The following is a 288358-nucleotide window of genomic DNA, read 5'->3' as shown; positions in this document are numbered from 1 at the left end:
GACAGAAACGCTCCAAATGGGGAAAGAGAAAAACTGAATAGCTCTTTGTGCTATAAAGTTTAATTTTAATAATACCTAATGTATATGGATGAGTCATTCGGCGTTACGTGACAGTAAAACAGAAATGAGTCGTATAAACACATGCGACTGGGAGTGCTGCACATCCGTGGTATTAGGGAACCACTCCAGATTTTCATTTTTTTTTTTTTACGACATCAGTAAAACCTCTGGCACGGGAGACAGGTGAGGCAGGTGAGCTGTGCCGCCAGGCGGGATGGGAGATGTTGTATGGTCACCAGGCCAAGACTGGAGACTGTTTTGCAGCGCAGTCCATGTTTGCAAACACTTACTTATTTAATTAGAGCAGCGTGTGGAGGAAAGCCATCCAAACCCAGGGAGAACATTTGAAGGGTGAGGCGGGGGGAAGGGGGTGCTGCTCCTTTCCAACCATCAGATACAGACCTCACTGCATGGACATGGATATGGATATTCATACGGATGTGGATATTTAGCTCCAGGGTCTCCTCTCCTGGAAAAGTCTCCACCTCCTTCACCTGGTTTCCCTCCGGACCTCTGGCTTTGGTGGCACTTTGGTAAAGAGGTGAGAGTCAGCTGTGAGACCCGTGACCCAACAACAAACCTTTCACACAATATTTTCTTCATGAGGCTGTTCACATTTGCTCGCTGCCATATCTGTCTCCCAAGGAATTCCTCATTTTTATTGATTTCTGATTCCTTTTCTCCCAGATATAACCCTTACCTGGGACCTCTACCTTTTTCTGTGATGGTCTGGTGCCCCATCCAGGCAGCACCCTACCTGGTCTAGCCTAGTGCCCTGTGCTTTCAGGATAGGCTCTGACCCACCATGACCCTGCCTTAGAGGACTGATGGTGGGTGAGTGAGTGAATTATAGGTGCATAAAACAGAAAGCTACATAAGTCATCTGAGATAAATAACTAAAAGTAAATAATGTGTTGAAAATAAATAACGTGTTTCCAAATCAGGGGTTTTAGGGCTTCTCGTACTTTCTCTCTATTAGCTGTTATACGCATGCACTGATTTTTTTTCGATTACTCTGCCGTAACTGCCGTTGCAGATTTTTAAAGTCCGAAACCCAAACCTGCCTTCCCACCCCGTCACACCCCATCCTCACGTCTGTCTTTCACATCTCCCCAAAATGCCACCTGTGAGTTGGGCCTCAGCTCCAGCACCACAACCGTGTAAGAGGCCATGTAAATTATCGACACTCTGTCATCCTCTGGTGTGCGGAGGAAAGCGGAGGAAAGCGGAGGGAGGGTTTATTTACTGTAGTATTGCATGCATCAGATACTATGGATCATGACTGACAAAATACTGCGATGCAAAATTTTTTGAAGTGATCTCAGCAGCTTTTGTTATGCAGAAGTACTGGGAAGCAGCGTGTTCCTCTGCTAGGAGCATGGTGAACCTCAGTACGTATTTCCGGAAATTTCTATGTGGCATATTGCATTGCATCATGACCTTGCGCTTGGTGGAGCCAGGTTCGAATTCCTACTGCAGTACCCTTGACCATGGTTCTCACAATAAAATACTGTAAAAATTACCAAGCTTTATAACTAGGTAAATGAGTATTTGAAACTTGGTGTAAAAACCTCACACTGTAAGTCCCTTTGAATAAAGATGTCAGGTAATTAATGATATATATAATACGGTATATGCTGCAACTGCAATGCTCTGGAGATCTGCAGCTTGAACTTGGGCACAAAGGTTGGCAGTTTGGTGGAGCAGGGTGTAGCCAGTGCCCGTTGGGTAATTTTTGCTGCAGTGCTGATCGGTACGATACCGGGATGAGGGATTTGAACCCTCTCCAATGAGTGAGAACAAACAGCAGATGGGGCTTTTGCCACCATTCGTGACGTTGCGATACGGACCGCGTGATGCCGACAGGTGCTGTACACAGCCAGCCGACACACCTTGATAGTGAAGATGCTCTCCCTGCCAACGACGAGTGTTTTAATTGAGGATGAGTGGACCAGGCGACCCCCCCCCCCCCCCCCCTCGATGTGCAGTTTTATCTTCTCATTCCATCCTCGCTCAAATCAATAGACCCTGCCATACAAAGGCTGTCAAAGACTCTATTCCTCTCTGCTCTTGAAAGCTGCCATGTTCATTCTTTATTTGTCTCCGTGATCCGTCATTTTCTATTACTGGGTGATGCAGCAGCAGCAAGATTCCCTGAAGGAAGCACTAACCTCAGTGCCGAAGAATCGATGGTGCTAACAGCTGACGTTTCCAGCGCCTTTTCTTAGGCCACCAGTCAATTACACCGTAGAATCGTTTACTCCACGCTATCAAAAACATCATAAGTGACATAACAGGGGATGAGGTTGCCTGTCGCAATAAATATTTTTCATTATTTCCAAGAATCACTGATTCCAGTGCAGGGTCACGGTGGTACGGACACTATCCTGGAAGCACAGTGCAGGAGGTGGAGTGCACCCTGGACAGGACGCCCTTCCATTGCAGGGCAATCGCACACTACAAGAAATCTAGACTCATCCATCCAATGAAAAACCATTTTTGGGAGGAAACCACTGAAAACAAACATGAATACAGAGAGAACCTGCAGACTCCATGCAGAATGAGCTGGATTTGAACCCAATTCCAAGCACACAGCTCAGGAGATTTGAGAAATCAGTGCTACCCACAATGCAAATGACTAGTAAAACTATTAATAGTAATAATAATCTTAAAACTGTCAAAAACTTCAGTTTGTGAGAATGCTAGAAAATGATGAGATGTTATAACTGGAACGGCGATGGTTGCTGTTTCGATGAAGGCTGGATCACAGATTTCTGAAGCCTCCAGTCTGTCTCCCAGAAATGAACAGAAGATGGCACCAGAAAGTCAGCGGAGAGTGAGAGATGGAGAGCCGGGGGAAGAAGTCCGCAACACCGGGTACCTTGGCTACACGAATTTGCCCATATGGGATGGAGCTAAACTAGTTTCCACTCTTGAGACACTAATAAATTGAAAGAGAAACACTTCCCACCTTATGCAGAAACATCCCCCTACAGTGGAAAATTGATGCCGCATCGCTCATCATTTTGAGATGAAATGGTGTTGGAATAGACTGTTCTTCCGTGGCGACTTCTTATCGAGACATTATTCTTGGGCAGCAATTATGCATCAGTTATTTAGCAGTACCGTGAATTCAGCAGAACTTTTCTCGAGCTGAAATGTGTTGCGTTTTGTGCATTTTTCTTCAAAAGAGTGAAATATGAGTCATGCCTTAATACACCGTCCCTTCACAGTAATGTGGTGCAGCACTGAAGGAATTAAAGACGCCGAGATCCCGAACTCGAGTTTAAGCTCTTTTTTATATTAATGGCACCAATGAAATTAAAAGAACCGGCATTTTCATCACTTCAACGCTGACAAAAACGCAGCGAGCGGCGGAAAACCGGATATTTACCTCGAATTCACACACTAAAATGACCCACCTGTGTAAATGGCTAAATCATTCATTGAAAGTCATTTAATGCTGTAAATCCCAAAAAAAAAAAAAAAAAAGGATTTTTCATTATTGGAAAGTTTTGCACTTTTGTTTAAATCACTCGCCCGTTTTAAGCTAAAGGAAGGAATTTCTTTTTATTCCTACGTGATTATGGTGCGAAAGCATTTATGATATATATATATCAGAGTAAGTAGTGGCATCTTTGAAAATACAGTGAAGCAAGAATGTGTGCAGCGAATTATAGGTAATTTCTATCATTTCAACAATAAAATACCTTTTTGCTTCTCCCTCAATGGCCTTCCTTTTCACAGCTGCTGCCGAAAGACCCGGCACCTTTCAGATAAAAGCTTTGCGAAGACGGCGTATTAAAATTCCCTCGGCGTCGCGCGTCCGTGTCCGGGCCGTGCTCTCGGAGAATTGCGAGCGGCCCACTTTGTGAGGGGACCGAAATCTACGGGAGCGCGTCCGCGAAATAATTCACCCCGGGCCGTGCGCGTCGCTCCGGCCGCCGCCGCCGCTAATGGCTTTACCCGGCGGCCCCTCGGTCGCGCGGCTGACACCCGGCGGGGCCCTCGCCCGGGGAAGCGCCGGTAGCCGACTCCTGCTCCTCGGCAGGCCGCAGAAATCGCTCTCTAGCTATTGCCATATGTTGCGATTGTGGTTTTGGAACGCCGGCGGCGACATCTGTGTCGTATCAGCATCTGGGGCCCGCTGGAGGTTCGACTCCCACCGGCGGCCCCTGCGAGCGCTCCTCTCCCGCGGTGGGGCTCACGCGAACTGCCCGCTGCACGCGCCCCGTTAGTTAACGCGAAAACGCTGCATAATACATGTAGCTTGTCATCCGAGCTGAACAAAGTTTCCTCTGTTTTTTATTTCATTATCACGCTGTTCCTCTTCTGCGTGCGGCAAAGAATCGTTCATTTCTTAAGAATAATAATTTGTTTTATCTGCTTATTTCCGTGTGGACTGGCTCATTTAGCTGAGCTTTCCCACTAATGGAACAGTGTATCACTCTTTCATACCCACCTGGATAACCTTCACTACAGTAATTCGGAGCAAGTACCTTGCCCGAGGGTACTAGAGCAGGGCATGGTCAAGACTTGATCAACTGCTACACCTCAACCAGACCCCTTCGCTCATCTACTTGTGCTCGCTCGATGGTCCCGTGCACGAAAGGTAAAGCACGGAGGTTCTCGATTCTGGCTCCGCCGTGGTGGAACGACCTCCCCCTCTCACTCAGAACTGCTGAAACTCTGTCTGCGTTCCAAAAGGGTCTGAAAACTCACCTTTTCCGGACTCACTTCGCCCATTATCCCTCACGCTCATGTATGGCATAAATGTTCATGCACCGTAACTTCGTGATCATGCCCAGATAAGCCTTTACATAGCCGCTAATCCTGTGTTGTATGCAAATGTTTCTGTACCTTTTTAAAAATAAATTTAAAAAAAAAAATTGTAGGAAGGTGATCAGGATTCGTCTATTATGACTTTTACACACCTACTCGTGCGATGAGCATGGGTGCATAAAGCGGAAGGAAACAAACTAGGTTTACTTAATCACATGTGTGCAACTATGTCTCTCTTTCTCCTAATGTAATATGCAAATTGTATTTCTTTGAGATCTACATCGCTTTGGAGAAAAGTGTCTGCTAAATGAATAGATGTAAATGGGATTTGAACATACAACCTTTTGATTGAAAAGGAGGTGCACTAGCCATGCTACCGGCTGCCTCCGACAGGTAGCCTCTTTCACTTCATGTTAACCTCTGGAGCTTGCTGTGCTCTTTCAGGGGTGCCGGGGCCCCACCCTCATCTCCCACTGAGCTGCACTACTGTGGCCTCAGTGTCGCAGCCCACCCAGCAGTCGCTGGTTGTGGTTGCCAGGGCTGAATGTTCCCCCGTCACAGCTAATCCACAGTGCCACTGTCCAAAAATCCATCAGCAGTAAGATTTAATTTAAAGTTTAATTGAATACATGAAAACGTATACAGAGTCATTTTGATTTATATGTTTTCAAACCGATAGCAGAATAATACTGGAATAGATTAGAATATCTAGAACTGAGGAGTACTGAAGTAATGGAAAATTTTACCTTTTATTTGAAATTCAAAAAGTAAACATTTGTCCTTTTTGCATTTGTGCTTCTTCAAGGTGCTCTGGTTTCCTCCCACAGTCCAAAGACGCTTCCCATGGACTGCTGAGTCTAAATTGCTCCTGGTGTGTGTTAGGGCCCTATGATAGAAGATGTAGACTATGATGAAGCTTTATTTAATAAGACGGTGGTTGAGAACATGTCCTCTCATTTCATATCGAAGACACGGCGTGGAACGAACTGACTGGCCTGAACCACTCAGAGAGACATGAGTTGCGTACAAAATCCACTTATGTTCTCGTAGACGTGCTCCGAATTTCTGCTGTGTGTCCAGTAGCCGCACGTCTGTTGCCCCTAAGAACCAGCGATGGCTGTTGACCGGTTTGATTTTTTTTATCCGTGTCCCATGGATAGGCTCCAGACCACCGTGACCCCGCATGGGTAAAGTGGTTTTTCATAACGGATGGAGGGATGAATAAACTACACATGACTGCCTCCACATTCTCAGCCCGAGATAATATTAAGATATGTTTTATATGTATGACAAGAGTGTTATGGAATGCATGGGGAACAATGGGGCCACTTTAGTCACCCTTCCAGGCGGAATAGAGAGCGTTAACCACGAGAGGCCAGCGCTCACTCTGTGTCTGTGCGCGTGGGTCAGCATCCGCAGGAAATGACCCCGAGGACTGGCGCTCCCTGGGAGCTGATGGAGGTGAACCGCACAAATATTGTTTTATGCGCTGCTCTGTTAAATTGCCTTCCGCCACCGAAACGCGGGCGGGAGGGCCGCTGCGTTGGATCAAAGCGCCATCGGAGAAGGGCGGCGGGTGCCGGGGAGCAGGACCCTCATTCTGGCCATGTTCTTTATGACCCTGCTTGCTTTGCCTCGTCGGTGCTGTGGATGAAGGTGGGGGGAGGTTGACTCTCAGCTTTCTTCACCCATGCGGAGTGTCAGGAAGGGGCTCTGATGGGGGATGGGCTCTACAAATATGCTGCTGTCATATCATCTGCAAACTGTACTTATTCCAACACACCACGAATCATATTTTGATGTCTTTCCACTGCGAAGTGTGCTCTACAATATTGATTTTGGGGTTGATGGAGCTCTGTCTAGGCTCTTATTTAGAGAGGTTATTTTGTGGTTATGACTGTTTACGTAGGAGGTTATGAGCTGCTGGACAAAAACTTAATGTGAATTTCAGTACAAGACTTCTCTTGGGAAATGTAACACTAAAAAAATTCAGATTTTCTTTTTTTTTTTTGTAAAAAAAAACATTTATTTTTTGTTTTGTTAACAAAGACTGCGTTAAAAAAAATAGTTTTAGGAGGAGAAAACCAACAAGGAAATAAAGTCTGATATTGTACTGATATTGTTCAAGGCAAAACCTGGAACTGTAGTTACCTAAAATACTTTTATATAATATTGCATTAATGTGGACAAGCATCTTTTTTTTTTTTTTTTCCAGGAACCTTGGTAACAAATTGTGGTGATGATTGTAACAGTGTTGAGCAAAACATTTCAGATTTAAAAAAAAAAAAAAACAGATACACCGGAAGCAAGAAACAAGAAAAATAAGAGCTGTTACAATTTGATAATTGATCGTTATGTTTATAACTGACTTTAAAGGCAAAAACAGCATAACCAAAGCGATGAGCAATAATTGAGTAAATTATAAAAATGGACTAGCATGCAAAATTAAAACAAGAGAACCCATTTCAATATCTAATTGGGACAGGAAGTGGCATAGTGGCTGCAACCAATTCCTTTCCAGGTAAAAGACCCAGGTTCAAATCCCACCTTTCTTATAGTGCGCTTGATGAAAGCACTTATGCTGAACAGGCACAGTTGGTAGCTTGCAGTGGTTGGAGCTGCTGCTTTTGCACCCAAAGGTTGCAGGTTCGATTCCCCACCTCTGGCTGGAATACCCTTGAGCGAGGTGCTTACCCTAAATTGCTCCAGGAAAATGACCCACCTGTATAAATGGGTAAATGATTGTAAGCATGTAATAATTGTGAGCTGCTTTGAAGAAAAGTGTCAGCTAAAAGCATAAATGTCATGAACGGCTAAAGTGCTGTAAGTAGCTGAGTGTAGAAACCTCACTATGGAGAAAGCATCTGATGAAAGAACAAATAATTATGTTCAGATAAACAAAAAGACACACGCTGTCTGAACCGCTCGTCCCATACGGGGTCACGGGGAGCCAGGGCCTAACCTGGCAACAGAGGGCGTAAGGCCGGAGGGGGAGGGGACACACCCAGGACGGGACGCCAGTCCATTGCAAGGCACCCCAAACAGGACTCGAACCTCAGACCCACCGGAAAGCAGGACCCGGTCCAACCCGCTGCACCACCGCGCCCCCTAAACAAAAAGGTTGTTTTTATTATTATGAGTATTAATAACGAGGACTGTTCTTGGGAACACCGGCATTAGGTGCCGAGAACCGGAACGTGTTGCGGCTGCTTCGGTGACGTCAGGCCGCCCGCCGCACCCCGATGCTCTGCTGCTCCACCGTGCTCGCTGACAATGGGAAACGAGACAACGCAGCTGGGGGAACCTCCCCGCACCTCATTTAATCGTGCATATTTAATGAGCCGGGCCGTTCGGGCCCGCTGCCGGCGTTGGCGTTCCCTCGTCCCGCAGGCCCCGCCACACGGGAGGAGGCGGTAATTAAATATCAGGTGCGCGAGGTGCGCTCTGATTTGACACGTGCGCTCGAGGCAGCGAGCGTGCGCCGTGCAGCGGGGTTACGTGCCGTAATTGCCACGGGATTAAATATCATATGAGGCGCGGGTGGGATCGCGGTACCGCAGGTACGCGGTGACAGCTCATTTGATCATTAGGCTCGGGCTAAAGAGGTTGCCTAATTAGTTTCCATTAAAGCTCACCCCCTAATCAGGAGTCGCTCTTGCATGAAGAATGTCACTGGCTCCAGCTGGAGGAACACACAGCTTAACCCCTCGAGTGCCAGCAGGGGAGGCAAGTAGCACTGGGCCCACTAGGCTGGTCGGTCGTGCCTCTTGTGAACCCATCTCCTCCAGCTTTGGAGAAGATGGGCCCAGGCTGCACGCTCATGTAGAGACCGAAAAAACTTGTGTGCGATCATCAGAAACGATTCACATTTATTTGTTTTTCTAGAAGCAGCTCGCTGTCTTAGACCTGTACGCGAAGCAGCTTGCTGTGATTTATCCATGTATACAGCAGAGTAATTTTTACTGGATCAGTTCAGGCTAAGTATCATTATCAAAGGTATTTTGCTGCAGCAACAGGGATTTAATGCCAGGACTTTGGACTGCAAGACAAGGGTTCGAACAGTATGCCATCTGCCGTCTCCGCTTACTCCACTCGGCCATTTTTATTACACGATGCTGCCGCGGTAATAAGACACGAAACCTGAGATGTGACAACTGCGATCCTAATAAAGGAGAGAAGTCAGTTTTGAGACCTGAATGTTACTTATCGTTGAAACGGGCATGTTTGCCGTCTGCGCTCATTAAACAGCGTGTACCCAGAGGTGACGATTAGTCTCATAATTTCAAAATCTTTTCGTCTTCATTCAATGAGCCAAAACGCACTTGTTAGAAATTAACGTCGACTTCTGCCGCCTCACATCAGGGCCCGTGCGCTGCCGGACAGGAGCGATGCCCGCCGCTCGTGGTGGATGCCGAGACTCTGTGCTCTTAGAGGATGCCAACAGTTACACAGGCAGGGGAGGGAAAACGCAAAAATAAAATAGATTAAGGAATGTTTCATTGTTAAATACATATTTTCATAGCAGTTTTCATTTTTGATTATGAAATAATCTTACAACGAACCGCCCGGCTAGTCGTGAATTTCTGACATACCAGGCGCAAAAATTTTTTTGGGAAGGATGCGTTTCGGCAGGATGCCCTCGCTGGCGTTGGCATCGGCGCCGAAGGAAGACTCCCGCCGAAAGTCGTCTGTCCGGAAAAAGAAGAAGTACTTCAGTCAGCTGTAGTGTGCTTTCCCATCTTTGTTTTCCATTTTCCTGAACCTAGGGGTTCTGATCTCCTAAATCAGTTCCTAAATTACACTAAGTCGAGCACAACTTTTATTTTCTCTGACTTACCAAATTTATTACGATTAGAGCGAAAAAGCGACACTGAAAACAGCACAGTTCTCAGTGCCAAATTTATGCTGAGCCAGGAATTTCCTAACAAATGTGAAAACGCTCGACGGTGGGTGGGGGGGGGGGGGGGGGGGGGGGATTCAAAACATTTTCGACCGTCTTCCGTTATCTGAAACAACGACTTTCCCGCGAACGAAAAGGCCGCGGCCCTTCGGTAAACGGGAGCTCGCGGATTCAACGGGAGCGAGAAAGGCGCCCGCTCTCCACATCATACAGACGTTGCATCTGTCCTCATACACACGCTGAATTTTTCACCACGGCGGACCCCCCCCGAGAAGCCCCCCGGGCTGCAGAACAGTGGGTGCTCGACGCCTAAGGCTCACAATCAGCCCTATCTGACAGCTCCGCTATTCAGTCATTTGCTCAGACGACACTTCTATTCAAAATTTATATGGCTTACATTACACATGCGCTCATTTATACAGCTGGAATCTCAGTGAAACCATGTGAGAGCATCGCTTTAGTTCCCTCCCACTGGGGTTGGAACCAACAATCTGTGCAGCTCTTGGAGTTCCAGGCCGGTCCTGTCCAGGTTTAACCCTGCCTCGCACCGTGTACCTCTGGGATAGACTCCGGACCACCACGACCCTGTCCTGGACAAGTGGTTGTTGATGGATGGATGGATGGATGGATGGATGGGGATGAAAAAGCACCCCTTTAGATGTCGGAAGACAACGTACACACTGGCGATCCTTCTCTTCGCACACTCGCTTTCGCTCAAGTGCATTTGTGGCAATTAGAGCAACGCAAATATTTTCTGCTCTTTTCCCAAACGCAAGCTGCCGTGCGGAGCTCCATCAATAATGAAACAATGCGTGCGCTAATCCTGCTTCTGCCCTTATAAATTAAAGATCGTCTGTTTCCCCGTTGCCGTGCGAGGCCCTCGCATGCTTTTCGCACGTGTTAATTATTTTAAAATAAATGCGGTGCACATGTAGCCGGTCTGTCTGGCCCTCCCCTGCCCTCCCACCTGCGGGCCCACGACAAGAGACGGGCTCAGCTTCTTCCGAGACTGGCGCTAAACGCAAACGCTGCCCGATGACCTGTGAAGGATTAACGGCTCGGTTAAATTATCCCCGTCGATAAATTGTGCTAATCTGGGACTCGGCTGTTGAAAAGGATCCCCGGCAGTCCGAGGGATTCGGCAAAACGCTGCCGGTCGGGGTAGCAAACTGAGCTCACCTGGATTGTATCAAGGTTTGCTTTCGGTTCAAACACATATCATCTTATTTCAACACATATTGCCAATAATGGCCTGCTTCTTTCCGCCTTTTTACACACCTTCTAATCGCTACATTCGCTTCAGTCTGCAAAGGGAACTCAAAATGCGCACTGGGAATGATTTTTTAAAACTTCTTTATTATTTTAGTTTTTTTTTTTAATTGCAGAATCCAAATAATCTCCACCCGCGCACCCTTTCACCTGGCCTATAACCTAGAATGTGTACCATGTGACTGGATTTATTTTTATACTGGACTCATAAACAAAGGCTAGACGGACATGTCACAGAATTTTTTTTTGGCTCTATTACTGTTGTGCAGTAAAAGAATGTGAATAATAAATAATAATAAAATGTTCAACTCTTCAGCAATGGTGGCTAATAGATGTTCCCACATTTACATATACCCAGTTCAACAGATGTGTAATTACTCGAATAAACTAACTTTCTCCTCACTCCTTAGCTATTTTCTATGATAAACTGAAGGTAAAAAAAAAATTAACATTAGCCTGAGGAGTCTGAAATGTTTCAAATCTGTCCCCTACAAATCTGTCCCTGACTCGCTTAGCAAAACCAAATGCTGAAATGACGTGAAGAAGTTACAACCTAGCAAAAAGTAATTCATAACCATGTAGTGCATTGCATGGGTGGTACAAACATCCAAAATGTATTACTTCTATGCCAGAAACATACCACAGGTCACACATGCAGAGCACAGATCAATGCAATATGTTGATGGGATGGCAGTCATAAGCAATAAGACAGTACAATGAAAAGGAGCAGGGAATAATAATAATAATAATAATAATAATAATAATAATACATGAATTTTCTTCAGTTTCAGTACCATACAGTGTACAACATAGCAACACACTTACATACACTTACATTTATTCATTTAGCAGACGCTTTTCTCCAAAGCGACGTACATCTCATATAAAATACAATTTGTACATTACATTAGCAGAAGCAGACATAGCTGCAGACGTGTGATTCTTAAGTACAGTTACTTTGTTTACCTCACTATATGCACTAATGTTCATCACAGAAGTAGCTGCATAAAACTTTACAGAATATCGCAGATTTCTAATCACCCTCCTAGTTTTTTTTTTGTGAGATACTTATAAACATTTACGTTACATTGCAGGAGTAGCTCTGTAAAGGATTGATTCGAACATGACCGTGAGCATTTATACCTTACGGGCAAGAAAATTTATACCTTACATGAATTTAAGAGATGATGGGCAAAGTGAGTTCGGAAAAGGTGAGTTTTCGGACCCTTTTTAAATGCGGACAAAGATTCAGCAGTTCCGAGTGTGAGGGGGGTGATCGTTCCGCCGCAACAGATCCAGACCCGAGAACCTCCGTGCTTTACCTTTTGTGCGTGGGACCACCAAGCGGGCAGATGTGGAAGAGCATAGCGGTCTGGTTGGGGTGTAGCGAATGATCAAGTCCTGTAAATACCTGGGAGCAGTTCCATTGATGCCCTTGTAGGTCATAACCAGGGTGCTGAATCTGATCCAGGCAGCTATAGGAAGCCAGTGTGGAGAAATGACTAGATCACATACTGCACATGGGAATGCTTCGGAAAGTCAAACACAAGTCATGCAGCAGCAGCGTTCTGTATCAGCTGCAGAAGTTTGATGGCAGTAGCGGGAAGGCCACACAGGAGAGAGCTGCAGTTGTCCAGACGGGATGTTATGTGCATCTAAGGTATCGAATATGGAACAGCTGAACCTGGTGCAGTGTCATTTTGCTAGTAATAATCATAATAATCATCATCATCATCGTCATTTTTTCCTTATCTGCTTGTCCTGGTCAGGGTCATTTAGGTGCCTATCCTGGAATCACTGGGCTGGGGAGCTACAAACTGGACAGGATGCCAGTCCATCACAGATAATAATAATAATAATAATACACACACACACACACATTTTCAGAACCGCTTGTCCCATACGGGGTCGCGGGGAACCGGAGCCCACCCGGCAACACAGGGCGTAAGGCCGGAGGGGGAGGGGACACACCCAGGACGGGACGCCAGTCCATCGCAAGGCACCCCAAGCGGGACTCGAACCCCAGACCCACCAGAAAGCAGGACCGTGGTCCAACCCACTGCGCCACCGCGCCCCCCTATAATAATAATAATAATAATAATAATAATAATAATAATAATAATGTGTACAGTAGTTGTATAAGAATGGGCATGAGTGATCTCCAGTTGGAAGAGCCCTTTTGAAGAGGACTATGTGCAGCCCGTGGGCTCCTGGGGGCCACTGCAGGGCCGAAGCAGAGCTGCCTGGGATAATTAGGGTGCGATGACCTTCTCATTAGAGCAGGGAGCCTGATGATTACGTCCCCTTTTCTCCTAATAAATGCAAGCCGCGGAGACAATCTTGGGATATCAAAGCAATTCTCTAAGATATTTATTAGAGTAAGAATTACGAAAACACACAGCAGAACCTTTGAATTACAGGCGCTAATGTATGCGGAGCCAAATGAATGGCTTGTCTTTTTTTCTCTGTCTTGTAGCTTAAATTTTTCATTACAAATTTCCAGGGCTTCAAAGTGCCACGGCACAGTCAGCGTCTTTCTTCTCACCCGCGTGACAAAGAACTGTCAAAAAACCGTCCCCGTGTTTGTTACCCCCCACCCCCCACCCCGACCTCCACATCTAAATGTCAGATAACTTGGTTTAAATACAACACAGCGTTTCTCCTCTGGAGCTGCTTAGGGGAACGGTTTGGGTTGGGGGGGGGGGGGTGTAAATGGGAGAAAAATACGGCAGAGGCCATCTAAAAGGCCGCTAATTATTGCTGTTCATTGATTTTTTTGTTTCAGAGCGACGCATTCTACGGAAAAAACCGGAATTAAGAAAGCGCTCTCATTAAACTCGTTAGCAGGCGGACGCTAGCTGAGGGCAGGGCCGTTCTTTGGCACGTTCTCGAGCGTAAATGCACATTTACAGGTTCCTGCTTAGTGTCACCAGAAAAGGGACTTTGCTACGTACGGCCCTAATTTGCGCGGCGATGCTGGACGCCCGGGACATCAGGCAGGCCACCTGTAACCGTACCCGCGCTTGTACCTGTCGCTGGAGTGAGTCTTCCCTCCGCTCACCGCTGGTTTCAACACGTTCGCCGCACTTGTTCGCAGGCACACACTGAGCTGTGGGAAAATGCAAAACACGGTCAAATTACCGCCAGCTGCATGTGTCCTGGTGAACGTATCCAGACGGAGGCCTGCGAAGTACTACGGTAACGAGACACGCGCTTCGTTTCCAGGTGAAGCAACACGGTTGAAACTCGCTGGATTTCACTAGGGGATCGGGGTATACTCTCCCGTACTGTTAAATTATAGTATTTCTAACTGTGCGTTTTGTGTTTGACCCACCGTGACGTTCCAACAAATGTGCTGTAACGCCGTGTTATCCTACCAAACATCATACTAAAAGAGTTGTGATCGAAGTCCGTGAATCCTGTGGAATTACGTGGATTTCTGCACCCGTCGCTTTTAAAATGTGACACGATCATCTAAGTCATAAGAGCGGGTAAAGCTGGTCCGACCGAACAAGGCACACGCAAAACTGCACTTTGCCATGTCTTCACACGCACATTGACCGAAACCGCTTGTCCCAGGAAGGGTCGCGGTGAGCTGGGGCCTAGCCCGGCAACACAGGGCACAAGGCAGGAGGGGGATGGGACACACCCAGGCCAGGACATCGGTCCATCACAGAGCACCCCAAGCGGGACTCAAACCCCAGACCCGCCCGAGCGCAGGCACGGGCCAAACCCACTGCAACATACCTTCATTTACCTTTACCTAGGTCACACTTCTCTCTAGTGCAGTATACCAGTGTTAAGCTGCTTAATTTTACTGACCCATTTAAGGTCAATTTTACTGTATCGGTTCAGGGTAAATACCTTGCTCGAAGGTACCGCTGCACTGCATGCTGCCCCACTGAACACAAGGTTTAAATATTCAAGGTGAAAAACTGAAAAATTATGCAGAACCTTATGTGCAGTAACAGCTGGACCCTTTCACAGAAACAATAACCTTCCTGTAGCTGCTGATCAGACCTGCAAACCTGACTGGAGGTATTTGGCCAATTTCTATTTAAAGAATTGTTTCAGAGGTAATAATACAGGTTTCGCTGCTACCTGATTCCGTTCAGGGAAAAATGTGGGAAAATGGCATTAATTTAAATATGATCATGAGAAAAGGTGAATTTGTATCTAATTTTGTCCTGTACTTGTGTAAAACCCAATGGATCTGATTACAGATTACAGATTTAAAATCCCTTCTTCCCTTGGTGGAAAAATTACCGTGTAACTCTGCGATACGTGTTCGTAACTTGCAAGGCAGCGAGGTCCTGTCAGGTGCATAATCCGTGCGGCTGGCACACCTGCACAGCCTCGGCTGCGAGAGCCTGTATAAATTAATCACACCAGCCTCATGTGTCACACTGCGATCTGTAAGGCGCATTAATGAGAGATGACAGCTGTAACTAAACAGCAGAATGATCACTTGCAATTTAAATAAAAATCAGTGCGCTACAGTTTTTTTTTTTTTTTCCCCCCGAAATTTTTAGTTTGCCATTTTATTCTTCCCGAAGACTTCATTCCTGCCGTTCTGTCAAAGAAGGATGTAAATGAAAAGGCTAAATTATCCCACAAATGAAAGACACCCTCGCGCCTTCCTTTGGTGGCATTGTGCCGCGCGCGCGCTAATTTGGTATTGAGCGAAGGTACGAGACGCTCGCGCAAAACCTCCTTTCAGTGAGATTTATTTCCCTCCTGATGGCATCAGGGCCTTTGTTTTGCATCCTTGGTGTCTGGGGTCCCCTGCTTGGCGCTCGGGTTACCGCGGTCACAAGCGTGACCTGTGCGCTCACGATTCAACCCCAAAACCCATCTCTTGTTACCCCAAACATCCGGCCCGTCGTAGCGCTACAGCGACCGCCGCTGTTAAAAAAAATTAAATCTCTGAAAATGAACGTGCGCTTAGCTCTCATCGGAACCACCAAACTGACCTTCGGCCCGATTCAGATTTGGGCAGAAAGTGCGTTATTAGCAGTAATTGATTTAATTTATTTATTACCACTTTCAGATGCATTCTGGGAAGTCCCCCGTGTGCCATAAATTCAAACCGGCTGATGAATAAAGGATCACACGAAGTGAAGATGTGAGGGATTAGTGCAGTGTGCTGTGGGTCTGACTGCAGCGTTTATTGAAAAATACACAGAAGAAAGCGAACAAATACAGACGCCATGCGATTCAAATCAGAAAATGGGGAGGGGGTCGCGGGTTTCATAACTATGGAATAAACATATTGCCCAATAAGAAGCTGTGGCAGGATCCTGGAGGCTTAACTAAGGTGTCAGTTGGAACTGGTCTCCTACAGCACTGGTCCTGTGCAGTAGGATGTACTGTACCACTTCAAAGGGGGCTGCTGCCACAGGGGGGCTACTTGGGGTGAATGGTTAGAAACCGGCAACTTCCAAGCGATCCCAGCCTCTGATTTACATTTATCCATTTAGCGGTTGCATTTCCACGAAGCGATAGTCAGTGATCATCATTTAGTAATTAGCAGACGCTCAGTCGACACACGCAGCCACCGACACAGCCATAGACTAAGGGCAGTTTAGGGTAACCACCTGAAATTCCTTTCTTTGGGGAGTGCGAGGGAATCCGCGTGAACATGAGGAAAATATGCAAACTGCACGCAGAGTGAGCCCGATTCGAACCCGTGTCCGAATGCACAGCCCAGCGCTACCTGCTGCATCACTGTGATGAAAGGAGCGCTATAAGAAACGGTCACATCAGATACATATTCAAGGATTCTGCCGCACATCATTATTACACTGGCATTCTTGATCACTTTGGGAAAAGTAAATTTGAAAAAATTATATATTTATAAAAGCAACTTACAAGGTTAAAATGCAATTATTTACCCATTTGCACAGCAGCGTTATTTTTACTGTATCATCTGAGATTGTGAGTACATTGTATGTGCCCTGATCAAGGGCACTACAACAGGAGGTGGGATTCAAACCCGGGTCCTTCCAGTACAGGGCAAGCAGCTCTAAGCACGGCACTAGTCAACAGTGCGACAGTAGGAAAAGGTGCCATGGAAGTTATTAAATCGTATAGAGCAACGTCAATGTGCAAACAATCAAAAGGGAACTGTTTCCAGTTCACTTCTTTTCTTTTCTTTTTCCTACTGAGAATGTGAAACTTTCAGCTCATTACAGAAAAAGCGGAAGCAAGACAAAAGGCATCGTTTGGTCCATGTCTGCCTTGAGCACTGCGTGCTGCCTGCCAGTCTCCGGCTCTTTCCGTGTCTCACAGCGGGTCCCTGTGCCACCCGGCTCTTGAAGCGGCGACCGTGGGAGTGTCCGGGTGGGGGGTTGGCAGTGGCGTTCCGGGTCCGAGGCACAGTCTCGCTGAGCGGTGGGATTCCCCGCAGGCGGCCCTCTGCGCAGACCCCCGGCATGGAGCCTCTGTTATCGCAGCGCTGCGAGGGGCGTCAAAAGGGCCCCGTGGCGGTCGAGACCCGGGCACCCGGCTCCTGTCACACTTGTCCCACAGATCAGGTAAGACAGCGCTGCAGCTCACAAGAGCTTCAAACAGAATAGACTCGTATCAATAATGACTCATTAATGCCGAAATGACGTGCGCTGCTTCGCTTATGACTGCCGCTTTTAAGCACAGTCTCTGCGCTTTGCTGTAAACCCATTCTGTCTCAACACTTTGGCGATGATAAATCGAAATTTACAACAATAATATCTTGTTTTGTTGAGTTCCCCCCACCTGTGATATTTCACAGTTATTAGTTCTGATAAGAGCATGACTGAGAAAAGGCTACTGCAGAATGTCTGGAACCTGCAACATTATGATGTGGTTAAGGGCATGGCCCACGATACACCTGTGCTATGCCCTGCTCGGCATTTGGAGGTGCCAGCGGTCTGTCTGCATAGCACATCTAAGAGAAAGACCTCAGTCAAAAGCACTGCATGCCTCTCTTAATGCCTCTCCATCAAGGCCCAGTCAAGTTAACCCCCCATGCCTCTCTTAAAAATTAATTTACTGTCAATAATTAAAGGCTCATTATTTGTACTCTGAGAGGCTCATGATTTCAGTACTAAATGCATGAGGCAAAATGCACAGTTATTAACAAGGCCCTGTAATGCGCAGCAGAGCATTGCCTTTCTGTCTTTGTTTCAAATAAAAATTTAAATGAGTGGTTTTATAGTTTGTGATTCTACAAGAAAAAAGAAAAAACGAAAAAATATCAATTCGCAATGAGAATTTTATTAATTATAGGCAAAATATATTGTGTTACAATAGGTATTATTTTCTTGTAGCCACTGGAATTCAGTTAATGGAAATGTGAATAATATCTAATTCTATATGTATGTCCCAAATATTTAATGATATATAAGGAAACCACTTAAGTGTCAGAGAGCTGAAATAAAGAAAGGTATCTACTCTCTTCTGAAAAAATACCCAAGCACATTCCAGGATGCTGATTAAAGTAAACAGCGCATAACAGGATAGAGTGCGGCAGAATGGAAATGGTGCCGAAGTTTGTTGATGGAAAACAGAAACTTCAGCAGGAGCGGAAGACAAAGAGCTTCAGCAAAAGAGGGGAAAGGAACAAGTTCAAATCAAAGGTCAGAAGTCACGCTTAAAATCAGTTTGAGGAGCATCAGCGTATGTACAAGAGAAAAAATTTGTGCCCAATCTATGCAGAAAAGATGGGACGTACCAAGGCAAGCGCTGAAGGCCCACACAACAGATGGGAGGAAACAGGTGCAGACCCAAAACAGAACCTTGGGGTACCCCGGCGCTGAGAGGCCAGGGTGTGCGGAGACATCACCAGGGGCAGGATGCAGCAGCTGGATACTAACAAGTCAGGCGTTTCCACATCTGATCATTTCTATTTGACTTTACATCAGTGCGCCTATCCATGGGCTGGGGGGCGGGGGCCACGGACGCTGCAGCACATATGACACTGGAGTCTTAAAATACACTATATGGTCAAAAGTATGTGGACACCTGACCATTACACCTACAGTATATGAGCTTGTTGGACATCCCGTTCCAAAACTGTCGGCAGTAATATGGAGCTCCCGCACCCCCCACGGCATCTGTAACAGCCTGCATTCTTCTGGGAAGGCTCTCCACAACACTTCTGAGTGTTTCTGCGGGAATTTGTGCCCATTCAGCCAAAAGAGTATATCTGTGGTCAGGTACCAATGTTGGATGAGAAGACCTATCTCGCAATTCATTGCAAAGGTGTTCAGTGGGGTTGAGGTTAGGGCTTTGTGCCGAGTTCCTCCACACCAAACTTGTTAAACTATGGACTAAGCTTTGTACACAGGAGGACAGTTATGCTGGAACAGAAAAAGGTCTTCCCCAAACTGTTGCCACAAAGTTAGAAGAGTACGATTGTCTAAAATATCTTAGTACGCTGTAACATTAACAGTACCCTTTAGTGCAAACTAAAGAGCTTAGTCCAAACACTGAAAAACAGCCCCAGACCATTATCCTTCCTCCACCAACCTTTACAGTAGATAATATGCATTCCGACAGGTAGCGTTCTCCTGGCATCTGCCAAACCCATATTCGTCCATCATACTGCCAGATAGTGAAACGTGATTCATCACTCCAGAGAACACGTTTTCACTGCTCCAAAGTCCAATGGTGGCATGCGTTACACTACTGCAGCTGACATTTGACATTGCGCATAATGATTTTAGGCTTGTGTGCAGCTGCTCAGCCACGGAAACGATGCACAGTTCTTGTGGCGATGATGCTTCCAGAGGCAGTTTGGAACTCTGTAGTGAGTGACGCAACAAAGGACCGCTGATTTTTACGCGCTACTCGAGTTTGCGTGGTCTGCCACTTTGTGGCTGAGCTGTTGTTGCTCCTAGATGCTTCCACTTCACAATAATAGCTCTTGCAGTCGACTGGGGGAGATCTAGCAAAGCAGAAGTTTCACGTAGCGACTTGCAGCAAAGGCGGCATCCTATGACAGTGCCACGTTTAAAGTCGCTGAGCTCTTTAGAACAACCCATTCTACTGCCGATGTTTATCAATTGCATGGCTCTGTGCTGGAGTTCATGCACTTGCTAACAATGGCTGTTGATGAAACACCTGAATTCAATCATTAGGAGGTGTCTCCACATACTTCAGTCCATATGTATGTATTTTTCCCCACTTTTGACAACTACTGGTCCAGCGCAGGGTTGTGGGGGTCCAGAGCCTATCCCAGAAGCATTGGGCAAGAGACAGAGAACATCGCAGCTATCCTCTGTGTACATCGCATGGTAACCAGACACACACACACACACACACAATGACCCAAAATGAACAATTTAGAGTTGCCAGTTCCTGAGGGACACATGGCTCTGGGCAGTGCAAAGAAACGCACAGAGACAATGGGAGATCATGCAAACTCCACAAATGGTGAGTCAAACTCGAACCCATTTTTGAACTCAAGGCACAGGCCCTGTGAAGCACCAGTGAACCCAATAACCATTTTAATTTTCCGTGACGGAACCCTGTGCATTTTGAATATCCACTTCCCTGTTAACATTCCACAATAATATGCTTTCAACTATGAGGTTTATGTTCATGAAAAACATAGATACCACGGTACAAAGGTACAGGCAACATGTCGCTGAACATCAGCTAATTTGCGCAACCCGTCTGGCTGCAGGGGAGACTTCTTCAACCAAGCAACACTCCAGGATCCTCATCAATTAAATGAAGAGCGCAGGCTGTAATTTCCAGATCTGCCACTATTTAACAGCAGGCAGGATCTGTCGAGTTCCAACTTTGCATAAAGTTTTTTTGTTGTTTGGAGACGCAAAGTTTTTTATTGTTGTTTGTTGTTGTTATGATAGCAGCAAGAGCCCGTGCTGGGTGCAACTGAGAATTGGGAGCCTGCGTCTGCGAATGGCTCGAGGATCCCACGCTGGTGTAAACAGAGGGAGGCTAAAAACATGCCAAAGCGTCGACTTTCTATTGTTTTCGGGCATCCTGTATAATTAGATGGCGTGAATCGCTCACATCAAAGACGTCTTCGCAGGCCTCGAAACTGCATCCGACGCCCCTTCCTCTCCTCATCGCAGACGCGAACGTGGCTTAGCGGGCGGCTTGGAGGCTCGGAGCGTCGCCCGCTCAACAGAAGGCTTTGGAAAACTCAGGATGTGAACGTGTGCGCACGCTCCTCACCGTACCGTGTTATTCGCTACGCTTTTCGTTGCGCTGCAACCCCATCTTGGAGTGGCGTGTTTTACCCCGTTGGCTTCTCTACTTGTTGAAAGTAAACAAATCTCTCTTCTCTGAGTTTTTCTATGTTTCTGACTGCCTTGTCTGAAAGCCACTCCTGGGCTGTGGGTTTGGCTGTAGATTGGAATCTGACTCACTCTGTGTTGAGTTTCAATGTTCTCGCCATTTCCGAGTGGGTTTTGCACATGTTTCAGACAAATCGATGACTCTAACATGCCAGTAGTGTGTGTGTGGCTGCCCTGCAATGGACTGGCATCCCGTCCAGGGTGTCCCCTGCTTTACAGCCCGGGTCTGTAGGATAGGCCTTTCAGCACCATTACCTTGAACTGGGCAAGCAGGTATTGAGAGCGGATGGATGGATAATCGTTAAAGATGGTTTTCTAAGACTTCTCAAGAACATGTAAGCATTCTGTTTTGGAATCCCCAAGCTGCTGGGGGACTCTTCCGACTTCCTTGGTCTCTTTTCTCCTTGCTATGGAAAACAACTGCAGCCTTCTGTGGTCTCAGCAAAACGCAGGCCTGGCGTGTGGCGAAGGGGTGGGATGGATACGGCGCTGACGCTTCCTGTAACCTGATTGGCGAAATAAAGGTCCCTGCCAGTGTCTGTTAAAGGGTAGTTATTATTTAATGCCAACTCCTTAAAAGCATATGCAAAATTGACTTTGCTCCCAAAAAATATTTTATGTGGTATTTAAAGAATGATATGCATAATAAATTGCAAATGAATATTCATGATGTGAGAGCTTTCGGTAATTCTTATTTCGAGCGCCATTGCGACGGAAAGCTTTATTTTTCAAACTCTGATGAAAACAAAATAAAACAAAGAGCTGTGAGATTATACTTTTTACCACAGACCCAGTACCGCAAGAGCATCTTAATATCCTTGACCGAGGAAATCCTGCTGTATAAAGGGGAAAATGATTGTAAGTTGCTTATCTTTTATTTGAATGAGTAATTTAAATTTTTTCATTTGGCTCACACTTTCCTTAAAGGCAGCTGACGGTGTCAAGCTACTGACGGTTATTTATCCAGTTGGGCAATTTTATTAGAGCACTTTAGGGTACGCCCCTTGGTCAAGTGTTCTGCAGCAGATGGTGAAATTCAAACCGGCAGCTTTCGGATCCAGAGGCAGCAGCGCAACCACTCCGCTTTCAACTGCCCCTGCAGAACAGCGCTTATGTAAAATTTTAAGACACCCTAGAGAAAGACGAGAAAAATAAAGGTTAATAATTTAAGTCGGCTTTAAACGACCGGCAAAGTTACGGATAACTGACAAGCCATCAAGGAGTATAGCTGCTCTCGTCGAATGTTACGGGTAATGGGTACTTCACACGTGTTATCATACGAGAGGAAAATCTTTTGGCGCCTTGGCACTGTGCGCTACCAAGCTGCATCACCATGTTAAACGCGGTGCTGTAAGTGACGTCTCTGTTAAGCAGTAGCCTGGGCTATAGCATAATTGCACTCTGTTAATTGACAGCGGGAAGTGCTCTTCTCTGTTCTCACCTCCCACTAGACCCTGTGTTAACATGATTAGATCATATGTGAGACAGTGTGCATAATTACAGGCCCCCGGCAGAGGCCTTGAGAGTCCGGGCTGCGTTTGATTGCATTGCCAGTGTCGTTTCCAGCCTGTCATACCACTCTATGCATTTTGACGGCGTCTGACACAATGCAAAGGGATCCCGACAAGGTGTGGGAATTTTCTAATTGATTTGAGCCTAGAATGCTCTGTCAACATAACATTTTATGTATAAACACCTTTTTTTTTTAAAAAAAAAAAACACTTGGCATGAATCGTTGGCAGGAGGACCCTCCCAAACTCAGAACACAAATGACCTACAGTCATTAGGAAGGAGCAGCAAATAAGACCCAGATGAAGCAAATGTGTATATTTTATTAGCTGGAAGCCCCCAGCGGAGACAGGGGCCATGATGTGCCAGGACCCATTCGACATGTAATTCATGTAACACACACACACACACACACACACACACACACACACACACAGTCCCCACACTTTGCTATCAAAAAGACAAGCATTGGTGTGGAAATTAATAAATTTAAAAAAAAAAAAAATAAAAATAAATAAATAAATAAAAACACTGATTAAATTTTAAGCAGCCGGTAGGCAGATAGTTTGCCTGAGGCATATTTGTCAGTTTCAAAGGGTGTTTTTATTAATTTTGTATTTTGCATTTTGTTAGTGGAAAGTGTCGACCCCCCCGGGAGGGACGCACTCTATAGCTCGCGCAGCCTGCGGCAAGGGAGGCGCCAGTTGTAGGGGAGGGGCCAGCCACCTCGGCAAAGCGAGCTGATTCAGTGATCGGAGAGGATGATTCCACTTCCAAATGTCACAGCTTGTGGCCCCTCCAAGGCTCCTACAAACGACAGGTGACACGCATCCTGCGAAGCACCGTCTATTGTTAGTTACAGGTTACAGGTTACAGATATTTCAAGCAGCCTGCACTGAAATACATGGCTGAGATAATTAGCTGGGGACAGGGGGAAGTAAAAAAATCAGAATCACAGAGTCGTGTTGAGCAAAAGCCAAGTTTCACAGCTGATGTATACCTTTCAGAGTGCATATTACATGAGGACCTATTTCTTCCGCTCCAAGATAGAAAGTAGTGTAAAGACTGCAGGAGGCATGGTGGCATAGCGAGTAGTGCTGCTGTCTCACAATGCCTGGGTGGTGCAAGAGGATGTGGGTTTGATCCCTGCTCAGTCTGTGTGGAGTTTGCATGTCCTCCCTGTGTCTGTGTGGGTTTCCTGTGGGTGCTCTAGTTTCTTCCCACAGTCCAAAGACATGCTTTTCAGGTTCCCCCATAGTGTGTGAGTGACAGAGAGAGTGTAGGTGTTCCACTGGTGTATGGATGAGTGACCCATTGTAAGTAGTGTATCTAGCAGTGAATAAGGTGTGTGGACTGATAACACTACATAGAGTTCATTGGAAGCCGCTTTGGAGAAAAGCATCTGCTAAATAAATAAATGTAACTATTATGAGGATATCAGAAAATGACTCCATTTTGCCACTGAACTACAAGGCAAGATAGATGGGGAAGGGGGCAGAATGCAAATGCTTCATTGTCTCAGTACAGAGGATGCAGACATTCAGGAAAACATCTCCTGCACATAAGAGATTGAAAGGTATGGAAGGAAATGACAGACAACCTCCACACTGCACAAGTCACCTGAATGGAATTGCTCCAGGTCTATGGCCTTGTTCCCTTTGTCCATCATTACCTTTACTCCTTACATAAAAGATAAAATATTAAGCAAGCACTACAACAAGCATGACAAAAACCGCTATAGAGCATCTGAAGGGTGTTACTGTCGACTGGAGGTAAAGTTTCAAGTTTATATAATAATGAAATTAGTTTTACTCCTGAAAGCTGTCCAGATACTTTGAATGTTGGCATTCGGAACATGACAGGAAGAAAGAAGTCTTCGTTACGCAGATCATCACCATCATCCATCGTCCATCGTCTCATGCAGGCCGAGTACTCAGTGCATTGAACCAATGTTGGGGAAGTGAAACAAACTATTAGCGGTCATTAGAGTTGGTAAGGACCAGTGTGCTGCAGAAATACACAGTTTATCTCAGTTTGTTTGGCATATTACCTGCTTCTTCTTCCCCAGAGGGCAAAGTGACCACCTGTAAAGCAGAAGTTTTGTGCCCCAGGCTGGGAGAGCCTATGAGGCTTTCATGCTGTCCACTCTTGTAACAGCTGATGTCTTCTGGTATTTCAGCAGCCCAGAGATGCACTTTGATACAGAACAGCCAACTGAGAAGGAGCTGCTGTCGTAGCCCAGGTACCGCAGAGGACATTCTAGATGTTTAGGTCTCAAGGTAGCATATGGTTCATGAAATTCAGCATCACATACAAGGGTCAGTCTCGAAATCTGCCAATATTAATAGCAGCTGTCCTTAATGATGTGCCTACATTGAAATATACACTGGACATTCAAGGCAAGTGAATTTATCCTTGCTCATTTTATTTATTCACAGGCAGCAGGTGGCTTAGTGTTTAGAGCCATGACCTCACAACTGAAGGGGCCAAAGGTCTAATCCTCAGTCCTGCTATAGTACACTTGAGCAAGGTACTCACCTGAATTTATACAAATCAAATTACTGTATGACTGGATAAATCATTTTATCATATTGCATGTTGAATTGCAAAAAGGTGTCATATAAAATGTAATAAACCATATTAGAAAACCACAGCGTTCCTGTTGATGAATGTAACATGTAAAATACAATCTCTTTAGATAAATCAAATGGACACTATTATAAAAGTAGTACAGGGACAATTCATGACAACACTAATGACATCTGTTCTGCAAAAGAAATGTGGCAAATGTGAATTTGAGATGTGCTCTAGTCATGGTAGATATGTGAGTGCGTGAAAGCCGCTATCTTAATAAACACCTTGTCCCTTCCCCCATGATCATTTGGCAAATTAGGGCAAAGCAGCCATGTACCTTGACATTGGGCAGCGTTAACAGTATTTTCCATGCTTTCAAAATCAATTTTCATTCTCAACGCTCATGATTCGGAGTAAGAGTAGCACACAGTGCAGCCTGCAGGAAGACTCCACTTAGATACAACGGCCTGAAATAGTTAATTAGCGAAACGGAGGCTTCCTGCGACGTCTATATTCAAGAAATATAAACCCGGCGCCATGGTTATCAGGCCCTCCATCCGTGCATTTATTTATTCATTGCCAGCGAAATGCTTTTGAAGTCGGATCTGACGGGGAAGAAATGTGACAGGCGCTTGGCTTATTTGAATGCACAAGGAGCAGTGCTTTGTTTATTAAGATTAATTCGGAATAAATCTAATATAAATCACTGCATTACACGTAAGTGATGCGTTCAAAGCAGCGCACTTAAAAGGCTGGTGTATGTAGGCCCCCCTCACCAGCCTTTTCGACCGTGAACCAAACGTTTCGAACGGGGTCGCGACGCTGCACGTGGAGCCGGAAACAGGCCCTGTACAAAGGGCATTCAGGAACGCTCCCTTAAAGCAGTCAGAATTAAAGGAGTACTCAGCGGCTGCAGTGTACTTTGCCTAATTACTAATTAACTGTAAATATGTTAATACGTGTGCCTCTGCAGACAGTTGTTGGGAAAAAAGAAAAAGCACAAGAATCCGTACCCGAAAGCCTTCTTCATTACAAATATTTGTTCCCCAACCTTGGTCTGATTTTTCTTTATTCACTGAGAGGGTGATGCGCTGCTGAAGTGCTAAATTTCCTCTATAGGAAGAGCCCTCCGCAATAAGAGCAGCGATTACCGCGCTTTAATAGGAGAACGAGAGGTGGCGGCTGAACAGCAATCAACGCGCGTCTTCAGATGCGGAGCCGAACGCTCGCGACGGTCGCCTCCAAAGGGTCGCGCGGGTTAAATGAGACCGATACGGGGGTACGAGTTCCACAGGGTTGCCATTCATTCCTGGTGAAGGAGTTGACGAATAGGTATCGGAGCATCACAGGCGACGTTAGCTTGCATGCTAATGTGCTAGCAGCAGTGGGGTAGCTGTTCTTTCATGAGTTTGGCAAGAAAAATCACTGCTAGCGCTTATATCTCACATAGTATATGCTCCTGCATAACACACGTTCCTATTCGTGGCGTGAATATCTATCACGAGCCTCTTTCAGAAAGCTTCCAGCTTATCGGCAGGTTCTCCAGAGCTGGGGTACATCTGTATCGGTTGTTCTCTGATCCTGGGGCGATAGAGCCGGTCTCTGATCGGAGGGATGCCTCTTTGTGTCCGTTGCTTTCGGACCCGGATTCCTTTCGAGCAGCGGCGGTCCTGTGGGACGCACATTGGCATTACAATACATCTCGTCCCCACGCGAGGCCATCTGCTCTGTGTAGCAGAGCCAGTGAGACCCTGCAAAGCAGCACGCCGAACAATACGTACCATAACCATGACCACGTTTACTCCTTGGGTTTGATGGTGGCCTGCAATCTCAGTCGCACACAAGACAGATGTCATTCCTTCATTGTGTTTAACAATGGTCCTCAGTCAGTGGTCACATGTGCTCTGGGCTTTTCTAGCTGTGGGCAACATGACCTGAGAGTACAAGTAATCAGCTCACCCACTAAACCATAGCAGGGTCTACTTATATATAAGGTGGCTTTTTAAGATGTCAAGAAAAAATATTAATAGAGACAGCAGGTGGCATAGTGTTTAGAGTTATCAGGTTATAATTAAAAGCCCTAGGACTGAATCCTTGGTCTTGCCAGAGCACCCTTGAGCAAAGTACTTACTCTGAATTGACGCTATACAAATTGCCAACTGCAAGTAGCTTAGAACATAAACTTAACAGTGTGAGCCATTTCAGAGAAACGCATCAATCGGAAAAATTAAGGAATGAGGACCATGTGCCCACAAGCACTCTGAATCCCTACAGTAAAGGACAGCTGGCGCTGAATCTGCAACCACAATAAGGCTTATGTCATTTCCAGTGTCCACCTCCCCCCACCACACACACACACACACACACACACACACACACACACACACACACACACACACACACACACACCCCTTTAAGCTGTTTGTAAAAAACCATTTGTCCCTCTCAGAGCAAACAACTTGCCCTGAGCCATTTCACTTAGTACTGTCATCCTAAACAATATTTCGAAAATGGAAAGTGTCATAGTTATAGCTCTCATAAGCCAGCAGAAACTAATGAAGAAACAACTTTCTGCAAAATAAATCATGATCATTGGAGGCAATTAATAGCTGGCTCTGACAATGAATTAATAAAGAGGGTATTAATTAATCATTATGCAGGATTAATTACAATAATGGCTTATGACACAATGCACACAGATGAGGCTTTTTAGTAGCACTTAGTAGCGACGGAGGAGCTCCTCAACCACTCGAAGCCTGGCAGGGCAACATTAATACATTTCATGATGGGATGAGAAAAATAATGTGCTGAAAGCCAATGAGCAAAGTCAGCTTTCACTAAACAAAACACGTGCAAGGAGAGAATATGTTCTCTCGGAGAATTTCAAAACCGCTTGCTGCTTGAACACTTTGCTAAGCCACGGCTTCTTGTAAGCATTCATTCATTCGTTCCTTAACAGCAGAGGTGAGCTACTACATCACATAGACACAATCAATATATGGAGAAGGTAGAAATAAATACACTACAAGGTCAAAGAGTTACAATGTTTAGCAGGGGCATTAAGGTAGCACCATCTGCAAAAAGCATGTCCAGATATTCTGAAATTGTATAAAAATTATGTAGCGGAAGTAAGGCAGACGTTTGAGTCAACCACATATTTTTGGAGACACCTTCTGGTGTGGACCACAACCACAAGGTAGATTTTCTGGCCAAATATACTAGGGTTTTGTTCTGAGACCTTCAGCTGAGAAACTAAATACAAAACAGTTGTTAAAACGAAGGAGAGCCAACATGGGCGTTGGAAACCAAGGAAGGGGAACAGCAAGTGAAGAATGAAGAGCAACGAAGAGTTCTTTTAGGAGGACATGACTGTTGTTTGAGTGGCACGGTGTCCCCTGGTCCACGAGGATGGCACCCAGGTGCTGTCTGTCCCCTGACTATTTGTCCTCACACTTAATCAGAATTTTTTTGGCCAAAATCTGGACGCGGAGCCACTGGATGGTTTTGTGACCAATATTCCACTGCTCACAGAGATCTCAGAGAAAAGCACACATATTAACTCTCATTGTTACATGTAATGTGGCTTTTCTTTGCAAGACATCTATCAATTACTGTTATTATTACTATTGTTATTACATGCTCTTATTCAAAAGTGGACACGTTTACACCTTTAGCTGTGAACATTGCTTAAGGGAAAATACACACAGTGCAGTGTGGACAGCTGGTACACAGAAAAAGTGTATATAGTTTAGTGTTATTTTACAAAAGAAAAAGAAAGAAAGAAAGAAAGAAAGAAAGAAAGAAAGAAAGAACCCCCATAACTGGGATAACTAGTTAATAGTAGTTAGAGGTGCTACAGTTGGATTCAAAGGTTGTTGGTTCAAATTGTACCAACTGCTCTAGTAGGCCTACCGTTCAGCAAAGGACTTGCCCTAAATTGCTCCAGTAAAATTTACCCAGCTGTGTAAATGGGTGTACGAAGGTGAAGATAATAAGTTGCTTTGGAGAGAAGTGTCAGCTAAATGAGTGAATGCAAATGTTAAACATTAAGGGGCAGAGAAAGGAAAGTACAGTGTGTGAACTGAAGCTCCTTAAATAACCACCAGGGAGAACATATTATGTAAGCTGGTGGTGCAGGTGAACAAACTGAGTGTTTTATGTTTATTTCAACCGATTAGATAAAATAAGAATTGAAGGCCATTGTGAAATTTTAATGGTATTGGGAAGATAATTCTACTTGCATTTAATTGAAGATGGAATGGAAGAGTAGAGGACAGATCTTGCATGTTGGGCAGCTGTGTTTTGTTTGGGTTATTCGTATTTCCTTGTTTGAGTCATATTTGTGTGCAATAATGTAAATATTCAATAGAACAAGGTGATAAAATTGTTTGCTTATCTGAATGGTTTGGCCACAGATCAATCAATCAATCAATCAATCAGTCAATGTAACACTTATAATACAGCAAATACAGAAATGTTACAAATTTCTAGCTATAATGCAAGACTTTTTTTATCCTAAATCCCATACCAATTCCCTACTTCAGCATGCGAAAGTGAAAACCTGACAGCACAAATTTCACGTTGCAGGCCTTGTGCCTTTACAGTAAAACTTGTGTTCTGCAGGCAAAGTTCCGCTAAACGGTCCAGCCTCGCCCAGAGCTCATCACCCTCTCCTGCAAGACCATGTCTCTTTCCATTTGCAGGACAAGAGGGGAATGGCTAACAGCGGCGGAAAATAATGAAGGAACACCAAGCAGCCCATTTCCTTACACTCAATTACTGAGTAATGAAGAGGCCCAGCTGCAAAAGTGATGCCAGTAAAATAAAAACAAATATATTCAAATTAGAAGCAAAGTGGAAGTATTTGAGTGAATTTGTTTGTGTCAAGATGTGTAACAATGTTGTCCGTTCGGGCGATCCAGCGGAAACGCTGATGCTGCAGACGTCTCGCTAACGTATCTTTCCCTCGGCTTCGGTGCCGACAGCAAATTACTTTCCGAAATGCCTTCCGACGCATTTTATTTGGACATTTATTTCCAAACCAATGGTTATTTAAATGCTCAAGCTGTTGTAAACTGGGGAATTCTTTACTTACAGTAATTCCATTAACTTGGTGCCGGAGCTCAGTTTCTTCCATCAGGAGCAGCAAGGCCACAGCGGCACCGCAGCTACATGGTTCTGCATCGGTGATCTCCAACGAAACACGACAGTTACAGTAATGTCTCCCTGTAAATTGCTCTCGACACACAGGAAACAGGCACACAAGTAAAAAATGCATGTGACGTGAATGATGGCAAAGCTCATTGTCTATACATGACTATCAAGCAAACTGGGGGAGCAGGAAAAATGATACAAAAGGCCGGACAAATAAAGAAATTGGTGGGGGGATCCTTCTCTTCAAGCAAACGATTTCACGCAGCACATCCCAATTATGCAGCTATTTGAAAGGGACAGAACATCCAATGTCACACCAAACAGGCAGAAAGCAGTAATAATTAATACCATACCAATAACATTTACAGCATGCATTTCCGTACAAACAGCTGTACGTAGAAGCGATAAGGAGACTTTTCTTTACATATGATGTACTGCATGTTTATGGAGCACATTTAAGATGAGGAAAGGAATGGGTCTGAAAGAGAATTGTTTTGAAAAGCATCTTGAAGGTTGAAAGAGACTCAGCGATTCTAGGTGAGAGAAGGAGATCATTCCACCACACTAGAGCCAGAACCAAGAGACTTTTGATTTTGGATCTTTTGTTCGTGGGAACACCAAGTGGCCAGAGGTGAAGGAGCACAACGTTCTGGTTGGGCTGTAGAGAACGATCGGGTCCTGCAGGTATCGGGGAGCAAATCCATTCATGGTCTTGTAGGCCATAACCAGAGTGTTGATCTTGATATGAGCGACTACAGGAACTAAGTGGAGAGGGACGAAGAGGGAAGATACGTGGGAACGCAAAACCACACACCCATAGCAACACAGAAACCTCATATACCGATGTGCATTAAATCATGGGCTTTGAAAAAGTTTTAAAAAATGGATTATGTGACAGCAGACTCCTACAAGTGCCCAACTGTTCCTCGAGTTGAAATGTGGGAACAGTGACAACCACAACTTTAACTCTGGGCCAAATTGTTGAAATAAATCTCAGCAGAGCTCTGTGAGCACCATTCTTTCCCCTCTTCCTAGACGGATTCAATAATGCTGCTGAATTTTTCCCTCTGGTGTGTCTGTTTCAGTTATTTTTTTCTGGTTCTGGGTGCCAAGTTCACATTATCCTTAAGGAGTCCGGCCACCACTAACATTATGTTTCTTGTAAAACACATACAAACAGAAGACAAAAGGGGCAGTTTGGTGAGACACTTAAATGTACTTGGTTCAAAATGACACACATCGCCTGACAGTCTCTGCCAACACTGCATGGGATAGAAACTTTGAGGAACTAAACAAATTCACTGCTTTTGATGCTTTTCCCCATTTCGGAGGTGATGACTCACAAGAACGTAAATCATGATATTTCACTTTAAAGAACTGTCAAATAAAGAAGGCCTCGCGGCTGCAGCGGGCCGATGCCAGTGAGTCACCTGCGCTGACTGGTGCCGAGTGACAGTTGTTAGCGGACCTCCGCCCAGCCGTCCTCCACCCGGATTGCTCTCTGGACCCATTCCTGCTGGACCGTCGATGGCTGCGGCGAACATCTGACAGGCCCTCGTGCCTTCGGAGACTTTATTAGTGAAATCAGACAAGTGTCTTTGATTGCATTTGCATACGCAAACGAGGACGCGACACGTGGCCAAAATGGACCGCTTCGAACGCATCCTGCTAGAATAATTTGCGGGGGCTGAATCTGAAAGGATCAATTATTGCTAAAATTACCATTCACTTAATGGCAAATTATGAAACAGGAAGGTTTAATTGCTACCTAGCCCTGGATCAGCAATGTTAATCATTTACAGTCTTAATAACTTCACTACACTCTGCCTAATGCTTTCAAATATGATCAAAAGTATGTTTAATCAAATAAATATTGATTTAAAGTAGTTTCTATTTTTAGAGCAGACACGGCCGCTTTGTCAATTGGTCTTGAAACTTCTGGAAAAGTGTGTGTAACTATACGAGTCTCTATGTGAGGTAAAAGAGTGACAAAGGAACAAAAACCACGTGGACCTGAGTGTGCGACACTGGTGTAACACACTAGTGGAGATTACTTTCAGGGTATCCTGAAATGCTCTGTGGTGCCGTGATCCTGATTTTTAAGTAGAATTCCACAGAAACCTCCCACTCATTTTATCTGTGACCGTCTCAGCCTCAATTTAATCGCTTTTGTGGTGCCATTTTTGAGAAGAGAACCTGCACCGAGCTTCATGAACTGGAGATGGAGAAAGCTCAGTCTCCACAGTCTGGTTTTGAAGTGTTACAGCAACATCCAGTCATAAGAAAATGTCACTTCTGTCATTCTAAAACGGGTTAAAACTCTTCGATTGTCCACAGTTACGATGCAAAGACACTGATCATTTGCTGAACAAAGTAAATGCACTTGGGCTATGAATGTTTGCGTTACCAATTTTTGAAGATTTATCAGTTTTTTTGGATTATTTTTTTTTAATTGCATTGTCTTGACTATCCAGCCACCGTCAACAACCGCTTGTCCCAAGTGGGGTCGCGGCGAGCCGGAGCCTTACCCGGCAAAACAGGGTGCACGGTCAAAGGGGGAGGGGACACACCCAGGACAGGACGCCAGTCTATCGCAAGGCAACCTAAGCAGAGCTCAAACCCCACACCTGCCATACACCAGCCACCGGCCAACCCTGCTACACCACCACACCCCCAGTTTGTCTAGACGCTTTCCTTTCTAATATTTCTGTCTCTTATGGAGCAAAATCTTGCTATGTTTCCACATAAAACCATTAGTTAGCAGTGAAATGCACAAAATCGGTAAAAGATTGTGGGAGTCACATCATTCAATTCACCTCCACAGTGTTTACATCTTGATTCAGATGTTTGTGAGTGTTTGTCATCAAGAACCCAACTAGCAAACAAATGTCTCAGTTACTAAACTTTTATCGATTGTGAAGTCTAAAGTAAGGGTGACCTTGTATTTGCAAACAAATGGTCTTTGGCCCCCAATTTTGTTTGTAAGAGAAAGAACCAGTGTCATTTAAAATGTAAGTATAGTATACAGTATATACAATTACAAAAAAGACCAGTACTCTGTCTATATTTTTTAAGCATATTTTTAAATATTCTGTCTTATGTGATTTTGACAAAATTTTTCATTTCATGCGAACATCTCTGCCATTGAACCAAGACCTAGACAATCTGAGAGGTTGACACTGACACTGACACCATGGAAATGGGCATTGAAAGCAAATGGCAGTGTGCACTTACCAAAAAAGAGGGATACCTAAGTCCATGAGATGTAGGATGTAACCTGTATTAACGCAGGTCTCTCGGGTCTCTTCATCCCAATGGTGTCGAATTTAATTAGAAGTCTGATAAGTTGAAAAAGGTAGGGCGCTTGTCCACTCGTGGCTGGATCAAGCAAACTGAGTTCATCATCAGGAACTGCTCTCCCTTTTCTTTATTTCTTATTTTGTGCTAATACTGAATCCCCCTTTCTGCCTCGGTGAGCAGATGAGCTCCTGGGCTTCACGCTCTCATCTCTCAGCCAAATGAATGGGGCAGGCTGAGGCCCAGCAAATGAGCTGTTGAAGCATCCCTTGAATATATGTCACCGGGTGCGACTGCTCCTGGAACCCGCGGCTATTTATCTCTATTGCTCTCCCGGCTCTCCTCAAGGCGTGCCAACCGTCTGCACGCACCGAGCACACTGGAGCAGGAGGATCGGAGAATCACACGGGGATGGGCACAGGGCCCCCATGTCACATGTGTCATCTCTGAATGAAACCGGAGCCTCTGGCTAAGGGGCTGCTTTACCCTTCCATGTACATTATGTAGCTCGAGGTATTGGCACGTGGTCTCTGCATGCGGCACACGCAGTGCACACATTTCTGAAAATTGTGAAAAATTACTGGAGACTATTTCCTCTGCGGATCTTTCAAAGTCACACCGGTGTAAATGCAGTAATGTAGCGGTGGACTGGCAATGACTCGTGTCACTGAGATTCAGTAAATTTGGAGTGTAAATTACAGTATGCATTTTTAGCTTCAAGGATTTGGGTGGCAAAAATGTGATTTTTCCAGAGAACGTTGCAATGCAATAATATAAACTTGTGCTTTCATAAATGCATAACCTAAGCCGCGCTGAATAAACAAGAAGGCAACGTCTGCACAGATTCTCCATGAGGAGGCTGCCAGAGACGGACTTTTAAAGATGTTTATATTTACCACAGTAAGCGCATATAAATAAGTAATGTCTTCAGCGGAGTGAATGAAAAGCTTGAGTGGCTCCGTCTGCCAGTGACAGAACTTCAGAGCGCTCGAAGACGGCAGAAAGCCTCTGATTTTGGACTCTGATTCTGAACCGGATCGGTGTAATGGAGAGCGGCTGGTATGAGCCAGCGTGTGAGTCAGCGTGTGGGCGAATGCGTGTGTGTTCAGACATTCCCACACAGGACTTCTTTGTAAAGAAATGGTTTTATTTGTTAACTCGGAGTAAACCCATGCATATACGTGGCATAATAAACAAGTCATGTACGAAGAATAATTATTATGTCATAGCATATTCAAATGTTGATGACGACAGTCATCTATTATTATGTTGTAAGACAGATTGAAAAGTGTTGAAAGGTTGTTTTTGTTATACGGTTACTTTACTGGAGGCAGCGGTTAGGACTCACTTACATTTGGAAGCGTGTTGGTTTCAATCCCCCTCCTGCATTCTTCTACAAGTTGCTGAGGACGAGTATGTCAGATAAATAAAGGCTAATGATATTAGAAGAGATTTGTTTTCACATATCGATCGTCATGAGAACTAGTCTACTGTCTCCAAGGCTCTCATAGGGGTGAAGATGCCTCCACGTCCATTTTTCGTCGATCCTAAAACTCTCGGACCAGTTACGGGGAAGAAATGTTAAACTTTAACGGAGACCTGGGCCTCCGTTTAAGTTAATTTTTTTTTTTTAAGTGGACTTGATACTTTTCAGTGGTTTTTCACTGCTTTTGTTGTCTCTGTCAATTTCTCATACTCTTCATTTCTTGCGCTGAACTACGTTCGAAAAGACCAGACTAAGAGGTTAAAGGGTTCAAATACTGGGAATCTGCATTTATGTTTGGCAAAAAGTACATAGTGTGATACCACTGTATCAGTACTCTGGTCACCGGTCACAGCTTCAGCTTTTTTTAAAATATTTATTTCAAGCTATGCGCTTGAAAGCAATATGTCTGAAAGCAATTTCAAAAGCCTGACGAGACAGAGCAGTAGAATTCTTTAACAGAATAAAGCGAGACTGACTTAAGACATTTGCAATATAAAATGTAAAGTGAAAAAAATGCAGCTTTCCAGCTAAATAAATATCTTCAAATGTATGGTAAATGTCAATTTATTTTTAATGAAACAGGAAGCTTTAGCTAGTTAACGGATTCAATGACTTGAAAAGATAAAAGTGAATTTCCAATTAATGCACCGCTGTAATTGCTCGCAGACATTTTTTTATTTGAAGATGAGATTGCTAAAGTTCTCATCAAAACGAAGGTCAGGGTCTACATATTTAATGAAGAGAAGCTCATTTGACTTCATCGCAGCTTGACTATCGAGAGGCCTTAACAATGTGCATCGGAGCATTTGCTTGTTCCGGTTGCTTCCGTCAGCGGTGGAGGGGCTTAAAACAGTTCCAGACCGAATCATCCTCATCCGACAAGCAGTTCAACAAGCAGCTCAAGAGAGCAGACGGGTACCTTGAAATGTAAACACTTTCACTGCACCAGCCACAACCGTATCCCTCTTACTTAAATTAATAATATGGCAAAGAGACCCCAGCCAGCCCCCCAGCTCTTGGAAGCAGAAAGTCCCATATTAGCAACATTGCCGCCCACAAAATACCATCTGAACAGGCAGGTCATTTACATTTATAAGAAAATGATCTTGCATTTTTTATTTGTCTTGGAAATGAAAGACTTAGCCAATCGGTGCGGATAGAGAGGACGTAGGCGATGCAGCCGCGCGTTTCAGACCGCATTAAGACTGATGTGGCATGGCCTGATGGATATTTAATAGCTGCGCTGTCTTTCCGCATCGTGTCACAGCCCTGATGCACACCGGCGGACTGGGCTTTCGTCGCTGGGGCCGTTGTCGCCTTATGGCCCTGTCATTGTAATATGTGAAGCCCGCCAATGTGCCACCCCAGTTCATCAGGCTCATCTGTGTCTAGAAGATTTCGTGGCACAGCTAATACTGAATAACCAGTGAATTCCCGCAATGTTCTGAAGGGGAATTATGCAACCTAAAATAATGCAAGGCTTTGCTCAGGTCTGGAAAAAATAAATGAACACTGGCTGCTGCTGTTCATACATTTTGAACATGTGTACATTTTCCAGTTTATCGGTTTGTTTTAATTGCATTTCTTTCATTCGCCAATTTACTAAAATTTCTCTTTAACGCAGAGTGAACCTGCACTTAATCAACCAACCAATGGGGGGCAGTATAACCAAAAAACCAAACTGCAGTGTACCACTTACCATTCAAATCACTGCCTCTGTGATTACACCTCCTCATTGTTGTTCCTTTGCATCATTGGTCGATAAAAAGATGAAGGACGTTGCACATGTATGTATGATGAACTGGTCAACAGTCGGCACTGATCAGGAATTTGAAAAGAAAAAAAGAAAAAAAATCATTTAAAATTGCTTTTAATGCACATTGAAGTTAATGAAAGCATCAAAATAAAAATTCTACCAAAGTATTTTAATTCACTATAGTTATATATCCCAGATTTTTGCGGAACCCAACCAACAAATAAACCGGGGGATGTTTGAGTGATCGACCTTTTACTGACGGTGACTTAGCGGTAAAAGTGAGTTTGGAGTTATAAACAAAGCATGTTACTAATAGACTTCCCAGTTGTGTTTGCGACATGAAGTCAATATTGTGTGTACTGTATTAATAATTATCTATCTGTCTGTATGTGAGGGGGCTGCCGTGGCGTACCAGGTTTGACTGGGTCCTGCTCTCCGGTGGGTCTGGAGTTCAAGTCCCACTTGGGGTGCCTTGAAACAGATTGCTGTCCTGTTCTGGGTGTGTCCCCTCCTCCTCCAGCTTTATGCCCTATGTGGTGGGTTAGGCTCTGGCTCCCTGTGACCCTGCATGGGACAAGCGGTTTCAAATGAGATGTGTGTGTGTGTGTGTGTGTGTGTGTGTGTGTGTGTGTGTGAAACAGGGGGCTGCAGTGGCACAGTGGAGTTGGCTGGGTCCTGGTATGGGGTTCAAGTCCTACTTGGTGTGCCTTGTGATGGACTGGCATCCTGTCCTGGGTGTGTCCCCTCCCCCTTAGGCCTTGTGCCCTGTGTCGCTGGGTTAGGCTCTGGCTCACCATGACCCTGCTTGGGACAGGCAGTTTCAGACAATCTGTGTGAAAAAGCGAGAGGATGACATGTTACAGCCTTGATTTAACAGTTTTAACACAACCTGAACTAGAACATATGAAATGATCATGGAGGCCATGCGGGAGAGTTCAGTAGCCCTGCCCAAGTTGGTCCCACACCCACTGACTTGTTCCTACGTCTGAACCACCAGGAGGAACCACATGCGCGTTGCCAACCTGCCTGTCGTCTCTTTAAAACCATTATTTTTTAGATGAGTCATGGAAAGGCAGTCTATAACTTTGTGTAAATACTGGACACAAACATAAGAACATGGTATCAATTGTCCACATTTTTAATTTATAAATCACCGCTGGAAGATAAAGTTTTGGACCATTTCAAGAGCAGAATTCTCTCATTTTAGCCATCTTATATATGAAGATATAGCATATCGAACATCCATGCACAGCAGCTAAACGTCAAGTGCTAAATTATCCTTGACAGTAAAAGTTAAGGGGTTTTCACTGATATACATTGACATTTACATTAATTCATTTAGCAGACACTTTTCTCCAAAGCGATGTACGTCTCAGAGGAAAATATGAGTTACATCAACAGATGGAGAGACGAATGCAAACACATGATTCGAAAGTACGAAAAATAGTTATACACTGAGCTCAGTGGTATTGTGACTAATTATTTATTTGCTTACTTATTCATAATAATAATTCTATAGTTATTATCAACACTCTTTGCAGATCCGGCGTACACAAATACACACCCCCCCTTCAACTGCGAATAGACCCAATCTACTTCCGCAGGACTTTGCACATGTAGTACAGTACGACTTCCATGTTTACATTGCGCACTGCACACTTTATATACGTATATAACCTCGTTTCTTGGATTTTTGCACTAATAGTAATTTTCGTAATTTTTGTAATTTGTGACTTTGCACTAATAGTGATTTTTGTAAATTTGTGATTTACGCCTTGTGTTTTTCCTTCTGCTTTTTTCCTCGTGTTTTTCTCGTGTTTTTCTTTCCTTACGTCCTTATAATTTATGTCATAGGCTGCTGAGAGGATTCACAGAGTAAGAATCTCATTGTATGGTGTAACGAACTGTTTGCTGTACACGACAATAAACTCTTGAATCTTGAATCTTGAATATTTCGTGCTGCTTTCGACTCCTTTCAAGACTCATTTGCGCAAAATGTGCCCTAAATCGTCCGTCCCTTAAAATTTCAAAAGTTGCGATTACATTTAATGTTGTACCAATTCTTAATAGCTGATCCGCTGATGCGGACGAGGCCACTGTGGTATTTTCTGGTCCTAAATGTTTTGAGCTGCGGTCTGGAATATTGTTATTTTTACTGGTGTCATGATCGTTGAGTCTGGGAGGGACCGGGCTGCCTGTCATAGCAGTCTTCTCTGCGCCTAACCTGAGTGAGCCGGGCAGGCCTGGGCTGTAATTACCCTGCCAAGCTTGTTGGTGGGGAGCACATGTGCTGTGGTTTCAGTGCGTCTGCCACGATGAACAATGTACAATGCCATCGGCAGAAATTACAGGGAGGCCTTGCGGCACAGACGTCACTTGGAGCATCCTGTAATTTTAAGCTTGTTAAAAAAGAAGTTAATGGAACTTATCGAGCACTCCGATGGCCACTTTTGCAGTGCCCCTCTTTCCCTGGTAATCCTGGCTTTACTGGTAAGCGGCGGTGAATTTTCCTGAACTCTTTAAATTATTGAGAAGGAAAGTAATGTCTTTAAAACAGAAGTGCTTGCAAAGGCTTTTTCAATCCAATCTGGTTCATTAAAATGTGAGAACAGGAACAAAAACCTTCCTTCAGCATAGCTGTCACAAGCTCACCGTTGAGCCAAGTCGTTCGGAAAAATGTGGCCATATCCTCCCCTGTTCCCTGCCACACCTTTTAGAGCTCCGGCTGTCACACGGACAAGTCTCGGGGGATTCAGACGGGCCAGAACCTTCATTTATACTTGATGACTGCTCAACATTTGAGACGTATGTTGTGGACGGACTGAATCATGCCCTGGATAAAGCCGAACTGACGGACGGCTCTGTAAATTTAATTTTTGAATTCTTTACACAATGCAGACACTATAAACCTTTGAGCTGGATCTAAAACCCACAATTTCAATAATGGCCTTAAATACGAGGCTTTAAGGAGTGGAATGCTGTGAAAAGCAAAAAAAAAAAAAAAAAAAAATACTTCCGTCTCTTGTATGCCTGGATTTTTCCAAGCAAAGCCCAGGTGGAAAATAAAACCCTAAGACAACTACATTGCTGTCAGACTCTATTGGGTGCTTGAAGCACCAGCTAGAGCCAGGATATAAAACCCTTAAAAGAAAAAGCAGTGCCAGCAGGGAACAGAGCAGGGGTGACAGACCCTGACACAGCCACGATTTCAATAAAAGAAAATGGACCCTTAAATGTATTTTTCATACACTGACAAGGGGTTCTTTCTGCTCCGTGTGAATCATGAATGTGCGCTCCTGACCCGGGATACAATTATCCAACCCGGAGGACCTCACCTACCACCGGAATGCGTTTAAAAGTGAAAGCGCTGTCAGACGCAATGGCTTTCATATCCCCGCAGGTGCTCAAACCAACAGGGCTGCAACAGTGAAACCGGTTCCCTTGGGGTCGGGAAAGCTCACAGCATTCTGAGGGAAGCACTTAGTCTCCAGGATGATGGCCAAGCACTCTAGACAGCTAACAAATTGTTCAACACAGAGGCAACAATCGAAGCGAGCCGTGGTGCTGCAGCAAATGATCTGGTGAAGTTAACATTTAATCAGCTTCAATGTGTATTTCTCGTATATATTATACATTTCAGGAATTCCATTTGAAACACTCTATAGGTACCTTGCACTGCTCTCTTTGAGTCTTGACACCTCTGAATAAAGTGTACCATCTTCAGGAACCCTGAAGCGTGCACGATAACAGGGAAAGAACGGGGTGTCTTCTAGAAAACCACTAGATTATGCATTCTCGATAACATTATTTTCCTAATGGTGTTATGACTCATCCTTCAATCATTTTTCACTCACCTGTCATTTTCAAGCACTAAAGCCACCAGACACAAAAGTACTGTGCACGAGACTATCGAAGACTCTCGTTCGACTAGGAAATGATGGAACACCTTATAAGACATGTTTATGTTTAAACCTTTCTAATACATTTACTTGCTTAGCAGGCACCCTTATCCTGGGAGATTAGATAGTATCTCTTGCCAAGATTTTAATGGAACTGCAGGATGTACTCTGAGGAACCCCCTGACTAACGTGGGAGGTTTTGTCCCTATGACTTCTGACCAAAAAGCTCTGATTGATGGTTTCCTAACCTTCTTCTACATACTCAGCGCTCTGTATAAGGATGAATACATAACAGCCAATAACAGCCAACAGCCGGTTACGGATTGTTCATCAGCTGCACTAGTCGAAAATGCTTGTTTTTAAGGGCCTTTTACGCGAGTGAAGAGTAGCAAGTTTGGAATGCTAAGTGCAAAGGCACTCCATAAGCCATTGTAACTTACAGATAAAAATCAGTATCAGCTTTTTCTTTAATCCGCCATTTCTCAACAGCCTCAAAAAATCTAGGTTTCTGCTTTTATAAATCCTCCTCTAGCGGGAAGTAGAGCAGCTGCATCACCGTGCCAGAAACTCTCGTCCTCAGAGACCTTATGCTGCTTTTGATCTACATAAGATAGCGGTGTAGGTTTCGACCAGGACAGATCACGAAAAAGCATAGGTGACAGAGAGAGTGGCTATTCCTACAGCAACTTGCAAATGAGGATGGCTGTCAATATATATAAATTATATATATGTATATATATATATATATATATATATAAAACAATATTTAGCATTTCCTTAAATATACTGCATCTCTAAGAGGTTGTTTTGGATGTCAGTCTAGGATGCCAATTGCAATGCTAATGTGCAGTAATAAATCAATAGATGCAGATACTAATCTCACTACCATTCAATATGCGAGAGCTATGGTTCCCTCTGTTTTTTAAAGGGAAGCTCAACAAATTGATGCGCAACATCTCAGGGCGATAACAGGTTGCGTGATATGGATTTTGCGGCAGGACAAATACCTTTGTATACGAGTTCTACAGCTGGGTAATCACACTTTCGATATCCAAACAGCCGCTGATACTTTGGAGAAAACACGATTGACTGCCTGGCTCACGGTCCGCGCTACCTGTCGATCAGAGTGTGTACTTTTCTTTATGCTTTTCAGATAACTGCCATCCCACATGCAGACATTTCTGAAGTGATTGACAGATACACTTTACACCATCTTATAATTTGCTCATCGGAATGGCACGGTATAATTGCTCACATTAGCATACTTGATGAAATATTTATCCTGATACTTTTGCCATCAGCTGATAAATAGATTTTGCGGTTATGCTCGGTTATTTGTATTGTAAACAAATTTCTTTGAAAAGCAGCCAGATGTAATTAAATCCCCAAAAGGGGGATGTTAAAAAACATACGTGTTTCAAATTGCAACCCATCTGGCTCTGTCCATGTTTCTGTAAGCCGTGTGCACAGCTCGACCAAAGGTCGGACTTCGTGCATCTGGGAAGCTATAACCGCTATTCGCATATGGTCTACGGCCATTACCTAACGCTGCAGCCCTTAAAACCACTCCGAACCGCAGTAAATTTTTAACGGTTTTTTTTTCGGTACTTAGGTAACATGTTTTTCAAAGCTGAAGTCACAACAAAAGCAACAACAAGGAAAACACAAACACAGAACTGGGATTTGAAAAAAGTGCTCTCATGAAACTGCCTGTGAGACGACCTTAACCATCAGTGTTCATAATAAACATTTAAAATAATTTACCCACCACAGCTCGGAATTAACAGACAATTAAAATTCTGTGATTTTTTTTTTGTTTTTTGTTGAATGCCTGATTATAATGTTCACAATTCATTACTTTCAACAGCTGTCATTTCTGGGTCGGGTGAATAAACACAAATGGAGTTAATGAAACAAAGAGATGAACAGCCGAATGGTGAATATGACTGCTGGTGATTGCCCTCTGTGGGAAAGGTGAAAAATGAATATGTCCAGCAAAAATCAGAGAGAAACCACACCGTCCCTTTTGCTTAAAACAAAGGTCAAATACAACAGACTGTTTGACATCCGTTCATAAAAACAGGCGGAGGCAAGTCATCCTTCAGCTTACAGTAATGGCCCCACATTGTTGGATTCCGTGGAAAAGGCTGTTCATATTGTTGTGTGATTGAAAAGGAAATTGAATCCTTTTGACATTACAAACGTGTCTATTACTGCATTTGCACTCAAAATTTCTATGGAAATTATAGACAAGTGGGTTATTCTCTGAGGGGGAAAAAGCTCAAAAATGACATGTTGAATTAGATTTGGGCTTGGCTATAAAAATACTATATGCACTGTGAAATAACTCCAGTAATATATGGTTTTTTTTTTTACGGCAGCAACATTTTACAGCAACATTACATTACATCTGAGAGGCAACATAGCAAAACGATATGAAAAGGTTAATGCAAATATATTTCTGTGCTTAAAATTGCTTTATAACGGAACACTGTCTGTTTAATAGGAGTCAATGGCAACTTTCCACAGTCTCTTTCAGGGTCTCTCTTCTAAGTAATGTACATGTTCAGGTACTCGACCAGATGGACACTATTCATTTGTCCGCAGGTATGCTATGGGCATAAAGCAGACTTTTGATAGGGTCTGTGGAGTGAAAAAATATTGCACTTGTGAGGAAATGGGTTAAATTTTTATAGAACACAGAGCCACTCTGTACAACTGCACTTTCAGCTTGATAGACCATTATTCGCAGGCGTGGGAGACCGTGAGAACTATGAGGTGGAGTGGGCTGAGATGTGGCAGTTTGAGGCCCTATTCAGTGGGACTCTTCAGGGTGGTGCTTCCATAGGTTTACTCTACAGGTGGGGGGTCAGTTTGGCACTTACATCCGTGCTGCTGAAAGTTACAGGCTCCTGAAGTTCTTTCTCCTCCTCTGCAGTCGTAGCCGTAGAAATTGGAGGAGAAAACCAACCACAGCTCCATTTTTAGCCTGCTAGAAGAAAATTAACAACATGGGTTTCCTCCAGGTGCTCTGGTTTCCTCCGCCACTATTCAAAGACGTGTGTTTCGGATAAATCGTGACAAAGTTGCCCATGGAGTGTAGGGTTGTGTGTGTGAGTGCTTGCGACTGCCCTGTGACAGACTGGCGTCCCATCCAGGGTGTACCCTACTGCACACAATGTGCACCAAAAAAAGATGGATGGATGGATATACATTTACTCATTTAGCTGATGCTTTTCTCCAAAGCGACTTACAATGTTAGTCTACCTACAATTATTTACCCATTTATACAGCTGGGTAATGTTACTGGAGCAATTTTAGAGTAAGTATGGTAATGTGGTGAGGTATGATGTATGGATGAGTGACCCAGTCTAAGTAGTGTATGTAGCAGTGTAAATCACCGTGGTGAATAAGGTGTGTGGGCTGATAACACTACATAGAGTTCATTAGAAGTTGCTTTGGAGAAAAGTGTCTGCTAAATAAATAAATGTAAAATGTAAGTACCTTGCTCAGGAGTACCACAGCCAGAGGTGGGGATCAAACCTGCAACCCTGTGGGTCCAAAAGCAATAGCTATAACCACTACACTACCAGCTGTCCCCTAACATTGACATTTAGATTTACTTATTTAGCGGACACTCTTAAATTTGTCTATATGGTGTAAATACATGTCTAACATATTTGAACCTTTGCTAAAATTCAGCTAAGTACTTTTTCACATTCCAGTAAAGTTCTGTAACAGCATCTTTTTCATTATTAGAGCTACACTGAAAAAGAAATGAAAAAGAAATCAAACTGCGGAGAAAGTGGATGGCAAACTGTGTCAGAGACAACAGCTGGAGTGCTCCAATAATGTATAAGCGCTTGTGATGATAAACACAGGGGTATAATAAATGCTCAAACTCAAAGCAAGCCATCTCCGTTTGTAATATGTCCCAGGGATCAAAAAGACACGCCTGCGTGATGCTCACTATTTCACATTTCATTCTCCAGCTTAAAGACTGATTTGTTAGGCATGTTTCATAAATTAAACTGCAGATGGCAAAACATTTTTAATGCTCATTATTGAAGTCAATGTACAAAGTTTCCACCCAGTGGAACATGAAACCAAAACCGCAAAATGATTAAAAACAAATAAATTTGTTTGGTGAAAATAAAGGAGATGCTATTCAGGCAGCAATGAATATACTTCTGTTTTTAAGTACAAATGTTAAAGAAGCTAAGCAATAAAAAGATCTCTGACTGGATCAATGAAACTAAATAAAAAAATAAAAAAATAAAAAAACAGTCAGGGAAAAAATAATATGACAAAATAAAATATTATGATGGAATAAACTTGTTTCAAGGACAAGAGAAAGTTAATGTAAACACATGAGACTGAGAATCAGTGGGCCTAGTTTTTCACGGTTGATTTTTGCACCATTCATTCTGATTCATAATGCTTTGTTGCTTCATTAATGTTAATTAATTTTACTCTTAAAAAGTAAAAAAACAAATAAAAAACAAACAAACTCCATTCTAGCATATATTACCTTCAATACTTTGGGGTACAAATGTCATAGTGTATCCAGTAAGCATTTTTTTCAGATTTTATCTCTGTTTGTGCCTAGAGAGAAGAATACAAATCAACTCTTTAAGGTGTTTTTTGGGAGCCATCATCTCTCATCACAGTTCTGTAATGGTCACTTTGCTCTTTCAGACCTCCTCAGCAGGATGTAAACTGAACTGCACATCTATGGGGATCGGGGCTAAATTACGATGAAACATCTGGTTAATACTCAAAGCGAGTCTCTTCATTGGGAAAGGTACCCATTTCCAACAGGTGAGCCTTATCAAGTACTATAACTAGAAATAATAGCATCAGCAAAGTTAGAAATAAAGATTTTCATCCAGGGCTCAGAGACCACATATTAGGAATTCTCCTGCTCTGTCCTTTAAATCCAGGCTTAAGACCCAAATGGTCACGGTCTACTTTCAAATTCATATGAGTGATCCCTTTTTTCCTTTCTTTCTCTGTGTTTATGTTTCTCTTTTTATTTTAATGATGCTTAATTTAGGGGGGCGCGGTGGGTTTGACCGGGTCCTGCTCTCTGGTGGGTCTGGGGTTCGAGTCCCGCTTGGGGTGCCTTGCGGCGGACTGGCGTCCCATCCTGGGTGTGTCCCTTCCCCCTCTGGCCCTACGCCTTGAGTTGCCGGGTAGGCTCCGGTTCCCCGCGACCCCGTATGGGACAAGTGGTTCAGAAAGTGTGTGTGTGTGTGTGTGTGTGTGTGTGTGATGCTTAATTTTTTATCATTTTTTAAATGTTAATTTACATTTACATTTAAGTAGATAAAATAATTTCTTTAATTTGTTGTTATTGTATCTTGTATTTTATTTTTACATTAGCAAACTGAGAGAGCATGCTTGTACAATATGTAAATGTACAGTATGAAATAAACTGTATTATTATTATTACTACAATGTGACAAAGTGACTGTTGGCTCAATGCTTAGATCAAGCATGTCCCTGCTCACTCTATGCTTTAACTTCAACTTGTTTGATTAAATTAAATTAAATCATGGTAGCACTGGTTAAGGGTACTGCCAATATTCTGAGCAGACTGGCAACAGTGAGAGGCAAGAGGAAAACCTTATTCTTAGAGTGATGTCACTTGGGGAGTGTTGTGGAGTGGGGAAATCTGAGCAATCCTTCACACCGACGTCCAAGTGACACCCTGTTTATGAATGGCATTGCATGTCATTCTCTCTCGCTCACACAAACACCCCCACACACACAGTGCATGTGCCATGTGTAAAGGCTACAAAAAATGAACAAGCGCTGTCAGGCAGGGTGATTGCACATCCATCAGCCCAGAGTTAAAGCCGTGGGCCGTCTCAGTCAAGTAGCAGCCTTCGAGTCTGCGTTAACCATTACATTAGATGGTGTCCATGTAACACGAGCAAGCAAGAGGGATCGCCGCCCTTGCCTAGAAAATGACGAGAACATCAGAAATGTCTACAAAGCAATGAACTGAAAGAGCAAATGCAAGGTTGGGCGGTGGGAAAAGGAACCGATGATCAAAACTTTAATCCAATGAATATATCTGTGCAGCAGAATGAAATAAAATCATCACAGGACCTCCCAAAAGACTCAGTGCTTTTTGTACTTAGAGAGCGTTCTGATTAAGTTAAATTGAGACACAAAATAATAATTATAATGTGACTCCGGAGACAAGGCGAAGACTCATCTCTTATGATGCCATTCTTCTGAGAAACAGCCTGTTTGTGTTAATCACAGCTGGCTGGTAAACAGGGAAGGAATCTGCTTGATGCTTTACTCACTGAATTGTGTTATAAAATGTCACAATTTTACAATTAAAACGCACTCCACTGAAATGAAAGCACTTTCTGTATGGATGCTGGGAGTTCACACTGCGCCCACTGAGATGGTACAAATTGAACAAGGGAAAAAAGTGCGTAAAATCTTCTAAGTGTTTGCGGCTGAATAAAACTGGCAGCACATTAAATTAAAATTATGGTTGACGAAACAATGGTAAGTAGTTCTGCAGACAAGTAGAAAAAGTTAAGACTAATAAAATTACAACACCTTTTTTATTTTTAGGTAGCTCACACCTTTCTCCAAAGCACCTTACAATGTTTGTATTCAGCTTTATTTACCCATTTGTACAGCTGGCTGATTTTTATTGGAGGAATTCCGGTTAGGTATCCTACTGAAAGGTTCTACAGCAGAACACCCTTCCATTGCAAGATGACAAATCTATTCACTACATCAACTGCTGACATGTTGAAAGTAAAGGAATTCAGGTGCCAGAGAGTCCAGCACTCTCAGTACATTTACCTGATGTTCTACAAACTGACTTACAATGATTTTATCATTAATAATTTACCATTAGTAATTTTTACTGTATTAATTCATAGTAATGAGGGAATGAGGTGGTGCAGCAGGTTTGGCCTGTACCTGCTCTCTGGTGGGTCTGGGGTTTGAGTCCCACTTGGGGTGCCTTGCGATGGACTGGTGTCCTGTCCTGGGTGAGTCCCTTCCCCCTCCAGCCGTGCGCCCCGTGTTGCCGGATTGGGCTCTGGTTCGCCTCGATCCCGCTTGGGATGAGCAGTTTCAGTCAATGTGTGTGTCAATTCATAGTAAGCATGAACTGCTGTGGCCTCTGAGACCAAACATGCTGGTTTAACCTTGATGCAACTTGCTGCCCCCTGCTATCTTTGAAGGAGCTCCTGAATACACACCAGTCCTGGAAGGTCACTGGGAGGAAGTACCTCAAGATGAGCTCTGACTCATATTTACATTTACTTCTCACTCACATTTACATCTCCTTCCATCAAACCTCTCAGTTCAGCCTGAATGTTCTACAGCGTTTCATAATGTGTACGTCTTCGCATTCTAAAATAGAATATATAGAATTATCATTGACATACGTAGGATGTAGGTTGAGCTAATTATATCTTGCACAGAAAAACAAGCTTGACCCACACACCACCCATACAATTAAGCATTGATTTTCTATAGAGACAAGGAGTTTAATAAATTTAACTACAGTAACAAGACCAGGTGGTCAATCATTGTTCCGTTTTCAAAGCCCTTGATGAGTGCCATGTAGCACGAGAAGGAGAAATAGAGCATTGTTCTGTTTAATTACAGCATGTCACGAAAAAGAACATATTTGCATTTTAAACAAGCACTTAATCTGATTCAAGAACAATTGTTATAAATTTCATTAAATATGCTCCATGCAGGCCCACCTGCCAGGGGTGTGCTCTGAGAAACTGCTACCGAAGGAGACAGACGGCAGAGCCCTCAGCTGCCAAAAAAACTTTTCTATTGCACAAACTGTTATTCAAGTTGTTCTCTTTTTTTTCCCCAACTTTCAAAATCTCAGATTTACAGTCTTTTCATGAATGATTAATTTCGTTTGTGGTCTTACTTAAGGTCTGCCTCCCCCTACATATTTATAGGGGTTATATGGAGGGGGGGAATAAAAGGCAACAAAGAAAAAAAACAAAACATGTGCCCGAAACATTTACCAGTGTGTTTTCTGCTCCTGTTTTCTCCCAGTTTCCTGCAGTTGGTTTAAAGCAGGCCCCAGCACTTCCTGCATAGCTAACAACCTCCTCTGCGTCCTCATCCGCGGTTCCACTTATTTACAGATCACTGACAGAACATCTGCTCCTACACTTGCTGGGAATCTCTGAGTCGATGTTTCGCAATGTGCCCTAAATTTTTAATGCTGAAATTCAGCTCTCTTTCAAAACACAAGGATGTTTGGTGGAAAAAGGAGCCTTTTGATGACAACTCAACAGCATCACTCTACTATCGTCATCAAGAAAATATTGAGCCAAACGGGAAATCCGGTGTGTTTTTCTGCAAACGTTGTAAACCAGCTGAACTCCTTGTAAGCCTTGACACTTTCACAAGTGCAAAAGTAGAAAACTAATGTAGGCTTGTAAGACAAAGGCCAGTCGGTAGTCTAAATATGGTATTAGGGCTTTTATGGGAGGAAGTTACTATTTGTAACCAAGAGAGCTGCTTTTGAGTAGAGAATACACTGAGTCCTAATGTTATGAATAGGTCTTATGAATTTCTGAAGGTAAAGATATTTTCTTGGTTATTTGTTTGTTTGTAATAGTATTTTCTTCACTGAACTGTTTTCTTACATTTCTTCTGTCATCGTGCAGAAGCAAGCTGCATCTCCTTGTCCAGCCATAAATTGGCACTATAGCGCACGGAAACACAGGACTGTGGGACTGCCTTATATCCATGCACTCCCAGTGTTCAGAGTTCATGTCTTGCAGGAGTCTGATTAATGAAAACAAAATGAGGCATGCAGTACATATTCATAAGATGATTTATATTTTTTCATTTAGCAGATGCTTTTCTCCAAAATGAAGTACATCTCAGAGAAATACAATCTGTACATTACATTATGAGAAAGGGAGACATAGTTGTAGGCATGTGATTCTTAAGTACAGTTAGTTTCTTTCCACTTTATGCACCAATGTTCATCACATGAGTAGCTGCGTAAAACTCAGAATAGACAAATCCTGATCACCTTCCTACAATGTTTTTTTTTACAAACGTTTACGCACAATACAGGAGTAGCGGCTGTGTAAAGGTTTATCCGGGCAGGATCATAAAGTTATGGTGCATAAACATTTACACATTAGATGAGCTTAAGAGATGATGGGCAAAGTGAGTCTGGAAGAGGTGAGTTTTCAGACCCTTTTTAAATGCGGACAAAGATTCAGCAGTTCTGAGTGAGAGGGGGAGGTTGTTCCACCTCAGCGGAACCAGAACCAAGATCTTCCATGCTTTACCTATGCGTGGGACCACTAAATGAGCAGAAGTAGACGAGCAAAGTGGTCTGGTTGGGGTATAGCAATTGATAAGTCTTGTAAATAGCTAGGAGCAGTTCTACTGATGCATTTGTAGGCAATAACCAGGGTCTTGAATTTGACCCAGGCAGCAGTAGGAAGCCAGTGATGAGAAATGAGTAGGGGAGATACGTTGGAACACTTCGGAAAGTCAAACACAACTGTTCATTGTTCAGCAAATGACACTGAATAGAACATTGTGGAAGTACTATATTTTTATATTCTTTCATATGCACTTAATAATTTTTTTTAAAAATAATAATACTAAAAAAGTCTGAGCTGGTGGGTGGTATGGACCTGTCCGGGAGCTGTGAGATGGACAGCTCTCTGGGGCCTGGTCCTCCGCTGATGAAATAAGGAGGTAATCGAATGATGACCAGTTGCAGAGACTTAATTTCTCATGGGAAGGGACATAAAGGCAGCTGGCCTGAACACTGGAAGGAGAATGAATGTTTGGGCTGGCTGCTGGGCTGCTTGCAAAGTTTAGATTTCTTTCACAACCCTAAGCTGGGTTCTTGGTGAACTAAGCATACATATTTTTACTAAAGTACTGCAGAAGTAAGCGCATAAGGACACAAGAGTCAGCAAAAGGTTTATGACACAAACCAGAGGTAATTTCTGTGTGGGAAGCAGCCCTGGAGAACACAGATATGTTCTTCTTCAACGTGTTGTGTCCCACAGATAGCAGGACTCACTGGCAGCCCACCAATAGCCCAACCTTCCCTCTCTTCTTCTTCATCACCCCACACTCAGGAGGAAGAAGAATAACAGCACCTGCCCAACAAAGAGAATGCTCCTAAATGAGCACTTCTGCACAATTTAGCTGAAGAGGCTGGTCGCCATTGTCTCGGAGCCATTCTTCCTTCTTGCAACAGACAACGGCGGCTTGTGACGCACCTGCATCTGCTTGTTCCCGGCGAGATGGCCACACGCCAGCACCGTCTTCCTCAAGGGCTGCTAAATAATGCACTTATTGATTTGCAATACAGAATAATAGGCCATCAGCATAATTATTACTAAATGCACATTGTTCTGGATGTCCCCTTTTCTTCCCCAGGGAACTGTGGGAGCAAAAACGAACAGCAAGCAGAAATTTGCTTGGATCGAGAAAAAAACAGTTACACATTTATCGACATGTACACAGTTGATGTTATTGCGATTTTGCAACTGCGTGGTTTAATGCATTGTCTGGCTATTAACAATTAATTCAAAACCGTATTTAAAAGCTTAATTTGATGTCTACTACCACCATATCCTGGAACACATTTCAGCCTTTCTTGAGCAGTATCAGTATTTATCACAGCTACCCTGATTCCTGTGGTTTAGTGGTCTAACAGTGTTCAGTCAAAAGCTGGAGATATAATTTGTCGATGTAACCGTACATGTTATACTGCCGTTCAATAATTCCGGTATATGCTATGATTAAAATTTTTAGATGTATAATTTTGACAGATCATGCATAAGCAGGTTGACGATGGATGGCTGAGTGTTATTTTCTTCACCCTTGCGTTTGACAATAGTGGAAAGATGTCACTTAAGCATCTTTCCAACATGCATGTGTCTGAGAATTCCAGGAATTATGCTACTCTGCAGATTTCCCCCCTTTCTTTTTGCTTAGTTAATGTATAATCCCCTAGGGTGACACAGCACAGGCAAAGAAGATGCCCAGCAGAGCATTGCACTTTGGTAACCCGACGGGCGAGCTCAGGTCCTGGACAGTCGGGTAGCAGGGGTGACGGTGACAGAAATGGAGACCAGCATGAACAGTCCAAGGAAGCCGCTCCTGCACCTGGATGTAGCGGTGAATGAAAATGACCCCAGCAGTGGCATCCTGGTGCTGCTGGGGAAGCTGAGGCCTCAGTGGAAGCCAGAGGACATCAAATTCAAGGCAAGTGTGACCAGGCTCAACAGTACAAGGCTATAGACACACTGAATACAAAGTGTGATCTATGAGATATCTCAACAGGCAGCAAAGAGGCTGAGCAGTCAATGCCCTGTACTTAGGCCTTAGTTTAGGCACCTAACTATAAGGAAGTCTTTTAATGACCTTGCTCCATTAAAAAAAAGGGATAGTTTGAGGCAGGAGGTGGCATAGTGGTTTAAGCTACTGCCTATGGACTTGAAGGCAATGTGTTTGGATTGTACCTTCTGCTGTAGTACCCTTAAGTAAAGAACATTGAGCTGAATTGACATGGTGAAAATGACCCAGCTGTAAATGGCTAAATCATTGTAAGCCACTTTGGAGAAGAATGTCTGCTAAATAGATAAATGTAAAGCAATTGCTTTCCTTCTTTAATTGTTCAACTGTTCCCCTTGGCTCACTGGAACATACAGGTGTGTCCTCACTGCGCTCAACTGAATGCCAGAGTGCAGCAGATGAGCTTGTCAAAGTGCAGACAGTGACTTGGTGTTTAAACACCCCCACATCTCTACATACTGTTTAACTTGTGCGTGTTTTCAGTTTAAACTTACTGCTCTTCCCTCTAATTGGGTTTAAAGTCAAGAGTCCATCCAGCTGCAGGTGGGCAATGGAACCAGTACACAACATGTTGATATTAACACATGGTGTTTTTTTTCAAGGGGGGTGTGGTAGTGCAGCAGGTTTGGCTGGGTCCTGCTCCCTGGCAGGTCTGAGGTTCGAGTCCTGCCTGGGGTGCCCCGTGGCGGACTGGTGCCCTGCCCTGCCCTGGGTGTGTCCCAACCCTGCACCCTGCGCTGCCGGGCTAGCCTCTGGCTTGACGCAACCCCGCTCAGGACAAGCTGCTTCAGACAGTGTGTCTGTCCTTCTTCAAAATCCCCTCTTTCCAGTGGCTCACCATTTGGCATGTATTCAGCTGATCCAGTTTTATACCTTCAGCGTAGATATGGTTCTTCAGATTTCATTATTAATCTGCATAATTGGCAAAAATGTTAAATATAACATTAGTCAGTCTATAATAAGTCAACAAATCAAAGGGTGCACTAGCCTCAAACTGTGTCAGAAGTGGATGTTTTGATGGTCTTTCTTTACATTCAATCATGTAGCTCACATCTGTCTCCACGGCAACATATACCTGTAAGTACTAGGTTTATGTACTTACCTGCTTACAGTTACTTATCATTTGACACAGCTGGGTAATTTTGACTGTATTGATTCAGGGTAAGTGCCTTGATTGAGTTCTACAGCAGGAGTGAGATCCAAAGAGAGATCTTCCGATATCAAGGTGACAACCCTAACCATTACGCCACCTGCTGTCCCCTTGAATTGTTTCAAAGTAACTGCCATAAATACACGTGTACCTGGTGGACCAGAAAGTAGCCTTCTCCGGTGAAGTGTTCTTGGCAGATAGATACTCTCAAACACAGCTGTGTTATCAGCTGAAATCTTGGAAAATTGCCATGGTAACCATGTCTGCATTTTTTTAAAGGGAAGAAAAGGACCATCCTTAATGACCAATCCGAATACCATTAACACACCCCAAAGTAAATCATTGCCAACATGCCAGACTTCTGACACTTCCCTCCGGCTGCGGTGTTTGTCATTTCGCGAATGTGCCACTGCTGCTGATAAGCACAAAGTTTTATCATCGTCAGACTGTGAGCATAAAAAGTTTTGCTGCGATCCGTTAGTCCATCTGAAAGCAAACAGCACCGTGGTTTTCATGGTGAGTTTGACATCGATGGGTTACAGTTTGTTGACTCAGATGGAGATACTGGACTTGATGTGTCCTTATTGTGGCCTGGTATCAGCCACAGCCATCCTTTTTTTCGGGGCGACCTGAAAGGAATTGTGTATCACAGTGCTCTGGACAAAGTAAACACAAATCCATGTTCAAGAGTATCTCACACTCTTTGCCTTCCTTTTTAATCTGTGCTCTGAAACGTTTGCCGCACTATAGCTTTGACAGAGAGTGTTAATTCTAAGGCCGGCAGCGCCGGGAGAGAGCGGCGTCCCCTGGCAAATTTGCAGCTCTAAAGAGGCGACAGCTTTATTCATGTAGGCAAACAGTGTGCGCAATCTCCCAGAGAAATGGGCTTTGTGTTGGCCAGGTCCCGGCAGAGCGGTCGGGGAATCTTTCAATCGGAGAGCGGGGCTCCAAACGGAAAGAGTGCGGAACAAGCCGAGCCAATTCCCAGAGCGCCTGCGCCGGCCCGCCACTTCACACGCTGTTTACTTTGGCACCTCCGCAAGAGTGCGGGCAATGAACGCGCTACAGCAACGCAGAGGGCAAAAATAGCGTCTAAAAATTATGCATATAAAGCCACAATGGAGTTTGTATACGAACACATGCATACAGTATATGCACACACACTCAGCGTGTATACATCTCTCACACAGGTGAAACTTTGTCTAGTCAAAATGATGTACAGTACAGCGTACACATAAAAAGGAATCACTTCTCTTCAGTATTAAAATAACACAAGTGTATATACATGAACAAATAATGTTATCCTGGCTGAAAGCATCTGACACTGATTGAAGTTTAATGTCAATTTAAAATAGTGTGCGGGACCCGTAGATTGGCAATCACAGAGTGTATATTCTTGCATGTAGTCATGCAGCGATAATGTTTCAGTAAGGAATTACAGCATGTACACATTTATGGTTTTCTAAGTGTATATCATATCAGCTGGGCTCTCTGTAGCGGCACTAAATTACTTGTGTGAGACACATCTTTGTATGGCTATGAAACATTATAGCATTCGGGACTTTGCGTTACCTGCACTTATCTCCCCTAGATCACTTCTCGGATACTTCTTCCCATACAGTTGAAGAGCTTAAGGGCGCTAGAGTGGCCTGAGACAAAAGGCATGAGGGAGCAGTAGTGGTAAGAGCTGCTGACCTTAGACCTAAAGGTTGTAGGTTCAAATCCCATTTCTAAGTGAGTGATGTTACTTACCCTAGAATTACTACCATTAAGTTTTCCACCTGTACAAATGGGTAAAAAACCATAGAGAGGTTAACATTGTAAGATGCTTTGGAGAAAGGCATCAGCTAAATTAATAGATGGAGCAACTCTAACCACGCTTCATGAACCTGCTGGTTTTGTAATGAATGCAAAAACAAACAGATAAAAGCAGTGAAGCTGTTTGTTGTGTGATCGGTGTTTCGGGAGAGAATCGAAAGGTAACGGACTAGACTGGTGCACTCACCCTTGACACAAGACGGACAGATTACTCCTGAGGAACAACGGGCAACGCTAAGTGTGCATCGTTTATTCCACACCCTGCCCGTTAACAACAAAAAGAAGGAAGTGTACCGGAAACACCTGACTGGACGAGCCGGCACTCAAACATCGTCCAGCTGGAAGCCGCAACTGTCCTCATCAGCAGCTTTGAGTCAAAGATGCCTCTTTATTTTTACTCTTTGTTTGAGTGCCTCCAGATTGCCCTTTCGCTGTATGTACAGTGCCGCTGGGTAGGTGTGCCAACTGTTTTTGAATTCAAAATTACAGCCCTTTCTTTCAGAGACATTATGGGAAATTGCATGTAATTTAAAAGAACAAGTTAGCAGAGCAGGATGTTGGAGGGGCCCGATGTGATCTCCTTTTATGAAACCACTGTGTAATATACCTCAATAACAATTTCTTAACGAGAGCGTGAAATGTTTTATTAGAAGGAACCAAGTAATCGCAAAATAACCGGCGTGTCAGATACACAGGTGATCAGGTGTGTCTTTGCATGAGGAGCTTCATCTTTGACATTGCTTGGTGGTGGTTGGAAAATACTGCCAAGCTGTCAGGCTGTTCATTCTGCTTGGAGGGGATCCATGAAAGCCCTTGCAAATGAAGACCCATCAAAGGGTTTCATAAAAACACGCTGAAAAAAAACGATCTCGAAGGGGCAGCACCGAGCGTAGCGTCAACATAAGCATCGGTTCAGCATGGATTCCCTGTATGCCCTGTATGTGTGTTCGAGCTAATTGTGGCTGTGACTCTATCCCATAACCCTAATACAAAGGTTGAAGTGACATACCACGAATGGGAAAAGAATGCAACTGCAGCCTTTTCAAGCCATACACCACAAAAAAGTAGCAAGAAACAATCCCTCGCACCCGAAGAAGTGTTCAAAGTCTGCTTTTCTTTGAGACTGTCACCCCGCCCCAGGAAGGAACGGAATAATCCATACATTTAGAGATTTTAATCCAGATCTGCTTTTTCAGTTATCTGAGAGACCTCTGAGGAGTTATTTTCAGAATATACAGTATGAATGTGAATCCTAGTGCACAACACTTCTTAACTTTATTTGATGTGAACTCCCTTAAACCACATATAAAACCAGTGCTTTGAGATGTGAGACCTTCCAGTGGCAGCAGGGTGATTTAATCAGCCATTTAACCACCCACATTCCCCTTCTGTCTCGTTCTGCCAGTGTGAAGGTTAGGGTTGAAGGACCAACTCTTTAGTAGGACTGCTGTTTAATCTCCTTTTCATCTACTGTAAAATTGAAGTGAAAGTCAGTCCAAGGCACCGATTACACAAGAATATTTATTGTATTAAGACAGTTGTGTTTATTCATGTACGGTATCAGTCGAAAGTGTGAGTCCACTTACTGGAACATAGTTTTTCTTCATAAGGTGTGTAGTTGAAGAGGAAATGAGACACCATGTCTTCCGAGCTCTTGTACAGCAGGAAATTTAGTAAAGGAAATTTTTTTCATGCCAATTCAGGACTTTTTCACAAATTTAAATCTCTGGGACACAACTTGAAGTGTTTACACATTCAAGTATCCAATAACAAATATATAAAAAACCAGCCCCATTTTCCCGTTAGAGCTTAACTCAAATTAAAGGTAATTGCTTCTACAGGAATTTAGAGTCTTGCAAATATATTACTTTTATCATTATTCTTTCAATATCTGTTAGCTCAAGAAGTAAGAAAAAAAAAGCTGGTGAAAAGCAGTTTTTCCTCTACAAAGTTACATAAGAGACAGCTTTGGAAACATTCCCTTTTCGATGAGAACCTAGAGTACTTTAGTAATTACTTCCACAAGTAATAAAGTAGTTCCTACTCAGAGAAACTCCATCAAAGGGGCCGTGCATATGTACTTTCAAGTGAATAGACTCTCCATATGTCATGCGAGTGCTGAGTTTATGTGCGCTGGCTTGTAGCTGAGTGGAGTTGCTGGATCTCCAAGTGTTGCTGAGCATCTCTAAAGTGCTCGTGAAGGGTTGGTGTCACTGAAACGTTGTGTCTCCATTCTGGCTTTTCCATCCCTGGTTTCACAGGCAGCGAGCACCACAAGTTGCCCTGAGAGCCTCATGAAACCCTACTTGACCTCGAATGACATTCATCCCAATGGATCTTTCCAGAGAAAACAAGCACATGGGGTGGTGCTGCGAGCTCTTTACGTATTTGCTTCCCACTGTGCAAACACAGAAGCAGAAAACAGAAATGGTCCAAGGACATTTGGTTGAGTGTGCCATAGAAGGACTTACCCTTCCGCCATACACAGCCCTAGTGGGGTTCCTGTAGTTACTCAATCAGCACTGTCCTGCCGCTCTGACAGGTGCTCGTAATACTTCTTCCAGACCCCTCATGAGGCTGAACCACTCTTACCCCTCCCCCACTTTGAACCCAGGGTCGCTTGCGTATGCAATGTTCCCGACAGCTCAGACCTGCTCCAGCGGCGACCCCCGCTTGCCCCCAAATGCCCTTGGGCCCATCTAATCCCTGCTCCTGACATCTCTTCATCTCTGTTTTGCTGTCCTTTAACGTCTCCTTGATACAAAGTAGAGAGGAAGCAGTGAGGGTCACAAAAGCAGTGTTTCCTATTTATAATGCAGTCTGATGTATACGGTACAATCCCGGTATCTCCACCAGGCTTTCTTTCTCCCCTTCTTCATATGTACAATCAATGCACTACACACTACATGTTGCTAGAAAGGGCCCAAATATGTGTAAACTTTTGTTTTACACCAAGCATCTTTGAAAAGAACTTCAAATAGAAAAGACTTCAAACGCAGGCGGCTAGAAGTGTTTGATCTTCGCCTGAATGCGAAATAGTTATGCCATACTAAAATTAATAAAAAAAAAAAACTGGACTCAGCCTTGGAAATGGTGCGAAGAACATGCTTGTTCTCTTTGACTACACAGGGCATGCTTTATTCCTTCAGATTCGGACTTCAGAAGCAAGGCACAATCACTAGAATCGTTAAATAAAACCAGGTCGCCTACCTGGATAAACAGACGAGTGAAACCCTCCTCCAAACAACTGAAATTCATTAATTCATTCATTTATACATTCCTCATGCTTTAAACTACTCATTTTCGGTGACTTTTTAAGACTTTCTCAGTCTCCACATGTTGACCTATGTTAGTATATAATGCTGTTAATGACTAGTTTATTGTGGAAAAACTATCTTCTGGGTTGACGAACTTTTTTTGCAATATTTAAGTAAAAATAAGCTTGAGAATAGTACTTTGGTCATTTCAATGCATGTTATGAGTTCAGGTGTGATATTCCTGGTGACAGCAACTCCTACATTTACATTTAGCTGAAGCTTTTCTCCAAAGCCACTTACAGTTATTTACCCATTTACATTTACATTGACATTTATTCATTTAGCAGACGCTTTTGTCCAAAGCGACGTACATCTCAGCAAAAGTACAATTTATGCACGTGGGTAATTTTAGAGTAAATACTTTGCTCAAGGGTAATACAGCTAGAGGTGGAAATTGAACTTGTGACCTTTGGAGCCACTACCCTACTAGCTGTCCCTAATGCCTACCTCCTGGATGTTAAAGGGCAGTAACCTTTTATTTTAAAGCAATGTGATCAGGATGGGATTGACATACTTGTCAGGATGTACTATGCCTCAAGCATTGCATTGAACAAGTGGTGAATAACTATGGTTGAATGAAAAAAAGGATTAATAAGCTCGTGAGAAACATAAGTCATCCCCAACTGGATGTACTTGAATAGTATGGCATGATAGGGCTGCTCGATAATATGTGGCTGGGGGAGTTTCACTCTACAAAGAAAGGACTTGGAAAGAATCCAGTATACACAGAGACAAGGTTCACCAAAGGACTGAATCATGGTGACGAATGTTGACAGACATCACGCCCATCTCCATGTTATCTCTCATCCTTGTGTACTTGACCCAAACAGTGACCTGCTAGCAGTGCATCCTACATGGTTACAGGGGCCAACAGCACACAAAGAGAATGCGATTCACTATTACTATGCAACTATTAGGTGCACTTTGTGATAAATGTTCTAGCCCCTGGCAGGACATTAACTACTGATTTTTGGATTCAATAGTTTTCATTCCTGGATCCTTACGTTTGGAAAGGTATCAGGGAGAAGGGAATCACAAAAGCTCCTTTTCTGTCTCTTGCTGTCAAGCAGACTCTTAAAGAGGGGAGTCATGGCAACTAGGTGCTTGTCAATGGTAACTAGGTGTATACCTTAGCCTTATATGGTTACAGCATGGGAAACAAGTATTGGTGTGTATGAACATGATGTGCTCTGTGTCATGCTGTCTACTGTTTGTCTAGAAATTCTGTCTTCCCATGTGCTACACACATGTGCTTCAGTCAAGCGCTGCAACATAAACATGAGCAAACATGTAAATGTACATGCAATGTGCCAGCATGCCAGCGCACCAACATACCCTGCTCTGTGTGCAGCTCTTTACCGAGGGCCTCACCAACCAGCTGCTGGGCTGCTACGTGGACCCGCCGCCTGGGGAAGTAGTCCTCGTGCGGATCTACGGGAAGAAAACGGAGCTGTACGTGAACCGGGAGCGCGAGATGGAGACTTTCCAGGTGCTCTATGCGCACAACTGCGGCCCCCAGCTCTACTGTAGCTTCCAGAACGGCATCTGCTATGAGTTCATCAGGGGGGATGTGATGGATGAGCAGCTGCTCAGACAGCCCTGCATATACAGGTAGACGTCTCATTACACTGCATGGGATAATCTCATAATCTCATGGAAAACCAGAAATTTACAGGGGAAATTTTTGCAGGCTCTGAGCACTGGATAAGAAGGATCCCTCTTCAAACCTTACAGCTACGGTACATTACACATTATTGTCATTCATTCTTTTAGCTGCAAAATACAGCATTATGTTTGTATACTAAGCTACTTGCAATTATTGATTCATTTCTGAAACTGGATAATCCAGGGTAAGTTCCTTGATCATGGGTACTACAGCAGGAGGCAGGATTCTAATGCACTTCCTTCCATTTGTAAAGTGACAGCTGTAATCACTGTCACATCACCTGCTGTGAAAACAAGATAAATGCACCTTACATAAGTCCCACTCTTGCCTTCTTCTCCAAACACTCGCGCACACACAGATCTGTAAAATGTTCCCTCTGAAGGGCTGTAGGCTTGGAGAGCGTTAACTACTAAAACAATGCCCTCAGGCAGAGATCTCACGCAAAGTGTTTGAGGTGCCTTGGTGTTCCTTTGCATAGGAGCACCGAAGAAACGTAGCCCAAGGCGAAGGGCGGAAGAGTCAAACCTCCTCTGCTTTGTACCAGCGCAGCGGTCTGTACAGAAATCCGATTTCTCTGCAACTGGGAGGATGTGGTGAATGCCCTGATGACTTGACGCCCCAGGAAATGATCTGTCAAGGCCTCGGTATCCACTCGACAAGCGCCTTGATCCCACTCCTGCTCTTTTACCCTTCATTTTGCTCCCAGTAGAGCAAATGAAAACGAACAGTGTTCAAGAGCAATTTGGCCGTACAATATTAATATGAGGTGCTCTCTTTATAAAGGAACAGGCAGTTCTCTTTGCACAACCTGACCTGGATTCATATGGATATATTTACTTACCGTAGAGAAAGCTTAATCCTTGACCCCTCTGAAGAAGTTCTTCTCTTTGACCTCCTGGTCATTGATTCCAGCACTTCGACTGACAAATTGCAAATGAAATAAAGCAGATGACATATGCATGGTATCCCGTTGATTTATCATTTGCAGTTTATAATAAGCTTGAACCCATGTCTGGAAAAGGATTCCGTATTGTTTGATTCATCTGGGAAGCAAGGGAGAGTATGAGGCACTATGGAGAAGAGGGACATGTAAGGACCGGTGATAGACAAGGTGGAGTTCACATGAACTGGGCCAGGTTTCTACTGCTCATGGACCTCCTGCTACATTCAAAAATGAAATAATAATGATAATATTGCTAATGCTGACACTTTTTCCACAAAAGTGACTTTTAGCTTTGCTCAAATTCAATGAAGCAGCTCAAGTTCGCTATTAAGCTATCAGATAACAAATTGATGCCTCTTTTTTCCCTTCTCTGTTATTTTACAATTACTTTCTCATGTTATTGCCTTTATCTTATTGGTTTTGTTATTTGTTGATATCGTATTGTTTTTGTTATATTAGAATTTTTTTATTATACACACACACACACATTTATCCCAAAAGGGGTCTTGGTGAACCAGAGCCTAACCCGGCAACACAGGGCGCTGGAGGGGGAGGGGACACACCCAGGACGGGACGCCAGTCCGCCCCAAGGCACAGCCTTACTTACTTACTTACTTTCTGAACCGCTTGTCCCATACGGGGTCGAGGGGAACCTGAGCCTACCCGGCAACACAGGGCGTAAGGCCGGAGGGGGAGGGGACACACCCAGGACAGGATGCCAGTCTGTCGCAAGGCACCCCAAGCGGGACTCGAACCCCAGACCCACTGGAGAGCAGGACCCGGTCCAACCCACTGCGCCACCGCACCCCCCCAGCACAGCCTTTTATTATTAATTTTTGTTACTTTATTGTTTTAATTTATATCTTTCCCTTTACTACTTTGAGAAGCCGCTCATGTGTATACATTATTATTATTACTATTCTCTCATGGTTTGGCATAGCATCCAAGATGTTCATCCCTCAGCCCAGTGACAGGCTCCAGACCAGCTCAACCCTGATCAGGCCTAGCGGTTACTGAAAATGGATGGATAAACTTTTTAAAAATTATTATTATTATTATTATTATTATTATTATTATTATTATTATTATTAGTTCCTTGATTAAGGGAATCAGGGAAGGTCCTCCTCTTAAGACTTCCAGTTTGAACGTGCTATGCTTTGGGCTATGTCATGCCCCTATGGGTGGAGCCATAGAGAAATCTCTATGAGTTTCAGCTGACTGATTTAAATGGGCATAATTGGAGCAACACAGCTTTTCCAAAAATAACCAACATGTGACAAAAAAGCCTCTATGTTTACCCAGGCTGGTGGCACGGGAGATGGCCAGGATACACGCGATCAGGCCTGAGAAAGAGCCATCTGCACGGCCTGTCCTGTGGAAGAAGGTCTCCGAGCTCCTCTGCCTGGTGCAGGCAGTGCAGAGCGAGGTGCCGGCCTGCAGACAGTAAGTGCAAAGAACCTGCAGCCAGAATCGTGGCGACAGCGCAGGAATGGCGGTGACACGTGCGCCGACTTTCATCGAGGGTCGGCGGTCCCTGTCATTTAACCTGCCGAAAAAGCCTTCCACCAGTCCCACCCCCGCCCAGCGGACCCACATGCAGGCAGCCTTTTTGTGAGGGGCTTCGAACGCCCGACGCTCACAGCTCCTCTCGGCACGAGGGTGGCGCTCCGTATTTCATTATGGCAGCCTTCCAAACATTTACATCTCTCCAGAGCTGATTTAATTAGCAGACACTGAACTTGCGGGCCAAACGTGGTTGGCAGCGGCCGTGGCAGATCCGTCCGGGGCCTCGCACAGACCGGGCCCTGTTTAACAAGTGAATCGAGTCCTTGCGGGCCTGCTGGGCTGGGTTGGGTGGTGGGGGGCATCTCTGATCACATCTGCCGTAAAGCCCCTTGCCGACGAGACGCAGGAAATCAAGGCCCACTCGAAATTTGCTCACGAATGATTAAGATGAACTGCTTCTCAGCCACGGTTACCCCCAACCAATCAATTAAAACAATCAATTAAAGTCCGCCGGCTGAGCCTTCGGTAAACGAAGGCTGAATAACACGAATGCTCCTGATGCAGGCGGAACAAAGCTTCGCCCGTAAAGGTCCTCAGATAAAACAACACTTTCAGACGTTCACAAAAGGTACTGTCATTTTTTTCTTAACAGAAAAATATAATTAGATTTTCTTTCCACGGAGCAGTCCTGCCAGACATGTAAGTTAAATATTAAATCTGTACCAGTGCCAGCGCCACGGCCATTATTAGAATTTGCCTGTTTTATTAAAACTTGCTCTCAGTGCTAATGGACTCTCCAGTGTAAACATTAGCCAAAGAACCTCTTTATTCCATCGTATTTCTGACCATCGCTGACCTTTGCGGGGGTCTTATTAAATTACTCTTAAAATCATTTCTGCTTTTTAAGGGATAAATTGTCCCAGTGATTCCATTCAAGTGTTAGTCCAATTCATGTTGTTTTCTCTGCTAATGAGATTTGCTAGCGCTTGCGCTGATAGCTGGCCTGGAAGCTAGTTCTGTTAAATATCTCACAGTTCTGTCTTTGAAGTGACCACACAACTGGGAATTTTTCAACATAATATTAATTAAAAACTTTAAAATCTGTCAATGTTATAAAATGGAAAATGCAATGATTATAGAACACAACTGTCTCAAGCTAAAGCACCAGTTTATTGCTAAAATATTTTCAGGCCTAGCGGCCGGCAGGTAGCTTAGCAGTTTGCTCTGCTGCCTCTCGAGCTGGAGGTTATAGGCTTGAATCCTTCCACCTGTTTTACTTCCCTTGATCAAGGTATGTATCCTGAATCGCTACAGTAAGTATTACCCAGCTGTGTAAATGGGCGACTGACGATAGGTAACCTAACACTGTAAATTGCTTTTGGTGAAAAGCATCTGCTAAAGGGATAAATGTGTGCAGGTCTTTCTAGTAAACCATCAAAGAATATCCTTTTCCATCTAATTCAGTTCTTTTTACAGGAAAGTTCTGGGATTTTACAATGAAGCCTTTACTTGTGGACGGTTAATATGGTGTATGGCTGTGCTGCCGGCATTTGGTTTGAGTTAGCTTGTTGCTGCATTGAAACGCCCGTGCGTTTTATGGGGGGGTTGCTATAAAAACAGTGGGGTAATAAAAGAAAGGTCTCCTCTCCTCGCTGTCAAACAGTTAAAGGGTTCAGCCCGGGGACTCCCTACCCGTCGAGGAGGGAGAGACACTAAAGATGCTGGATGGAGCGGCAGCTCCTCGTTTGAACGTCTAACGCCTAAGTGGCCCTCTAGGAGACGGGCCTTTTACGGTTTGAGTCCGTGTATAAAGACAGCTTCTGCGTTTTTGATCACGTGCAGCGGGAAAGGGAAACAAAGGTGTGTGTGTGTGTGTGTGTGTGTGTGTGTGTGTGTGCTTTTCACTCATGTATCACCCTAATGCCTCGTGTTCCTCCAGCTCTCACCCTCAACCACGTGCGAACAGTTTGCACTGGCTTATTTGCAAAGCGCATCATCGTTACATGTAAATAATAGAAATTTGGCAGAAGCATAATAACAAACTGGTGCAAAAGAAGATGAATACTCTCCAACAGTCCGAAAGAAATTAACCATAAAAATAACACTTCAAATAAAGCTGTAGCCGTTTTCACTTTTCGATAAAAAATACATGGTTTTAAATGGCAAAAGTCGTTCGTTGTATTGTCATCATGTGTAAGGGTATTTGTGTGTATTATAGTGGAACTTTAGGGTGAATTAACCAAATACTGGCTGTGATTGTGACAGGGTGTCACAGGGCCCGGGGGGAAAAAGCTCAGCTGCTTTGAATCTCGGCGAAAAGCTCACGTCTCACATACTTCAGGTGCCGCTCGGAAACGGTTGTCGTTGAATGGGACACAGACGAAACGTGGAAACTGTTCGGTGCTTGCTTTCGCTCATTAGCTAACAAATTGAGGAAGAAGCCTTTGCCTGTTTGTCTTTCTTTGTGTCTGGGGGGAAACAGCTTCAAATTAGCTAACAGGAGGCCAACTTATTAAAGGGAAACAAGACCCTTGGAGGGTTTTGGGCCTCCAGGGCAAGACAACAGTTTCATTTAAAAATTTAAAACAGCTCAAGCAACATCTTACCTTTGAAAGGTTATTTTTCGAACAGCTGGCCAGAAATACACTTGCCCTCAGATTAACCCTATTTTTTCACTGAATTTGCTATAGAGTATTATCTATTACTATACTATTTCTCTTTTAATATTGTACCGCATTGACATTTTAATTTAAACAGAATGTTATTATTTAAGTTTACATTTACATTTATTCAGACGCTTTTCTCCAAAGTGATTTGCATCTCAGAGAAAAAACACAATGAGTGCATTACATCAACAGAAGAGAGATCCGGATGCAGACGCGAAACACAGTTAATTTGTTATATTCCACCATATGAGCCAGTATACATCACACAATTAAGTGCCTAAAGATGCTGATGAAATTGCTGATAAAACTATTGATATTACAGAAATGTTTTTTTTTGTTTAAACAAAAAACAGGGATCTCAGAACATCCCCAGAACAAAACTAAAATTACAAAATATTAAGCAGCTTTAAAAGAGAAAAGAAACTGAATCGTATGATGTATGGTGTCTTTTGAACAGTGAAACCTTCACATTGCTGTAAAAATAGCTAAATTCTTTAGAGGAAATACAAGTGAATCCATAAGGCCAAGCAAGTAAGGTCTGCCGAACGGTTCCATCTGGTATGATATGATTCTCCCTGGTTAAGATACACAGAGAGGCTTTACATGAACTGAATGAACATCATTCCCTGCACTCTTTTTATTTTTCATGAAAGTTTTTATCGGGAAAAAAAGTTGAATACAGTGTGCCTTGGATTAAAGCCTTCATGTACAAACTCAAATAGTTTATATCAACAAAGTAGATGCCATGCTATAGAAGTAAATTCAAGGCAAAAGTAAATTCAATAAAATACAGGCCTTGATTTTTTTTTTTTTGTGCCTGTACCGCGATCAAGGCCACGGCATTTGTATGGTCACAGTGTCAGCCATGCTGACACTTAGGCTGCATTCCTCCACGTTTTATACATTCATTCACTCGTCGAAGGAGCAATGTAATCGGCAGTCTTTCTGTGGGTGAGAACGTGGAGCTTCCCAGTGTGCGGCTCCGCTGAGCCTTGGGCCCTTCAGAGTAACAAAACTGCAAAGTATTCATTGCCAAGTGTCCATTTCATTTTTAATCCTTCATATGGTAAAAATATGTAACTTTACGTTAAATAATTTTTTTTTATAAATAATAACAGGCTATCGGTAACTTAAAAATACAACTTGTGGAATTCATGAGTGATCCAGATGGAATGAAGTGCATAATTATAAGAACAGAATGCGGTAAATACGCGGTAAAACCTTTGCTCACGTTCTCAGGTCTTAAACCAAGTAAGAAAAAGTATGGTTCGGTATTATTTCTGATTTCTATTTGCCCGATTCTTTATCAGGCAACAGCAGTCATTTATTAGCTCTATATATTGTTGGAGTATAATTATCACTTGATTTTTCAGTATTTAATCTTCACGTTCGAATAAACTTCTAAGTCTCGGTAAATTTGAAACAACAAATTCCAAAAAATGAGCACTGAAATTTAAAAAATATTGTTTAAGTGATTTAAACAAAAATTGTTAAACATTTTACTACATAACACACTTTTACTGTGTACCGGTGCTTAATGACAGTATGATGGAAACACTTCATTCATCTCTCATATCAGTGTCTGCCTGTAAAAAGGAAAGAATATTTCCGATGAAACACAGTGTTAAATGGCTGAACAATAATCAAAAACTGTAAAATACAGGTTTAAGTAATTAAAATGTATTTAAATCCTACATGGCATGAACAAATACATTTAAACTGATGCAACTATATTTGAAAATCCAACATATTCAAGCAGTAGGTATAATTTGGACAAGTGGTGCAAATCTATAGAGGGAGGTGCCTTACTGGATGGATAAAATGAATAAAAGAAACAAATGCAATAATGCAGTGATATGTTAAATGTTAAATTTTCATTTGCAGGAGGTGTAACGCAGCGTTGCTCATCAGATCTTGACAAATATAATAACTGTCCTGAGAACTTTCTGATGAATGGTGAACTTTGACTGCAGAAACAAGACAAAAGTCTTTAATTAAATTAAGCAGAACGTGCTATATTTTTGTGCTTTACACATGTGACCCATTGTGAAAAAAACAGTTAAAAACACTGAAATGTGTCATGTGTGAAAAACATTTCCTTCCTCTAATTGTGGGAATTACGAGGTATAAAACGTGTTTACCCCACAGTCTGGTGTTGGGCTCTCGGTAAATAAAACGCTTGTAAAGCGCATTACATTTTACAGCATAATGCGATTTGATTTGGAGGCAGCGCAGGGAGCAGCGCGGAAGAGGGAGCCTGTAGTGACGGAGCGCTCGCAGTAGGTGGCGCTACATTGCGACACTTTCTCCACTGTCAAGTACAGGACTGCTCGGTGTTCCGAGAAAAAACAATGTACGGTGGTCATTTCTCCGGACTGATTCAAATGACAGTAACGCGCAATGCATTTTAAAATGTAAAAAAAAAGTAAAAAATAAGTTGATTTTAAAATATTAAAAATATATGCAATATCTGCCTTAAGAAACTAAAAACAACTATGTTTCGGTTCAGTGTATAAGATATGTTATATGCGTTCAAGATACGAATTATTACTAATTATTGCATAAAAACTTAATATGTATTGATGCCAAGTGGGTAACCCACACTGTTTTAATGAAACACAAAGAATAACAATCACGTACAATGTGAAAGAATCTTTTTACATTATTCATTCAGCACAATCATTTTAAATTTGTAGGCATTTCCATTTATTTAACGGTATTTCTTTTTGCAGCATGTAAAGGTATCATGAAAATAACTGTAGTCTCTTGTTAGATACCAAGTGCCACACACACACACAGACACACACACACACACACACACACACACACAAAGGTCTGAAGTGAAGAAGAGGTACAACAGAATTAGAGGGCTGCGAATGAGAGGTGGAACCCGGGGCCCACTGTGAGCTGGAAGCTAACCCCCAGAGTGAATGAGTTACATTCTGAGCACAGAAAAACAAATGATATTTACTGTTAATTCTCCTTCTCAGTAATAGATAGATAGATAGATAGACAGATAGATAGATAGATAGATAGATAGACAGATAGATAGATAGATAGATAGATAGATAGATAGATAGAGAGTCCAGTTCAAGTAAATGCTTTAAATACTGAAGGTTTTCAACACTTAATTTATTACAAATCTTAATTTCACTCTTTCATTCTCTTCTTTACTACTGGGCCAGTAGCGAGAGCAGGAGTTCGAGCTGTTGCTGTGCACTCAGAGGGTGTTGGTTTGAATCCCACTCTCTCTAGTACTCTTGGCCAAGGTACAAAAAGAACTGATATAGCAAAAATGCCCCAGTTGGGTGAAGAACTGGGTGAGGAATTTGAAGCAGATTGGTATACGTGCCGAATGTTGTAAGTTGTTTTGGAGAATTAATTTGTAATATTTTAAACACATTTCCATTTATTCATTTAGCTGAAACTTTTCTCCAAAGTGACTTACAATGTTAAGTTACTGCTAATTATTTACACGTTCGACCAGCTGCATCTTTTTGTAACGAAATACATAAGAATAGTTTATTTAAGTTTGTTTAGTCTACTTACATTTTACTATTTCGCTCCGTTTCATATTTCAGCTTAAGGAGCCCCAGGGACAGGAGGGGACAGTGGCTGGGTCCAGGGTTGGTGTGAGAGCGACTTGCTGCCCTGGGTGTGTGGGCTGTATGACGGCGGCGCTCAGACGGCTCGAGGTGGGGTTCGCAGGCTCCGCAGACTCCACGATAGAAAACCCAGATTAGCACGGCCAGAAGTGGGCCCACAATGCCTCCTGGCACTTTGTTTGGCGCTTTCTAAAGGTGGCCGCCCATCGATAAGGGCCCGGGGCCGAGCGGGTGGTCAACCCCTCGCTGCTGGAAAGCCTATGTGGAAGAACTGCTCTTTCGGTGAGGGAGGGTGTGGGAACGGCGGGCGCGAGTGTGCGCTGGTGCTCTGAGATAGCATTCACAGGCCACTGTGGCGGACAGATCACATTCAGGGCCCCGGAGCCGGGACCCCCATGGGGGAGCAGCACGTGGGGACGGACAATGTACGCTATATTTGGGTGAACAACAAAGGAACATGGAGAGACTTGATTGTAAGGGTTTGGCAAGAAGGCTGGGAACCTGTGTGTGTGTGTGTGTGTGTGTGTGTGTGTGTGTGTGTGCAAAACACTGCAGGATATTTAAGATAGTTCATTTTTGTATTTATGTCCCACACATTTTCACACACATATTGGCCTGTTGATTTCCTCACATTCTGTCCATATCTATGGTATACGTTCATGGTACGGTTATACATTTTACCACAGTTATGCTAATGGAATATACTGGGTGTGTCACGGGACTGCAAATGGGATTTTTGGCAAAAGTGCTTCTGACGTCGCTTGTGAGCGTCATTATTTGACACGTCTCGCATTTTCACCTACTATTGAGCTGCGCAGCTACAAATAACACAGCAGGACAGGCGGTTTACATGAGAACAAAAATTGCCTAAAATAAATTAGCCGCAGCACTGTACAAGAAAGATTCTTTTTAAACTGTGAAATTATTCAAAAACTCTCCTCAGAACAAATCATACATAATTATTATTAATAATGGATTGTTTATTTTCCCTTGTCCAGTTTAGGCAAATGAAATCAACCACATTTTACAAGTGAAGGCTTTTTTTAAAATGCATTTTTCAGATACAGGAAGCCCAAAGGAACAAGTATTTAATGAAATCAGACCAGGAACTAAGGCAAAATCTGTAAATAATTAAGAGATACAGATGCACTTTTTGTATTAAAGACTGGATGCATTGATTTATTCCTCTAGTTCAGAAGTTGTTTCTTTGTTCTTCCCCATTTGTAGTTTGTAGTCATATTCAAACATTTATGAACATACACTGATAAATTATAAATTCACAGCTCCTTTTTTCTCCGGACAAACATGCATTCTGTAACACAGACTGTTAGAATTTTAAGCCCAGTGAACACAGTTCTTATTACATAATTTGGCTCACATTGAGGGTTATTCTCATAATTTTTCCCCCAAATATCAATATTTTTTTTGTTAATTTCACAGAGAGCTGTGTGTGAGTGTGTTGAGAGTACAGTACCGTAGAGTGGTGCTGTGCTGTTCGTGTTCACATGAACATGCCGCTCGCACCTCGCATCTTCAAAGTGATACAGGGAGGCTATAATCAGTACCATAAACGATTTCATCAGTCACAATAAAATTTATATTGGATTGTGGGGTCCCAACTCCCAAAAAAAAAAAAAAAAAAATCTGCCTTCCAAAATTGGTTTGAAACGAGTACATAACATGCATAATGAGCCGTATGTTAGTCTAATTAAGTTGCAGTTTTTTTGTTTAGTGTGAGAGACATCTGATCACGTTCATCCTCATTACTCCCGTTTCTGCCCTGCCTGTGACTGGGGGGGGGGGGGGGGGGGGGGGGGGTGGGGGTGTGTGTGTGTGTGTGTGTGTGTGTGTGTGTGTGAGAGAGAGAGAGAGAGAGAGGGGAGCAAGAGCACAAGACTCCCTCTCCACTAACACTATCAAACCCACTCACTTCAGCTTCTGTTCAGCCACAAGGGAAAAAACAATCAAAACAATTTCTCTATGTTTCTTATGTTTAATTCGACGATATAATTGACTTCGAAACATTTTTAAACCGCCAGTTTATTATGACTTCAATTTTACAAACTGAAAAAGGGAAAAACCATGAGAAGCAAATTAGTGAAAATATTTCTAACACACCGTATCATGCACACGAATGAAAACAGTCCAATTCGTTCATAAAAACCCAGTTTCAGCTCTTTGGACCCTGCTGACTCTGTGCTCTGTGTGTGTGTGAGAGAGAGAGACTCTCTACTGACACTATAAAACCCACTCACTTCAGCTTCTGTTCAGCAGAGTGAGGGAAAAAAAACATAATTAAAGAATGGACTAAACAGCCACATTTGCAACGTATCCAGCACGACAAAGTGGATCAGTACTGAGAACCGTAGTCAAACGCGGTCCCGTTGCACAGCGCAGGAGGTACGGTAGCGGTGTTTACAAAGCGTCGTCAGAAAGAGCAAGCCCACTGGCCGGGACACATCTGCTACCGCGGTAAACAGGAAACCCAGTCTCCCCTTTTACTGCCAGCAGACAGACAGCACTCCATCACGTGGACGGCTGCGTACTAACCCTCCCCACCGTTTGCCCCACAGCGCAAATAGGTAAAACAGTGTCTGAACGGCCGGGGTGCGCGGATGAAGAGACAATGCTCCTGTCCAGGTTTCGCCCTCCGCAGAAACGCTCCCCTCGTTGATTTATGGGGGCCTCCGATGAGGAAAACAAACCCCGCGGACTGGGGCTGCTGGACCGTTTAGGATGGGGGCCACCTCAAACGGGGGCGATAGGGTGCAAATCGTACAAATGATCCCTTGTTTGTTTCTTCATGTGGGGCAGCGGGTGGCGTAGTGGTTGGGGCTGCTCCCTCTAAAGGTCTCCAGCTCGAACCCCACCTGCTCCCTCAGGACCTTTAATCGAGGTCCTTGCCTGCAATTGATGCCGTGGAAATTACGCTCTTGCATCACGGGGGAAATCACCGTAAAGCTGATCACCTAAGGACGAAAGGTGTCTCGGACAAAGCAGTCGGACAAACACAGGTTAATGCTAACTGCAGATTGAATTCTGTAAGGCTTCGATATTTCACGTCCGCTTACTAAAGATACCCGCGGCAAACGTGGGAAAACGCGCGGCCGGACGAGAGACTGAAGGAAACTGCAGGCCTGCAACGCGTTTGTTACATATATCATAATTGGGGTGAGTAAACTTTCGAGTAAATTGCCCAGAACCAGCAATTTTTTGCACATCTGAACAACCGGCACACAGATGCATCTAAACAAACAACTACAAGCATGTTGACAAAGTTACAGAGCCGTTTCCTCCTACCCCCGAGTGTTGGGGGGGGGGAGGATAAACTCCACGTCTGCGCGTTTCATTTGCACAGTAATTTACTTCATAATAGTTAATGATTCTGGTGTGAAAACCGCGGCACGACAAAACAGGACTTTGAATTTATCTTGTGTTGACCGTGTCGCCGGACGTGTTAGCGAGCGGCTCTTCCGCCGCCGCCACCCACGGCGAAGCCACGGTGCATTGGCTAAATTAGTATTATGATTTTAACGGCTACATGCACATTCCACCTAATTAATCCGCCACATCACAGGGAAATGTGGCACCATGGGCCAAATATATCAAGGGGCGCACATCAAAGATAGCCCCACTCAGATTTCTCCAAAGCAAAAGTACGTTTTTTTTTTTTTTTTTTTTTTTTTACTTTCTTTCATAGTGATGGTCAATTTAAGAATTTAGCGACACGGTTATTTCGGGTTTTCACAGCTCTCTTTGATGCTGCCGATAACCTGATAAAGCAAATGTGTGTATTTCTTTATATCATTTGACTTTTTGGGCAAATCCTATGGTGTCACTATAGACGCCTATATATAAATACAGCCTGTGTGCAGCTTGTGTGTAGGAGTAGGTAGGTGTGACGTGGAGGACTGGGCTGACCCCTCCCTCCCCGATCCCGCTGGTCGGCCTTGCAAACCTGGCACCCACTGCGCCTGGGGTTTAGAGTCACACACCTCGCAGGGGGTCTGGGCCATAGCTTTTCCCGCCTTCGCTGCAGAAGGGCGCCGTGAAAGACGCGGCATGGCTGGGGACCCCGGGGGGACGGGCCCTCTGCTCACCACGCCCTGTGATCTCTTTAAAAGCTGCTCTGCTCTGGGTTCATGCAATCCCAGTGGGGTCGCCGATGCAGACGAGAGCAACGTCGTTATTTACTGCTTCGTGCCCTGAGATGTTTTTGGCAGCAAAGGCAGACTGAACCGATGAGCTGGAATCCTCTCAGCTGCTCTGCATCGTAAGCAGCCGTTCCAAACCCGGGGTGAGGAAGAGTAAAACTCTGTTTTTACTCATTCGTTTTCAATAACTGTTTTCCCGGTGCAGGGTCGTGTTGGTCCAGAGCCTATCCTGGAAGCACAGGGTATAAGGCAGGGTACACCACTCGATGTCAGTCCATCACAGGTCAATCACACACACACACACACACACACACACACACACACACACACACACACACACACACACACACACACGCACGCACGCACACAAAGGGCAATTTAGAGCCACCTGAGACACATGTCTTTGTGCTGGGGAGGAAACCTAGAGCAAGACATGGAGAACATGCAGGCTCCACACTGGCTGAACCGGATTCGAGCGCGTATCTTTACTACTAGTGATTTTAAAGTAAATCACTTTATGTCACACTGCCCTTTTCTGCTGTGTATATATTTCTATATTATATATTGTAGATGCTAAAATTCCCCTAGTGTGTGAAAGGCTCGGTGAGCCTGTGTATGTGTGGCTACTACATATCCCATGTGACCCATACAACTGGAGTCCCATCCAGGGTTTACCCCCCCCCCAGCCTTGTGCCCAATGCTTCCAGAAAAGGCTCCGGTTCACTGTAATCCTGTGGGTTACAAGCGATACCTGAACTTGGATAGATGTATGTTTTTGTATTCATTTTGTATTCAGCTCTAAAGTCAGGATGTTAACGATCACATATTATAGTTACAATACCTTTGATACCTAGACAGCAAACTGTATGGGACAAACTGGACAGAAGAGCGAGAGAAAAGCAACACGCAGGTGTCCTACATCTCTGGGAAGTGGTGCCGAAGAAGCGGGAAGGCACGGTGTCTCATTTCCCCATCGCACCAGTTCACCGAAGGATGAATGTGAACCAAAGTAGTTTCCGCCGTGCGTACTCAAACTTTCGACTGGCACCATGCGCACAGAGCTTTTGCTCAGCGCACCTGATTTGTCAGCATTCGTTAAGAAGACGTCAGACAGAGCTCCTCAAAAGGTTCGGCGAAATCGGCGCAACTTCGGCGTCTCCAGCGCAGCGACAGGAAAAAGGCTCAGTGTCTCTTTGCTTTAGAGAAATTGCCGCACGCTCCCCGGCAATGGCGCTTCCTGCCAAGTGCACCACATATTTACTGTTTACTGCGAGCTGCTGCACATGTGGTTTTCACATATGCTCCCTTCCTGCGGTTCAAGCAACAGGGGGCCCTCAGCTTCCAGCGAATGCAGCAGGGTCCCCGCGAAGAAAGAGCGGCATGTTTGGGAAATAATTATAAGTGCATCGGGCGTTGACATGTGGGTGTCTGACATGTCTACCGCCTCCCCCAGGTCCAGGCCGGCATCAGAGGTGCCCCACTTTGACGTGCTGGCGAGGGAAGTCGAGGTGCTGAAGAAGCACCTCTCCGCAGTCAAGTCGCAGACCGTCCTCTGTCACAACGACCTCCTGATCAAAAACATCGTCTACAACGAGGCGGAAGGTGAGCGAGGGGCATCCCTCAGAAATGAGCGAGCTCAAGGAGCGGCCAAAATTAAGAATCCGTTCGAAGACTGCAGTGCAGCGTTCGGAGCCAAAGGTCGCAGGTTCGAATTGCACCTCCGGCTATAGTACTTTTGAGTAAGGTACTTATCCAAAATTGCTCCAGTAAAATTACCTGGCTGTATAAATGAGTAAATAACTGTGAATAGGTTAACTGTGAGCTAAATCAACAAATGTAAATGTATGTAATGTAAAGATGTCTGATCGTTCATCGTTTCACTGTATAAAGCAAAAAGGACGGTCCGCGACACATTGTCTACACATTTGTCCGTTAAAATTTTGTTTAAAGGGCCTCCATTCAACCCTCAGCACTGCATATGATTTTTCATGTAGATGGCTGAGCAATAGAGACACGTACAAGCAATGCATGCAACAATATAGTGGCGCAGATGCTGAAGTTCTCAAATAAATATCCAGTTTTTCTATTTAAACTTTGTTCAGAAGGTCTTCATTTGACCATGAGTTGCCGATGATTTTTCATACAATACAGTACATAGCTGCATGCGTACATATATATAACGTGGTGGTTAGAGCTGCTACATTCGGACCAAGAAGGTCACAGGTTTGATTCCCATCTCCAGCCGTAGAACCCTTGAGCAAGGTATTTACCCTAAACCACTCTAGTGAAATGGCCCAGCTGTATAAATTGGTGAATAATTGTAGGTTCACTAACACTGTAAGTTGCTCTGGCGAAAAGCATCCGCTAAATTAATAAATGTAAAGGGGACTGAGGATATACCTTACGATTACAGTATGTAGACAAACATCCCAAATTACCGCTTTTCCTGCCCAGAGCTGACCTCCAGAAGTACCGCACGCTGGAATTTGCTTTGTGCTAAAGATCAGTGACTACGTTACAAAAGTGCAGCTTTATTTTCTCACTTTGTTCAGGTTATGTGCGATTCATCGACTATGAGTACGCCGACTTCAACTACCAGGCGTACGACATCGGCAACCATTTCAACGAATTTGCAGGTTGGTACATCACCCGTGATTGTAAGTTTCAGGGCACTGAGGGAAACTGCCATGGATAGCCATTTGTTAAAATTCATTTTCCATCATAGTACTATTTATCCATTACCCAAATTACGTAGACCCATGAACAAGAACAGATTACCACTGTTGATATTTTCAGTCTTTACCATGGTACTTCAGATCAAAATTGCATAAGGGGGAAACAGGAGAATATTTTTCTTCACTTTCCGTACCCGTTCCATTACTGAAAACAAGAAGATCCTTGATTTATTGTATATTGCGGCTCCATTCCTGCAAGGTTCTGTTCTGGCTTTGTTATGTTGTTATATTCTTTTCAGTGATTTCACACATTACTTTTCTTAATAGCCATATCAAATAATAATTTTGATAAAAAAATTAAGTGCATGATAAACTTGTAAATGTTTATGTTTAACATTTGTAATCAGAAATTGTTGAATAGTGGGTAAACCTTTATGCAGCTACTCATGTAATGTACACTGGTTCAAATGTGACCAGCTGAATGTACTCTGGAATCATGCATCTGTATCTAAATCTCTCCTTTTGATATGATGCACTTTCTGTATTGTTCTCTGAGATGCACGTCGCTTTGGAGAAAAGCATCTGCTAAATGAATAAATGCACAGGCAGACCCCGGGGTTACAAACGTCTGACTTACGTATAACCCGAAGTTACGAACCACCCCCCGGTAAAGCCTACTATATTAAAAATTCGAGTTACATACAATTATTTGTAATAACAAATGGGTGCTACTTTGCGACGCGGATCAAAACATTCTCGTCCACGGCGGTTCGTCGGCTTGTGGGCCCAAGGTAGGACTAAGGCTTCCTTCTTTTCAGCCGAACCACGTTGCTGTTAGCAATGTCTCATGTGTGTTACTGTAGTCGGCTTTATTCTTTTTTCGTTTTTACCCTCCTACACATGGCACCGAAGCATAAATGTGATGCAGGTGATGGTGATGCATCAAAGAAAAGAAAAACAATCATGATTGAAACTAAGGCGGAAATATTAAAGAGATCGGAAAAAGGTGAAATGCCAACGAACATGGGAAAAGTGAACATTAAAGTTTCCTTAATGTATTGTACACACACATTCTCTCTTGCTCTCTCTCTCTCTCTTCTCTCTTTCTCTCTGAGAGAGCACTTTTCTGTAAAAGACACTTCTCAACTTCTTCGCAGCTGCGGAATCTCACTCAACACAACTGTCCTCTCTCTGTTCTCAAACCTACCTCGCTTTGCTCTTCCAAGTGCTGTCCCTCATCATTACCCAGTCCCGTTCCACGTCTTGGATAATGACCGCCCGCCTTGTCCCTTGACCACAATTTCGGATGCTCACCGATCGACCGACCACTTGCCCATCCCTGACCACGAGAACACGTCTAGTTCTTTGATTCTGAATAAACGATCCTGCGCTTGGGTCCAGCCTCCTCTGTGTCCTCTGTTCTTCATGACAATAGTAACATTTATCTCTTTCTATGTCTCTCTCTCTTATAACTATTGTAGTTACATGTATTATCATTATTATTACATTGTATTATTATTACTGTATTGTTATATCAAAGGTAGATTAGTTTATCCTAAGTGTTTCTTTAATCTTTTTTTGAAAGGTACACGATATATGATATACTAAGACAAACATTTGACTAACTGACAGTAGATACGAACCATACCTACCTGTTCCGACTTACGTCAAAATCCGACTTAAAGACAGACTGAGGACACGGAACTCTTTCGTAATTCAGGCGCTGCTCGTAAATGTAAATAATATATATTATACAGTACAGTATTATAATTATATTGTCAAGCTATACTACATTTTTTACGCTCAGATGTAGATCTGGTTTCTTTTGCTTTTTCTTTTCTGCATCACCATAATGTTCACATTTTTGCTTGCTGAACATTTTAAATTTAAAGCAACTTATATGGAATCATAAACTGAATTTTTCTTAAATAAAAAATTATATTTTACATTTACATTTATTCACTTACACTTTTCTCTAAAGCAACTTCCAATGGATACTATGTAGTGTTATGAGCCCACACACCTTATTCACCAAGGTGACTTGCACTGCTAGATACACTACTTACAATGGGTCACTCATCCATACATCATTTTACAAGTAAATAAGGCTGATGGGATGGCTGTTGTAAGTCTGGGTCATCATCAGTTGGATATGTCATAATGTGAAGCCTCCATGCATTACCTGAGCTATACCATGGGAGCCGTGGTCTCAAGGGCCAGTGACCTCTGGACCAATTACAACTAGCTTCACCAACCACACCAAGTCTATTGGTGATCAGCCAGTTGAAAATGTAACATCGTCATGCCATCACACTCGGGGCCAAGATATCTTTTGATGGGTCTTGGTGTCCGTTCCCCACGTAACTGTAATCCAGGGGAACGCGGCACAGTCAACCCTGCAATCTATCTAGTGTGTGAGTGACAGAGAGTGTGTGTGTTCCACTGATGTATGGATGAGTGACCCATTGTAAGGAGTGTATTTAACAGTGTAAGTCACCTTGGTGAATAAGGTGTTTGGGTCTATATCACTACATAGTGTTCGTTGGAAGTCTCTTTGGAGAAAAGTGTCTGCTGAATAAATAAATGTAAATGTAACTTTAAATGTAAATGTATAACACACAACGTGGAATCAGAATCAGCCACTGGTGTTGCGGGAGAGCACTGCCTCAATCTGAATTCCACTCTCATTTAGCATATGAATTAAACATCCATACTATTACAGCAGTCACCTAAGCGCTAATCCTGTCTTAAATGAGCAAAGGACTTGATAAGACACAATTTATCAATTAGCCTTAACTTGACAGCCCAAAGCATGCAGTCAGGTCTAGAGATGACTGTGCTGATTACTGGCTATAAAACCTTTTGCTTCATTCTGTTGAACATTTGCTGTAATGGAGGAGTGGAGGCAGAGAGGCTGAGAGATGCTGATGGGTTCTGCTGAGACTGCATCATCTTACAAATTACTAATTTTTAATTAACTGATTTTTTTGATTGGTAAATGTTCCTTCTAACCTCCACCACCACATAGTAATTGTGCTTAATTTTAGGGGAGAAGTTTCTTTATTCACATAAATAGCGTCACATTTACACATTTAAATGTTTGGATACTCACAATGATTCATGCATTTATACAGTAGGGTAACTCTTGCTGTATCAGTTCAGGCTAAGTACCTTGACGAAGGGTACTGCAGCAGGAGGTAGGATTCGGCACTGCTGAAAATATTGCTCTTTCATTATATTTATATTAGTATGTATATATGCATATGCATTTAAAGTTTAACTTTCAGTTATATGCAGATGCTTTTCTAACTGGTTGTGGAGGAATTAGAGGAAAAAAGAGCTAGTGGTGTGCTTCCAAAGCTGTAGTGCCTCTTGAGTACGCCAAGGTAGCTTTCACGGGTTTCACAGTAAAACTCTTTCACCCATAGGTGTGAATGATGTCGATTACAGCCTTTACCCGAGCCAAGAGTTGCAGAGGGACTGGCTCACCACCTACCTGCGGAGCTACAAGCAGTGCCTGGGCCTGGAGCCCATCATCTCCGACAAGGAGCTGCAAGAGCTCTATGTGCAGGTCTGCAAGTTCTCCCTGGTGAGTTTCGAACACTGTGCAGACCACCCCGCCGGCTGCCTTCACCAGCAATCACAAGAGCAGGATGGACAGAACGAAGAGGGAACAAAAAAGGGGTGCCAGAGGCTGCCAAGTGAGAGCGCCATGCACGCATCGTGTGCTGGTGCCAAACGGGCCGGATGTGGCTCCCCAGGCAAAACGTGACGCTCTCTGGTTTGCCCATCAGACACCACACACCCTCCTAAGATTCCTCGTCTGAATTCACCCCAGGGAGAGAAATGGAAATTGAGACCCATTGCCAACACTTCTTTCTATCGTAAAGACAAAACACACTACTGAAATTTAAATTCACAGCTACGTTTTTTAATAAAGATTTAAAATTAAAAAAACTGGAAGGTAGCTGATAACATCCATCCGTCCATCCATCCATCCATCCATCCATCCATCGTCAGTGTCCAGAACCTAGCCCAGTAGCAGGAATGTCAGGATGTCACTTCATCTCAGGACAATCCCACAAACTCATTCACTCACACACACCCACACTAAGGGCAATGTAGAGTCACTGGTTCATATCTTTGGACTGCGGGAGGAAACCAGAGCCCCCAAGGACACCCTTACAAAGACAGGGAGAATATGCAAACTCCACACAAACTGTGCAAGATCTGAACTCACGTCCTAACCCAAAGTCTGTGTTGATACAAATCTTCACACAGTGGATTTCTAATGGAAAGACTGTTAGCACTGGTACAGTACACTCCATTACAGTGCACATGCTGCAGTCAGTGATTCACACACATAAACTGGGTCTTCTTGTTTGTTGTCAATATTTATGCAAGATAAGTTAATCTTGTAAACAGACCCACTGGATTTAACGATATTAAAAGAAAAAGAAGGGGAAAAAAGAACTTTATTGGTACCCACAGGGACCAGAGTCGGATTTTGATGGCTATAGATTTCTGTGTGCACTGACAGTAAAAAACCAATATTAAAAATCATGAAAGTATGATACATATTAATGAGCAAGATAAAAACAGGCTGTTCCCGTCACAGACCCAAGAGGCAGCCCAGGGTGAAATTCCCTCACATGGCGCAAACTCCTAAAGCAGAACTTTCCGCATTGCTGTCTATCACAACATCTGGCTCCGTGCGTAATCAGATATTAGGATCAAATTAAGTAGAAATGAATGGGATGAAACATGACAGGGTGCAGATGTTCTGCGTGGTGGTGCGATAATCCGGCGGCCGGGATGACATAATGAATTCGGCACATTACAAGCGGCGCGGCGTTTAAAGGTAAATGTGGTGGAAAGTCAGGAACATGCAGATCAAGGCGAGGCCTCCCCCGGGTGGCCCGGACGAGCCGCTTTGTTGTTCCGTGAGGCCTTTTGTCACTGCTCCGCTCCTTTATCGTTCACACCTTCTTCTGAGCATCACACATATGTAAACACACAGAAACACCCCTGTTCTTACCCTACTGTACAAATACACACACACACTTTCTGAACCACTCGTCCCATACGGGGTCGTGGGGAACCTGAGCCTACCCGGCAACACAGGGCGTAAGGCCGGAAGGTGAGGGGACACACCCAGGACAGGATGCCAGTCTGTCGCAAGGCACCCCAAGCGGGACTCGAACCCCAGACCCACTGGAGAGCAGGACCCGGTCCAACCCACTGCGCTACCGCACCCCCTACTGTACAAATATATATATATATATATATATATATATATATATTTATTCATCCAGCTGATGCTTTTGTCCAAAACAACTTACAATCTTAAGGTATTTACAATGATTTACCCATTTATTCAGCTGGGTAATTTTACTGGAGCAATTTAGGGTAAGTACCTTGCTCAAGGGTACTACACCTGGAGGTGGGATTCAAACCTGCCACCTGTGAGTCCAAAGGCAGCAACTCGAGCCATTACACTACCAGCTGTAAGCTCAGCAAGAGCGAAACAAGCCGTTCCATTGGCGAGTCTATCATTATTATGTTATTAATTTATTATTCCTGAATTTCCATGTTTTGTGTTCCACACTTAATCATACAAGCACAGAAAATCAAAACAATGTGGTCAGTAAATCATAAATACACCGTATTACATCCACCTATTCTATTTGGCTATGCTGGCTCCTCAGCTGACCAAAATTTTGTTCATAACATGATTTGGTTCTAAACCTAAATTCTGTTTTACTAAGTCCCATTCAACAACAGGTCAGCAGCAGAATTTACTCAAATTTTTTTCTCTTTACGTTCCATGATAATGTTGCATATTGGTATAATAAATAAAAGAATAGTTTGTAATCCTCTTCATTTTAATATTTTTATAACCTCTGCATTAACCTAAAATTAAAATTAATTTGAAATGGCTGAAAATAAAACTTATACTTAGTCCTGGCTGACTGACACATTCATCCAATGAACATGTACAATATTCTCCATGCTGTTGTTGATCACCAAAACTCACAAACACCAGACATGAGCTGTAATCTCTGCTAAAGTGGACTGAATTAAGTAGGTCCCACACTGCTGTCCCGTTTGGATGCGTATTACTGCCATCTGTCAGCTGGGCTCATAAACACATAACCATCCGCTAAAGAGAGAAATTTTAAAAACAGGTAAGCAAAGAAAACGCAATTAAAAATAAACTGGAAAAAACAGTTCTATCTAAATGCATAACATTTGTTAAACGAGGAGCCAGGCTATAGCGTACCACACACACACACACACACACACACACACACATTTTCAGAACCGCTCGTCCCTTACAGGGTCACGGGGAACCGGAGCCTACCCGGCAACACAGGGCGCAAGGCTAGAGGGGAAGGGGACACACCCAGGACGGGACGCCAGTCCGCCACAAGGCACCCCAAGCGGGACTTGAACCCCAGACCCACTGGAGAGCAGGACTGCGGTCCAACCCACTGCGCCACCGTACCCCCTTCATAGCGTACCATTCAATGCAAAATTAAACAACCAATGTAAAACATACTGCCTAGGAAGAGAACTTCAGCAATCTGCAGCTTCACGTGATTCTGATAATAAACATCACTATTTTTCCCACTTGTCTTTCCCTCACACACAATCCAAGCTCACCAAGGTCTTCCTGTGAAAGTGTGTCCGGTACACATCACTAGGACACGCTGCCAGTTTATAGCAAACTCATTGCATCGCTTAAACGAGCCACTACCCAGGACCTGTTTGGCTAATTTAAACAGCTCAGGTGTGCCATTAATAAAAGTGAAGTGTAAATAACCCTCAGGCGCTTACCGTAGCGACAAGCTCGGCTGCCCCCCTCGGATGACACTGGGTTGCCACGGCGCCTGAGGACCGCCGCTGGCAGGATGTGATCACACCTCTTAACATGCGCCAATCTTTGGGCTATTTCCAGCTCGGTGACACCAGTATGACTTCATTGTGCAATACTGATTCTCTTAATTATAGCTCAGAGGTCTGAGATTTTTAAGGGCGAATGTCCTTCTCGACGTGCCCTGTAAATGCGGTAATTCCAGCAGATCCTCGGCTGCTGTGGAAAGCAAAATCGGACAGCCACCCTCTGAAAACTCAGACAAGGCCCTTTTCCTGCTGATTAATGACATCACCGGAGAAGGAATAAAATGTGGTTTTTTCTCAGTTTGATGCGAGACTGTTGGTCCAGCACATGTTGGCACAACGGCTCATGTAACACACTCATGCTACGAACCCTATATTTCAAATCTCTTTGTATATGATTATTTCTGCTGATAAAATGTTATAATACTCCTCCCGCTGAAGTCCATTTCTGAGCAAAATTTTTGTCTTAAGGGCGATCCCTTTGTGGGGTGCACATTTATGTCTGAACACATGAACAGCAAACAGCTTCTAGTCTAAATACACTAGAACAGTTCCACAGAAAAACACCGGTTTGCAAATCTGTAGCTGATTTCATGTTGGAACATTGACTTAGAGCTTGGTGTATTTCCCCAACGAAAGGGTTTCCTTACCGACCAAGCATTTCTTCTCAAGATAAATAGCTCTTGTGACTCCGTCTCTGACTGGTAAGAATTTATAGTCAATTGTGAGTGCTTGCTAAAGGTACACATTGCATGCCTTTTTTGGGAATTTTGAACATTTTCAATGAGGAACGTTATATTTGGTGTATTTTTTCACCCGAACCCGCCCCCACCCACCAGCTCCATCTTTTAACTTGTGGTAATTGTGAACATAAATCCCACAACTTACACGGAGAAACACGCACACTTCACATTTCAAGAGACAAAATGAAATATATACTTTCAGTAAGAGATGTTTTTAGAGAAGAATCTGTGACAGCAGCAACTGAAACCTCAAAGTCAGAGGTGAAGAGTATTGAGGTAATGGCTCTCATCCCAAACATACATGGAGTCTTATTGCAGATCGTTGCCTGTAGACTATGACTGATGGTCCTTTAAAAATCTATAAAAATCATAACCGTTTCCCTGGGTTCAAGTCGGCATGTCTTAGCTTGTGTTTGTGACAAGCCGGGCGATCGTGAGCTCTAGCGTAACTGTCAAACTAATAGTGAAACACACTGAAAATGGGCATCGGGGTACAAATGAAGGGACGTGGTTCCTTTGCACACCTCTTCATGGGTGACGCAGCATCCTAACCCTAACTCTAAGATGTGCTCGCGCCCAGGCTGGAAACAAAGGAAGTCATAAAACACACTTAAAAGCTATAGGTTTGGCCCTTAGAATGATTATTAAAAAGACAATAAGCATAAATCTGTTTCATGTCTCTCCCTCCGTAATCACGCTATGGGATCTGCTGAACGTGCACGACACCTCAAGACGTGATCAAAGTCAGATGTCGAATGAAGCCGAGCTGGGAAACTGAGGCAGACCGCAGCGGAGCTCGAGCGTTGCCCGAGAACTCTCGATTGTAGGTCCTCGTCCCGGCCGCGGAGAGCACTTACATCATCGAGCGACACCAAAGAAAAAAGGCTTCGCCACAAAAGCCTCGGGGCCCCGTGGAAGCTTTCGAGTTGAAATTGGTCCACCAAAAAAAGGTTAAACACTTCAGTTGTTCCATGAGGGCCGGCGGAGCGGAACACGGTCGAAAGGTACGAGTGAGCGGCTGCGGGCCGCGCTCACGCGGCCTTGAACGCCGTTCAAACGCCTGGGAAACGCTGCATGACTAAATTAAACTCGATGTGCCTAGAACTTGGTCATTTTCACCAGCAGCCACATGAAACCGGAGCGGTCTGGCAGCGGCCGGAGGAAAAAGTAATGCACGGGAGCCGAAGGCCCAATAAAACCTGTAGCGCGGAGAGATGGGCCTGTACTATGGTAACGAATGTAAATTCAATTTGCTCGTCAGCCGCCAAAACAGCGCAGCTGAAGAAAGAAAGAAGAAAGAGGGAGAAAAAAAACAAAACTGCACCGCTGGTTTCTTCAATTATACACAACGAAGCCAATTCATGTCGGAGCAGTTACAATGGGCCAAAGCCCACATCGTGCCAGACCCTGTTAATAACAGCATTCGCTTATACAGAAAACATTTAGGTGCCGTTCTTCTTGATCCCCTCGCAAATGTTTTAAATTTCCACGCGAGGCGTGTTCATTCCGAGACGTTTTGTTGGCCTTAAGTTACATTCCGTTTCCTGTCTGCACCCCAGGCGAAATGGAAAGGACAACAACGCAAACGGACGGTACCTAAATAGACCGTAGCTCACGGGAACGTAGTTCAGGCCCACCTATAGGATTTCGGTACCGCTCTCCTTTCTGGACCCCCCCCCCCCGGTAGAGCCGTAGAGTTAAGTGATGCAGCTCTTAAAGGATACAGAGATCTTCACCAGTGAGGTCGGTTTAACGTTGTCACGCTGCTTTGTAATAAAGGTTGTGACCGAAATTATAGAAGCGCCCGTGAAACAACGTTGGAATTCCATCTCAAACACTGGTCGTGCCTGGTCTCCACAGCAGACTCCTCAGGACTCAGCCCATAAATCAGCTTTTCGTTATTCCCGTTAACACACACAACTTTGCTAAAAATACCATGCACTACTTTAGAGATTTAAAAAAAAATTTTGCATTAACAACCGTAATACCGTTTTTCGACTTAGTGATTCTTGACCTTAAAGATGGCCTTTAGGGGGTCCGCAGAACACTGGATCGTACTGAAAGTAAACCCAACTAAATGAAATAAATGACCATAATATTACTAGCAGGACATTACTCTGTGTGGAGGTAATCAATTTTCAGTGCAAAATATTCAGTGCAGCATTCCCCCCAAATTCATTCATTCATTCATTCTAAGAGGGGTTCTTTCATGAGATTGTTAAAAGGGGTCTGTGCCGTAGAGGAAGAAAGGCTAGACATTCAGCAATATCCACACAAACTGGAAATAAAATGCGCTGCTTATTTCAGACAAACACACTCATCTTGCACGGTTACCCATGTTTTAGGACACAGGGGGGTAATGTAAGCTGTAAGTACAAAAAGTCTCGTTTATGGAGATGAGTGTAGACCATTGAGCCCGTCAGCTTGGATGACGCCGCAGCAGGGAGTGTTCTGGACGCTGGCACAGCAGGACAGTGTGATCACAATGTCTTTTTCTGTTCGCGTTCCCCTGCTCGTACCACGGCGGCCCATTAAAAGTCAGCCCTCGTATCTCAATGCAGGTGCTTTTCCGACATTAATTCAGCTTCTTTTCATGTCATGACAGACGCGTTCTTCGTTAAAGATGAAAACTTTCAGGTGAAACCACTTTTGGCACAGCAGCGGTAAGGAAGTGGGAACAGCTGGAGAATCCAGAAAAAATAGTCATATAGCTGATCTGCAAAGTTATTAAAAATATTGTGATACATGGCTTACAGCTACTTGGTGTCCCATCTGGGGAGTTACCCTAACCCTAACCCCAGCAGCACTAACCCTAACCCTATCCCTAACGTAACCCCAGCAGCATTGACCCAACCCTAACCCTAACCCTAATCCTAACCCTAATCCCAACCCAAGGAGCACTAACTGTAACCCTAACCCTTTTGGGATGGGCTATTGAGCACCATGACCCTGCACCGGACCCTGTGTTCATACTAATGAATGAATGCAATATTGTACTTACAAGGGTTAACACAGAGCTGTTACACAGTAAAATTTCCAGAACGCAGTTTGCTTTGTGACAGCTGAGCACTGCAATGGTTATTTATTTATTTATTTATCGTACGATCAAAAACAGACCTTTAACACTGCAACGGTTGATCATTTTAAACTATAGACTATCAAAATCTCAGCGCTATGAACTTCTCCAGCTCTTAACAGCTAGGATGCCAACCACACACCCACACACACACACACACGCACACGCACACAAGCACACACCTCCTGGAACTCTTGCACATGAATACTTCTGCTCAGACAGGGGTCCCTCTTGCTGGGTGTCTGAGACAGACTTCTGCAAATTGTCTGAGGAAGGAACATCTCCAGATGTTATGTTACATCTCCAAAAACATCTGCTGCAATTTGCAGAAAACTAAACAAATCGTGCAAATGTAAATCTTAGCAACTAGCATCAAAATGTATTTTTATGGATAAATGTCAGTTTCATGAATAAATGTAAAGCCTTAATATTCATATCGTGATAAATTAAAACCGTTTTCATCCAAAATTAATAATTTAGATTATATACATGTCCTGTAACATAAGAGAAACGTGGAACTTAAAGTATGAGAAATATTAATATGCAGTTTCAGTGTGGAAAAAAAATGTTCACTCTGGAATTACTTTCTTTGACATTTCTGTAGGGGCCGATTGAAGTTTGACTGCTTCGTACGAGGATTTGAAAGTTTGGCAACAAGAGTTTAATACTGTAATGTTAAACGTTGTGTCACTATTCCAGAAACTGCCTATATTCGCCCGAAAACAACAGACTGCAATATGATATGTGATGCGGTGGGAGGGGTTTTTTCAGCATTAAATTATGATGAAGTGTTACTCTTTCAGAATAATTCAGACAGCTAAAACTGATGATTTTATTGTGTGTGTGATTTTCCCCTAATCTTCTGCTTTAGGCTATTCAGTTCCACGTTTTTTTCAGAAGGTCTGAACAGACAGAACTGCTCCCAAAAAATGACTTTTGATCCCCTTTCAAGTGTATGGCTCAAGTCATCTATACTAGTTTTTAGTTCTCTTTCTGCTCCTCAGAGATGAATATCTTACACAAGGGTTGCATAGTAATGGCCACAAGTGGCATAATTCTCTATGTTCAGCTTTAAAAGGTCTAGACGTTTTTATTTTCATTTGTTTTTCTGCATTTTTTTTTTGTGTAGATGACCATTACATTTTCAGCTAAACGGCTACATCCCAGCTTTAATTTTCCAGCTCTGTTTGCTCATCCCTAAACATTCATAAATCCAGGTCTCCATCTACAACCATCTTCAGACCAACCCGCACCCACAGCTGCACAGCACAGCAGCTCATGGAACATCACACCGATCCACCACTCCTCGATGACCCAATATGTGTTCACAGACAGAGTCTGATCCTCCAGCCACATACCCCATCTTTGACACAGTTATGAAAGATCTATCTGACCGCATGGTGGTTGATCCCCTTGCTTCTGTTAATGGGGCAGCTCTTCTCGTGCACTTGGTCCTCTCGAGTAGTGATGCCTTTTCTGAACAGCTCTCCCTCTTTCACCTCCCAGGTCTCGCACTTCACATGGGGTCTCTGGGCTCTTCTCCAGGACCACTATTCCACAATTGACTTTGACTTCCTGGGGTAAGTAATTCACTGCTCCAAACCCAGCGAAACCTGACCTTCCCCTGGGTTTCCATTACTAATAAAATAAGATAACACTTTATTGGCCAACGGTGCCTGCTGTGTGACGGGTCTGGGGTTTGAGTCCTGCTTGGGGTGCTTTGCCACAGACTGGCATCCCATCCTGGGGTGTGTCCCCTCCCCCTTCGGCCTTACGCCCTGTGTTGTCGGATTAGGCTCTGGCTCGCCGCAGCCCTGCTCGGGACAAGAGGTTGTTGACGTTAGTTGGTTGGTTTATCGGCCAAGTATGTTTGCACATACGTGGAATTTGACGTGGTGGATGCTGAATACATTTCAATTTCAATTTACTTTTAAAAAGCTTCCGTCCTAGAATGATGCAGAGCACTGAAAAAAAAAAGATAATGCAGGCCAATTACAGAACAGTGATGATGTACAGCTGAGTTGATCAGCTAGCAGCTGAGGAGAGGAAAAAAAAATCGCATTCCATGATAAAGAGGATTAAAATTAACCTTCCAAGGGCCAAGTGCCACTGACTGCCCACCCCTCCCGGGAATTCAGTCACACTCAACACAACAGAATAACACTGAAGTAATTAAGTATACGATAATAAATAAAATAGAATACAGGCTATACGGGGCATGGTGGCGCAGTGGGTTGGACCGGGTCCTGCTCTCCAGTGGGTCTGGGGTTCGAGTCCCACTTGGGGTGCCTTGTGACAGACTGGCATCCCGTCCTAGGTGTGTCCCCTCCCCCTCGGGCCTTACGCCCTGTGTTGCCGGGTTAGGCTCCGGTTCCCCGCGACCCTGTATGGGACAAGCGGTTCAGAAGGTGTGTGTGTGTGTGTGTGTGTGTGTGTACAGGGTATACAAATAGTACAGTAAGGTAATATATAGTATAATACCAGCACGGGAAATGTCCATTCAGGAATAATATAGATTATAATGTGCACTTTAGAGAATGAAGGGAGACACCAGTAAAGGGAAAAAAAATGCTATTTTTTTGTCTTGCTGTTATAAATTGTACTGCTATGTGAAAGTGCACATCTAAAAAGTCCTGTCAACTTTGTTTTCCATATTTGAACTTCCCTCAAAAAAAATAAAATAAAAAAACAACACATGTAGTTCATTTCCACTTTGCTGCGGAACATAAATGATACAATGACATTAAGAAGCATTAAACAACTTGATGACAGTTTGGTTACACTGATGAAGACTGGCACTGTGTGTAGGGTGAGTACGTGGGTGGCAGGATGCGGGGGTGCCCGGTAGCGCAGCCAACAGGCCCCGAGTGCCAGCTTTCAGCAACTGAGCCAGCCGGGCGATGGTCTTTCAAAACCCGGGGCAATGTCCCGTGCCAGCTTTCCACCAGTGCCATTTGCGATGAAGGTTTTCTCGAGACTCTTCGGGCTGTGCGTTGCGTCTTGCAAACGTATCTGCTCTCCGCCCCACACCCAAGCCTCTAACACCGCAGTTAGAGTCGGCTCCAGCACCCGCTGGTGCCGCCCGCAGTGGTTAGAACTGCTGTCGATGACAAAGGCGACCTTCGCTCTGCGTGTTTCCTGCCCACATTTGGATCACTCGCAGCTCCCCGCTCCCTCCCCGGCTGCAAGCGCAATTGGAGACACAAGGAAACAGTGCCCGTATTGTAGTTTTAACCGAGCCTGGCTGCGGCTCGTCCCTTGGCTCTGGCCTGTGTGCTGCAGGGTGTCGGTTCCACAACAGGAAAGAGTAAACCCAGGCACAAATCATAGGAAATCCATCAAGTATGGTTCTGGGGTGCTGCCTTTCAAGGCCTGTTTCCTAGCCATATGATCTCAATAAAGCCAATTACGGCTGGCTCCCTCGCGGGCGGGGAGGCGCCTGGGGCGAGCACATAATCAAAGACAAACGCCTGTGACAATGGAGGGATCGCTGAGAAGAATGGAAAAGTCCTCCTCCTCCTCCCCCTCTCCCTCGCAGTAGACGTTTGTATTTATTATACATATTTCTTTAAATGTCTTGTGGGTTTTGCAAGTCGCTGATTATTTAACAATTTCAGGCTTGTGTGACAAACCCCATTATTTCAGAATAATTACATGGAAATGCCATCAGATGTCAAGTGCCAATTCTGCATATTTCAAAAGCAAACACTGGAAATATGCACAACGGCTTTTATTGTTAAATTATATAATTGCTCAGAAGGCTCGGTTGAGGCACTTTTTTTAGCAGTTAAACTCTCAATTACCTCTGAGAATGATGGAAAATCCCCCACCTTTCAAAATTGTAGGCTTAAATCACTGACAAACACATTTAATGTTTTCCGGTCGTGTAAGAAATACATCTTTTAAATTTACTGACAATACAAAAAAACAAAAGAGAAATGGAGCTTCTCAAAATTTATGCATCTGAAAACCAGATGGAGAACATTGTTAATGGTCTTAGATTCATTTATATATTTTCTAACAAGCCTTTTCCAGCAGCAAATAAGAAGCAGATATAACAGAAGTCCTCCTGTAATTCCAGTAAGTACATTTTAAAGATATTGTTTTGAATTTTAACTTGCAGAACAGAAACATGTAACTATTTTCTCTCTCAAAATGGAGTGGATATTTTCATGAAAAGTTCAAAACATAACTTACAATGCTTACCGATACCATCTTATGTTTTTGCCAGTTGATGTTTTCATTCTAATCTCCCTGCTAATATTAAGCATATACAGTATAACGACAATTTTAATATGTTTATAAATGCACTTTAAAGTATTATCAGTTACCCATGTACAGCACGCGGTAGCCTGTGAACCAGCCATAAATCAGTGCACATAAACTGCACCTTTTTTGTTACTGTAGAGTTTCTGAATTTTATTGCTTTATAAATAAAACAAACCAATACAACAATAAATAAAATTTACAGTGGCTTCAAAAATTGCTGGCACCCTGATAATGATGACAAAGAAAAAGCAATGTTGTGTAAAAAAGCAATTTTACAGTGTAAAAAACAGTGCGCATTAAAAAAAAAAAAAAAATCAGGAAAACTTCAGGCTTTTTGTGACATAAAATTTACATTTGCATTTATTCATTTAACTGAAGTTTTCTCCAAAGCGGCGTACTTCCCACAGGAAATACAATGTGTGCATTACATCGACATTATTCAGATACACTTCTTTCAAAACAAATATTCATGCAAAAGTACAAACGACTGTTCCACTTCTATTATTACCTAATTCTTTTTTAAACTTAAACCTGTCCAGTTTAACTGCCTAGTTTTGTGCAAGTAGCTTTTTTAAAAAAATTGCATTCGCTCATCGTACTTTTCCAAAAAAGTATGGAAAATTTTAATATTGCACCATATTATTTCTAATGAAGCATGAAAACTGAATGTTGCATCTGCAGTGAATTTTCCTGCTGGACACATATGGCAGCTGTCGAGAGCGGATGTTTTTTCTGGCCCCATGCTGTCACCCTATTTGTAGACTTCGACAGATCAAGCAGCCTTCGTATATAAATATATAATAAAATGGTACAGTATTATTATTATTATTATTATTATTCTGTTTTTATTAAAATGTATTGCAGTTTGAGCTATTGGTCCAGATGGCTATTTTGACAATGCAATTCAGGGTAAGAAATTTGAAGACAAAACAACGTTTGCAGGGAGTTTTTAGCACAACCTGGCAACCTTGAGGTTATAACTTCTCGTCCTTAACTGCTGTGCTCCTTGCTGCCCGCAATGACTTATATATTTGTGCATGTGTCTGTCATTCTTTCTATATACAGATTCTTGCACAAATTAAAGACAAAAGAAACTTTCCAAACCAAAGGGAGGAGGCAAAGATGAATCAAATCAATGAGCGAAATTCATCTTCTCGGAGCCAAAGAGGGAGATGGGTGTTTAAGTCGAAGGAGCCATATCTTAAAATTAGCTCCCGGCCATGCCTTGACATCTGCTTCTCCCTCCTGATCTGCCCCACTTTGGTCAGATAAAAGCGAAGGGACCGAGTGCTGTGCTCCACCCGGCTTGTTAAAAAGGTTTTAACCACTGCGCAACCCGGGCGTCCGCGACGCACAGCGGCAAACATGGAAAGTTTAAAAACAAGAGAAAATGACCAGAAATCGGAAGCCTCAAAAACTTTGGAAAAGAGAGCACATGCTCGCACACAAATTGCTCAGCTGGGAAGCCTTAGAAAAGACTTAGCTGCGCCGGTAATTGTTAATTTTCTATTAACTTAGCCGACACTTTTCTCCAAAGCAGCTGAGAACATAAGTTTGGAATACTAAGCCATGTACATTTATTTCTGTATTTCTACAGCATCAATTTAGGGTGAGTGCTTTGACTGAGGGTATTACAGTGGGAAATGGGATTTGAATCTGCGTCTTTCAAGCTCAAGGCGACAGCCGTAACCACTACGCCACCTGCTGATAGCAGATCGCATCATTTCTTTGAACCTCAAAAAAAAAAAACAAACGTGTTTACATCATTAAAGCACACCTTGTTTACAGCAAGAACAATTTCTTCTGCTGTCTTTAATTCAAGAAGAAACCAGAAAAAATGTTTTAAAAGGCTGAAAGTACCTCATTAATGATGTCGCCACTTCTGCTTCTTTGCACATATTGCACGGTCTTTGAGTCTTACACATCTGCCACAGGAGCATCTGCAGCTAAGAGCCATAGGAGTACCTGACCTTCAGATTGTCTCCATGTTGTTCCTTAATGATGACACAACAGGAACACTCAAATTTTTTACCTCGAGCACCCTGAGAAAACCCAGGAGAAGAATTATTTGAGGATAAACCAGCTTTTTCTGTCACAAAAAATCATACCTCTTGTCATCATTATTATATATGTGTTTATTCCATCCTCCAGTGGCAAACACAGCATCAGCAACAGAACTACATAAAATCATGGAGGCTGATGCTAGACACATGTTACATGTATCTCACACTTTTCACCAAAGTAACTTGCAGTGTTAAGCTAATTACTACCATTTACTCATTTATTCAGCTGAGTAATTTTACTGGAGCAATTTAGGGTAAATACCTTGCTGAAGGAGACTATAGTTTGAGGTGAGACTTAAACCTTCAACCTTTGGACCCAAAGGAAGCAACTCTTACTACTACAGTACAAGCTGGCCTTTGCTACTAACCAACTACCAACCACCTAAATACCAAGTATTTACTTTAAATTGTATAGGACTAAATACCAACTATTTTACTTTAATTTACATCAGTCCCCCCACCTCAAAATCCATTAGTATATTATTAGTTGTTGTAGTGGAACAAGCTGCAGTAATCTAAATAAAATAGGATCAGTTCTAGTAGGTACAGCCTTTATAAAAATAAAAAAAAGCTTTCTGCTAGATATATATTATGGCCTTTTTTGCAAAGATGTGGTACTTGTCTGAAAGTAGCCAACACATTTCACTGTACAGTTTATACTAATTCATTTACCTGACACTTTTCTCCCAAGCAACTTACACTGTTAAGATACTTACAATTATTTTATCCCTTTATACAGCTGATTAATGTTAGTGTAGTAATTTAAAATAAGTACATTGCTCAAAGGTACTACTGCTGGAGACAGGGATTAAAACTGCAACCTTTGGGTCCAACAGCAGCATCTTTAACCACTATGCTACCAGTTGCCCTGTTCAGTTCAGCGGAGCACAGAACCTGCTTTCCTTGACCTGTGCATCTTATACAATTTATGTGCATTTAAAATCTCAATAACACTAAGTTCGTACTGGGGGGGGTGGCGGTTTTGGCCAGGTCCAGCTCTCTTGTGGGTCTGGGGTTTGAGTCCTGCTTGGGGTGCCGTCCTGGGTGTGTCCCCTGTCCCTCCAGCCTTACATTTACATTTACATTTACCTTTATTCATTTAGCAGACACTTTTGTCCGAAGCAATGTACATCTCAGCGAAAGTACAGTTTATGAATTACATTAAGAGAAAGAGACACGGCTGCAGACGTGTGACTCAAGTAAACCTAGTTTGTTACCTACCACTCGATGCGTCGAGATTCATCGTTCAAGTAGGTGCATAAAACACAGGACAGGCAAATCCTCATACCCTCCTACCATTGTTTTTTTTAAATAATATTAAGATACACAAACAAGCAAATACAATGCCGGAGTAGTGGCTAATAAAAGGCCTCGTGCCCTGTGTTGCCGGGATAGGCTCCGGTTTGCCGCGACCCCGCTTGGGGCAAGCAGTTTCACACAGTGTTTGTGCATTCATACTGAAGAAAGTGTGAGAAACATACCCATATGATTTTTCTTAAAAAAAGAAAAAGATATCTAGACAGACACTTGACAAATGACCATTATGGATCAGAAAATTCAATGTTAAAACTAAATCACACACTTTAATTCTTATTATAAAGCTACTACTTAATATATATATTTACCTGCAATTAATTACCAGCTTATATAGCAGGTTAATTTTTACTATGTCAAATCAGAATAAGTTTCTTGATCAAATGTAGTGCAGCAGAAGCAGGGATTCAAACCCACATCCCAAACAACTCTATTATCTGCTAGTCCCTACAGCTTTTCCACAGCTTGCTGATATTTATATTTCAGTGCAGATCTGTAGTTTAAGCTTTTGCCCTCTTTATTCACATAGACCTCGTAGCTGACGAAAGAACGAAAAGTCTGTTATAAATTAAAAAAAAGTTTTTAAAAACTGTAGAACCTGCCTTAGCTTTGCAGTACATTGCAGTTCAATAGGTATTTTACACTAAATTTCATTTTTTTAAAAAAAAACTATTTATGAAAAAAATGTACAGCTGGTAACATTGCGTTTCCGTTTGAGGCCTCTGACTTTTATGGAAGGCGAGATTTCAACGACCGAAGCGACATCTACCGAGGTTTCATTGTTGCTACCTGCCGACTTTCTTACAGTTGTGATGTGATTTTTGTGCCGTCTCGGGTGGAACGCCATAATCACATGGCATTTCAGTGTCTCTGCAGCCATCTGTTTCCTGTAGACTCTTCCTGTTTCTTATTTAATCACCCGGCACTCGTACGCTTTTATCCCCTCCGTCGCCACCGACGCCGTGCCAGATCCCACCTTAATCTTGGGCCTAATTGTCTTTTTCTCACCCCTCTTTATTAAAGTGGTAGCGTTTTCCCCTTTTCGCTCTTTAAAGAGGAGCTGGATGAGAACGCTGTGAATTAGAAGTTTTAAACATAATCATCTCCCTTTTGCGTCTCAGCGGAACTGCTTTCATGTGCTATGACTTAAACTGATCCTTAATAATGCTTATTAGATGAATAATGCTTCAACCCCCCACTGGAAGCGAGTGTCATGGCAACATGCCACGTCTATGTAATGAATAACTTTTCAAATCAAAGTCTAACGCCGAGTTCAGAGGCACGGGAGATATTCAAAGATGCTCCCGCGTTTGCTGAAAAAGACACTTCCCAGTTGTTCTCATCTCATGTGACGTGACGAGACAGGCGGGCCGTTCACCGCTGATCAATGCCTACGGGGACCATTTTTAAAGAACTCAGGTGCGGCACCTTATTCATCTTCACAAAAACCATCTAGATTAGCGGTGCGTTCGGGGGCTCAGCAGACGGATGTGTTTCCCCTGGAATTATAAATGTCTTCCCTGCACATCGATTGCCGTATGATAACCTTAACGTTGGAAAGAAATCAGCTTTTCTTCTTCTCTCATGTCTGTGTTTAATTTGAACACGGCTTGGAGTGGCCGTGATTTTGGACAAAATGAGTTTGAGATGGAGCGTCAATAGACAATGGCACACAGGGATACAGAAATCCTGACCTGCTGTGATTCATTCAGTCATTTTTTATATATATATATATAAATACATTATATATATAGTGTTTGTCCAGTGCAGGGTCATGATCGTCCTGTGCCTATCCTGGAAGCCTAGGGCTTAAGAAACGGTCCACTCAGGATGGGACACCATTCTGCACATTCACTGGCACACACATTACGGGCAATTTAGAGTGACCAAGTGCTGGTTGTGAATATTATAAAGCAAAGCATATGATTGGGAAACACCAGCATATGGTCAAACCCATGTGCAGCTGCGCTGCATCCTTCCTTAAAAATCTCTCAGAAATATGACAAAAGTTTCAATTTCTCTGCTAACAGTATTTATTTGTCTCTTTTTTCAGGTATGCCAAGACGAGATTCAATTATTACTTCAAAAAAAAGGGTGATTACTTTGCCATGAAACTTCCCTAAAGACCTGAGAAAAAACAAAACAAGTAACGTTGTGACTCTTTAGTATCTTCATTCAAAAGCGCATGTAAAAATGAACAGAAATTTTCCATCTATCATTGCCCACATACTGCTTATTTCTGACATGACTTTTTAGTTAAGTTTTGATTTCGTTTTTACTTTTATTGAATTCTGGATTTCAACAAATTCTTCAAGCAGCGAAGTTCCACAAAGTTTTACTTTAAAAACTGTTTTGGTGCACAGAATCTCTTCTGCTCCTGAGAAAAACATTAGAAACCATAAGTTTTTTATTTAATTCCTTGGCTGAACTCCTCAGATGTTTTTATCCACAATGAAACGCAAGATAAACTTATTTGGCAAATTAGCATGCTTTCCAAGCCAACATCCCTTAATTATTTCCTTATTTAACCAGGAAGTTTAAAGCCATAATAATAAAGATCTATCATAAAACCTTTAGAGTAATTTTCAGGCAAATGCAAACTTAAAACTAAATGGAAAAATAAAAAGCATTGTAATTTAGGTGGCTTTAAAAGCGCCCATAGTTTTTATAAACATTGTTATACTGATTCTACCAATTTTCCAAAGAAGATATTTTCTTGCCATTAGGTTGTTTGGGACAATAACATTCATCATGCTGAAAAAATTATTCTTGATATTTGAGTACATTCTCAGGTATTATGTATTTAGTATTATAATGCACAACACATTTATGATTATTTGACATGGTTTGGAGACTAGACACATGGAAATACACATCTTAATAAAAACATTTACTACCTTGTAAAATTACATTCCACTCTAAAAAATTTCTAAGAATAAAATCTATACAGAAGGCTATAAAAATCTTACAATTTCCCGTTGTTTTATGAGAAATACCACACAGAAAAAAAAAAAAGCTGCAGACATTACTAATCACTGCTTTCAGTCCAGGATTCAAGTCATAGCATTACATTTATATACCTCATATAAACAATAATAACATTTGCTCTTTAATGAGACAGCTTTCAAGGTATTTCCCAAGATTATTTTGGTACCTTTTACTTTGCTCATGCACTACATACAACAGCACATTTTGTGAAGTGGGAAACTGGCATCTTTCAACCTCCTCACACTTAAAGTCTTACCTGACTCAACAACTTCCTGCATTTACCCAACTTACTTCAGCTTCCTCTATCACTGTGACACTTTGGGGCATGAAAGGACCTTGGTGTTTAATAAGCTACCAGAAGGACCAGTCTGTTACCAGGGTGCACAGGGTATGTACCAGGTTAAAGATCACAGTGTTGGACTTTGACATGTGGACCTACTGGGGGAGTGACTGCAAAAACCTTAATTTTTTCATCTGTTTCTATAGATTTATGGCTTAATTACATTGCGACTCTGCACTGGGACAAGCAATTTGTGAAAAATTAAAAAAAAAAATCTATTAATTACATATAGCAGTTCTGGAACTTTAATAACACAATTCCTCAGAAGTACGTTAGTAAAATCGAGATCAGCTCCAGAGGAATTAATGCTAAGAAGAAGAACCGTATACTGACCTGGACAACCTATGTTCCATCCTTGTGGTCAACCGTACTTCAATCGTCCTCATGGACAATGCTGTGGAGAATGCTTTAACTACAATTTAATTGATGCAGAAAGATCACGGTGCTGCTGATGTCCTAAAGGTGCTTTGTATCTCATTGCAACGCAAGGACGACTGAGCAGTAGTAGGTCGTGATATCAAGTTATATCCTTTATTTTTCCCTTACAAAGTGACATTGTGCTTTTCGGCTTGGACTACAGACACTGACTGCGGTAATAATGGGAGGGACAGAAAAGGCACTGGAGAGTCCTCAATGTTCTTTACTTTATATCACAACAGCAAATGGAAAAAACACCTGACCGGTACATTTATTCATTTAGCTGACGAATTTCCTGAAAGCAACTTAAAATGTTCATCTACCTAACATTATTTGGCCATTTACACTGCTGGGTAATTTTTACTGGTGCAATTTTAGGGTAAGTACCTTGCTCAAGCGGTAGGAGAGATTCGAACTCTCAACCTTCAGATGTGAAGTCAATAGCTCTAACCACAAAAGTACCAGCTGGCCTATAGTAGTGTGACTTGGCCCAACGACTTCGGGATGAAACTGTAGGGAAATTACCTCCCCAGAGTTCAAGAAAGAATAATGTGCAACTCCACTCAATACTATAGCTGTGATTTTTTTGGACCCCCAACACATTCCTTTACTCCTACGAATATAAGCACATGTCTGAAATCACGCAGTGGGTTCAGCGGATTTGTACAGTGGCACAATTCTGCATTAAGAAAACAGAAAAAAAATTATCTGAATAGCAAGGTATAAATTCAACATAGAAATGATCGTGTTTAGCTCATAACTTCCTGGAGATCGTTGGTGCTGTACTGCGGTACGGTCGAGGTTGCTGTCCACCTGTGGGCAGGACACAGAAACCACCATGTGCTGATAAAAGTTCCCGTTTAGGACCATCGTAAGTGAAACCATGCAGAAAACAAGGAAGTGAGCTCATGTTGAATTGAAAGACCCTGGGGGTAAAAAAATTGCATTACAATTTAGCAGAATATGTAAAAGCTTTTGTATGAGGGGCATAACATGAAACATATTTCGGTGTCTGGTTTACTTCTGAAACTTGCTGGAGTAAAAAATTAGTTGGCGTGCTTCTGGCACCTTGGTTTTTCATAGCAACAATTCCTGAGGGTCAAAGTCAGGGAGAAATTGCATTAAAATGATTCAAGATCAACAAGTGATTAAGTCTTCAGTTATATCATGTTTTAAATGTTCTTTTTCTCTCTTTCTCCACATCCACGAGTTCCATACCGGAAGAGGGCTCCATCTTTACAGAGGTTCATCTAACCAGCAGAAAAATACAAGGTCCTTGTCATATTTTAAAAAAATAATTGAGATTAGTTGACGGTTCGCTAGTTGGAGGATCTCTTACATTCACATATAGCTGATGATTTTCACCAAAGTAACTTACAATTATTTACCCATTTATACAGTAGTATTTATTGGAGCAATTCAAGGTGAGTACCTTGCTCAAAGGTCGTACAGCTGGAAGTAAGATCTGCAACCTTCGGGGCCAAAGGAAACAGCTCTAGCCACTACACTGCCAGCCGTCCCTATATTTGTTGATAAGTCTGTATTTTAAATACCGAATATAATTTTTTTAAATACACATACAGATCTCACAACATTGTACTGTATGTCTGCTATAGCTGTTATGTAGCTAAATGCCATTTATGCCCTTTACACTCTTTAGGGCTTTGTTTCATCAGGCTGCTTTTACAATCTAAATTAGATTTTCATTTCTCATTTTCGTTCACACCGAAAAGAAACATTTTTTGTTTTGCTGTGTCATCAGCAGCAGTATGTGAACTCTTCTGATGTGAAAGTGCATCAGGCCGAATGGTTTCCTGGGTATGTGATTTAACCGGAACCTGTCATACCTACCATCATTCCTGCTCACTTGTCAGTTTTGCATAATTTCATCTTGTTAAAAATAGTTGATTCCGTTAACCTTGTTCTACAGAACAAATAAATATACATAGTAAATAAAATAAAAATGAACATTTCAGTTGTCTAGTATCTTTGAAAAAAAATGAAATAATGGGTAAATATAATAAGCACGGATTTTAAAAAAAATCTATAATCCTGTATTTTTCACATTAAAGAAACAATAACGATAACATTTTCAACTGGTACTCTAATTTGTATTGATCTCAACGGGAACATGAACTTTAGCATGTCCATGTATATTCTCAGCACAAGGGCATTATTTTTAAGATACAGCCAATAAACCGGCATTGTTAATGAGGCACATTTAAATTATAGTATGAGCTCTGCTAGCAGGAAAAATCAAGTGCGCCGACACCCAAGGGTGGAGGGTAATTAAAATGCCTTGTGGTGTTTTTTTCTTGGACTAAATGAGCTTTAAAGGCAAGGCTACGCAATTGTGCGATAGGGGCTGATCTCAAGTCATTTTTTGTAAATTCCTTGAGTAATGCCACAGGCTTTACAAATCTCCAACAATATCATTGTAACCAGTGTACTGTGGCCCAACATATCAAGGTTGTGGCTATGCTTTTAAGGGGAGCAATATAATCATCACTGTATGATACATTGATCAACAACTAAAATTTAATTTAGTGAAACTGGATATAGAGAAAATTGAGGTTTTTAATTTTTCTGATTTTCATCATGTATGTATCTAATAAACACATTTTTGCTTCTGTAACGGTAACAATTACTATAATGAAACTTAATTTTCTGTCTGCTAAATGAAATGAATCTGTTTTGGTGATGACATCACCCTGCTCATGATCATAGCGCCATGTTTCCAGAGAGCAGTGAAGCATTAATATACAAATATGAAGGAAATACAATTTGCTATAAGGAGGTTGATTGATAGTAACACTGATGTACTTGTTTATTAGACAGAAGATTTGTACCTGAAAATCGTTCACTTAAAAATGTAACGCATAAGACAACCCAAAGATATTTCAAGGGACTTTGCTATTTGAACCACACTAATCTGTACTCAAGAGAGAGCAGAGCTTCTTATTATTGCATTAAAATGTAAAAGTATCTAAAAAGCAGCAGCTGAATTTTGCCTTGTGAGCACAGACGCTGATTTTCCCTGACAAGCATCCAGTTCGCCCTCTGTCCAAAGACACATATTGTATTCCTATTACAGAAGTCTGTAATTCAATCATCGATAAATAAATAAGAAATAAAAATCTGAAACTGCAAGCCAATAAAATTACCAGCGTTCAATGGCCTTTATATTTGTGCACCAATAAAACCCTCCAATCGTTATTTAAAATTGTCAAGCATATTTATTACTATGATAACACATATTAAATTTAATATTCTATAAATGTCAATATATATTTATCCTGGTTGTTTTATTGATATGAACTCACCACAATTTGGTATACTTTTTGATATTCCAGGCAACGCTGCCAGGTATTAAAACCCATTTTCAAATTCAACAATTTTAACAGCATAATTTCATTTGGAAACTTCAGAATGAGAAGCTCTGATTTCCCGTACCAGCAGCAAAGTTCCCCTGCGTAGGTCCCCGCAACATTCTGAGCATCTCATGGCACCTTTTCGATGACCTCTGACCCCACTGGGTCCACAGGGAAAATTCCCTTCAGGTCAGCTGCACGGAGCCTGTAACTGAATTCACAGAAAGTCCCTGGGGTTTCCTGTGATAATACACAGCGAGTGCCCCTCCTTCCCACAGTAACAATGGCTTTTACAGAACAATGCTGTCTTGCAGTTAACGACGGCATGTTAACAATATTAGCGTGTTCAATTTTCATGTTGTAATGAACAGACGCACGCCTGCATCACAATCGATCTCCCGACTTAATGTCGCCTTTGATGCTCCGTGGAGCAGAAAGCTTTTTACACAATGTTTGAAGTGTCTGCCTCTATAATAATGATTTGTAATTCTCTTGAACTAAAGCAAATTTTGCGAGTGCAAAAAAAAAAAAAAAAAAAAAAAAAATCATTTTTGAATTTTCGAAATAAAAAATAAATTGTGCCCGGAGGGTCAGACTCTGTTTCAAAAAGGAGATCACCCAGGAGCAGCAAATGATTTAATAAGCCACCAGTTCCAATACGTAGACGTACCGGGGTACATAGCGGAGGATTTCAAAGGACGCCTAATTAACATGGGTTTATTAGGTTGTCAGTCTTTTTCGCTGCTATCCAAAGGGAAGAGTGAGATGGGGACTGAGGAAAAGAGATGGCGAAGCGCTGCCCATAAATGGACTTCGTATGACACACATGACACACCGTCTCACTCTTCTCTCCTTATGGAGAGCGGACAGTCCTCGCTCACACATGTGCCAAGGTGCTCGTGTTCAAAACACCTTACATGTGTTTACCTTCGCAGTGGGAAAAAAGACTGCAGAATTTTTATTTTTTGTTGATTCTTTCTCTCTTATTAGTCTTGAGGAACAAGTAGATAAATATTTAATAATGCTTGCATTCACTGTGCCGTCGCTTGGTGAATTTTAAAACAAGTTGGGAACGAGAATATTTCTGTTCTGCCTTAATGACAGAATATTGTGCATTTCGGACTGGGACGCATCGTGATGCTTCAGATGCAACTGATCATATAGTGGGTGTCACCGGTGGTTTTTTTTTTTTCCCCATTGAGGATAGCAGCACTCTATGAAAAGTAGCCAAAAAACATTCAGAGAAGATATGCTAATGGTTTCCCAGCAAATCTCCAATCATATAAGTGCATTTACGTTCCGCAAATGCGTACAGCTGAACAATTTTTGGTGGCAGTTAAGATTGTGTACATTCTGCTTTTTTACATTGATCTATTTAGCTGATGCTTTTCTCCAAAGTGACATTGTGATTTACCCACTTATAGAGCTGGGTAATTTCTGCTACATCGTTTCAGGGTAAGTACCTTGATCAAGGACACTACAGCAATAGGTAGCGTTCGAACCTTGGTTTTTTTGAGTGTAAGGAGGCGGCTCTAACTAGTAGGCTGTCGTCTGTTTTTTAACAGGCAGGTAAAAAAAAAAGAGCAAATACATCATTTACATTTAGCTGGCACTTTTCTCTAAAGCAGCTTACAATGTTAAGGTTACAATTATTTACCCATTTATACAGCTGGTTAATTTCTTTTTTTTTTTTTTTTTTTTACTGGAGCAATTCACAGTAAGTACCTTGGTCAAGGGTATTACAGCTGGAGGTGAGGCTTGAACCTGCAACCTTTAGGTCCAAATGCAGTCACTCAAACCACTACGCTACCAGTTGTCCAAATATTAATATATATATATATTTAATATTAAAATATTAAATACAAACAGATATGATAATGACACAAGTAGGTCAAGAGCTTCGTATCAAGTGTCATCTTGGAGACCAGAAAGGGGCTGAAAGAATATCTGCTTCCTTCATGAATCATGCTAATAACATCAGCAGTGCATAATGAAAAGATTTTGGCATGGAAAATGAAAGCGTGTTTTTCCAAGCGGTGAGGTCAGTGCAGGGAGCCTTTCCTGAGCGCGAGTCCCGGAGATCCGAACGCTCGCTGTGCCATCATTGGATGACCACGACCAGAACGTGGCCATCCCCCTTCACGGATGCGGCATTGGTTTGAATGTGCTCGTGGCCGCAAGAAGGTCGACCGTGACTCGTTCTACGGCACGCAGACGTGTGCCGTGCAAATTGTAAAGAGAGAAATAATCCAGCTGGGCAGTATATCAAAGGAGCAAGACCCCCCCTCCTTCCTCTCCCCTCCTCCCACCATAGGGGCATCCAGACCATCACAGGGGGCACTGCACCTAGCCAAGTCTGACACAGAATTGGAAATGACCAAATCGCGGTGGACGTCGAAGGGGGAGACTTCATAAAACAACATTTTGTGATGCGGAGCCAGCTTGCAAAGCCGGAGGAAAGGAACCGTCTTTTCTTTTTTTTTTTTTCTCAGCAATTCTGGCAACATCTGCGGACTCTGCTGACAGTCAACGGGCCATGACACAAGATAACCTCTCAGGAGAAGAGCCATGCGAGCGAAGGCCGGCCCGGTCAACGCAAATACCCACTCGTGCCATTAATCAAACCTAATACCGGTTTATAGAAACATCGGGACCAGACGTCGCACTTTTGGAATTGTGAAGCAGCTGTATATTATTTTGATGGCACATTTGTTTGTTTCCTTTAACCCCTCCCACCCCTTGAAATTTACAGCTCCCAAGGCCCCCGCCTAACCCCAACTCCAACCCCACCCCGCCGACTGTATCTCCTTGGAGAACACACGTGTTTACAGCAAAGGAGCTCCAACTGCCATTTACATAAACATATTCGTGAGCGGAACGGGGAGTCTGTAACAAAGTGACGGCGACCAGGAGGTAGCGCTGGTTAATCCCCCCAGAAAGGCAAGCCTCCCCTCGCGCTTGTCTGCAGCTCTACTTTCATGTTAAATTCATGGTCCTGGAACGCGACCCAGCCAACACGCTATATCCTCTGCGGCGGACGTCTCGCTGTGCCATGGACCCCGAAACACTTATGATTTAATAAGGAGAAAATTAAAAATCCATGCAGCGCTCCCCTACACCGACCAGGACCAGATAAAGAGTCTGGCAGACCCGGGGTGAACGGCAGTCCACACAAAGGAAGCGTGTCTTCCTTCGCCGAGCAGCGAAGCCGGGGAGCCCTACAGCCATCGACTGCTTCATTTAACTAATTGTTAAAGGCAAACATGATCCAGGATCTTGTAAATATCTCACAGTTGCGTGGGGGCTAGACAAGGCACGGGAAAAACGGAATCTGTGATTCGTCAGCTCAGATGAAGCGCATGCAAATGTGAGGGCCAGATGTTGAATGCTGTAATATTAACTGGCTCAGCTGCGGGGGTCGAACGTGACCGGCCAGGCCCTCCCCGGACCGCTGAGGCTGCTCAGTTTTGGAGCTGCAGCCTTCCAGCTCCTCAACTAGTTTCAAAACTTACATTATCGCAGTGACAAACAAGCCTTTTTCAAAGACGACCATGAGGTCAGGGGAGGACAGCGAAATAATAAATACACAGTAAGGAGTATAGATTAAACAATATTGTACCAATATGTGCAATAATAATTTCTCCTTGTCCAGACACAGATATATTTGCATCATCACACAGTGTTGGGGGGATGTGTTCCCTTTTCCTTCCTTTCCTTGATTAAAGATCTATCTTCAGACCACACTGGATGTGTCTGGGATTCGTGAAAAATGCATGAATTACTAATTAATGAGGCATTCCGGCAACATTTACATATTCATAGAGGTGTGGCTGAGTAATTGGCACACACATGAGGGAGCTGAGCAATGGTTCCGAGAGAATCTCAAACCTTTTCACGGGCACCTTTATTCTACTAAATTCTTCAAGGAGCCGCGCTTGTCAGGCCGTTCTTAAATGTCCATTATACAGTCATTCATGCCAAAAGGAGTACAGCCCTATTCCCTGACAAATAAATACATGACAAAAATGCACTGAAGTGAAATAACATAAAAAATCCTTTTCTGAAATAACGTCCTGTGTGTATTTGCCAAATGTTTATTGAACAACACGATGTCCTCGCTGTCCCCGACAAGAGATGTTGAGGCACAGGCTGAATTCCGCTCGGAAATGTAATATTATGAGCGCACGTTCAAATACGGATAAAAACAAAGATAAACATGAATCCGTGCGACCTTCGACGAAGGGACTCGAAGTTTTTGTTTTTGGTTAAATCATTAAGTCTGTCCTTTCTACAACTCTCGCAGGGTTCCGGAACATGTTTTATCTATACCTGAGACTCACATTTCAAACTACTCTCTGAGAATACAAAACAAGGTATGAATCAACCAAGACCATTTACCACTGGGACTGAGACAGTATGTCTCACTGTTGAGAAATGAACATTAACTGGATCCTGTTGTAGCCAAAAACAGACCTTTGGAGATCAGCTTAAAATGGGATGGGCGAAGGAAAGTTTGGGCCACGCCAAATAATGGTAATTAGAATAATAGGTTCTAAAACTGACACCAGACCTTCTGATGAAAATACGGTCTCAGAAATGTGAAAACAGTTATCAGTATTACAGATATTTAAGAACAAAGCTACCACTTCTAAAATCCACTGAATCCGAAAATCTTCAAGTCATATTTTAGAAATTGGTTTTGGCCATTATTTCCATTGTCATTCTCTGCAGGCTGACCCTGTGTGCTGAACCTTTAGTTATGGACATCAAAGTGAAACAAGCAGAGATGCCCACATGTCCTGCTCCTTTGATTGTTAACTGTATTTTATTATTGATCACTCTGTGCTCAGAACTCAATGGGAAGTTACCAAAGGCTTGGCAGCCTGACAAAAGACACCCTCCAGATCTGAAAGCTCCTGAGATCCTACCATTAATTTTTGTCCTCTCTACACGACATTTCACAGAGTATCTCCCAAACTGTACATGCTGCAATGCTGAGTCCTATGCTTTCTATGCTTTTAAATGATAGTGCACGTTTGAAGGTAGGGCTTCCTAGATGTCCTGGAATATATTGGAAAATCTAAACAATGGGACATGATGGGTGAAGCTACATGAAATCTGCAGGGAGGGAATTAATAAAAAATTAAATGAAGAAAGCAATGAAAAAAAATCAGAAACTGGACTTCGCTTGGGAAACTCAAATGCTGGCAAGTCTACACTGGTTGACAGCCTCATCACCTAGAAGGGTAAGACTCAACAGTGGAAGAGAAAACTGAAAGGTACTTCACAGTAATAAAGTTTGAATTTCACCTTGCAGAACTTTTAGAAGGCACTTCTGCACCCCGGCAAATGGGGTTGGCAGAAGAAGAGGAGGCCTGGTGAGCCTTCACGTCTATGGGATCTGATATTCTGCACTAATCTCTTTTAAACCATCTGTGAAAGTAGCAAGATTCCACACACCCTTCACCTCCAAGGATTAAAATATTACTTTGGGCTCAAGCCAGCTTGCATGCACTACGTGTTCAATACACAAAGCTGCAACCGATAGAAAATTTGAAGATTTCCAAGTGTCTAGTTAAATGTGATGTATGCTTTTGAAACCCAAAGCTTTTATATTTTCCAATGATGGCAAATATAATGATGCTTGCTTTTGTTTTGTTTTTTTTTCTCTTTTAAAATTAAAACCTTACTTCATGATTCCTTATAATTATGTCTATATCATATTTAGTGCTCATCAATGCTTCTTTATAAACATTGCAACAAATAAACTAGATATTGTGCAAATATCAATGTTTCCATAAAAGCTCTGTTTCGTTTTCACTTTGATATTCAACAGGTAATGTATGAATCCTCAGCTATTTCATGCATTTATACTGATTTTACCAAGTACCCGGCAGACATTAATGCCAGTCATTTTTCAAAATAACTGTAAATGACAAACAACCGAACATGACAATACAAAAACATGTCTATTGAGCAACTGAAAATATGCACACACCAAGCTTTAAACTGTTTACAAACATTACAATACAAATTGTGCCAGGCACTAATATCGCTGCCAAATGCCGTACAATGAAGCGTAATGGGAATTTCAGATGAATTATGACCAGGTTTAAGATGACGGCGCTGGCTGACTGATTCACTGGATTCTGGCAAGGCCATAATGCTTAGGCGGTAAGGAGGTCCAGAGCTATAAAATATGCTCCACACAACTCACCGCCACATTTGGACATCAGGTCCGTGAAGTAGCTGCCCTATTGCCATGGTATGAATTCTTACTCACAGCTCCGATATGTATTTCTTTGCGCCTAAACCACCGCTGGCCATAATGTTGATGCACTTGAAAAGACTGTGGCATCAGCTTCCACATGTTGCTCTTCCATCCCTCTCTTTGTATTAATAAATTTTGTTAACTAACTAAAAATATCTAAAAATGACAAAAGGAAAAAGTAAAAAAAAAAAAGAAGAAAAACAGAGGAAAAAAAAAAGAGATTACAGCATTTTGCTGAATGGAAATGGCACATGTGTAATTCCATGTACACGTGTACATCCTCGTTTGGTTGCACACGCAGTGTAAACACGCACACCAAGTCAGTTTCTCAGGGCCCGTTTTCGACGATGCTGGGTTTGTGAATTACAGCAAGATTTATTGTGCAGCAGTACACGTCTAATTTTCCATCCACCGCAGGGAGCTGCAGCTGGATGGAACCAGCGTAGGCGCCTATTATATACACCGCAGTTAAAATGTGGTTTTTTTTCCCCACAGGCTCTGGGGGAAAGGGGCTTACAGCAAAATCCTGGCAAAAGACGACAAATGATTAATGAAAAGAGCAAAAGGCACATTTAAACGGCTTTCCAGAACATTTCAAGAGCACCGTTCCCGAAAGCATTCCTTCTGCGTGTGGTTAACAGAAGTTAGCTAGAAAGCGTACTTTTTTCAGTTTGTTTCGTGGTGAATATTTTACCGATTTCAAACAGTCAACTGACAGTGCTATTTCCTGGAGGAAAGGACCATTACGTTATTATGAATCCTGCCCTGGGATGTCGGCGAGAACGGAAGTGACGTTAGAGAGCAGTTTGCAGGGGCCCTTACTTGTCGTCCCACTTATTATTTGGTTTTAATGTCTTTATTTGTCACCTCCTAAAAAATTTAAATATTCAGAAACAAAGACAGTTGAAGAAATAATATACACAAGAGAAATGTTTTGTCTTGGACTGAATTGCATTAGGGATTTGATTCCACTATGACAATTTCTGTTCCTGAAGCCCCTCCCAAACCCTTAGCTCTTGTACTCTACAGGTTACCTTTCTCAGAAATACAGTCTCTCCTTAGGTTGTCCAGCAGGAGCGCAGACCTGCTCAGCAGGTGAAATGGGGCAGAAACGAGAGGAGAGGAGTGAAAAGATATGGAGGCAAGAGTCGGCTGATGAGCAAACACTGTGGTGTGCTACAGGTGACAGAACCAGGTCATCTCTGATGTCCATGCTGAGTACACAAAAAGGCAATGAACTAAAGGTTGAACACAAAGGATATACTGAGCACCCATACAACACTAATGAACAATAAAATATAGACAATAAATACAGTAATCATAAAAGTGATGGTAAATGTTTTTGCCTTCGGTCAGCAACCAAAAGTAAATAAAATTAACTATACAACACAATAATCAAATACAAAGACACATCGCACCAACTTTTATTTTATACTTATCGGTCTGCTGCTATTCTGTTTTACAGAAAAGAAGTAATCAGAAAACACATTAAATGTTAAAGGCCAAACTTCCTGAGAAAAGATGCAAACATTGCTGTTCAGTGAGGGAAGCAGCAGTAGAAGTCTGGAAAATAAATCACATCCTGTCTTTATCTTTTCCACAGCCTTCTCCTGTTTATTAAAAACTACTCATCAGAGTGAAAGAAATGGGGCCCTAAAGACCTTTGCATGGCTTGTAAGGAATAAAAAAAAGACAAAACAGAGATCTGTTCACCTGCTCCTTAAACTATCCTTTACCATACAGAGCACTGTTCAGTGTTCTTCTTCTGTACATTTACAAGGCCAGTGTGTTTGTTTCACTTGTATTGCATCCTTTAAATTTAATGTCTTCAATTAATTTTGCTTGAGAATTTTGTTTTTGGTGTCTCTGTGAAAATTCTATCGATTCAAATTTTGACAATGTGACTGTCGATTCTTAGTTATTTAGCTAGCTAGTCGCCGTCAAATCGTTTACGACTCATGGCAACGCTATGTGTAACAGAGCCTGATCTATGGCCTGATCTTGTGCCACATGTCTGATCATTCCAACATTTACATTCATTGCTGCAGCAATTGTATCAATCCATCTCATTGAAGGTCTACCTCTTTTTCATTGGCCCTCGACTTCTTGTCCCAATTCATGTTCCGATTATTAATGGATATTTACAGGTGCTACACCTCATTTTGAGTTGTGCCGCATCAGCAAATGAAGGTCGTAGAGGCTTTACTCCATCTGCATCATAAAGAGCGTCTCTAGCTTGAGAAGGTACCTCTTCCTGGGTAGCATGTTGAGTGCTTTTTGCCCTGATGGGCTTATCTTCCCACACTACATCGCAAAACATTCTGTTATGATTCAGAGGGTTTTCATTGGTGTTTTTTTTTAAACACTATGAAACAAATAATAATTTCAAGAAAACCACCTTAGTTATACCTGGGAGCACCCAGGATGGCAGAAGAAGGGTGATCTGGGTGGTCTCTGTGAAACGATGTGATCAGGTCTGGATCCAGGATGTCTGTTGCTGGCACTCAGCTGCACTCCTCCGGGCCGTACCCCTCCCAGTTGACCAAATGCTACAGCTGGCCGCAACGCCTTCAGGAGTCCAGAAGCTCTTTAACCTGATATTCTGGGGTTCCATCCACCTGCACCGGCAGGAGCGACTCTGAAGCCTGCAGGACCTGGAGATGCAACACTTTATATGGCTTGAGGAGGGATACATGAAAAGATGGATGGATCCGGAGAGACGGGCAAACGTAAGCTGTAAGTAACTGGGGTAACCTGGCAGACAATCCGATAGGGGCCTATGAAGCGAGGGCTGAGTTTTCAGGATGGGAGGCACACTTTCAGGTTCTTGGTGGATAGCCAGACCCACTGGCCAGGAGGAAAGGAGACAGGACGCTGATGGCGGTCGGCCTGTGTTTGCACTGGTGCGTTGTGGCGTAACCGGGCTGTGACTGTTCTCCAGGTCTCCTCACTATTCCGGTACCAGTCATCAACCACTGGGATCTCTGTTCACTCTGGGTGCCAGGGGAATAGGGGAGGCTGATATCCTAGAACACACTGAAAAGGCGTGAGTGCAGTAGAGGAATGAGGCAGGGAGTTGTGGGCAGATACCAGGCCGTGCTGCTTCTGGCTGCAATATGACCTGAGGTACCCTCCTAGGTCCTGGTGGAGTCTCTTGAGTTGTCCTTTTGCCTGCGGATGAAACCTCGATGTTAGGCTTACCGCAATTCCCAGTTTCCGCCAGAAGGGCTTCCAGAGCTGTGAGGTGAACTGTGGGCCTCGATCGGAGACAACGTCCTGCAGAAGGCCATAGAGATGGAAAACACGTTAGAACAGGACCTTTGCAGTTTCCAAAGCAGATGGTAGTTGTGGCAAGGGCATCAGGCAACAAGACTTCAAGAACCGGTCAAGAACCGTGAGAATGACGGTGTTACCTTAGGACAGGGGCAGGTCCACCAAGATGTCTATCGAAACATGTGACCAGGGCTGAGCTGGGACGGGGAGAGGCTCAAGCAGACCTGTGGGCTTCTGCGTGGGGGTCCTGGCTTGAGCACACGTCTCACAGGCCTCAACGTAATCCTGCACATCCTCCCTCGTGGACAGCCACCAATAACGGCCTTGGAGGAGGAAAAGGGTCCATCAGTGGCCTGGGTGTCCTGCTGCTGTGTCATGTGCCCACTGCAGGATGGAAGGTCAGAGTTTGACTGGTATGTACTCCTTACCTTCCGGTCGGTCTGGTGGTCCAGGATCCTATTCTCGGGCTGCCTGGAGATCTTGATGGAGGCACCATTGGACTGGAGCCACGATCCATTGTTTCGCCAAATCGGGGCGGGCTCTGCCGGGTCCGGGTCCCTGCCATGTACCCTCGACAGGGCATCGGACTTGGTGTTCTGTGATCCAGGCCGGTAGGTCACAGTAAATCTTGGGCGCGTCCAGGCTCTCGGAGGTGACTCGGCAGGGTAGAGCTCAGCAAGCAGTGGCACACAAAACGGGGTCATGTTTTGTCAGCTATGTGAACCCCAAAATCACCGCCGTCTCTGGCAACGTGATCAGATAAAATGAGAGGTTCTCAGTATGGCAAGCCCCAATCCAGACCCGCAACGGCACAGTCTGCTTCTCCACCACGCCTGTACCCAGCAGCTGCCCGTCCAGGGCTTTGATCTGGTGGGTGACTTTGCATTCTCGTATCGGTATGCTATGGGGCTGGGCAAAGGTTACGTCCATAAAGCAGCTAGCAGCCACAGAATCAATCAGCGCGCTGGCCTGTACCTGGGAGGACCCCCAGCACGCCTATAACAGTACTGTTAGTTGAGACTCGGTACAGAGGGTGGCACTCATCTTGGTTCCGTGTCACGGCTTGTTCGATGGCTTCACAGGGCAGTCGACTCAGTAATGCCCTGATGCTCCACAATGCAGGCACAGCTGGCCCCTGAGCTCCTGCTGTCAGTCCTCGGGAGAGAGGTGCCCCTGTCCCCGGTTCTGGGGCTCCAATGATGTCACTGTCTCCAATGAGGGCAGCCATGGACAGGGCAGATGCTCCCGAGCGAGGTTGTCCATGACGATAGCGTTCTCAATGAAGCGGTCCAGGGTCTAGTCCTCCCCGCAGTATGTGGTGGGTTTGGAGACCTGCGGCTGACGCACCAGACTTTGGAACACCTCCAGGATCTGCCGCAGGGTCTGATCATGGGAGCTGAGCAGGACTCCCTGTATGGACACCGCATCTTGCAAGCGCTCCAACTCCGCTGGGTCCATGATAAGGGCGGATTCTTCTGTTATGGCGATGGGCTGACTGGAGACAGACAGGTAAGTAGTGGATCCAATTGCGGGTTGGTGTTATTCTTTGGCAAGGTTGGTAGGACAAGACAAGCTCAAAGGTCAGGGACAGGCAAAGGTCTTCTGGGTGTAGACAAGGGTCAAAAACCAGGAACACGAGAACCAAGCAGGATGGGAAGGAAATGACGAAGATGCTGATACTGCAAGACCACATGGGTGTTTGCAAGAATCCCCATCGTGGTGTGGGCATGGAACTCCTTTTATCCCGGGTTTCATCAATTAGGTTTTCATCTAACCTTCTAAGATGAAAACTAATTACAATTTATGAAGGTTTGCCTTATAAACCACGGGTTTGTGTATACTTGTCTCTACAATTGTAACTTCTAATTCCTACCTTCTGTTATGATGTAGGTGGAATTTCAGCAACAAAAACAACAGTCTATTACTTCTCAAAGCCGTTTCAGCACAGTTCAAAATATACCTTGAAATTATATTTACAAAACCTTTAGAGCTCTCTTTTTCTGTTTTGGACTTTTGGAAAGGTAAATATTTTTGGATGAGGACACAAGTGGAAAAAGTGTCACAGAACACAAAGTTTACTGTGACACTTTTTGGTTTATTTTCTTATGCTCCTTTTTACTGTATTTATCTAGCAAATCCCAAATCTTTTCTTTTAAAGGAAATTTCAGAAACTAGATACAAGCTAGGTGAGATTTGATTGCTCTTCATGAGCTTGTGTACATTTCATGTAATAATGAGTTATTTGTGGTAGGATTCCATTCTGGTTATTTGCAGTAGACCTGAACCTAGAGAACTAAGTCTCCAGTTGATGTTTCAGCAACCCTGCCTGGAAGGGTTTCATCAAAGATAGAGGGATTGCTAGATCTGTGTCGGTTCACAAAATTATCATATCAAAGAGTGGCATCAGGTAAGACCTGCTCAAGTTCTTCCATGAGTTTCTGGAACAACAGCCCTGTTAAAGTGGTAGAATTGCCATTTGTTTTTTTTTCCAAACCACCACTGTGATTACAAGCACACATTGTTTGGTCTTACAGACACACACACTGTCTATAACTGCTTATTCCCTAACCCAACAACACAGGACGCAAGGCTGGAGGGGGAGGGGACACACCCAGGACGGGATGCCAGTCCACCGCAAAGCACCCCAAGTGAGACTCGAACCCCAGACCCACTAGAGAGCAAACCCGCTGTGCCACCGCACCCCAGTCACACAATCATTCAAGGAAAATATAACTTGTTGTTTAAATTAGATGGATCTTTTATTACCTCAGATTTAGGAGGTGAGGGGGATGTGAGATGCCAGACATGATGGCAAAAAAGGGGTTATTTACCTCCCAAATGCTGGCCTCTGAAAAGCAGCTGCTTTATATATAAAAAGTCATATCACTCTAGTGTATGTTACATCAAGATTCTGGAGTTTTGTTTTTGCTTTTGAACATTTCACAAATAAATATGATGGCACTTGTTACTGCTGGGACAGCCATGACACCCTGTGCTTTGGGTTGAGCAGCGGCATCTTTGAAAATGCCCAAATATTCAATGTATTGCAAAGGTATGTGCAGTGGCATTTACTTATAAAAAGTCAATTCATCCAAAATACATACGACTGTTTGCCTTCACAATGAAACAGCCCAGTCTGCCAGCACGACTTGCTTTGAACTTTACTTGTGACAAAGGATGCTCTCCTTCTCTTCACAGCCATTTAGGTGCAGAGTCTCATTAACACATCTTTCTTTTCAAACAAATGAGATTTAATATTTGGTGAGATGCCTTGAGCTGCTTTACGAATAATACTTGGGAAAAAAACTGAGAACACGCATCCAATAGACTTAGAAAAGTACCCGGAAACGTTTGTCTTAAAACAAAATTTCTCTTTAATTCGTGTCAACAGCAGTACAAAAGATGGAGTGATGGTAAGACTTATGTGGTATGTTTCTTAAGGAAAAACAGGGAACCCTTTGAGGTAAATGAGCTTAAACAGGCAGTCACACACACCACTAAACCCCCATTGCCCAGCTTCCCCTCCACAATACTCCCAACCCTTTCCATATATATATATATATATATATGCAAGGATGGTGTTACATCTTAACATGACAAAAATCATAGCCTGTGGGGGATTAAAGACTTAATGATTTGTACACATACCTAAGGTGCCTAAATGCACCAGAATTTGTTACTGAACTGGTGCATCATCTGATATATTAATACTACCAAGACAGAGAAGAGAGGTCTCTGTAGGTACCACTGTATAATTATTTTACCTTTAGATTACCTCACGTCAGTACTGCACATGGATATCAAGCACTTGCTGCTTTACATTTTGAAGCCAAGCAACATTTTTAGTACCTTTTTTTCTTTTTTAAACAACAATATCCTTAGCAAATAGCTGTCATGTTATTGTAAATGTCAAGACAAATGTGATGGCAACCTTTACAAGTTCAATTAAAAACTTTACACTGGACTGTACAAGATATTCCGGTAAACTATTTACACTTCAGACTTAAAACACTTTTTTTTTCTTTTCTCGAAGCAGCAACAGACTCTCATGACACCTAAATGAAACCTGCAGTGGGCCGGGGTACCTGCTAACAAAGGCCTTCTAATTTATTTTGTACAGAGATCTTGCTTGTAAGAATCAATACCCTCCCACAGTGTTGCTGGAGAAAACAAAGTAAAAAACACAAAAATAGAATAAGCAAAGTACCATTGACAACAGCTCGGGTTGTCCTCGACAGCATTTTTCTTTTTACACTTCCGAACAGCAGCTAGCATGTCAGTCCAGCATGTCTGTGAATTGTGCAGATTAAATTAACAGAAAGGACAAAATCTCATCATTTATCACAAAGCTCAATGCCGGAAACAAAAAGACTTACAGTAAGATAAATTATGTTGCAATGACCTATCTTGCATTTACATGGTAAGGAAACATAAACGGGTTAAACTTGCTAAGATGTCAGCTTTTTAAATGAAAAAAAAAAAAAACAAAATAATGAAGCACAACAATAGGCAGACGGATATAAAATCCACACTTGGCTCTGCAAATCGCAGCATAAAACTAATAAATATTTGCACGCCCCACTAATCTAAACTCATCAGAAATCTCACTTTTACTTTCAATAAATTGTCAACTTTAAGAAGCCTTGTAGCCCTTCCAATTTCCACTATAAAAAAAAGAAAATGCATGCATATCTGCAGTTAAAACATCTGATTTGTTTTTATATGTATATGTGTTTAATTTCTCCTGGCGAAATTGGCAGAAATGGCAAATGTACTGCTTACAATTTAATTCCTGCTTGAAGATGGACACTTTTATAAATGGGACCATATCATTTTGCAACATGAATTAACTGTAAACCCCGACTCTATATATGTAAATTTATATTAAAAACAGCTACATGTTAAGTGCTTGATGCATACGCTAGTCAATGCTAAGGATTTTGAACACTGTCCTCATGAAAGATGTGATATTAAATTTGCATTGCTTGCAAGGAATTGCACTCAATCAAGTTAAAACAACAAATGCCAGCTCTTGCATTTGTGTTTTCTTGTGTATCAGAATCTCATATTTTGTCAGTCAAACTGATATATTATTTTAAGGATGAAGAAGTGAGGTGTAACAGTTTCATGTTCAATTCGAATACTGCTATCTTGGTTGGAAATTCAGCATCTACATGAGGTACAGTGATTTGTCAGTTTTTTTAATAACATCAACCAACATACACAATGTAAAAAAAGGAAAAAGTCAAATACATAACTTATACTTCACTAGCTATTCATGAACAAAAATATAATTCTATTTTCCTATATTTACAATTTAAAAATCTATGACTACGATGAGATGGTGATTTTATTAAAAAAGAAACTTTGTTCTGAGCTCCAATTTATTTTAAATCTGTTATTCTTCTTTTTTGATTGTCATATGTTGTACTGACACTTCGACAGCCAACCCTGACTAATAAATATAATAAAATATATATTTTTAGTAGAGACTGGCACTTTAATTCCAATACACTGCTCCTTTGTCCAATATTCTTAAGTCCACTAAGACTGTACACTAAGAGTGTACAACTGATCCTTTAGATCACTTTTTTAACTGGAGCCAAAACAAAGTCCCTGTCTGTAACATGTATTTTTGCATAAATAAACAGAAAAAAAACTATACAGAAAGATGACTCAAATCTTGCAACTGTGAGACATGCTCACACGAGTCTAAAATGGTAATTTTTGTTCATGTTGTTACTTTTGTCCATACAACATCTTCACATTAATCAGAACTGAGAAAAAATACCATTTATATCCAGTGCTTATAACACTTACGAAACATGATCTCTGCACAAGTTTCTCTTTTTAAATACTTTTTCTTTTTTTCCTGTGTTTCTAATGCAAGCGCAATGGACTTTCAGTCCCAAGAACAATCCTTTATCCAGCACCAGCCTACAGGAGTTTGGCGTGGCCGTGAAGAACAAGTGAGGGAAAACCCACCTTATCCAGAAAGACAACCTAAACATGTTATGGTCTACAAGGGGGCGGGGATTAATTTTTTTTAAAAATAAATCCTACTGGGTACATTGTGTATGTGAGGAACGAAAAGAAAAAAAAAAAAAAAACCTGGCGGAAATCTGAAAAGATTTTAAGACATTCAAAAGCATCCATGGCCTTCCATACCTTTCAAAACTGTACCTTTTGCATCTTTTTTGCTAAAGAGGGCACTGGAATATGTTAAATGATGAAGTCCAAACTCTAGAGTGCATCAGCCATGGTAGGTAAACATGATGACCAGAGCCTGGAATGTTCAAATCTCCTGGTTACTAATGAGGCAGACCGAGTCAAGGGCATGCGGGAACTAACGGGACTTCCAGTAAACATTAATAATTCCGCGTTTGAGATGAAACCGAATCGTCCGTCATTTTAATAATCCCCCACAGCTTGATGCACTGGTTCCATCTGCTCGCTCGCCAGCGTCGCATGGCCAGACTGGGCTGCTTCCTCTGCGAGAGCCTTTTGATGGAGAGCGCAAAGAGTGACGAGGTGGATTCCCCTCCGGCCATCCGCTTGGGGGCCAGATGGCGCCCCCCGATGCCTGGGGTTCCCCAGGGCAGAAGTGGCTGCACTCCTGGACCCTGAAAGAGCCACGAAGCCCCATTGACCTGCTGCAGGAGGCACTGCAATCCGAGCCAGATACACAGCCTTGACTGCTGGCCCTTGATGCGCTGGACCGTAGAAGTGACCTTGTGACCTTGAGACATCATCTAGGACCGCCTGCCCAGTGTGGCTGGGATGCAGCGCAGAGCATCTTGCTTATTAGCCTACTAATGCTATTTTTAACAATATCTAAATTTTTTTTCTGTAACCCATTTCAATCTTCCAGCAATTAATGCACAGTACTTTAAAAATTTTAAATAAATAGCTGTGTGGCCTGCACTGGAGAATTACGATTATTTCCTCCAGGGAGAAGCAGCACTTCTCCTGTGATTGCTGATAGCGCTGTGATTCACATGGCCTGACTTCTCCAGCACTACCCAGTCTGGCTGATCTTTCCTTCCACACCCAGCGGTCACACATCCCATCTTCTGCACTCGCTCGGAGAGCTCAGGTCAAAGACTTCCTTGTGTCACTTAGGATTTCCGACGTCTATATGCCAAAAAGCTGCCATCCGACTGAAACACCTTTGTGCCCTGATTAGAGTCACAGAGAGAAGGAACGTATCAGATAGACACCATGGAAGGACAGAAAGGCCAAACATGATTATTAAGGGCAGCACCCCAGAGGGAGGTGGGGGTGGGGTGGTCCGGGTCGGGCTGCTGAACACCGCTTCAGAGTCTCTATGGAAAAGCCGCACTCATGGCACGTGAGCTACTACACGCAGGCAACAGCATCCAGAACTTCCTGAGTACATCACTACGGTAGCTCAACAGAAAACAGGGTAAAAGAAAGGTCTGTCCAAGTGCCCATTCTTAAAGAGGCCAAAAGATTGTCTAAGACTGCTGTAGTGTCTAGATTAAGACTTAGAAACTTTAAGATACAAGTGATGGATGGTTATGAAAAGTTTGGCACGTCTGCGGTTAAAACTGTACAATAAGTAAAACAGCGTTCATCACAATGATATGATTGTAATTATAATAATGACTGTCAGGGAGTCGGATTCTTTCCCTCTGTGCTCATTCAAACACTTGTGGACCAGTTCTACGTTTATCTTCTTAACTAAATGTCAAAGTTATGTTTTCTTTCTCCTGTTTACGATTAAAAAGGAAAAAACACATTCACAAGCTGTTGGCTGGCACAGCATACCTGAGTGAGACAGATAACCCCAATCACAAACAGTAACGTAAGCTATTAAAAGCATTCAAAAGAAAATATAATATATAATAATTTGAAAAAGTAAGACTGTGAGATATGGATTCATATTAAATGTTAAATTTCAAGTTCTGACATCTTATAGGCAGGAACCTAATTGTGTATAATGTCCTTTAAAAAAAAAAAAAAAAACACAATCCATGAAAAAAATCTTATCAAACTGCTTCACACGTTAAGAAACATTTAAGACAAATATTTGTTGAATTGGTGGGAGCCACACAGGCATGCAAGCTCCTGAAGAATACGTCCAGAAAAGATCTCTGTCGTCCTCCGAGTGTCTCCCTCTGTCCTCTCCAGCATGGCGTGGACCACCTGTTGGATTGGCATAGGGCGTCGGGGTGGAACGGGGGGTTGGCTTCTCAGTTGGCGCTGACCACCTCCTGTGTCTCATTTTCACTGCTGTAGTCCGATTTGGGCTCCTCCTCGAAGTCCTCGTACAAGTCCATGTCGTCATTGCCGTTGACGGTGTCCCCAGAGGCCAGCGTGTCGCTAGGCTCCACTTTCATGCCGTAGGTACTCTGGATGACCGGGACGGTGGGTTCGGGGCTGGCCGACGCGCTCGAGCAGTCCGACGTCATCTGCGGGGAGGGCGTGGTGCCGGCCATGCCCATGGGGTTGGGGTACACCAGGCCTCCACTGGAGCTGATGGGGATCTGGGGTCCCTGCCTGTGGACCACAGGACACAGGGCGGCAAAGTGCGTCAGCATCGCCACACAACGCGATGGAGGCCACTTGATTAGTTTCTGCCTTTTACCCCTTCCTCTTTATCCGTATAGAGTTTGCATGGACTTTGTATGAGTGCATCAAAACATCATCCTGCACATCATGACTGAGCCTCTCCTTACAGATACTTTTATATGCTGCAATAATGTTTGCGCCCAATTTCTCAGCTTCCAGAGAGCTATTGTCAAGGATTTCATAAATTACAACAGTCTGAGGCCATAAAACTGGAATTATATCTGAGTGGGGAATTGCTTTTAATACTCCCGAAATGTTCCTTATTAAACCATCACAACTGTTTTTTATCAGCGTCCCTAGCTGCGCTTGGAAGAGTAACAAGGACCGGTGATTAATGGTGATTTGTTATTGTCGAACGGGCCCTTCATTAGAAGCATGTGCTAAAGCTGTACATCATATGAGACATGACTTAACGAGCTGCAATATTAATGTCATCGAGTCCATTACAAGATCCGAGGCTGGGCTGCAGGGTACGATGTTGGCTGACATTCCCGCCCGTGCCAGACGGCTTTACCTTGCTCTCGCGCGAGCATTCCATTTTAAACCTTTATTATAGCAGATACAATTCAACATTTCTATCTAAAGTGATTGAAAGTTTTAAATTGCACATTTATTATTAATTTTTTTTATTTAGCTGACACTTTTTCGCAAAAGCTGCTTAGCCTCATAAACTAAACTACTTACAATAATTTATCCATTTAGACAGCTCGGTTTCATTTCAAAGTAAAGTACCTTGTTTAAAGGTAGTACAGACGGAACAGGATTAATACTTTTCCTTAGAGTGGAAGGTGATGCTCTGATCAATTGGTCCAGTGTATTCATTTTACAGGTAATACAGCTGAACATTTGGTCTAAAGCTACAGTGGTTAAACACCCTGTTCAAGCATCCAGGGACTTGAATGTGCAATCCCTTGATAGTAAGTACCTTAACTGCCAGGTCACCTACTGGCTGTACACTACCTGTCGCACTAGAAAAGCCATCCTTTTCACCTGATCTTAAAATGACATAGACTACGATAAAATGACATGAGGGCTAAATATAAGGCTGTGACTGGAATGCCGCACTTTCCATTTGATTATGCCTCTAAAGAGAGAGGAAATACCGAGAATTAATTATGGGAAAATGCCACAAGGACGCGTGCCGAGCTCACGCGGTGGCATACTGTTGTCAGTCGTGCCAGCACTCCTGCGACGGATCTGACCACGGCAAGCCTTGCTGTTCTTCACTGTGCACATACCCCACAGTGAAGAACTGCCTCATCTCCTGCCTCCGCGAGCGCATCATCTGTTTGTACTCGCCGATGCGCAGCTTCTTGCCGTCGATGATGCAGGTACGCTTGGGGCGGGGCTTGTACTTGTAGTTGGGGTACTTCTCCAAGTGGATCTTGCTGAGCCGCGCCTGCTCCTCATAGTAGGGTTGCTTCTCCTGGTTGCTCATGGCCTTCCAACGGGAGCCTGCAAGCATAAGCACAGGTGCAACGTGAGACTGATTCAACATAAGCTATGTTCTATTTGCTAGAAAACATTTTTATTTGGTTCTGCGTTTGCATGCTAACAGTTAATATGAATAATCAGTGTTTGCTGTATTTCCTTAATCAATTATTTATATTCCTTTGAAACAAAAAATGCAAATGCTGGTAGAAGCATCAAAATTATATCAAACATAAACATTTTGTAATATCAAAAACAACTGCTTTACAGTATTAAATGATTGAAAAATGCAGAAAATGTTGAAAAAATGTTAAAGGCAAACGGAAAAAAAAAAATTACAGCCTTTTCAGTATTTTCGCCATAGAAGCTGGTACCCAAAGATAATGTAAATTATGAATGTTAATGTTATGTGTTTTATATTTGTTTCTGAAATTAACACAAACCTTAAGCTACTCACAGATATAACAAAATTTTGAGAAGTTAAATTATTTTCTGGTACAGTTTAGGAAATCCAGTGTATACTTAATATTACAATGTTAAACGGGGTGCTTCTATTAATGCCAAGGATGTAACACGAAGATGATGTGTAGGAACTCCTAAACAATAATGCCTGATTGAGGCGTTTGTTTTCATGCTGTGGTCAAATTCCGTATGTATGCATTTCAGAATGCATAGGAACTAATACAGGGCAGAAAAAAGCTACAGTTATTACATAAACATTGGAATTAGGAGAGATATCATTTAAACTAATTAGTGAAGGGTGTGTCTGCTTGAAGCAATGTATTTTTTAGCTGATGTGATTAACATTCATTACAATAATTTGTCGCATTCACTTGGTTTTTTTACTGACAAAAAAGTATTTTATGTAAATGCACTCAATCACTCACTCATTATTGATAACTTCTAAGCTTAAGGCAGGATCATGGCTTGCAGAACTCATCCCAGAAACATGGGGTACTAGGTATACCCGTGCATGCAGCTGAATTGGAGCTGCAAGGCTCTGGTTTGTTGATGGCGGAGACCATAGAAGAAGATCAGGCTTACCAAGGATTTTGCTGATGTTGGAGTTGTGCATGTCTGGGAAGGCTTGGAGGATCTTCCGTCGCTCGTCCTTTGCCCAGACCATGAAGGCATTCATTGGCCGCTTGATGTGGGGTTCGTTACTGTTCCTTCCTCGCGTTTCCCTGAAGACACGCGCCTCGACTGTGCTGGTGCCCCCTTTTGGACAACAACAATGACACCATTGTTTACCTGCACAGCCACTGCTCAGTGTGTTAGGCAGTTGCTGAATTTCCCTTGGCATTACCTTAAAATTCCTCACACAGTTCAAATAATAATTTGTCTGATGTTCCTTTTCAACGGGCTGGTTTTAAGACTGAGTGAGTGTAGAACAAGGTTGCGTTAAGAGAACCTCATCAAGCCACCCACAGTAAGTGCAAACAAACCAAAAGAAGACCTTGACTCAACTTTAATATTTGTTCAAGGTGTATGCAGCCATTCATACAAATTCTCTACCTTACAACATCTCAGTAGCACTCATAATATTGCCAGCCTAAATTGCAAATGTAGTGTAAAGGCCATTCATATAAGAGTTAAAATGGAGGGAAAAAGGATTTGGACAAATTCCTAATACAACATTCTCCCTTTTAAGGTGAAGCTGAACACAGAGGGCCTGATGGAAAGCAGTCGAAGTGCACTCCAGTCCAGACCTCCATTTCAATTAGGTCATTCACAATCAGACTGTTTGACTTTCGCGCGGAGCTTTAATACGAAGGGGAAAAAGCAATTCGTGTTTGCTTGGACACTGGTTTCATTTCTTCACGAAGGAAATGAATTAAATCATAAGGCATTGAAATATATAAATAAGTTAGAACATCCCTTTGTTCTCTTCGAGACTTGAGTGCAAGGCCTGCTGAACCAAGTCTCTCCCAAATGTGACCACCTAGGATGCCCACGGCCACCCCAGTCAGCAAGCGTGCTGACAACAGCATTCAGATACAGGTCACTTTGATACCACTTTGTTACAACCTTGTTGCCCAAACATAGGTGATACACCTGTGTACACAAACATTGCTCGTGTCTTTTGAGGATGAAAGACAACCTTCAGCTTCTCAAAAACAAACCAAAAAGAGATCTGATTCCAAGGAAAGAGGCAACATATTGGGCTTGTGAGCCGCCAGCATCCAGGAATAATACACTGCCGCATCACGACTGGCCCCCACAGTACATTAATTTCATTTAGCACGCCTAGACCGTACAAGAGGAATTGCTTTCACTTTGCACAGCTCCGATAACTGTGTTTGCTGTGCAATGAAATGTAGTGTGGCGTAAGTCTGACGGCATCCATCAATGCAAGCCAATCCGCTGACTGGCGGGCCAGAAGAAGGCATCCATTATTGGGGGACAGAAGGGGGGGGGGGGGGGGGGGGGCTTACAGGACAGACGCTGTCTACTCTCCAGGACGGCTCACTGTGATTTATAACATCCCAGCCCCACTCCAACCCCCACGTACCCCCTGGTTTATCGTTGAAACTGATTCAGCCATTTATATATACACTGGCATCCAAACACAGAAGCTCAGGTGAGTTTGTCAACCACAGATAGTTTCAGAGGCGCAGCTTTTCGTGGAAGTGGAAGTACGTCAAACTCGCACTGTCCCTACAGTATACACACGGCCTATTTTTTGTTATTTTTTTAAACTTGAGGAATTATTTCTGTCCTCTAGTGTGCTGGAGAAATACATGAAAGAAAAAGAAAAGGCAAATACTATACAGGGGCAATATCTAGTCCAGGAGCAGAGTGTAGACGATCATCAAAGCAGACCCCAAGCTAAATGCAGGATTTCCACCTCGGTGGAGGTGACACAAGGCGGAGTGCATATGGCGCGAGCAGCCTTTTCCTTCTTTTGCCCCATTTCAGAATGCGGGTGGTCCTGGTCCTCCACATCTCAAACCCCTAGCCCTGAAAACAGAAGCAGCCTCGGGAACCACAGTCCTCCTTAATTAAGGCGGACCGACGAGTGGGAAACCCACGTGCCGTGTTGCCATTAGGCAACGACCTCAGCAGTCTCGAGTCTTTCGTTGAGAACGGTGGAAAAAGTGAACGTGATGTCTGCATTAACTGATGCTCGCTTGACTGGCAGCCATGGGAAGCACCAAGTCAGGTGTGTAATTGTGTAAAGAAATACAGCTGTTCTGGGTGCGACCCGGGCAGGGCCGTGTGTGGGGTAGAGGAAGCGGGCGGTTAATAGAAAACATTGTGATTAATGAGGCCTGGCATGCAACGTGACGAAGAGGCATGTGAATTTCTTTCTAATCTGTCTCTCCTTGGGAACCTGGTAGGGGACCCAGGGAGGTGGGGGAGGTACCCGGGACACCCTATCAGAACAGCACACTGGCTGCTCTGTGTTCCTGAGGAAACCGCTCCAGCGATGCGCTTCGACCGAACAGGCAGCAGCTCCACCCAGGGCTTCAGCTTCCCGTGTTGAATAAAATAAAACACGTCCTAAAAGAGCATCACTCTGCCACAGGAGCCCTGCTTGAATCACAGTGCTCTGGGCTCCAACTAACATCACCACACATATTTATTCTATCACAGCATTTACAGATGTCTAGCAATTCTGGACCCACTTTAATTCGCTGATTGGCATTTATTCCTGTCCTCAGTATTTTCAGTTGCTCTCTGCATGTAATGCATAAACACAGGATGAACCAGCGCTTGTACATACGAGCAACTGAAATCCAGGTATGTAAAATTCCTTGTTAGGAATCTTTGGATTCCTGCGTGAATTAAAATTTGAATTTCTGCCAGCTCGTGAAATGAAGAAGTGGGGGTAACATTAAAAATAAATGAACACATTAAAACCCTATGAAATATCCCGTAACACATTTGTTTATTTTAATATTCGTGCTATTTAGTCACTACCACTGCAGTGAAAAGAAAAGACCATTTAATGTAATGTTGTTCTAATAATATTATAATAACATAATAATTCAAAAATTGCTTTAATAGGTAATATCTGTCTGCAGCGTAAAACATTCATTTAGCAGAAGATTTTCCATGAAATGAACTCGTACGGCCTAATGGCAAAGAAGACATTACTTGACTCTAATAATGGCAAGATTTTGTAACAAAGGGACAGGAAAGGCATTTCAGTTTTACAGATGCACTGATGAGGATCTGAGCAGTACCTTTGCTCTTTTTTAAGTGACGCTACGAGAAGCAACGCTGCTGGGTCAGTTTCCTGTCCAGAACTGCTGAGGTGGCCCCTTTGTTACAGCCCGGGTGGCTCACGCCCTCGACACGGCCATATGTGAGCGAACAAAGGACTCACACTGAAACCCTTTGTGGGATCTGCTAATGTTTTTCATCTGAGCTCAAAAAGACCTAATGACTTTGTGGTGAGCTGATGCATGTGGCTCGTGGCTTTACAAAATGAAGGAAATTCTATCTAGCTGCATGCCCGGCTTCTATTTTCCGAGGCCCTCCGGTTGGAGCGCTGGCAGCTTGTTAAGTCGATTGCTGCATGCACTGCAAATATTAATCCAAGCAACCGAAGCCATACCGAGGACGGGAGGTTGCGTTCCCTTCGGCTCGCACGGCGCACCGCTTCTTTTCCCGCCGCCGCAGCACCCTAGGGCAGTCGAGCCACATCCCAAACTGCAGATCCTTCGCAAGGCCCCCTTTGTTCATTCCTCTCGTGATGAAATGCAGCTAAATGTCTGCGGCCGCTCTACATTTTAACGGGGTGTTTTACAGAAATTTCCATTCCGTGACTCTTTTAATTTTTTTACACCATTGGCCTTGCGATTACGGTAGCACTTTGTAACCATAACTACTTTAAAACCTGGAGAAAATCTTGTGTGCAATCATGGAATTAATCATGGTGTTATCTTAAAAGACTAAAGCATCTATAAAATAACTGCATGTATTTATAACAGCATTTCTCTTTGGGCAGTTCTGATTGTTGGTTACTGACTTTTACTGGCCTATAAAATCGTTACGATTCTTTTGCTCGGATGGTCTGCGTTACTTCGGTTATGTATTGTTCTTTACGAGAAAGGGTTGTCCTGGATGTAACTTTTTTTTAGTTTTTTCCTGGGACGTCCAGAAACGACCGAGGTCGCTCACGTTCTGAGTTTCAGTAGATAGAGTACTACCGTTTTTATCCACAGCTGATCAAGTGCAGTGTCTTTTTATGTTAGGTAACACGATCTGTTCGGTGGCAGTCTTTTTAACACTTTGACAGCAAAATGATTTTGTGCAGGTATCGTCACGTCAAGTCATGTCAGTGTTGCTGTAATCAAGCTTTGATTGTACGAGTGGTATCACTGAAACTGACATATTTGCATGAAGCAAAAAAGAATTGACTGTTAATCAGTCATGCACCCAGCCACAGCCCCCTGTGGCCTCCCATCACCCTTTCCTTTTGCCCTCTTGCTTGGGATCGAGCCCACCATCAGCCAGCTGGGGTTGAGGCCCGAGGTCTTTCTCGTGAAACATGTAATTCGCAGGAACCAGGGAGCAGCGAGTGGTCCTGGCAGGTTCGAGCGCGGAGCCGGGGATCGTCCGCGCCGACACGCAGAGAGAGGGAGGAGCCAAGCGGCACATATCCAGACAGGTCACGGCTCCCGGTGAAACAAGCCATTTGCTGGCCTCCTCGCAAAGATCTCATTTCAAGCCTGTGACAATGAATCGGCTCGAATTCCGAAAAGCCGTAAACATGCAAGACCTAGAAAGACAGGTGTGTTTCAATCTATAATCAGATAACAGAAAAATGTTTTGATTGTGTTCCTGGCTGCGTTACTTTTTTTCACATAAATTTCACCGAACCAAAACAACCCGGGGAACAATGAGCGCTTGTTTTCCTTAAACAAATCGTGCCGACGCAGCAGTATCACGGCTATTCAAAGTGCGTGGGACCCGTTTCTCACTTGCTCTGGCTCTGGAGATCCATGGAAACTGCTAAAAATATTTACTTTGGTCAAAGGCTTGGTGTGTGCATGGGGCCTTTTCCACTGTTCACATGCCAGATCCACAAAGAGGGATGACGCTTTGTCGTGAGAGTGCTACCAGCAGAACACACCTCCAACAAACAGCATCGCTCCCAGGGCTGCCTCGCTTGCACCTCCCCCGTAAACACAGAGCGTCTCTCAGCATCGCTTAAGGACCATGGGTGTAGCAGCAGGACCGTCCTCTGCTATTCCCTACCCTCACTGTCCCATGGTGGACACAACCCTAAAAGGCTTCACCCGGATTTTGACTTGTGCTCTGTGTTAGTGTAACTATCAAGTAAATATCAGATATTTTCATTTGCATTCTGCTTAATTCCATTCTTCTTCACACACACACAGAGCGGAAGGCGGACTCACCGTCGAGGTCTTCAGGCCTGGTGAGGTCGATGACCCTGTGACTCAGCTTCCCATCTTCGCCCAGCTTCCCCAAGTGGGAGCCCAAGCCCTCGAAGTGTGCTCTCTCCTGCGGGGAAAAAAGGCATTGACATGTTACTACACACTCTACTGTAAAATCACTTTTAATAGCTATTTATTCTCATTGCTCGAATTTGAAAGTTTTGGGAGGGACATGGGATGTGGGACACAGCACATTAGGCCCGTGGGCAGCAGGTGGTGTGGCGGTTAGCTGCTGTCTTTGAACTTGAAGGACCCAAGTTTGAATCCCACGTCCTGGTCTAGTACCCTTGATCAATGTGCTTACCCTGAATTGATCTAGTAAAAATCACCCAGCTGTATAAAAGGTAAGATACTTCAGAAAAAAAGCATCAGATAAATAAATGCAAATGTACTCCGTTCTATAATGAGCATCCCTTGACCTGGGGAAACCATAAAGAAGATGTATCTTGGACAGTGAGGTAGAAGTAGTCTGTACAAGTGTTGGAGCTGAACAGCAGTTCCGCGCGAGTGCCCCCTCCGCACCAGCCATGATTATTTATTCAGGGCTCACGCTTTGGGGAGCGTGCACGCTTACGCTTTCAGCCGCACCTCTGTACGCTCAGGTTAAACTGGGCACCGTGTTGCACTTGACTTACAATGAAGCCCTGTCATTTGGTGCTCAGCCACAATATTACATGTCATGTTCGTGTGCATTTGCAGAATGAAATAACAGGTTTTGGGCAGGGGGGGTTAATAGGTGTGGTGCATTACACTTAATGTATTAATGTATCGTGGAGGGTGCGGGCACTGATAGCGGTGGGCTCCATTGTTAAATGACCTACTTGTGCAGCGACCGCACTTAGTGTTCCTATCGGTCCTCTTCTTCACAGGCTCTGGGGATGGACACTTTAACCCCCACGTGACACACATGAACCCTCCCTCTCAAGTTCAGCAGAAACGCACTAAAAGCTGCTGTTTTACCTCAACTCGGGCAGCGGTGGCTCTAACTCGACCCTGGGGCTGCGACACAAGCGCTGACAAAAGGATGAGCTGCTTTTCTTCATCTGCTGTCCGGGTGTGAACAGGGGGGGTGGGCTCTATTTGCGGTACATTCAAAGCACTAATACTTAACTAAATCATAATCTGGATTTTTATTATACGCATGCTTCACGAACAGACAAGATTTCAAAAGCTTTTAATGAAAAACCTCCGTTTTCAGAATTATTTGACACCCTAACCTCATGAGATGAGACACTTTTAATTTCATTTTCAGATCTTCCACTGAGCTCAGATGCCATTTATTTTATTCAGATGATGCATATTTCTTAAAACGAGTGTGAAAAAGAAAGTAATAAATAATTCTTTGAAGAACAATATTTATTTATGTTCATTTGAGCAATTTTGGCTACAGTTCGCCACCAGTCACTCAAGGCCTGCCATTAAGGAGGCGTATGTGAATCCTCTCGCTTATTTAAGTGTTTTCCAATGGTGACATATGAGACGCCCCCCACTGCGCTCTCGCTGTCTGAAGATGGACTGCCCTGTGCAACAGGGTGTATCGCCCCACGTGAGGAGCTTCCAGCGGCTGCATCCATCATCCCGCCATCATTCCGCCAGGTCGTGGCTGCTAATGAATGACATGCGTGGCCCGATGACAATCAGATGGATGTGTGATGAGGCGGACAGGCCTCGTGATCAAAGTCCCTCCAGCCATACACCTCCATGGTCCTTGGACTCTGCGCTGTTAAAGCCACCTAAGTGGGATATTGGTATTAGAGCTCGGCCCTTCACTCTGACAAACGCAGCTGATAATCAGACCCTGTTATAAAATCACGAGGCTCACACATCATGTGTGACACAGGTGAGAGGGAATGACAAAGAACAAAATCAACACATCGCTTGGTTTCATTGTCACCTGGTTGCATGTCCTTTCTACATTTTACAGTTACATTTATACATTTTGCAGATGCTCTTCTCCAAAGTGACTTGCATTGATTTAGCTATTTTCACAGCTGGGTAATTTTTATTGGAGCAATTGAGGGTAAGCAAATTCCTCAAGGATGCTACAGAAGGATGTGGGATTGGAACCTGCAACTTCAGGACAGACTTAGCGATATTAACCACTACAACACATTTCTAAATCGCAATTTGCAGATTTTCCTTTCAATTTGTTGCAGCCGCCATACTGCTTGAGAACCTCAGATGGTTTATCTCTTCACAGCTCTATGTCAAAAATACAGTGTTGCCGTCTATATATTTAAATTGTGGCGAGTTTGGAAAAAGCTCAGTGAATCAGCATTCCTTTTCAAATCCCTTCATGAAGCCGTGTCATAAATTAATGATACTTTTACTATTTCATGGTGGCATTAAAGTTTTACTGCTCACGCACACCAGGGCGGCAGTAAAGGACAGGCTGCCCGGCGGCCCACGAGGCTGCGAGTGCTCCTCGCCTATTTTCGGTGAGTACACAACCATAAACAATATTTATAATGTGCACTGCGAGGTCTAAGGACGGGGGCTGTCATCTACGGCCACGGTGGGGGGTGAAGCATAGAGAGGATGTGGATGGGGTGGGGTGGGGTGGGATGGACCAGCAAAAATACGTACGATGTAACATTACTCTCCTTCCCCTCCAAAACTGTACCGGCAACCTCCTATGGGCTGCTGCCCGAATCCCCACCCCCACCTCCCATTTAAACTGAGTGGGCCAAGTGTGAAATTACAGCGACCTGCTCCAAATGCAATAATATCACCCGATGTCCACTCCTCCTGCTTGGACCTGCGCTCTTCACCAGGGAACGGCTGCGCAGTGAAGTTGTGCCATACAGGCTCATGGCGACGCCTGGGAACTTATTCCCTTTGAACCCAGAGCCAGGAGGAGCCAAAGTTAGTGGCTCGCCATGGGCCAGGGCACAGGAGAAACTTGATGTGCTGGTGGTCCTGCACACACACCTTCCTGTAACTTAGATACCACACACTCCATGTGGACAGCTGTGTGTACATATGGACACCTAACTGTACTCCCAGTTGGAGAAAATTCAAGAAAACCTAAACAGAATGTGAAAAAATGCTTGCCCTTTATATATGCTTCTACCTATTATCAATAACCGATTGTCCAGTGCAGGCCTGTGGGGGTCCAGAGCCCATTTGAGAAGCACGGGGTGCGAGGCAGGGTACCACAGGGATATCACAGTCACCCACTCCTTGTGTGAGTCACACACTCACTCATTCAAGAAGCGCATTCACGCTTCTGGACAACACAGTGTCACCAATTCACTCGAAATACGTGTCTGAACAGCGGGAGGAAACCCACACGACACGAGAAGAACATGCAAATTCCGCACAGACTGACTCAGATTTGGAGCGGTGAGGCACCAGCGCTACACACTGAGCCACGGTGCTGCTCCTGTGCTCTTTCTAAGTAGGAGAAAGGGTACAGGAATTTCTAGAAAAAAAGTGAAATTATGACGCTTTCTTGTGTAAAGGTTTGGGAATATGGTGAACTGAGCAACGTATTGTGTGTCGTTCCCCTTACGCTGGAAGTCCCTAACCGCACAGCTTCCCAGAACCAGAAGCGATAGTGCATGTGACAGGCGGGTTCCTGTGCTGCTTTGCGTGCGGCAGGCCGAATGCAGGGACAATCTTAGCGGCCTCCATGCCGCGTGACGCAGACGGAAACCAAAACGGCGACCGACGGCAGCTCGGAGCGGACGCATGCGGTGCGAGCGTTGGCCCCCGGGGCCTCGGAGGGGCCGGCTGTGGGCCACAGGGAGTTTTCTCCCCAACAAATATAGACAAAGGGTGAACCTCAGCGCAAAGCGAGACCTCCATCTCGGCCCGCCCCGTCTTCGGTGCCGGTGCAAACGTACTCCGTTTTATTTATAGTCCTGTAGCTCATCAGTAGCTGGCAGTTACAAAGCGCTCGGCTTTAAGCGCACGAAGTCGTGCGGTTCGCCCAGCGCCCCTTTCATGCGGTCCCCTGCCCTGTACTCAAAAACAGGCTCTCCAGAGCGGAGGCAACAGGGACACGAATCCACGATTAGATCTCAGAACTGTGGTGGGACATGAGGTCAGGCTGAACATGTCAGCGGCCTGAGAATCACTGCTTTTGAGTTCCTACAGCCGTAGGGGCTCGACTCTATTTGAAACATCGCTTGAAGGAAAACAGAAAGATTGACTGATGGATTCATTCGTTATTAGTAATGGTTTAAGGTCGTGGTGCTCCAGAGTCAGGGTACCAAGTGGATGAGATGCCAGTCCACTGCAGTGCATGCAGGACGCACATGCATTAAAATGTGACTCTGTAAGTTAAAAATCTTGGAAGAACCGATGCTGCATACCAGCGAGACCCAGCGGGGCCCGACTCAAACTCCGACTCCCGCAATTAAAAACATCTCAACCTCTTACTTCAACGACAGAGTTAGACCAAGCAAAAATATGAGAACTAGCAATTCTGGGCTGGCTGCCAGCCCAGTAGACATGTTTTCATTATCATTTTATTTTACTCTAAAAGCACATAATAGCTGATAATAATAGCATAACAGCATAATAGCAGTTCACTGTACTCACCAGGATAAAACAGGTCAAAATATTCATTTACGTCCCCCTTGCACGTGTGGAAGAAGCAACTATTCGACCCAAAAAACAAAACTTGGTTCTTGGTTCTAATATTTTAAAACAGCACATTTATGCTGAACTGTTAGTTGTGGGGGTGGTTTTTGAAGCCATGACAGAGTTTTTCACGGACTAGTTTAATTCAAAGCCAGTGACCACGAGCTTCAGGTTTTTACTGGCCCCAGTTATAAATGACCCCCAAGTGTTGATGGTGCCCCCCAGGAACGGCAGTAAAACATGACTCCGGTGTCGTCCGCTTGGAGTTCTTCTCCAACAGCAGCAAAGGAAATACAGTAAATTCTCGATTTAATGGAATCCAATTTAATGGACTTCAGATTTAACAGGCAAAATTCTATTGTTCATATGTCAGTACTTCCCAGTTATTTTCTTGCTGACATGTTGGTACTTCGGTGGCTACTTCCCAGTAATAATGTGGTTATACATGTTAGACATACATACATACATATATATGTATATATGATATTTTGGTATGCATGTCCTTGCCAGGAATGTAACACCTATCTAGCGCATAGATTTCTCCATTGCAAGTCAAATTTATATTGTGCTGTTTCAAATATTTTTTTTCTTAAATCAATACACTGCGGACACAAAAGAAAAAGTACGAAGAATTGTCAAACGAGTTAAAACTGATTGAAGAATTAGAATCAGGAAAATCCGTCGCATTCGTCTGTGAGGAACATTGTGTGGAGGAGCACACTGTGTAACGTTTGCAACGCCAAAAATCAGTAATAAAAAATAATTAATGCATAATGCAGATGCTCCAAATAAACCAGGAATGGAGCATCAAGTGATTCTTTACCTGACAAGACTAATGTAGAATAATATTCAGTGTGATGGACATTTTATTTAATGGACATATGGCAGTAGTGGACACTCCCCCCCCCCCCCCCCCGTTAGTTCGGGGAATCGAGGATATGCAGTAATGGAAAACCACCTGCTTCTTAAGAAGTAGGTAGTGCCAAAGTTAGCACCGTCACATCAGTGGCAAAAAATGTGGGTTCACATCCCTTCCCATGCTACAGTATTCTTGATAAAAGGACCTTGTGGGGGGCTGTGTAAACAGGCAAATCATTGTAATTAACACTATACAACCGTAGCATTTTAATTGACTGGTCCGGTACTTTCTATGCATCAGCAGGAACAGTGCAGATTATTGCTTTTAGTGCCGGATGAGATTTCCCAGGGGTCTTTGTGAGGGGCTGGCATGAGGTGGGTGGCCCTGTGAGACTCCTCGGTCAGGAGTTCCAGGATGTCCAGGGCTATGGCCGAACGTGGTGTTTGCACACGGACGCAGGAACCGGGAACTTCCACCCATTAGCGAGATCAGCTAGAAGGGATGAGGAAGGTGGCTACAGTTCAGGAAGCTAAATCACTGGCCTTTTGCACTCTGGTTAGAGTGTGATACAGAGTATGTCAGAGTAGAAGTACAGTTAACCCTTGCAAGGCTTGTGGAATACAGTTATGTGCTTCATAACGTTAGCATCAAAAGCTGAAACACAGTTAAGTCTGAATTTACAATAAAAGTTATTCAAATAATCAATAATCAATTGATACAAGTTATTTTTAATTCATTTCGCCAGTGCTTTTCTCTAAAATGACGTACAGCATTCAGTTTGTATGTTAAGTTACTTCCACTGATTTCTCCATTTATTTTTACTGCATCAATTCAGAGTGCCTTGCTCGAGGGTGTCAAAGGTGGGATTTGAACCCAGGTCTTTTGATTGCAGGGGGGGCTTTAAACACTACACCGCCTGCTGTTCATATTCAAGTCAGGAGTAAAACCATGGGGAAGACTATTTTAAGGAAGCTTCTAATTTACCGCAGTGGAAATTGAACTAAAATAAAGTGAGTTCAAATGAGGGAGGGAAGGAGGGAGGGAGGGACTGAGTGTGGATGACACCTGGCAACATGTGAGGGTGGGGGCTGGGACTGGGGGGCACAGGTTGTCCCACTGTCAGGCACCGCTGCCATACTGAACAGAAATATGAATCGATCCATCTGCACATGACGCTTAGGCCCAGTCTCGGCCCGCTCGTTCCCTCGGTATAAATCAATATTTGATACCGGCCCCCCTCACCAGTCCGAGCAGATGATGTTAACCTCTCCTTAATCCCATTTGCACTTCCTTTCCAGAAGGTACAGCATTCAGAGTGATAAGATTCCAGACAGTGACCCGGGACAGAGCTGTTTGAGGACGCGCTGTTCTTGTGTCCGGCGAGGCCCCCGCCCCTAAAATATTAACATTGAAAAACTGACCAAAAAGTGAAACCTTCTATGTGGATCATTAAAACCCCCTGGACTGTTTGCGTGTATTAGGGACAGGGGCACTTCCAGAATCCAGGCTGAAATACTTCACTTTTTGTCCCCCCAGAGCCATCTTGCACTTGACCATCATCTTTGAAAGGACATTGGCTGCGGTGACATTCAGAGCCCGAGCCGCAGCACTCGGACATCTCATTGTCAGCGTATCTGCAGGACCGCAAGCTCACGGTGGTAAAAAGAGACTTTTGTCCATTATTTTGAGACAAGCACATGCACTCGACAGTGAAATTCTCAGATGAGACTGACCGTGTGACCAGTGAGTAATTTGACTGAAATTGCCATATGCTCCAAATCCATTAGGTGTTTGTGTTTTTACATGATGACATTTACATTTGTTCATTTAGCAGAAGCTTTTCTCCAACATGATGTGAAACTCAGAAAAAAAAGGGCATTTCACCAACAGATGGAGAGACACAGATGAGGAAGACGTGATTCACAAAGTACAGTCAATTAGTGCAATTCATGTTTTTGCAAGCATACAATAGATAGATAGCTGTGCATAGAACTAACAGGAACCAAGTGTTTTTTTCTTTGTTTTTTTTTTTTAACAGATTATGAGCAAATCCGAGATCAGGAGAGGTATTTAGCCTATCAAAGGCGTAATTTAATATAATAGAAATTTTCTGTCTAAACAAGCAGCAATGAGAAGGCACGCTTTAAAGAAATTTAATCAATCCAGGATAATACTATTTGTTGGTTTTCTCCAAAGAAACTTGCATTGTTTGTACACTAAGCCACATACAGTGATTTACTCATTTATAGAGCAGAGTAATTTTTTGCTGTATCTATTCAGGGTCAACAGTTTGATCAAGGGAACAGTGAGAGGAGCAGAGATTTAAACCAACATCCTTTGATTGCAAGGTGAAGGCCATAACCACCCACGACCTACTGCCCATCTATTAAACCTATTAAGCGTTTAAAAGATAATTTCAAACACTTCTGAAAAGGAACATAGTTTTTTCAAGTTAAAAAGTATGATGAAAACGGTTCTCTAAACTGATGGCAGGTCTACTGATTGCTTCCTGTCCTTCAATGCCATCTGTGCCTTAATCTCCCATTGAGCTGTTCTCTTCTCAGATTTTTTTTTTTTGTTGTTACATCAAAGTCCATCACAGTAAACTGTCACAGTAAACCGCACCATTTGTGCCTTTAGCGGTGAGCGATGGAAAACCGTGCGACGCTGGATCTTTCCCCGGCTCCAGAACAAAACGAAATTCCCCGAGTTGAGCGTTTAAACATCAACTGAGGGAATCTGACAGACTGAACATGTTGACTCAAACTCAACAAAAGGAGGGAGGAGAAGCCCAAATCTCACCGCGGTAAAGAAGGAAGCCAAACAAGCAGGTGCGTGCGACATGCTGAAATCACTCCTGTCACGGCATTTTTTGATCTGTGCTTTCCCATTGTGTCTTAGGGCTGACCCTGGACTCCGGATCCTCCAAGGACCACGGATCATACTAATTCCAGGGGCTCCTGCGTCTGCAGCAAGGGATTGTGGGTAACGAGACCCTGTCCAACCCTAACACTCCGCTTACACACCCTCAGGTGCCTCCTATTTGTACCATATGCTGCTGCCAAATCCATCCAACTGGACAGCTCATTAGCGATTCACCGATTCGGAAATTGTCCATTAGAAAAATTAATTGACGCCATTATGGCCTAGCTGTGAGTGCAAGGCTCTTTAAATATGTGACCTGACTTAAGTTGAAAGGTAAGATAATATAAAATTTCACAAGGCTGCATTTAAGCGACGCTCCTTTCGAGTTTGACGACGCATTCCCTGGGAATTTCTCGGGACACGAGACTCCTGCAGACTTCTGGGTCCAATTCAACAAATCACTCCCTGGATTTCCGGGACGAGGAGTTTTCCTACAGGAGTCCGGCCTCGGTCCAAATTGATGATAGCTTAGTTTGTTGGCATTAAATAGACACCAAAAAGGGCCTTAGTAATGAGAAGGAGCTGCTTATCCACAGCCCATCGACATGACACACTTCAGACACCTATTAATGTGCCGCCGGGCAAACAGAAGTGCATTTCTCCAGAACTTTCTACCCCTAATTGTAAATTAAAAAGCAATCCAAAATAGATGCTGATGGATTTTTTTATATATACATTGACCTACTTTGAGACAGCCAGTTAAAAGTATCAGGTGGTGAAATATTAATGAACCTTCGCTCCCAGTTCCTGCTCGCTCCTCACAGCCAACTGGCAGTGTGGCATCAATCATTTGGAAGATGGTGAATTTTTTTTTTTTTCATTCCTTGATTGACTGATTGATTGAAGATATTTTTAAAGGGGGCCCCTGTGAGCAGATGTGTCTCGGGTACAAAGCGGGTCCGTCCCATGCTGGCTCCTGAGGTGGTGCGGGGCGGCTCTAATTGGGCACGGACATCACAGTCCGCTCCTCTGGAGCGGGCAGGGGACCACTACCCTTGCCCCGCTTCCACTCGGTGATGGCACTAGAGCGCCAGCTTGCTCCGTCCACTCAGCAAACGCCAATCAAGGGCCTCTCAAAGGCGCCGGCGATCGAAAAATATTTTTCAGAAGCGCGGTGTCGTTGTGAACCGCCGGAGTCTGCGAGGGATGTTTTTAATTAGGCCCCGCTCACAATTAACATGACACAATGTCGAGAACAAGCAGCAGCGTGAGCAGGGGCTGCGAGCGGAGCGCGTTCGTCGCCGCTGCACGAGACGAGGGTGCGTGAGTATAGAAAGAGGGTGAGAGTGAGCGGAGTGCACGTGTCTCCGGTGAGAAAACGATGTGTACGCACGCGTGTGTCCGGGTGCGCGTTTATGTGTGGCACCGTGACAACAAGGCTTTTTCAAATGACACGTAACATCCATGAGTTCTCCATGAGAATGTGTGGCTGAACACAGTACAAGCGGGGGTTTAAAGCAGCGCCACGCTGTTGTGCCAGGCGAAGCTGTACACCGGCGGATGGGCTGAGCGCGGGCCCCTTTGCAGGAGCGCTGCTCACCTTGTCGCCCCTGCCGTTGTTGAGGCTCATGCCGAGACCCCCCAGCTTGCCGTCCACGCTGTGCGCAGAGTGCTGCAGCTGCTCCCGCTGGATCTGCTCTCGGATCTTGCGGGCCTCCTGGATGGCTTTCATCACAGCATCCTGGTCCCCAAAGAGCGCCGTCGAGTTCAGGCTGGATAAGATGTCTGTGGCAGGGCAGGGACGCACGCGAACATCTATGGTTTACAGTTGCATGCAGGTAGCTGACCCACAGACCGACATTTTCCTTTTCTTCCTAACATATTTTGATTATATAATTTTGCAAAATGCTTATTTTTTGAAAAACAGCTATAATCTTGCTGTTGTCCTTATCTAAGAAAATATGAAGTTAAACACACACAATAACAAAAGATAAATTATGAAATAAATATACGGACTACTAAAAATAAAACAGAAAGATTTGTTCTATTACTTGTATGCATCATCTTCAAATACATGCCTTTGTCGAACACTCATAGTTTATTTAAAGATATCGCAAACATTTCTTTGGGAAAAACTGTAAAATTTTTAAAATAAAACGAAATAGTGGTTTTAGTAGCTGCAAGCAGTTTTGTGAAATGAGAAATATGAAATGAAAACGGGCCCGGCAAGTTCCAGAAAAAAAAAGTCACCATCAGACTGCTGTAGATTAATTAGAGAAAACACGTTAAAATATCGTACGGATTTTGAGCTGTAATACTTGATACAGAGTTTCTCACTGGTAGATCTGTAGCGCATGAATTACTGCATAAGTATGTGAATTCAGGTGATTTTTTTTTTGTAATATGTAGAGCACATAGAGCATATGTGTGAAAATATGTATATGTGTGTTCTGTTCTTTGTGTCTGTGAGTCTGGAAAGGTGCACTGTGCCTGCGAGACTCTTACCAAGAGAAGAACCCCTGGCCAGACTGCCTCCAATGGGGCTCGGGATGGCGCTCTTCGAGGACAGGCTGCTGGGGCTGCCTTTGCTGCCGGGGAACAGGCTGTGTGGGGGGGACGTGGGTGACTTGACCGACTCTGCTGTCTTGGGCCGTGAGGAGAGATTGAGAGGCTGCGTTCCCTCATCCTGGGGGCACGTGAAAAAAAAGGGGTCATCACAACACCTTGACCCACATCAATCTACGGCTATGTGTTTCAAAACATAGTCAAGGTGTTGCCGTTTCGGTGTACGTTACTTATTTAGGGTACCAAGCTGTGGTTGGTTTGACCACATTACGCCACTGAATATCTGATTTTCGATGTTACTGCATTCAGGCAATGGAACCTGAATCGTTGGAAAGATTTTACACTGCATACAAAATTCTTTATTAGATGGAGACTGATACTGTGCTGAAACTGAAAGCAAAATTGCAATGTAGCACTTGGCATCAAACAAAGGCAACAATCTGAAAAACATTTTGAGGCATAACAACCTGTTGGGCCTGAGGAACGTTCTTCGAGCCCTTTAGCAGAAGGCTGTGCGAGGTGTGCGTTTCCTTTGTGAAACATTTCTAATTTTGACTTGATATGAAGAGTGGTGTTCCCCTGGGCACTGCAGTCGGCACCAGTAAGAATGATGTGCCATTGTTTATCAGTAGTTCAGAGCACAACATCACTAACATCACTCCATCCTCAGTAACTCCAGCCATCATGGACTGATTTAACGACCAGCTTGGGAAAGGGGGCGTGGAAGATTTACCCGTACCTGTTCGGGGGCGTGTGGAACACCATATATTGCCACAGTAATATTATCTACAGATTTCTAGCTAAAGGTTGAGAGGCTTTTGTTAAAACACTCCTTTAGACCATCTTAGATATTTCCCTGGGACATCTCAGTTGCGTTAAATGCAAAGCTGTAAATGCAAAGCCAGTTCTAATACCTTGATACATCACTTCCAGGAATGTGATGAGATACACCCAGCTTACCGGATCGGTGTTCATTCAACTATCCAAAAGATCTTTAAGGTAGACTTTTATTTGTCTCCTTCTATAAACTTCTTACTATGCCTCTAAAACCGCCACCCAAATTTTGTTTTTGGCAATGACACCTATATGGATTATGCATACATTAGTAAGAACGTTTATCTTGCTCACACAATCCATATTGTGTGAATTCAGGTCTGACTTCCTTCTACTAGAAATGTAAATGTTTGACCTGTATCAATCATAATGAAATTTGGAAAACTTGGCCACCTCTTTGGAACTTCATAGTATTACCGGACTACCGTGCTTAACAATTTTTCCTACTCTTGAACTGTATTGAACCTGTACCTGCGTGGATTTTCTCTGGGTACTGATTGTCTCTACACTGTTGTGACCCAGTTCTGTTCAGTTCATTTAAAAATACAGAGAAACTTGAGTATTATGGTCTCCTGATTTACTGTACCCACACAGTAGGAGGCTTTACAAAGTATCTCACCGGGAAACAAAGGGGGTCTGTCTTCCCAAGGCCGGGCCAGTGTGGTGGGCGTACCTTAACCTGACTGACAGGACTGGAGGATCTCTTCTCGCTCTTAAGGCCAGTGGGCGAGATGGGCCCGGATGAGTTGGGTGGCTGTGGGAGAGAGGGCATCTTGGCACCGGGGGAGACCTGCATGCTGGCCAGCTGGGCGGCATAAAGTTGCTGTGAGGAGAGAGAGACGGACGCAAAGTTAAAGTGCAGAGCCAGCTCGGTTTTTTCCTCCCTCTCCTCCACATCTCTCTCCGTTTCCATCCTGGCAGGACACTTCCATCACTGCTTTCCACTGCATGGTACAGCTAGAAGCCAGTGGAAGACGGCAGCCCCCAAAACCACAGAGCTGTGGCTTCCGTACAAGACGCTTGGAACCCGCGCTTTCCCGTCATCGAGGACTTGAGTCTGACTGATTACAAGACTCGCGTTAGATCTGATTTCTCCCTAGTCTGACTTCAGCACTTCCTGCGGTCTTGCAATGGTAATGAGTAATGACACAGTCACCTGACCCGGCCCTCTGGGTAATACCACACAGTGAGGAAATCAAAGATCCTTGGACGGCGCTCACAGACGTTATTAAACACAAACACAGGAACCCCATTCAGAACAAAGAGCAAAAGACGTTATAACATTTATTTTCCTTGGAATTAATTCTGTAACTCAACTAAGCTTTTGTGATGTAAAATACACAGAAATATGCTATTTTAGCTGCTGGGAAAGCAAAAAATATCCATGATTTATCCAAACAGTTCCAGAGTATGATGATTGATATTTATACTGTTAAGCTTCACTGTACTGAAGCAGATGATGCTGATTCCGTTTTTTTACTATAAAAGGAGCTGGGATTTCTTTTTTTTTTTTTTTAACAAAGATTCTTGATTTTATTAGTATATTGCTTAATGCAGTTATCTCTTGTAGGGTCAAGGGTATGAAAGCATTGTTAGCAGACAAAGAGCAGCATGGATTAAATCCAAATAAGAACAATCTGACATTTTTCCTAACTTGCACGGTAATCAGATTCCGCCGCGGGCCAAACACAGGAAAATGCAAGGTAAACAAGTGAAACGTGGTTGTCTGCTGCTGGGCGTCCCTTCGGAGAAGACAACGCTGCAAGCTTTTCATTAAAGAAATTGACAAAACGAGACCCGAACAGGCCTGAGCTACTGAACCGTCCAAAAGGCTTTGTGCTTTTTCTGCTAATTTGACTAAATCTAAATGAGTGCACTGTTATTTATCCCCTGCCCCCCGACACCCCAACCATCGGCATCAATAATGGTTTTAATAGCACAGCACAATGTCGACTGAGGTGGAATATTTTCAAGGTGCATTATAAATAACGTGGGTCAAGTACAATGGCACGCTGCCCTTTATTTTCCCCTCCGGAGACAGAAACTCTCTTAGGTGGGCCCTGCTTCTTGAGGCCTTAGGCGGTTATTGATCGGTAACCCGGAAAACGGTTGAGGTTTCTGTCTCGTTCAGCTCGTAAGAGTGGCCCGTGACAGCGCAGAGAGGTAAAGACGATTTTCCACAGCTTTCTTTGCTCCGAACATTTAGTCTAGGTTATTCTTTTAAATGGGATTTATGAACCCATTTGTTATGTATTAAGTCTGCGCTTGGCCTGACCATCTTTTCAGCTGCCTGCACTTAAGCCATAAAATAGATTACAGCAATTCACAACGGCGGCTTTATCACAAGAGAAAAATTAAGATCGCCGCACCTCAGACCCCGGAGAGGGTGGGCAGTCGAGGTGTTTTGCAAAGAGCCGGATCTCGTGATGCAGAAACACGTTTCTGCCTCTCGGAAACTCTATCTCTTTGGCGTTAGCGGTGCACAAAAGGGCCATTCTTGCAGGGGTCCTGGGGCAAAGTGTCGCCCATCAGCAGTGGAAACAAGGGCCTGATTAGGTTCCCACAGCGATAGCGGTGGGCCACTCGGCTCATACAGACGCCCGTTTGTTTTGGGATAGCCGAGGCAGAAAAAAAAAACCAAAAAAGACAATTGCTATTTATCTGCTCCCAGCTTCTAGAAGTTCAGATGACATTAACAGCGTGTGGAAACTCTGTGGTGTGTAAAAGCTTCTCCTCTGTGGATCCTAGCCGCGTGGCGGGGGGCCTCTGGTTGGAGTGTGGGCCACATGGTTCTTCAAAATCACTGTGGATCCACAAAAAACCCAACCTTGCACAAGGGGAACTTTATTGTTCCGGAAAAAATGTGAATAATTGAGCTCCGCGCAAAATTAGAGGCCGCGAGTCTGCCTTTGTGACGACTGGTTAATAGGTCACAGCTTTATGGGGCACATGGTGGAACAGGCCTCATTATGAGGAGCCACAAGGAAGGAAGGTGGCGAGGCGCACGGCTTCCTCAGGAGCACCGAGCAGAGGCTGAACAAAGACGCTGCAGTCATTAAAAAGTTTCGTCATACAGCGGCAGTCGAAAGTTTGAGTATGCCATATGCGAAGAACCGGACAGCAGAGCGAAAGCGACGCAACACGCGGGCGTCCTGCATCTCTGGGAAGTGCTGTTGAAGAGCTGAGAAGACATGGTGTCTCATTTCCTCATCAGATAGATACAGTATGTTGCTAGAATGTTCTGTGCTGCAGAGGTCAAGCTGAGTGCTGGAGGAGGTGGCTGGAAGGCTAGGAGAAGAGCTCCTGCCCACTGAATAACACCGTGGCTCTTCGGTCGACATCTGCCCATCTCCCAGTGGTCGCTCCCTATGGACCTCCAGCCAGCTTACGCCTCCCCTCCTTGCCTCCCCCATCCTTCCACCCCACCACAGGGCTGCAGCAGTAGCAGAAGGTTCCGGAGGTAATGAGGGTAGCTCTGAAAGTCAATGGCTAGGCAGGGACGAGGGGGTCTGCAGCGCTGGCTCCGTGCCCCCAACACTCAGATGGCGCGGAGATCTCTGGTCGCTTTTCACCGGCACAACCGTGTTTGTGCCATTGTTTTGCGAGCAAGCGCACCGAGGCGATGCCGTGCAGCACTTCATCAAGGCCAGACCCAGGCATTAAAATACGCACTAAAAACAAAATGAAAACTGGAAACCGTTACCCAGCGCTTTCAAGTGGTAAAGCATCCAGTGTGTTCCTGTGTGTGAGTGTGAGTGTGTGTGTGTGTACGTGTGTGTGTGTGTTTTTTCCAGATGATCTCATAAATGTCAGTGTCGGCCTTTATTTAAAACTGCAGGTTATTATTTCACTAAACACGTTTCTGAAATAAATCATCCGAGCTGGGGGGAAAGTTTCCTTTCTTTTTAACTTGGTTGACTTGACTCAACTAGAGTGCGGTACACTCTCCCCCCCTGCCCACCCCCTACCCCACATCTCCCTGGGGTCTCCAGGGGATGTTGCTATTTCTGCCATGTCACAGAAACATGAACGAAAGATGGTCAGAGAATAAAGGAGCAGAGGTTCTAAGAGTGCTGCCGAATGCAGCTCGAGCCATGTACGTGCGCTCACACATAAAGCGTGCGGTCGTAACGGAGGCTTCTCCTGGGAAAAAGCTCTGCTACGTTTCTTATTTCTTCCTTATATGGCCTCTTGAGGCCTCAGAAAGAGATTTTGATCTGTGCCAGTACTCCAGGTAATACCTTTGTCTACTTGAGCATTAAATGACTCGTCAAAATTCAGCTCAGCTGGACAGAATTGGGGGAGAGACCAGGGGAAACAAGGGGGATTTGCAGTCACGTGCCTCATCTCCGACCACACCCCTTCCACACGCACACTTCCAACGTCTACTGACCTGGAGTGTAACAGCAGCATCGGGGCTGTGCTCGACCCGTTTGCCCGTCAGCCTCCACAAATTAAATATGAGAAAAAAAAAAAAAACATATTTCATCCATTAAATCATTGATATCACCAAAATATAATTTCAAATATAATCTCTGTGTTTGATAATGCTGAAGGTGCCACCTTTTTCGGTGAACCCCCATGAAGACATGACCAGGTCAGTTCGAGAGAAATGGAGTGTCGAAATCTTATGTGACTAAGGGTTAAAAGGAACCCCCTGGGGGGCGACAGAGGTTAAACTCGAGAGATCACAGCTCAGCCAGAAGCAGTACCACACCGAGACGGTGCGCTCGCTCGAGTGACGGCGCCGCTCGGACGTCGCGCAAAAGCCGTTGCTCTCCGTGCAGAACAAACGGTTGCATAACGCCAAAACGGGAGTGGTTCGGAAACAAACAATCGAGACAACGTTCAGATGCTCGCAGAGCAGCTGCCCCAAGGACCGATAGGGAGAACAAAAGGACTCGGGGCCCCCTGGCCGTCTCGCCCCTCCGCATCCGGTGTTTTCCTCAAAGCGGCACTCTGCTATCGTGCGGCCCGACAGGCGTTTAGCCGCGGCCAGGAGGGGACGGGAGACGAGCGAGAACTCCGCGCGCGTTGAAAGGAAACCGCCTCCGGGAGCCCCGGCCCTTCATCGCATCGCCGCTGAGGCGGCGCCTCCCTTTGGGCAGGCGGTCGGAAAACAGGAAAAAAAAAAACTTCCCATTCTCAGGGGAAAGAAGTGAGTTCCTCCTCCTTGTTTGTGGAGAGGGGTGGAGAGCAGCTCAGCAACAGATGTTGTACAACTCGGTGGCAGGTTTGAGAAGTGTCTGGGCTGCTCTGATGCTCCCAGCCATCGGGATGCATTGCGCTCCAGGACCGTGACTGAAACAGAGGCCTGCGTGTGGGCCCTGGAATCCTCCTCTCTGGGCCCGCGTGAGCTCGTTCTGCTCTTTCCGTGCAAACGCACTATGGTCCGCACGAAGGAGGAACTCAGCTTCGGTTGGCGATCATCTTCGGTTCGACTGCGTTCCCGTTACGCCACTGGGCTCGGCGCTCGCGGCACCGCAGGGCCAACCCCCTCTTCCTTTCTCCCTAAGGCGGGCCCCATCGGCCCAGATGTCAAGAGCCACAGCATCGCGCGGAGCAGCCACCCCTCCGCCCCCCAGTATGGCGCAACATCTCTTTCATCTGCCGGCGCCTGCTTCCACCAATCTCCCTGCCTTCCCAAGATCCCGCTCCTGGAACCTGGGATCAGGAGGACCCCAGAAGCTGCCGGCCTTGACAGCATGCGCTCCGAGTGGGAGGCCTACCTGAGCCTCTCTCCATCTGTCCCCCCCAGTCAGTCGCCGAACAGGCCATCCATCCAGCTGTCGGCACACACGCCCATCTGTCCACTTCATTATTTACTGTAAATGATCCTAATATTGGCGAGCGCGCCGCGTTCCCCTTGTACGCTAAAGTCGAAACCCGCAGCTTCCCCTTGTCCTTCCCAGCGATAGCAACATCTGCTTGCCTCGGCTCATCTGCTCGAGCCTCAAGAGTCAAACCGCCACGCTTGCCGGTAAAAATGGAATCCCCGAGCGGCCCACACATCTGGGGCCAACAACAAAGAAGAACACACAAAAAAAATAATAATCTTTTGCATGCAAAACCAATAATGACAGTCTCAGTCTGCAGGCTTTCCGGCATTAAATCTGCACCATCACTTGTTGCTATTTATTTAATTCTCTCTGCTGCATGACTTGGCCTCTCGCAGAAAGCGACGGCTTGTGTGCTGCTCCGCGGGGCATATCTGCGTCACTTTCACTTGTTTACCCCGGCTGAAGCTAAAGGGGCTTTTACCGTGAGCTGGACAGTAATTGCGGTATAGTCACCACTCAGGCAATTTCACATTCAATAATTTACAGTTTAGGGTTGTGGCAGGGATGAAAATTAAGAAGGAGGAGGTAAAAGAACAGGGAGGTTTCGATGAGAGTCGAGAAGCAGCCACCGGGCCTAGATGTGTTTTTCACTCTGCAAGCACTGGCCGGGGGGGGGGTGTGAGGGGAGACACAGATGTTCTGTGTTATCCGATGAGCTTTACTTTAAAACTGCTTAAACAAAAAAATTCGGCTTCCGATGATTAAAAACAGGCCTATCGAGGGCTGTGCTGATGCTTTGTTTAGAGCTCCGTCATTATACGAGCAAACAATAGATTAGTAAGGTTGAAGCTCACAGACGTGGTTTTCTGTTATGCAAATAATACGTAAAATGCCAATCCGAGGCAAACGGGCGATTCTTGTGCGCGCACACAGAATTCTTCTCCAGACGGAGAAAAAATACCTTCGTCTCTGCACAAATTAGTCTAAGTAATTAGCATTGACCTCGGTGATTCGTGAACGTGTTCCGAACACGATGTGCGAGCCACGGCGCGTGACACGCTTTTGCTGGTTAGGCAGGGAGACGTGAACTTTGGATGGGTCTAATCGCTTTTTCCTCCACACCTGATGGAGAGAGGCGTTGTGCTGGCGACGCAGTCAAAGCGGTTTTCGCCCTGCGGACTGGGAGCAATTTGCCGGGGAACGCCGGGGCGGAATTGCAGCACCGGGCGGGGGTGCCCGCTGACAGCCGACACCGAGGACCACTAGGGCCCGGTATTGAGAGGCAAATTACACGGCGGCTCAGAGACGGCACCCACTGGCTCTATTTTAAGCCATCGGAGCAAAACCTTTTGTCGCTTTCTTTGTCTCGAGGGAGTGAATCGACAGAAGACCAAAGGTGAAAACTGTTAACGTGTCCCGCCGGCACCGACTCTGGCCTCGTTCTTGGCGCCTGAGCTCAGCAGTGACAGCATATTACTGCTAATGTGCTCCAGTGTACTGGAGATTAATACGCCCAATTAGAGGGTTATTAACAGATTCAGTTAAAATTGTTGCCATGGCAGGACAGTACGGAGGAGAAGACGAGGGACCACAGAACCCCAGCAACGCTGACTCTCTGATCACTTATAAGGCATCGCTCACTGAACATCTCAGACAGACTGGCAAGCTGGTTGAAAACCTAAAACCAAAGCTTTTGCATGGTATTTTGTGCATCACACAAAAACAGTCCCCAGGGTTCAAGGAGGTTCAACCATGCTTTGTCATGCTTGGCTTGGCACTGCTCTCTCTTCACCATCACATAAAGACAACTTCTGTCACGGGAAATCAAACGCTTCAAACTGAATCTTCGCTGCTGCTTTGGAGCTTGAAGTCCTTCCGCTGACTTCATGTGTGACAGTCAAATGCTTTATTAACCTGTAGACATTTGCAGACTTAAAGGTGACAGGGACATATATTCCACCACGTAGAAAAATCAGTAATTCGCAGTTATTCTTTTCGCAGACGCTTTTCTCCAAAGTGATGTACAGCAGAGTAAACAAAAGTACGTTTCGCCAACAGACGAAGAGCTGCACGGGGGTGCATACGCATGTGAACGCATACATGATAGCAGCTGATGTTGGAGTAATTTGCAAAGCTGTTAAAACTAGTGCGAAACATGGGTTTTGAAGACCCTTCTTAAAAATTGGAAAGTTGGCTTGAAGGATTCAGAGGTTCTGAGGCAGTGAGGGAGCTCATTCCACCATAGAATTGGTGGGCTTTCAGTTTTAGAGCCTCTTGAGCGAGACCACAGGGGAGCGGAGGTGGAGAAGCGTTCTTGCTGGAGTGTACCGACAGACTAAGTACTATATAATAATTATACTATATGGTATTATAATAATACAGGCAGTAATGATTCTGTATGATTAGTATACTGTATAACAGTCTGTATTACTATTACCTTTCCTTTCTAATTGTCACCGAATGCCACAATATTCATCTATCGCATCACCGGTCAAGCTAAGATCAACTGACCCTAGTTGTGCTGAGAAGGACGTGGTTCTATTATACTAGAGATTTAAATTAGATCACAAGAGCAAAATACACTATTCACTGTAATAACGGACCTTTTGTACATCCTTAAAACAGAAGTCAGGTCATGTAAGTGATCTTCCTAATTGGCATCTGCCCGCCATCCACCACCACAAAAATAGAGCCCCTGACCCCCATGGGGGACCTACACATTGCTCCCGTTGCTTGTTCACTCGCGCCAACGCTTCCACGGGCGGGTGTATCACCGCTCTTCCCACGACCGCCTGACGGAGACCTCGGCCTCAACTGCGGGAGACGCCGGGACCTGCCAGCACTCATTAATGCTGAAGGACACATCGCACCAGAGTGTCGGTGAGAAGAAAAAGGTACGAGCCGCTTCACGTTTCGCTTAACTCCGCCCCTCCCCTTTCCCGACACAATGATCTGTTGTGCAACAGTTTCAGCCATCAGTGAGTTTAATGTCTAATTGCTATCAACAGCTTATTAGTGCCACTGACAAAACAACCTGAGTTCTTCACCCTCTCTGCCTCTCCCCCTCCCCCTCGCTCGCTCCCTTCCTTCCTCTTTTGTTTCAAAGGAGGGAGCGCCGAGGATCCGAGGCACGCATTTGGGATTCTTCTTCAAGTAGTTTCAGAAAACCTTAAATATTTATGATTACACAGTTTCAAAAGACACCATCCATCTTCCTACTTCACAGGGCTGCCAGGCTGCTTTGATAACTTCCCAAGCAGGCAGGCAGGAGTAATAACATTAGCGTAATTGTACAGAGGCCTTGGCTTCCCATGCCCATTCTGTGTATTTGTTATGTAAATACGACGCAACGAAAGTAGCTGGGGAATACATATTGCCAATTTAAAAACAAAAGCTGTACGCCGTCTTTCGTAGGGCTTTATAATAGCCATAATTATGATGATAATGACATGGGGGGAGTACACACAGATAATTATCTTTATTAGGCATTACCACTAGAAGTTACCCTGCGACAGCAGCTCGCAAGTCCTACCACTCGTCGGGAACGGTGCTAAGAGCCACGAATTCAGTGCTTGTTTGCACAAAATAGACCCTACATTAAAGCCAACAGCTCTTCTCTAGGTCCGTCTCCTCTCTTCTTACACACCGGTGCGCACAGTCTCACTTAGATGGATATATGCAAACCATTTTGGCGACTAATTATATCCCGAAGTAAAACAGCACTCAGTAAGCATAACAACGTAACACAATTCTGAGCGGCAAACCTCGATTCTAAGATGTAAAACCGCTGTGATTAACATTTGACAGGGGATTGTTACATTAAACCGAAGGAGATTAAGGAATTAGTATGGCAGTCGCCGTGATTCAACCCACGCTACAGCAGGCAGGTAGGATTCCTTTCAGAGGTGGGGAGGATTGCATATATAAGGAGCCGGATTGCTTGCAAAGGCACCCTTTAGTTAGCATACAGCTGGTGAGCCGTCTCCAAGGCCAGGGGGACTGGCAGTCGTCCCAATGGCTCTTTGCTGCTGCACATACCTGGAGCTGGAGCGGGTTGAGTCCAGAGGCGGCAGCGGCTGCCATCGTCGACGGAATGAACTGCACGGGGTAGTTGTCACCTGTCGGAAGGGGGGGTGGGAAGGAAAAACAAAAAACAAAGCGTGCAGGTTGAGACAATGAGCAGCCCCACGGCATCTAGGCGAGTGCCGACATGGCCCACGGGGCCAGTCTCCCGTGACCCACGTATCTAGGCCCGTGGGTGAGCCAGAGAGCGGGGGTGCATTATGGAGCTTGTCACACCAGTTCAATGGGATTCTGCAAGCAGGTTTCCATTTGCTACGGGGAAGTGTTCTTTCTCTCGAGCGTTTAACACAACCTGGGACACATCCTGCTACTGCTCCCAGAGGTACCAGATTAAAGACTTCCGTCAGGCCTGCCTCAAGGAAAGGGTCACACCTTGAAAGCTTCTCGTAATCCTTTTTCCTCCTTGACGCCTATGACATGTAACAATTTTGAAATCTTTTATCACAGTGCAATTATTGCTGATGCAAAGCAGACAATGTACAACCTTTTCTTCCGTGCTTCTGAAGCGATCATGGTTTTAGTTAGAGCATACAAGGAAAATACACTTTGGGATGAGGGTTAGGGCTATAGGACAGGAGCCAACAGCCTCATCCTGAAGGCTATTTGATGGCTCTGAAAGCTAAGTTTTGAGGGCATGGTGGCGGGTTTGACCGGGTCCTGCTCTCCTGTGGGTCTGGGGTTCCAGTCCTGCTTAGGGTGCCCCGTGATGGACTGGCATCCCGCCCTGGGTGTGTCCCCTTCCCCTCCAGCCTTACGCCCTGTGTTGCCGGGTTAGGCTCCGACCCCACTCGGGACAAGTGGTTTCAGACTGTGTGTGTGTGTGGGTGGAAGTTAAGCTTTGTTAAAAAGGCCACACTGTGGTTCTCCTTTTCACTCACACTTGTTTAAAGAACCCAAGGATTAGCACATATCCTTATCCTACATTGCATGGGCCACCAGCAATGCATTTTCTGCATTTACTGTATTTTCCCATTCGATAGAGTCCACATACTGGACCTGAGACAACCCAAGAACAAATCACCAGCATGGGGAAGCACATGAAATCCAACCTGGGCTCCTGCATCCTCCTAAACATCACAGGCTCAGAAGTTCTGCTCATCCACTTTCCATACCTTGTCATTTACAATTCTAGTGCTTCATGCCAAAAAATTATACAGGCTTGTCTAAGATACAGCTAAACTAGAAGCACCGGAGAAAGATTTACTGGACATCGAGGAAAAAGCTAAATGTTAGTTGGAAGAGTGTTTGGCTCATAACCCGACAAGGTGGTGCTCCTGCAAAGTAATGTAGCACAGACACTTAGAAAGGAGTGTGGGTAGCAATTACTTCAGCAGGAAGTACAAGGTCTTGTGGCCTCCTTGTCAGTGGGGGGGCTGCAAAGCAAAAAGCAACAATTTGCACCCCGGAGGTTCATATCATTTGGTCGAATTTGTCAAGAGTATGGTCCTGGCACTCATACTGTCCGGACAAAATAGATGGTTTAGGGAAGTCATCCCATGAGAGTGGTTCAGCACTGACTTTTCTGGAGGAGTGGACACTGGGGAGAGGGTAAACAGTAGGTTTACTGGTCAGGAGTAATCCTGAAGCCATCGTGATCGTACAGAGGTGGCTTCAAAGGACAAGAGGTCAGAGGTGATATGTCACCACCACACCGTTCTCAAACTGTCCAAGATGCTCAACCTTCACCGATTACTCTTTCCCCAAAATTATTTTTCAGTCGTTCAGTGGATCTCCGAAGCAACTTACAATGTCAGTTCTGTACAGTAAGCTACTTATAATTAATAATTCATTTATACAGCTGGGTCATGTTTGAATCTGGCACAAGTAACCTACTCAAGGGTAATTCAGCAAGAGCATGTATTTGAACCTGACTTGTTCAAGCGAAACGTGGCAGCTCTAACCACCACCCTACTTACAGCACTTGCCCTGCCCTACCTTGCCTTGCCCTGCCCTGCTCTGCCCTGCTCTGCCCTACCTTGCTCTGCCCTGCCCTGCCCTACCCTGCCCTATCCTACCCTACAATCACACATCTCACATATAACACGTAGCCTTCAATCCAGGCTACCTATGTGGGAGACTCCATAGCAGCCCTGTTGTCTATACTGAAACATTTCTCCTGTCAAATGTTCAAGGAGTCCGACTGACAGAGGATTTACCTCCGGTGCCTTATTCTGGGTTTTCATGCTGCAGAAGTTCCAAAGCAACTGAATCTTCTTGGCACCGCTTGGCCCTCAAATTAATTTATTAGCTTCGCCGCCACACCGTCTAATGCTATGACAGGTCATTGCTTTCTCTATGGTTTCCATCTGGGGTTTTGCGAAGTGTTACTGACAGCCTGACATGTGAACAGAAATCAGGGCTCTCCTCCTCTACACGCGTCTGACATAAATACCTCTCGCTCTGATGGTAGTCTGTTCCACATCTTGTTGTATGAAGTCCTCCTCGTCGTGCCCTGACGGACTATCGATGCGAAAGAACACACTGTGTGGCCACGTTGCGGTTAACACACAAAGTCAGGGCACAGCAGGAAATGATGGAGGGGAAGTTTGCTTCTCATTGCCAACGAGCGCCGCAGGGCAGGAATCTGCTGTAATTTTTAATTACAGAAAACTACACGCGACACCTCTAATTCTCTCCAACAATACGGAGAACAGCGCGGAGGCTCAGGCAGGCCGGCCTGGCAGAGACTCAATCGACATGTTATAGCACTTATAGCATATTCGCTCCCCCCCCCCCCCGTACACATTTTGTTTTGGGATTCGGAATGCTTGCGTGAGCAGCTGTCGTTTATGTGGAGAGATTGACGGCGTGCCGGGACAGGACAGGCAAGCGGTGGTGGGGTGGCTGCGGGGGTGGTGTAACGATGCTGCCTCGGGGTTCCCAAAGCCTCCTGGGGAGATCCAGCCAGGATCAGGATCTGAGCATAGCCAGGCCAGAGTGATCCCCCCCTTAACTTCTTCCCCTTCCAGCAACCTGGGACAAACCTGTACTCACAGGCATGGGTACAATGAGGACTGACTGCGAGACGGCTTATTACTGCTACTAAAAGAGCAGTACGTTTCAGTAAAATGTGTTTATTTCACAGTTGTAACAGTGTTAAGCTACTAAGCTTGGTTTATACAGATGGGTAATTTTTACTGTATCAGTTTAGGGTACGTGCCTTGCTCAAGGGCACTACCTGGGTTCTAATCACCGCACCACCTTCTAAAAGGCCTGCTCACTTAAAACATTACGGTGATTAAATACACATAATACACAAAGCATATTACAATGATATTGCAAGAAGACAGCAGTAAACTTGTTTATTTTCCAGAAATGCAGTCATGCAGCAAGTGTTAAGCATTCAAGTGACATTCAAGTTTTATTAAACCAGTCCTCATGTTTTGTTTGTATGCCAAACATTTACAATTATTTGCTCATTTACACAGCTGGGTAATTTTTAACATATCACTTCAGGGTAAGAACCTTGAGCAAGAGGTTCAGAGGAACTACAGAGGGACCAAGTAATTGAACTCAAGTGCTCCTGATTCCAAGGCAATGCCCTTGACCAGTACAGTGCCTACTGGCTTTAGCACATTTCTGAATGTGACCGTAGACAAGTTGGCACATGTACTACATGCTATGTAGATGTTAGTTTTAATATATTCCATTGACCATTACATGTGCAAACTGCCTAAAGTTCAACAGACCACCAGCCTGGCTCTGCTGAGGTGCGCAAAGGGAGCACACTGTTACCTGGGATGTTTCAAAGGGAGTTTCAGACTGAGAAGTCATGGTTGTGAAAGAAAGGTGGTGCGAGGTGATGGGACAATGGTGTTGTGCAGGGAACCAGGCCTCAGATAAATGGGTGATGTATGCAAAGGTGATATTAACTTAGTTTGGGTAAGAATTTCTAATAATCGGCTGTGTATCAATGGTAATACAGTGCAAAGCGGACATTGCTTTGCCCTACCTGGCTTGTAGGTGATTCCAGGGGGGAAGAGGAAGCCTTGCTGGGCTGCAGCAGCCGCTGCCAGAGTGCGCTGGTCGTGTGGAAAGACAGGGATCATGAGGGGAGGCATGTGACCCTGGACCTGCTGATGCAAAGAGAGCGGAGATCAGACAGCAGCCAAATGCAGGCCGACGGGCGTGTCGTCAGCACCGGGGGAGATTCGCGCGCACGCTCCCACAAGCCCCGCCCCTACCACCTGATCCGCACCAATCTCAGATTATCACATCAAAGGGCTCATCCCGTGCGCTAGCCTTTTGCACCCCGAGCCCAGTCACCATCTGTGGATGTCTGCCAAGGGCAGCTTACGGTGTTCGTAGATCACCGAAAAAGCAGAGCCCCTGTCAACTCTGGCGTCCTGGATGACTCCACCTCCAAGAAAGGAACTGGAGGAGATGTTCCCCAGAACTATCAATCACCAGGACTAACGGTGTGCAGCTACAAATATTGGGTCTAACACAACTACATGTCATCAAAAATGTCGGGGAATGGAAACCAGACGAAGCCCGTTACAGTTACTCATCCAACCTAATCTAGTGCATTGTCCATGTTTCTTATCGAGAACCGAAGGGAGTAATATGAATAAAGGGGAGCTGAATAATTGCTGCACTCCTGACATCTAACTGATCAACAGTGCAAGATTCCTCACAAAGCACACATTAATATCAGACTGATGGGCAGCAGCCTTGACAACGGTAGCTGACACTGATGAGCAGCAGGTGGCATGATGGTTAGAGCCATGGCTTTTGGACTCACAGTGCTGAGGTTCAAACCTTACCTCCTGCTATAGTACTCTTGAGCAAGTTGGCAGATGTAAAATTGTTCCAATAAATGCTACACAGCACTATAAATGGGTAAATTACAGTAAGTATCCTGTTGCTGTTAGCTCCCTTGGAGAAAAGCATCAGCTAAATGAATACATGTAAACGGTCGTAGCGCGCACTGGTTGATATTACGGCCAACAAAACCTTCAAGGACTATGAAGGAGGGAAATATTAAAAAAGAAGGAAAAATGAGGAAGAAAGTAAGGAAAAAAGATTTGAGAGAAATTTAATGCAACTAAGACAATTCCAGAATTGATGAGAATTTCATAATCATGTGGTTCACCATTATAATAGTTTAAAGCGCATTATGATAATTGACACAGTGCAGTTGGCGTTTACCCTTCTTTTCGTACGCATCAGAGTCAAAAGTACCCAAAGCCTACAGACACCAAAATCCAGGCCTAATGGCCACTCATGAAACCGAAGGCTAATTTGTGGAGTTGCTGTAGGTATGTAGCGACCGTCAAGGACACTCTTCCCCAGGACAAACATGTTGAGGAAAATCGAGATAGGACTGCGTATCCATGACCTGTGTGAGCCTGGAGGGAGGCAAATGCCCATAACGTTGACTGACAGATAAAGACCGATTTGGAAATCGTACTTCCGTTTAATATTTTCTGAAGATCATTCATAAAAGACAATAAAAACCTGGCAGGCTGTTGATTTACAGCATCTGTTTCCAGCAGAGTGCAGCTGGAAGGAGCCCAGAGGACCCCCTGTCCGCCCGAGATATTTCATTTTAACTTCCGCTGCCACGCCATGCAGACGGTGCGTCATATATTAGCCCTCAAACCGTCTGTACGATCCCCGTCTGGCGCTATTAACCTTCACTGCCGCACTGGTCCTCCGTTACCGAAAGCATCAACTCTGAGAATGTGTGGAAGTAGGAGGGTGCTGTGAGGGCATCGGAGAGCACGCAGACTCGCACACATGTCAGGAGCTGATCCCAGGTTCTGACCAGCTGTCATCACCGACTCAGTGCCCCTTCCCGAAGGGGTCTGCCACCACCACAGGCTTCCGCGACGCTTAATCCACCCTCGCCCACGGCTACGCTGCCTGAATGAAAGGGTTAATAAAGGTCAGCGCAGGAAATAAACACTATACAGGACACTCCTTCGTTCAGACTCCTTGAAAAAAAAGAGGCTGCGGTAAAATGGAGTCTGGGTGCAATTACTGGCGCAGCACTGGGGCATGAAATCAACCGACTCGGAGTCGCTGTTTCGCTGCCCATTACAGCTGAGGTAGGCCAGCTTATAATATCCACCTCTTGGACACAGCATCCTCAGCGCACACCCTAATCCCTCTGTGCATACAGCCCTGGGGCAGCTCTACTGACCGCCCGAGAGCTCCAGCTTCCGGGGGAACGTACAGGTTGCATTCGGGTCTCTTATTAAAGACACGAAGGCACGTGTGACCGTTGCTGAAACGCTGTGGGAATCCATGAATCGCAATAAAGTGCGTTCAGGCACATCTCCCCATCCCGACATCAGCTGTGCTCGAGCGTTTCTCAGCACCTGCTGTAAACGTCTCTCCTAATAACTTCCAGCGTGCAGAATGTTGTACCGTTGCAATACCGCGCTCTCGGAAAGCCGTCAGACTCCTTTGGCAAGAGATTGATAATAAGGTTGTTTTCATTAACCTCCGCAGTCCAAAGTACATACCAAGCAGCGTGTTTAATAATAATTTAATAACTTCCCTGGGGGGGGTAAAAAAATAAATAAATAAATCACTGGATTCAAACAAAAAGGATATAATTTTCACGTGTGACAGGCTACCGAATATTCAGGGGGAAAACGATAAAATTTAGCAAGAAAAGGGGAAAGACTGATGCGTGTGGTAAGAAGAATAGCGCTCACACTGTATGCTTGAGATCTGCTGTAATGAACCCTGCTCATTAAAGTTTAATCGGCAGCGCTAATGTCAGTGAACGGAGGAGAATCAAATGTGAGCGAGCTTCAAAGCGCTAACTAATAGCCGGAGTTAGCTTCCTGTGCCCTCCGTAAAGCGATCGTGGAGGTGTGACTCTGCGGCGCAGCGATCATCAGCTGTATGTCCGCTGTATCAACAGGGGGCTCAGGGGAGGGCGAACCGCCGATCCGGAAGAATCGGGGGTCCGATCCCGGACGAAATGCAAACCCGCCCTCTCCATCGCCGCGCTTTTCGCCGCCTGGCGGCCCACGGGCCCGCTCGACCTGGAAAGGGTTAGCTAGCCACCAGTTCATCTGCCAACCGGCCGGGTGCCCAGAATATTTTAATTGCCAGGATGATCTTCAGGAGCCGGAGGAGAGAGAGCAGGAAAAAACATAAAGCGGAGCAGATGTGAACGATGCGGTCCCTCCTCACCCGCCCGCTCCGCTTGGCGTAAACACGGCGCATTGTTGCGCCGGCTCCTCTACCCTTTTGTCTTAGGGGCTCCGAGCGTGGGGAGTGCCATTTCTCGCCATCTGCCCCCGAGCTTCATTAAAGATACATGAATGGGCTAACTGGCCCGCTAACGTATGAGGAACAGGTGCTATTGTTTGTCCCCCAAGACCGGCGGTAAGGGCCGCGCGCGGAATGCCGGAGGAGGAGCATCTGCAGCAATCAGTCAAAGTGAAAGTTGGCAGGGACCTCGCTGTCCGCCATCCATCCAGAGCGGCACAAGGGCCGACCGCTCGACCTGCAGCCCGCCAGCTGCCCTCTCACCTCCACCTTTAAATACATCATCGTACAGATGACCTGATGCAGTTTGCACTCTTCGCCAGACAAAGTGCTGCAAGCTGCTCCTTTCTCATGATCAGAAACATAAGGTGTGCGCTGGGGTTTCGAGGCGGTTCCCATTACAATGGTTACAGCACAGTAAATATACAAAGGCTGATTCATTTATAGGGGGGTGCGGTAGCTCAGCGGGTTTCGCCGGGTCCTGCTTTCCGGTGGGTCTGGGATTTGAGTCCCGCTTGGGGTGCCTTGCGACAGACTGGCGTCCCATCCTGGGTGTGTCCCCTCCCCCTCCGGCCTTACGCCCCGTGTTGCCGGGTTAGGCTCCGGTTTGCCGCATCCCCGTATGGGACGGGCGATTTCAGATGATGTGTGTGTGTATGTGTGATTAATTTACTAGTCATTTAGCGTCAATAACTGCTTGTCTAATGCAGGGTCGGGGTGGCCCGGACTCTATTCGGGAAGGATAGCATACAAGGCTGGATACACACTGGACAGGTTGCCAGTCCAGCACAGGGGGATCACACACACTGATTCTCTGACACACACACCACGGGAAATTTAGAGTCACCAGTTCACCCGAAACATGTGTCCTTGGACTGTGGGAGGAAACCAGAGCAGCCAAAGGAAACCCATATGAACATGGGGAGAATATGCAAAGTACCTATCTCAACATAACATATTTTTCTTATTTAAGTCACCTATAAGAAATTAGACTCCTTAACAGGTCATAGCAGTGGACAATGCCAGGGTCACGTTGACTGGACTGTACTGACAGCACAAACCTATCTTTATATTTAGCCATACAGAATGACCTGCCTGCTGTAGTCTCTGACCCCCCCCACACACACACACACCTGTCAGTTAGACACACAGGCAAGCCACCCATAGAGTGATGTAAATGGAGACGTACAGCTCATTACTGCGTTCATGCAGGCCCCTGTCAGTGGCCATGGAGCTTGCTGTCGTTTACTTCCTTTCCAAGGGCCCCGAAAGGCCCTAGGCCTCCCTTCTTCTTCTATCCGTTGTGGGAAAATTGAGTTTGATCCACGGTCTCCTTTCAGGATCTATCGTTTCGATTTGGGACGACCTACGGGAGCTGTTTAAGCATGTCCAAATGCCTTCAACGCTGAGCAGATAAGAAGGAAGGCAAGATGGAAGAGAAACGGTCTGCCTGTCTCCCACCCTGAGAGATGGACAGGGACTTTTAGGGGTTGAACCACACACAAAGAGTTGCAGGTAAAATATTTAATTAACCCTATTATGTTTCTAAGCGGGTGCGGTGGCGCAGCAGGTTTGGCCAGGATCTGCTCTCTGGTGTGTCTGGGGTCCGAATCCCGCTTGGGGTGTCCTTTGATGGACTGGTGTCCCGTCCTGGGTGTGTCCCTCCCCCTCCGGCCTTACGCCCTGCGTTGCCGGGTTAGGCTCCAGCTCCCCGCAACCCCGTACGGGACAAGCGGTTCAGAAAGTGTGTGTGTGTGTGTGTGTGTATTATGTTTTCCCTTCTTAACGGGCCTAACTTGGAAAATTAGGTAGGGGACTTAAGTGGTGGTCAAATTACCATTATTAATAATCATATTCATTATTCCTTATGCATTTATGGACCCAATTTGTTGCATTTAAGAATCATTAAAACAGCAAATGAAGAAGGCAGGCACTAAAATGAACGCAGTAGCATATTTTTATACTTTTGACAATAATTATTGTACAGCACCCACCTATTTCAATTTTACAATAGTCTACAGAGGTCCTAGGAGGAGACTAGTTTATAATGCAGGCTTAGCCAAAGCTACTGGTTAATATCACCATCACATAGGCGAACCAGTAAAAACTGACAGGCAAAAAGAACTGCTGTATAAAGCTGAAGGGTTATCATTTTCATATGCTGCCATATCACATTTTTCCGATGTAGTAACCCATTCTCCAGAGGCGCTGAATTATCCAGTTTCAGTGGGTTCTATAAATAGATGTGATATTCTGATTTTTGTTCTCAAGAGGATTTCACACACACACACACACACACACACACACACACACACACACACACTGCCTGAAACCACTTGTTCCAACAAGGGATGCAGTGAACCAGACCATAACCCAGCAACACAGAGCGCAAGGCTGGAGGGGGAGGGGACACACCCAGGACGGGACGCCAGTCCATCACAGGGCACCCCAAGCGGGACTCGAACCCCAGAGCCACCGGAGAGCAGCACCCAGGCAAACCCACTGCGCCCCCTAAAAGGATTTCTTTAATCCCAAAATCAATACATTCCAATATATCAATATACAAAAAGGAAAAGAATAATAAAAGACCATTTAAATGTTCATTTAGCATCACAGCGTTAACACAGACACAGCTACCTCATTTCCAAGCAACGCAGTGGGCGCGTCCACCTCCACGTGTGGCCGAGGAGCCGGACGAGAGCGCGTCCTTCCAGCACCGTGAGCAGGGATAGCGCTCGCATTGCACTTCATGTGCTGCAGCGACTCAATTCAAACAGCAGCTGGAGAAAACCATCTTAAGGGGAGCCTCTTTGAGGGGGGGAAGGATCTATAACAGCTGGCAACACTCAACACGTACGTATAGCAAATACCCCAGCACCATCCACCACATACCACACACTAGGGCCTTTTGGCTCCGAAAATGAGAATCAGCGGTAAATGCACCGAATGGAACGGCTTCTGGGCCTCCGGCCCGCTTTGCTATGGGGGGGAGGGGGGCAGCTCATGGAATGGCAGCCCCGAGAGTCCCTGGACAGACAATATTCCTACATCACCTGCCATTTATCCGTTAACCACAAGGTTGCCCGTAAGTCATTGTATCCATATTTTCTATGCATCTAGTGGGTCTGTATGAGGGCCGTCGTGGTCCCTGCAGATGTACACTAGTAAGTCTTTCTTCGTGTGGCACTGCATTGCTGAACGTGGTATTCTGAGTTCCGCTGCTTGTTTTCATGCTGATTTGCAGGGCAAACGTTTGACACAATTTGCAACTGCTGCATTTGCTCTTGTGACAGGTCAACTCATTCAAGGACCATCATTGACACTTCCAGAGGGAAAAGCTTGTTTCTACCATCCGAAAAGAAATGGTTTTGCAAATCTTATCTGGATTTCAAACACAATTTGTTGCGCTGCCTGTCCGGTATTTCGCCTCTTATGAACCCAAACTAAGTGCTCCTGAGTCAACTACTCACAAGTGTAATTATTCAATTTCACAACAGCATAACTCTACAGATTTCTCAAAACTTTGGCTGCATTTCAATGCAGCAATGATCATTGTTGCATCGCTGTATATTTTGTTATTTCTGCATTTTCAATTAATTGTGATTGATTATAATAAGAGGTACAGTGACTTATGGGCCACACTGTACAGTAGGGGCTGCAGGCAGCATATCGGTTAAAGCGACTGACTTCCTTGCACATGTACGACAAAGGGTTGAATCCCACCTAAGGCTGTAACACCCGCGAATAAGGCATTAACCCTGAATTGCTCCAGGTATAAAATTGCCCAGCTCTATGAATGGGTAAATAATTTTAAGTATCTTAAAGCTGGTGGGTTGCTTTGGGAAAAGTGTCAGCTGAATAAATTAAAATATAATACACGCCTCAGTGTGCAGATGCATAGATGTTTTCAGTGCTAATCATATCGGCTGACTTCCGTACGTGCTGCAAGAAATTCTGCTGCAAACCATCTTTGGTCCCAGATGAAAATCAGAGCTGGGAATCAAAACAGCCAAGCCAGATTAAGACCCCGGGGCTTTCCCCCTGAGGAGACCCAGGATAAAGGTGAGCCCTCTCTGCTCTTCTACTAAGCGTCCACCATTCTTCATGCTCTGGGATGGAGGGAAACACATGGGGAGTTCATTGCCCTCAGAATAGCAGTTCGCCCCACAAAGGGTCTTTGTTTGGCCGTGGCTTTGACCGAGACGGCCCTCCCCTCCGAGTCGGTGCCTCCAGCCCTCCCCCCGTAGCCAAATACCTCTAGGGCTTATTGGCTTCAGGAAACGCCTGCTTTAACTGACAGGTGAGAGATTAACATCTGCAGCCCGGGAACACGATCTCCATTATGTTGGATAGGTGTTTGCGCAAGGACCCCGGCGAGCATGTCATTTGTAAATGCCGTACCTAAGACCTTCGACTAAAGGGACTATGCGGAGGAGACAGATGCGGCACAGGCCTATTTGTCCTGCTGGTTTTCCGAGGCGTGGTGCTTGGAATCGGACGTACCAGTGAGTTTACTCCATCTGGAGAAATAGCTGGTAGATGGCTTCTTGTTCCACTAATTTCTTGCACAGTAAAACCACGTTTCTTGGAAGACAGCCATTGACACGAGTCTATATTAGATCTCTGCCAGTTAGAGGGATAGTTGCCCCCTTCGTCCAAATCACATCCTTCACCCATCTGCCTCCTGGAGGATTGCTTGTAAATAAAATGTCCAGCACCTTGCAGCACAGAAAAACACTGAGTCCTTTATGTTCGCCACCTGGATTATGGCGCGTCATTCAGAGCTGTATCACAAAGAATGTTTTATATCGGCTACTGAGCAAAAAAGTGATAACTGCAGCACCAACACTATATAAATGTTCGAAAGCCCAACAAGCAGATCATTTTTCTCTTCTTAGATGCACAACATTTCAAAGTTCAGAGCAGAAAAGTATGCAATCCCCCCATAAAGAGGAGTGGGCTTGATCAGTGTATTTTCGGTACGCATGCATGATGACGGAACCAGACTATACAACCAGCAAGGCGTAAAAGCATAATTTAAGTTTGTAAATATTCGAAGCAATTAGGTTTCAACTGAAGTCTAAAATATCAAAGATATCCCTGAGGGCGTACTCTGTTTTTCCCATTTATTTGGTCCGTATCTACTCCTTTACTTCTAAATCTCCTTCTCTCGTTCACTTTCTGATTACTGTACGTTACTCCTGTATGTGGCCAATACATCTCTGATTATTACCATCTCCTCCGTGTTAGATTTCCTGAAATTATCACACCGGGTCAGCACAGGAGTTTGTGCTCAGCAAGGGGAAAAAAATCATTTTCAAGCAAGGCCTGGTCATAAAACTAAAAAGGTTTGCAGTAAACTGGTAGAGTCCACTGGGACTCCCTCAAACGGCATGGGTAATGAGCGGAGAGGAGAACAGACATAAACAAACTGTCGAGCGAGTCCGGGGTCCGCATCGCTATTCGAGATACGAGCGCCGGATCCGCGGAGGTGCGGAACGCCCCTGTGCCAGAGGACGAAAGTGGTCCAGGGGATAAAGGACACTTGATGGACAGATTTCAGGTGGGGAACTGTACCCATGTTTGCACACTGGAGCACGCGGGCCCGTTCTACGTGGCTGCGAGCATCACTTTCCTTCAGCGTGGACGGCTCTCGGATCGTAAGGGATCGTGGTGGAAGGAGCGACCTGCAGCATCGCCGTTAGCACTTCAAACGCGGAGACGTCAATGCGCCGCTGCGACTACGTGATCCCACCCGTTTGTCGGCCAGGCCGTTTTGCCAGCCTAAGGGGACAGGGACGACCCCGGCTCCTTCAAGAGCGGGAAGAAAGGGGAGTTTTGCAGAGTCACAACGCATTACGTGTTCCGTGAGAGCAAATATAGTAGATCACTGAAAAAATGGGGCAGCGAGATACTCAAAAACAAAGCCAGTGTTAGACGTCTGAAGGCAAAACTGGTTAGGCAAGAGTAAACTGTCTCTCCGTAACATAACTCCTATTTTCACTGATGCAAAGTATATTACTACTTACTCAGGTCATTTTTATTCTGATAATGGATACAAAAAACAGTGATCGGTGTGGTTTATTCAAAAATTACATATAAAAAATTACACACAAAAATTACACATTATTTTAGGAGCCAGTAGCATTGCGGTTAAATCTGTTGTCTTGCATCCAGTGAAAAGACCTGGGTTGAAATCCTTATTCTCGTCATAGGACCTTTGCGTAATTACTTTGTAATTACTCTGGACTGATAGAGTGAAAATTACCCACTTGTGTAAATGGGAAATTAATTTACAAGTAGCTTTGGGTACAAAGCTTACTTTGTAAGTTGTTTTGGACAAAGGTGTCAGTTAAATAATCGCCAGCTTCTATTTTAGTGGAAAAGCTGAAGAAAAAACGAAGTGAAAAAAATCTGCCAAACTGTTGCACTGTATTTATTTATAGGCTATAATTTCCAGCACCTTTCATACGAGTAATACTTCTATGTAAAACAACATAAATGCATTTCGGGAACTGAAATAGATTAACAATGTGTCAACATTGTAAAAACTTGTCTAAAATGTCCTCTATAGTCATTTTAAAACCGCCTCCCTGCCACAAGCTGGGCAAGCCCACTGAAGTTGGACTCCGGGCCATCTAACAAGGATATTGTCCGGCTTGAAGCTGCTGCAGGGGCCCTCCTCTCCGTCTACCTTGGAGACACGGTTTTGCTGTCAGCACGATGGCCTCCCGGCTACCGGGGCCGCAGAGAGGACAACACTGCCCACTCTGTTGTCCGGCAGAAAGCGCCTCTGTTGCGCGGGGCGGTTTATTGCAGACGCACGAGTGTGTCGGCTCTAGAATGCGCTCGGATGTCATGTGCGCACCCAGTGACGGGCAAGAATAATCATGAAAGCGAAAAAAAACCCCAAACAATCGCATGTCTATGAAAAACTGCGCCGGACAAAACGGTCCATTCATTGTGCTCCTTGGGGAATGCTCAAGCGCTCCTTCGGCCCGAAAACAAAAAGGCCCTTTTTCAGGCGGGGCGGGTGGTGCGGGGGTCGCTCTCGTGGGCTGAATGCTTTGGTTCGTCACCCAAGCCCTAAGAAAACACGGACCCCCGTCCCGAAGGCTCGTGGGGCTGCAAAACAGAGGACCCCATTAATGCGGGGTCTCTCGCGGTGGCCTCCGTGCGCGCGAAGCGGAGACCCGGCACGGGCGCCGAATCAGCGCCGATTCAGTCGGCGTGGAAACAGAGCCGTTTACTCAGCAGCGAAGGGGGGAAGCACGGGGAGAGAGAGGGAACGGCGGTCTTGCCAGCTTCTGTTTGTCTTCGTGATCAGGCTCGGAAATGCGATCCGAGGAGGCTCGCGACTGCCGATCGAGGACCTTACCGAAACTTGTGAGCGTTTCATCGAGATATCTGACATGCGTCAAGCATTCCTCTACAGTGCATTTCAGCCCGCGGCGCGGTAGGAAAAACCCAGAAAAGCCATGGAATGAAAAGAGACGGCAGAAACCCAAGTGATGTCGGCAAGATCCGTCGGACAATGCAGACACGCACACAGACACGCACGTGGTCTCGGCATATGCTCGGAACATATGTTCGAGTCGTACGCGGAGGCTGCAGCGAGAAAGCGGGGGGACTGTGTCTCAGAGCACTCACATATGTGTCCCGTTTCGCCAACAAGTGTTCAACACGCCTGCTGCCTGACAGCACTGGGACAAATCTGTTGGCGGGAGACTTCTTGGATACGGATCTGCTTTGGAGAGACTTACTAGTAACTGAATGACTACAACCGATACATTAAACCTCCCTGCCCTCACAGTCGCAAAATTAATTTAAGCCTATAGCAAACTAACAAGTGAAATCTCTATCTACAATGCATAGGATAGAGGAAAAACTCCCTGGAACACTCTTCTTTGGACTATTTAACAAAAAAGTTTGATTTTTCTCCTTCTACACACCTCTTAAATCACAACCCACACTATGTTCCTGATATTTACATTCACATTTATTTATTTAGCACACGCTTTTGTCCAAAGCGACTTCCAATGAACTCCACGTAGTGTTACCAGCCCACACACCTTATTCACCGCGGTGACTTACACTGCTAGAGACACTACTTACAATGGGTCACTCATCCATACATCAGTGGAACATACACACACACTCTCAGTCAGTCACATACTATGGGTGAACCTGAACAGCATGTCTTTGGACTGTGGGAGGAAACCAGAGCACCCGGAAGAAACCTACGCAAACACAGGGAGAACATGCAAACCGAAGCACCAAACCACTACGTTAACTAAAGAAATCCAAAAAAAACCGAATCAGCTACTAGCACATCACATCCAGACAAAAATCATGCAAATAGCCCTCACTGAGTATATTCATAATTTATTAATTTGTCTTAAACAAGCCAGCAATAGTACAGTTCCCCTCATTCATCCACTTTGTTAAATCCAATCCATCAAATCGTTTCTGAGGATGTGTTGATGAAGCCAGCATCATGTGTGATGTTTTAACTGAGGACCTGTCACTTTATTTTTGCGATCGCACACAGCGTCATTTATCAGCATTTCTGCCTCCTGACAAGAACATGCATTTCATAACTCATTAAACCAAACAACCACTCCCCTGACCTGCACAACCCCAACTGAAATACCAACCGGTGTTAAAAATGCCTAAGGGAGCAACAAGTGGTCAATGGTTAGCATCATCACCTTAAAACTGAAGGACCTGGGTTCAAATCCTACCTCTTCCTTTGGTACCTTTGACCAAAGTGCTTACACTCATCTGTAGAGTACCTGGCTTTACAAATGGGCAAATCGTGGTAAGTGACTTAGTGTAAAAATCTACCACTTCAAGTCACTTTGGAGAAGAGTGTCAGAGAAAGGATTAAATAACTGCATTACACCAGAGGGCCGATGAGTCGATCCGTCACTTTCTGTCCAGGTTGAGTCTCTCTATGGACGCTCTTTGTCTCTCCTAATACATAATAATAATAATAATTTCCTTCTTAAATGACCCCCTACTTCAAATGCCCCAAAATACAGGTGGATGTTTTTCTAAGATGTGCACATGGCTCTCCTGGTACAACCGCCACCGAACCAGGCCAGCAAGGACCACCATCGACATGAAAAGGACGAAAAAACGAAACCCTGCTGATTTTCTCTCCTCGTTTGCTGTTTAACCATGAGTGATAATTGGGTACTTACATATCGTCATTAGCGCAGTCTATTTTCGGTGTGTGTGTGTCTGTGTGCGTGTTCTTTTTCTGCAATGCATTAATAAGATTCTGTCACTTTAAAGACCATTTGCGGGTACAAATGCTGTAGCACTTTCCATCAAGACACAAAAAACATGCAATCTTTCTTTACATAGAAATCGCCATCCATATATTACACTCTAATTATTTAATTATTCCCTGTAATGCCGCTGTTGTGTGTGCTTGTCTTGCGCGCAGAATGGTAAACAAAATATGGGGTTTAATTACAGCTTCTGTGATTAAAATGGACAATCGCTTGTGGGCTGAAGCAGGGGTTCCGGAGCTGGTTCTGCACTAGGTTTCTGCCTCCTAATTGTATAATAAATTGTTGTAAGTAATGAGAAAATCAATTAAAGCCGGGAGTAAAGGTGGTGTGCCAGAGGAACCGGGCTCCCCCGCTGCGACAAGGAGGGCTGCGTGGGCCGTGAAGGTCACTCGCCACAACGAATCCCTTCAAGAAGAAAGGTTTGGGAATGCCAGGTCGGGATGCCCACTTTCGAGGACTGCTCTCGGGATGGTCACGACGACCACGACCCCACCTCTCAGATACGACCACACAGGCTCGTGTCCAGCAGACCGATCGATATCCAAATAAAATAATATCCCGTAGATCACACCATTTACCTGCTCCGTGCCTCCGGCGAAAATTACACGTAAGTGAAAATCTCAGATATTTTTAAGCATGAAAAAACTGAAAAACAACCAGTGCGCTGCTTAAAACAGAGCTCTTTGTGGACGGCGCTCCTTGTGTTTAAATAAGGGGAGTGAAGGGACCTTCTGTGCCAAACTTCCCAGTGAATTCTGTCACCATTCTGCAATGCCAGCACGGGGCAATACCAACACATCTCGAATACAAAAAGACACACAAGAAATACTGAGAGGTTTAACAGAAGGCACTGCTTAACAAATGTTAATATGACAGGTTTAATATAACGCTTAAGTTACATGGAGCTATAGATTGTCCACATACCGATGCACAACAGAGGGAAACACCATAAAACCATGTAAGAACTTTTTTTTAAAGTAGTTACAACAGCCCCCATATAAGGATTTCATTGCATTTAATAATATGATTACAGATAAATTTAGAAAATTGTACTGAATACTAAAAAAGGGCATACTGTATTTTTTTATTTACTATACATGTTTGTTGGATTAACTACTAAGAATAAAAACACTGTAAAAAGAAATTGGCATGTGGAAAAACTCTAAATAGCCCTTAGAATTGACTGGATGTCAATAGAATCTATATAAGAGAAACACACACACACGCATTTCTGATTACTCTGTTTTCCTTTTTATTCCATTTGTGGTCATTTCTGATGTGGAAGAAGAGATTATCACATGCATTGTGCATGGAAGCACAGAAGAGTTGGCTTTACATGAGATTCTGTGCTTTAAATATTTTTTGTAGCAAGGCATTAAATGACGGGGGTGCGGTGGCATAGTGGGTTTGGCTGGGTCCTGCTTTCTGGTGGGGCAGGGGTTCGAGTCCTGCTTGGGATGCCTTACGACGGACCGGCGTCCTGTCCTGGGTGACCCCCTCATGCCCTGCGCTGCCAGGTTGGGCTCCGGTTCACCGTGAGCGGCTTCGGCCGATGCATGCGTTTGTGTGTGTGCATACCTTAGATGTGTTTTTGATGTATGCTCAGAAATAACAAGCAGAGGACAATGTAAAACCATCCACATTACGCTGTTTTTACCGGGGCAAAAGCCCTGGTTTCCCCACTAAGAGGACATTAACAGTGATGAGCAATGGATGCCTGTTAATGACAGTCTTAGGGAGAAAAGCGAAAATTTTCCTCATTCTAACTGTTTTTTGTTGTGCATCTGTGGCACCAACGCAGGAAACAAGGGATCCTGGGTACTGTCTTGTCTGTACTTCTATAACTTATTGACATCAAAACCCTAGCAGATGTTGGCAGCTGTCATTTAAGCCTTGAACGCCCCCCAGCCCTGCAGCACCACCCCAACAACCAAACGTCGGTGAGCCTTTTCCGCTCTGAAGTGCGCAGGAACAGAGCGCCACCAGCCTGTTCAAATTAAGCCGCTTTTGTTAAAGACATATATAAATATCCAAAATAAGAGTCCTAATGGTGTCCATATGATGTGGATTAAGCGCTGGGTTTGAAGCATGCAGACTTTCCTCCTTAACACATAAAAATTTAAGTCCCTCAGCAGTCCTTAGCAGTAAATAAACTGCAGGCCTGTGAACAAGTTTAAATAACTAACATGTCAGTGTATGGTATTTTAGGCTCTCCATGGCAGTACCGTGCTGCTCGCAATCCCGCAAAACACACTTTAGCTTCAGAAAGCCCAGATAATCTAGAACCTCAGACTACACGGAACTTCGAGGGCCAGATACGCCGGGATGCCCCCCGGGACCCCACATCCCCCCGGCGCTGATGGATATGGGAGACGCTGTCGAGCCTGGCTGACAGGACAGAAGCAAACGTGCTCTTGATAAGTACGAGTAGACCTGTCAGACGACAGATTTTTAAAGCCACGCAATTAAACGGAAACACAAGTGGGCGCGCGTGCCCACTGCCCCGGAGGAAAATAAATCCACTTCCGTCAACAGACCCTCCTCGTCGGGAGACGCTGCCTTTCCGATTCTCAAGTGCCCCCTCGCTAATATGAAGTTGTCCGCCGCGATAACTCGCACCGCGATGCGGTGCGGCGAAAGGGCGGCCCTTTCGCTGTCAACATCCATCCGTGAAATGTTGCTCTCTGGCAACGGGGGAGATCAAATCAGACATGACTGAACCACAGAAAACAAGTCAATAATAATTACAATGGCACGCGGATGAGAAATGAAGGAGAAAGAGAAGGTTGTTTAAAAAAAAGCAGGGAGTACTGGCACATCACAGCCCCTGGGCTCTGGGTTCAGACATAGGTTCAAATTGGTTCAGTCTGAGTGGCGCTTTCACGTTGTTCACGTGGGTTTCCTACAGGTGCTCTGGTTTCCTTCCACAGTCCAAAGATGTGTTTTAGGAGAACTGGTGACCATACAGCGGGGGGCGCGGTGGCGCAGTGGGTTGGGCCGCAGTCCTGCCATCTGGTGGGTCTGGGGGTCGAGTCCCACTTGGGGTGCCTTGCGGCGGACTGGCGTCCCGTCCTGGGTGTGTCCCCTCCCCCTCCGGCCTTATGCCCTGTGTTACCGGGTAGGCTCCGGTTCCCTGCGACCCCGTATGGGACAAGCGGTTCTGAAAATGTGTGTGTGTGTGTGTGTGTGTGTGTGTGGTGACCATACATTACCCTTAGTGTGTGTGGTTGCGTATGTGAGAATGAGTGTGTGTGTGACTGCCCTTTGATGGACTAACGTCCCATCCGGTGTGTTCCCGGCCTCACGACCTATGTTTAGGGGATAGGCACCGGATCACTGCAACCTTGCACTGCAAAAATGATTGATGAAAGAGGAAAGAAAAAAAAAATGTAATGCCAAATTTCCAGCTGAGCTTTCGACAGATCTTCAGCAGCTCCATTCCTGCCCTCAAAACCATCAGCTCTTACCTAAGCAGGTTCTGATGCACCTCTCCACACCTGATAGCAAAATGTTTGTGTCCTGTCCAACTACTCTGGACCCACCCTGCGATATGACCAGTGGAGGACCGACAGCGACAATCTGATATGCAGGGGCACTTTTCTTCCGCCCAAAACGAAATCCTGCTCTTTAAAAGCAGCCAGAGGAAAATGACGGGAGGGTCGAGGCTACGCGAGCTTGTCGAGTCCACCCTCAAACCCATAAACTCGTGCACCGTGTTCATTCGTCTCTGAATTTGCCGAGCCTCCCGTGCCAAATTATAACGGCACTGAAATATCACTCTCCAAAAACATGTGCGCTAACATTTGGCCGACACCACAAGATCATTTTATTAACTCGTAGTTCATTTCATAGACTGCTGCTCATGTTGCTAACATATGCTGTCCTGCCATTTACTCCTCTATAATTAGAAGCCATATGAAAGCATGAACTTCCAGTCAAAAGCGAAAATAAACCCGATTGGTTCTCACTGGGTCACGAGGTGGGAGGATGTCTGTCAAGGAGAAGGTCGTATCATAACAATATCCAGTCTCAGCTGCTCTGGCCGATAAATGAACAATCGGGAAGCTCACAGAATTTCGTAAAGTCTATTTCATGTAAGCGTTTGCAGTGTTCCTGCGTGCCTAGTTCCTCGAGCATTTCTAAAAAAAAAATTTATTTTATGGTTCCGATCACACTTTCTAAAAAGGTTCCTTTGTGATTAGTCACTTTATAGATGCCGTATGGTATTTCAAGCCAAGATTCGCGGAAAAGAAATCTGCACCCGTGCAAGGGATTACATGAAGAACGAGGACTGGAAGGCAGCTAAACGAAGGAGTCAAAATAAAAAATAATAAAAAAGTGAGTTAAAATGAAGGGAGAAATTGGGCAGGAAACAATGAAAAGATGTCAGGTATGATGCAATATTGTGACCCCCCCAAATGAAGTGTTTAAATGTCAACCCCCACTTTGAGTAAATGAAGCTGGAGAAGAGAGGCTCTTCAAGAGGACCCTCAAATCAGCAGGGGATGTGTTCCAGACCCTTCCGACTGCCCCCGCATTGTGTCACGTCAGAAGAGCATCGAATGCGTGCAGATCAGCAGAAGAGGGGCTTTGGGAAATCTGTTGACGTGTCATTTCGGTCTACGCCTGGCCCTGCTCGTAGCCAGCTTGGCGAAGGATGGGATCGGTTACATCACCAGTAACGGAGCACGACTCCCTCCCCTCCCTTCCCCCCGCCGAATGTAAAAGAGCGCCGATTTCGGCGTAGCTGTTAATGTTGCACTTTGACCGGCGGAACGCTAACCCCACTCGGCGTGCCATTCCCCCGCTCGGCTCAGAGACTCCCGCGCGAAGGCCCCGCTCCACGCTGTTAATTACCCCAGACCTGCTGTTTATTAAGTTAAGAGGACATTTTCTGAGAGAAACCTCTAATTAAACCAGTCTATTGGTGCCATTCACTGCAGCCCCCTGGGTCATGCTGAATCAATTTAGGGCTAACCTTAAAAAAGAGAAACGGGTGCAAAAATAGATCACAGATAGGAAGTATGCAAGACAAAAAAAAAAAAACATTTTTTTAATTCAATCTGAAGATGAACGGTATTCAAAGAAAAAAAAATTCAACGTCCATCGGGCGGTGTGTGATCGTTTTGTCCGTCCCTCGTGAACCCAGGCTGATCAACATATGGTGGATAATGTAAACGAGACATATCAAATGGAAAGCGGCAGATGGGGCGAACATGCCTGATCTTCTGTTTGGCTGAAAGGGCTGCATTCTAATAGACACCGGTACAGTGGAGCAGAAGGGCGGCCACAGGACAGCTGTGCTCATCGAGGAGAGAACCGTTCGCGCTCTCTTTCCGCCGTCATGCAGAGTACCAGTAGGTCAAAACACCAACGGTAACACTTTCCTTCACTAAAACAGTCCACTTTTTTTTTTTTACGTTATACTTACCAAACTCTGTGTGCATGAGCTTTGACACAGGCCAAGATTGCTTCTGTCTGAGAAGATCTCGAAACCGACCGAGGTAGGACCTTGAGTCTAACAGAGGCCTTCCTCCAAGCAATTTACAGTGTTATTCACTCTTTTACACAACTGGGTAAATCTTAAGGTGTCAGTTCTGAATAAATACCTTGATGAAGGGTACAACAGCTGGAGGATAGATTCGAACCCGAGTCCTTTGAGCACAAGGTGGCAGCTTGAACTATGTTGGTGTCTGGTAAACGTGATTTTCTTGACTTTGTGTCACATAACCATGGCGTCAACCAGGAAATGGTCAGCAAAGCACAGCATCTTTCTTTGCTTTGTACCTGGTACCATTGCAAGGCAATGCCGCTGACTCTAGCTTGGTTTGGCAATGACCCCAGTGCCCAGTGGAAGACCAGGAGTGTTGGTCTTCCACTCGCTGCCTGGGTGGTCTTTTGCCACACCCAGCTCTGACCCCACACACAGGTTTCCTCAGATTCCCTCGAAATGCACAGTAACTCCGCCCAAAACCTATGATTTAAACACCTAATTCTATTTACCTACTTGGTCTAACCAACGCAACTTGGGGTTCACTTATTTCTGCACCTGCACTAATTCCGTGTTTCTACCACACACATGATTTCCTCTAGATGAACATATGGAATTGATCATCACACACCTATTGTATCAGATGAAAAAGACTCCTTCTCATTAAAGAACCATTTCGTGGTAAAACTAAGGGACACAAGGGGTTCACACTCCATCAAGCAGCATGGGTATCTCAGTATACATATGTGTATTGTGTATTTGTGTGTGTGTATTCATGTATATCAGAGGTATCAAATGGAATAGTGTGAATATACTTCTAATATTCACATATCATACCAGCGATCATATAAATTATTACTCATAGCAATACTTATAATCATAATAATACTGCCATAACGGAATTGTACTCAGCTGTCAGTTTTTCCAGTTAATAATGGATTATGCACTAAGCTGCCGCTGTGTTATCAAAATCCGAGCGTAATTCAACCGGGACCTTACAAATTCCCAGGCATTAGCTGCCTTCTTTCATGTCTCAACTTACTGTTGCACAAAATATGCAAATGACTTGCCTTTCGTATTATATTAATTAGAATGTGATAATTATTCCCTTCAGTTTTACCCTCCCCTTTAATATGAGCGTTATCTTGTGACCTGAACGATGACAAATAGAGATAATGACCGAAAGCCAAATAGTCGATGCTGCTGTAGGTCTGCGATCGACCGGAGTCACAGAAAATGCGCGGAGCGAATTAAAATCTGCAGCCGAGCGGCTCCCTGGGCACCCGACTAGTTAACGCTTGAGTTACCGGTGATGTAGGGTAGAAAAATGGGCAGCGGGCAGAGGATCGCAATGGTAGGTGGGGACGAAGGGTCTAGTAGTGGGTGTGGCACAGAAGGCAGTGGGTGGGCCAATTGTCAGGGAAGTGGGCGGAGATGGTAGACAGGATGCGGGTGGTATAGAGGGTGGATACGACGGGTGAGGCAGTGGGCAAGAAAATGGGCGGACAGGTTAGGTGGGATGTAGTTACACAGGGTGGCGGAGGCAGAAGTGATTGTGGGCGGGTCAATGGGTGGAGCACCGAACGGAGATGGGAGACAGGATGTTTGCGGGGCAGATGGTGGATATGCTTAGTGAAGGAGTAGACACGGCGGCCAGGGAGAAGGTGAATGTGGGTGAACGTGATGGGAGAGGCAGAGGAAACAGTGAATGAAGACAAGTCAGAGACAAGTTGGACGGAGTTGGACGTGGGATGGATGGTGTAGCAGATGAGACAGCGGGCAGGGTAGTAGGTGGGGCAATGGGTGGAGATGGTAGGTGCTGTGTGGCTGGAGTAGAGGATGATAAAGGTGGGTGAGGCAGAGGGCTGAGACCGTGGCCGTGGTTGAAGGCTGAGATAGTGGGCGGAGCCTGGGACGCACAACTGACCTGAATCTGCTGCTGTAGGAGGTTGATTTTGTGCTGCTGCTGCAGGAGCTGCTGCTGTTGTCTGGCGATCTGGACAAGACATGGAAGGTGAGAAAGAGCAGCGTGAGGCCCGGCATTGAACCGAAACTCCAAAAGCACAAAGGAACTGCAATCCGGCTGATTACTCCAGGTGCGAGTACGAGCTCGGTGACATAATGGAGCCTGCAGATGTGTCCCGCCTGTCCAGGGTACGGTACCGCTCTCGTTAACAGGCTGGGTCGAGATCACGAGATCAGGTCAGCGACGGGCCCTTTACTAGATGCGTACACTACGAACTCAAGGTGGCGTCAGATCGGAAGCAGTGCGCGTACCGCTCCGTCCTTAAGATACAAAGTCTTTTCAGGGGAGAGGCCTGCTCTTGATGCGGCCGTGGGCTGACCATGGTATGACCATGGTACAAGGGCTAAAAAAAGACAGAAATATAGCTGGTATGGTGATACAGAACATACGCTTGCAACCTGAATGTTGCTGGTTTCAATCCCACTGCAAAAAGGGTACAATTATAAAGCTTTGGATAAAAGTTTTTGCTTTTAAAGCCAAACTAATCATACACTGACCAACTCGTTCATATTTTAGTGGTTTTCAGGGGTAGAGAATGGAGAAATTAATGTACGGACTATCGGGGAAAAATACGAGTATGAATCAACCTGCAAGGGAAAACTCTCACTAACAGCATGACATTCTCCTTGGTGGGGGGGGGGTAGCATGTCTAAGTGCTTTTATCACTGGGGGCCCAGATGAGGAAGGCCATGATGGTTGACAGCCTGGTCGGCCAGCGGTGGGAGTGGCCTGGGACAGGCAGCTGTCAGTGACCTATACCCAGAGGTCAGGGAAGTTGGCTGGGGGGGAGAGGGCGGGGGTCTATGTCACCATCCCTTCGAGCCATAACCTCGCTTCATTGAGCATGACAACCTAGTTTTAAGTGTCATTGCATTTCATTTTCAAATATAATTACAAAGTGTTCACTGTAAGATATCGCTCGTCGGCAAATGTGTCAGGACTAATTTGTGCTGCCTTCTTCACATGTGTCAACAGTTAATTACTGCGTCGCTAAATTGACATTCGAACTCCAAGCTGCTTTTTTTTTTAAAAAATTTTTTAGATTCTCCCCTCATCTTCCACAGAGGTGAGCAAACATCTCCGTATCGGTATTCAGTAAAACGCCTTCGATCTGAAAAAAGGAACGGTCTAAATAATACCACCACGGCGTTAATAGCACGTACATTTAAGAAATCGAATTTAAGTTCCGGGGGAGGAATTTAAACAAGATGAAATGACTCTAGAAATTTTGTTCTTGAACGTTGCTCGTGGGTTTGAGCAAAGAATGTGAAATAATAGACCAGAGACACATTTTGGTTTTACACTCACACTCTATGTGTCAATTATGACATCTTCCTTTGACTCGCACACTAGGCGTGAATATAAAGCGAAAACAATGGAAAGAACCTCCAATAAAATGATATTTCATCGATACACTTTCGTTGGTGTTTTACTTTTCTCGTGCTTTGATGGGATGAATAAATGCGGTTGAGGAGCAGAGCGGAGACGGACACCGAGACAGGAAGTCAGACAAAGCGCGGAGTATTTGCCAGGTTACAGATGTGTGGCTGACGCAGATACACAGACACACACACACACAGTCTCACCTGCTCCTGCTGCTGCCTGGCCAGCTCCATCTGCTGCCTCTGCTTGTCCATCTGCGAGGCGGCCATCCTCTTCTGCTCATCATGGGCGGCCAGGAGCTGCTCGCGCAGGCCGATCAGCTGGGTGATCATGGTGGAGAGCTGGCGCTCCTTCTCCGCGAGGCTCTCGGGGGTGCCTGTCGGTGGGCGGCGCGGGTGGGGGGCAGAGGGTCAGGTGACTCAGGTGAAAGGCTGGCAGAGGAAACGCACTTAATCGCCGGCCTCTGCCGACACAGCGGCTCCCGCTGGCACTTAACACGGGTGCGAAAAATATCCGAAATAAAACAACATGACCATGAATGTAGGAAATAAAAAAAAAAATCTGCTTTGGTCATGAGATACAGCGAAGGCAAGACGAAGAAAGAGAGTGTGGATTCAGCGGAGACACGGCACACACGCATACAAAGGGACGCCTGGGTGCAAATATACCAAGGATATTTAGAAAACGGTAAGGGCTCCTATTGCGACTCAACCGTGACCTTTCAGACAGCCCCAACGCTCGTCCGCGTCAGGTCCCGGGGACTTCGTCTCTGACCTCCTGAGCTTATTACCGCCGAACCCATCCGACACGCGCGGCTCACGCGACGCAGCCGTGGGCGCAACAGCTTCACGGAAACGTTCGGAGAGCTTCCTGGGGTTGGCACCGGCGCCACTTTCCCCAGGTCTCGTACCTTCGGCCGTCAGGATCGTGTTGCGCGTCAGGCTCGCTCTGCCTACGCGATGACTTCATTAAAAGTGAGAAGGTTGCGGTCTTGCCATGTTTTTTTTTTTTTTTTTTTTTCTCCTGGAGCTCACAGCTTTTCTGTGATGGTGTGGAGGCAGTGGAATTGTTCCCGCTAAATAGGGGAGCTGTCACAGACAGCGATAGGTGGCAGATTAGTGACAGACAATGAGGAGTAGCATGGAGGAGAGATCTTCGCAGACTGATTTTTTTTTTTTTTTTTTTTTTTATCATCATTCTTCCTCTCTCACACCTGCTAATTTAGCCAGTTGGTGCCGCCGTCTCTCAATTCTCATTAAGGGAGCGAGAGATACCAACACCTCCGTGTTCACCTCCAGCTCTCCGTTCGGGTCACTGCCACTGTCTATAAACTTAGTTCAGCTGTCACGTGTGTGTGTGTGTGTGTGTGTGTGTGTGTGTGTGTTTAGCTGTCGTGTGTGATTTAACATGGCTGAGATTGAACACACAGAGACGATGGCACAGGATCCCCAATCTTTACCCGTTTTAGTGCACAAGCACTTTACGTTGACGTTTGTTTCTTTTTTTATCTGACACTTGCCTCCAAAGTGACTTACAACATTAAGCTATTTACAGTGATTTACCCATTTATGCAGCGGTGTCATTTTTACTGTATCAAATGAGGGTATATACCTTGATCAAGGGTGCTACAACTGGCATTCAAAGCTTTCAAGAACAAGACAGTAACTCGAACCACCAAGCCTCCTGCTGGCCCGGGTAGTTAACAGTAAAGTCTTTGAATCAACTGGGAATAAAAGAAAATAAGAGCTACACTGGACACGTTAAACTGAGGTTTACAAGTAAACCTGTAAAGCTGCTGAAGGAGAAAAAAAAAATATGTAAAGAGAAAAAAAAATCACCCAAAAGAGTGACACAGTAAAATGAGTAAAAATGATCTCTGAACATCTTTAAAAACATGTTGCATTGCTGCAATTTCTGTTAACTGAAACTTGGTTTTAACCACCTGGGTGTTTTATTAGGCCAATTCCAATTATTGTTATGATTTATTAATTGATATTATTTATTCATTTATCTGACACTTTTCCCTTAAAGAGCTTACTCTGATTTATCCATTTATACAGCTGGGTAATTTTTACTGAATCAATTCATAAGTACCTTCATCAAGGGCACTACAAGTAAGAGGGGGATTCAAACCCAGGTCTTTCAAGTAGAAGGCAACAGCTCTCACCACCATGCCATCTGCTGTCCCAAGAGCACCATTACGCTAGTGCAGGGTACATCCTGGGCTTTGAACCAGCAACCTTCAGGTGACACGTGCAACTTCCATACCCACAATGCTACATTGCACTGCCAATAAAAATCCTTAGCTTAGCGTAAAAACACAGCAATGCATCAGTACAAATGAAGGTCTGGACACAGTGCAGCGAAGGGAAGGGGAGAAGAGTACGGTGCTCACCACAGCCCCCGGTCCTCAGGCACCGTGCGCGTCTCCTGGTAACGGCTGAGTTCCCCGAATTGCCAGCGCCACAGCTAACAGGAGGCGGGACCCGCACCAGGGAAGCCCTCCCACCGCTGGCGCTCCTCCCTCCCCGGGGCCCTCTCTGCGCTCGACTCGGCACCTGATTTATTTCAGCTCTCCAGCGAGGAAGACTATTTGTCTAAACGGGGCCGGGCAGCCTCGCGCCCCACTCGGGCCAATTTACGGGCGGCCCGGTGCTGCCGCGGTGGAAGAGAGCAGCGATTCTCCATTTATCCTCCTGGAGAAAAGCACCTGAAAGCCGCCTTTCACTGGAGCCGCCTGCGGCTCCCCGGGGCTGAATTGACTTCTTATTCATCCGACTGCACTTGCTCTGAATGGCTTATCTGTAAAATTGATACATTCTCCGCCGATTTTATTAACCTTTGGCCGGTCCATGAATGGCGACATTTACGGGGGCCGAGCGACTCGCACCCGCGCTACACGCTCGGCACCGGTACGGGTACAATGAGAAGCAACAGGCCGTGGATGTAAAGTGTGTGTTTAGTGATGCGCGCTGGAAATGAGTGCAGGAGGCAAGCAATCCAAGGGGGGGAGGGGGGGCTGTTGGCCTACCGCCCATCGCACCAAGCCATGAGGCGGGAGAGGTAACAAGCAAACGCGGGCCCACCTCACACCCCCCCAACCCGCTCCACCCCGGACTGAGGAGCCAAGGCAGAGACAAGGGGACCGCAGCGAACACAGCCGCCCTTGTTCGAACCTCAGGTGCTGGACGGTCCCTGCTATACCAGCACGTTGTCTTCTCAGCATCGACTCAGTCAAGTATTTCGTACTTTCAGGACGAAAAAGATTTTCAGAATGCGACGACCGAATAATAACGCAGAGTACTGTGCCGTTTTGGAAAATACACCTATTTATAGGAAATTCTATCAGAGGTGCATTTGTGCTAAAGAGAGGGATTTTTACATTTTGAAAGTTCAACAGAACGGTCAGGATGGAACCCACGAGCTCGTGCGCGCACAAACGCACGCACGGAAACGCAGACGGCGGGCTTATTGGGAGGCGTGGGCCCCGGGGCCCAGGAGAGGAGACCCGAAGGGCCCGAAGCAGGGAGTTCTGGTTGCCATGAACACGGAGGGACCGTTAACACAGGGTTCATTGTTTCCATGGGGGCACGGCGTGGAGAGCCGGGGCCCACTCCCAGTGCCCGCTCCCAGCGCCTCCTTTCGCTCGGCACTCTGCCTCTCCACCTTTGTTCCTCAGCCGCTCCTCGGTCCGCGTCACTCCCCCGGCAGCAGCTCCAGAGGAGGGATTTACGACGTGAAAGGGGGAAAATTGAGAATCGCAGGAATTTCGCAGGAATACGGCCCGACTGAAACGCTCGCATTAAAGTGATGAACGATTCCGACTCCGCAGGAATTTATTACACACACTCTAACCGAACGGATCGCCGTTCTCACGGCCAGTTCTCAGCGCATCAAATAAACTCAGAAATCATACAATAAAGACATCACGGAATGCGAAACATGCAAGATGTTTTCGTCTCTGCCGACAGAGACACGCGGCATATTTTACATACGAGAGTGTAAAACGGTCTTTGAATTACTCTTTATTCAACCTTAATTTGTTCAGATAGATAGATTTAAAAAAAATGTAAAGGCCTGGGATAAGTTGTGGAACACCTTTACGGTGTAGATTGAACAGTTACTAGAAGGATCCAAGTGGAAGGTGGCGGACACTAGGTCACCTAGGTCACCTACATCATACCACCCCTGGTCTCACGCCCTATGAGCACCAGGACCATGGAGAGCTAATCATGGGCCCTGGATTTCTCTTCACCGCCCAACACTGAGTTGGGACCCACCTGCATTGAGATATTAGTCCACACTGTTCTGGCTTCCAGTGTCCCAGAAGATAGTCCCCTCTTTATTATTATTATTATTATGATTATGATTATTATTATTATTGTCTGTTTCTCTATCACAAAGTAGGGCAGAAAACATCAAGTGAGCAGAGAAGGAAATAAAAATGGGAAAAACACAAAACGAAGTGAGAGGTTTTCCTGGATGAAAGGCGCTTTGTAAGGGCGTTATTTGTTCTGTCGAACCCGTCCCCCCTTCCAGCCCACCCGGAACGCCCACCCTCTGCCCCCTCTCCATTCTCCTAATCAAGCAGCGTCTAATTTGATTCCAAGTCCAGCACTGGGGGAAAGACGGCCGCTTGTTACTTTGAAGAGTCCCAAGTGAATAACACAGATAAAGGATTCAAGCACAAAAACGGGGGGGTGGGGAAGGGGGGGGTTGGAAGGAAAGAATCACAAAGCGGCCTATTCTCTTCCACGCCTTTGGCAAAAAACAGCTGAACCATTATGTCCGGGCAATGAATGACTTTTTTAACACTGGGACACTGGAATTTCTTTGTGTCTGCATCAGTCGGCCATTGTGGACGCGCCCATGTGCTGGGCTGCGGACTTGCTCAGCCGCTCGGAGTAAATGAAGACTACGAACTCCTGGGCTGGGCCGGATGCGGACACACTGGAGGGGTCCATCTCCTTAGGTAAGGGCCCTGGCCTCGATGTGAAGAAGACACTGTGTGATGAACCTCTCCGCTGCACCGCATGGTCTCTGTACCAGCTGATCCCTCACCCGTGCATAAACGTGGTATTTATCCACTGTGGCAGAAATATTCAGAGTTTCTGGGAATATAGCAAAAGGTGTAGCAGTTACAGTGTCACCTTATAATCGAAGGACCCACATGCTGGTTCTGTAGTACCCTCGAGCAAGGTACTTACCTTGAACTGATACATAAAATTACCCAGCTGTCTAAATGGATAAATAATTGAAAGTAGTTCAGTGTACAAACATAAAACTGTAGGAGAGAAGCATTGGAGAGACGCGCCCGATGAGACCTGATCATTCACTATGGCCATCGCTCCATCTCTGCCCGTTTGGCGATCCCATGTACAAAAGGTCCAAAATCAAAAACCTTAAGGTCCTCAGTTCTGCCTCCAATGTGGTGGAGTGACCTCGCTCTCTCATGCAGAACTACTGAATCCCTCCCAGCGGAAACATCAGCTCTGGCTGAATGTTGACAACCAACCAACGTCAACAACTGCTTGTCCCAAGCAGGGCTGCGGCGAGCCGGAGCCAACCGGGGCGCAGGGCTGAGGCGGGAGGGGACACGTGCAGGAAGGGACACCCGTTCATCACAAGGCACCCCAAGGAGGGCTCGAACCCCAGACCTGCCACACAGCGGGCACTGGGCAAATCTGCCACGCCACCATGTCCCCCCTGAATGTTGACAATTATGGACATTATGGTGGTTTTATTGCCTGGAGTGTGAGGGCAAACCCAGCCCCAGAATTTAGAGGGTGAGCGACCAAAACAGAAACACAGCACCTGGATGCGTCCACAATGCTCAGGTGGGTCCAGACCCGCAGAGATTTCACCTCCGTATTTATGTAAGCACCTCCCCTTGGGGGGCTCCTGGCCAACATATACCTGCCTATTCTCCGAAGTCTTATGCCTGGAGATTCTCAGAAAGTGAAACCGTGAGATCTTATCTTATCTTGTCTTGTGCGACGGAAACACTCCAGCCCACATCGCTAACCCCCCAGACCCAATGCCCTCCACACACACCAACATGGTATGACATGGTACCACACTGCAGAAGATTATTAGCTGGAAAAATCTTGAAAAAGATCACAGGCACACATGGACTCCACACTCATTTGTCCTCACCCTCAAAAAAAAAAAAAAGAGAAAATGAATCCGTGCTCAACAAAGATACTAGCTATTCCTTAGAAACACACACACACACACACTTTCAGAACCGCTTGTCCCATACGGGGTCACGGGGAACCGGAGCCAACCCGGTAACACAGGGCGTAAGGCCGGAGGGGGAGGGGACACACCCGGGACGGGACGCCAGTCCGTCGCAAGGCACCCCAAGCGGGACTCGAACCCCAGACCCACCGGAGAGCAGGACTGTGGTCCAACCCACTGCGCCACCGCACCCCCTCCTTAGAAACATTATTAAGCTTATAGTGGACGCTGTGTACTCTAGACGCAGTTTTATAGTGTCATTTCAGGACACGTAATAATCTTTCAGTCGTGCATGAAAAGAAGATATTTTAGCGTGATTTAGCAGGACCAGTGGAATGTCATGACTGAGTGTCATTCTTCCACTGACCATGATTGCTGTCTCGTTCTGATACAAACACAGTTTATGAAACAATACAAGCAGCAGTGGTGTGGAAACATTATTGAAAAACCCTGCATTCCAATCAAATCGAGCCCTATTTCACTGTAATCTCTACATCGCAGAATGCTAAATACCTGCAAATGAATGGAACTGGTGCGGTAAAGGAATGTGGAAATGGTTGTGAGGAATCCAAAGACAACCTCCAGCAGTCACTTCTTCATCAGCTTCGCCCAACTGTCCACAACCTGCTCGGAGAGTTTAAAATTCCTCCCAGTTTTCCAGTGGAGCTCTGATCACGTTTTCTGGCCCTCAGTATTTGACAGTAAGAACAACAGCTGCTTCACCTACCTGCCGCCGTGACCCAAGATGCGATTCAAGCCTACTGATGTCGCCAATGAAACATCATCATGTGGATCGCATGATAATATTGCAATAGTCTGATTTTACCACTGGAACCAATTGGAATGCACCCACACACACACACACACACCCACACACACACACACACACACACACACACACACACAAAGCTCACGGCCTCCAAAAAGAAAATGCTGTAATTTTATCTCATGCCACTAAATATGACATTTATATTAATTAAAATGCAGCTAAAGAATCTGATCTGTAGATAGTATTATGCTCTAAGCAGGTGTGCAGACAAAGTGTACGTCCTCCCATTACGAGCTTCCCTGGGGATGGCACTTCATGTGACTCTGCTTGGAAAGGGGGTCAATTATTTTTCCAGAGCACTGTATCATTATATATACATTTACATTTATTTGAAGCTTTTTTCGGCAGTGACCTTTGGGTCTAAAGGCAGCAGCAGCAGCTTTAACTTGGAGCAGCTGATAGCACAGTGGTTAGAGTTGCTGTGTTTTGTCCCAAAGGTTGTAGGTTTGAATCCTAACTATAGTACTCTTAAGCAAGGCCTTCACCTTAAATTGGGCCGGTAAAAATTACCCAGCTGTACAAATAGGTAAATAAGTGTAAGTAGCTTAACATTACAAGTGGCTTTGGAGAAAAGTGTCAGCTAAACGAATAAATGTAATGTGAATGTTTGGAAACTGGCATGACGTATGAACTGGAGCCTTGACCCGCCCCTCAAACCACAGTCGCCTTTCAAGGCCAAGAACGTACGAAATCATGCTCGAGGGACATTTTGAAGAGGTTACGTTAACAGATGTTGGAGAAGAAAACTTCACAACTGTTCCCCTTTGGAGTGGGGTTTGGTGGCTCAGCAGGCTTGGCCTATGCCTGCTCTCGGGTGGGTCTGGGGTTCGAGTCCCACTGGGGGTGCCTTGTGACAGACTGGCATCCCGTCCTGGCTGTGTCCCCTCCCTCTCCAGCCTTACACCCTATGTTGCCAGGTTAGGCTCCGGCTTGCCGCGACCCCGCTCAGGACAAGTGGTTTCAGTTGATGTGTGCGTTCCCCTTAGTCATCTGTTCGTAGATTGGTTTCTAAAAATTTTATAATACATAATTATGTTTTGCTGAAGTGACGTGATGTTTTCTGTAGATTTTTGATATATTCCAATATGGCTCTATCATAAATCTATAACAATGGACCCTTTCTTGAGGTCAGAAACTCAGCATTCATAGCCATTAAAAAACTGGCCAAGGCTTGATAAGAAATCAATGGAAGCCAGGGAAACATTTGCCCTAGTGACTCAACCCCCTTAATATCATTACCATAGTTTGAACAAACAATCAAACAAATAATTATGGAACATATGAGATAAAACAAAAAAAGTTATATACAAGTTGGAAAAAATGCTAATGAATCAGATTAAAGAGAATAAATACATCTGACGAAAACTGAAAACAGCATGATCTTATCACAATTTTTGTCTTTGGCGTGGAAGGGAATCATGGGACCATGTGACTGACCGTATGCAACACTGGAATCAGGGCTCTACAATACAGATAGCAAAATTCAACATTTACCCAAACATCTGCGGAAAATATCTTGATAAACTGAGAAATAAGGACAAAACAAGTCAACCTACACCTAAAGGGATGCTCTGAATATACACGCATTTCTCACATAATGAGGTTGATCATTTTTTGTTTTGAAATCTCACTGTTAGGTTGATTCCTGCTGTGACACTAAAAAAAAACATTTTTAAGGGAAAGAAATGGAAAAAAAGAATAAAAACATCACATCAAAGGTATACATTACAGTGATAACTATTTTTTAACAAAAATGAATATTTCTAGATTGTCTTTTAATGGTATTTTTTCATGTATTCATTGATTATCAAAAATAATATCTACTGCGGGGTCACAGAGGTCTGGAGTCTATCCAGAAATCATTGGGTGTAAGATAGTAAGAAAAGTACTGATTCTATTCCAGCGGTGAAATGCGATTCACCTCAATGGTTGGTTATGTTTGGCTTAGATTTGTCATTTTGACAGTGAGGAAGTAAGTAAGCTGCATATACAGTAGCTGGTTTTGGAAGAAGTATGACTGTATTAATAAATTGAAGAAATACCTGTCTCCAGCCAATGTCTCCATTTAAAGAAAGCAGTCCAATCACCATCATTCAGACTGTTTTTGGACGCTAGCGGGCATTGTTTCCTGGGTAACGTGGATGTAAATACATTGGATTTCATCAGCAACTTAAGGGGAAAGGCTTGGGTTTGAGACACCAAGTGTGTATCCCTGTTCCAGAATGCTTAAAACATACAGAATAAAATGCCCATTGTCAAAGTAAAATGACCTTTAGGGGACAAAAATGCTATTGTACTCAATAATAAGCATGTTGTGTGGAGAAAGATATATATTTTCATAAGACATTGTAGCAGTTTTCCATTATATAGGACCTGGTTATATGAGGGCTGAGTGTATACACACACACACACATCATCTGAAACTGCTTGCCCCATACAGGGTCATAGGGAGGTGGAGGGGACACACCCAAGATGGGACGTCAGTCCATTGCAAGGCACCCCAAGAGGGACTCAAACCCCAGACCCACCGGAGAGCAGGACCTGGTCCAACCCACTGCGCCACCGTGCCCCCCTGGCTGACTGTACACATAAATGCATAAATACACTCATACATATCTGGGCTTTTAGAGAATATAGAATACACGGGATATAATGGATAAAAGATCATTAGACATGCTTTACGTGACTAACTCCTATGCATCTCCTTCGGCAGCGGTTCCCACGCTTTTGACGGATGAAGACTCTTTAAAGCCATATGTTAGACTAAATAATTGTTTCTTGAAGTAAATCCAACTGGTGGAACAATCATGGCCCTGTGTCAAGGCAATCCTGTGCAATCCTGTGCCATCCTTCACGTGTAAGTCCAGATAGAGCTAGATCAGTCTCTCGTGTGGCCCTTCCCCACTTGTTCACAGGGTCCTCGCGTGTCCCTTGGATGTAGGACCTGCGGTGTGAGAACATCATGCAGACCTGCGCTCATCGGTTCATCATCCGCCCAGGGGGACAGCTTGATTCCGAAAAGGTTAAAACCTTCCATGTCAAAATGCAGGCTTCGTTCCAATTCACCAACTTCAAATATATACAATTATATGTTTGTTAAGAAAATGCTGGAGACATAAACCAGTTAAAGTGAAATTAAAACCGCCCTTTCAGAGGGGGGGAAAAAAGGAACCCAGCAGCCTTGATTCACTGTGAATGAATGGGCTCAATTCAAACTTTGCCAGGCAACTGCAGAGATGGTTTTATGAATCTTTACATCCACAAGTCCTACATTCCAAAAGGGTTTACAGTTAACAATAACAAACTCTTGTGCAGAAACTCCAGAGCAGTAGGGGATTTTGGCTGGAAGGTGGTGATATTATGTTAGGTTTTCCCCAGGTAGATTTCCTCACAGAATAACCAGAAATTTGTCAAACGAAAAAAAGAAAAGAAAAAAAAAACGGAAAAGAAACCTGCGCCTTAATGGCAGGTTTCTCTCACAGTTTATTGACACTCTGACAACCTCACATTTTCTTTCCGATTCGAGTGCTAATGAACTCACATATGACTGCAGAACAAAACAGTATGTGAAAACAGATAGTTGGAACTGATGATTAATATTGGCTTAATAATATTGGAATGTTGAAAATTACAGCACAGATTGAAATCTGCAGATTGTCAAATCCACATGAACTGATACTATGGTGTAAAAGAGTTTTTTAGACAATTTACTCTTGCTAATAATCTGAGAGGATTGCAAATAACAAGAACAAACGTTGTTTTCCTTTCTCTGTTGTAGCAAGGCACACTGACACAAAACTGGATTGAGAATTAGTACTGCACTTAATATCAGTGATTTCTCAGATTTGAGTTGAATCACTGAGAAAATTTTTTCCGTTTCAATATAATTAATGCACCCTTGTTAATGACTCTTTGTCAGACCTATACTAAGAAACCAAACAAACTGTAACGTACTACACGTACTATAGTCCTGCCTCAAACCTTCCAATTGAAAAAGAGAAAATTTTTTTATTTTATTTATTGCAAAAATAGCTATAACCATATATTACATTTATTCATTTAGCTGACACTTTTCTCCAAAGTGACTTACAATGTTAATCTACTTACAATTATTGACCTATTTATATAACTGGGGAATTGTGGAGCAGTTTTAGGATAAGTACCTTGCTCAAGGGTACTACAGCCAGACGTGAGACTCCAACCACCAGCCTTTGGGTCCAAAGGCAGCAGCTGTAAACACTACGCTAGCAGCCATCCCCCATACAACAATACATTCATAACATTTACAAAACAATATACTGAGAAAAATCAGTCTGGGTGTCACTGGTCACCAAAATAATATCGCAATAAGAATTATTACAGGTAAACCATTACCCAGTATTGCAGGTAGTTCTACTACCAATGCCTTAGTGTTGCCATGGGAACAAGAGATCTTGACTTGTACTTGCATTTTACATTGACCTGTGCGTACCCACACTCACACAGCTTCTTTTCATACAGTTGATATCACCAATGTCTCTAGAAATATATGGAGTACCACAGGGTTCAGTACTAGGACCAATACTGCTCTCTCTTATAATACTACTACAAAGGCTTCTAAAGAGGCACAAAGTAAATTATCATTCCTGTGCTTATGAGTCCCACATGTTTTCACTGACACAACTAAATGACCGCACAAAACTGATTTGAAATGCCAAAAGAATGAATGCTGTCTGTCTCTGAACTTGGAAAAACAAGGAAGAAATAAAGCAAAATAAGCTGGATATGAGTTTATCTTAGACCATATCTAAGGTAGGTATGAGTTTGTTATCAGCTAACAACTGTAAGAACTAGTAACTTTGCATGACTGCCTGGGAATTGAAGCAACTTTTTTGACCAGGATCTACCCTCTGTGTGAAATCAGTGGAATTGTGAAACTTCTTTGCAATCGAAAATTGTGTTTCTTCAGCTGATATGGAAGAGTTATTCTATAGTCATTCGTCTACGCTTTGCTCTGTGAGGGTATAAATATCCCTATTACCAAATAAAATCTTGTTTACTTAAAAAGCTCTGCATGGTTTATGTTTTATTTATCAGAATCCATTTATAAGCAGAGGTCAGAATGCTCTCCTTAGTCAAAGGACGCAGGCTTCCTAGGATACATGGGTTAACGTCTTGTAGGTAAGCCTTTAGTTATCAGCCATTTCAACAGTCTAGCAACAAATTTTAAGAACCCTCTTTTAGTCAGTGCATCCAGATCTAGGATTAAAGCTCACTACGTATGAGCTTTTGGCCTCTGAGTCTTCACCATTTGTACTGCTTGAAGAGAATATTAACAGAAAATTACTGACAATTAACTGCTGACCAAACAGTGGACATTCGGACAATCATTGACTTCCCTAGAAACTTATTTTATTGGCTTTAATAGATTTTCTTTCTCTCTTCTATTGCCTTATGGGTTTTCCCTTCCCTGTTACTGTGTATCATTGTCATTACTAATTCTACAAATTTCATTATTCACTCATTCACTCACTACTGACAACTGCTTATCCTAGGGCAACGTAACTGCAGTACTCGAAGCGTGTTCGGGTGACCAGTATTTTATTATTTTCAAGGTATGAAACACGAGCTAAGTATAATTATTCACTGCACAAAGAAGTGTATTTTGTTCTTACCGGAACCTCCCAGCAGAGCAGACAGAACATATTGAGTACGAGCCACCGCAGCATCAGCAGCAATAGTGTGTTGGGTCACGCACCGCCATAATCACGGCACTGGATGTGGCACCACGACAGACCGCCATCTCTTTAAAAGACAATAATTAAAGAAGCCCGTACATTTGATGTACATATTGCTATGGTCCATACCAGATGTTCCCTCCACAAACTTGGGGTGAACTCAAACTAGGTATCTAACGGTCCTCCCTCTAGAAAAGCTAACATTTGACCTGGGTCACAGTGCAAATTGTGTAATAGTATTGAAATATTGTAATTATCGCATTTCTGTTTTCTCAGTTCACCGATTCTGTCTCTGCTGTGACTCAGTTCTGTTCTGCTGTTAATGAAAAATAAAAATCGCAATAATGATTAAGTATTGAGGCTTGTTATGTCACAATATAAGTCGTGGTTCTGTCCGCAAACACTTGCACAGACGTTCACGGTCTGTCACAGGTGAAGCCCACGGTGTCGACCGCACAGAGACGGCCGCTGCTCAGCCACCGTGGTCTTTAGCCAGGTAGGCCCCAGCTTTTGGAAAAGGTGGCAAAGGTGGAAAAACGCATGTGCAAGTTATGTACAAGCTCATGCAAAATTCATCTGTTTATTTTCTTCCTTGGGGGTGCGGTGGCAGAACAAACTGTTGATGGACAGGAGCAGAATTTCACATTTCACGCACTTGTAAGGCAGCACCCAGCCATCTGTCCTTTGCAGCACTTGGAATGAGACAAGAGTAGGTGGGCCACACAATGGCTCTGGTTCCAGATTAAATGGGAACAGACTTCAAAATGTGTCGCAAGGCCGGTTTGCCACTGGGCGTCTTTTTATCTACGTGTCAGCCATTATCCACGACTTACTTCCATTAATTTAAAGCTACAGGCATTGTCTGGCCTTTATATTGATTTTAACCCAACAGTGAACGTGGCCTCTGATTTATCATACCACTTTAGATCGTAATCGCGCGGCGTGTTCAGCTTGGTGTCTTTGTTTGTGCTTTAATTAAGGGGACCTTGGGCTTCGCCAACCCCGAGCCTCCTTTTAATTGCCTGTATTTACATCGGGCTGACTTCAAACACACGGAAAGATGTTTGCAAAGGGGGGAGCACAAAGCGCTTTGAAATGTCTACACTCGAATGAAATGGCATGCTAATTAAAATCCTAAGGCTGCCAGTGTGATATGAAAAGTGTTTATAGACGCAACTTCGGCTCCTGGTTCGGCGTTCTCGGAAATCAATACAGAGGAGCCAGCGCATGTGAGAACGTGAATCATTTATCACCTCTACCTGGGTCGAGCGCGCCGCGTTCCCTCGCTGCGTTTGATTCATCGAATAAAGAGATGCCGCGTGATTCAAAGCAGCACACTTCACAAAAGCTATATCACTTATAACAGCTGAAATCTGTCATTTTCATCAACGGTCACATGCACTGTACTGAGCTGGGGGGAAGCAAAGTTATTCCACTAAAGGCTCCTTTCGCTTGATGTTCACTAAGATTATTCAATATTTTGACACATATTTTTAGTGTACTGTACAGGTTTGGGCTTTCCAGCACGTGGGATAAAACCAAGTCCTGTCCCATTTTATAGGAAATTTAACAATGAAGATTTTCTGTCACAGGACATGTTTCAACAATTTTATGATACGTCTTAATTAAATCACCGCAGCATTTATTTGCAGCGACCTGTGGGCTGAAGCTGTAAGCACTGTGTGAACAGGACAAACAACTTCTGAAAAAAAAAAAAAAACAGCTTGTAAAAAAACACAACAGACAGTCTCATGTGTCTGGGCAGCTGATAACAGAGGCGGAAAACTTCCTTACTACTTTGATATTCCTCATAGAATTTGTTTTTATTCATTCATTTATCTGAAGCTTTTCTCTGCAGCAACATACAGCGTTACATTTGTATACCAAGCTGCTTACAATGATTCACCCATTAATACAGGTGGGTAATTTTTACTGTATCATTTCAAGATAAGTACCTTCATCAATGGTACAACAGCGGGAGATGGCATTTGAGGCTGCCCTTTGGTTACAAGGTGGTGGCTATAACCTTTAGACCTGCTGCCTATGGTTCAATTTTAAAACCCTGAGCTGTGACAGATCATTTCAATAGTCAGTCTTGGGATATTTTTGTAACACAGTGTAGAATATCGTTTTAAACACACAGAAATACTCAACTCCAATAATAGTGTGCATTTTGGTGCCCCTGGTTTCCAGCTTTGGCCCTCGGTATGGAGGAGGGAGGGTGTGACGGAGGAGCCAGACCCTCAGGGCGTAGAGGCCCTGGCTTATCTGGGAGCTGGTCCTGTTCCTACCTTCTCCATGTCAGCAAAAGCCGTAACAGCCAGTGCTAAGGACGGAACAGCGATTAATTCCAGACCTCAGAGAAACCCCCTTCGCCTCCAGGAAAAACCGAGATTTATCGAGGAACCTGCAGTTCCTCCCAAACAAACACCCTCCTAGACGTATAACCTCCCAGGAATACACCCTGTCCAACAGGAGGTTCACAGCCTCTCCGCCTTTGTTTAGAACCAGCATGTCTTGCTGTCTAGCTCTACTCAGTGGCACAGCAAGAGACATTTACCTGGGCACCAGGTGCAAGCTGGACTCGGGCGGTACGCAGCTTTTGAGGCTCACATCAATCACACGGGAGGAAAGATTCAAACAAAATGGTGCTTTGGCTGTTTTAATAGTATGAAAACCAAGTAAGAGGAAGGAATGAGAGAAGAGATTTAAAGGAAAGTAGACAAATCTGGGGATGAAACCCCTGCATGTAACCGATATGAGTTTGGTCCCATCCCATCAAGAGACACTTTAGATTTGGCAAGCAGTCCAGCAGGCTCACCTTTGACATCCCCGAGAAGATCAGTCGTGTTGAATCTCTCCATTTTTTCCTTCCAGTCTTTCGAGAGCAGTTTTTCCATGCAGGAGGATTCTGGGGAGGAAGCAAAAAACAACATTTCAAAACTTCTTAATTTCCCATAAGAGCGTCAATATCCCAAGGAGGACATTTGTAACATGGGAGTATGAATCCTCTGTCTATAAACACACACTCTGTGCGTGACTGTTATTTTTACAAGCACCACGGTGATAAAGCTGCATTACAGTTGGGTGATTCTAAAGTACACGTAAATCAACCGGCTCTCACTGAACTTCATGCTGGACCTAATGGAGATCCAGCAGAGTTAAGAAAGGCGACAGCATTTATTTGAAATTTCTGGGTTTCGCTTGTAGATGCTCAACTTGAATTCCTAGGCCAAGAGAAAATTACATTTTATTTCACAAACTTGTTCACAACTTAAGGGGGTGACGTGGGTTGGACTGGGTCCTGCTCTCGGGTGGGTCTGTGGTTCGAATCCCGCTTGGGGTGCCTTGCGACGGACTGGCATCCTGTCCTGGGTGTGCCCCCTCCCCCTCCAGCCTTGCACCCTGTGTTGCCGGATTAGGCTCCGGTTCCCCGCGACCCCGTATGGGACAAGCGGTTCAGAAAGTGTGTGTGTTCACAACTTGTTTCTGTAATAGTCCATTCAAAACCATACATAGTCATAAACCCTTGGGTTGTGTTCTGGTCAAATGTGACACTTTTATCTCTCATAAATGTGGCTTGTTTCATCCAGTCATCACAAAGGTATGACGAGATCTGAGCACAGAATTGTTCAGTTTCATTACATTCTATCTGTTTTGGGAAACAACAGAAATGAACACATGCACACCCACCCATCCACCCACACCCACACACACACACACACACCCACCCACACACACAAAGCCGTACCATTTCGGGTAAATGAGAAAAAATTCCAAAAAGAAGTGTAGAACTTGTGATAACGACTATAGCTACAGTTTGTTAAAAAGTGAAACACAACATCAGATGATCATCTTTGCTTTATAATGTTTTTCTAACAATTAGAAAGGGCAGCCAAATTTTTACGGGAAAGGCAAAAACTGAAAGCTGTCTCAAACACAGCCCAAAACTCTGTTCTGCTTTCAGTGAAGTTTCCTCCTGTCTTCAAGTTCCTACTGGGTTTGGTGAGCCAAAGGTGAGAGCGAAGCATCGGTGTTGCCAAATTGAATTGGTGTGGATAAGGGCCTTGATGAGAGTTGTGGGACGGGAAGAGTCTGTCGGCATGCGCTCGCAGCCAGCAACCAGGAAGGCCATTAACATTAGGCCAGCACACAATGAATCAGAGAAAGAATGGTTGGAATCTGTCATTGGGCCGCCTGATGGAGAACACACCGCACAGGAGCCAACCAGGGCTTCACCCCCCATAGCACCAAGCTCAGAGGTCAGCCTGTTCCCATCCAGAACAGCCCCTTCACCCCCTCCCAGGATCCCCAAACAGAGCTCTCAAGGACAGTGATGGACCATCACCTAGACAAGCGCCAAGGAAACATACACCGTGAGGACACCAGCTTTGTCCAGCTTTGGTTCACAACAAATGGATGTCCACTAGAAGAATCTGGTTATCCTTCATGAGGACCAGCTCTGGTCTTTACGTGATTCCAAGGTTGTTAAAAAGTCAACATTTTTGAAAGTGTGAGCGAATGAGTGTATGGGGTATGAAATATCATTAATTCATTTATCTGACACTTTTTTCCAAAGTGATTAATAATGTTGAGCTACCAACAAGTATTCACCCCTTTAGCCAGCTAGGTAAATTTTAGTGGAGCAATTTAGGGTAAGTACCTAGCTCAAGGGTGAAATAGTGGTAGGTGAGATTCAAACATGCAACTTTCACATCAGAAGACAACAGCTCTGAAGGTATCAATAAATCATCATCATCATCATCATCATCATCATCAACAACAACAACAAGTCATTCCTTAAAACATGATCAATAGTTACTTTGTGATAGTGTGAGGCAGTTGTTGAAATGGCAAAGTCGAATTCTTGAGCGGTCAGATCATTAGGCAAAAAATAAAGAATACCACATTCAGTATAAGCTTTAAAACAGTACACTCTATTATCAAAGTGCCGTCAGAAGCCCCTGTCCCATGAATACTATGTCATGGCTGTTAAGAACAGATTTGTTCTTTTTGAAAAAAGGCAAGAATAGACATTCTTGTGCTCAACAGATGCCCAGGGGCTTTGTATTAAATGTTTAAAGTGCTTTCCAGACAATTGCTCATTTGAGAACGAGCTGAAAATGGAATGCATAGGAATCATATAATGTTTAATTTGTTTATAAAATACGACCATAGTGACGACATTCAGTAAATATGTCCTTACCAGACATCTGTAAATAATCAATACAGAAGCAACTGTGCCTGCATTTTAAGGCAGAAGGTGGTTAGAGCCAATCAGAATGTCCTGGGTTCGATTCCCATTCCTACTGTAGCACCCTTGACCATGGTCCTTAACTTGAATTACTCCATGTTTAACTGGCTAAAAAATTAAGTGATTATACTAGGTGCATTGGCACTGAAACATTATGAGTCATGTGGGAGAAATGTATCAGCTAAAGAATAGTTAACAATGTAAGTCATATCACAAAAAGCATGATTAATATTAGGAGTTCTTAATTTTTCTCTTTTCAGTCAACACACATGCGAATAACCAAGGCCCAACATCTGACTGTATGTATACGGTGTCTGCTCATGTTTCTTAAACTGAAAGTTTCTGTAAACACTGCAGAGCACTGGGAATGGGTATAAAACAGAATTAGAGGTATGATTTACTAGAGCCACTTAAGGAAGAAAGTACAATCTGTTACTCCAGACTACATCTGTATTTTGTTCCATTGGGTATCAAAGAGGAAGAAATACGTCCTTCGCTTAATAAACAAAAGTGTCAAGGCAGAAGAAGGGAAAGAATCAGAAGTCCAAAGAAGGACACATCTCCCACTCAGCATGGTGTGTGTCGTACTCGGCGTTTAAAACTCAAACACTCGTTTCGCTGTGCAGAATCGCATCTTCGATATTAACATCTGTCACCAGAACCTACAATCAAACACGAAAATCCTCGCTGAAAGTGCTCAGCATGTTGTTTGCACGCACGTGTGTAAAGAACGATCAGTCAGCATTGCGATTTTGTTTGACTTGCTACTTCCTCCATCAGGCCAACAGGGCATCTCAAGCTTGGGTCACCGTAACATTATTTATGCTTTATTGACTTCCCAACACACAAACATGCCACTTGCTCCTTTAAGCCAAGGAAGAGATGAATCAGTGTCTGTTAACTCCCCCCGAGCTGGGAACACGGTCACACAGAAACGACGTGAGCATGTGTTTAACCCCCCACCATGTACTCCTCTCCAAAGCACAAACCAAAAACCCAACTTTGGGACAAGGTGCTCCACCCATCAACAAGACACCACAGCCCATAACAGACAACGAACAAAGACACAGGTCAGCATAATTAATTTATTGAGCTGATGCTTCTCTTCAAAGTGACTTACAACACACACACACATTTTCAGAACCGCTCGTCCCATACGGGGCCGCGGGGAACCGGAGCCTACCCGGTAACACAGGGCGTAAGGCCGGAGGGGGAGGGGACACACCCGGGATGGGACGGCAGGCCATCACAAGGCACCCCCAGCGGGACTCGAACCCCAGACCCACCGGAGAGCAGGACTGTGGTCCAACCCACTGCGCAGCCTCCTGACTTACAACATTAAGATACTAATCTATTTATAGAGAAGGGAAATTTTTACTGGACCAATTCAGGGTTATGACCTCCTTCTACAGGTACTGCAGAAGGAGCAGGATTTGAACCTGGGTTCTTTGAGTCCAAGGCAGAAGCTCGAAACACTATGCTACTTTAACAATAAACAGGAAGGCCTCTGATGGGGGGTGGCAAGGGCACACATATGCTGGAGCACACGGGAGGACGGGAGGCACCATGGCAGGCGCAGATCCATACGTGGCCACAAATGCAGTTCAAGACCCTTATTACTAAAGAATTCGCCAACTGCTGGAGATAATGAGGTGCCAACCCTGGGCCAGGCCTCCAGGTCGGGCGCCTCCTCTCCCACTCCTCTCCCGCGGCTCCATCGCTCCTCTGCCACTCCTCCAGCATTCCTCCACATCACCTCACCAGCACAGAGCATGTTATGCAATACATGGGGGCCAAATACACAACACAACAGCAAAAACGTGGAACATGAGGAGTGACATGGGCACTTCCCAAAAGCCTACTTTTTCATAGCTGGAGCTATTTTCTTAAATGTGAAGGAGTTGTAAATAACACTTTAAATCACTGTTGAGGACAGGGAGAACTCTTTTCTATTTGTCTTTACTGGTTTATAATAAATAACTGTAAACTGGTAAAGTACCAAAGAAAAAAAAGCAACATGATAATTATTGCCATATACTCTATGTTTTATATTAATAGCTCAGATTCTCTCAAATTCAGAACATTACTGATTAACATATATCACGTAAAGAAACAGTAATGCATTTCATTGATGATAGGAGATATTAACATTAGAAAAGTGCAGGGATCAAGCAATGTTGTGGTGTCGCTACGTTAGAAATCCTGCATTGGGAGGAACTATAAATACATTGGCGGCCTGTTGTGGTAAAACCAGACGCATTACAAATCCCTTTGAATTCTGTCCCGGTTCCAGTGGAGTCACTGCCCTTCGGTTCTCTCTCCGGAGATAAAGCTGGTGCTTTATCTGGAAACCTCAGTGCAGTATGGATGTGGAGGCACCCATTCAGACTGGAGGAGAATGGAATGAAAAACACTCACCACTTTGCGCCTCTTATTTACATTTTCCCAAGGTCCACGCCGCAGAGCGAGGGGGTCTCTGGGGCGACGGGCAGAGCGGAGTCGCGGAGAGAGCCCAACTGCTCCAGACCCGGCCCAGAATCCCCGGTTCCGGGGACGCTTGGGAATGGGAACGAGGGGGCTAGCTTGGCCGAGCAGCGGATTCAGACTGGGCTGAACCGTCTGAAATAACCATGCATAAAATAACACACGCTGGAACCGGGTCCAAAGGCTCTCCCCGGAGGAAAGCACAAATCCTTTGCCGAGAGACGCCGAAGAAAGCAACAGAAGCCGCGGAGAGTTGTTTTTAGAAAGAGACATGTGCACTTGTCTCCACCACGTGCGCCCCACTATCTTCCTGGCAATCTGTACCATTTAACTTGTTGATACAACTATCATATCACCTTTATGACTACAGGTAAACATAAAGATCAAGATGAGCAGCGTGTGCAAATGCAGCGCAGGATATAGGATATAAACAGATGCCTAATTGTATCCATAAATCCTCCTGCAGTCAGAGTTCTGGCATCGAGTTTGGTGTAAACATAGTTTTCATAACCTGTTGGAGCAGAGAGCCAAAGCAGAATGTTCGCGCTAAACCACAATCACACAATAAGGAGGGAACAGAAATGCCGACAGCCTTATATGACAGAGCGGGCCTTTCGCTGTTCTATGTACAATAAAGTAATGAGACTTTTATTTTCAGGGAGGAAAAATCTTATCCTGCAACAGTATTTCATTTAAAGTGCATCAAACCGTACATGGAGGTTAATAATCTAAGAGCCAGCGAGATCTAGAAAACTTATCGAAACATTTTCACTAATTTCCAGTATTCTGGTGTAGAGAATGTGTATGGCATATAAGAAATAAATAAATAATGCTCCGACTGAAATGCCCATAAAATCCTAAATGAATATTTCCGTCGCTTATTAGTCACCGGGCATAAAACTCTCCACTACCGTACATTATCTAGATACTTTACATTCGAATGACAGTGACCATGTGCGTCGAGAGACTGGCCAGGAACAAATTCAAGACACATGTGACACCTCGTTCCAAGCGGAAAATTCTGCAGCAGCTGCCAAAGAAATACTTTCCGGAATCTCCTCTTGGGTACTCGGTGGGAAGCGCTACAACGTGCGCTGTATCTTCTTCTTTCTTTCCGCACAGACACCCAAAGTTGCTAGGTGGCCAAAGGGAGCGAGCGACACCTCCGGTCTCAACGGATCCCGTTCAACAATCGATGGGTCTTTTCTCCAGCGCGTGGGCAGCGGTTGGCTTCCCATGGAAAGGTCATCATCTGAGGCTGCTCTTGTCCTTGAGAGCTGTGCACGGTGGCCCGGTGCCAGCGCATCTGCCAAAGGGCCCGGGCCTTGCGCCGGCGTAATAATCGCCCCCCAAACAGGAAGCGGAGCATCCTCCTCGTGAATCCACACGCCGGGAGGATATCACATTTGAGGGCCACCGCTTGGCGGATCAGCGAGTACAACTCCGTGACCGCCGCCTCCTACTTAACCACTGTCTGCACAATCGCAGCTTCTAGAATAAAAAAAAATTCTACAGGCAAAAGCGTTATATTTTGATGCCAGCTCTGTGAGTAAAAACATCATCATTTTCAGGGGTGATTGGGAATTCCCTTCGACATCATTCGTTTGTATCAGCCCCCTTCCTTCGAGGAAAGATGTACTGTAATTATAAAATCCACAATCGACCGACGTCGGACATATAAATAACTTCCTCTAGTAAACACTGCAGTATGAAAAACGTAACATTTTGGAAGCTAAACAAGAGCGAAATAATGGAAAGCAGCAGAAAATATAGGGTTGGTCTCAATGCTGAATTCCCAGTGCCAAAAAAAAAAAAAAAAGCACAAATAAAATTGTTTAAGATCAGACTGCTTAATGAAAGCCTGGCCCCTTTCCAGTGTACAGTCTCCTTTCACATCTTCCGCATCTTCTTACGAAAACAAGCCCCGACGACGGCACAAAAACCTCCGGCTGCGGGTGCGAAAACGGGCACCCCGCTCAATCTTTTCAATATCTTAATCACCGAGGCACTAAAACAAGACGCCATCACACAAAATAAAACATAATAATTACGAGAAGCGCACCGAAACGGGAAACAACGCGAGGAAGTGTGTTTTGTCATTCCGTCAGCAGTCGAGCAGACAACAGCGGTTTGATGCGCCAAGCGGTCCGCAGGCCCCCATAATCACGGCGTCATTGAGGCGAGGACAAAAAGGCCGCTAATTGCAAGGGAGCAATCGAAACGTAATAGGTTATACACCCGGGCGACATGGCACAATATGAACGCCAAAAACAACATTTTCCGCGTACAACCGAGCACCGACGCTAAATTTTCAGGCAATTACCTTCCTTCTTTGTCGGCAGTTTTAATAACCTCAATCACTTCCACGAGACTTTTTGCTTTTTTTCAGTTAAATCATTTGGGCTCTTTAACATGCAAATGCGGTGGCTGGTATGCACGGGTGAAGTGGTGCCTCTCCTGCGATCTACTGGCGCATTGTGGAGCACCTGCGCCTCGGGGAGGGGCCGCGCTCTCACACCTAATGTTGCGAGCTGCTCTACCAAGCGAGCAGTCACCTGTGGAGGCTCCTCCGGTCGCCAGGTTCAGCTTACCAAAGGCAAAAATGTTGACGGTCCCAGGAAGAGGAACCCGCAGAAAGGTCTTTAACTGAAAGAGGTGGACTATGAAAAATGAGGCATTCAAAGAGCATCCACCCTCCCGTGACCCAGCTTTCCATCATCACGCTCCCCGCCGGGCAAGGAGATGGGTCCGCTGATGGGAGACCTTTCGGGCCCCGCATCCAGGGGTCCGAAGGTCCGACGCTCCGCCTGAATTGACACTGCGGTGAGTAAAATGGCTTTAGACTCATCATCTACTGTCTGCACACTCGGAAGAGGAAATTCCACTTTCCGCACCTCTTCTTCGTATCTTCTCCTGTTGTTAAATGAGAAGTTGTGCAAAATTGCATCATACTCTATGCAACTGCAAATAATGACAATAATGCACGAAATAAATTTCCCTCAGAATTATAGCACGTCATTACGTGGCCAGACAAGGGTATTAACTTCAGATTGGGTAAAGCTTTTTTAACCACTGTTAACGCTGTGCGTCAGCTCGCTCCTGGACCTTCAGAGTCTACAGCTCCTGCAGGAAGCATCGAGAACAAACTGGCCCAGTGACGTGTCCCATCTGAAACGGTGCAAGATGTCTCGTCTCCACATTTTCGGGAAAATCTACCGCGAATCAGTTTGCTGAAGTGATTGATGGTCATTTAATGCCACCCGTTTGTGTGTCGATCTTCAGAGTTCTGGCACAGAGAGCATCGACCACACTGCGCTAACAAAACGTGTCTTGGCCATATCGTGTTGGGATTTGGAATGATCCGGAATACCGACGACGAGCTCCCGAGTTAAAAAGAGACACCAACGGGAAGAGTTGCTAAAAGCTGGCACCATTGTGAGAGGGCGTCTCTGGGGCTGTGCTGTAGGACTGGGCCTCCTTTGATAAGAGCGCAGCGTTTCCCTGGCTCCGTGTGGGCAGGCCAGGAGCTCGTGTACCCACCGGGGAGGGTCCGCGGAGGGGAGAAGGAGGCTTCCACGGCTGGCCTGCCAATAAACATCGGGGAGAGCCGGCCAAAGAACCGGGCCGCATCCCGAGCCCTGCTGATGAAAGGCATCCTGGGCCGGCATGCGCCGCGCCTTCAGCGGCCATATGAAAGTACGCTTCGGAGGGGGGGCGGGGGGGTGCAGCGCACCCGTTGGCTGCGTGGGGCGACGTTGCTGAATTATAAATCTGAATGATTGCAGAAGCAGCCAGTGGATACCGCAGGGCTCTCCGCCGCCGGCCCTCCAGTCACAGCCTTGGACGGCAGACGGTGGATGGGCAGCGGAGGGGGTCAAAACAGAAAGAAGAGCCTGAGAGCACACAACGTGAAGGAAAATATATGTTAAGAAAAGGAAAAACAGTTTGGGCACACCGAGCGGGGACAGGCGATCCAGAATAAACTCACATCCCGAGCCCCCAAAACTGCAATCTCCTCTAAAGCCGGAGACTGGCAGCTGGCACAACAGCTGGTGAACAGGATTAATGTCAGAAGAATGAAATAAAAGTGAACATATGTCCGAGCCCGAGGTGCCGCGGCTGCGCGCGATTCTGCCCCGATGGACGCCATGTGTACAGCTGGAAGGAGCGGCAGCTTCGCGGCGCCGACTGCACAAGGTCACTTCTGAGGAGGAGCATCATTTAATGCTTGGATGGCAAAATGAACCATCTTTTTTTTTTTTTTTTGTAACAGGAGAAGCATATGTCCACGGAGAGACATCAATCGCTTTCTTTTCATTCAAGAGCGTCTAATAACTTCAATTAATATAAATAAGTAAATAAATATGCTGTGACAGGATTTTTTTAAAGAATTCAGTAATAATAATAATAATAATAATAATAATAAATTAATGGAGTTAAATGCGCACCTACCCCAAATTAAATCAAGACAACTGGATGCTCCGCATGCTCGAAATCAGCAATGATCCAAAAACACTTAAATAAATGAGTCTTTTTCTGCGAGGGGAATTAATTACAAGCGAAATGCCTGAAGACGGGATGCAGGCACGAGAGGCACCGCTGTAGCCAGCCCTGGCAAGGCCTTGGGCGCCGGTGAAGATGTGCCACTGCCACAGACATGCGGACTTCATTTTCATTTATAATTTCCATTTGATGTCAGTAATCATTAGGGCCCACACACTGTAATAAATCATGATAATTTCACAGGAGAATTAAATTACTAGATACCTTGCAGAAGAACCTGTTTTTTTTTGTACCCTGTAATCTGACTGTCAGACATGAACTCTTCTGCTAATCATTGCTCCAAAACATTTGAATTTATTCATCTATGTTAAATTAATAGAAGTGTGGGGATAATGCAGCGAACAGTGATCACGGAGGCTTGGAGTGATTTGCTAAATTAATGGGTGTCTGAGACGGAGTACAAGGACTAAAGGGGGACTAAAAAGGATACACATGAATAGATTAAAATATCCAGGGAAGCAGGGCGGCTGGCGTGGCACTAGAAACTTTATTTCAATGCAAATGCAGGGCAACTCAGACGTGCTCGAGAGCTACGCGGAGAACTCACATCTAATCATATCAAAGAGCATAATATGACAGTGACAGACACAGAAAAAAATAATAATCAAGCATATGAAATGTGATGTGTCCTGGTTTCGCATCAGTAAACTTAAAGGAGAAAAATAGGTACGTGTGTTAGAGAAAAACAGCTTGAAAAACTTTAAGCTGTATTAGATGTTTTATCAGGGTTTGTCTGTAAAAATATATATTGTGACCCACTAATACGCATATAAGTTCACCTTTTAGACCTTCTCACATTTCGCCTTGGCTAAAAATTAAAATGTACAGTAATTTAATTTATCATCCCATAATGTAGGCTTTGTCCACCGAAGTGTCAGAGCTCACAGCGTTAACACTTGGCCTGGTGACTCTAATCCCACACGAGTGGTTTTAGAGATTTGTTTAATTTGTAGAACAACACAGAGAAAATTCTACACATCTCAAAAAAAAAAAAAAACGGACATTACACAGCGCTGGCTTAATACATATACAGAATAGTGTGATGTAAATGTACTAGTGAATGATGAACTTGCAAAGGGTTCCACTTTATATGACAAAAGACTTGTGTCAGAAAAAAAAATTACAGACTGATTTAGAGTGCATCTTTTAATACTCACCATCCATTCTTCTTATTAATTATGTTGTTTTCATTATAAATTAGTTCATAGCATTTATTCATTTAGCTCACACTTTTTACCAAAGTGACTTACATTGTTGAGGTATTTACAATGATTTACCCATTTATGCAACTGAATAACTTTACTAGAGCACTTCAGGATGTGCTCAAGGGTATCACAGCTGGAAATCAAACCTGCCACCTTTGGGTCCAAAGGCAGCAGCTCTAACCACTACGGTACCAGTTCTCCCACTATAGTTATAACCAAAGAAGTATAGCAAACTAACTATGGTTACTTATGTAAAACTACACAATGAAATTCAAAACTTGTTTTATCCGTCTTCTGTGTTTATCTGAAATGAAGGCCTTTATCCATTCATTTTTGTGACACTTGAGTTTCCCAAGGAGTCTGTATTTCGATGGCAGAGTAACCATAGAGCTGGCAAAGGTTAAGCATTCGCAGTTCCAGGAAGTTCCCTGGACGACCCATGGGCCCGCAACCTCAATGCCCTACTGTTCCCCTGTTCCCCGAGACCTCCGTTACTACAGGGGTCATGTTCGCTCCCCTTTTTGCACATCCCTGTGTCCTGCCAGCACCGGACCGCGTGGGCCGCTGTGCGGCCATGCTTGATGGGGGTTGGGGGTATGGAGGGGGTGGTCTGCCTTTTTCAATGAAAAATGGATGAATGATTTTGGACTGTCACAGGTCCCTTTGATGCACGTTCCTCTCTGGGAGTCGGCCAGGTGATGTCTTGTCCGGGGAATCGAGGGACATAAAGTAAACGAAGACACTGATGGATGCCCCTCACGACGCAAATAAGGAATGGCAACGTTGTGCTAGATTCAGAGTATGTCTGGGGTATTTTCCCACTCTGGGATTACAAATTAAACGCTAAATGCATACCATTAACCAGCCACTGGAATTTAATGACCTGTAATGGACTAAGGGTGCGGAGGGAAACACCATTATTAACAGTATTATTAACCACTTGACCACTGCAGACTTCAAATTACACAAGTACCACTCCCAGAGAGGTATGTTGCATGCCAAATAATTAGAATCACCAGCGCTCAGGCTTTACCGCACAATAGAACACGCTCTGTTCCTTCCGATGTCTTATTTCTCATTTAACCTTCCAGGATGTTACCAGAACAGGCAGACATTTGTTTAATCAAAGGCAACTAGAAAGTCTCTTTGTTCCCCGGGACCTATGTGAAAGCGATACCTGAAATATTCACGGTAACATTTAAGCTAAAGAGAATGTAAATATGCACGCGCGCAATTAGCGTGAATGCGAATGAAAACCACCAGTTTGGTTGGTATCCTTGAGGTGTGCCTGACGTCTTTCAGCTCTGCGACGCGCACTGTGCACAACTAAAATCATTAGTAAATCAAATGTCTTGAGTCCTGGGTATTGGTTACAGTGACGCTATTTTGATCGCTGCCAGATGACACCCCGTTGTTCACCTCCGTGCATGCGGAGAATGCCTGCGAAACAAGCTCCCCCGAGAGGGGGACCTCAGACACGGAGACTTTCGGCTTGACCCCGAGGACGACCTCTACCGAAGTAACAGGCGTGCCCCGGGAGCACGGCTAACATGTGACCCTCCACTTGTGGTCCCGCTCGCAGGGGGAAGCGCGACAGCATCTGTTCCCCTTCGCACCCGTTTTAATCTTCAGGAGAGAGCCTTCTTATTTTCGGTCAAAGCTCCATAACACAATGACAGATTTAGGGCCATTAATGGAGCCCTGTTTTCTCATGTGTCAGCATTTCACTAACCGGATTGCAAAGGGTCACAGAGTGTAACACTTCCATTAAAACCGCTGCAAACGTAACCCCAGCCCACCTTCTTCTCCTTGCTAACCCATCGGCCCCCCATCTGAAATGTTGATTCAGTCACTGCCGCATCTCAACACCAGAATCGAGTGTAAATCCCATCAAGGCTATTTCCTTAAAACATGCCAACAAGATACACCTCAAATGTGGGTTTGCTTCTGTTTGCCCTGAGTGTGACTGGCCTCCCAGACGCGACTCTCTCCTCCGGTCCGAGAGGTTCTGGCCCGGCGACAGCGATATCGGCACAATACAGTTGTTGTGCCCGACTGACATAGGGGGCTGGGGGAAGGGAGGCAACAGCTGATACCAGAGAAGATGGTTTCTGGAATTCTCTGCAGCAGTTGTTACCATGGGCTTCTCAGAATGTGGGAAACGGGAAGGTGGATCGGTCGCATCGAGGACCCACACGTTTCAGGAGCAGCTGCTCCGTCCACTTGTTGCTCAGGGCCAGGCGAACCTTCGGTTACTCTTATTACCAGATGAATAATTCAGTTCGATTCACTTTTATTTATAGAGCACTCTTCTCACCAGGGTGACACAGAGCACAGAAAACAGTTCCACGGAATGGTGCAACACATAAGGGACCGGCACAGTACAGATATCCATTTTCTAAGACAACAGACGTACATAATCATTTGGATAAAGGAGCTGCAGTTGAGAAGAGGAAAACAAAAACACTCCCGCCTCTGCGGAAGGGAAGAAAAATCGACCGTTGTGGGTTCAAGTACCAGTACCAGTGGTTGCTCACCCCCAAGGCATTCTGGTGTGGTCACGGGACCTGTGTGGATATGGCTGGTAGAAAGACCAAAACGTCTATCAAGGCAGAATAGTCAGACGGTGCTGAAGCCGTTGTCAAGGCCAGTGGTTGTCAGTTCTTTAATTAATGGTAGGCAGTCATTGGCCACTGAGCACAGAATCCAGTGGTTGACAGATCGATGCAGTAGGTGACCAGTCCTGGGGGAATAATTCACCGTCTTGTAAAATCACAGCACAGGAGAGGTTAGGAGTTCCTCCTGAGCCAGACCAGGATTGATTCTGTTGACAGGGTTGATTGTTTTTGACCGGTAAGTTTCTCCGCAGAATGAAATTCAGGATCCGTGAACAACATAATATGGAAGGTGCTGACTTCTTTGTAACGGGTTTGCGAATCACTTTGAGTGAAGTGCCCACGGTTTGCAACTCAAAAATCTGTTTAACATCTCCTGCCTGGAGTAGCACTGGGTTTGACTGACAGGGAGCAGAGAGGAGCTTTTGATCGCCCTTCCTAAGAAGCCGTACCTGCTCAAGGTCCTTCAGCCTAAGCTATTGTCAGTTATTCAGATGACAGTGAGTGACTAGCGCACGGCTCCACAAGCAGCACGCGTGCATGTACACAACCACACACACACAAGTGCTGATTAAATACATCATTTTCTTCTAAAAAAGCAGGTTGTTAGAATCAAAGGCAGGTAGAATGGAGCCAACATGTGCAAAGGAAGAGGAAAGGGAGAAGCCGGGAGACGAGAAACACACGGTCGACTGATGTTGGGCCAGTCTGTGCTGCCTGAGGGATCCGCGAAAACAGGAGGAAAAGGTAAGAGCTCTGTATTTAATGTGTAAGTTCACGTCGGCCACGAGCCAAGAAATTAAAAAGGCTAATGGGTCTCCAACTTAATTGCATATGCATTGAGTCGAGGGCTTATGCCACAGATCATTATAACAAAGATCCCTGTTAATTAGGGGATAAAACAGTGAGCAGACTGCACAGGCAGTGGAAGGCTACTGCTGCTACTTTATTTTTCTAGCAAACTTCTTCAATGAGTAATAAAAATGCAGCCTTCCAGCAATGAGAACCAATGTGCAAAATCACAAATTTGTTTTCGTAGGAAAAAACACGACTAGTACTGCAGGTGGAGGAAGGTAGGAAGGTACTGGGCACTGACATGAGAAATAGACCAAGGCCACTGGTAGGAGTTATGAAGGTTTAAATAATATTTACATTTAGTTATTTAGGGGGGCGTGGTGGTACGATGGGTTTGGCTGATGCCCACTGGGTGGCAGATCTGGGGTTCAAGCCCTGCTAGGGGTGCCTTGCGACGGACTGGCGTCCCGCCCTGCATGTGTCCCAGCCCCCCTCAGCCTTGTGCCCTGTGTTGCTGGGTAAGGCTCCAGCTCGCTGCAGCCCTGCCCGGGACAAGTGGTTGTTGACGTTGGTCGGGTTTATTTATTTAGCTGAAACCTTTGCCCGAGGTGAATTAACAATGCTAGATTTCTATACTCACATACATACAGACACAACGTCTGAAGCCGCTTGTCCCGAGTGGGGTCGCGGCGAGCCGGAGCCTAACCTGGCAACACAGGGTTCAAGGCTGGAGGGGGAGGGGACACACCCCGGACGGGACGCCAGTCCGTTGCAAGGTACCCCAAGCAGGACTCGAACCCCACACCCACCTGACAACGAGACCCGGCCAAGCTCGCTGTGCCCCCGCGCTATTACACCGCGATTTCTATAATATTTCTATAAATTGCATACAATTATTTATCCATTTATACAGCATGGAAATTTTTACTGGAGCAATTCAGAGTGAGTAGATGGCTCAAGGGTATTACAAAAGGAGTAAAGACTTGAAATCAGTTTCCTCACTTGGAAGGCAACAACTCTATCCTGTATGCTACTTGATGTCTCATGAAGCAATTTCTTGCACTAGTCCTACCATCATGGAAACCGCACTCCTACTCGATGTCCAAAGTTGGAAACAATTCTCCTCCACCGTGAACAAGGGAAAGCAACGGAGACAACGTGACTGGCAGAAATGATGGCGGCAACATCGAACGGTCTCAAAGAAACGGAGGTGACGTGAAGCAATGCGGAGAGAGTAAATGCGGAGCAGTCTTTGAAGAACAGCTTATCTCTTGGTTTACTGAAGCTCTCCATCACCAAACAACCAAGTTGTGATTGTACTTCCGGACTTTCTGGGCTCCAGCTGTTCGGTGCCGGCTGACTTGGCTTTGAAGCAGTGGGAGGGGGGGCCTGGAGTCAAAGACCCCAACTGTGATCTTAGTGTGACACCACCAAATTCAGCAACGCTCAGGATACAACCTGGAAGAAGTTCCACTTCAAAATCGGGTCTCGCTGTATTATTGATTCCTCATTTGTCAGGACTCCCATCTCAGCCTGCCTCCAAGCTCAGCTGCAACATATCCACAGGCAAAGGATAGGACGCTTTTGTCCTCTCTGAAGTGTTCAGAGAACCACGTGGAGCAGTGGCAAATAAGTGGGGGTTATCACACACACCCAAAAACAGGATATGACAATTATTTCTGTGTACAGAACACCACTGTTCCAGAAGGAAGAGCAATTTGTGTAAAATATTGTCTTCACAAACTCGATGTTAGTCCAAAGCTCCAGCAAATCTGCTCTGAGATAACTGGTCCCTCAACGTGCGAGAGGAAGGCAGGCTGCAGTCGCGCTCGTTGGCTGCACACATCACAGCAATGGGCCTGCGACGTGGCGACATGCCTGAATCCCTGGCTCCTTTTTCACTGAAACATGTAATGCTGTAATTCCGACCAGCCAGGGCATAAGCGTGGATTAGAAGATAACAAGCTTTTACCAGCGGCCAGAACTACTCCTGGCAATACAAGAATGCTGACTAACTTGGCAGAGCGGGACTTCCACTGATGCCCGGGCTGTCAGATGCCATGCGTCGCTTCCTCGCTGGGGCGAGGCCCTGCGGACCGAATCGCTCGCAGCGTCTCGTAACAGAATTCGGAAACGGAAAAGGAGATAACCGTCAGGGTTAAATATTTGAGGCACGAGGCAGTGCTCCTAAAAGCGGCCGCTGCAAAACAACAAAGAAGTGTGTGTGTGTGGCGCTCGCCCGTCTCACACGTTTCGAACACAGCGCCGGACTGCCAGTGACTGAATAAAACGCTCTGAAATAAACTGCAAACGGTTAAAAATTCAAGCCTTCCACTTGAGTATTTTGACTCCTCATAAAAGTAAATAGCCACTTGGTCAAGTGATCATTTATATTAATTCCCATTTCATGCCAGTAATAAATTAGCCCTGGCTGTAAGTGTATTGAAAGAATTCACCTTGGATTTCCATGACCGTTTTTTTTTCTTCTTTTTTTTTTTTTACTTTTGCTTAGTACTGCGGTGAAATACATTCTCCGTAACTCACAATATGTAATCCATTTACAGTGCGTGGGAAATAAACAGTAAAACAATCATTAACTTACTTTTTACAGTTAAGGTGACTGTTCAGATTAATGCATTTCTCAGTGTCCGAAGGACACGACCATTCATTAGAGCACTTTAAGGACCTGCTATGGAACGGCACGACGGGTCTAACTATAGAGGACACGCTTGGTGCAAGGAAGAAGCCGTCTGAGGTTAGTGCAGTCAAGAAAACTTGCGGTCTACCTCTAACGGGTTTTATTTAATTTGATCGCAGCAGCCACTCCCTAAAGCACACATTTAATTAAACGTTCTACCAGGAACAGGAAGCTGTAAAGCCAGAGGAGGAAACTTGTGTCATCATCGATTAAGGGCCGCCGCTGCCACCACCTCATCAAATGCCAATTAAGAGTGGTCAATCAGGGCAACCACAAACAGAATGGGGACCAGTTTAAAACTGAAAATGGTGCACGTTGCTCTAAAGGGAAGGAAAACTACACATGCATAAATTTGCCGTACGAAAATGACCAAATGTCTCGGAAGCCCTTCGCATTTTTAAACACACATGATTTGAGGAAAAAAAAACTAATAAAAATAAAGATTAATTTCAAATTGACCCACGAGAACGATGCAGTAGAACATCACCACTCAGCAGGGACAATCCCACATGCAAACTCGGGAGATTATCTCGACGGGCCCGTGAGTGTCTTTCCTATTATAGAGCACTTAAAACACGTGTGACTGTTGACAAAAGCTGCAGAATTTATAGGGTTACACAAGAATAAAGAGCAGCTGTGATTTTGTGGAAAGACAGATGAGAAAAACTAAGGGAACACATGAGAGCGCACACTCTTGTACATTCAGATCACCTTACAACGTTAGGTTTATACACTAAGTGACTTATGATGATTTACCCAGCTGCGTAATTTTTACTGTATCAATTCATAGCATGTACTTTGGTCATGGGAACTATAGCTGGACCGGGAGTCAAAGCCAGCTGCTCTGAGTGCAAGATAATGTCTCTAGCCTACCTCTATGCTACACTAATTTATAAAAATTAAAGTGTATGTAATCAATAGCATGAAATAAATTTAAAGTGACCATATTAAATATATTTGTAAAAAATCAAATATATTAAGTATATTGGAAGTATATAGCTGTAATTATAGATGAATTACAGTGCTTCAACACGGACTGAAGCCAACCTGTACGTTCATCAGCAGTGGGCGTTTATGAAATACATCATACGTCTATTTCCTATATGCGGTCATAGTGTCATAGTAAGACCGTTCATCAGGGTCACGAACAACGAGTGAGTGAACCAGATGGTTAGATTTAACTCGAGAGTATATTAACGATGGACTAAAATTGACCATTCGTGTCTGAAAACGTGGGACAATGTCCAAAAGTGTTAGATCTAACTAATGCTTCAATTCCATTGTTCATCTCACACGGGACAGGAGAGAAGTATCAAAGACTGGGAAATAATGATTTCGGAAAACAGAGGGGACAGAAGAACTACAGGAGTGAAGCGGCAGCAAAGCTCTCGGGCATTAACCCTGAGCAGTCTGCAGCACTCGGCCAGCTTTCAGAACATCGGCGGCCTCTCGTCCAGCGCGTTGCGAAACAAAGGGGTCATGTTGGTGAGCTGATGGGGCCACGCTGGAGACAAACTGAGGCCCCATTATGAAGACCAGATTAGCACAGCTGTACAGCGCTCTGAAGCATCCTCTCCTCGCAGCGCCAAAACGCCGCTCGAGATTGCCAGCCGCACTTGACCGCTTAAATTGCCTCGACAATCGGCCGTGCCAGCTGGGATGTATTACCCTGCCCCTCCTCGCCCCAGCCTGCCGCCACTGCCGAGCCGTCAACATTTCACAAGCCACACGAAAACAGAAAACAAGAGCTGAAATCAGAAAGGCCTTCTTAGTGCCGAACAGTACATCCACCGCAGAGCGATGGAATACAGCGTGAAAAACAGGAGTAAAAAATGCCATTCAAATAGAATAAATATATTAAAATGGTATTATAAACTAGCACGTATACTGTATTTCAGTAGACACATGCATTTATAGACATGTCAGCAAAAGTAATTTTTCAATGTAACTTGTGTCGAATTTAAATGATTTTACTGTAAAGTTTTTAATGATTTAGAATAGACTAATATAAGCTTTCATTTTTTAAAACACTAATTCCTGTAAAATTATTTAACGTACGAAAGAATGAGAATTTTGGCATTCCTTCCTCTGTAGGTGTTATGTTTTAGTTTAAACACTACTTCTATGAGGAATGCAAGTGAATAAGGAATAAAACTCAAAATTAGAATTATGCTTAAAATTGGCAAACAAGGGAGTGAATTATTTCTGTTGAGTTGGTCTGTTCCAGCAATGGTAAAACTCACTTAAACAAAGACTGCGGATGGGGGGGGGCAGTGTTTGCAACAGAAGAGGAAGACTTAATTTGAAAAATTGACTTATTTATTCTGCTGATGAACTGCTTAAGCTAAGAGCTCCCCAGACAATCAATGTGACTCTGAGATCCCAGGGGAAGCGGGCATTAAATTGTGTGCGTTACAGTTAAAGCACTAATTAAAAATAGAGTAAATGTTTCAGCTGCTGTTCTGAACGTCTGGTTTTATGTTTAGTTCCTTTTCCACAGCGGAAAACATCCACCGATTTCAAAAAAAGAAAGGTAATGGCAGGCACGGAGTTGTGCTTTTGTCGTCAGTCCACCGTACGACAAAGTGAGAGGGACCTAAGCGGCAGTCCTTTGCCAAAGACAAGGCACGCTCTCCAGGTGGGACATTAAAGCATAGTACGGCACATCAGATTCCCACTGATCTCACACCCATAACGACACATAACTCCATAAACTCGCAGACTAAAAAGTGATAACATGAAAAAGCACTCTTGGCATGCATGGTTATTTGAAGGAGTTACCATTATCTAAAGAGTTGCCCTTAAATTAACTTTAGAGTTCCTGGTGAGTGAGTGTAAATAACAGTTTCACAGGAACCGTATAAATGTTTCACAAAGGAAACGTTGCAATTTTATTGTTGAAAATACCTAAAAAAGGCAACAACTAAAGACTGTAGATCTGTAAACACTATGTGATGTTTGAGAAAGCCATAACTTTCATTTCAGACAACATGTCATTTCTACATGTGTTAATTTTTTTTTAGTACCTAAGCTTTTCAAACGTAATCATAAACAAAATAAGCTCAACCCTTGATTCACAAATTAAGTTAATTTTAAATAGTATAGCATTGTATTAATTTTGTTCAAGGCAATTCACAGTGTGAGGTTTGTACACTAAGCTACGGAAAATTTGTTACCCATTTATGCAGCTGGGCTATTTTTACTATTTTTTATCATTTCTGGGTAAGTAGCTTGCTCAAAGGTACTACAGCAAGAGCGAAAATTGGAATCTGTGTCCTTTAGATTGCACCGTGATGACCACAACACCACAACAAATAAAATGTTAAAACATATTAATTGCTTTCATCAGTAAATCAGTATAACAGCATTCAATAGAATAATGATCAAAGAAAGCATATAAAACTGCAAATTTGCTGTGCCTTATAATTATTTACGACTTGGCATATTATGTTAATGCTGTATGATTAGTACATTTGTTGATCTCATTACAATACAGAACTACAGACTGAACTGAAAATTATTAGTCACTACTTATTCAACTCTTTTCTCAATGGCAACGCACAATGTTAGGTCTATGCAATAAGCCACTTACAATGATTTGCCCATTTACACAGCAGGGTAATATTTACTTTCTCAAATCATGTTGATTCAAGGGCACTACAGCAGAAGCGGGGATTTGAACCTGGGGAAAAACACGACTATAACACTATAGCACTCAGTGAAACAACATAATTGCCATTTATTATTATTATTATTATTATTATTATTATTATTATTATTATTATTACTACTACAACCACAAACCACTTAAACCTTCCAACCATTTTTAAAATAGAAATAGTAATTGTGTAAAGCAAAAGTCTGAGAGTCTTTCAGTTGAGGATTACTTTCTCCAATACAAAATTAATTTGGTTTTCTTAATGGCATAATGTATTTCAAGGGACTGGGGTGCTAACACTTGCAGTGTTCCCAGAAGGATAAAATGGGACTCCGTGGTGTGAGTTTCATGGCCTGACAGTTTCCTTTGGCACCGCAGGGGCTGCCGCATTTGGGAAAAAGTGCTCGCTACCCATGCTTGGTCACACTGGATGGAGTTCAGGAAAAACATAAAACAGACCTGGGTTTGTCCCTTACAAAGGTGTTCTACCAGTGCTCTGTAAGAGTGGAAGATAGACATAGAGATGCCACCAGGATGGTAATTGTCACCCAGTAACAAGAGTTCTCCAAGATTAAGGAAACTACCTTCAATAGCTCTTCAAGAATAAGAAACCTTTCCAGAACCTTGACAGCTTCCCAAATGGAGATGAACTTAACAATGAAACCACTCTGAGGCACAGAAAGCTCAACTTTGAAAACCTCAACACGAGATGAACTGCTATGGAACCTGGGAGGTGGAACTCACCTTCTCGCAGACTGGAAATATGTGTTACATGAGCTACATCATTCATTCAACATCATTCATGATCCCACGACTAGAGCTTCTAAAAATATTGGCTTATCTTCAAGTTCTCATGGGAATTAAAACTAAAGCTTGGCCTGCAAATTCATCTTGATCATGGGCCTCCGTGGAAATGAATGGATCTGCCCTTCAATGAAGTTTTATTATTCAAAGCCTACAATGCCTGAAGAAGGTCTCCTACCACACACAAAAACACACGTATAGGGAGGCGTGAGGCCGGCGATTTCATACCGTCCTGCTCTGTCTTTGTCATCTCTTCAAGCTTCTTCTGCTTCAGCGAGTCCACCACATCGGCCAGGCTTCCCTTGCGGCGCTCGGGCGTGCCGAAGGTGCACCCCCCCAGCAGTTCCGCTCGCTCTCGGGCCCCCTCCTCGGGCTTGTGCGGTGAGGTAGAGTTATTCCGGAACGAGTAGAGGGAACACACCTTATTGCTGTCAGATTCCTGCAAGCAACCACAGGTCGGGAACACTGATTCACCATTGGTTTTTTCTGTCCACCCAAAACCCTATCGATACATCTTTCCATCACTGGTGCAGACATTCAAATTAAAATACTGGATCTTTTCACATACAATACCAGTCAAAAGTCTGAGTAAAGCATGGCAACCTGGGTAATACCTGTGCGGGATGAACTGGACAGAGGAGTGAAAGGAAAACAACAAAGCAGTGTCCTAAATCTCGGAGAATTGCTGGAGAAGAGCTGGGAAGACATGGCACTACGGTTACTAGCTATTCCTCAAACACTCAGGAAACCCAGAAGCCTGCAGAACATCAGCGGAACATTAGGCTGATCTTGCTACAGGTAGTTTTCCCGAACTAGGGGTAGTCCTGGGTTTGGCAGTGCTTAAGTGGCTTCTATTGGATGGGCACTTTCCAAATCCAACACTAGATTATCAGCTGGCAGGGGTACAGGGCATTGGCCACACATAGCAGCCAGAGCAGCCAAGGGGTTCGAGGGAGCAGCCTGGGCTTTTTTTACAAATCAGGGTCCAATGGATTAAAAACGCAAGTACAAAAAGAAGTGTGACATTCATTATCCTACAGTTCAGACTGGAACTCTCCAAAAGGCTGTTTTGTGGCCCACTGGGGTTTCTTATGGGCCCGTCCATCAAAAACCTCCACCTTCTTTCATTCTTTATCCCACAAGTGCTACTGATCTCTCTCTGTTGAACATATCAAAACCTTTCCATTATGGGGCTGCATGATGACTTTGGTTGCTACACAGAAAGCTCCAGACGTGATCTGCGAGACAATATGAAGTCAGGGTAGTCTGCAATGTTCTGACACTCCTGTACCACTGCGAGAGGTTCGCATTCAGCCGGGACTTATAGCGTAAGTGATATCACATCACGCTGGATGTCGCCCCAAGCTGTCCACGACAGACAAATCACTGCACTTGTTGTGTCTAATTATAATGTGAGCCTTGCTGCGTGACGCTGGACCATCTGGGAATAGAGAACTGTGTCCCCAGCATGCGAGGGGGGGAGGTGCAGGACATGGAGGGACTAAGTATAAGAGGATTGCTTGAAAATTCCCTGAACCCCTAACAATCGATGATGTACAGGCCCATATATGGGCCCCGTGCCTTCTGGTCCACAGGGATTTCCAGCAAAGGGAGCGGTGGGGACACAGGGAGGACCCTGCATTCTCCACTCAAGGACTTCCTGCCACTTTCCACGCTGCTGTCACATGGTGGATTGGATACGCAACACAACCGTTCAGCCTCTGCTCTGTGCCCTGTGCGGGAGGACGTCAGGGAGATTGTGAGGACTTACAGTTCGCAGGCATGCCTGTCCAAACCACGAGCTGTCAAGGCTTTTGCTGAGACCATCCCGAGGATTTGGACATGGCCTGGGACATGTCGGGACCTGAGCCAGCGGCTGCGTGTATGGATTGTACGTGAGCAGTGAACACAACGGGGAGCAGCAACCTCTGCTTTCGAGTCCCGATGGGAACAGTCTAAAAACGGTTTTGCTGGTCGTCATGGTTTGAAAATGAAGAACGCCGTCTGCAGCCCAAATGGAGACTACTAATGCAGACATAACGCCATCGAAAGCCTTTGCGGCATCTCAGCAATTTCCTGCAATTGGGCCTCCGCACTGCTCAGAAAACAATTAGGACACCAACGTTTGTTTTGGCACAACAGTAAAATGCTAGACGCCTACGTTGTCACACAAAGCAGTGACATCCTGGCCTGTTTCACCCTCTACCGGGGTGATCAAATCCCAGACTCTTAAGGATGAGACCAGAAAACATCTAATAAATAATTGTCCCTCAGACTTCCCATCGCTCGGTGCATACAAATCAGTTAGCTTTATGATATAGGTGATATGCTAATATTTGCGTGTGTGCGCGTCCTCACCATGCGCTGCTGGGCCGACACCATGCCGTCCCAGTGGGACTCGGGTGGGATGCAGTTGATGGCGGACAGCTCATCAGGGTGGGCTTTGCCCTGCAGAAGGCCATGCAGGGGCAGCTGGGGTCCACCGTGGGGGTCCACGCTCTCTTCCTTCTCCCAGGGCAAGCGCTCTTGGCTCATGGCCTCCTCTCCATCGGTGGTGGGGGTGAGCGGAGAGGTGGCTTGTTTGGAAGACATTGCTCTGCTGAAGGAGACATGCACGGCTGCTCAGCAGTGATACAAAAAGAACCCGCCGTGGAGAAACAGACCAGATGTTTTTAAGCAGGAAAACACCAAAATCATCTGGGATCAACAAGATTCAATAACCAGTCCTCACATTGATACCCTTAAGCAAAACGCAGAATCTCAAACTGCTTCAGGAAAGTTCTGCACTTTTCGCCCTTTTAATTTCAGATCTGCTAAGCAAGGAAATAGTTTTAGTGTTATAATGCTCTACCAATAGTTACAATAATGCTCATTCCAAAGTAAGTGAAGAGAAAAGCATTTATTTAGCCATAGTAAGTTACCATACAGCCTGCACACTGAAAGATTTTGCAGAGGAAAAAAGTCACCTAAATGAATCTACGAACAAACCGAGACATTCCGATAATTTTCTAGCATTCAAACAGTTGAAGTATGACCAGTAATATAATGGCACCAGTGTAAAGCTAGAAATTACGCCTTACTGAATTCTATGCGCAGATTGAATTGGTGGTGAGACAACATGTGTATCACCAGAACAAATTTCTTCACGCGCAACCTTGTCAAACAGTTTGAGCAAAAAAATGAAGCACTTAGCTTATAATGAACATGAAATACCAAAGCAAGTGGTATTTCAAGGTTAACACCTTTTCCTCCCACACGTGAATTAATTGCAGATATTTTGCTTATATGTTAGGTCATGTCTTCTTGCAAAAAACACATTCCAAAAAACAGATCAAGAACCATCCATCATATTTCAAATAACCGCTGTATAAAGCTCTTGATTTACGTACGCACGAAAAATGATGAAATTGTTTTTAACACAAAAGCTATCTTCATCGAAGGCCACGCTTGTCATATCAGCTGCAGAGAAAAGCACAGAGGTTAATTTCAATTTAAATACAGATTTCATAAGGCAGCCAGTGTTTCATGTAGGATATCACAGCTAATTTGCCTTTTCTCGTAATTAATGAGGACACTCTTTGGTTGTGTCCTGCAGAGATTCAAATTAATACATAGTGAAGTAATCTAATTAGGCCTTTTGTATAATAACCATATTACAGTATGTGGCTTTGAGGTGGAGGATGAGGAGACACGTACACCCGTGTTCTGCATTCCTTTCTAGCACTCGATATTTCGCAATGGACGTGCCGCGTGTGACCCTGAAACCCTGCTGAATGCAGCATCCATTACCGTGGGTCAATGTGGACGCTGACCTCTATCAGGACGACTTCAAAAGGGCTGCGATGCGGTGGAGAATTGATGGCGTCTGGCTGAACCGGACCAGGACAAGCGCGGCCCGGTCCGGGTCAAGAATCGTGGAGCGATGCCGCCGTAGGGAACCAGATCTGCCCCAAGATTCTACAAACTTTTCCTTTCCGAGTTTGCAAATCTGACACTGGGAGAGATGGTTCTAACACCGAACTGCAAGTTAATCCATCCACTCAGGGCTTTTTTCAGTTGACTCCTTTCTCTGAAGTGATTTACTATGTTAGTTTTGCACACTGAGCTACTTAGGATGATTTACCCACTTATACAGCTGGGTAATTTCTACTGTAGCAACTCAGAGTAAGTACCCTGATCAAGGGCCCTACAGCATGAGAGGGATTTCCTCCATCACAATCCATGGCATACATTCACAGCTCAGTCATGGAGAGCAGCAAATATGCGACCAGTTGTGCGCACGTGATATTCCTTTGGCGTATTGTTCACTGAAGTCTCACGCCTTGGGATCCCCCACGGTACACGTATTAGGGGGATTCACTAGGGATGGGATTCAGACAAATAGTCCGTATCCATATTGCAGCAGATCGAACGAAGGGACAATAGTAGCCATATGTTAATCTCGCAGGCCACGGCAGCTGTGCAAACAGCGCTGGTCTGTTGGTAACTGAGGGGGAAGAGCTTAAAGGCCTGTCTGTTTGTGTGCTGTTTACTTAAGCGAGACCAGAGCCCTCAATTTTAATCAGCCAATAAATTGTTTCCTGTAATTAGATTAAATAGAAAATGATCTCGAGATTAAGAGTGTTAATTGAAAATCTAAATCCAGGGCGAGGTTGGGAACTCGCATGGCAAGCGTGACTGGGTGTCGAAGAGGATGGCTCCGCCCACTCCGGGGGTCCCTAGGAAACAGCACCAGCTCCGGGGTTCCAGGAGCTTAAAACATGTTCACATTTAGCTTTTAACAGTTAGTCAGCTTTTCTCATTTCGTGTCCGATCGCTTGGTCTCTGAGGTGGACGGGACGCAGCGGGGGTGTAGGGGGCAGTGGAGGCAGGGATATGCGAGTGAACTCCGTCCCCTTGGAACACACACACGTACGGCAGCGTTGTATCGGAGCGCAGCAGCAGCAGTTCTGAGCCAGGCTCCATAACACACTTTGTCAGTTGGAGTCAATAATTTATCGCCAGTGCTGAGGGAGGGGGCAAAGGTTGGTGATGAGAGGGGGGCCTTGCTGGCTGGGTGGACTGGAAAGAGTGCAGAGCTCAGCTGGTGTCAGGCAGCAGAGGTAATGCCACACCCCCAGTCACAGATGCACACACACACACACACACACACACACACACACAGAAACCCGTATCAGAGAACTCACTGGCTCAGGCCTACACAAACACCTGCTCCAACCATGTACTGGAGGCCAAAGGGAGCGAGTGGGGAATAAGAGAGCTGTAGATTTACTCAGTCTGGGGATGGAACAATAAAACAATACACGCACACATAGTCGGGAATGGAGTGACACAGATGACAGTGTGCCCCCTCTACACTTCTGGGCAAGTGCTGTAATTCACACCAACTCAATGACGGTTCCACCCTACGATACCTGTGCCGCGGCGCCAAACGCCGGTATCACACCGAGCTGTCGTTGCCGAACACATTTCACGTACGCGAAGCTGCGGTCGAAGCACTTAGGAGGGACCGATGAAAAGGATCAAAACGGCGCAGGATACCAAACCAGCTTTTTCACCCTCGTTAATAATGAAGCCCATTTTCTGGAAAAAAATAAGTCAGATGTATATGTGCCTTTGTGCATATTAAACGGAGAAAGTACTGCCGGCTGAATAGACCTCTCATGAGTCCCTAACAAGGCACTGCCACTCATGCATGATTGCACAATAACAATGGGCGACTAACAAACCGAACTAATCAATAAGTAGATGAAATGCAGCGTGATGTCACCGTCACGGACCCTAGAGTCGTTCCAAGAAAAAGGAGGGTGGAAGGAAAGAGAAAAGGCTCGCATTCAGTTGACAATACTGCGGCCAGGGTATTTATAGAGCCAGGGGTCCTTGAGTGGAGTCATATGGCACGGAATGCTTTGACTCATGAATTGTTGCCACTGATAATGTTTCATCACGCAACAACCTCTGTTTAATTGGTTAGCGTTTGAACGCTCAGTGCTGGTTGCCTTGAAGGTCTCATGACTGTGACCATGTGTTTGTGGATATCCCATTTCGCTCCCCTCCTGCTTCCAGCTCGCTGCTCTGGCTGTCTCACGATGTTGACCTTTTATAGACAATGGTGACGCAACTCCGTGCCGCCCCTGCTCAGCAACCCTGCCCCCACCCAAGGACCGGCAACCCACCTGCTAAATCACAGGTCATTGTGGAAAGAAAACATCTACCCCCAGAGCTCAGGACCATGGCTGAAAAGAGGACATCATGATGAATGAGATACGCACACAAATAACAAGAGGAACATTCAACAGGGCCTTTGACATGAAGCAGCCAGAAGGCTGAAGGTTGCTTTAGGATAGAACCATGTTTTCTCCAAACAGTGGGTCCACACAAAGTATGCATGAAGGAAAATTGCACATAATAAGAGGAAAAAATAAGGCATTGCAAAGAGAGGAGTATCTCTGTACACATAACATTTCTGCCTATTTGCCGTCATAGAGAGAAGAATACCTGTAAGAAATTATTTTAAAACATATCATAACCACTACAGTGAGGGGAAAGTCTCTGCAGAATAAATGCAATTTACAGCACATCTTTCGAAAAGAGAAAATGCTGCATTTTTTTTTTCCGAGCAGTAAATGAAAAAGTTATTACCAACAAAAATTACCGTGTGTTCGACAGTCTAAGCAAATAAAAGTATTATTACTTTGAAAAAGTAGCCATTCCTTATGGTGACTGAAATCGTTTCCCACATTGCGTGTCGTAATAACGTGGGGCTGTAGGTGTGTTACATTCTCAAACAAAACGCATGCTCCTTTCTGAAGCCCCCTTATAGATTAACGAGCATCCATTAAACGCACGGGAACCATCTGAGAATGAAAGAGTTACTTCAATTTACTGTAAATGTGGTTTCTGGGAAAGATAATAAAAATGAGAGCGAGAGAACGAGAGAGAGAGAGAGAGAGAGAGAGACAGGTTTCACAGCACTATGGCAAAAATGCCTGGCAATGGCATTGACGACAATGCAGAGGACTCCCAATGGCCAAGAAATTATAGAGAACAAGGACTCAGAGAGAAGGAGGACTCCTGAAGACCAAGGACATAGGGAGAACAATGAGTCATAGGGGGAAAGGACTCCCAGTGACTAAGAACATGGAACAAAGAGACTTGGAGAGAGAGAGAAGGCTCTCAGTGTCCAAGAATCAGGTGGGGATGGAGATTTGGAGAGAGTGATCCCATATGTTTTCCACAAAGAACTACATTCACTGCTACTGTTGCCATCTCCATATAATCTCATGTAGACCTCTCCAGAAGACACATTTATATTCATTCATTTAGCTGGTGCTTTTCTCCAAAGCGACTTACAAAGTTGAGGTTACAATTATTTACCCCTTTAGACAGGCGGGTCATTTTACAGGAGCAACTGAGGGTAAGTACCTTGCTCAAGAGTTCTACAGCTAGAGGTGGGGATCAAACCTGCAACTTTCAGCTCCAAAGACAGTAGCTTTAACCACTACACTATCAGCTGCCCCCTGTAAGCATTAGATTACATTTTAAAAAATGAAGGGGAGATCTGATCACTGTACCAGACTTCATAAACTCAAAAGAACTTAGAAAAAAATTGTTTATTCCTACATAGTCCTGTTGCTTACAGTTTCTTGTTATAATTTAAGAGCAAATTTTAAATATATTATATGTTTAAACTGTTGATAATTATTATATTTTACTACTCTGTCATTGAACACAAATAGAAATCCAAACTTAATATTCAGAAGAATTCATACGAGAAGTCAAACGTAAATGTATTATTTCAACAATAATCCTAAACGGTAAAAACTATTGAACTGACTGAACAAGTGCACCTAATAACAGGCTGAAGGGCTTCTGATATTTACAGGAAGGTGATCAAGGTGATCACCTCAATTTCCACAGGTGACAAAGCATGACCCGTAAGAATCTCCATCCGGCACCTTGACCCCATACTCCCCCCGGTGTTTCTGCCCCATGTCTCCACTCAGCTTCTCTACATAGCATTATTCCGAGAAAGTCCCGCCACAGTCGCCATGTAGAAAAGCAAAGCCTCGGTTAGCGCTGCTCCCATGGCAATCACAACACCGTTCTACCCCTTTAATACTCCAACCTTTCCGAAAGTATGAAGCGTAAGGCATAAGGGAACCTGGCGTATTGCACAGTGAACTGAGAAAATAATAGCTAACTGTTCCTTAAAAGCAGAAAACAAGTTTTATTATTTTGAAAGCGATATCATATTATCAATCATTCCAACCTATTTATCATTCTGTGGAAATTTAATTTTCAACCAAAAATATTGTGCAGACATGTTGAATGTTGCAGTAGCGTAATACGACAAATGATGCATATAAACACGAAATGCAAAAAAGCTTCAGTGCAGCATTAAAGTTCAGGACCCTTCGTGCGAAATTGTCCAGAGTGTACTGCTGACAACCTTCTGTGCTCAAGAAGTTAAAACTCAGAATATGCTCCCTATTCGACCTGTTGTGTACTTTAAAGGAGCTCTGCCAGAGAGAGCGGAAACTACAGACCCCACACTCAGCCGGCGCTGTTACGGGATGAATGAAGTGACCGTCGAATCCTCGACAGAGGATGACGCCGATGGCTGCGCCTCACTCTCAATTTGTCTAAGATAACATCTCCTTGGACGTCTCTCGAGAGCTGCTCGCAGCTGCACTTCAACCCAGAGCCGCTCCGCTGGACTCGACAGTTTAGCAGTATCGCCTTCGGCCTTCGACGGTCATTCGGCATCGTCCTCAACATCAAGCATAACTCCATCTCCATGACACCGGCACAACGAGGACAATATCATCCATTACAGCCAGTTCCGTGATAAGCCAGTTGAGGCCAAGAAACAGTGCAGCTTCATCGCTCTCCCTGTTGAAGACAATCCCCCCCAGTCTCCCCCCACCCATCCGGCGAGGAACCCACGAGGAGAGGTGTCCCGTCTGCCGGGTCTGAGCCAATCGGCACTTACATGACGATCCCGACTCGGTGCGCCGGCACGGCAGCTTCGGAGCTCGAAGGCATAACTGCCCCCACCAAAAGCCCAAAGGTGGTGGCGGGGGGTCGCTTCGCGATGGGCTGTCAGCTACTACCACAGCATGCTGATCCCTTAACGCATCCGCCGGGAGAAACGGAACAACGAGGAGTCGTCTTAGCGCTGGCAGCAGAAGCCGAAGGGGGGTGGGGACCGGTCGGAATCGGAAGAAGCCGGTGGTTTTGTTTTGTGTGTGCGTGAGAGAGAGTGTGTTATCCTTCTCTCCTCTCAAAAAGATGGTGCAAGTCTTCTGGGGCTGCCAGTTCCCCGTGCGCCTTCTGCGTCGCCGCAGTTCAGCAAACTTTTCTCGGCGGCCCCAGGCGTCCCCCAGCAGAGCGTGTTTGCCGAGCCGCGGCGGAGCTCGGTGGCCCGCCTCCCCGCCGGCCGTAAGTTATGGGCCCTTTGTGAGCGCAGGGGAAGGAAAACAGAGATCGGAATTTGGCTGCAAAATATAACGCGGAGTTCTCCTGTCGGTGGAAACCTGCATTTTTTTTTTTTGTCTTTTTTGCAGAAACAATCAAGCATTGTCGGGGGGAAAAAGCAGCCCTGACAGATGAAATATAGCAGGGGCCCCCCTTTTAGGAAAACAGTAAACAAAGCACCATTCAGGCCAGGGTCCTTTCTGTCATTTATAATGGCGGTCCGCTCCGCCGTGTTCGGCAACGTTAGCGTTAGGGTTAGGGTTTCGGAGCCGGCAAACGGAGTGTAAAACGTCCCGCGGTCGGCGCAAAGGCGAGCGGCAATGAGCGCTGGGAATACCGAGGAGAAGTAGGATCGTGGGGGGCCGCAGGGGGTGTCACAAGTTTCTGTTTCTGAGCGATGCAATGAGTGATAGCAGATGAAGTGGGGGGGGGGGGGGGGGGGGGGGACTATAAAGAGGGGGAGAAGAAGCAGAAGAAAAAGGGGGCTCTGGAAAAAAAATGGCAAAAGACTCACCAGAAAAGTGGGAACAATGTCTAATTATGGAGGAGCGATTTTGCCTGGCACAGGAGCAGCACAGAGACACTGGAGACCCTCAGCGCGGCAAGTGTGAAAGGAAGAGGCCATTCTTCTCCGCGCCTGGTTCCTCGGTCTTTGGCCCGAGTCTTATGAGGTCATCACTGGCAGAAAGCGCCCAGAAAAACTTGGGCTGGTACCACCGCCGTTGGGACATCTGGAATGTGGACACACAGTGGCCCGCTTTCTCTCCCGCTCCTTTCTCTTCCAAAAATAGGAAGCCTCGCCAGCGCCGCTCGCCCAAATTGGAAAACTTGCAGTGCATAATGAGAAGAAAAGCAGTTTTGTTCCCATTCATTCTCATCTCATAAATGGATTTCTGGGGCCGGCTGGGGGAGGGTGTTGATCGGTCCGTTGGTTGGGTGAGGTGGGGGGGTGGGGGGGGTTCAGTAATTACCTTCAACGCTGCTTTGATTAAGCAGTTCCGTTCTTGGCCCTGATTGGACGGCAGCTCATTAGCTACAACGAGACCCACCCACAGGTCCTGAGCGCGCTCCTCGCCACCCCCCACCACCAAAACCATTGCACTTCATTTGGCTTTATAATAACACACAAAAAAGGTGTCAGTGTTTGTCTTTCAAGATGATCGTTCTGCTATTTTTTCCAAATGGAAGGAGGGGTTTAGGCCAATGTGGGGGAAGAAAGGCACACTTGGGCGAGAAAGAGGACGAGGTGCGACAGTGCCCGTTTCATGAGGCACATGTGCACGGATGCGGAAGGAGGCAGTTCTGTTGCCCAACCCGGAAAAGGCCACGCCAAGTGGCCGAGGAGCAGGTCGGCGAAACCCAGCCTCAAAGGTTTCGATTATTCCTGGAGATGGACACCGAGACTGGGGGGAGGTCAGAAAAACACGAAAAGTCATTGTAAAGTACTCAAGATACTGACAGACACGGAAAAAAAAACAGGAAAATCATCAAAAAACTATTTGCTTGATGTCTTTCTCAGTAACTTACAAGGTTACAGCTTGTATACGAATCTAGTTCTTTCCTATTTATACAGCTGGGCAGTTTTTACTGCAGAAATTCAGGCTAAGTGCCTTCATTAAGAGGAGCACAGCAAAAGCTCAAAGCTGGGACCTTCTGACCACAAAGAAACAGCACTAACCTCTATGTCACCTGATGGCCAGGATTTTCTTTTAAATCAGCGAGAAACCAAAGCACTGATTTGTGTGCCAAGTTATAGCTCTGGGGGGGGGTGGTGCGGTGGTGCAGTGGGTTGGAGCGGGTCTTGCTCTCTGGTGGGTCTGGGGTTCGAGCCCTATGTGGGGTGCCTTGTGATGGACTGGCGTCCTGCCCTGGGTGTGTCCCCTCCCCCTCCAGCCTTACACCCTGTGTTGCCGGGTTAGGCTCTGGCTCCGGCTCTCCGCGACCCCGTATGGGACAAGCGGTTGTGTGTGTGTTATGGCTCTGATACTTTGAAGATGCGCATTGTCCAACTTCCATTTATCAAGGTAAGGGTGCTCACATATTTAAAAACAGAAAAAAAAACTACATTTCCCATGACCAATGGACTCTTTTTGTCCAGCTAAACTGTGCACAGTAGTACAGTGTGCGATGCTGTCACTGCACTATTTCCATCTAAGTCGCGGAACTTGAGCATCCGGCAGCACTGACTATCTGTCAGTGTTTTTCTTTTCTTTAAGGAGGTGCTGTGTGCATCACTACTGAATTTCCAAATGGCACCACAAGTGAGGCTCAAAAGCGCTTTCTCAAAGCCCAGGGTTTTCACACGGTCCTCGTCTTCCTGTAAGGAGCAGCCTCCTCGAATTCGGCGTGTGGTGCTCAGCAAACCGCAGGCTCGCTCACGGTGTGGACCCTGGGATGGCAGCACGCCAGGGGAAACGGTAACCGGGGATAACTGCGCTCTGCCTTGTTCCGTCTGCACAAAAGTGGCCCCTGTGACTCGATATTCGTGGAATTTAACAAAGAATTCTAATAAATTTGTAGTCCATATTCCCATCAACATCCTGAAATGACCAGCATTCAGCATGTATAATATATTAGTATTCGTGTAAAATTTGAAATACTTAATATAATTAAGTATTATAATATGCAATTCTTATACATGATGTAATAGAGTTACCCTTTTAATATTTCAAAATACTAAAATAAATCGCAATTTCAGTTTGTCTCGAGAAGCTTCTTGCAATAAATCACCGAGCTGTACGTACGGTTCAAACTGTTTGTTTTACATCTGTCCATTATTCTGTGTTTTCCGTTCTCAACTTTGTTTCCACGGCCCAATTCGCAATCAGGAAAGGTGACATACACCACGTGGTTGTGGGATTACAAAAATGATCACATGAGAAACGAGGCCCAGTTTATGGAACAAGTTTACATTATTAGAAGAAGAGGTCTTACACAATAATCTGGAAAAAATGATGACAATAATAATTTGGAACACCGGTAAAAACTGAAATCTGAGGACAGCTCACAGTTTCCTACATTAAAAGTTTGAGAGAATAAAAACAGGACTAGACACATTATAAAGATGTGTTATTCCACAGAGACACTTCTCGAAGCCCGGTCTTTGGCAATCCCATCTCACACGGTCTTAAGCAACCGACGCAAGCAAACAAAAGGCAGACAAAATCGCCGGCGAAGGCCAGACAAATATTTGCGCTGGGATCGGTGCCCTCACTGTACATGTGGACGTTCACAGGCAGGCCGCCGGTGCGGCACAGCGCAGGATGGCCTCTCGCCTACCTGTCCCAGCACCCGCCCCCACCCCCACCCCCCACATCTGCGGCCCTCGCCTCGTCGCAGGTAGCAGATGTGCGCTTCCCAGCAGTCGGCGTGCGCACCCTGTCTGCAAACAATTGCCGGGGGGCTGACAAAGGTCGGCTCTTGAGCAACGCGCGAGTTATCGGGTGCGCGGAGGCTGCGCGGAGAGGCCCCGGGGTACATATCAGCCCCTGCCTCGCCACGTCGCTCCACAGCTGCTGTGCCTCACATGGTTATATTCAGTTTTATTCTTACTATTACTATTGCTTACTAGACACCTTGATCCGCAGCTGCATCCACAGTAGGGGCAAGCAGGCTGCTATAGTGTTATTTCACTGTGTAAATAAGCCCATTACACAAGGCTAAATAGCTTCTGCGACCTTCCCTTAACCTCACAAACCAATGCAATCCTATTACATTCACTATATACAGTACATGCAGGCGGAGGCAGTAGCTGGAGGTTCGAGGCACCACAAGAGTCTCTTAAGCCATAAGCGCAGCAATTGGGCGTAACGGTGCAGCACACACAGCCAAGGCCTCTTACAACACAACTGTGTGAACCTTGAACTCCGAATCCATTTGGAACAGATCTTCTGCTCTGCCTTGGACTTAAAGTCAAAGTAAATGTCAAACGGGGACCTGTTGCACATACCAGACTAGTCATCATGCGGTGAGGACAGCAAAAGAAAAGTAAAACTAAGGGATGTAGTTATTAATGCTTTTATTTAATAATTTATCATTTCTACTATGATTTTTAAGAATTATGAGAATACATGGTAATCTATACCCGATTTTAAGACATTCCCTGAGGCCAGAGACGTATAAAAAGAGGTCTAATGCATCATCATTACTGCATTAGAAATTTTAGTTTGAATTGTCCCGTGGAAAATACGTGCCTGCAAAGATTAGACTAGTGAAAGGTGTCAGCAAATTTTTAAAAGAACGGGCAGGATGTGAAGCATAAGGTCATTCCAAAAGTGTTCAAAATAGACGGTCGAACTACTGCAAAATGAATACGAAAATCTTTAAAACTCATCCAATTTTCCCGTTGCCCTAATTTCAGGCGATGTTGTAACACTGCGCCGTGCACTTTCCAAGAAAACAAATATGTGAATGTGGCTTTGACTGGCGTATCACTAACTTGTATCAACATTGGCATTATTTAATTTACCAGGAAATGCCAAAACAATACAAAGAACGCATTCTGCTGGCCGATAAGAAGTCGCGATGCCTGAGCAGCTACCCTGTTTGATCCGTGGTTGCCTCAAAAGCCTTATAGCAGTGAGGGATTTAAAATAAATATTTTTCATGATAGGTAATTCAATGGATTAAAAAAAATCCAACATATCTCATATTATGGCAACACCTTTTAATAAGTGTGACCGATTCTATATTTAACATTAACGTTAATTCTACATTTAGCATTAATTCTATATTTAACATTTTTCAGTTGACACACTTAGTGATGGTAACTTTTAATTTTAATTTTAGTTTTCAATTATCATATTCTTTCACCCAAAGTGGGCTCCCACAGTGCACGACTTTAGCCAACTAATACATTTATATCTTCATCAAAAACAACTGAGGTTAGATGTCAAAAGGCAGAGTAGGTATTTAACATCCCAAAGTTGTAAAACTTCAAAGCAAAGGCCTCTGACACAGCGCAGTCAACTTTCCAGTCCCTAAGGGAATGAACTTTCTCCATACACACCATATCCCTGGCCTCATGAGATGGTTATCCTGCTTCTGGACGATCACCTCATCAGGAATGTCTTTACAAAGAGGAACATGAAAGCAGTGACCCCTGGATTCTGCGTTTAAATCATAGGCTGTCAAATGAACATCTCTCCCATTTGACTTGAGATAAATGCTTTACAGCACAGGGGCATCGTAGGTGCGGTGCTGGGCAACAGCTGAGGCCAGTCAAAGTTGAATAGGGACTGCTTAGGTGCAAAAGCGCTTTTACTCTGGCTGGTTGACCGGAAATCCTGAAAGTGCAAGACGACAGGCAGCGGTCTAAATATTGACCCCGGTTTTCTTCTCATCCACAGTACCAGTCAAAAGCCCACCTGAGAAACCCAAGCAATAGCTGTATGGGACAAACTGGACTAGAGAGTGAAAGCAAAGCAACATGTGGGTGTCCTACATCTCTAGAAGCTGCTGCAGAAGAGCTGGGAAGACATGGTACCTCATCTCCTGATGAGACTTGTAAATGAATTGTGAACAAAAACTGGATTCCACCAAGGGGACTCACACTTTTCATAGTCAAACATTCAGTCTCTCGCCAGTGTTGGGCATCACACGTACGTGACATGCTGTGGACGAGTTCAGACGTCCCTAATCCACCATCTCAGATGCAGAATTAAGGCCCACCACCGTGCTGCTACATAACTAGCCGGGACTTTTTTGTTTTCCTCTCCTCAGCTGACGCCTTGCTTATTTGACCAAGTAAGCCATGTAATAGCACTGTTACTGCTGATATCTAGTTCATTTACCACGCTCTTCCAGAGGCTACTCTTGCCTGTTTTGTGTTGTTGACAGCTCCGTGAATATTTCACAGGGTTAATGGGTATGCACTGATGTGAGAATTCAGCAGACCCCTGTGATGACACCCACAATTTATTAGACTGTACTGCAAGGAGGGTAAAGTAGAGAGGAGGACAGGAGCCTCATGAAGAAAATCAACATTATGGAAAGTGATGGGTGAGATGAACTGAGAGATGTGACTCTCAAGGAGACAAGAAGAGGGAGTAATTGAACATGCTGGAGGACAACTGCTAGTGAAGAGGAAAGGAGCCATGCAATGGACAGTTGGAACATCAAGGACATTCTGGTGGATAGGATAAAGTCCCTCAGCCTAGGACCACATGAGCCCAGATCCTGAAATAAATTTTAGTGGAGCAACCTATGTGGTTCTGTATGTATGCTCCAGAACAGATGTGGACCAACCCTGTGTCGTATGTCATTCTGTACAGGATGTGACTATACTGACATGTATACATTTACCAGATGCATTGCTCCAAAGCGCTGTACAATTCAGAGTAAATAAAAGTACATTTCACCAGTAGACAAAGGGCTGAGATACAATCATCAGCACAGTGCCTGTGTGGTGCCAGAGGACGTGGGTTCGATCCCCGCTCAGTCTGTATGGAGTTTGCACGTTTGCCTCGTGTCTGTGTGGGCTTCCTCTGGGTGCTCTGGTTTCCTCCCACAGTCCAAAGACATGCTGTTCAGGTTCACCCATAGTGTGTGAGTGACAGAGAGAGAGTGTGTGTTCCACTGATGTATGATTGAGTGACCCATTGTAAGTAGTGTATCTAGCAGTGTAAGTCACCTTGGTGAATAAGGTGTTTGGGTTGATAACACCACATAGTATCCATTGGAAGTTGCTTTGCAGAAAAGCATCTGCTAAGTAAATAAATGTAAACATACAATTATAGCACAGCTTGTTTGCTGGATACCACCACTTTTCTTGCACATCGTTCGAGAAGGGAATTAGAAAATTGATGCCATAATTGTAAAAAATATACATTAACGTTACAAATGGTGAAGGACTGAGAACAAGAGGGCTTTGGATTTTGGGCTCCTCATAAGTGAAACCATCAAGTAGCAAGAGGTGCAGGACCAGCGCAATCTTGCAGGGGTGTGGGGATTGATCAGGTCCTGTTGGTATCAGAGTGATGATCCTTTCACCCTCTAGTAAGGGGTAAACAGACCCTTGAATGCACTATCATTTATTCATTTAGTAGACACTTTTCTCCAAAGCGACGTACATCTCAGAGAAAATACACTGTGTTCATTACATTAGGAGAAAGACATAGTTGCAGACGTGATTCTGAAGTACAGTTTGTTTCTTTCCACTTATAACACGTTGCATTTTACATGCACAACAATAGACACAAAACAGCAGAGAGGAAAATGAGTGCATACAGTCACTGACTGTTCAGGTGAAGACACGGCCATGTATTTCAATGTCAGAGAGGCTTTTTTCATCAGGTGCGAAATGCATGCGTTTCTGAGGACCGCACGTCACAGCCAAGGCAGCTAAGAAAGCCCACTTTCCTGACGGTTTTTGGCCTTTTTCACCGTGAAAGCGCCTCCATATTGAGTTTTATTGCACATTTTTGAGAGGTACGTGCGAGGTAACATAACTGCATTCATTATGAGGTCTACCTATGAATCATTTGAAGGTTGGATAGAAAGACATCAGTTCACCTTTACAGTAATAAGTCACTTCTGTTCCTTGCACTGTTTATATTATTATTCTTTGTTTATTTGTCCGACGCTGCCCGCAATGTTCGGCTTGCGCGCTAAGCTCCGCACAATTATGCACCTATTTATACAGCTGGGTGTTTTTACAGGAGACTAAGCCAACTATTTGTAAAATACTTGTAAAGATTTTTTTTTTTTTTTTTTTACAAGTTTTTGAAAAAGTTCAGAAAATGTCTTATTGCATGGTTTTTAAAGTGTTCTTAAAGCAACACCAGTACTTAAGAGCAGATGTGCACCATTCATTTCAGCATTGATTCTTTTACATTTGAAAAGCAACATGTAATTTTGTGATATTTTCAGCTACAGCTGAAAACATTTGGTGCCAGTTAAATATGTGTGAATAGTTTTGTTATTTGTGTTTCTAATTAATAATAAATAGTTCCATTAATGCACAACGCAGATCACACGTTAATAATCACCTGTGTTTCTTAGTTATCAAGCAGCATGACTCCTTAGTTTATTTTTCTCGGAGGCAACATTTTATCACTTTAGCATTTTTTTAATTAACTATAATCAGATCAGCAGTCTCTACATGAGACCTCTTGGAACTGTAAATGATTGTGGGTAGGATTTTTTAGGTCTAGAAAAATAGACATTTTGCATTCTGGTATTTTCCCATCATGCAGGACAGTGTCTGAAGTTGAGAGAGAAGTATTCTGATGGGCTAACAAAGGAAGATCGGTCCTCCATCAGACCCCTCGCCACTCGCAGACCCGGTCCTTTGCACATCTTGTAGAGTACCTCATCAATATTCAGCTCTCGATATCTATTAATTAGTAATGTCAAATTCGTTAACCCACATCGCTCTCGCAGAAGACCATGCCATAAATTACAGTAATATGACCACACATATTCCAGCTGTAACAAGGAGACACGAAACACAGCCTGCAGAGCATTAAAAGGTAGCAGATGGTAGAGTGGTTGGAACGGTCACCTTGCAATCAAAGACGGGGTTCAGTTCCCTACTTCGGCAATAGTACCCTTGATCAAGGTACTTGCCCTGAGTTGATTCCATTAAAATTATCACGTTGCATAAATAGGTAATGACTAAGTCATCGTAGAGATAACTGGCCATAAGCGAAAACTGCTAATGAAGGAAGTTTATTTTTATATAACCTATAAGAAAATGAAAAAAACAGTGGATGCCTTTGATAAGAGGGGGGCGCGGTGGCGCAGTGGGTTGGACCAGGTCCTGCTCTTCAGTGGGTCTGGGGTTCGAGTCCCGCTTGGGGTGCCTTGTGATGGACTGGCGTCCCGTCCTGGGTGTGTCCCCCTCCCCCTCCGGCCTTACGCCCTGTGTTGCCGGGTAGGCTCCGGTTCCCCGTGACCCCGTAAGGGACAAGCGGTTCTGAAAATGTGTGTGTGTGTGTGCGCGCCTTTGATAAGTTTAATGATTTTACTATAGGATGTTTAAAAAAAAAAACACTTAAAATTTAGCGTCCTCTTCGCACACTGCTATTTCCACACTTTGCTGTACGGTATTTGTGCTACTGCTTCTGTCTACAATCCTGTTCTACTAAAGTTTATAACCTGCACATGACGACGTTCTGTATACTGCGATTGTCTTGTCCTTCACGGTCTGCGTATAGTTGTATTGTGCTTCATGTTTGGCACCGAACCACAAGCAATTCCTTTATGTTTTATTCCTTTATACTGGCAACAAAGCGTTCTGAAAACTGAAAACTGAGCGATGCACACCACTGGCCCTGCAACGGAAAGTCGTAACACAGATAAGAGTGGGAAAATAAACAGAAGCTGTAAACAAACCGAAAACTCCAGCATCCTCCCGTGTCTCCGTCCACTCTGTCCAACTCTCGAAAAACCGGACAGGAACTTTCTGCTCCCACACACAGATTCCACTCGCCGCATTTATTTCCGTGCAATTTTTCTTTCCGACTGGAATTTTAATTTAACATTTGCAACAAAAAGCAGCTTTTGGCTGTTGGCTGTGATTAATACTCTTTTACGGCTAGCCTCTTTTTTTTTCCCCCCCCTTAGATTTTCGCAGCAATTGAACCACAGACATTCAGTGCGGCAACCAGCTCGGCCGTCGCGAACAAATGGAAGCTCGAAACGAACTGCCATTGTAAACGGTCACGACAACCTTTGCCATCCCTGGATTCCACGGTGACCTTTCATCTCCGCCGTCCACCAGCAGTGTGGCCTAACAACTCGCACGGCAGGGCCTATTAGGCCCTGTCTCCACTTTGTTGTTAAAAAGGGTCCTGTCTTTTCAGAACGGTCTCTTTTTCTATTTTTTAAGCCAAGGTGGTGGAAGAACACAAGTCCATTGTTCCCTTGCTGATGGAAGTTGGAGTTACTACGGCAACAGCTCTAATCCTTCTTTTTACCACCTTTCTTTATATTATTGGCCTATCAAGTGCTACCTTTTAACTCATGTCTAAGAAGGCTGGCAGCGGCATGTCCCCCCTTAATTAGCTATGATTTTTGCTATGCTGACAACAAGATGAGCTAATCAAAAATGTGTAAAATAATGAAGAACAGACAGCAACTATTCCTACGCCAGGGGCCTGTTCCAAGAATAACAATAAAGAGACCATTATTGGGGCGCAGACATTAAAATTCTGCCCTGCCACCGAAACAGAGAGGGTAATTGTTCTGGTGTTGACCATACAATCAACAAGCTATTGTTATCCGACGTGAAAAATAAGGGAACCGAAAGCGGGTGCCATAATGATTGGTCTGTGCTGTCATGCTGGCCCATGTAGAATTGTCTGCAGAGAGAGTCCGATAGACTGCTGCTTTGCTGAAAGGGGTGTGGATGAAGACAACCGTCTGGCCCTTTTTAAAAAAAAAAAAAAAAAAAAAGCTCTCTTTTTGTCCACCTCTCCGCGCTCAAATAACCACCAAGCCGCATTAGGCAGAGGGCTCCTTTCACATGGTGAAAAGTTTGCAGAGCAGAAGAATCCCATTTGGGCCCTGCGCAGCCCCTGGAGCAATTCAGGGTAAGTACCTTCATCAAGGGCGCTACAGCAGCAGCGGAAACAGGACTTCAGGTACAGGATCCTGTCCGTAACCACTCGCTGCAGGCCTTCCTCAGGTAGCACAGCGGTTAAGGACACGGGCATGGACTGATGACATCGAACATTATCCCTTCTTATAAATCAGCAGGTATGGAATGATTTTCTGTGGACACACAAAGGAGGCTCAAGTTTCAAATTGCCAAATACATATTTAACCTGGAGACGTATCCATCACCCCTAAATGCCGAGTGGCAGACGGTTCAATTGGGGCTCCCGTGGGTCACGGTTTAAAAGCGCACCGAGGCGTTTTGTTTAATGTGCTCCGTGTAAGCTTTGTGGGTGTAACTGAGCGGGGTTAACCAAATGCAGAGCTGTACCTTTTAACTGGCCTCCATTGTGAGTTCACAGAGAACAGACGGGGGAGGGGGGATGCTAAGTGGGGGCCTCTCGCCCAGTCAATCTTCAATGCGCTTCATTTATCTTCATCTTGTACGGCTAAATTAATTAACAGTCTTGGTGTTACACACTTTCTCTTTTCATTACATCAAATAATGGCGGGGAGTGGGAGGGGACGGTCTCCGGTGGGAACGGGGCAGAATGGCTGGAGAGACCGCTCTCCGGCACACACGTACGTGACAAACGCGTATCGGGACCGTGATTCGCTTTTCACCACGAACAATAGCGCAGCATTAAGGCACTCGGCTTCGCTGATTCACAGGAAGGGAAGAAAGAGCGGAAAACAATCGGATGGATTATGGCTTCCGCCATTTTTTTGTATACCATTGGGAAAAAATTATTAAATACTGTATAGGACTATGACTTCATTAGAAATTCACATCAAAGTTCTAATCTATTGCATTATCTGATTATTGATAATCTGTTTGATTATATACCAGCGTGCTGTTGCCATCTTAAAACAGTCATTTCTGTACAAAGATATGCAGTGCAAAGGCTAAATGTTGAATTATTTACATAAAACACTGCACAGGGACCGTGCTTTTTCAGCACTGACTACATTATCGTCACTTTTTTAAAATATGACAGCAAGCGAGAATCAATAAAATCTGTGTTATCAATGTAAAACCGAAATTCGGCAAAGCATGTCAAGTTAAGGCGATGGTGTAAAACAAAAGCAAAGAGTCACTTTTCGGGGGAGGGAAAGAGAAGGGGAACACATTTCTTGTGTAACAACGAATACTGAGCAACAAAGCTTCTGGAACCATCCACTCCCTTCAGCTGGGAAACAAGGACCTTAAGAGGAAAAGCTAACAGGGGCCTTCCGATTCACGGATGGATGTAATAATCGCCGGAAGTGTAAAAAAAAAAAAAAAAGTTGTGATCGTAGGTGAAACCTTTCCTCTTGGTCTCTCACACACACACACACACACACACACACACACACACACAATCTCATGCTCATTCATATCCTGTTTGCTCGTCGTCCTATGGAGCAGCATGAGGGCTGACCGAGCGGGAAGACTAAGGCTCGGGTCACAGCTCGGCTTTAATCTCACCCTGATTGTTTAGGCCTTCCTGCTCCGATCCGCTGCGCCTGTGTGTGATCTCTCTGCTGGCACTTCTCCTTTAATTAAAAAAGACATTGACAGAGGGATGTGGATTAGAGCTGTAATGATGCATTTACTTAGATTAATAGCGCTCTGCTCATTGAGTAATGACTTTTACGAAGAACAAAGGGAAATTGTTATGAAACAAGCTTTTATAGCAGTTAAAGGTCACAGTGATTTTTTTTTTTTTTCCTCCAAGGTTTTCCAGAGTGTGTTTTTAAGCTTTAGTATGGTAAGAGTCCTTTTCACTCCCCCAGTCCCCTAATACCTTCCTAGCGCTAGTTATCTTAATACGGGTATAACTGGCGAGGACCCAGCATGGCCTCCTTCAGCAGGTGGCCGGAGTCAAACACAATCCTTTACAAGGCATTACTGAAGCAAAGTAAACGGATGAAGACATCAGGTTGAACACGATCCAGCATGTGCACAACTGACCCTCCATTAACAGCTGAAGAACAACATTGTGCAGCTTTGACACATTGTCCACATGTTCATTTTTAGTAAGTGGTATGTTGCATAAATGGTCATAAAAAGCAACGATTCCAGATGACATTTCATATTTTAACAAGCAAGTTATCACGTTTACATCTGCTGTTCTTTATATTAATATTTTAATTTTTTGACCTTGCGCATTTAACATCTTGTTTTTTGTTTACGTGCGTGATTTCATTAGTAGAAATCACACAGTCCATCTTAATGCATTCTGATTAATATACCTTTATAATAATATTAAATGAGAAAATATGACACATGATGTATTTTAAGTACGACTGACCTCAGTGCACTGCTGTGCACCGTCAACTGATGAATATTTCTGCACTGGTTTGGAAATATCCATTAATCTTATGTCAGTAAAACACAAACAACTTGCTACTTTAAGACAAATTCAGTATGTTGAAGTAATAACAATAAGCGTATTTAAAATTTCTTGACTTACATATGATTGTTTCAAAAATCATTATAGTAAATTCATGTTTGAGCACAAAAAAATGACTCTTTCCCTCCTTGCCAAAGTGCAAAGGAGGGAACGGGTGTTTGAAAACATAGACCATTCCGCTATCCTTTCTCCTAACATACAAGGCAGAAGTTTGTTCATAGTGGACGTGATGACAGGGTCAAGACTTACAGCCCACTTCTCATGGAACATGACTGTTTAATGGGTCAAGATGAACTGCCCAGTGTTCATGTTAAAACAAAACAGATTCTCTTCAAAAGAGTCACAAACTATTCCAGTCCAGGAATTCGGGACTCTACTTCTAGCCAGTTTAACTCTTAAAAGGGAGATATGTTTGTCTTTTTTAGTCAGTTCCGTGATTAATCTCTCTTCAATTCTCCTTCTGACAGGCAACAGAAGTCATAAGAAAACAGAGCTCCAAAACTGCAACACCGAAACAGGGACTTTTAATAAAATTTAAATATATAAAATCCTTTGGGACATCAAGTTCCAGACTGACAAGCAGTTGCTGGCCAACCAACCAAACAAAGTGGTGGTCGACAAGGAGGAGAGGAGGGCAATTGTGATAGATGTGGAATCCCAAGTGACAGCAATATCAGAAAGAAGGAGCATGAGAAGATCGAGAAGTGCCAAGGGCTGAAGGAAGAACCGGAACGGATGTGGAAGGTGAACTCCAGAGTGGTCCCACTGGTAATAGGAGCAATCGGGGCTGTGACCCCCAACTTGGAAGAGTGGCTCTAGCAAATTCCGGGAACAACATCTGAAGCATCTGTCCAGAAGAATGCAGTCTTAGGAACAGCTAAGATACTGCGCAGAACCCTTACACTCCAAGGCCTCTGGTAGAGAACCCGAGCTTGAGGAAGAGACACACTCACACCACCCAGTGTGGGGGTGAGGGGGAGGATTATATATAGTGATTATAGTTATGGGACTTAAGTAATAACCATGCAAACTCTGCGATATCAGAAAGAATTCAAGCATTACAGTATGGAATCTACAAAGAGGAAGTCAGAACGATAGTCATGGTCTGTTAAGTTTACTGCGCACTTCTCTCCCCGCTGTTATTCAAAACATACCGTACAGTTACAGTGTCACTTTTGCGGGCCACGATAGATTACTCATTCTGAATGTGCTCTTTGCTACAAAATCACATTTGTTGCTACTGTTTTATTTTATCATGTTTTGAAAAAATTCCACACATACTATACGAAGCATAAGAAAGTTAAAGGAGGTTGTTGGCAAAATGGAGATTTAAAATTACATGAGGTGTAAGCTGACTGAGAAAAATCACAAATCAGCCTGAAAATATAAGCAATATATGTAACTACAAAAACCGAAGGTTGATAATTCAGCATTTTTCACCATGTACAACTTTGTAACTCTGAGCAGATATCAGAATTAAAATTTTAGTGTGTTCCTAGAAATAATGAGTTACATCAGCTTGCAACCAGAAGTCCCCTGGTCTGAATCCCAGTCCTGAACTGATACAGTAAGGACACCGTGCAGCATAAATGGGTAAATTAGTGTAAAAGCTGAATAACTAAAACTGTAAACCACCTTCAAAACACATACACACATTGTCTGAAACCGCTTGTCCCAAGCGGAGTCGTGGCAAACTGGAGCCTTACCCAACAATAGAGGGTGCAAGGCTAGAGGGGAAGGAAACACACCCAGGACGGCACTCCAAGCAGGACTCAAACCCTAGACCCACCGAAAAGCGGGACCTGGTCAAATCTGCTGTGCCACCGTGCCCTCCCCCCCCCAATAATATTACAGTAAAACAGATTTTTATTTTCAGATAACAGATTTTACCAAAAGTATGCTCTAACATGTGGATTAGTTCCAACCTGTGAAAAAAGACAAGTCAAGAGCAACGTTTTCGTCTTTCAGGAATCTCCTAATGAATCTCTGCCTGTGAACTTTGAATTTTTTGAAAAGGAAAAATGCTGAAAATCTGGAAATCTTGAAATCCCAAAAAAAAATGTTTTGAAATAAATGCTTTTTTTTTAAAAAAAATCTCAATATGACACACACGCTGGCTGAAACCGCTTGTCCCAAGAGGGGACGCAGCGAACCGGAGCCTAACCCAGCAACACAGGGCGTAAGGCCGGAGGGGGAGGGGACACACACAGGACGGGACGCCAGTCCATCACAAGGCACCCCAAGCGGGACTTGAACCCCAGACCCACCAGAGAGCAAGCACAGGCCAAACCCACTGCACCACCGCTGTAATACCACTGTAAAACCCCTGTAATACAAATGAAACACTTAAAAGTCACCAAGGAGCAAGCATAAAATAAATGTGACCATGGAGGGGCTCTGCAGGGGTTAATTTAATTTATCACCATATAAAAAAAGTGTGGCATAATGGGAGTTTGGAGTCGTGACAAAAGGTATAGCGTTTCAAGTCCAGGAAGCAAGCCTTGTTTGTTATACCCTTGAGGAAGACACCTAAAGTGAAACTCTTTAAAAATATCCAGCTACACAGATGGGTAAAGCATTCAGCTAGATCACTGTGGTTAAAGATGATATCTAGTTACAAAAGGAGACACCATGTACTACATGCATGCGTGTTTGTCAAATTAATGAAAGAATAATGAATAAAAACTATTGAGGATGAAGGAAAACTATTCCCTGCCGTGATTTTACTTGGTGATACTTCAATTTGTACCGCTCCTTTTCATGAGTAACATTCACTCCTCTGTAAGAGGCATTTTGGAGCATGAGCCATGTTAGCATTAGCTAAATTAGCATTAGCATCTCCTGCCACAGATAGTTTCATAGTTGGGTTGTTGTCCGCCACCTAACAACCAACCACAATGTCTAATAGCTAATCATAATGACAGTGTGCACACTTAGTAGTACAGGTCAAAGCAATAATTTTTAAATATTAATTTTGAAAATCAATACTGTGACATGTATCATTAGCAGGATGTGACATTCTGATGGCCGTTTTCCCACACGGCATCTTTATACTGGTAACACTTATCGCGGAGCTGTACATCACAAAGCTGCAGTGGTAAGAGAAGAAGAATGCCAGCACACCCTGGTCAAGTTACGTCCTGCGTCTCTCGCTCGATCGCTAAAGCTGGGCGGCACATCGGACTCTTCCTGTTTTCTCAGTACACATTTCATCTCCAGTAAGTTTTCTTGCACGACCTGCTCTATGTTCGAAGCGTTATCGCCAGAGAAACAAAGGCTCATCCGTCTTGCTGCTGGACACAGAGTTTGGAAAAAAAAAAGGCTTTAAAATGGAGTTTTTCCAACGTGGTCAGATTCACCACCAACAAACGCGGGGAGCCGAAGCAGTCGATTTAGTCCGGCGGCAGATTAAGACAGCAGATGCTCCCGGTTTTAATAAGGCACCGCCGATTAGGATATAACATTAAAGCCAAAAGGAAGCCTGTCTAGGAGGAGAGCATAAAACAGCAGTTGTACACGTTGGCACTTATTTCCTGAGTATTGACGGCCAAAATTTTTCATTAGCATCAAGAGAAGGCAGAAAATTTGCAATACTTGGCGGACATCGCATATACGGGCAAACGGCTCGTCTCCCGTTCCTTACACGCACCTGTTCCGAGTCAGGAGCACAAACAGGAATAGGATTTTACAGGGCAATGAGGCATTCCATCGTCTGAATGGCCAGGTTGTGTGATGTGACATGTAAGACAGCACCCTGTGAAGTGCCTTCAATTTTGTCCCGCGGTACAGTAGCGCTACGAGCTCGCCGGCCTCACACAAAGGGCTAACTGGCAGCAGTGGCCCTGTCAATTTATGGCTAAAGGTTTGGCTGGGATGAGCTCCCCGCGACGGGCTTTCGCCAGGCCTAATGCCACGTGTCGGCGTGCCCAGTTTGAGAGAAAACAACCGGTGATCTCAACTGTGCAACCGTGATGATGAAAATGGCGGCATGGTGGCGCAGTACGTACCGCTGGTGTCTCACAGCACCAGGGCTATGAGATTGGACGTGAGTTTTAACACTGCCTCGTCTGTGTGGAGTTTGCATGTTTTCCCTGCGTTTGTGTGGGGTTTCTCCTCACACGGCCCAAAAATGTGCGTTTTAGGTGAAGCGGCGACCGAAAACTCCCTATAGAGTGTGAATGTGTGTAGTCTTGCTCTGCTGTACAGATGGTTGAATGATGGTAAGGACTTTACTGTAGTATATCTAACGCTGTAAAGGTGAACAATTGCATAGTTAATCACTGTACGTTGCTTTGGAGAAAAGCGCCTCCAGATTGAATAAATGTAAAAAGAACTAACCTCGTTGAAAGAACGCCATCCATTAAGAAATTGTGGGATTCCGCGGATGGACCGCCGGCAGAAACGTGCAGCAATCTGTACATCTTGTTAACTGTCTCTCTCTGTCAACATTACTTAAGAGTTCTGAAATGAATAACAATTTGCATACAAGGATGTCAGCCTGGGCGTCAAGATTTGTTTTGTAACACACAACTGCCTCGTCGCCCAAACCGACTCCTTTCTGTGCCGAGGGGCCGCCGTGGTTCCCTAGAGCCCCAAACCTGTGGAGCAGGGTGGGTTTCCCAAGAAGCTTCAATGAAAACCGTAGAAGACAGTACTGAAAACAGCTCTTGTAAGACTTCTCCATTAAGTTCCCAGTGTGTTATTTTTGTCATAGTTTAAAAAATACTATTACCCTTCTTAACATTAATATTCACATGTTTTATCACGGTTTAAAGGTACCCCTGTGTTTCCCTTCTTGCAATCCACAATAAGTACTGAAATGGTTTTTCCATTCAGAACCTTTGCAAATAAGGAGTGAACAAAATGCAAATTGCCCCCTGGAAATTACACAAGAACATCTTTATCCAGCACATAAAAGTGATCACTTGCTCCTTTCTACATGGTGTCAGACAAATTTTTCAGCTGAATTATTCCATTCAGCCGAACATTTTATCTTAATTTGACACTATACTACTCTTCATTCAATTGCCTTGATTTATTCTCCAAAAGGGCATCTTAAGTTGGAGTCCTAGTTTGTAAAGGAAAACCACGTCTCTGATTCTGTTAAAACCATTTCATAAAGTCATTTTTGGTCATTTCCCAGCTAAACTTCAAGAACTGTGTCAGAATCACACACGCACACTAACATCAGACACACATACACATGCAGGGTCCTCCACTCCCCCAGCCTGATGAAGACTTGGGATACGCTGCCTTTTCGCACTACCAGGGGTCCGAGGGAGGGTTAGGCATGGGCGACCCCGCACCGAGTTCACGGCCGCGAAAGAGCGCAGAGCCAGCCGTGCGTGTCTCCTCACTGCTCCACACCGAGTGTCACAAGGCTGGGCCTTCGCCCGCTTTCTCCCCCTTTCAGTTAGAGAACTGAGAAAGCGCTGCTCACACACATACACACCCCCATGCTCAGCTAGGGCAGCTGCATGGCCAAACACACATCTCTAGAAGACGACCCATATGGAGGAAGCAGCAGTGTCCAGTTATGCAGTAATTCAGCAGAGGAAACAATCTGTCCACACACACACACACACACACACACACACACACACACACACACACACACACACACACACAGCCCATGGCAACTTGAGCAGATTCCTGGCTGGGTGTCCTCCTGTCAGGCCTCCAGCAAGGCCTTGAACTGTGCATAGTTGAGACAGAGATAGTTCATGGCATGGACATGCGAAGATGAGTGCTCTGTGTGTGCGCGTTACACTTCCAACACGGCATTTGCATTTATTTCTTTGGTGCTTTTCTCCAAAGCAACCTCCAGTGTTATTCTACTTATGACAATTTCACCATCTGAACAGGTGGGCAACTTTTACTGTATCAATTTTGGGTAAGTGTACTACAGCTGGAGGTGGGATTTGAAGCTGCCTCCTTTGAGTATAAGGCAGCAGCCCTAACTACTTTGCCCCCCTGTTGCCTGAATACCACTGTGCTCAGCTCTAGACGGGACAAGAACAGATCCAGACAATACCACCACTGCTTTATCCTGAGAATGTGCACCTACCTTTCTCGCTTCCCCATCTTCCCCATCCCTCAGCTCCACCGTACCGCGGTAACGAGGACACACACACACACACACACACACACACACACACACACACACACACACCTTTAGTATGCTGGCAGAGGTTTGGATGCAGAACCAAGGAAAGAGTGACTCAGCTGCGCTGGTGTTCGAACCACTGTGGAGAACCAGAAGGGGTGAATCTCATTTTTAGAGCAGGCCGCAGTTCAAGGGCGATGGAGCCGTGAATGAATAGCGGGTGGGGGGGTTGGCACCGTGAGCCAGCGTGGGCCGTTCGTCAGGCCTCTAAAACGCCCATCTCCTGCCAGAACCGGCCTCCGCGCGTACAGCTCTCCCGCCATCTGCAACAAATGTGCTCTATTAAAGCAGAACCATATGGAAACAAGCTCGCTGTTAACACGGCTTCTGCACATTCCCCTAACATAGCCCAGATTTCGAACTTTGGGTCAAATTGACTGCTGAATTAATTTCACACCACAGCCATTTAGGCCTTGGCAAGGCATAGGATACAAAGCACCCAGTCAGTACCAGCCCGCATGTTGTGTGCAAGCTGAAGGGCTGCTCTTATCCTTTCTTCATCTCGAACCTGAGTCCTTGCGTACCGGGACAAGTACCAGGGACCAGCACTAACCCCAACACCGGAACCAGACAGGAAGCAGAAAGTTGGATGAGCACCTTCTCAGATGCCCTTTTCAGACCTCTGAAATGAGATGCCAGCCAAAAAAAAAAAAAAAAAAAAAAATAGTCCTTGGTGAGTAAACAACAAAATCTATAATGAAATGAGCCAACTCTACCGAATTGACGAAAACACAATCGATGCACGTAAGAGGTCCTATCCCTCTCAACGTTCAGCAACACATCAAAACACATCTATTTCAAATTCGCTTCTCTTCGTAATCTCCCCTCCACTCCATAACCTTGCACTTTAATACCTGTTTTATAAAAACAAAGAAATGCACTTTTCAGCTACTTGTGAAATGTACATGATGCTTTCAACAGCAGCATAGGACAAATTGAGCTATGTCTTTGGCTGCTAGTGAAACGCACTTCTGTCTGCTCTGAGCCGTACATCGCTTTGGAGAAAAGCATCTACGACATTGACATTTATCTGATACTTTTCTCTAAAGCAACTCACAGTGCTGATCTGCTTACAATTATTTACATATTCATACAGCTGGGCAATTTGAACAGAGCAACTGTGGATAAGGACCTTGCTCAAGTGTATTAGAGCATTAGGAGAGATTCGAACTGGCAACTTTCAGATACAAAGGCAGCGGCTCTAAGGACTACACTATAAGCTGCTCACTAAATAAGTACCATTTTATCTTTTTATATGAAAACACTGCAAAAAAGGAAGTTTTTTTTTTTCCTCCTGAAGTCTTCCAAGGGCACCTGAACAAGATGGCAAGAGTTGTTATAAATAAAGAGAAAAATGTTTGCAACATCAGAGCAGTTGTTCAGGGCTTCGCTCTCCACTGCTCAATGGCTCAAACATCCACCTTCCACCATGCTGGCAGAACATGCATAATCACTGCCTGACAATAGGAATTCTCACATGGAAATAAGTACAAATGAATGGCCTTGTGTACCTCGGCCCACTACTTCACGGGGTGAATAAATCCATTCCAAACATGTTTTTCTCGGCACTTGCCCAACAGCGGGATCCGTGAAGCGGTTGAGACCTCAGGCCACCGGACTGGTACACAAAATCGTGTAAATAACTGCCTACGACAGCCTTTTCCTGCACGCAAAGGAGCAGTAACAATGACCGAAAGGTCTTTGAGATACTCCACCTGAATGAACAGGTATTGGGACATCAAGGATGGAAATGAGCTGCAGGTCCTGGGCAGGGCCAGTGGAGGTATCCATCCAACCAGACCCAATATGTAAAACAGTCTGGCTACTCAATAATTCCTAGATGTTACTGGTGTATCAGTAGACCTGATGTGTCTGTAGAGGAGTGGAATTTGTACTCAGACTCCATGTTCACAGGGTCTGCTCTACGTTTACTCTGGACACGACAAAACAAACGTGAAAAAAAGGCTACGCTTCCAAAACTTCAACTGCCATTCCCCAAACCGGTCCTCAACCAGCCCTAACTTGTTGACCCCCGTGCCAAAGTCAGAACCTAATGAGACTTCATTTGTGCTCCAACAATGGGAAAGAGTGTCATACACTGCTCGTGTTTCCATTAAACACACCGCTGGTCAGCATTAGCACCTCAGTCCCCCCTACCAGCAGTACCCCCCTCGCCAGAGGCACCCACTTCCGACACTTCAAGAGCCCATTTGCCATTCATACTGGAATAATTACAACACGTCAGAAGGAATTAATTTCCTCATTTTTCAAAAGGATACACAGAAATTACCATGTTATTATATGACAGGGTCCCTGGGAGGATTGTATTAAATTTAATTTCAAGTGGAGCCCACACAACAAATTAAAGCCATAAATAAGATGGAACGAAGCGGGGCGTGGAGCATATGTTTACGGCAATGAATGAAGCCAGGGGACCGGAAACAACCATCTTCATTTCATTTTTGTTTTTTTTTTTGACTCGGGTCATCACCGTGTGCGCGGATTTTGGGACCTGCTAAGGGGAGCTGAGTTGAAGATCACCCAGGTGTTAGTGGACAGAAACTGCCACATCGCAGGGGAGTCACAGGAATACTTGTTTGGCAACCGGCTTTGCAGACGGTAGGTCTAATGGACACATTGCTGCACATGAACCTATAAAGAACCCCAGGAAAAAAAGCACCCACAAAACACTGTCCCCGAGCTATCAGGTACAAATCTAATGGGATTCAATTTGAGCCTAGTTTCTCCCTGATACCTGAAGTACCTGATCACCTCGCTGCACCACATCTCCCCCCGTTCAGCGGTCCGACGCACGAGAGATCCAAAATCAAAAGTCCGCAGGTTCTCCGTTCTGATATGGGACTAACCGCCTGTACTTTGTGAAATACGTGTCTGCATCTACCTCTCTCCATCTGTCAGAGCTTCAGTGGCTATCTTCGGTAAAAGACTGAACTTAAGCGATATAATAACTAATAATTTCAGATGTTTTTCATAATGAAGGAAAATTACCGCCTTGAAGGAAAATACTAATATAACAAAAAACACTAACAGAATGTTAAATGCTTGTGTTTCAACTAGTTTTCAAGTTAAGTGGCTTAACTTTCAACAAAAAACTGTAAAAATAATAAAATAACTAGAGCTGAAAAATAAGGGGCGGGGCTTGGCTGGGTCCGGCCCTCTGGTGGGCTTGGGGTTCGAGCCCTGCTTGGGGTGCCTTGTGACAGACTGGCATCCCGTCTTGGGTGTGTCCCCTGTGCCCCGTGCTGCCGGGCCAGGCCCCAGCCTGCCGCAACCCCGGTTGGGATGAGCGGCTTCAGCCAGCATGTGTGTGTGAAAAATAAAACCATGTATAAAAAAAAAAAAGTTTAACTTTGTAACGTTTCGTCAGGCATCCAGTCAAAAGCGCATTATTCTGTCATTAAGCGCTGCATGACAGACTTTTTTGCTAAAAAATATGCAAAACGGAAAGGTAAAGGAGGAACAACTTGAGGAATGAGTCACTGTGGAACAGTTTTCCTCTTCTTCTGGCAAATCCAAGAGCCCTAAGAGGATTCTGCTGCTATGAAAACACACAAATGGCTCACGTTGTGAATGGACCGCAGCATCTCCATGTTCTTTTTCAGTCGCTGGATCCATCTAGGCTTTACATCACTGTAACATCTGATTCTGGAAAAAGTCTGGAAAAACATTACTTTTTTAAAAATATATCGTCGATTTGGATGCAATGTTCAAAATTCAGTTTTCCCTCCAAAAATGTGGTTTAAAAGGGATAGTCATAGCTTATTTTAATGTTACAAAACAATGACAAACAGGTCACTGTGGAAACAATGATTCTTTGGTGTCTCAGTCCAGTTTTAAAAACTGACATTTATTCTAAGGTATCAAGTCCTCCAGAACGCCATAATGTGAGATTGTCTGCAAAGGGAGTAAATCTCTTCATTTCAATGGAGACATGATGAAGTATAAAAGGAAAGAGTTTTGTCAGGCAGCATTTCACTCCTGCAACTAATCTGTCAGATACACTTAGCAACATTTAAAATTCCAACCACTGTAGTAGTAAGAGATGTGAGAAGGTACTGGGTTCAAATCCCATTCCTCTTTCAGTATCCTTGATCAAGGCTCTCACCCTGAGTTAATAGAGTAAAAATATCCTGTTGTATAAATCGGTAAAAAGTTGATTAATGTATTATTCCCTAGAAAATGACATTAACCAAATAAATAATAATAATTATTATAATAATGTCAAGTTTATGTAACCATGTCTATGGGATTAAATGCTCATAGAACCTGAAAACTATTCAGAAAAGAAACAGAAATGGTGGCAGTAGTTGTGAAACAAACGATCAACAATTGTTTGCTCATGTACACTAATAACTACTTATTGAAGTTTAACATCCATTTCATGCTGCTGCTCTTTGTTTTCTCAGTAAAACTATAATTACTAGGAAGACCCATGTTAAAGAATGTAATAAATCAGCCATTATAAATAAATGCTAACTTACACTTTCAATAACAGAATACGGGAATGAAAGAATTAAGATGTACCGATATGTCTGAATCCCTCACAGGTAACATTTACATGGAGTAGAGAGGTTAAAATAGATGCTTTAAAAAGGGAAATTTCTTGCTTGGTTTAGAAGAACAAACCAATTATCTAATTATTTAAGCAAATGCAGTTGACCAGTGCTTGACCTCTTTATGAATCTGGCACCAGCGTCCAAGCATCTGAATGAACTTGAGGGAGAAGAGATGGTGGGTCACAACCGAGTCAATCTCTTGGCTCGCGGATTTCAGGAGGATGGAGGCCACTGAAATATTCTCCCCTTTGAGGCCTTTCACTACACCTGTTACCTTATTTTGAAAGAACGGAAGAAGATGCGTGCAACTTTGTGTAACAATGAAGTTAAGGGTTTGGGTGCTCAGAACCCCCTCGTATATATGAAATTAAAGCAGAGATGGGACAGCACACACAAAGTTACCAAAATATATTTTTCATAATCGGAAGATGTGTTTTGGCATCTCTGACGAAGGCATCCTGCCGTAACGCATCCGTCCCACAATGAAAATAGAACAATTTCTACAAGCTTGTGTTTGTTCTCCTCCCATCCTCGCTTCATTTACCTGTTAGCTTATTAGAATCCAAGGCAGGGTGGGAAATAAACGTTTTTTGGCAGCAATTAATTAGAGATACCATTAGGGTGAGCCCCCCCTTAGGCAGTACATACTTTCATGTAATCTATGACTCTATCTGGTGTTTCTTGGCACAGCCCGTCTTTGAGCCTCTGGGCGGAAGTGGTGGCGAACGGAAGGAGACTCGCCGACTTTCGGCAAAGCGATTGGAACCTTTCAATCGTTTAGCAAACCTCCAAGCCGTGGAGGACGTTTCGCAGCTGGGAAAACTGACAGATTAATAAGATACACCTCTGGCTCCTTCTCCACGGTGCACAGCCAATAGGTGAAAGTCTTATTTTCTTCCCTTTTTTCAGCCCCCCATTCTTACAGCACCTTCTGTGGCTTGAAACGAAGGAAGACAGCCAAGTCTATAATGGGACCTATTCTGCCAAAATCGCATAAAGGGCACCTAACCATCAGAAAAGCAATAAATTCAATAAACCGCAACAAAGTGCACGGCCCCGGCCGAAGCAGCTGGTTGCTGGGACATAAGAGGACTGAAACGTGATTAGAAACGGTCAAAGGAGCAGGTTAAGAAAGAGCCAAAGTGGAGCGGTGTAAGTGATTGTCAAATCAACACAACAAAGACACAAAATGTAACCGTTAAGATGCGCGTGTTTTAACACGAAACAAGCATGATGATAGTTTGTCGAATTTGTTCCACCCAGGCTCGCAACCCAACTTTGAAGACAAACAAATATTTTACGAGAAAGAAATTCATATTGTCGTCACAATCAGCAGGAATAAGTACAAATAAACACGTAAACGTTTCGAAGAGTGTTTTCCCAAGGAGCCTCCATAACTTTAAATATTTCTGATGCGCTTACAAGTGGCCTTGCTCAAGTTTTCAAGAGCAGCTTCCCTCCAGGATTTATGAATCTGAAACTTTTTGAGAACCAGTTCACAAGTACCTAACCAAATATTGTTGCAGTAATCCACCAGTAAGAACTATGACAAGTTAAGAAAATTATCAGAATTTTTCCTGACCTTTATTCAGCCAATCCCTTTGTCCAAGGAAACTTGAAGTGCTACATAATCAGCTCTACAATGATTTACCAGAAACTCCCAGGTTTTACACAGCATCCATCCTTACCACTGTGCTACCTGCTAACACAGACTGAAGCTATTACCTATACTTAAATATAAAAACTTACGTAGATATATAATGATGTACTTATTTCACCAAGACTTTTGTGTTTTCTGCTTAAAAAAAGAGGTTTGACTCGAGTTATGTAGCATTAAATAAATTATTTGCTTAACAGATGGCAATTCTGGAGAAACTATATGTTGGTCTTGATTCTCAAAACCGAAAAAGCCCAGCAACTGTAGAGGATGATGACATTTAAAATATGATTTCCAACTGTTTTCAGCTGTTGCTTCACTAATCACGACAGAGGGAGAGATCCAAATAAATTAAGCCGTCTGCGTTTAATTAACAGTATGAGGGGAAAAGACCCATTCAGAGCTCATTTTATTTTGATGCGAGTCACAACGACGGGTATTTAACATTTGAGAAAGTGACACTTGCAACCCTCCCAAGGGAAGAGTCAGTACCTGCGCAAATTGTGATCGACTTCCTGTGCCAGACGGTTTACAGATGAGCGGCCCTCGCGGACAAAGAGGGAGTTGAGTGTATTCACGGTGCTCGGCGTGTCCTCAGGTGTGTCTAAATAGGATCACACAGGAGTGATTAAGCGCACCTGAGAATGAGCCAAACGTCGCTGGAATTACTTGCTGCCACGTTTTCTAATTAATTTAACATGCAGATTAAAGTCGCAAAAGAATTTAGATTAATGAGCAGGGTAAGTCTTGGTGATATAAACACGTTGGGAAGCCGAATGCTTCTCGGAACTCGATAACCACACATCAAATGAAAAAAGACAGGGGTATGCATTTGGTCCCAATGGGGGGGGGGGCGCTCAGTAGGGGGTGGTCTTTATATAGAGATACTCCGAGAGCGTCTCATGTGATATCTCCAGAACTTCCAAACCTCGGCTTCTGTGCAAGCATAGGCGTAGCCGAAATGCAGAACCCAGCGGGAAAAAAAATCAGACACCACCACCACCACCACCATCATACCTGACATCATTAAGGAACAGCTGCTCAGAATAATTACTGACCCCATTGTTATTGTAATGAGCGGGATCTTAATTGTGGAGCCTCATCTGCCAGCACTTGCGTACAGCTGCAGACACTAGAGAGAACACTGATGAAGGAGAGCCCAGAACAAGCCGGCGCCAGGTAAAAACACACACACACACACACACACACACACACACACGGCACGAAGGAAAGCGTGCTGTTACAACCATGGATTGCTTGACATGCGCAAATCCCATCAGATCACACGCACCACACTCACCCTTCCCAGCTAATGTGAGTGACTGCTCATGAAAATGTTACAAAAGCGTGCATACATAGTCAATATTATATATGACTGGTATGGGATTAGAGGTGCAGGTCAGAGGTTTTGCTGCTGAAGGACCCGGGTTCAAATCCCTGCTGCAGGACCCCTAAGCAAAAGACTTTCCCTGAATTAAACAAGCAAAAATTGCCCCGCTGTATAAATGGAAAAATAACTATAAGCAGCTTAACAAATAAACATAAGTGTTTCTTATTTAAATAAATAATACTTTACTATAGTCCAATATCACTGACAAAACTGATGTCAATATTATTTTTCTCCATTTGAACCAATGCTGGGCAACTATGGAAGAACGTGATCGCCTGCTTCTTCATTTCTTCTCTTTAACTTTGGGTCCTTTAAAGGCCACCACAAAAAAAAAAGCACTTTAATCAGTTTCAAGTGGTTAGCCTACCAGATATTACTTCTTAATTTCATTTTCACTTTAGTTTTCAGTAATAAAGGCAAGCAACAAAATCGGAGGCCTATGCCCTTGCAGATAAACCGTTGGCTCTCACATCTGAGAGAATTTTTTTTTTTTTTTTTTTTTAAATTTACAAAGGCTGTATTTAGAATTACGCACAGACATAACTGCTCGAGACCTGTGTTTACCACAGTGCTTAAACTGTTACTCAATCTGTTGAAAAAGTGCCAGACCAAGAATGCCGAGACCTACTCACTTTCCTGAGCTATAAGGAATTCCACTTCTTATAAATCCACACAACACCTACTTTATTCTCCAAATAGAACACCTAGACAGTAATTTATCAACATTTACAAGAAAATTGGTGGCTACCTTAAAAACAAGACTGCTGATTCAAATCTGTTTTATACTCTACTTTTTATGTGCTACTAAATCACAGCTTTTTCACAAAAAAAAAAAAAACCTGAAGTATGTAAAAATCCAATTTCTAAAAAAAATATTAAATCATTTATATTACAAACTACGTTCAAAATTTTAACTTGGATTACCTTCAACAACTGTTTTCACACAGAAACTTAAGCCTTTAGGGAATTTTGGAAAATAATGATAACAAATCTAAAATTACCGTGAAGTTGGTGAATCCAGCACAGATCAGTTATCAAGCAGCAGGAGAGTTTTAAGGATTATCGTAGATCAGAAAATTAATTTAGACAGTTTTTGAGGACCCCGATGATAGCTTTCTTTGGAAATGTTTGGTTATTGCACCCATGTTGTTTGCTGATTAGCACTAAAACTAATCACTTCCCTGAGAATGAACACACTGCACACACACTTTGCATGGTGGGTTCAGCACCAGCAACAGATATGAGCAGCAGCATTTAAAGGGATAACTAGGCAAGTGATCGGTGTGCGTTGCTCATTCACAGACACACAACTGGCTGCAACCTGCAGAGCTGAAAATCTGAAATAATGTACAATCACAGGATGAGTGCGCATGTGCGCGTATCATTTACGCTTTTTTAACAGATCTTCTCTATTCTCTTTCTAATGGACAACATCTGGCAACCATCTAACAAAAATATTAACGTAAACTTTCCAGGCTTGATTCATGCAGTGCCCCTCACCCTTCCAGAAAAACCAACGTTCTTCCAGATATGATCTTCATTACCAGCAGAGAACAGCGCATTAAAGGCATATTGCAGCCATATACTGGAGGTTTCCTGAAGAGCTGTCTGAGTTGCTTTCAAAAGCCTCTTTCTTCAGTGCTCTGAATGCCCTTATTGAGGCGGCGTGCTGCCGCAGCCGTTTCAAAACACAAGTGCACATTAGCATGAAGAATAAAATCAATGTTAAGGTGAAAGTATAGCAAGGAACTCGTTCAGATAGGTATGTCACGAGGGGGGGAAAAAAAAAAAAAAAAAAAAAAAAGTAAAATCAAGGTTTTTTTCCATCAGACTTGGGAAGTCTGGGTATGAAACCACAGTAGGAGTCAATTGGTAATTGTGTATACATTAATTAGAAAGAAGGAAAGCAAAAGAACATCTCCAGGATTAAATTGTGCAAATGCATGTGTTTACACAATTAACAACATTTTTTTTCCATTTTAAAAAATTCGAAAAAATACTCGTGTATCATTTTAAATTATAGGCATACGTACATTTCTATTTCTATCTAGGGTTTTTATTTGTGTACTGTATGTAAATGCTTTGATGTGAATGCAAATTTTTTAAAATTCAATCAGAATGTTACGTATGAAAGTTAATGTAACATAAGGCACCAAGAAAATTTTTACTTCTGCTCTAAACATTATTTTTCCCCACCCCCAAGAATGACTCCAATGCATAAGGCATCTGTTGTTGGACTACATAGTTATTAAACAAGTACACATTTCTCCAGAACGAAATAGTGAACAGGTTTATCTTTCAGCCTTTTTCGTACTCTGTAACTTTCCAGGCCCCTGAATAAGAAACTCTGTAGAACTGTGGGCGTACTGTCTAACACAGTAATGTTTTCCTCTTTCAGCAGAGATACCGAGACGTAGCAAGAATGTCTGATGGGATGGATAGATCACAGCAGCGTAAAGAAAAGCCCCAACTTCGTGAACTTAAGCTGAGCAGCACTACCAGGCCAAAAAAAAAATAAATAAAAAAAAAAATAAAAAAGGCAGTGGGAAAATGCTATTACTTACAAAAAACGAAAGATTTCGGCCCCGACACCCTTTTGATCACTGGTGAGTTGATTTTGAATTCATGAAAATGACCTGCAGTGAAAAAGGCAGAAAAAAGCACCATGGTGAACACTATTTTCTCATAATTTATTGAAGCAGCTTTATTGACTGACTGGTATTCATGGTAATACAGAACTCCACATACCAGTGTGTGTGTGTGTGTATATATATATATATATATATATATATATATATATATATATATATATATATATATACACACACACACACACACACACACACACACACACACACAGCAAATGATCACATTCAAAATTACTACAACAGGCATGTTAACTGGGGCTGACCCTGATCAGTCTACGAAAATGAGGTACTGATGTGTGAGGGGGCAACCGAGTCACACCCACTGAGACGACCCTCGAACGACATGCTAAGTTATTTCAGTTTCATTCTCCGGGATTGCATTCTGCTAAGCAGTGTTTTGGATAAGCACTTTAATTTTTACAACAATATTATATATATATATATATATATATATATATATATATATATATATATATATATATATATATATATATATATATATATATATATATATAGCATTTTATTTTAAAAAAATGAAAGGGCTTATCTTAAACTTGTGTGTGCGGTCCATTACCCTCATTTGTGTTTTTACAACATCTCAGATCTTACCGCCCAAGCTAGCGGTTTCACGTAGATACGAAGCTCAGCACACCCACTGATATTACTTACTAAACAGTGTTTAGAATGTATGTCTCCCAAACCTCAGTAATCTGTTCTTTGGCTGCTAAAACCAAGTTGTTCTGTTTTCGTCTTCTCCGCTTCATAACGGACTGTTGACTTACCTAGAGCGACACACCTACGCTGTTAAGTGCTCTCATTGTAATTCCCCACTACAGTTCCAGACGGGCAAACACTCACTCACTCACTCACTCACTCACTCACTCACTCACTCACTCACTCACTCACTCACGACAATAAAGAGTTCTCTGCTAAACGCGCAGTAAGCAGGACCTTCCACCTGCGCATCACATGGGATCTGAACCGCCGTGCTCTTCATCTCCCGCATTACGATGTTTTTAACAGCGAGCTGGTATCTCATTAAAGGTGATTTATGCAATTAGCCTGCTTCACCGTCACCAATTAAACAAGGACAGAGGTTTTTTTTTAAGGTCACAACTAATTGATGGGCATGCAATCCGTGCCACCTGGGTCCCCAGGTTCCACGGCTAAGACGCCAAAGGCCTACCCTTAACACCGCATAGACATGTTACATAGATACAAAGCTGGCTCCAATGGACTATACATAAATATACACCGGACATAAAAGCAGACATAAATAAACACATGCACACATCTGGGTCCAGGATTCCTCCACACTCCGCAGGTATACGCAGGTATGTCGCACATCCAAATAACACTCACCCTACAGCAGGGTACCCAACACTCAACGGGAGCAGCAAATCTGCAAATGAGTTCCTCTTTGTGAGATTAGCAAAATGTAACTACTTATTATTGCATCGTAATTAATGAGGGCTGTTTTAATTGCAGGGGATTGAAATGAACAAGCTTTTGACTCTGTGATTGGACGCTAATTGAGAATAATGACAAAAAGTGCTTTTTTTTGCGGGCTTTTAGTCAGACGAAGTATTTGTGTGGAGAACATTAACAAAATAAATTATAACGAATAATAACAGCAGCTTTGATGCACTGTATTACAAATGTATTGCCTGCTCAAAGGCAAGGAACGTTTTATGCGCTACCTATGTTGGACAGAGGTTTCAGTTCACACCGTACCCCTTCACAGTTAGGGAATCACCCCTTCATCAGAAAGAATACACATCAATTAAAATCTCACTTCATTACATTTACATTTATTCACGTAGCAGACGCTTTTCTACAAAGCGACTTACAATGGATACTATGTAGTGTTATGAGCACACACACCTTATTCACCGTGGTGACTTCCACTGCTAGATACACTACTTACACTGGGTCAGTCATCCACACATCAGTGAAACACACACTCTCTGTGACACTCACACACGATAGGTGAACCTGAACAGCATGTCTTTGGAGTGTGGGAGGAAACCTGAGCACCCGGGGGAAACCCACGCAAACGTGAGGAGAACGTGCAAACTCCACACAGACTGAGTGGGGATCGAACCCATGGTCTCTCGCACCACCCAGGCTCTGTGAGACAGTAATTTGCACAGTTCTGTTCTGGAATTGCTCCGCCGACCACTACGGGTGCGGATTTCTCGCTCAAAGAATATTACTGTTCTTGCATGGTGGGTGGGTGTGGCCTAGTGCATGTGGTGACCAATCACACTCGTAAGGCTCACAGGCTCCTCCCACACCAAGCGAGGTCACACCCCCACATAGAAAAACATTTTTTGTGATCATTCCTGTGAATAATGCCTCTCTAGCCTCCGCTGGCATGAACACTCACACCCTTGTTGTATTTCCACCCTACTGCCTATAAAGGCCTTGAGTAAACAGGGGCTTTGCGTAGGAGCTTTGAGAAGGTTCATTTTTATGATAACAGGAAAAAAGTCCTGCTATTTGAATTGTACACACTGCCTTACTTATGCTAACCATGTGTCACATATTGAAACTAAGCTCCTGCTAAGGCAGCTTAGGATCTCGCTTCTTTCAGTGGAAAGTGGAACCACCACACACTGCCCAAGGAGAGGCATCTGAAATTGACTCCGAAATCAAATGAACCTTCAAATTCCAAGCATGTGTTCTTCGGCAGGGGGTACAGCCTGATTCAATTACTTCAGCGCAAATGCAGAACTTTGTGTTGGACTGTCATATGACTGCAGCTTTGCATCCACATCTAGCCTAAACGTTTGCCTCCATGACGGCTACGGCGTGAGGTATTAGGGCTTGAGCTAAATGCGTTAGTAGCCAGTGAGTACGAGCAGAGTCGCTGACATCCGCTGGAATGAGTCTGGCCATCCGGACCTCACGTTAAGATATACACCACAATGTGGGATTTTTTAGTTCTGCCCTAACGTAGAGGGATGAGCGGACTGGAGTGAGCCATGTCCTTTATCGCCTAAGCAGATCTGGAAGCAGGATTGCACATCTTAAACTTCGGCAAATGTTTTCCAAAGCACCATTTCTATTCTGAGCCTCTCCAGTCCAAACACGTTGAAGAAGGGGACTCTGCAGAACTTGTTATCTTAACAATAGAGGCAATCTCTTCCATCAGCACCTTGTTGTTCATCACCTGGGAGGGGTCTCGCTGCGGCAGCAGAGGGAGCGAGGTTTGTGGAGAACGTGGCGGCTCGCAGCTGGCACAGAGAGGGAGAGGAGGGGGTGGCAGGCAGGCGGGTTGCTGGGGGGGGGAATCGCCAGCTCGAGCAGCTGCAGCGGCAGTCAGTGCAAACGTTGTCAGATCCAATATCCAGCCCGACAAATTCAGCTTGTACTCCACGTCGCCTTAGGGCTAGTCGAGAAAGAACCCGGCTTCGTGGAGTAAGACGGCTGAATTATTAACTGCTCAGATAAAGCTATTACAAAAGTAATAAAAAGCTATTAACTTTATAAGTAAGACTACAATCACCTGGCTCGGGGGGGCGGAAGGAAAAAAGGGAGGGGTTGCACATTTACGCACAGCCAGCCCCGTTAGTCCGGCTGAAAAGAGAAGCACGTGATAACCGAATAAACTGAAGGCTGTAAATTTTGACAAGGAATTCTACAAAGGCACTCCCCGAGAGCTACGGCATCTGAAAGGTAGGCTTTATTCTCCTCTTAAAAAAACAAGACATCAGTCAGCATCACAGCTCTGGAAGCAGTCCAAGCACCCAAAACCTCACCTCAAACAAGCCAGCAATGTGCAATGCCCACAGGTTAAAGAAAGGTGTACATTGCAGAGGAAGCATCAGAGTTACAGTGAAGGACCACTTGTTCGATTCAGGTTCTGGTAGCTGTACGGAAAAGTCACTTATTGTTGGACAAGATGAATTACAGCAATCCCAGAATTTACAGAGGCTTTATGATTTCAGTATTTTCTGTCTTTCTCTGGAGACTGTCAGAATTTCAGATGAAACTATTCTTTTCAAGACAGCGGAACTCATTTAGTCAATGTGCCCTTGTTTTATTTGGGTTCCAATAGCTGTACGAACGAGTCACTGATGGTTGGACAATCTCAATTAGCACAGTCCCATAATGCACAGGGGCAGTATTACATCTGTCTTTTCCACCCTCCTCTGGAGACAGACAGGATTTCGAAAGAGTGTCTTTTTAAAATGTAGCACCACTTGCTTATCTTGACGGATAGCAGCTAAGATATGTCTGTTTTTGTCCGTTTGTTTCTGAAGTGTCACACTGTTAAATTTTCTGCCCTTATTTGGGACATGTTACTAAACGATTCATTACTACTATTAGCAATTTTAAACCACACAAAGAAGAGGAAATCTTCAAAAACAAAGCTAATCTACGAAGAATGGTCAGTTCCCATTGATCCGATCTGAATTATTTTACTGCATATTAATAAATAAGAATACTTTGTATCCTTCAGGTCCTACACATACTTGTTACACTGATTTGTCCTCAGTTTACAGCATTTGGGAAGTGTTCTTCTCTGACAGCAAGGGGCATTTTCTCTCTCTCTGTGGGGTTTTCTCATTCAGCTGGGCTATGAAAACCAGCCTTATGCACCCATCCAGCCACCGTGCTGACCCCCCTCCCATCTTCTACTTTACTGAGTTTACAGCATTTCTGTGTTTTATCACCAGACAATGCCAGGCATTTTAGCTCCTGAGAGCCTGTTTACCACGTTCCCATTTTAGAACCTGTGAATTGACCACCACTGAAGCCGCAGCCTCAGCGCCCACCCGCCTGCCCGCCCGCGCTGCAAGTCAGGCCCAAATGGGCTCAGTGCCTTTCATTCAGGCAAGGAACAAATGGAAGTTTTTAACACCTTGAAGAAACCTTCACCTTTGTCTGGCCAGAGCCGCGCAGCCTGTCCATCTCCGGAGGGGGGAACCGACTGAGTGCAGAAGGACAAAGAGCCTGAATCACTGAGCCAGAGGGGGCAGCGCTATGGTGTTGGCACTGCGGATGCACACATGAATGCTCTCGCTAATACACACGCATATAAATATAGTCACTAACATGCACACACACAGAAACACATATAAATGCACTTGCTAATACACACACCTACACAAATACCCCCACTATACAGAGACATATACATGCATATATGTGTAAAAAAAAAAAAAAAAAAAAAAATCACAGAAATCAGAAATGACAAAATGTAGAGGAAAAAAAAAAAACACAGTACTGGATGTTTGCATAGGACTGTAATGAACCGGTCACATGTGTCAAGACACACAAAAGTACAACATTCGCATGACATCAAAAGCGGTTGTTCGGAATTGGAAATATCAACAAGTCCGAGCAGGAACACAGTAATATCAAGAAAGAAAAATTATTGCAAGACTCAAGGAAAATTAGTGCGATTACTCCTTTGAATCATGATTGTGCAAAAAAAAATTTTCCTACTGACCAGTGCAGTGTCATTTAAAATGCAAAATTATTTATTCTTTTTTTTTTAAAGTATTATTACTGTGCGTGAAAAGAAACACGTTACATTATTTAACATATTATTTCGCATCAGGGAAATTTAAGACCAGGGATTGATTTTCATATAAATTGCAACTTATACAGTATGCTACTTGGAGTATATAAAAAATAATTGGCAAAAAATTTTGAAAAGTAGCTCATTAGTGAAAGCAGTGAACATGCAGGAAAGGGAAAAAGCAAAAAGGCCAGGGCAGTACAACACTTTCAAACACATCAAGCTCTTATTATATCTCAGCACAAAAAAAAAAGAAACAATTTAAAGAAAAAAATTATCCATGACACCAAGGAGCCTGAGTACAACGCATGGAATTTAAGTTGCGGATCGTGAACAGAATATGTGTGCGAGCTGTCTTTACCATCAAAAAATTTTACCACCATTGCTGTATTTACCTTCAGTAACTTTTTTTAAATACATATACACCAACTGAGGGCTTAAAATGGGACTGTGTTATAAAACCTAACTGCCTGTTTCTACAGGCAAGCATTCGTCATGACAAAGGAAATAGTTTTTCTCGCAGAAACCTCGCACTCGCGGGACACTAAAATGAAGACAAACTGCATCATTAACACTTGCTTTAAACAGGTAATGTGCTCTTTTACAGTAAAAAGAATATTTCAATAACGTGTGAAACACAACCCTGCTGCTCTCGCTGCTTCTGAGACCCGGACACTTCTGCCCCCCCCCCGCCCCCCCCCCCATCAAACCAGCAGGCAAACCTCAGTACCGCGTTTACACGGTTAAGATGAATGCACACAAAAAGCATTCAAATGCAAATATGCTCAGGTGCATAAAGGACCTGTAACTTTTTTCCCCTGCAGCACCATAATCAACCAGTAATTGTCTCCTGACTTTTAGCCATCATGAGATACCCAATCTCATCCAGCAGCATCTGTATTCAAATGCCTGCTCTATTTTTATCACAGCTCTATGTAAATATGTTCCGACCATTCTGAGCTGCGAGTCAATTATATGCTAAATTAAACCAGAATAGAGCCAATTGATCCATAAATGATCAGGTTACAAGAAGGCATCAGGCCCTGGGATTTATCTGCATTGTTCTTATTCAAACATTGGAAATATGGACCCTGTTCCTATGGTTTTCCCCCCAAATTATGTTTACAGATGAACTGTAGATTTTTCACAGTTCACTTTGTCGTTAAAATACAGATGATATTAAAATGAGGGAACTGGATGCATAAGTTTGACAACCTGATGTATGCGAGATAAGACCAGTTCACAGAACCTCCTTGGCTGAGATTTCCAGGAAGGCACAGTTTGCCAAGTGCATTTCCTTAAGGTTTTGTGTCTTAATCTTGAGCCCGAAAAGAAAAATAAACGTGCTTTTTCACCACAATTCACACAGGACAGCACAATTCAAAAAAAAAAAACAAAAAACAAACCTTTACAAAAAATCAGTGCTGTTCCTATTTGTTAACCGAGTTCAGACAAAACCAGTACTGGTCTCTATGTTCCCAACCTTGATAAATAAACCACTGAACAGCATACAAAAATAGACTTTCTTTTTTCTTTCTTTTTTTCTGTTCACACAAAAAAGCTATGAACAAACAAACCACAGTCTAAGAAAACTTTCAAAGAGTTTGCATATTATTCTGTGGCACAGCACAAAACATGGCAAATATGAACTGCTTGAGAAGCAGAGTGATTACCAGATCATCTGTAAAGAACAATAAATTAACAGACAGCATGTAGCTCTCGAGTCCACACGTAAATCTTATGACTGGCACAATTTACTTTGTTTTCTTGTTTGTTTGTTTAGCTGATGCCTTTCTCAAAAGTGACTTACGATATTACGTCCCTAAAATAATTTCAACGATTATTTTATGCATTTTATATAATTTTTAATAAATTTACTATCCATAATTTATTCAGATGAGTAAAAATTTTCTATCAATTCATGGTAAGTACCTGGATCAAAAGAAGTACGACAGGAGGCGGCAGTCGAACCTGGGCCTTTAAGCCAAGGCTATAACCACTATGCCACCTGCTGCCTGGTACTGCGGGTAAACACTTAAAATCAATGTTAGCATTTATGAGCACAAATAAATTTTTTTTATGCCGACCAAAGGAGGGGCAGGTCATCAGTTCGGTGCAATTTATGCTTGCAGACGACGGCGGGATTGAGAGGCAGGAGAAGAAGAGGAAAGAGCAGAGAGAGGAGAGAGTGGGCAGTCCTCCCACTCTGCTCTCAGATGGTTTGCAGCTTTACCTCTCTAAATGAAAAAGTACCATAGTATCTGAGCCCCTGAACAAGCTTTTGAATGCTAGGGGCCAAACGGCCTCTCCACGGGCAGCAAACCCACAGCAAACACACGGAAGCCACAAGTTTCTCAGGGCTCAGGAGACACGCAGAAGAGGACGATGGACAACGCGAGAGACATCGTCGAACTGCTGTCATTGCACAAGCGTTGGGGATTGTCCTTGTGAGAGCGTTGTCCCGGAGGACAGAAAACAAGATCAAAAACAGGACACGTTACTGCGAGACTTGGAAGAACCGCAGAAAAGGGGCATCACATGGTCTCGGCGAGACACCACGGAGGGAGGGGGGCTGATCTCATCACAAGCTGCTCGCACCCTTACAGAGCAGACACGAGTGCTTGCAAACAATAAAACGCCACGAGCAGAGCGAATCAACACCTATATTATTATTTATATTATTCAATAATCAGCCCACCACCGCTCATCATCAATATAATGTTACATGACAGTTGACAGTAAACCAGTAAAACCTTCCATGTGCTGCAGTTCACAGGTCTTTGCAGCCCACAGGTTTCTCTCAACAAGAGGCCATCCACGAATTTCGAGCTGTTGCGCATTAAGAGCCGCCTCGCACCGAAATGCAAAAACTCATGAAACAAGAAGGCCCGAAAACGCATGAGGTGGCCTCTCCGTTACCGCCGCACAACGCCGCTCGCTCACCGGGACACAACGTCGCCTTTATGACATAATCTCCTGTTCGTCGAGTTTTTTCGGAAAATAATCCAGTTTTTCCCATTCTGCCCATCCAGTAATAACAATTTACATCAGGAGCCATAATATAATTCCCATTTTATAAGGCCCGTTTTAAGCATTTGGCACCACGGGGGGGTAAAAAAAACACAGCATGGCTATTATTTCTCCATCGCACCAAGGGTGGCATTACAGAGCGGTGCGGAAACTTCCGTAACCAGTGGCAGAACCGAGGGTTCGACCTCAAGGGAGACCCAGGGCAGCACCCAGTGCCCGCTGAACCCCCTCACAACAGCCAGGGCAAAAAATTGCATGTGGGCACGGGGGTATCTACAGGATATCAGTCAGACTGGGACTGCCCCTTTGCAGCCCCCTCCCCCCCCCACCACCACCACGCCGGTCGCAGTAGCATGAGGTCAGCATTACAGGTGGGTCACACAGTGGGGCGCTGATTTCCTTCAGGCAGCCAGACACCTGGTTCCCATCATCCTCCAGGAGGAAAAAAACACGAAGAAACCGCCAACAAAAACACCGGGAGGCAGCCGCGGCTACCACTACTGTTTGTCGTATCGCGGAGCGCCGTACGTATATTCCATTACACGCGAGTATTTACCTCCAAGGAGACCAGGCTTCTGTAATTAAATCCAAAAAGCTCCGGAAAGCGAAAAAAAAAATAATAAAACTGGAAAACTGAACACCCGAAATGGGATTTTTTTCAGCACGAGGGGAACTTGTTCGCCATTTACATCACATTTCTTCATTTTCTCCAAAGCGACTTACACCGTTAAGCTGTTTACAGCAATTTACCCACTTATACAGCTGGGTCTTTTTGTTATTGGACCAATTTAGGGTAAGTACCTTGCTCAAGGGTATCTCCGCCTTGCCTGAGATGATAACTCACACGGATGCCTTTGCTCACCAGGGATGGCCCTCGGTGGTGTCGGAACATGAGGGAACAGGTGCTTCTGCGTCAGCAGGAATATTCCAGGTGCTCACGCTCTGCACCTCTTTAAAACGTCACACTAATTCTTCACCGGGGTCACGCGTGAGCACGGAATCGCCCCTCTGATGTGGACCTCGGAGACTGCGTGTTCAGGCTGAAATGATTTACGGCAAACTCCAGGTGAGGTAATTTATAGCCTGTATAATAACAACTGAAGTAAAGCAATAAATACACAGCCTTAAAGAATACGACAAATTGGTCATACGGATCACTTGTTTTGTTGTTTAGTGAAATTATTTGTGTTTCCATTTAAAACTGTCATCTGTGATGACAGTATTTAAAAGGAATAAAATTTAAATATATGTATTCTTAAACTAAATAGAAAATCGGTCTGGTTAACGATACATTCAAAACTCCTGTGGATCTTTAGCTTTAATAATTCAGTAGTAATATTTTGTTTTATCTGTACCATAAATTCCCTCTATCACCATAGTGTATGGATTTCTTCAGCTGGAAAAAGTAACATAACTTATAAAAACTCCGGACACCGCTTTGCACAATGGACATCTTGCATGATGGTATTTGATCACACTTTTGAAATACTGCGACTTTTTTGCCCTTGCTTTATACACGTGGATGTATTCATATTCTCTGTATCGCTGAGTGTTGCTGTCACAGCTACTCAGTATAAAAAATGATAATAACAGATCTCCTCTAAGAACGTGCATTTCAGTGAAATCTTAGTGAACATCGCAAAAGACAATGCATCAGGCACCAAACATGCTAAAAAATGAAATAAAACCAGCATCTTAAAGGGCGACAACAGAAACTTTTTAAGAACACCTTTTTGGAGGGTAACACGGCTTCTGCTGAAACCGAAGGGTATAACGTCAGGCTTAACCACTAGTATTATAAATAAATATCACTTTGGGAAATGGTGAGAGGCTCAGACCTTAATTTCTAAACCATATCTCTTAAGAGGCACTAAAGATGATTTCAGAAATAGGCCAGGGTGTCATGTGACTGAGTCAGAAAATAATAGTAATCTCACTGTTGAAAAACGGTACCTCTTTGCTTACACAGTGCATACTTTGAAGTTCGCAAGAGCGCGCGATCCTTAACCGTCCCCCCCCCCCCCCAGCGGCTAAGCTAGCGCTGCCAAGGCCGACTTCGTGGCACATTCCTGAAGGTTTTGTGCTCAATTTGCTGTGAACATCCAGCACATTACCCCGGCACGTCAGGGTGATAGCATACGCAAACGAGCGTTGTACTCCACAGTGTCTTCCTTTTTCTCGCTCTCACATTGAGCATTCGTATGGGACTTAATCCCTGCATTAGAGATCAAAACAGCTTTCTGCTGCTGGTCTTCCCAAGTTGGCTTGAGCAAGTGTCACAAGTTCTACACTCACATTTATTTACTCAGCAGACACTTTTCTCCAAAGCGACTTCCAATGAACTCTATGTAGTGTTATCAGGCCACACACCTTATTCACTGCAGTGACTTACACTGCTAGATACACTACTTACACTGGGTCACTCATCCATACATCAGGGGAACACACTCTCTCTCTCTCTCTCTCTCTCTCTCTCTCTCTCTCTCTCTCTCTGTCACTCACACACTAGGGGTTAACCTGAACAGCATGTCTTTGGACTGTGGGAGGAAACCAGAGCACCCAGAGGAAACCCACACACACACACACACACACACACACACACACACACACACACACACACACACACACTGAGTGGGGATCGAACCTATGTCCTCTCGCACCACCCTGGCACTGTGAAACAGCAGTGCTACTTGCTGTGCCACCTTAATTTCTGGATTTCATAATCTCTAGATTGCACCTAGTTGAAGTGATATCAAACTGTGTGTGAACTTGAAAACGCGGTATTTGACACTCCGCTCTTTATTATACTTTCACCTGTTCGTTTTCTTTCGGCAGCCGGATGTGACCACAGACTCCAGAGATGCACAAAATGTGAGCGAAAGAGGTAAACTGAGTTGAAACCGGTGATCATTAATGTTATGTGCTGGGATGCTGCATTATGGCGATCGCTGAAAGTAACCATATATACGACAGGTAAAAGTTACACATGGGTCAGATTTGAGTGGAACGCAAGTCGACAGTTAAATGGCGCTAAACTGTGGAGAAGCCAGGCGTCTTTGCACTCTTTCTGTGACAGAGGGCCGCCGGGAGTTCAGAGAAGAAGTATTAATGGGCCGTGATTTGGGGGCGAATTTTCTGCCCAAATAGCAGCCGCTGAAAGGGCTCAGATGAAATTCGCCGTTAAGATGATATCAGCGCGTGCGGTTCGGGGGCCGCCTCGCCGACTCACCCGCCTCTGCAAGCCCCATATACATTTCTGCTTCTCTCGTCCTTCTGGCTCCCTGCTCGGGCAGATAGTGCGTCGGGATATTCGTCCGTTTTTCCATGCGCGCATGATGCTTCTCATCAGAGCCATTTCCCCCTTTTAACAGCAGAGCTATAATTAGGTTTTAATACCAGGTTTCATCGCTGAGTCTGAGAGGCACATTGTCACTGGAACATCATACCACATGATACGCAGTGCTGCAAGTTTCCACATCCAAACAGGGCGTCGCTGACACAATAAACCGGAGAAACCCCGCAGTAAGATCCCCCAAATATTTGAGGCTCCCGCTTGGCAGCCGTGCTCCTGAAGACAATGTGGTCCTAGTTAAAGGCGACGTCTCTTGCAGACATCAGAAAGGCTTCCCCAAGTACTTCAGAGGTATGGTAATGTTTTAAACAGAGTGAAAATGGTAGGATGACTTTCGCTATGTGCCAAAAGAGAGAGCAAGAAAGCTCATGGAGGTGTCCTGCTGTTTCCCTGCCAGCCCCTTGTTGCTCTCGAAGGCTGAGCGCTCGGGGCGAGCGCTGACCGCAGCTCTACCATGACGGCACCGTAATTAGAAGCTTCTCTCCGCACTGGCGGAGGCGCAAAGCCCTCCACCCAGCAGATGGCGAACAACTGATCCCAAGTCGTCGAGGAAGAGGAGGACCTGAACTCAGCCCGAACCATCTCCTGGGACTCGAACCCTGCCCAGAATGAGAGATCTGGCATCCCACAGACATCTCGGTCCTCTAAAGGCTCTGGGTCCGTCTATGCTCGCTGGCCCACAGAGCGAACCTAGATCTCCAAGGGACACCTACTTCTCCTGTCTCTTATTACCACCAACTGCTGCAGTGTTACCCTCTTTTCAAGTGATGGTGTGTATACCATGGCGAGTATTTACCCATTTAGGGAAAGATGTGCTGTCAAGTGAAACCTGAGTTATAATGACCACCTGTGTGGCTTTCCCCGTAAGGGAAGGAAAACAGAAATTTTGAGGTAAAAACAAAGGGAGAATATACAAATCCCACATACCCTGAGCGGGTGTGAACCCACACCCACCGAGCAGCTCAGGAACCGGGACGCACTGACTTTACCCACTGAACCCCTTCCTGCACTTACACAGCTGAGTAATTTTTACTGATGCGATTCAGGGTAAGTACCTTGATCAAGCATACTACAAGATTTAAACCTTGAATCTTGAAGTACAAAGGCAGTACCCGTGGTCCCCAACTTACGATGGGGTTACGTTCCGCGAAACCCGTCGTAAATCAAAAATATTGTACGTCGAAATTGCATTTAATAGACCTAATACACACCTCTGCATGACAGACTGGGAGTTGCGGATCGCTGCCGTTGCCAAGCATCGCGAGAGAGTATCGCACCCCATATCGCTTACCGGGGGAAAAAAAAAATCGAAATTCAAAATTCAAAGGACAGTCTCTTCTGAATGTCTATCGCCAGCTCACCATCGTAAAGTCGAACCATCGTAAGGCAAGGAGCATCTGTAATGTTAACCAATATGCCGCCTGCTGCACCAGTAAACATGATTAATCGGGACTGGAGCGCTTTGGCCAGAATTATAACCTGAACACAAGCAGCCCTGCATGGACTGAGTTTGAGACCCCTTAAATAGTTATGTTGTTAATCGGTTGCGACACGGTGAATTTGCCCACTTAACGCAAATGCCGTAAAGCATCGAGCTGCGGTCGGCCTTCGAGAGCCAGTCATTCCCCAGAAAAATAAACAGGCACACGTAACGGTAGGTTTCACGAGCGACGGAAAACGTCCCTAAGTGTGTCGCCGTAAGTGTCCAGATTGGAGTTATTAAATTATTTGACATAGAGACATTTCGTCCGCACACCAGTGCAACAGGTAGCTTAGTTTTACGTTGCGCGGTAGGATGTGTTAGCGAGTGGCCTTTGAACACTCAGCTGCAGGAAAAGCACTGCGGTTCCGCAGAGGAACTTGTTAGGTCCGAACCCCGCCAGACTGGGGTCCGGAGCTGCAGTGTCACCGTGGCTTTCTTTCCTTGCGACTTCCTTTCCTTCTCTGAGGCCGAAACCCTCAGCCTTTGCAGAACATTACGGTTTTGTCATTTTTCGCCCTCTCTGCTTTTCGGAAAACCAACATTTGCTATTGCAGGCGCGTCATTTATCATTACGAGACTGAGAATACGAGGCTCGGCTTTTGCCGGGGGGATAAAGGGAGCAACGGGTGACGTAGCGTTTCGAGCCACCCGCTCGCACTCCAAGAATCCGGGTTCAAGTCCCACATCCTGCTGTAGTGTTCTTGATCAAGGTACTTACCCTGAATTTCTCCAGTAAAAATTACCCAGGTGTATAAAAGGGTATATAATTACAAGTATTTGAGAGAAAGGCGTCGGCTAAAAAAATTGAAATTTAGACAAAAGTGGGCTAATGGATGTGGTTAATTAGGTGTAAATCTGGGAGGCGGAGCTACAAACGTGTTCGCTGACTTTGTCAGTGAAATCTCTCAAGACGTCCGTTAAACGGCACACCAGCAGCCTCGCCGGGCAGCTTAGCGCTTTTCCCGCTCAGACAGGACAAGGCCTTGGGCTCAGCCGTAATCGCAGCATCGCATTCCTCTCGGATTCTTTACGGCAATCAATTTTCATCTGCATTCCAGCGCGGTTCAAGTTCTCTTGCTCTGCGCTATACAGGCCTTTGCCTTTGTCGAAAAGCTCCATGATTAACCACAACAACACAATCAATAATTCCAGCAGGATGAATATAGAAAAGTTACTGCCACCATAGTCCACTACAATGCATACACAGCAACGTTAACACTCAGGGGTTATTTGCAAGAATCGATGTTTGTTTGAGTTAACAAGGTCATAAACACTTTAACCTCAAATGCGATTGGGTACAATGAAAATATTCCAACCAACCAACGTCAACAAGCGCTTGAGCTGAGCGGGGTTGCGGTGAGCACCCCACGCAGGGTTCGAACCCCAGACCCGGCACTCAACGGACACTGGCCAAACCTGCCACGTCACTACACGCCCCCCCCCCCCCAAAAAAAAAAAAAAAATTCCATCATTGCTAATAAAAATGTGGCTGTATTTTAACAACGAGGGCTTTCGATTTATAGATTTAATTTTTTTTTTTTTTTATTGATTTGGAGGAGAAAAGAGGATGAGCTTATATTTCATTTAAATTTTGTTTTACATTTGTTCTCAGCTAATAGCTGTTCAGATTTCCCTGCTTTCCTCAGCAGGCTGGCTCTCGAAGACGCCCCGGAAGGGCAATGCTGTCTCTATAGCCAAGACCAGGGCCCAGGATGGGTATAACAAGTCCAGCCCAGTAGAACTAGGCACCCCCAGGGTGTGTCAACTGGACAGTTTGCTCTGCAAACCTCCAGTCTCCTATTGCTTATACATTTCTCCCGAAAAACCCAGACAAAGAAAGCTGTCTAAGCAGGGGTGCTGGGGTACGAGGGAACGAGAGCGTGGCTTCAAGCCGCACCTAACTCCACCTAACCTCCCCTTTCCTCCACTTCTGGCTTACGGCAAGCCCCGTGCGGAAGCACAGGCACATACATGTGCAGCCTGACAGCACAGCAGGACAGAGTGGTGAACCTGTCAGCCTTTGATATCCTTCCTTTCGGTGTCGCCACAAGAAGAAATAAAAGCACACAAACGCATCGCTGCGGACGGAGCACTAAGGCGAGATGCAGACAGGGTATCCGAACACTTTAACTGTAAGAATATATTGGCCCCTGGGAAACCAGTTGTGCTTAAAATTTCCTGCAGAGGCTGACAACTCACTTCTCCTTTTCTCCATGGAAATTAAAGCCATGCATAGAGGAGGAGAAAGTTGCAGTAGGGATGAAGGACACTTTTACGGTCTTGGATGGAGCCATTAGGAATCCTGCAGGAAGAAAAAAAAGCTGGTCCTCTCCCTAATGTGTAGCGCTGCTGTAATGTGGAGCGCAGCCGCCGGAGAGCCACGAGTGGGTTCCGCTTGGGTCTGACGGCACAGCAGTCATTTCAGTCAAAGCATCAGTCAGCCAGGATGTTTGGCTATTGTCACGGATCCAAAAGTAATTATTTTGCAGACAGCAGACTGAACGAAGAGACAGGATTTAGCAAACAGCCTTGAACTTGCCGGACCTTGGCATTCTCCAAAAAAATTATCAAAAGATTTCTGCTGTGCCCCCCAGAAAATATGTGCCTGGCTGAGATTACTTGAATTAAGGCTCCATGAAAGGAGTAAATGTGGCAAGAAGTTAAGAAGCCAAAACATTAACATTTATCCCCCCAACTATAGTGTTTCCCCACCTTACAAAAGTAATTTATTCCTGAAAAACCCTTTGTAAGGTGAATTGTCATAAATCAAACACATAACTGCCATTAGTTTCAATGGTAAAATGCATTCCTGAGCCAAAATAACTCTAAAATATCAGCAAATCCAATTCAACTGACCACAGTTACTTCAATAGTTATTAGTTGTCATAGCACAACATAATAAGGCAGCTCCCCTTCAATTATCGCACAATACCGTATGGCTGTACCTGCGCCCCTTCAGCTCCTTTGTAACTATTACGTATTGAACACATAAACATTCACAAAAAAAAACATACTACATATGATGCTCACTGTGTACATACTAATTCGACCTTTAATTCAAACAAAAAATCAAAACAGGCCAAAAATCAACGAAAACAATGCGAATTAAACACTGACCAATCAAGATGACGTCGTTTAAACAGTCCAAACAGGGGAAATGATCACACAGGACATAACAAGCCAAACTATAACTGAGAAGAAGAAGAAGAAGAAGAAGAAGAAGAAGAAGAAGAAGAAGAAGAAGAAATACTTATTGTGCCAAAGCAGGGCTATTCCATGAAACTCCCCGTAAAGTGAAATTCATGTAACTCGAAAGGGCATATCTAGGGGTATCTCTGAATATTCTACTATTCTACTGCCTGCACATTTCCAGAATGACCTTGAAACCTTTTGTTTTCTAAACCTGCTGTCTTTTTCCATAATGAGTGTCCGCCCTCCTCATACCTTCCCCTTCGCTCTCTCCCTGCTGCAGCCGTTTGTCTCGGATATTTCAGTGGTCAGTAACAGCGGCGGCGGCGGACCCGACAGGCAGGCCTTTGATCGCTCGCTGTAATGGCTCCAAGTTACAGCCACACGGCAACTTAATGTGATCCGAGGCTCTGGCTACACGGAGGCTTTCTGATGCCAGGGATGAGTGAGTCCAGGACCAGGAGGAGCCCCGGCTCACGGGGCTGCAAACTGCTCACCCACCACCGAGCTGCTCGTTAAGCTGCGGTCATATATGAGGTCTCCACAATGAGCCTGAACGCGTTAATGAGTAGAGAACAAAAAAAAAACGGCCAAGACCGATTTAGGTCAATGGGCTCTTATAATTTTGGTTCATTTGTTGTATTTATGAATCCACTTGCTTCCTATTTGTGTTAAATTGGTCAGTAAAAACTTTAGTGAGAGGCAGAAAAGTCCAGTTTGTAGTTTGTTAAGAAGCAGATGCCAAAACCTAGAATCACCTTGTAAATCTTGGTGCCAAATCGTGTTATATCAATTAGTGACCCTCCAGTCACTTCTACACGCAGTAAAGTTTGCAATCGATCATGCGGTGGCAGTTTCGTAGCGGGAGACGACAGAGACGACAGCCAGGAGGTTGGAGACCTCCCCACCAGCCCCCTTCCTTTTTCCCCACTGAACCATTAACGTGTAGAAAGGGGCCACATGTTGGATCCCCAGCACCAGCGGAGTGGAGCGAAGGCGTGTTCTATGCCTCGTGTCACATAGCTCAGGCCGTCAGGCGCCACTAATATCAGCCTCTGCGCGTTCACCGAGACCCGAGGTCCGCTGAAGAGGATGTCATCAGGGTACTGTGGACACCTGAGGAAGAAGTACAGCACGCCTTTCTGTGCTAAAACGCCCACCAAAAGGCGCAACACAGCACTCGGGTTTGAAATAGATGGTTATAAATCCTTTTCAGTGACTAATAACCCAGCTGCATAAATGGGTAAATCAGTGCAAGTAGCTTAACATAGTAAGTTGCTTTGGAGAAAGGCGTCAGCAAAACGATTATCAGTAAATGTAAATGTAGTGGATGGAATAATGGCGCTATATGTGATTAAAAAAAAAAAAAAAAGAAAAACACTCTGGCAACTGGAATCTTTTAAAAAATTATTTATTCATTTATAGCGGATGCTTTTCTCCAAAGCAAAGAACATTTCATGCATCGCAGCAGGGAAAAAGTCAGCAAAAAAAATAATTTTTCCCCTAACGGTTTCATTACGTGAAGGTACTTTCCTATTGTTTTGCAATTTATGGAAAAGAAATAAAAACAATTCTCATAAATTTCACTCGATCACTCCAAGGTTTATTCGCACTGACATTAAAAATTTCTGAAGCTCAGACCTCTTTCCTTTTCGCTGGTGCCATTTTCCAGCATTTGACGCCCACACACCCGTCTGTGCGCTGGGTACTGAGTTGAGTGGCGTGCGTGAGACAAGGTTTAGAGCAGGACACAGTGCTGACCTGCGTCAAACACTGATCACGGCTCAAAACGCACATGCCGGTCTCCTCTGCATCTTCCTGCAGGAAGCCCGGCAAGCCTGAGGGGACCGGCACTTTGGGGATGATGGAGAGGAGCAAAAGCAGGCCACACTTGGGGAGGGGGCCCTGCGTTAGAGAAACACTGCCTTGGCAGGGGGGGTTTGGAAATGAGCGGTGCGAAATCCGGCATCCATCAGACTTGGAGGTGCTGACCCCTTTCAAGGACCGCCACCGTAAGGTCAATAATTGAAAAAGCTCGAAAGCAAAGAGGTGCAAATCTGGGGTCACGGCTGGGGCAATTCGGAACAATACAGAGGCGTCGGCACACGACGCGGCGAGCGTGGCCTGTAGCGCAGATCCTAATACGCCGATTAAACGAGTACGAATTTCAGAGTTCTTCGTTTAAAAAAATAAATAAATAAAAAGAACAAGGGACTTTTTCGGGGTATGTGTTTTTATACAGCGCGAGCAATAAAATGGGGGCGGGAGAAAAGATGCAGAGGAAAAGCCACAATGAGAGAGCGGCTGAAGAAAACCAACGCTGTCTTGAAAGGGTTTTGGCCGGGAGACAGGCTCTCCGCAGAGCCGCGTGGACTGGCATAAACATTTGTACTAAATTATAAGTGTGTGTGCAAAAGCATGCGGGAGCCAGCCGCCTGCACGCGGCCCGGGATCCCGGCAAGCCTCCGCCCCCGCCACGCGGCACCAGGGTCCAAACCGCCGCACTTTCCATTACCGCCAGGCCGCGCACCGAGGCCCGCTGGTAAGCCGGCGGATCCCCTCATCTTCACATTCGCCGCCAAAAACAGATGTGTGATGCTAATTCCCTCACCTCATTGCGCAGATTAGAGCCTCTCTATAGGAAAGCAGTGATGTTAAAAAGGAGCACAGGGCAGCCATGGCTCTTAGACTAATTTCACATTTGTCACCCAGAAGCACTTCCCTTCAGACTTCACTCGCCAAAAGATGCCAGTGAATTTGAGAGGGCACACGGCTTTAAGGCTGGCACCTTTCGCCAAAGCGGCTCACCATGCGAGGCTTATACATTAAGCTCCTTGGAATTATTAAAACCTATTTATACAGCTGGCTATCTTTTACTGCATCGGTTCACAGTAAGAACCTTGATTAAGGGTAAGAGAGCAGGGGGTGGATGGGTGGTACAAGGACTGTAACCGCTATTCCGTGGGCCAATAAGACAGAAAGGCAGCTGCGAGGCTGATCTGAAACAACCTTCTTATGAATCACGTTGACAGTGCTGCAAAAGTTACTGTCTTCAGATGTGCTGAAATATGATTCTCGCATTTCGATTTAAACAAAGCGGTTCATGCGGAACGGCTCAGAGTCGTCGTTCACGGCGCCAAAAGTGAGGTTCGGCGATCCGATTTCTCGCGGGGTCGTCCATTCGGAGGTAGGGAGCGCGCTACCTGGGCCCTGTTGGAGAAGCCCCAGGTGACTGAGCGGCGGGGGAGCAGGTGCGGATGCACACCGCTTTTCCCGACATGCAGGGAAAGGTTAGGGTGTCCATTTACAGCACAACAATGAGGATAAGAACATATGTTCAGTCTTCCCTTTATGTGGCAAAAACAAATCCTGCAGCGGGGTTGTAAAGATTAAACAGCAAATGCCCCCAGGAAGACACAATCATGCCAGGTTATTCCAGTGATTTATATGTTCTGATTGTTGCAGATCCTGACCTAAAATATATTTCACACCTTTGCCTGGGATGAACACATCACATAAAATAAAAAGGTGCACACAAATGCCAATTATGTAATGTGTGCATGTGCCAAGAAATAAGTCATATTTTTGTGCTGCGCCTCACTTGGATTATTTAATTGCAAATGTCTGTATTTTTAATAAAGCCGCGAATGCAAAGCTTTTTTTTTTTTAACAACTCCACAGCGCGGGTTTTCGTGGAAGAAGTCGTAAGTGTTGAAATCGTCCGACGAACGTCTGACTTCAATTTTTCAGAATGAAGTCACACTTTGGGCTTCCAGGTTCTAAAGCAGAGTAAATTCACCACAGCCAGAGAAGAGTGCAGAGTTTCAATTTTTTAGAAATAGACACAACGTAATAAGCAGATATCAAATTAAAGTACAGTACATAGGATACGTATGTGACTGATGTCAGAGATTTTAAATACCAGTATGGCTAGGAGGCATGAGTGCCCTAAATTCAAGACAAAATATAAACATGTACAAATGAATCAGAGACAAAATTATTCACTGTTACTGCTCTTTGTGTATGTTTCCGCTCTTTAAACCAAATTCTTATAGGGCAGTAGGGGGCGTAGCAGTTAAAAGCAGAAATCTGTGACCTGAAATGTGCTGAGGTCCAGTTTATTGTACCTTTGTGGAAAGTACTTTAGATGAATTACTCCAATAAGCTATACAACAGAGTAAATGGAACTTAGAGCTTTAAGATTATTTGAATATGAGCATCAGCTAAGTATCATAATAATAATAATTAAGTCTCACTACAATGAAATGCTTGTAGTGCAAATGTTTCAAAGGTGAGTTTAAACCAAGAAGTTGATATCCCATTTCACCAAAGCTGAAGAGCCACACGGTATTTCTTTATTTTCCACCTGGACAATTATCGGAGAAACCTGAGGGACTCCTCCATCTCAATAACAAGCGGAGATTTAATAACCTGTATCTGCAACTTTATATGAAAACACCCAAACTTGAGGAGCTGCAGCAGTTCTGCAGTACTTGTAGCAGGCCCAGGAGGCTTCGGAAGACCACACACAAACACACACACACACAAAACACCTCCTAATGAATACGTTGCCACCGGTTTTGATCACCGCCGAAATATTCCGCTGCAAATTAGCTAACACTAATCAAGACAGATGTCCCAACATGTGCTCCCACATTTATTAATCCACCTGTCCTCCCTCACTTCTGCCACGCCACACCACCTTCGTTTCTTTAACGCGCCGGCTGTTGTTTGTTTCTTCTCATCTTGTTTATCATTAGGAACTTTCCTGTTTGCGCTTCTGCCCTCACGCACTGCTAGGAAAGGCAAACACCAGTTACCTTGTACCACACGCACACTGCTTCACTTCATTAGACCTTGTTCATTCTCCACTCCACCCACCTAACTCTTTGGTTTCCTTCATCTTCAGTACACATGTGGATCCAAAAGGAATAAAGTCTTCATAATGCTATTCATTAATTCATTGGTTCAAGATGCTGAAGAACTGATGATGATGCCGGATCTCGCACGAGCAATGAAATACAGGTTCAGTGAATTACTCGTTGCTGAAATATCACAGGATAGGCCTTCCTAAAAGCTTCACACGCTGGAGCTTTTTTCTTTTTGTAGTCATTAAAGGTACACATGCATGGTTACATGGAGCATTCAGAACATATGCATTGTTAAATATACTTTGCATTGTCCACATACAGTATTTCTATTCACATTTTTAATTTTCATATTGCTAAAGAAAACACATTCAAACCATGTGTTTTCATATAAATTCTGTTAGAATAATGAAGTTCATAAAGTAAGAATAAAAGAACTTGGTAATTCTAAAAAGCTGCCTAGATTTAAGACCATAAATCAATGTGAATTTATTAAACATTAACTGGAAATTATACTGTATATATAAGAACATTCTTAATTACAAAAGGGAGATTATTATGAAAGAAAAAAGGATTTGCTGTTTATCTTTTCCATTACACTTTCTGCATTTCCAAACCTGTGCTGCATTTCTCCTGAATACCACAGAATTCCTAGGCACAGTGTATGCGCTCTGGAAAGTTTAAAACGTATATCTTGCAAATTCCTGCAAATAAGTGTGCCACACTACTGCAAGAAACGCACAAACTGAGTTATAAATCTATTAAGAGCTCAGACACACACAGGTTTTCATAACTCCTGTGGTACCTGGTCACTTCCGAATTATTTCCAGCTGTTAAAATTATATTTACATTTCAAAAACACCCTAAATATATATTGGGGGTCAGTAGTAAACCAATCATTTAATCAACTGTACTAGACAATATTTTATTTTCTAGAAATAGAGGTAATGTAATAAGCAGATACCAAATAATAAAGTAAAACAGGATCCGTATGTGACAAATAGACATTTAAAATCAGAATGATTACTGGACATAGAGGCGCTAAATTCAAGAGAAATGCCAAAATGCACAAACAAATGAGAGATAAAATTATAGACTATTTACATCGCTCTTAGTGTATGTTCCCGCTAATAACTGAGAAAGCTGCAAAACCCTTTTTTTAAAAAAAAAAAAAAATAACGTTTTTCTTAATCCCTCGCTGCCTTCCTGTGGTATAAATCACTGCAGGACTTCACAGAACAACCGTGTTGTACTTAATTGTCATTTTAATAAATGTTGCTTTACCAGGAGGAATACAGAGATGTTTATGATATGGATTCACATATATACTGTGCTGATTTAAGGCACCACTCAGTCCAGGTGTTACCTGCGCTGTGGCCTAGGCTGTACTTCGAATCGATGTGTGCGTCGCAATATACAGGGTAAAGCTTCCCACATTGCTGGAGAAATGTATAAAAACTTAAAGTAAAATGTTCAGTAGTAACTTGCATGATTATGGAAACGTCGTTGCTTGCTTAAAGTGCGAAAAGGCACTGGATTATTAGAGGCGTCCGGGAGGAAGACACATGGCGTGCAGAAAAAGGCGCACAAGGAGGAGAAGAAGCCAAAGTGCGGGAGCGCGCAGCGCGGCGCGGCGCCGACACGTTCCGTCTCTCGGCGAATATAACTTGAAAGGTGCGAATTCAGCACGGACATATTTCCACAATGACCCAGCGGTGTGGTTTCGAGACTGTCTGGTGTTTCGTTTCTATCGAGTGTCGCAGTGTGAGAAGCGCAGTAAAGTTAAGAGCGCGGCGAGAGCGAGATGATGCGTAAAAGCGCCGCAAGAGAGCAAATCCCGAAAGCGCAAAGAGCACCGGTACAACATTGGCTCGGAGCGCAACAAAAACGCGTCCCTTCCGAACAGCTCCCCGATTCGGCACGGTGAAATGTGGTGCCAAAGCCCGGTAACTCACTTCGCTGCCGAAAGAGCACAGAGTAGAGTGAATCGGTGCCTTTGTCGGAATCGCATCAGGAGCGCAACGCTGGCAGGGGCTCCCGCAGCGACCCCGTTGTGTCACACTGAACAGTGTGTGTTGGAACACTGGAGAGAGTACAACAAACACCGAGCCGCAGTGTGTTTAATAACACAGACGTAAGCAGCGCAGAGGACATAACTTACAATGACGAGTGTGTGAAACGCTGAGATGTGGGCAACACCGGAGTGTATATATATACACCGAAGAGTGTCCAACAAACACTGAAGAGTATAACAAACAGTCAGCACTCGAGAGTGTGTAGCAAACACTCAGAGCGAACAACTCCTCAGGATCATCACACATCGCGCGTTCCAAAGACATTCCGTCCGCAATAATCCCCCAAATACCCATAAAACCACAGCGAGCAGACAGACCCCACTTCTCTTAGGTGTCATAAATGCAGCAGCGATGAGTTTAAAAGGCATGAAATATACATCACTTGTTAAAAATTTAAAAAGTACTAAAATTGTTCTTTTTTTTTCTTTTATGTAATAAGACGCCACATAATAACGCGTCAGTAACAAACAAAAAACTCGGGGTAAATATACTTTAAATTTACTTTGACGTTCACGTCATTATGGGTGCGCACGTTATTTAAAGCTTCAGTTTTATCACATGTCATGTTCAGAAACATTTTCCACTGCAATGTTTTAACTTTTCTACTCGTACCATCAACAAGGGGGAAATATATGTTATTTTGTGAATATACACACAAAGATAATAAGATGAAGGAATAAGTTTTTTTTTTTTTTTTTTTAGTTTGATGAGCAGTGGTGGGACGGGAATAAAGTGTCTCCTGTTGGAGCCACACACTTTACCCCCGGACAGTGTGCTGAATGGGCAGTCTAATAATAAATGTGCCATTTGGACCCACTGTGGGGTCCAGTGATGATCTTACCTTATGAGGGAAGTGACCCCCACAGCACAGAGCAACTGTTGGACACAAAATGCCATTAAGGGATCAGGATTCCAGGGGATTGTTTTTCAGACAGACACTCTCACTTATAGACACAAGAGTGTATTATTACAGCGCGAGGCTGTACGAGCGCATTATAACGCACAAGGTTATTCCTGCCCACTGGACATGATTTGGGGGGGGGGGCTGTTAGAATATGTGTGATCATACCCAATTCAAGTCAGTATCCACCTGTGCGTTTCAAATCTTGCCTCGAGTTTTAAAGGCTTGGTTTGTTTGACTGAACGCAAACAGAATTATGTCAATAGCACTTGGTGACAAAATTTAAAAAGCCAGTTATGGATAGCTCGTGCAATCGGGGTTTTTTTTAATACATTTTTTTTTTATCTGTTTTCCTGTTTAGGGTGAAATGTTATGACCCTTCTTTTTTCACATATGTAATTATTAAAACAGTTATCAGTAAACTCACAGCTGCCCTGCAGTCAGTTTATCTGAAGCGTGAAAAAGTTCCCGTTGGAAACGCCCTGAAAATTATGTCTTATCGCCTGTCTCCAGCCAAACTTCTCTCGCCCTCTTCTTGTGTTCTTCTTTTACCATGTTCTCACGCTTTTTTATGTCTAGGCGCGCGTGCGTGAGTGCGCGCGTGTGCGTGTGTGTTTTACCCCAAAGCACCACACCGATGTCTCAGATGCTCATCCTAAGAACCTCGACGCAGCCATGCGATCGTGTCTAAACTATAATATCTTAAATATTATTAAAATAAGCCAGTTATTTCATTTTGAACACGATAATTTAACTGCAGTGGTTTTAATAAACTTGGTTTAGATTTCAACTTTTTATCACAACAGGTTTCTGAAAATACCGTGGAAAAGTTCCCGAAAAAGCAAACTGGGACCCGCACCTTGTCATATAAAAATTAAATTAAATATATATTATATAATATTTATGCTAAATTTATTTGACATTCATTTATATTATCAAAATGTGGAAATAACGGATGGATTTTTTTTAAATCATACAATTAAAGACTTCAAAACCCTTCAAAAATGTCTAAAACTTGTCTGTCTCATGACTGAAAATGTTCATATTTCATATATCATAGTTCATATTTCCAGGTCTCTCATGTAAGGACTGAAACTGAAAGCCCCCAACCCTCTCGACCCCTCAACCCCCCAGAATCGTTCAGCACAGGAGACTCGCTGTGTTCGGGACCCGGTGTCCCGCACGGGTAGAGCGCGCGCGCGCTGTCGGATGTGTCCCCGTCCCGCACCGCGGCTCTCCACGGACCGGCTCGCGACCGGGTTTGGGAATTTGCCGTTGTGTGTACATATAATATATGCATATGTTCAGGACTTTTAAATTCCGATTAAGATCGTTTTGCGCAGGTCCGATATGCTACGAGCATTAGTCAAGTAAGTAAATTTAATCAAGAAAATCATTAATCAAGTAAAAATTTCCTTAACCCAAAAATGGTTCGGATAAATATGTATCTTAATAAATAAGAATAAACAAACAAAAGGGCTGAGGAACTTTCAAAGGAGCCTTGAAGTTCAACTTGGAGCTGAACCCTACCCCCCTTCCCCCCCAGCAGCCCACCAGTGACTGAATGGGGGCAGTGATGGTGACTGAAAGGACCCCCCCCCCCCCCCCCCCCCGCACCACCGAAAATAAATGAACACTTAGCGTGTGTGAGGACCGCCACAATAAACAGTGTGATAATAAAGCAGCTGGACGAGTTTCGTTAATGACACCTCGACAGTTACTAAGTGTCACTAAGTGTCATGTAAGGAGATCAACAAGCGCCTCCAATACACCGCTGGCGATTGATATTTACGAGAAGATACACTCTTTCAGAAGCGCAACTTGCAATTTCACTGTAACCTCGCTAAAATGTGGCAGAGGAGCACGGATCCCACAAACACAACTTCGACTAACATTAAAAGTAGCGAAAAGCGGGAAATCTAAAGTAAACACACACACGCGCACACAGTGATTTATACATTTATATGACTCTCCATGTCACGTGTGCAAAGAGCCACGCGTGCGCCGGTTGAGTTTTTGTGAAAATTATTAATGTGGAAATGTCCGTGTCGATAAAAACTGTCAGAGACAGAGCGCGCGAGTCTTTAAGCGGCGCCACATGAAACAGAAAACAGCTACAAAGTAACACGGCGCCGACGGCAAGAAGTGTCACACAGAGCAAACACGTTGAATATCGAGAAATGAGCACTGCACGTGACGTGTAACAATAACAATTAGAATCATAAGAGCGGTGAAGGCAATATGGTAAAGAGTTATGATCGCACGTGGTTACCTGGACGGAGCAGGACAGAGAGGGCTGCGGAGGAGCGCCGATCCGCGAGGAATCCCGACTGATTAATATCTACAAAATAATAAAGATGACTGTTTTACGACGAGTGTTAGAGAGCTAGGAGCTGCTGGTGGCGGTGCTGCTGCTGCTGCTGCTGCTTCCAGGGGCCATGGAGGAGGGAGTCCGGCTCCTGCGCGGAGTTTTCACTGAGCAAAGTGCGAGCAGCTGTGCGATCGCTGCGCTGCCGCGTGTCCGCGTGCGTCCGCGCGCCTTCCGCTTGTTCGTCCCTCCGGCTCGCGACGGCCACGGCGCTGTCAGTGCTGCAGATCAACGTGAGCGGCCATGTCGCAAGTATTCAAAGCATTTCCCGTCGTGCAACATCAGAAAGTGAGTGGCCAGGGCACTGATGTGAGGAAGGCAAAGAGGCAGGGCTGCCCTGCCCCTCCCTCACAGAGAGAGAGAGAGAGAGAGAGAGAGAGCGAGAGAGAGAGAGAGCGAAAGAGAGAGAGAGAGAGAGCGAGAGAGATGGGGGTGCGTGGGAGGAGGGGGGTGGGCTACTAAACAGGGACATATTGAAGACTCAATTTTGAAGAAGAGTGACAGGTTGGGCAAAGAAAGATACCACCGTTTAATGAAATATGCCTCTTTATTATACTTCATTATAACAGTAAAGAAATACTATGCAAGCCTGCAAAAAAATATTTTACTCTATATGAAATGGTCTTGATAGTAAATTTTACATAGAAAAAGAAGAAATTAGGAGGTTTGGAACTGCTGGACAGCAAAACTTTTAAATATTCTGCAGTTTTACACTCTCGGTAGCTCTCAGTGACCTTATATAGAGGAAGAACATTAACACAATTTCATGAAAGTAAAAACATCCACTTTAAATTGCATACCATCTATAGCAAACATTGCCAGGGGTAAATCGATGTCTTTCACGTCTCAAGACATAATGTCTTATAGCCTGCGGTTAAGTTTATCATTTGTCTCAACAGAAAAAGAAAACTAACAATTATATGTTAGAAATGTTTGCGCTTTTCCAGATACAAAGATGTGCGAGCGGGTTGTCGATCATCATTAAGGACATCAGTGTAAGATCATTAATATCCCCACTGTATGATCGGTATTAAAATCATTGCCGTTTGCTCATCATTAAGATCATCGCTAAGACAATCGTTAAGTTCATCACTGTAAGATCATTATTAAGATAATTACTGTTAGATCATACCAGAAATCATCAAGATCACTAATCCGAAGAGCACAGAGGACGAAAATATCCACAAAATAATCCCCACTCTACTTCAGGAGTCTGGTCTGGCGATAAATTAATCCAATCGCATGGATTTTACCGTGGGAAGTGATGCTCGGGTGTCTTGGACATATTGTCACAAATAATAGGACAAAAGTACCTTAATGTACCACACAGGGTACTGTACTGCGCGGGATGAGCGTTACTGGCTTCATTTCTGTCTGCGGAAAAATAGCGGGAAAGTGATCCGAATTAATTTCTATTGTATAATGGTTCGAGTAACAGGTGTGCCTTTTTTCGGGTTGTGACCGCGCAACCTCCCGGACACCCGTTCGCTGCGTCGCGCGACTCTCAGGAGCGCAGTTGCGGCTCATCTTTTTATTCCACGCAACTCCGTTTAAAAAGACGCGAATGTCCTCACGCGTGGCGAGAAGGTGCACTAATATTTTAGGATAACTCAGAGACAGTTTCCACCGACCTTTTTTTTCTGGGCTAAACGACAGTATCGCTGTATTTCTGTATTTGGAAGAACTGCGCAAAGACAAACCTCTTTGGACCTGCATCACAACTTAAGTCTTTTATTTAACGCAAATCGCTTAAATTCTTCGTTAAAATCTTACCGTAAATTTGATCGCGACTGCGGAAGGTGTGTTCACAGTAAAATGTGTTTATTTGTTATCTGAACACTTAGAAGCACTCATTTAGATGTCTTTCCTAATGAATTATGAACACGCATAACGGGAAAAACACAGAAGCGCCTGCATCCTAAACACGGATAATTATATCATAATGTCAAAGCGTCGTGTGAATGTGGCATATTGTGTGCAATATTATAATTTGTGAGCTCGTGGATGAGTTACTGCAGGAACTGCTGTAGATTCCGCTCATTTCTACCTACTAGTACCGGTACCCCAGGCTGCCAGTAAACTTGGACAATCTTTCAAATTCATAGCCATCTGTGTCATATTCTGAATTCAAACAAGTTCCAAAACTCTAAATTCCGATATTGAGGAGTTGGATAGAAAACTGGCGCTCAGTTTAAATCAAGTTTGGGACATATCTGTAATAAGGCATCACTTGAAATGATATTATGTATATTTTTAGCATTAGCTTTTTTTCTGTGGAGTGCAAATTAAAGCCCCAGAATGAATCTCGGCTGGCAATATGAATAGCTGGAAAACGAGCACAAACTTTTAAGCAGCTGTAGCAGAAATTAAATGTTACGTTTTTAGATGATGTTGCTCCTTGAAATTGGCCTCCCGAACCGATTTGTTGGGAAAATGGTTAAGGGAGAGGGAGCGATGCACTTGGTGCGGGGCCACGTACGGCCGCGATACGGAGCGCCGCAGCTCGGAGGAGTCGCACGCGGCTCGGTGTCGGGTGGGGGCGGCAGGGGGGGGGGCCCGCGCGTGCCCGAGCCCGGAGGAGTGGGTGGTCTGCGGTAGGTAGGCGCGCATGGCCCCCCTCCACATGAACCCGTCCTCCGCGGGGCCGCCGCTGTCCATCTTTCATGTCGACATTCCCTTTGTTCCTGCGCAGGAGTGGCGCGCGCGTCGCGCGTTCATTTCCACATTCCGTCTGCAGCAAAGGCAGCATGAATAATTCAGACAAAGGGGCGCTTTCAAGGCTAATACAACTGCAGCACTTTTTAAAAGTTTCTTTTTCTTTCATTCGGGAAAGGATATGGACTTTGATAGAAAATATGAAAGTCCAAAATGAACCAGTATTAGAGCGTGCAGGGGGTCCTCGCTCGACGCCTCGTTCCTTAACTTAATACGAGAAAAAGGTGGGTGCGTCTCGTAGCGGAACCACGGAGAGGCCCCGTGACACTCTGGTCTGGACACTGGACACTTCTAATACGAAACGGCATTGATTCCCACGAATAATAAGTCTGTCATGAGGGCAGCTGAGTTTACTCTAATACTATGGTACGGTATCATAACCTGTGCTGAGATGCAGGGAACCAGAAGAATGTGGCGATGCGAAATATGACTAAATAAAAGCGTTCAACTTATTATGGGAGTGAGAGCTCTGTGATGAGCACATAATATGCTGGCCATAGCCTATAGGCATAGTTTGACAATTTGAGATAAGGCTTCTGTAGAAATATGAAGTTCTTATTTATCATTAGTAATAATAATAATAATAATAATAATAATAAATTTCAACTGTGGCAGGTCCTACGGTGAAAAACGGGATCCGCACGTGCGTGCCTCGCTCGCCACCTCACGGCGAACCTGAGAACTGCAGCTTTACTTGGATTTATTCAAGCAGTAATTTATTCCGTTCAAAATTATAGGTTTAATTCCTTAAAATACAAATTGCAGGACTGCCGAAATTGCTGCCTCACTGTTCAGGAATTAAGGGCTTTCACTGTCCCATGTACAGGTAATTGTGTGATTCAATCCATATAGTTCGCACAATTTAAATATAAAATAATTATAATTAATTTGGGAAACGTGGCTTTTTCTTCTTTTATTGAGTTTATGACAACAGAAAAGCTACGTGCGTGTAGGAGTTTAATAAAGTGCTTTCCCAAATATATCCGCCACTGATATAGAATAAAGGAGGACCGAGATGAAAATCTAATCTAATTCTACTAATTAGAATCTAATTCTAATGTACTAGATTAGAAACTAGTAAAGATGCATTACTATTTTAATAAACAAAAAATGTGTCTATTAAAGTGATGCGTGAGTAGGATTTTAAATGTAAATGTTGTAAGAGGTGTAATAAAGTAATGGGACTGAGCCTGCTGTACGCATGGTGTGGAGATGATGGGGTTCAGGTTGGGTTCACACTCCTTCCACGGCATCTCTCTTTCACACTGAGTTAAGATTTGTGAGAATCTGGACACTTTCCACCAGTCAGCCTCAAGCTACCATGCAATGCCAGAAAAACTGGTATAAGACCATTCATCATTTCCTTTCCGTTGACATTGTTTAAGCACAACCGCTCTAGGACAAGCTGATGGAAAATGACTGGCAGACTGACTGATATCACTTAACTACATCAGAGTTATAATAGGACTTTCCTTTCTTCGTGCCCTTCAAATTGCAGCACTATCTGTTGGCGAATCATTTACAGTAAAAATTAATGAAAAGGCCTGAAATAGCAGCATTTAACATCTCTGAAATTTTACACATAATTTAAGTGAAAGTATAAATTTTTCTGCTCTCTTGTTATGAACCTTTAAGTGATACGGTTGCTCAAGGAGACTTTCAGATGATTTACCCATTTACACAGCTGGGTAATTTTTACTGTATTAGTTCAGTGCAGGTGCTTTGATCAACCGAACTACAGTAGGAGTTGGGATTTGAACCAGGGATCTTCAGGTTGCAGGTCTCTATGCTAATCAGAATCAGAATGAGTTTTATTGGCCAGTGTGCTGACGCACACAAGGAATTTGCTGCGGTTCTTCGTGCCTCCAATATTTACAAACAGTTGACACAGAATTACAGAATAAATAAATAAATAACATATTTACAGAGTATTCAAACACAAGAGTATAAATAGTAGTATAAATACAAAAAAAAGGAAATAAATAGGAATTAAATTACAAAAAGTGGTTGGAGAGTGCTTTAGGTGCCTTGTGGCGGAGCGGCATCCCATCCGGGGGTGTGTCTGCCTCCCCTCCAGCCTTGTGCCTGTGTTGCCAGGTTAGGCTCCGGTTTGCCGCGACCTCGCTTGGGACAGGCTGTTGTAGACATTGTGTGTGTGTGTGTGTGTGTGTGTGTGGGTTGGAGAATGTAAATTAATGTAATATCCACAGTATAATTGAGTTTCTTCATTGCTTGGCGCAATTGAGCCCTTCTCTTTACAGCTATTCATTTTGCTCACCCTTTTCTTTAAAGTGACTTGTTAAGGTATCTACAATTATTTACCTGTTTATTCAGATGGGTGATCGTACTGGAACAATTTAGGGTAAGCACCTTGCTCAAGGGTACTATAGCTGGAGGTGGGATTCAAACCTGTGACCACTAGTCTACCAGCTCTTAACATCTAGCAGTTGTTTGAACCATTTCTTGACCATTAAAACATTGTTCCCGAGTATACTCAGATTAGGTTTTTCTGCTTTTTACCCGATCCACAAGCACCGATTTTTACAGATGCAGCGAAGAGGAGAGCGGCACGGCCCTGACCACCCTGCATCGCTCTCACCCACTCATTCATTTTTTATGAAATGGTCGGTCTAGACTGCATTTGTGACTCTGGCACATTTTTAGCAAATATTAATTGAAAGTTGAGGTGGCAGCCTTTAAGTCAATTATGAGAATTAAATTTAATTCCTCAGCCACCATCACTTTTAGGTAATTGCCTTATGACAGTGTTTATGTGCTCATTTTAATGTAATGCACATACACTATTTATTTACTTAGTATGTGTCATTATTGGGGGGGTGCGGTGGCACAGTGGGTTGGACTGGGCCCTGCTCTCTGGTGGGTCTGGGGTTCGAGTCCTGCTTGGGGTGCCTTGTGATGGACTGGTGTCCCGTCGTGGGTGTGTCCCCTCCCCCTCCAGCCTCACGCCCTGCGTTGCTGGGTTAGGCTCTGGCTCACCGCGACCCCGAATGGGACAAGTGGTTCAGACTGCCTGTGTGTGTGTGTTATTATTGGAGAATTCTGTTATATCTCAGATTTTGCCTTTTGATTAAGAAGAAAATTTTTAAGTGTCTCAACCTGCATCCTTTGGGTAATGAATAAGAAGTCCAGCTCCATAACTATTCTGCTACTATAAGCAGTAATGGGTCTGAAGGGCTAAAAAACAAAAGAAAAAAGTGGAAGCAGAGATAACCAGTGTTCATATTTCATATTGTCCTGCCATCAACTGACTAGATGTGTCCTGGAGTGTATATCTATATAACTCTATACAACACACTCGAGTACATACGTCCATATATTTCTCTTATGATGGAGAATAAAGGATCATTTATGTTAGAACCATTAAATATATCTTTCAGTTTCAACATATTTACCAAGAATTGTTATAAATACGCAGAAGTGGCCATGTAAATAACAGATCGAAAAGATACGGAAATGCATTACTTAGCAGATAAAGGTAACAGCTTTCATCCCTGTGCAATTGTGCAGCTGAAAGCATAGTGGTTAGAGCTGCTGCTGGATCTGAAGGTTGTGGGTTTGAATGTAGTACCCTGGAACGTGGTACTTGCCCTAATTTTCAAAGATGTTGAAAATTAATGTTTAATTACACCCTTGATATTCACTTGTATTCGCATTTATTCATTCATCTAACGTATTTCTCCAAAGTGATTTAGAATGTAGGGGGATGCAGTGGTGCAGTGGAGCAGTGGGTTAGACCAGGTTCTGCTCTCCAGTGAGTCTGGGGTTCAAGTCCTGCTTGGGGTTCCTTGTGATGGACTGGCGTCCTGTCCTGGGTGTGTCCCCTGTAGCCCCATGCCCCACGTTGCCAGGTTAGGTTCTGGCTTGCTGCGACCCTGCTCAGGACAAGCAATTTCAGTGGGTGTGCGTGTGAGATTTTTCACAGGTGGTGTGCATGATCCATACATGCATTTGTATTTAGCTGATGCTTTTGTACAAAGCAAATTAAAATGTGAGGATTCATGTTACGATTTACAGGCAGCATGGAGGCACAGTGAGTAGCGCTGCTGTCTCACAGCGCCTGGATGGTGTGAGAAGACGTGGGTTCAATCCCCACTCAGTCTGTGTGGAATTTGTATGTTATCCCCATGTCTGCGTGGGTTTCCTTCAGGTGCTCTGGTTTCCTCCCACAGTCTAAAGACATGCTGTTCAGGTTCCCCCCCCAGTGAGTGAGTGACAGAGAGAGTGTGTTCCACTGATCTATGGAGGAGTGACCCATTATAAGTAGTGTATTTAGCAGTGGAAGTCTTTGGGTGCTCTGGTTTCCTCCCACACTCCAAAGATATGCTGTTCAGATTCACCCAGTGTGTGAGTAACAGAGAGCGTGTGAGTGTGTTCCACTGATGTATGGAGGAGTGACCCAGTGTAAGTAGTGTATCTAGCAGTGTAAGTCACTGCGGTGAATAAGGTGTGTGGGCTCATAACACTACATAGTATCCGTTAGAAGTTGCTTTGGAGAAAAGTGTCTGCTAAGTAAAATGTTTAGCTTCTCGCTGTTATTTAACTATTTATACCTGTTCGTAGCTGTTTTCTTAACCTTGATCAAGGGTCCGACAGCAAGCGCAGCAGTTATATGTAATTAGCGAGCCAGAGAATTTAAGGCAGACGGTGGCTCAGACAGAACTTATGTAATGCTTGTTTGTTAAGCTCCATCGCAAAGAGGCCACGCCCATATCAGCCGGCGTTTGTCTCCCATTCCACGTCATTCCCCCGTTATAAGCTATGTGAACAGACAGAAGATGTGTGTATGAGTGGTGTACCAGGTAGCACCGATGCCCCGCAGTACCTGGGTTATTTGGAATGAGGTTCGATTCTTGTTTAGGCTGTGTTCAGTTTTCATGAGTTCCTTCCAGGTATTCAGATTTCCTTCATAGCTCAAAGTCAGGTGTTTCAGGTGAACTGGTGACTCTAGATTACACTACGATGGATGCTCTCAGTGGTGTTCCTACCAGAGCGATCTGTCCATAGGCAGCATCTCTTATACACTTTTCCAACCTAAAAAATATTCTACATATTTCATTTTAGTCACCATCCACAAAAGAGAAGTGCAGAACATAATGATGACTAACAGTTAGAAGTTGATTGCATTTCCTAAGGGGGGTTGCGGTGGCACAGTGGTGCAGCGGGTTTGGCTGGGTTCCACTCTCGAGTGGGCCTCGGCTTCGAGTCCCGCTTGGGGTGCCTTGCGGCGGGCTGGCGTCCCGTCCTGGGTGTGTCCCCTCCCCCTCCAGCCTTACGCCCTGAGTTGCCGGGTAGGCTCTGGTTCCCTGCGACCCCGTATGGGACGAGCAATTCAGAAAATGTGTGTGCGTGTGTGTACAATGCACCTTGAAAGAATGTAAACCCTCTAGGGATGGTCATTATTATTGAATAAAATAAACTCATAAAATAATTAATAACTTCCATCCATCCATCCATCTTGCCTGCTTGTCCTTTTAGGGTCGCGGTGGCAACAGGGAGAGCAGAGAGGCCCAGACGCCTCTATCCTTCCTCAACCTGGGGGATCCCAGTCTTTCCCAGGCCAGCTAGAAGATATAATCCCTCCAGCAGGCCCTGGGCTGACCTCGGGGCCTCGTCCCAGTGGGCCGTGCCCGGTATACCTCCAAAGGGAGGCACCCAGGGGGCATCCTTATCAGATGCCCGAACCACATCAACTGGCTCCTCTCAATGCGGAGGAGTAGCGGCTCTACTCTGAGTTCCTCCCGGATGTCCGAACTCCTCACCCTGTCACGGAGGGTGAGTCTCAACACCCTGCGAAGAAAACTCGTTTCAGTTGCTCGTATCCACGATCTTGTTCTTTTTGTTGTTACCCAGAGTTCATGACCATAGGTGATGGTAGGGACATAGACCGACCAGTAAATAGAGTGTTTTGCCTTATGGCTCAGCTCCCCCTTCACCACTACAGTCCGATACAGCGACCGCATTACTGCTGCTGCTGCTCCCAGCATGCAGCTGATCTCACGCTCCCTTCTCCCCTCACTCGTGAACAAGACCCCAAGTTTCTTGAACTCCTCCACCTGGGGCAAACTCTCTCCCCTTACCTGGAGGGGGCATGCCATCCTTTTCTGTGACAGAACCATGGACTCAGACTTTGAGGTGCTGATCCTCATCCCAACCGCTTCACACTCGGCTGCAAACCGTTCCAGTGCATGTTAAAGGCATCCGTGTGACGGTGCCAAAAGGACAATATCAGCCGCAAAAAACAGATATATTGCCTTCTGACTCCCACACAGAATGCCCAACACCCACATTGAACGGGCTTGACTTAATGTCGAGTATCCGGACACAGCTCCATGTGTACAAGGACCGAATGGCCCGCAGTAGTGACCCCAGCACCCAATACTCCCAAAGCACCTCCCAAAGAATTCCTCGGGGAACATGGTCATAGGCCTTCTCTAAGTCCACAAAACACATGTAGACTGGTTTAGCAAACTCCCATGCTCCCTCAATTATCTGTGTGAAGGTAAAAAGCTGGTCCACTGTTCCACGGCCAGGACGGAGTCCACATTTTTCCTCTTCGATCTGAGGTTCAACTGTCGGCCGGAGCCTCCTTTCCAGCACCCGGGCATAGACTTTCCCAGGGAGGCTGAGAAGTGTGATACCCTGATAGCTGGCACACACTCTTAAAGATAGAGACCATCATCGCAGTTTATCATTCCAAAAGCAATGGCCCCGAGGTCCATGCAGTATTGCGGAGGCATGTCAGCCATGACAGCTTCACAACATCCAGGGCCTTAAGCAGTTCTGGGCGAATCTCATCCACCTCTGGTGCTTTGCCATTGTGGAGCTTTCCAACTACCTCAGTGACTTCCACCAGGGAAATTGACTCTGATACCCCGGAAGCTTCTGGCCTTGACCCCTGTATGGGAGGCATATCTCTCAGGTTTAAGAGTTTCTCAAAGTGTTCCTTCTACCTCCCAACAATGTCTTCATTAGAGGTCAGAGTTTCTCCACTTCTGCTAAGTACAGCTTGAGCAAAGCTCCTCCGACCCCTCCTGAGCCGCCAGATGGTTCTCCAGGACCCCTTTGAGGCTGATCGATAGCCATTTTCCATGGCCTCTCCAAACTTCTCCCATGATCTGGATTTTGCTTCTGCAACCGCAGCCGCTGTCATCTTTTTTGCCTGCCAGTACCTATCTGCTGAGTCAGGAGTCCCCAGAGCCAACCAAGCCCTAAAGGCTTCCTTCTTCAGCTTGATGGTTTCCCTCACCACCGGTGAACACCAGCGGGTTCTTGGGTTCCTGCCCCGACTGGCGCCAACGAGCTTTTGGCCAGAGCTGCACCTGGCTGCTTCCACAATGGAGGTTTTGAACAGGGTCCATTCAGACTCCATCTCCCTCGACTCTTCCAGGACATTGGGAGAAGTTCTCCCGGAGGTGTGAGTTAAAATCATTCCAGACAGGGTCCTCTGACAGTCGTTCCCAGCACACCCTCACTATATTCTTGGGTCTCCCAGGTCTGTCTATCAGTTTTCCCCACCATCTGATCCTACTCACCATCAGATGGTGATGTTCCGGAGCCCACACTGTGAGTGGAGGTCAGCGCAACTATATCTTGTTGGTATCTCTTAACCTCCCGCACCAGTTCCGGTTCCTAACCCTCGAGTGAAGTTACATTCCACGTGCCATGAACAAGTTTATGCTGCGAGAGCCTGTGACGCCACGCGCCACCCTGCCCCCTCCTGCTGCCTGAAAGGCATTGCACCTAGCTGCCGTGTTGGACCTTGCGGATGGTGGGCCCACATGCCCCCCGCGTTGCCTTTTTGAGCTGAGCCCAGCCGGGTTATGTGGGCTGTCCAGCCACCAGACGCTCGCAAAGGAACACCACCCCCAGGCCTGGCTCCAGGGGTAGGTCCCGGTGACCCTATTCCTGGCAGGGTAAACGTTCTCTTGTTCCCATTTGCCATAGGGGTTTTCCAGATCGTGTTAGTCCGGATCTTCACTCCAGACTTGGTCGCCATGGGAGACCCTACCAGGAGCATACTGCTCCCGATGATATAGTTCTGGAGATCCCTAGGTCATGCAAGCCCTTCCACCACGACGAGGCCCCGATCCAGGAAGGGTAATTCATCACTTATAAAATGAATAAATGATGATCATTTACACCTGATTTACATTCACAATGTAACTTGGGGTTCAAAACCAACCTGTGGAATTGGTCATTACACACCTATTACATCACATAAGAAAGACTCCTGATTAAATAATCATTCTGTGGAAAACTCAGGGAAACAAGGGGTTCACATACATTCAAGCGGCACTGTATACGCATGTATCTGTTTTGATATCTGATTATGGAATATGTGTCAAATGAATGTCCCCATGCATTCAGTGTTTAGGTATGGCCATTATTTGTAATCCAGGAAGCTTGAAAGATGGTGTGGTCTCAAGGGGGTGGGGCAACCACTTCCATCCTCTCCTTGTCCCACAAAAAAGAAAAATATTGAAAGGGAAAAATCAGCGATTTCCTAACACCGTGCTGATGCATGCTTCATGGTGACAGTTGCAGCCTCTGCAGGATCTGTTCTTGAGTTCATTTTAAATGAAAGGCTGCTGAATTTCTTAGATCTTAACAATAATCCCAAGGGATGGCTTTTCATTCATGCATCACCTAAGAACCCAAAAACAGTGTACTGCAGGTGCTGTAAATTGAGTGTTAAAGCAGACATATCCATAATTGCTCC

The 288358-nt window shown here is 44.4% G+C and overlaps 2 protein-coding genes across 8 annotated transcripts; one reads left to right on the top strand and one right to left on the bottom strand.

Moving 5' to 3' along the window:
* Positions 1–52071: 52071 nt before the first annotated feature.
* LOC108934618 (ethanolamine kinase 1-like) lies at positions 52072–96874 on the top strand. Its single transcript, XM_018752565.2, has 8 exons — positions 52072–52264; positions 59991–60250; positions 62551–62691; positions 74633–74781; positions 75732–75815; positions 79283–79443; positions 88083–88156; positions 96276–96874. Exons 1-8 carry the CDS (start codon positions 52124–52126, stop codon positions 96343–96345), a joined length of 1080 nt encoding a protein of 359 aa, XP_018608081.1. The 5' UTR covers positions 52072–52123; the 3' UTR covers positions 96346–96874.
* A 22031-nt stretch (positions 96875–118905) lies between these two features.
* Positions 118906–277174, bottom strand: LOC108934708 (transcription factor SOX-6-like). Of its 7 annotated transcripts, none has more exons than XM_018752755.2 (16): positions 276808–277174; positions 250021–250092; positions 213550–213790; positions 211420–211630; positions 189937–190026; positions 174533–174705; positions 172848–172916; positions 152847–152970; positions 148850–148929; positions 139705–139854; positions 138138–138318; positions 137233–137417; positions 127280–127385; positions 121953–122126; positions 120716–120932; positions 118906–119405 (listed from the first exon to the last, which is right to left on the bottom strand). In XM_018752755.2, the coding sequence occupies exons 3-16, from the start codon at positions 213781–213783 to the stop codon at positions 119099–119101; spliced, it is 2301 nt and encodes a 766-aa protein (XP_018608271.2). In that variant the 5' UTR covers positions 213784–213790; positions 250021–250092; positions 276808–277174; the 3' UTR covers positions 118906–119098. The 7 variants fall into 7 exon arrangements, with proteins under 7 accessions (XP_018608271.2, XP_018608276.2, XP_018608272.2 ...); XM_018752760.2 differs by having other exon boundaries at positions 152847–152967; XM_018752756.2 differs by having other exon boundaries at positions 213550–213787.
* Positions 277175–288358: the final 11184 nt, after the last annotated feature.

This window comes from Scleropages formosus, chromosome 11, assembly GCF_900964775.1.
Source record: "Scleropages formosus chromosome 11, fSclFor1.1, whole genome shotgun sequence".
NCBI lineage: Eukaryota > Metazoa > Chordata > Actinopteri > Osteoglossiformes > Osteoglossidae > Scleropages > Scleropages formosus.
This window is presented reverse-complemented; position numbering and strand designations above follow the sequence as displayed.

Bases quoted from the DNA above. Each gene is read 5' to 3' on its own strand.
- LOC108934618 (XM_018752565.2), top strand. From the start codon at position 52,124: ATGGAGACCAGCATGAACAGTCCAAGGAAGCCGCTCCTGCACCTGGAT. The intron at 74,782-75,731 runs GTGAGCGAGGGG...CACTTTGTTCAG, and splicing joins CGTCTACAACGAGGCGGAAG to GTTATGTGCGATTCATCGAC. The intron at 88,157-96,275 runs GTAAGTAATTCA...CTCTTTTTTCAG, and splicing joins ATTGACTTTGACTTCCTGGG to GTATGCCAAGACGAGATTCA.
- LOC108934708 (XM_018752755.2), bottom strand. From the start codon at position 213,783: ATGTCTTCCAAACAAGCCACCTCTCCGCTCACCCCCACCACCGATGGA. The intron at 122,127-127,279 runs GTGAGTCCGCCT...GTTGTCCAAAAG, and splicing joins CAGGCCTGAAGACCTCGACG to GGGGCACCAGCACAGTCGAG. The intron at 119,406-120,715 runs GTATGTGCACAG...TGTGGTCCACAG, and splicing joins AGGCAGTTCTTCACTGTGGG to GCAGGGACCCCAGATCCCCA.